A 288,358-nucleotide genomic window follows, 5' to 3' on the forward strand; every position below is an offset into this window, starting at 1 on the left:
AGGAGTAGGCAATAGATATCGGATCTTCTGCCAGCAGTCTTATGCAAGAATTATCCCCTGCGCTCTGACTAAGACTGAAACTGCAATGGGAGCAAGATCGATCCACAGCTTTGGAGGCAATATAAAATTATTTCCCATAATGCAATAAGGGGCGCAAACTTTAAAGAAAACCTTTTTCTCAAAATGGATGCTTTATTAAACACTAGCTCGAATTAAGAAAGCATTTTCATCAGTCTTTGGACAATGCCAGCATTGCAGGTGCAACCAGGGGGATTGGCTTCATCTATATCTTACGTGCCCTGACCTAGTAGAATACTGGGAGAAAATATTTCAGTGGATTAGCTCCGAAGCTCATGCTTCCCTAGTCCCAGATTCTCTAAAAGCTCTCTTAAGTATTTCCAGCTGTACAAGCTTATCTACTCGTTCCAAGCAAATCTTGTTTATCACTTTCCTAGTTGCCAAATCATAGACATTACAGGTGTGGAAGTCAGCGCTACCGCCATCTTATGAGCATTGGGAGTTTAAAATTTGGAAGTTTAGGGGTATCTGGGGAGAAAGAAGCAATTTAACCACATATTGAGGGGTTATAGTATTTTATTTTGGCCAATAGTAGCATATTGATGTACGATTCAGCTATATACACACCTTGCTGAACTCTCCCTAAATTGAATGCCATTTAGATTCTATTCTTTCTTTTCTTTTTCCCCAAAATATTTTGATTAACTGCTGCAATTTGAATCTCTGAGTCTAGTACTTATGCTTGGCTTTATGTACCTGCAGAACTTGATGAAATAAATTTTTTTTAAAAGGATCTGCAGATTTAGAACCCAATAAAAAAAATACACTCACTCACTCACACACCCACAGACCCACAAAACCACTATCATGCTGTCACACACCTGTGCAGCCACTCACATACCCACTTACACACCCACTCACAAATTCACACACCCACACTACCACTCACATATCCAGATAGCCACCCACATACACTCACCCACTCACAGAAGCACAGCATGGGGCTGGCTGCATGTGGGCAGTTGGATTAATATATGTACTTAAATGTTAGGTTACATTAAAACAAACCCTAGGAATTCACTGTAAAAACCAAAGGTTACAAGGACATTATAGTTAGAAAATAGAATTTTAAAAAACTTTAGAAATTCACACAAAAACAAAGGTTATAGGGATGTTTTAGTTAGGTTCAGATTTTACACACTCAAAACCATCGAAATTCAGAAGTTATAGGGATACTTACCTCAAGAAACTATAATGTGTGCATCTCGCCAAGAACTGATAATTACCCCACATATGGGGGTCACACAGCCCACCCGAACCCTGGGAACATTCACCTTTCTGGGGCAAAAGTGCTTTATTATAGTAGGGGGGCCTGCGGAGCCCCCTGAGCCCCGGGCACCACCATCTCCCCAGGGCTAAAGTTCAATGATATGCAGGGGGTTGTGCACCCCCGCAGCTGCAGGGACTGCCACCTCCGCAGGGCAATTGTACCAAAACAGTACCATAATATGGGGGGGAGGGCGTGCATATCCCCACAGCCCGGGGGACCGCTACCTCCCCAGGACAATTGTACCATGGTAAAAGGGGGCTGCATAGCCGCCGCCAGCCCTGGGGACCGCCACCTCGATGGGGAGGAATTAAAAGAATGAAGGAAGTGTGTTGCAGAACCCCAGCCCTGGGGACCACCACCTCTCCTGGGCTGTTTAAATGTTTGAGTAAAGCCATGTGCCCCCCCCCCATGGAGCCCATAATGACCCTGGGGACCACCACACCCCAGGGCCGGCTCCTGCTGTGTCCCAGGGTGCCCACATCGAGACATAGATGTTTGCTCTGACTTGGTGGGAGCTTTGACAGCTCCCGCCAAGTCAGAGCGAACACTCCACTACCAGCTCTCGCTTGCTGGAAGCAGAGGTTTCATCTTTATCCCTGCTCGACATGCAGGCAGGGAAACAAAGGAAAATATTGCTCTCACAGACAGGGAGCTTCATCTTTAGCAGCTCCCTGCCTGTGACAGCAATGCTGGCTCCTGCAGAAGGCAGAGAGGTAGCATGTCTGCAGGGCCTTGAGGCTCCCCATGTGGTCCATTGCACACTGGGTACCCTGAAGGGCGCTCAGGAGAGGTGGCTAGACCCAGGGAGATGGGTTCCATGGGGCCAAGATCGGCCTCGGGAGGGGGGTCACACTGCCTCACTCCTTCATTTAAAAAAGATGGGCCCCAGGAGATGGGGTCCCCAGGGCCGAGATAGGCCGGGGAAGGGGAGCCACGTGGCCCTCTCCCCCATTACCGTGAGGTGGGCCCTGGGGGTTGGGGTCCTTGGGGCCAAAACCGACTGGGAGAGGGTGGCTGCATGGCCCCCCTCCGTAAGTCAGTGGGTCTCCCTTTAAATTGCTGACTATGCAAACCTGGAAGCTGCGCCCGGTCGGACCCCACTCCGTCCACCTTAGCTGTATGCAAGTCTTCCCCACTTTTGCCAAGATGATGTACAGCAGTGTTTTTCCTGCCGACTTTGATGGCGCGTTCTTGATGCCGAGCAATGTGAGGACATATCCGCAAAACAAAGCAGCACTTACTTCACATGGATAAAAGAAAGGACCCTGGTTTGTTGGAGATTTACATCTTTGTAATCTAGTTTGACTCACTATAGGAGGATTCATGTTATCACAGAATTCTGGAGAAAGACACACGAGGAACAATTAGATTGCAAAAAACACACAAGGTCGCTGGAGACATTTCCTTATGGTCCATTACACAGCTGTAGTGTAGAATACACACTGGACATTAACCAACGAGGTAGCACTGTGGACTAATGTTGGATAAACAGGCAGGTGTGGGTCCTTTATGGCTGAGTCACTCATGCAGCTACTGACACACACACACACACACACACAGACACTCACACACCTACTCACAGATGCACTCAGACACTCATGCACCCACTCACAGACCTACTCAGAGACTCATGAACTCGCTCACAGACCCCCTCAGACACTCATGCACCCACTCACAGACCTACTTGGACCCTCACACATCCACTCACCGACCAACTCAGCCACTCACGGACCCACTTACAGACCCACTCACACACTCATGGACCTGCTCTCACCCCCACCCAGACACACACTCTCACACCCACTCTCACACCCGGAGACACCCTGTCACACCACTCTCACACCCGGAGACAACCTTCTCACACCTATTCTCATACCCGAAGAGATAGGCCCTGCAGCCAACTCCTGCAGCACACAGCCAAAGGCCATGCACAGCACGGAGTTGGGAGGTTAGAGGGGGTTTGTCACAAGGACTGGCTGCCGACCAGGCCGTGCAACCGACCTCTGCGGCACACGGCCAAAGGTAATGTGCAGCATGGGGTTGGGTGAATTTAGGGTGTTGGTCACAGGCCCTGTGGCCAACCCACCCCACATGGCCAAAGGCAGTGCAAGGCAGTGGTTGGATTAACGTACAGAAATGAAAATTACTTTACATTAAAAAAACATAGAAATTCACTGAAAAAAACAAAGGTTACAGGGACATTATAGTTAGGAAACAGAATTGAAATAAACATAGAAATTCACTTAATAATATAATTTTAATTGCAAACACTAATTGTTCACATGTCTTTTGTAAAGCCCAAGGTTGTAACACCAAGATGAAAGCATCATAGAAGCCTAGTGTAGAAAGTGATAAAATCTCCAGCAGGCAAAAACTACATACCCTGCCCTGGGAGTCGGCTATCATGTTATAGATGATCATTGACAACCAGAATGCTCATCTATATCATGATTATGTTTCCTGTCTACAACATGCCATGATTCGCCAGGAGATATCGTATATGAACAGACATATGTTTGTTTGATATAAAATACTATGCAAACTTGGAATCTGTGTATTATTCTATGTTGTTGTACATATACTTGTTTTCTGGCTGAGCACTGTGTTGTCAGTGCTAATTTGGAAATAAAATGAAATGTGTATTGTCTTTTTATTAAAGATGTGAAAACAATCATCATATAAGGTATTGTGTCCTGTACCCTTTTTCAATAGCATTGGTTATGATACAAGTTACTAATTGAGTTATCACACATTTCACCGCTTCTGTGCCTTGGACGAGGTGACCTCGTCCAAGGCTACAGTTCCCGTGTGCCTTGGACGAGGTCACCTCGTCGAAGGCACGGGAACTTGGGGGAGCGCTAGTGCGCCCCCCCGGTGCACCCCCTCCCCCCCGAGGCGGGGATGGAAGGGGAAGACCTTCCCCTTCCACCCCAACCCCCCCTACCCCCCCTGTGACGTCAGCGCACGAGCGCACGCTGATTTGTCACAGGGGCCTCCCCCAAATGCTCAGCATTTCTCTTTCAATCACATGGGGGAGGCCCGGAGGGGCTTCAAAGGGAAGGAAATGTATTTCCTTCCCTTTGAAGTCTCTCCCAGGGTTTCAATAGCCGGATTGCTTGCAATCCGGCTTTTGAAACCCCACTAGACACCTTGGATTTTTTTTTTTCTCCAGAAATTGACAAAAGGGAGCGACCCCTTGGGCAAGGGTCGCTCCCATGGGGGGGCATTTTTTTGGGAAGGCGCAGATCGGCCTATTATTAAGCCGATCTGCCCCCAGGGGGGGCAGAAGCCTCTAGGCACCAGGGATCTTTTTTTTTGTTTCTTTTTTTTTTTATGGTTTTTTTTTTTTTTGGGTGGGGAGCGACCCCTTAGGCAAGGGTCGCTCCCCTAGGGGGCAAATTATATTTAGGCCATTTCTGCCCCCAAGGGGGCAGAAACCACTAGACACCAGAGAGTTTTTTTTCTTTACGTGAATTTCACGCAAGGGGAGCGACCCCTTAGGCAAGGGTCGCTCCCTGGGGGGGGAATTATTTTAGGCCATTTCTGCCCCCCCTGGGGGCAGATTGGCCGATTTTAGGTCAATCTGCCCCCAAGGGGGCAGAAACCACTAGCCACCGGGGATGTTTTATTAGCCAAAGTTTGAGGTTTGCAAAGGATTCTGGGTAACAAAACCTGGTCAGAGTCCCACAAGTCACCCCATCTTGGATTCCCCTAGGTCTCTAGTTTTCAAAAATGCACAGGTTTGGTAGGTTTCCCTAGGTGCCGGCTGAGCTAGAGGCCAAAATCTACAGGTAGGCACTTTGCAAAAAATACCTCTGTTTTCTTTAAAAAAAATGGGATGTGTCCACGTTGCATTTAGGGGGGTTTACTGTCGCGGGCGCTAGGCCTACCCACACAAGTGAGGTATCATTTTTATCGGGAGACTTGGGGGAACATAGATTAGCAAAACAAGTGTTATTGCCCCTTTTCTTTCTCTACATTTTTTCCTTCCAAATATAGGAGAGTGTGTAAAAAAGACATCTATTTGAGAAATGCACTGTAATTCACATGCTAGTATGGTCACCCCGGAATTCAGAGATGTGCAAATAACCACTATCCTGAACACCTTATCTTGTGCCTTTTCGGAAATACAAAGGTTTTCTTGATAGCTATTTTTTACTCTTTATATTTCAGCAAATGAATTGCTGTATACCCGGTATAGAATGAAAACGCACTGCAGGGTGCAGCTCATTTATTGGCTCTGGGTACCTAAGGTTCTTGATGAACCTACAAGCCCTATATATCCCCGCAACCAGAGGAGTCCAGCAGACGTAACGGTATATTGCTTTTGAAAATCTGACATTGCAGGAAAAAGTTAGAGTAAAACGTAGAGAAAAATGTATGTTTTTTTTCACCTCAATTTCAATATTTTTCTTTTTTCAGTTGTTATTTTCTGTAGGAAACCCTTGTAGGATCTACACAAATGACCCCTTGCTGAATTCAGAATTTTGTCTACTTTCCGGAAATGTTTAGGTTTCTGGGATCCAGCATTGGTTTCATGCCCATGTCTGTCACTGACTGGAAGGAGGCTGAAAGCACAGAAAATTGTACAAATGGGGTATGTCCCAGTAAAATGCCAAATTTGTGTTGAAAAATTGGGTTTTCTGATTCAAGTCTGCCTGTTCCTGAAAGCTGGGAAGCTGGTGAGTTTAGCACCCCAAACCCTTTGTTGATGCCATTTTCAGGGGAAAAACCACAAGCCTTCTTCTGCAGCCACTTTTTCCCATTTTTTTGAAAAAACGAAATTTCTTGGCCTCCTTCACAAAGTCTGGGTACCTCTAGAATCCCTAGGATGTTGGAAAAAAAGTACGCAAATTTGGCTTGGCTAGCTTATGTGGACAAAAAGTTATGAGGGCCTAAGCGCGAACTGCCCCAAATAGGCAAAAAAAGGCCTGGCACAGGAGGGGAAAAAGGTCTGGCAGCGAAGGGGTTAAAGCAAATGTAAAAGTCTTTGGTGATTGGTTTCCACAGGACATTTGTTTGGCTTATTACTTTACAGAAGTTAGGCAGTATCCCTCAGTACATTAGTCTTATTTTCAAAGGGCGATATGCTCACTAAATTCAAGTAGTGAAGCCTCTGAGGCATACTCGGTCACCCCCAAATTGCATCCACAAACTGAAAAGAGTTGGATTTCGCACAGTGAGTGTCCTGAAGGTGCATGAAGGACACCTTTTCTTGAGCTTTAAGTAGCTAGCGACGAAATGCATTAGTATTGGTTCACTTGGCAAGTATACAGGATTAGTCAGGACTCTGTTGAGGACAGAGACATGAACTGGTAAGAAAAGCATAGACTAGGTGTGGTTTCACAGGGACATTGCATAAGTAGAAGGCAGATAGTAAAGGCAGTACAGATCCACATGCAATCACTTCATCTTCACCTACGGATTAAAACCCATTGGCGCTGCACTCGCCCTGATACTAAATTACTCCCTCACTCAACTAAGCAGATGAATTCACACCATACAGAACACAGCAGGCAGCCTCCTCCCTCAACATCCCAATATGCACACACCCTGCACCTGAAGCAGCTTCACTGAATCCACAGCTCTTTTCAAACTCCTGAAACGCACATTCAAAATCTTCCACATCACTGATCCAGCATATCTCAATGTGGCCTCAGATTTCAGAAATCTTCCAGACACCTTTGCTCAGCATAGGCAGCATCAGAACAAGGAGAATAGACTTCTCCTAATTGGCTCCAAAAAGGTGCAATGACCTACCTCTACACATAGTGCTGTCTCTAAAATCAGTGCATTCTGCACAAAGCTGAACACTTGGCTCTTTGACTAGGTTATTAGATGGATGAGCCCTGAATGCTCTTGAATCGGCAACAGGATAGCCTCTTGGGTTATAGTGAATTTAAAAAAAAAAAAAATCCTAACATTACAGAGAACTCTGTACCCTATGCTACATGACGGGTAAAATGTTTGTCCTTTTTGCTCTGCTCATCCTCTGTCAGAAGTTAATATATGTTCAGTTTACTGTATGACAAGTGCATTACAGTCACAGCACCGCACATTACAATGGACATGACGAATGCTACATTCTCACTGACTACCCTGTGTGTCAAAAACAACTGTTCTTTGTAGTTTATGAGGCTCTCTTTAGGGTACTTAGGCAATATTCCCCAGCATGCTTGCCTTTAGTTTCAAAGGTACAAATGCGACTTCAGTTTGAGGAATGAGGCCTCAGAGACATACTCGGACACCCCCAGCTAGCATCCACAAACTGGAAGGAGTTGGATTCACCACAGTCATTGCTCTAAAGACACATACGACATGTCTTCCTGAGCCTCATGTGGCTGTCATGGCAGCCATTAGTAAATGTACACTAGGCATGCATTCAGTAATGTTCAGAATGGAGGTGGTTATTTAACGTGTGTTACAAATCTAGTCAAATTGTTTTTTCATTTGTAAAGGTAAAGGTTGTAGATGCCTCAAGTGTCAAAATATCCGGACACAAATGGGGATTACGTCCTGTGACGTATGAATGTGATGGGCCCTTGCATGGTGACCGTATGTTGATGTGAGTGCGCTTTCGATCTGTTTGATTGGGCCGGTGGCCTGTGGTATGAACGTCCTGGGTGTGGTTGGTGAATGGCATGTGAATGGCCAGCAGGCCAGTAAGAACTCTACTATTCGTTTTGTTACCGAATTTCACAACGGTCATCACCTGATCCGGAAACACCTGAGAAAACACTGGTATTTACTACAGAATAATCCTTCCATCAGTAAACATATTACTAATTTTCCCCAAATAGGTTTCAGACGGGCTCCTAACCTAAGAGATAAACTATGCTCATCTTTCTATCACGCCAAGCTACCCACTACATTTCTACCCCCGAAACCACAAGGCTTTTATACTTGCAGCAAATGCTTTATTTGCAAGCTGGGCCTTTCCAAATCCAGAAGTACCATCAAAAATGACCAAAGCTGCCATATTAAGAACTTCATACACTGTGAAACTACTAACGTGGTTTATGCAATATGGTGACCTGGCCATCGTACCTACATTGGCAGCACTACACGTCCGTTCAAAACTAGGATTCAGGAACACTATCACAACATTCAGAAATTGGATATGAAGGCACCACTAGCAGAACATTTTGCAGAATGTCATTTCCACCAACGTACCTTCACTTTCTGTGGCCTCCATTGAATTTTAGCTTCCCCAACAGATGGTAATACTGCAGTACGACTTCACCAGGAGGAACGCCGATTGATAATTAAATACGACACTTTGAACAATGGACTCAACAAAGATCATGAGTGGCATTTTTGGCTAATGTAAAGCACTACCTATGTTTCATTACCATTATGAGCTTATTGTTTTTCATACTTTTTAAACAATCTCTGTTGTCTGTCCTTTATTGTTTCTCTCTATCTTTTCATTTTCTATTCTCTCACTTTTTCCTCTAATTGTTTTCTCCATGTTATCTGTTATATTTTCCTGCTCATAATTCACACCTGTAGGCATTTGTTTTTGTTTACATATTTTTTCTTTTTTTCTCCCTAAAAAGCGCACTCTCAATCGGTGTCTTCCCTTGACAAGGGCCGTCACTTTGATGACGTTTTTGCCATATGGTACAGTGCGAGGTTTTTTGGCTATACCTTTTTCTAATTACACTGTTCTCTACTGTATCAGACTGGTGCTTTTTCATAACAGTTCCATTATTTAATTTTAAAGACTCTCTTTTACATATTTTCTCACCCAACCTCCTTTATCCCGGACGAGGGTGACATTGTTAAAAGATGGCGCCGGTTTTCTCTAAAATCCAATATGGCGCCGTTTGCCCAAGTTTAATTCTCACTAAGAAACCCGGCACTCTTGGTTCTGTCTCTACCTCTACAACACTGAGGTGTTATTGTCGGCGCGCCAGCCTTCGTTTTTAACATATACGGCGACGGACGTGAATGCCTGCACTCTATGCGTGCAACGACTATAAGCAGGTGAGACAGGGGGCTTTTAATATAACAACCCTTACGCTATGTCACTTTCAGTCGCTATCAGACTTATCCCAGGTAACCCCCACTCAGGTCACCATTTCTAATATACTAAACGCTGTTCTTTTGTTAAATACACCAACATCTTTGTTATACTTTCCCTACAGGTATACCATTTTTATTCTTGACATGATTCTATAGGATTAACAATTAGCCTTCTCGAACTGTCTTGTTGTTTGTAATTGAGGGGTATACTCGTTATGGATTTTTTTGAGTGCCCTCACATAATTGTGATAACTTGCATTCTCGTTTTTCTTCTCTTGCTTCTTTTGTTACAATAATCAAATAGACAGTGTCTTTCCAGCTAGTTCTCCAATAACGAGACATATAAACTTTGATTTATTTGTATTTAAGGGTTAGCTAATGTTATGTAGATGCTACAATGTTATGTACATTGATCTGTTCTGCAGATTTACCATATGATTTGATTCTTATACAGTTGATTGTCTGTGCAAGCCGAACTTTATCCACATAACATGGTAGGTTTGGAACCATATGCAGTGTTTCAAAGCTATCCCTGACAACGGTATCCTGGCTTGTGGAAGACTACTTAGCACCCTCTTATTCCTACTCTCCCACTCTAACTAACATTCGTAGGACCGGCACCACTAATAGGGCTTCTAGATCACCCTCAATCTTATATTTACACAAATACTAATTATTACCCTTATTTATATTCCTCTTTTTTCTTCCTAACCTTTGGGACACTATTCAATCCTTGACTCTATTGACAAATATTTGTCGCACACTTTCTCTTATACTTTGTAGACAATCTTTGCATGCCCTCTCCCGTACTCCTTCATCTTCCTAAATATAAATCTCACACCTTTTTACTCGTATGGGCACATGTTATAACATTTGTAACCACAATTCTTTATGCTCATCATTCCTTAACTACTCTTCAATTTAGTCTCTCTTGGTTTTTCAATCACTTGTAAAAGCTGCATGTGCACCAGACCGCAGTGTTGAACGATCTTTCCCATGGATTCTGGGTTTTCACTTTTCGGCTCTATTTCCTTTTCCTTTATTACAATAGAATTTATTTAATTATTCCTTCAGTCGGCTTTTTTAGTTGTTGTTTGTTTCCTTTTCTTTCAGCCTTGAGAAAGCCCTGGCGTACGCGCCAGAAGGGCGAAACACGTGTTGGCTGAGCTTCTCCGTCTTTGTGGGATCCCCCTTTTGCTGTACCCTAATTGGGAGCTACTTGTTCTCTGCAATAAAACCCGAAGTGGAGCAATTACAATTCTCAGTGTAATCTCATTCTTGCAAAATCAGCGAACTATTGGCACTTTGATTTTTCAAAATTCTGCCTATTCAAGTGGGACCTTACCTCTTCTTTACTAGTGCATCTCTTTTGGAGGATTTCGGTCCATGTCCTCCGGTTAAGCTCCCACGCTCACAAAAAAACGGCATTCTACACAGGAAGTGCACAGTGTGGACCCTTTCCCTTGTTGGAGAATTTTTTGTTACTTCACAATCAGTTTCTTCCTGTTCCAAGCCCTTAATACCATTCAAGTTCTTACGGAAATGGCTTTCCACATGAAAAGACGCAAACAACACAATTCTAAACTAGATCAAGTCTTTAACTCATCCGGTGCTGGTATTCCGAACTTAACCACCATTAACCTCTCATCAGCCAAAAGTACTTTTTTAGCGCTGGCACAATCCCTTAAGAAAGAAACTTCCAAATGGTGGGAAATAGCTTCTCTTAAAAAATACCTGAAAAATGACCGTATTCCCCAAGGACTTAAGATCTTGATCTTCCCACCTATGGATACTACCTCACAGGAACACTTACAAAAATGGGAATCTAATTTAAAACTGGCGTCCATTAATATGATCAAACAACTGATTGAAATATCTGAAGAAGCATATGAAAAACATCGTAAAGAGGTTGACAACCTCACCCAACGCACTGAGGAAGCCAATTGGGGTGAAATCACAACTAAAAGCTATGCCATTCTGAACAGTATAATTGATCGGTATGAGGAGGATATAATTCAAAGAAAGTATCGCAAATTCAGAAGAGATCTCCATGATTATCAACATGGAAGAGTGTACACTTTTGGCAAAAAGTACGACAACATCAAAGACTCTAACCTTTCTTTGGACACACAAATTTGCCCAGACAACCTACCGTCTTCTGAATATGAATCTTCTGATGACTCTGATAGATGCTTATCAAGTAGACCTCAAGTAGATTTTTCCGAGGAGGCAAGGCGCTATCGTTTGGGAACTCTAAAAGACATACGAGCAAAACCACTAGATACCTTGACGGAAGTACCAAGTACATCAGGCATACAAACGAGAGCCCGCAGCAAAACCCTAAGACCATGACAGTAGATAAACAACTGATTGTCAATCTTTCGGATTATGAACTCTCCTCAACAGATAAACACATTCTGAATAGAGGCCGCTCCTTCTGCCCCACCAATCATTGGAACATCACTCAAACTAAAATTTACTTTTTCAAGTTTCTACGTCTTCTTAAACTTAAGTCTTTCTTCTCTACTGCTGCCCCTCCCTCTCTCCCACCATCCTCTTCACATAACCTGAGTGATCTGTCTGTTCAAGACCTACAGGAATTTGGCCTTTCACATAACTTATCCAATATTGATGAACCAGATCTTCCTCTTTCTTCAATAGCACAAGAGCTTGATCTTGACACTAACCAATATCACCCTTCTGATCTACGACCTAAATCTCTCTTTACCCCTATTCTCCCGGCAGGCAACTCCATTGATCTTTTTTCGACAGCTGTAATGAGGGATCTTGATCGAGAATACAAACATTACTGTGGTAAACGTAAATACTTACCATCTAATATTAATAAAGATCAAGCACGGGCAATTACACATTTGCACAAGAATAGTCAAATTATCATAAAAGAGGCTGACAAAGGTGGAAATATAGTTATTCTTAATACCCATGACTACTTGCAGGAAGCATATCGACACCTATAGGACAAAAAATGCTATGAAAAACTTCCCCACAATCCAACAGCTGAAATTAAAAAGAGACTGTCTGATCTCCTGGATTATTGGCACTCTAGACAAACCCTCTCCAGCGGGGGGAAAAATGCCCTCTATCTCCAGTTTCCTACTATCCCTACTCTATATCTTCTGCCCAAAATACATAAAAAAGGCCACCCACCAAAGGGCAGACCAATAATATCAGGCATTAACTCAGTGTGTTCCAACTTGGGCACTCTGATTGATAAGGAGCTACAGCCCTTCATGACTAATTTACCCTCTTTCGTGAGGGATACCAAAGATATTCTTCGAAAACTACAAAATATTGATTGGCAACCTTACTACTTTCTTGTCACTATAGATGTAGTCAGCCTCTACACATCTATAAAACATAGTGATGGCCTAGAGGCGGTTAGAAAATGTCTCTCTACCAAATCAGTGAAATATATGGCACGCAACTCCAGGATATTGGATATGCTAATATTCTGCCTAGAAAATAACTATTTTCTCTTCAACGGTTAATTCTATCTGCAACTCCAGGGGACAGCGATGGGGGCAAAATTTGCACCACCGTATGCCTGCATTTAGATGGGGGCAGTGGAAAACTTCTGGCTATGGAATGATAGAACTGAACATCTCTCAAAACATGTAATCTTTTGGGACCATTATATTGATGACATTCTGTTAATTTGGCAAGGCCAGAAAGATCTCCTCAACCAATTTTTACTGACATTAGTACCCAACAAATGGGGAATTGATATCACATACCAAATCTCTAACTCATCAGTTGAGTACCTTGATCTCTTGATTTTCATTCAAGGCAACAAACTACAGATCCGCTTCTTTCGCAAAAAGACAGCGGCTAACTCTATCCTTCCTGCCACTAGCTGTCATCCTCCCAGTACCATCCGAAACATCCCTCATGGTGAATATAGGAGAGCTTGGCTGAACTGTACCAACAAATCTGATTATGACATCATCTCCTCCCAAATGACGGAGAGACTTACAGCCAGGTGGTATGACTGTACATCACTCAAACACACAAAGGACAAACTGAGAGATATGAACCGTAACACGATGCTCAATACACCCCAACAGGCCAGTAAGAACTCTACTATTCGTTTTGTTACCGAATTTCACAACGGTCATCACCTGATACGGAAACACCTGAGAAAACACTGGTATTTACTACAGAATAATCCTTCCATCAGTAAACATATTACAAATTTTCCCCAATTAGGTTTCAGATGGGCTCCTAACCTAAGAGATAAACTATGCTCATCTTTCTATCACGCCAAGCTACCCACTACATTTCTACCCCCGAAACCACAAGGCTTTAATACTTGCAGCAAATGCTCTATTTGCAAGCTGGGCCTTTCCAAATCCAGAAGTACCATCATAAATGACCAAAGCTGCCATATTAAGAACTTCATAAACTATGAAACTACTAACGTGGTTTATGCAATATGGTGCTGTCTTATCCAGGTGGCTGGTTCACCTGTGCGGTATAAGTCAATAAGGACGCTCAATGAAGGACCACACGCAAATTATAAATACAATTTAGCTTTACTAGAATTGCAGGTAAAATGTAAGCATTTAGCACATTAATAATAGTAGAATAAGAATAGCAATGAAAAGCATCTATTTATATACATATATATATGCAAAGAATTAATCGACAGATATGTCTTGATTAACTGTACACTAAAATGCATTGCACTACAATATTCAGGAATACTTCAGGTAAGCTTTGATGTACTGCACACCCAAATGCATGTTTCAGTTATTGCAGCAGTTCACACTAATAGGTTTAGAAAGCAGAATAAAAAAACGAGTTCAATACTTCAGGTTATAAACACAGTGCAGGCATAAATAATCAGTCATAATAATAGAGCAGAGAAACAAAGGTGTTTTATCCCTGTGTGGAAACTTAACTTAATCCACGACATGCTGGGGAGCCCTCTACCGCCTGCTTGGACCTCTCTCCCCCTCAAGCACCACAAGCAAATAGGGAGGCAGCGCTGGGCCATGGCAGCTTCCACAATTCCATCTGCGAGCTTCCTAATCCCTCACACACAGTTCAGTGCTTAAATAACTCGAAGCTTGGATTCTATTTCATTCTGGCATTTTCTAGCTAATGTTATCAGTACTTGTCTGCTGTGCTCCAGCCTTTGTTTACATTCCATCTTCTCCCTGTACTCGTTCTCAAGGTTGAGACGGAGTCTTCTACACAAACAAGTGTGAAAATAATATCATGAACTTTTCCACGATGTCTGGGAGGGGGTTTCAACAGGCATCACGCTCATCTACACTGCTCAAGCTAATTAACCCTTCGCGTTACAATGTCTTCCGCAACTTTCCCTAAATACTGAACAGGTGCCCTTACCATCGTACCTACATTGGCAGCACTACACGTCCGCTCAAAACTAGGATTCAGGAACACTATCGCAACATTCAGAAATTGGATATGAAGGCACCACTAGCAGAAAATTTTTCAGAATGTCATTTCTACCAATGTACCTTCACTTTCTGTGGCCTCCGTCGAATTTTAGCTTCCCCAAGAGGTGGTAATACTGCAGTACGACTTCACCAGGAGGAAAGCCGCTTGATAATTAAATACGACACAGTGAACAATGGACTCAACAAAGATCATGAATGGCATTTTTGGCTAATGTAAAGCACCACCTATGTTTCATTACCATTATGAGCTTATAGTTTTTCATACTTTTTAAACAATCTCTGTTGCCTGTCCTTTATTGTTTCTCTCTATGTTTTCATTTTCTATTCTCTCACTTTTTCTCTAATTGTTTTCTCCATGTTCTTATCTGTTATATTTTCCTGCTCATAATTCACACCTGATGGCATTTGTTTTTGTTTACATAATTTTTTCTTTTTTTCTCCCTAAAAAGCGTGCTCTCAATCGGTGTCTTCCCTTGACAAGGGCCGTCACTTTGCTGACGTTTTTGCAATATGGTACAGTGCGAGGTTTTTTGGCTACACCTTTTTCTAATTACACTGTTCTCTACTGTATCAGACTGGTGCTTTTTGATAACAGTTCCATTATTTAATTTTAAAGACTCTCTTTTACATATTTTCTCACCCAACGTCCTTTATCCCGGACGAGGGTGACATTGTTAAAAGATGGCGCCGGTTTTCTCTAAAATCCAATATGGCACAGTTTGCCCTTGTTTAATTCTCACTAAGAAACCCAGCACTCTTACTCCTGTCTCTACCTCTACAACACTGAGGTAGGACACACATCCCACCGCACATGAATAAAAAGCGGTGTTATTGTCGGCGCGACAGCCTTCGTTTTTAACATATACGGCGACGGACGTGAATGCCTGCACTCTATGCGTGCAACGACAATAAGCAGGTGAAACGGGGGGGTTTTAATATAACAACCCTTACGCTATGTCACTTTCAGTCGCTATCACAACTATCCCAGGTAACCCCCACTCAGGTCACCATTTCTAATATACTAAACGCTGTTCTTTTGTTAAATACGCCAACATCCTTGTTATACTTTCCCTACAGGTATACAATTTTTATTCTTGACATGCTTCTATAGGATTAACAATTAGCCTTCTCGAACTGTCTTGTTGTTTGTAATTGAGGGGTATACTCGTTATGGATTTGTTTGAGTGCCCTCACATATTTGTGATAACTTGCATTCTCGTTCTTCTTCTCTTGCTTCTTTTGTTACAATAATCAAATAGATAGTGTCTTTCCAGCTAGTTCTAAAATAACGAGACATATAAACTTTGATTTATTTGTATTTAAGGGTTAGCTAATGTTATGTAGATGCTACAATGTTATGTACATTTATCTATTCTGTAGATTTACCATATGATTTGATTCTTATACAGTTGATTGTCTGTGCAAGCCGAACTTGATCTACATAACATGGTAGGTTTGGAACCATATGCAGTGTTTCAAAGCTATCCCTGACAACGGTATCCTGGCTTGTGGAAGACTACTTAGCACCCTCTTATTCCTACTCTCCCACTCTAACTAACATTCGTAGGACCGGCACCACTAATAGGGCTTCTAGATCACCCTCAATCTTATATTTACACGAACACTAATTATTACCCTTATTTATATTCCTCTTTTTTCTACCTAACCTTTGGTACACTATTCAATCCTTGACTCTATTGACAATTATTTGTCGCACACTTTCTCTTATACTTTGTAGACAATCTTCGCATGCCCTCTCCCGTACTCCTTCATCTTCCTAAATATAAATCTCACACCTTTTTACTCGTATGGGCACATGTAATAACATTTGTAACCACAATCCTTTATGCTCATCATTCCTTAACTACTCTTCAATTTAGTCTCTCTTGGTTTTTCAATCACTTGTAAAAGCTGCATGTGCACCAGACCGCAGTGTTGAACGATCTTTCCCATGGATTCTGGGTTTTCACTTTTCGGCTCTATTTCCTTTTCCTTTATTACAATATAATTTAATTATTCCTTCAGTCGGCTTTTTTAGTCGTTGTTTGTTTCCTTTTCTTTCAGTCTTGAGAAAGCCCTGGCGTACGCGCCGGAAAGGCGAAACACGTGTTGGCTGAGCTTCTCCGTCTTTGTGGGATCCCCCCTTTTGCTGTACCCTAATTGGGAGCTACTTGTTCTCTGCAATAAAACCCGAAGTGGAGCAATTACAATTCTCAGTGTAATCTCATGCAAAATCAGCGAACTATTGGCACTTTGAGTTTTCAAAATTCTGCCTATTCAAGTGGGACCTTTCCTCTTCTTTACTAGGGCATGTGAATGGGTGAATGGCACGTGAATGGACCATAAAGTGGTTGGTACCTTTACGCAGCTTCATGGCTCACCTTTAGTCATCTTGGTTTCAATGTTGACATACCCTGATAAGTATTTGTGCTTGAAGCTAGCATTTCTGGGGGTGCTAAAACCCACCAGTGTAAGTGGTGGATTAACGTTAAAAAATGTGTTCCAGATTTATATCCATGGCAGTAAGGATACTCTGTCGCAATGGCAACAGAGTATTCTTACTGTGAAGCAAATGTCTGGCTGCCCAACGTGTACCTAATTTTTTTGCAATGTGGGTAGCTGTGGATTTTGGGCTCTAGCTCAGCTGGTATGTAGGCAAACCTGCACATTTGTGAACAACAGACAACTAGGGGAGTCCAGGAGTGCATAACTTGTGTGGCTCTCACCAGGTAATTTCACCCAGAAGCCCTTTCAAACATCAAACTTTGGTACGAAACACACATTTCTCTCACAATTATGTGACAAAAAGACCTGTAATCTGCAGGAATCCACAGGCTTCCTACCTCCCTGGATTCCCACACATCTCCCAATATGAACAGTACCCCACTTGTGTAGGTGAGACAAAAGAAAACTACACAAAAAGTCCTAAATCACTACATTGAGAGATAGGCAATAGGGGTCAGTGCTGTATTTGGGGCTGTGCTGTGGCATCACCCATGCAGACCTAGGTACCACAGACATTTTTGAAACAAGACAAACAGGGAAGCCCTCGCCAGGGGACTCCCTCTGACCTTGGTTTGATCCACTTGTGTCATAAGCACTAAGCCTAGCCACACAAGTCATGTTTGCTAGGTTAGGGTCCAAACTCCAGAGCAACCCACATTGGAAAAAAAGGGTCAGTTTTCCGTTGAAAAATGTGATGCGTCTATGTTGCGTTTTGGGCTGTTTCCTGTTGGGGGCACTAGGCCTAGTCACAAAACTGAGGTACCATTTTTATCAGGAGACTTAGGGAATGGTGGGTGGAAGGAAGTTTGTGGTGTCCCAAAGAATCAAGAACTTTTCATCACAGAAATATTGGGAAAATTAGTTTTTTTAGTCATAGTTTAAAGTTTACAATGGATTTTGGGTAGTAAAAGCTGGTGAGAGCCAGACAAGTCACACCACACTAGATACCCGTAGGTGTCTAGTTTTAAAATTTTTACAGGTTTGCTAGGTTTCCCTGCTGAGGTCCAAAATCTACAGCTACCCACATTGCAAAAAAAGTCAGTTTTCAGTGTGATGCTTCCATGTTGCGTTTTGGTCAGTTTCCTGTCACAAATCGTAAGCCTACCCACACAAGAAAGGTACCAATTTTATCAGAAGACTTGGGGAAATGCTGGGTGGAAGGACGTTTGTACTTCCCTGCAGATTCTAGGTAAAAAACCTGGGGAGAGACACACAAAAGCTCCCACCCCACCCTGGATACTCTGGGGTATCTACTTTCAAAAAGGTACAGGTTTGCTAGGTTTTCCTGGATGTTGGCTGAGATAGGATCCAAAACCTACAGCTAGCCACACTGGAAAACATGGGTCAGTTTTCAGTGTAGGTGTTGCATTTTGGGCTGTTTCCTATTGCAGACACTAGGCCTGCCCACACAACTGGGGAACAATTGTTATTGGGAGACTTAAAGAAATGCCAGGTGGAAAGAAGCCTGTAGTTCCCAGCAGATTCCAGAACTTTCCATCACCGAAACAATGGAAAATGTGTTTTTTTAGTCAAAGTGAGATTTGCAAGGGATTGCAAGTAAAGAAACCTGGTGAGAGCCATGCAAGTCACCCCATCTTGGATACCCCTAAGTGTCAAGTTTTCAAAAAAGTACAGATTTGCTGAGCTAGGGTCCAAAATCTACAGCTACCCACTTTGTGAAAAAAAAGGATCAGATTTGAAAAAAGTCAGTTTCAGTGTGAAGCTTCCCTATTGGGTTTTGGTCCGTTTCCTGTTGCAGGCAGTAGTCCTGCCCACACTAGTCAGCTACCAATTTTCTCAGAAAACTTGGAAGAATGCTGGGTGGAAGGAGTTTTGTACATCCCCACAGATTCCAGAACTTTCCATCACAGAAACATAGGCAAAATGTGTTTTTTAAGTTAAAGTGAGAATTGCAAGGGATTGTGAGTAAAGAAACCAGGTCTGACCCATGGAAAGTTACCGCAGCCTAAATACCCTAGGTGTCTAGTTTTCAAAAAATTACAGGTTTGCTAGGTTTCCTGGGTGCCAGGTTCATTCAGGAAGAAAATAAAATACTGATCACAGAGGTGACAGAGCACCAACACCAGCTCTTTGCCACCTCAAATTGCCAATAGGTAGGAAGGAAGCCATTTGGCAGACCATAGTAGATAAAGTCAACATGTGGTTGAGGTCAGCAGAGCTGTGGCAGACTGTAAGAAGCACTGGCACGATTGCAAGTGCAGAACTAAAGAGGGCCAGGAGCAGCTGGATGAGCTAGAGGAGATGGTGGCAGCGGTCATCCCGGATGAGGTGATGGAAAGAGTCTAGGGACAGGACACTGCACCAATTGAGAAGCGACAACAAACACAGGGTAAGTTTCAGTGGGGGGCAATGTTATAACACACAAATGACATAAGGGGGAGGCACTTTGGAGCGACTGTATGTATGCTAATGGGTTGCATGGGGGCACACTATTGGCTAAACATCAAATGCATGTAATGTCCACTGACCCCCCTATAAGCAGAGACCACTTCACTACCTTCACACATCTACCTTCACTGTGTCAAATGTATCATCTAAACATTTCTGAATCACAATGGCAAGCACGGACCAGGCATGTTGTGCATGGAGGGGGCACCAGGAGCTGGGAAAGGCCTGCCTGTACCACTGGGAAAGGGCACTAATGTAACTTGCACACAACAGATGGGGCTCCACTGTCCTCACCACTTGGGCTGCTGCACGTTTTGCTGCCGTGTGCCTATGCAGACACATCAGCACCATACTGCAGAGGGGTATGTGTTGAGGCGAGGATTGATTTTGGGCATGAAGGGACACCTCCTTGTATGGAAACATACATAAAAGATGGCTGCATCTTACTATGGATGGTGCAGGATAATGCACACAACACAAGAGATCATGTGGAGGATGCACGTTGACAGTTTACCACCTTTCCTCACTTCTCCATCGCATGTGGGGTGGCTTAGGGACCTGACACATTCCCTAAATTGAACATGTGGTCTTGCATAATGTGTCAACAGAGGGTCATCCGAATTTGTGTCCTGGTGGCGCTGTGTGCAGCCAGGTGCCCGTGAAGGAGGGACTCAATGTGCGGCTCAGTGCCATTAAAATTAGGCCAAAAATGTTTTTAAACTTAGGACTAAATAGAATAGCTAGTACAGGGCAACAGTGACATTTCTGCATCTCATTGCAGAGACTGAACAAATCCCTCCTGACCAGCGACCTGTCCTGGACTTCCGAGATAATCTTGATGACCAGCTAGCAATAATCAACCCAGACACCATCCAGCAGATCCTGGGTTCCATCCGATCACCATCACTGGTTGCAGGGAGGACAAACGGTGTTGCGGGGTCCCAGATGACTCACCCAACAGAGTACACACACCACCTGCCAGCTCACATAGAGCCTTGGACTCTCAGGACCCAGACATGAATTTCCAAAGTCAAGCAGTAGGATTCCAGGGGGAGCTGACACAAAATGTGCGGGTGGGGATGAAGACCATGGCGGGCAGCTGAGCTGAGGTACACAGGTGCTTGAGTCCCAATAGGGACAACTCTGCTGCCATCAGAGGCACCCACTCCCCACTATATGGACTGAAGCAGTGCCTGGCTGAAATCGCTGGCATCCTTAGGCAGAGGCACAAACAAATTCCCTTCCAAAGTGGCACCAGCGAGGTTGCCAACAGGCTGGGTAAAATGCTGTCATGCTGTCCATGCAGCAGGAGCTGGTATCCATCAAGGAACACATGGCTGCCTACCACCGTGACATTGCTGATGTGTTGAGAAAACAGTCGTTTCTCCTTGCTGCAGTGATGCCTCACATCTTCCCACAGATGACAGTAAACTGGGACGTACGATTCAACTTCTTCTGCCCCTGATGTGTGTGTGCCTCCCTCAACTCCAACTCAAGCACAATCCCTGGCACAGTGGCCACCGCACAAATCAGAGGAAGAAGATGTGGAAGAAGCAAATCTCACCCATAAAACATTCCAGTAGCTACAGTCTGTGGCCCATGGACAGTTTTTCTTTAGTTCTGTGTTTAAGATTGGGCCAATGTCACTAGAACATAGAAAACAATGGAAATAATGATTTTGCACAAAGTACCTGGTTAACGTAAAAATAAAGGCGCACAGGTGAGCATGCGTCGGGAAAGGCAGTGATGCATCAATTCCATCCTTGCAGGGTAGGCCGTGCATCGTTTCTTCTCCAGTTGAGTCGGCAATGCGTTGTTTTTCTCCCTCGCATCTGTGCAGAGTCGGGTTGACTTTGACGCCCAGGGATGATGCGTGGAAAATCCTGTTGCACGGTGTTAGAAAACCATGCTGCGTGGGGTTTCCGTTGTTATCAGCAGCCGCAAGCAGGTGTTGTGTGTCGTTTTTCTCCAGCCGCGATGCGTCGATCTCCCAGCCACGATGCAGGTGGAGCATCGATTTCAGCCACGAAGCTGGTGGTGCATCGTTTATCTGCTGTGTTGCAGATGATGCGTCATAAATTTTGCCGTAACGGCATTCTGTGCGTGGATATTCAGCTCTTGTCTGCCAACTTCACCTTTCAATGGCCTAGGGACTGGATAGGACACCGCTTGGCAGGACAGGGGGCCCAGCAGAGAGTCCACATGTTAGCAGAGGAAGTCTTTGATGGCCCGAGACTTCAAAACAGGAGGCAAGCTCAGTTCAAGCCCTTGGAGATTCTTCACGAGCAGGAATATACCACAAAGTCCAGTCTTTGTCCTCATTCACAGGCAGGAGCAGCCACTGCAGGATAGCCCAACAAAGCACAGTCACAGGCATGGGCAGCACGCCTCCTCAGCTCTTCAGCTCTTCTCCTTGGCAGAGGTTCCTCTTGGTTCCAGAAGTGATCTGATGTTCAGGGGTTTTGGGTCCAATACTTATACCCCTTTCTGCCTTTGAAGTTGGCAAACTTCAAAGGGAAGTCTCAGTTGTTTGCAAGACCCTTCCTTGTCCAGGCCAGGCCCCAGACACATACCAGGGGGTTGGAGACTGCATTGTGTGAGGGCAGGCACAGTCCTTTCAGGTGTAAGTGACCACTCCTCCCTCCAATCTAGCAAGGATCGTTCATCAGGATATGCAGGCTACACCCCAGCTCCCTTTGTCTCACTGTCTAGAGGGGATTCACAAACTGTCAAACTGACCTAGACAGGCAATCCACAAACAGGCAGAGTCACAGAATGGTTTAAGCAAGAAAGTTCCTACTTTCTAAAAGCGGCATTTTCAAAATAACAATCTAAAAACCAACTTCACTAAAAGATGTATTTTAGAATTGTGAGTTCAGTGACCCTAAATTCCATATTTCTATCTTCTCTCAACGGGAATCTGCACTTTAAAGTTATCTAAACCTATGAGAGAGATAGGCCTTGCAACAATGAAGACTGAATTTAGCTGTATTTCACTATTAGGACATGTAACACACAGCAGTACATGTCCCGCCTTCCACATAAACTGCACCCTGCCCATGGGGCTTCTTAGGGCCTACTTTACTGGTGCCTTAGATGTATAAAAAAAGGAAGGTTTGGGCCTGGCAAGTGGGTACACTTGCCAAGTCGAATTGGCAGTTGAAAACTGCACACACAGACACTGCAGTGGCAGGTCTGAGCCATGTTTACAGGGCTACTAGTGTGGGTGGCATAACCAGTGCTGCAGGCCGACTAGTAGCATTTTATTTACAGGCCCTGGGCACATCTAGTGCACTTTACAAGGGACTTACTAGTAAATCAAATATGCCAATCATGGATGAGCCAACTACACATACATTTTACATAGGAGCACTTGCACTTTAGCACTGGTTAGCAGTGGTAAAGTGCCCAGAGTATTAAAAACAGCAAACACAGAGTCCAGTACACTTCAACAACTTGGGAAGCAGAGGTAAAAAATTAGGGGAGACCACATCAAGGATGCCAAGTCTAACACGTGTCCCCCACAGTGGAAAGTGGGAAGAAACCACCCAACTGTCTGGGAGTTCTCATCACTAAGGCAGAGGAATCTGGACAAACCATTATCATTGGTGTGTTCTGTACCAGTGTGGTGTTCCACCGTAAAGTCCATCCCCTGTAGGGAAATGAACCACTTCAACAATTTTGAATCCTCACCCCTCATCTGCATTAACCATCTGAGGGGCCTGTGGTCCGTCTGAACCCGGAAGTAAGTCACAAACAAGTAGGGTATTAGCTTCTTCAGCGCCCAGACCACAGCAAAAGCTTTATGCTTTATTGTACTCCACCTACGTTCCCTGGGAAGTAACCTCCTGCTAATGAAGACTGCAGGTTGATCTAGGCCTTCTTCATTTAGCTGTAATAATACTGCTACTATACCCTTCTCTGGGGCATCAGTTTGCACAACAAACTCCTTGGAGAAGTCAAGTGCCTTCAGCACAGGTGCTGTGCACATGGCTGCCTTCAGGGCATCAAAAGCGGTCTGGTAAGACTGTTCAGATCGTCGTCCTTGGTTGATTCTTAGAAGTGAACTCATTCAAGGGGGCAACAAAGGTACCGTACCCCTTGCCAAAAAATGTCTGTAATAGCCAGTGAGGCCCAAAATGGCCCTCACCTCAGTCTGGGTCTTGGGAGGCTCTCAAGCCACAAGGGTGCACTTTTATGGCAGTAGGGGTGCCACCTGGCCACTCCCTACCTGGTGTCCCAAATACACCACTGAACCCTGCCCTATCTACCACTTACTGGCCTTAATAGTGAAGCCTGCCTTTTGCAGGGCCTCCAAAACTTTACAGAGGTGCTGCAAGTTTTCTTCCCAAGTGGACTGAACACCACAATGGCGTCCAGGAAGGCTGCACTGAAATCATCCAGTCCAGCCAACACCTGGTTGACCAACCTCTGAAAGGTGGCAGGGACATTTTTCATCCCAGATGGCATCACTTTAAACTGGAAGTGCCCATCTTGGGGAGAAAATGCTGCCCTCTTGTTGGCCCCCTCAGTTAAGACAATCTCCCAATACCCAGACATCAAGTCAAAAGTGGTCAGGTATTTGGCAGCTCCCAACTGATCGATGAGCTCATCAGCAAGGGGTATGGGGTGCGTGTCAGTCTTGGTGACCGCATTGAGACCCAGGTAGTCCACACAGAACCAGAGTTCTGGTGTGGCACCAGGAGTAGCAGCCTTAGGGACGAAGACTACAGCGTTGGCCCAAGGACTATTAGAACACTCAATTACCCCTAGGGTGAACATCTTTGATACTTCATCCTTGATGCTAGCCCTGACCTTATTAGTCACTGTGTAAACCTTATGTTTAACAGGTGGACTGTCCCCAGAGTCACATCATGTGTACACAATTGAGTGACCCCTGAGGTTAGGGAAAACATGGAGGCAAACTGACCCAACACCTAACAACAGTCCCTCTGTTGTTCTAAGGTCAGAGAGAGGGAGAGGTTCACTCCCCCCATAGACCCATCCTTCTCTCCAGCAGACAGGAGATCAGGAAGAGACTCTCTTCCTCCACCCCATCATCTGTTGCTAGGGGCATGGACAATTTAGTCCGCTCAAAGTGTGGCTGGAGGTGGTTCATATGCAGAACCCTCAAGGGGTTCCTAGGAAGGCACAAGTTCACCAGGTAGGTGACTTCGGTCTTGTACTCCATTACCTGAAATGGCCCAGTCCACTTGTCCTGGAGCGCTCCACACTTTTTGTCCAGGTTGAAACCCGACCAGAGTGGCATTCTGGTCATACCACCGTTTCATGTCTTCCTGGCTTGCTTCTAGGTTCTCTTGTGCGAGAGCTCTGAAGTGGGCCGTCTGGTTTCTAAAAGCCAGCATGTAACTGAATACATTGTGGGGAGGTTTACTGGGGGCTTTCTCTAAGCCCTTCTTCACCAGACTGAAAGGTCACTTGACAGGGTGGCCATACAGTAACTCAAAATGACTAAATGCAATCCCTTTTTGAGGCACCTCCCTGTAAGCGAACAGAAGGAAAGCTAAGAGGACGTCCCACTTATGCCTCAAGGGCCCTGACAGGCCCATAATCATGCCTTTAAAATTGTGGTTGAACCTTTCAACCAGACCATTGCTTTCGGGGTGGTATGAAGTGGTGAACTTATACGTTACCCCACACTCCTGCCACAGAGACTTCATAATAGAAGGTATGAAGTTGGGACCCCTATCAGTTACCACTTCCTTGGGGAAACCCATGCGGGTAAAAACCTCTATCAATGCACATCCCACCACAGGGGAGGTGATTGGCCTCAGGGGAATGGCTTCTAGGTACCGGGTGGCATGGTCCACCAAGACCAGGATAAATCTGTTGCCCATGGCTGCTTGGGATCCAGAGGCCCCACAATGTCAATACCAAACCTTTCAAAGTGGGTTCTAACCACAGGAAAAGGTTGGAGGGGAGCCTTGCATTTCCCCCCACTCTTGCCACTTAACTGACAAGTTTGGCAAGACCTACAATAGGCATCTGAGTGGCTGTGCATCACGGAGCCAGTGAAAGTGGGTGACAAGCCGTTCAAAGTCTCGTCCCACCCAAAATGTACAGCTCTTGGCATATCATGAGCCAGACCCGGTAGGAAGGCTCTGAAGCACTGAGGTTCCAACAACACATGGGCTGACCCAGGCTCAGCAGCCTTAGTCTCACTATATAGGAGGCCATCCTCTCAATAGATTAGTTGTGACCCTGGCTCCTTGTCGGCCGCCTGGTCTCCAGAGTAGGGCATACTGTCTGCACCTCACAGAATGCCTCACTGGTGGGTCCCCCTTCCTGCTGCTACTGTGACAGCTCGGGGACCTCCCCCAGCCCAGCCACCTGTTGCCCTGTAGGCTCCGGGGTGTCACCCGCAGGCTCAGCCTCCTCCCGGACCGTGGGAACTTCTGGGGCCGGTCTTCCACGCCCCTTGCCCTTCCTCTTACTGGCGGACCCCTGGGCCATTGTTTCAAGCTCCAGGGTCTTCTGACCACGCTGACAGGCTGCCATTGACCTGGTAGATATGCATACCCACCCAGGCAGACCCAAAATCTCCAAGTGAGACCTATGTTCCACCTCCTTCCAAAGGGAATCCTCCAGTTCATTGCCAAGCAAACAATCCAAAGGCATGGTTAGACTCACAGCTACTTTCAAGGAACCTGAGACCCCCCATTCAAAGGGACCCTGTGCCACTCTGCACAAGTGCTCTGAGTTGTCCACTGCAACTACCTGGTGAAGTACACATGGATCTATCTGCTCTTCAGACACCAGGTGACTCCTCACTGTAGTCACACTGGCTCCTGTGTCTTTCAGAGCTTCCACCCTCTGTCCATTGATGGTCACCCACTGCCTGTACTTCTTAGTGTTCCCAGGCACTAGGGTTCTCTGTACCATCTCACTGTCCCCTAGTGAGACAAGGGTCATCTCAGCTGGCCCCCACCCACCTGGAACCAACGCCTTCCCAAGTGCTACTCTGGCCAAACCCTGTGACTGAGCACCAGTGGGTGCCGGTGTAGCCTTGAGACATTTGGGGTCCCCCCTCACATGACCCACCTGGTCACATTCAGAGCCCTTGCGGGGACACCCCTCCATAGGTTTCCCTTTGGAGAACCATGGTTTCTTCTCACTGGGGGGCTGGGAATCCTTACCATGGGAACTAGGTTGGGGCTCTTTGGAGAACTCCCCCTGTTTACCCTTACCCCCCTTTCTTTTGAGAGGGACCATGCCCACCCTTGCCGTGGTGTCCCCATAACTCTTAAGGACCCCGGTGCTCTCCCAGCGGTCGCTTCCTGGGGTCAGTCAGCTTGCTGTTAATCAGGTGCTGGTGCAGCTCTGGAAAACAAAGACTGTACAAGTGCTCCCAAGCAAATAAATTGTAAAGCTCCTCATATGTTGTTACCTTACTGCCCTTCACCCAACCATCCAGTGACCTGCAAAAGGAATTTACACACTTCAACCAAGTTTGGGACTCTTTCTTTTTGTAGGACCAAAACTTGTCCTAATACTGCTCAGGGGTCAGACCATATCTTGTGAGTAGGGCGTCCTTTATTATGGAGTAGGCGAGTCCCTGGGGATCCCCTAAGGATATCAGAGTGTCCCTCCCCTCTACCTCAAAATGCTTCCACAGACCTGCCCCCAAATGTGCTTCAGGGACCATATTCATGTGGAGAGAAGACTCATACCCCTTAAACCACAAATATATGTCATCCTCACTCTTGTAATCCTTCACTAGGTCTTTAGGAATGTGCACCCTACTCTCAGGCTGCACTGTTGTATTGCTGCCACCATCTCTACTACGCTGGCTCTTCCCTTCCAGCTCACTCAAGCTGAGCTCACAAGCCAGCAGTAACTTTTTCTATTCAATGACCAGCCTCCTCCCTCCCATCTCCATTTGGAGCCTCTCTTATTCCATCTGGTTACTCCTCTCTGCCTGTCTGTACTGTAACTCTTCAGGAATACGATCCTTGGATAACACACTGCTACATGCCCTGGAGACCCTCTCCCAAGGCATTACAGGTCCACCCACTATACCATTGTGTATACTATGCACCTCCTCATCCTCATTCTCTTCCTCTGTGTGCCCTCCAGCCTCATTGGCTGTCGCCAGACCCTCAGAGCATTTTGCAGCTCCTCCTTCCTGGTGGAGCCCTTATTGGGACAGGCAAGATTCTTACAGAACTATTTGAATTGAGCCACTGTGAGCCACTGTGTAACTTTCCAGTTTCCCTACTTCAAAAACAGCTCCAGCTGGTGCATCTCCAGATTGAGACATGAAGGCAAATCAAAAAGTGCAAAGTTCCAAGGCAGAAAAGAGATCCCAAAGAGAAGTTCGAGACTCAATAAAAAGATCACCAAAAATATGGAAGTAGAAAAAACAAGTCCAAAAAGAACAAAAGCAAAACAAGTAGTATGTGGTTACATAATGGTCTGCACTGAAAACAGTAGTGTACCCGGAATCACTGTATGTCGAGTACAAATGCAAGTCCAATCATCACCGCTGGTAATCAATGTTAGAAATTGAGTTTTTGGTTGGCAGTCAGGTTATGTCCTGTCCAAGCAAGGACCCTCACTCTAGTCAGGGTAATAGATAAACACATTTAGATAAGCCCTTCTTACCCCCTTGGTAGCTTGACCCTCACTCATGCACCAAAGACCCCTGCTCTTATTGCCTGTACAAAACCCATCTGAGCAAAGAGCGCTTCTGACAGGTAGGCTCACAACAGTTAGTGCCTGCTATGTCAGGGATAGTGTCTGAACACTTGCTACATGGAAGAGGTCTGTGACATGTATAATATGGGAGATTGATGGGAACAGCAGTCACACATGTCATACAGAGAAGGGTGACACAATACAAATATCCACACAGCTCTGTACCAGGTTAATTGTGCCATAACTGAGGGGAAGTGTTCAAGAGTACCTTTATGTCTAGCACTATGTTTAGCATACTTGTATACAGGTCAGAACATATTCCTCGCATGTAGCACTACGGCACTCAGCGCCACTATCTCATATGTGGGTGCACACACGTCAAAGACCTATTCTGCACTGGGAATTTGGGTCGGCACTGACTAATGCTGTACACGGTGTGAAGCTGTTTGATTCACATCATGGACACTTACAGGTCCAGCACCAACAGAGAATGTATGACATGATGGAATCTGGTCTGACAAGACTCTATGGACAACCCTCCGCCCACACACACAGGTCAAGATATATGAGGATGACATGTGTTGGCAATGTAGTGACTAACAACACTGACTATGGATAATGAAACTGTCATGCTAGTTGAGATGCGGGTAGTACTGAATTGTTGAACCCTTTCCACTATACAGCATCATATGTTTAGTAATCACATGGTGAAAAATCTTAACATGTACAGAGTTGACATGTGCCACACAGGGCACACAATGCAGTCACATCTTCAGCAAACAACATATGAACATTGTCAAAATATATGTTTGATCCTCAAAATCATGCATATTTACCAACAGTCAACACTGTTATTGGGACTCTTGTACCATGGCAAATATTTACAAGTCTCTACTGGTACATGTTGTCACCAGTGCATTGTGTACTAGAGATTCACATCGCAAACATGTGTAACAAATCAGTCCACATCCATGTTTTGCATATGAGGACTGTAATGGAATGCATGCAATTGTTCAAGAGCATCACAGATGACCATGGCACATCTCACGCCATACTCTCACCACAGAAGATGTTAAAATTTTGACACTTACTGGCAAAATCGGTGTCAGTAAAAGCGCAGTCTTCTCCGATGGTCTAGGGAGGGGGACCACCTGCCAGAGTAAGCATGAGACGTAGCATTGTGGATGTTGATCAATTAACAACATGATTACAAATTGCATTTCACACAGATTTACCTGAAGTCCAAAGGGGATTTAGGATAATAATATTGCATAGGACAGCTTGACATGCAAACGTGTGCATGGACAATACATACGTGTCTCAACCACATTGTACACATTTTGCAAAAGTATCATCAGTGCATCATTAACCAATCATGGACAATCATCATATCACCCAGCACATACGTGACTCAAGGGACACACTCAGGCATGTTTCCTTTACTCCTGCTCACTTCCATCATTACATTTATATGACTGTGCAATATACAACATCTCTCAATCCCTTCATGGTCGAGGACATCTTCCAGTGAAAGTGTTCTATACATACATGACACAATTGTGCCAACATTTCTACACAGCTTCTCTGTGTCAAAGAGATCATACATACTATACTGGGGATAAGGTGAGTGATGAGCTATTTGCCAACATGTTGCTTCACTGGCCTTTTCATGGTTGCATATGTTCAAATTGATGCTTCACTTTGTAAATTTGGGTATACGTCAAACAGACATGCAGTAGCATTCGCACAACTGGAGTATCCCACAAAGTACTTATACTCACGAACGGTTCCACCAATCTCAATTCCGAGGAAGTCCAGCGGGTCACGTGCAATCAGGTATGCCCATCGACGTTTAAATTGCTGGACCATCCTCTCCACCTGAAAGATCCGGTTCATATGGGCCAGAACCTTATCCCAATGCAGCTTTCTGGCCTTGGTGTGGTAGCCCTGGATCACCCTGCCACCCTGGGACACCATGTGGGGGAGGGAGTGCAGGTCCAACCATATGACACCCCTCACCGCATCAGCTCCAAAACGACAGGCCCTACCCATCCCAGACATTCTACCCTCCAATAGCATCTTATACTCCCAAAACTATACAAAAACTACCCTAAACCCAACTGACTCAACTGCTTAACTACTCCTAACACAAATACCCCACATTACAATGGCCACACAGTAGACAAAGCAATTATTACACCAAATGGACACAAGGAGCAATACAGGCGCACAACACAGCACAACCCACCACTCCAAAAGCACTCCACATCTCTCCACAAAACAATAACCACCTCACAATAGTAAAACATGGGGTAGTACATATGCGTTGCATGGTATGGATCGTATTTTTCACGTACGTGTGTAAAAAAAAAACATGCCTATGATCAATGCGTAGTTTTTTGGATTGAAATGTGTGTAATGTGTGTTTGCAGATGCATGATGTCATGTAGTACACATGTTCACGTTTTCCAATTCCTTGTGATTGATGTCCTGCTTATGTACGTTTGAATGTCACATACTCTCTACACGTGTACAATGTATGTGTCAACTTTTTACAGTGGTGATGATACAGGCCTTACAAGGATATGTACGTGCTAAGGCTGCATTTTGTTATATTGGCACGTACTTGACATGGAATGTGATTGTTACATTAACATGTAGACTTGTGCACATGTCAAACATTCTGTCCACCATCCTAAAGTGCTGAGTGCTTGTCATCATGCAAGGTTGTGGGTGGGTGGGTTGTTTCATGTAATACTGTAAACATGTTTTGTGATGTGATGGACGGAAAATTGTAATGGTGTCATTTTAAATGACATGACATGCATGGGAATGACAATTGTTCTTCGTATATCTTCATCTTCTGCAAATTACAGTAGTGTGTTCTGGGTTGTCACTTTTATAATCTATGTACTGAATAATGGGTCAAGGCAGTCTTTCTATGCACTATCTTTGCTCATAATGGCGTATCGCATGTTGTCCAATCTTGAAACATCTCTCCTGTAACTCGGTGTGCAGAGGTGGTTTCACCATACGCTAGGGCCGTTGCTGCATCTTTGCATTTGTGCATGCTCAAGTTTGTGATACACACAGTGCAGATGGCAACAAAGGAGTACAATTAGGTAGTAATTTGTTTAACTATTCCTTACATATACCCTATGACAGTGGCATTGCTCTTCATGTGTCATTTCACTGACTTAGTTTTGACACACACTCTGTATGACAGGGCTGTTGTTACACAGGGATTGCAGAATACCCATCAGTGCACAATGATGTGCAGTGACACGAAACCATTGCCTACACTCTCCTATTATCTACTAGGGACTTACAGGTCGATTGGTGTTAGCCATACCCATTATCTACTGGGACTCAGCGCTCAATTGGTGTTAGCCATGCCCTATTATCTACTAGGGACTTACAGGTTGATTGGTGTCAGCCATACCCATTATCTACTGGGACTCAGTGGTCAATTGGTGTTGCCATGCCCTATTATCTACTAGGGACTTAAAAAAGATACTGTGATATGTGGTTTTCATGTCTTCCTTCTGTGCTGATATACTCCATTTGTAGACATTGGTCAGGGACATGTGTTGCAACCTGGGGTACAAAGAGTGTCAGTTCCAACATGCCTCACTCATACTTGTTAGAGCTGGGATATCACACTGGGGGTACTTGTTAACATTGGGAGGGGGATGTAAAGTAGCATACACAATCTGTAAGCTTATGTGTGGGCTCACATGACTAGAGTGTTGATTTGTAGACTAAATTTTACATATTGTGGTGATTTCCACATGTTGTAGCTACCTTGTGTACTGTAGGTACCTGTTGTGACTTGGCTGCTACTGTTCGCAGATATTTAATTAGCTTTACTGTGGCTATGCAACTGTGGCACTGTGCCAACTCTCTGTATACAAGCAGATCCTGTCATGTGGCCAATATGAGGCTCTGGTGGCAAAGCCAGCCCTGAATGCCTCCGTCCTTTGACTAGATCAGGAATGGGTACAGAGGCAAATCACTAGTCTAGTTCATATGTGCACTTAGCATAATTGGCAGTGTGTGTAATGCCATGTCCCTTACCTCATGACATGTCCCTTACCTCTGCAGCTCTGTTGTCACCTTCCTACAGGTCATATGTGTCCTGTACAGGCATATTGCATAACTGACAGTCCCACAGTGCAGACAGTGTGTTGGTTCCTGGGAGGCCATGATATATCAGTCAGTAGCTTTGTCACATAGCAGAAACTGTACAATGCATGCCTTTGTTTGTTGGATGCCTTCTCTGTACGATGAACACATATGTCCCAAGGAGTGTTCTATGGTCAGATACATAGCACATAACCCCACTCCCTGAAGTGGCATGAGTCTGCATTTGTTAGTCCATACGTCCACACATGGAAGATACTTTTTGTACCCACCATACCAGCCCCTTCATTGTTAATCATGTGTAATGTTGGAGTTTGTACTCTGGCAGTTGCCTGTAGGAACGGCATGCAGAAAGTCATTCTCACAGAGTGTGAATGTGTTGGTCCACTCATACCTAAGGAGTTTACCCCTCAGAAGCCACATTGGTGTGTAGTGTTTCATTGTGGCGGCTCACATCACAGTACAGGTTATTAGAGCATAGGCTACCTGATGTCAGTAAACTTGCTTAATCATTGTAGGCCCTGAGCAGAGTACTGGGTTAGTCTGCAGATGGAAATATATATGTCTGTAGTCATGTCCCTGTACCTGTGGCTTGTGTGTGTCACACTTGGGGAGTACTGACAAATAGAAAATTCCTAACTTGATGGCATTGACATGTATGTGACTCAACCATTAGTGATCAAACATGTGAATTTAATCTCTTGATTTGTCTTTTGTATCCATGCAGATCAATGCCCAACAAAAGAAGGCACAATGGAGAACCATGGCCCGGAAGGTGCGGACCATGGGGGTTCACAGCTGGCGGAGAGCCCAGTACAGGAAAAGGTGGAAGGACCTGAGACGCTGGGCCTAAAAAATTAGAGGTCCAGCTGGGGCTGTCCTCCCAACGTGGTCAGGGTGCCTGTATGATCCTGTCCCCACTAATGGCCCGCATTCTGGTGGTGGCTTACCCAGAGCTGGATGGGTTTTTGAGGATAGCAGAGCAGGCACAAGTGGGTGAGTACAGGGTGTTAGACCTGGCAGATGTTTGGCGTGTCTCTCCTGTCTTTTTGCCTTCTAACCTCCTGTTTTCATGGTGTACTGGACTGCTGGTTTATTGTTTCTGTGCACTTTACCACTGCTAATCAGTGCTAAAGTGCAAGTGTTCCCTATATAAATTGTACTGTTGATTGGTTTATTCATCATTGGCATATTTGATTTACTGGTAAGTCCCTAGTAAAGTGTGCTAGGGGTACCCAGGGCCTGTAAATCAAATGCTACTAGTCGGCCTGCAGCACTGGTTGTGCCACCCACAGTAGCCCTGTAAACATGGCTCAGACCTGACAATTCAGTGTCTATGTGGGCAATTTTAACCTGCCAATTCGCCCTGAATTGTACCCACTTGCCAGGCCTAAACCTTCCCTTTTTATACATGAAAGGCACCCCTAAGTTGGGCCCTAGGTAGCCCCATGGGCAGGCTGAAGTGTACTTAAAAAGTAGGACATGTACTGGCGTGTTTTACATGGCCTCCAAGGCTGCCCGCAAGAGCGCGCCTGCCACCGGCAGAGTCAAAAAGCCTCACAGCTACCGGCCCGGAACCGTGGCTCTCCGGGAAATCCGTTGTTACCAGAAGTCCACAGAGCTGCTCATCCGCAACCTGCCCTTCCAGTGTCTGGTGCGGGAGATCGCGCAGGATTTCAAGACCTCCCTGCGCTTCCAGATCTCGGCGGTCATGGCCCTGCAGGAGGCCAGTGAGGCCTACCTGGTCGGGCTCTTTGAGGACACCACGCCAAGAGGCTCGACATCATGCCCAAGGGCATTTAGCTGGCCCGTCGTATCTGAGGCAAGAGGGCCTAAGGGGACAGCGGATCAACCCTACTATACACCCCTTGGTGGCCAGCTGCTTGCGAGGCACTTTCCCTCCGGTGGACTTGCGAGTGGTCTGCTTGGTACAGGCCATGGCAAAGGTGGAGCTGTCTCTGCACGTCGTGCAAGATAGAAACTGTTGCAAGGCCTATCTCTCTCATAGGTTAACATGGGGGCTGCCTTTAAATAAGTTTAAGGTGCAGATTCCCTTTGAGAGCAGATAGCAATGAGGATTTTGGGGTCTCTGAACTCACAATTTAAAAATACATCTTTAGTGAAGTAGGTTTTTAGATTGTTAGTTTGAAAATGCCACTTTCAGGAAGTGGGCATTTTCTTGCTTAAAGCATTCTGTGACTCCGCCTGTTTGTGGATTCCCTGCCTTGGTCAGTTTGATAGTTGGGCTGTTTACACCTCTCCTCTAGATAGTGACACAAAGGGAGGTGGGGTGTAGCCTGCATATCCTGATGAGCCATCTGAGCTACAGTGGAGGGAGGAGTGGTTACTTATACCTCAAAAGACTTGTGTCTGCCCTCAACCAATGCACTCTCCAACCCCCTGGTGTGTGTCTGGGACCTGGCCTGGACAAGAAAGAATCTTGCAAACAACTGAGACTTTCCTTTAAAGTTTGCCAATTTCAAAGGCAGAGAGGGGTATAAGTATTGGACCCAAAACCCCAGACTTTTAGAATCTTTCTGGATGCTACCGGAACCTCTGCCAAGGAGAAGAGCTGAAGAGCTGGATTAGGAGTACTGCCCCGTTGCTGTGTGTGCTTTGCGGGGTTGACCTGCAGTTGCTGCTTCTGCCTTAAAACAGAGCAAAGGGTGATCTTTGCTGTGTATCCTGCTTGAGGAAGTTCTCCAAGGGCTTGGAGTAGAACTTGCCTCTTGTTAGAAGTCTCAAGGGATATCAAAGACTTCAGTTTCATCTTCCTATAGCACTGGGAAGTGTGTGTTTTGTGCTGTTCAAGGACAAAAACCACCACAACACTGTCAATTATGCTGCTGGCCTGCCCCATGACATGCCGACGCTGCACGGAGCCGCACTGCCACGCTTCGCACCGTGATTCTGGTCTCACCAACGCCGTCATCAGATGACTTCACCTAGCTGCTGCTCGCACCGCGACCAGTGGGCCCCACACTCTGGGATTGCCTTGCTCACATCGCAGCCTTAGCATCCCTGACGCTGACGCTCCGGCTGACACCGGCGCCGCTGTCTGCACTGTGGCCTGTGGGCACCGCTTGTGAGGAACACAAAGCACCGTCCCACCCCGCACCACAGCCCTGGTCCACCGACGCTAGCACCATTGACTCTTTCTAACTGCACAGCGACTCGTGGACGATGTCACCGAGCCGCTGCCTGCACCCTGACCTGTGGGCACCACACATCACATTATCCCGCTTCGCACCGCAGCCCCAATGCCATCCACACCAGCGCTCCTGACTTCATCAGACCGGACTTCGATCCGCAACGCATGAGACTTCAAGGGACTGATGACCCAAGCGCCGACTCCAGAACCGACACTGCGACGCCACTGTCTGGAGCTCACCGCAAGGATCACGATGCCCTGCAAATCGAAAGGTACTATTTGTGAGTCTTCCCGACACCGTGGCTGGCCCATGACACCACGGCCGGCATGAACTGTTGGTTTTGTTGATTACTACACCGTGGTAGCCCCAGACAGAGCTATCAACTCCAAGGAACTGTATTTTTAAGTTACATCTTGCAAAATTCATATCTTTATTACTGTATCTCAGATTTTTATCTTTTTGGTCTTGTTTTACACAGATTAATATTGGCTATTTTTCTAAAACTGGTGTGGTGTCCTTTTGTAATGTTTTTACTGGGTTACTGTGTGTTATGTGCAAATGCTTTACACATTGCTTCTGAGATAAGCCTGACTGCTTGTGCCAAGCTACCAAGGGGGTGAGCAGAGGTTATCTGAGCGGTTATCTCCCTTATCCTGACTAGAGTGAGGGTCCCTACTTGGACAGGGTGCAAACCGACTGCCAACTAGAGACCCCAGAAGTTCCCACAGTCCGGGAGGATGCTGACCTCGAGGGGGACACCCCGGCACCTATAGGGGAGCAAGTGGCCAACCTGGGACACCTAGCTGAGCTGACCCATTGGCAGCAAGAAGGGGGCCCCACACTGGAGGACTTCTGCGCAGAGCAGAAGATGTGCCCTACTCTCGTAGGTCTTCGGCAGCAGGCTGAGGACCAGGCAGCTGGCGCTGAGCCTAAGGATCACCTGAGATTTTGTGAGAATGATCTCCTGTATAGCGTGCCTAAGGCTACTGAGCCTGGGGCAGCCAGTGTGCTGGTGGTACTGCAGCGCTTCAGAGCCTTCCTACTGGGTTTGGCTCATGATGTGCCTCTGGCAGGACATTTGGGGCAGGGCAAGATCTTTGACAGGCTTGTCACCCACTTCTATTGGCCCCAAATGAGAAAACATTCAGATGCGTTCTGTAGGTCCTGCCAGACTTGCCAAGCAAGTGGAGGGAAATGCAAAGTCCCCCACCAGCCCTTTCCTATCGTGAGGACCTCTTTTGAGCGGGTGGGCATTGATATAGTAGGGCCTTTGGACCCCAAGACAGCCCTAGGCAAAAGGTTCATCCTGGTCTTGGTATACCCTTCCACCTGGTACCCTGAAGCTATCGCTCTGAGGACAGCGACACCACCCGTTGTGGCCCGGGCACTGATGGGGACTTTAACCAAGTGGCTTTTCCCAAAGGGGTGGTATCTGACAGGGGTACCAATTTTATGTCCCTGTACATAAAGGCCATGAGGAAGGAATGTGGAGTGAACTACAAATTCACCACTCCTTACCACCCCCCAAGTAATGGGTTGGTTGAGAGATTCAACCGACTCTAAAAGGCATGATTGCGGGTCTGTCAGACTCCATGAGGCGTAAGTGGGACGTCCTCTTACCATGCCTTCTCTTTGCCTACCGGGAAGTACCACAGAAAGGGGTTGGCTTTAGCCCCTTTGAACTGTTGTATGGGCACCCGGTCAGAGGACCAGAGTCTGGTGGAAGAGGGCTGGGAGCAAGCTCCAAGGAAACTACCCCAGGATGTATTTAGTTACCTGCTGGCCTTCAGAAACCAAACTGCACGCTTCAGGAAGCTCGCACAAGAGAACCTAGAGGCAAGTCAGGAGGACATGAAACGCTGGTACTACCAGAATACCACTCTCGTTGAGTTTCAGCCTGGCCAGAATATGTGGGTCATGGCCCCTGTAGAGCCTTGTGCTCTGCAGGACAGGTGGCCAGGGCCATTTGAGGTGAAGGAGCGCAAGAGTGATGTCACCTGCTTGGTGGACTTGCAGACTCCAAGGAATCCCTTGAGTGTTCTACATATGAACCGCCTCAAACCCCACTTTGAGAGGTCTGAGTTAAACATGCTTCTGGCTGCAGATGATGGGGCAGAAGAGGAGAATGACCTTCTTCCTGACCCCCTGTCTGCCAAGGAGCAGGATGGGTCAGTAGAAGGCGTAGTCCTCTCCCCTTCTCTGACTCTAGAGCAGCAGAGTGAGTGTCACCAGTTACTAGGCCACTTTGCCACTCTTTTTTCACTCACTCCAGGTGTCACCCACCTATGCATACATGATGTGGACACTGGGGACAGCCTGTCTGTGAAAAACAAGGTTGACAGGTTGGCTGACAGAGTGAAGGCCAGCATCAAGGAGGTCTCTAAGATGTTGGCTTTAGGGGTGATTGGGCGTTCCAGCAGCCCTTGGTCCAGCCCCATGACCTGTGAGCCCCACACTCCAGCATCGCCTTGCTCACACCGCAGCCCGGGCATCCCCAACGCCGCTGCTCCTGCTGACACCTGCGCTGCTGCATGCACCATGGACTGTGGGCACCGCTTGTGAGGAACACAAAGCCCCATCCTGCCCCGCACTGCAGCCCTGGTCCACCAAAGCCAGCACCATCGAATCCAGTGTTGTCAACCGATGTCCCCGTCTGCACGCCGACCCGTGGATGCTGCACAGAGCCCGTCCCGCACCGCCGACTTGGGCCTACTGACGATAGCGCTTCAGCAGCGATGATGCTGCCTGCACAGTGACCAGGTGACTGCTCGTCACACCACCCCGCTTCACACCACAGCCCTGGTCTCACAGACGCCACTGGATGCCGTCACCGAGCCGCTAACTACACCGCACATCACATCGTCCCACTTCGCACCGCAGCCCCGACGCCGTCACTCCTGACTTCATCAGCCCAGAGGTCGATCTGCAATGCGTGTGACTTCAAGGGCCCAATGACCACCACACCGACTCTGGAACGGACACAACAACGCCGCTCTCTGGAGCTCACCGCGAGGATCACGACGCCCTGCAAATCCAAAGGTAGTGTTTGCGGGCCTTCCCGACACCGTAGCTGGCCTGTGACGCCGCGGCGAGCCTGAACTGTTGGTTTTGTTGATCATGACGCCATGATAGCCCCAGATGGAGCTATCGACTCCAAGGAACTGTATTTTTAACTTAAATCTGGCAAAATTCATATCTTTATTAATGTATGTCGGATTTTTATTGTTTTGGTCTTGTTTTACACAGATAAATATTGGCTATTTTTCTAAAACTGGTGTGGTGTCCTTTTGTAAAGTTTTCACTGTGTTACTGTGTGTTATGTGCAAATGCTTTAAACATTGCTTCTGAGATAAGCCTGGCTGCTCATGCCAAGCAACCAAGGCGGTAAGCAGGGGTTATCTGAGCAGTTATCTCCTTTATCCTGACTAGAGTGAGGGTCCCTATTTGGACAGGGTGCAAACCGACTGCAATGTAGAGACCCCATTTCTAACACAGGTCATATTCCTGCCTGTCACATTGCCAAGTGAATGTGTTGGGTTCTGACAGCTAACCCTGACAATTAGGGATGAGCATTTGTGACATAGTAGATGAGTGCTTGTTTGTGTAGACATGTCATGTTGTATACTTATGTGCCTTTACTATTGCCCCAGGGACCTAGGACACAACTGTGTACAATTCACAAACCACTTGCTCTCCAAGGACGACATATAGTAGTGTACAGTGATCAATCAAGTACTGTTTGTTGTGTGTGTAAATTCTATGCAACAGACCACTACTCCTCAATGTTACAGGCCAAATGTAAGTATGTGATAGATCACTGTCCTCAACCATGTGTGTGGGTAAATGAGTATATTGGTATCTGCGACCCGGAGGATAGCTGTCTTCAGCCTACGACAGGTGCTGGTGCCCCACTGCAGTCTGTAATGTGAAGCTAGACATCATACATGTGACAGAGCCTACATTGCAACTTCAGATTAATATTTTCCCTTGGTAAGTGGAGAATATCCATTGACATGATTTATGTGCCATCACTGTTGCCAACATTCCTTCTCCCTACATGACAGCATGTGTCCCTTTCTCATTAGCAAAACATTTGTAAGCTGTTTCACTTATGGTCTACCTGTGTTGATGAGATGTCTGTATTCCCTCTTATACGTGCATGGCAACATGTGTGGAATAAGCCATTTACAATGGGGGTACATTTCATGCCATGCCACATACAGGAGTGACTCACCATTGTTTATTGATTGATACATTCCCTTATGCATCACAGCATGTCATTTGGCATGAACAACTGCAGTAGCAATGAGGGACACGACAGGTAGGCCTAGAGTTTTAGCCACAATGTGCATTTTTATGCCATTGATGTGGCAGCATGTATCAAAGTGCACTGCACATGTGTAATTGGTAAGTTTTGTGACCCGACTCTTGGCATGCATCATGGAGTGACTTGTAGTTTATGTTTCAATCACATGTGTTTGGATGCAATCATTCATCCATAAACAGGCATCTGGATCTGCATGACCATACTGGAGACAAATTGTAGCTTTGGCTACAATGGAGGTGCAAAATGCGGTTGATGCAGCACAACAAAAAGAAGGTTTCTACGCTGCCGGAGAACAACTCAGCGAGTTGATCGTCACAGGATGGAGAGCTGGGGACTTGTGCCAGCCTGTGCATGAAGGAAGTTTGCAAATAGTGCACAGAGGCCTCAGGAGGTGAAGAAGGTGCAGTACAAAGGGGTACCGCCGCTCTCAGGGAAGGCAATGTCTTACCTCCTCCAAATTGCATCAGCAGGACCTCAGGACAGTCTATGTCGATGATGTCCACCCTCTGTGCCCTTAGGGGCACGCTTGTCGCTGTGAGAGGAGTCCCAGGGTACTGGTCGTCATCTTGGAAGGTGTCTGCTGGAGCAGGGAAGTGACTCTGTCACTCCACAGGAGATTTCTTTGGCCCTTCTGGAGCGGATGAAGGCAGGGAGTCCCCAGAGTGTGCACACTGTGGAAACTGTTGCAGTTGCTGACTTGGAGCTGAGGTTGCTGAAGAAAAGTGTCTCTTGTAGACACTTTGTTGCAGTTACAGAATTTCTTGGAGCAGGCTGCGGTTGATCCGAGGTCAGAGGATGTTAACGTTGTTGCAGAGGATTCCTGAAGGAAACTTGCGGGCAATATCTGAAGAGGACCCACAGGAAAGACCCTAAATAGCCCTGAGAGGGGAATTGGCTACCTTATCAGGTATGGACCTACCAGGAGGGGTCTCTGACATCACCTGCTGACACTGGCCACTCAGAGCCCTCCAGAGTGCCCCCACACCTTGCTAAGCAAGATGGCTGAAGTCTGGGACATACTGGAGGAGCTCTGGGCAAGACCCCTGGGGTGGTGATGGACAAGGGAGTGGTCACTCCCCTTTCCTTTGTCTAGTTTCACACCAGAGCAGGGGATAAGGGGTCCCTGAACCGGTGTAGACTGGTTTATGCAAAGAGGGCACCATCTGTGCCTTTCAAAGCATTCCCAGAGGCTGGGGGAGGCTACCGCTTCCCAGCCTGTACCACCTATTTCCAAAGGGAGAGTGTGTAACACCCTGCTCTCAGAGGAAATGCTTTGTTCTGCCTTCCTGGGACTGGTCTGCCCAGTCCCGAGGAGGGCAGAACCCTGTCTGTGAGGTGGCAGCAGCTGTAGCTTTCCTTTGTCTAGTTTCACACCAGAGCAGGGGATAAGGGGTCCCTGAACCGGTGTAGACTGGTTTATGCAAAGAGGGCACCATCTGTGCCTTTCAAAGCATTCCCAGAGGCTGGGGGAGGCTACCGCTTCCCAGCCTGTACCACCTATTTCCAAAGGGAGAGTGTGTAACACCCTGCTCTCAGAGGAAATGCTTTGTTCTGCCTTCCTGGGACTGGTCTGCCCAGTCCCGAGGAGGGCAGAACCCTGTCTGTGAGGTGGCAGCAGCTGTAGCTGCAGTGCAATCCTCAGAGAGCTGGTTTGGCAGTACTGGGGGTCCACAGTGGAGCCCCCAGGATGCATGGAATTGACTTCCCAATACCACATTTGGAATGGGGGGAGAATTCCATGATTTTAGACATGTTACATGGCCATATTTGGAGTTACCATTGTGAAGCTACATATAGGTATTGACCTCTATGTAGTGCACGTGTTTAATGGCGTCCCCACACTCACAAAGTCCCGGGAAACAGCCCTGAACTATGTGGGGGCAGCTTTGCTAGTGCAAGGGTGCCCTCACACTTAGTAACTTTGCACCTAACCTTCAGCAAGTGAAGGTTAGACATATAGGTGACTTATAAGTTACTTAAGTGCAGTGAAAATGGCTGTGAAATAACGTGTGCATTATTTCACGCAGGCTGCAGTGGCAGTCCTGTGTAAGAATTGTCTGAGCTCCCTATGGGTGGCAAAAGAAATGCTGCTGCCCATAGGGATCTCCTGGAAACCCAATACCCTGGGTACCTAGGTACCATATACTAGGGAATTATAAGGGTGTTCCAGTGTGCCAATCAGAATTGGTAAAATAAGTCACTAGCCTGCAGTGACAATTTTAAAAGCAGAGAAAGCATAAACACTGAGGTGTAAATGCAATGGTCGTGGCACGGCATTGTGTACTGTTTGGTAAGGTAAGTATTTCATCCTGTGCTGTCCAATGTGAGCATGCACGGTGTTAGACTTGTCCCCCACATATGGATTATTGATTCATCTACTGTGTGGCAGCCTAAGTTTTGTTTGTGCAGACATGGAGTGTGTTCAATTGTGCTAGCTTCCTTTGCATTTGACTGTGCATGTGTTCATTTAGCTGTGTGTACCTTGCAGCTAGTTCTTGTAGAGGTATAGTTTAGGAGGCTGGCCTGGCTTATAGTGGGTACCTTGTGATACTTACATCTTGTGCCAGGTCCAGTTATCCCTTATTAGTAGAATAGAGGTGTTCTAGCAGCTTAGGCTGATAGAGGTAGCTATAGCAGAGCAGTTTTGGCTGAACTAGGAGACATGCAAAGCTCCTACTATACCACTTGTATCACATAGCACTATATCACAAGAAAACACAATACTCAGAGTTACTAAAAATAAAGGAACTTTATTTTAGTGACAATATGCCAAAAGTATCTCAGAGGATACCCTCACTTAGGAGATAAGTAATATACACAAATTATATGTACACAAACCAAAATCAGGTAATTAACAGTAAGAAAAGTAGTGCAAACAATGTAGAATCACAATAGAATGCAATAGGTAGAAATAGGCCTAGGGGCAACACAAACCATATACTCCAAAAGTGGAATGCAAATCACGAATGGACCCCAGGCTTATGGTAGGTTGTAGAGGGTCGCTGGGACTGTTAGAAAACACTAAGGGTGTCCAAGATACCCAACCCCAAGACCCTGAAAAGTAGGAGTAAAGTTACCCTACTACCCCAGAAAGACAGTATAGTCGAGATAGGGGATTCCTCAAGAACAACAACTGCCAGCAAAACACTGAAGACGGATTCCTGGACCTGAGAACCTGTAAAGGAAGGGGACCAAGTCCAAGAGTCACGCAAGTGTCTGGGGGTGGGGGAGGGGGGGCAGGAGCCCACTAAACCCCGGATGAAGGTGCAAAAGGGCTGCCTCTGGGTGGAAGAAGCCGAAGATTCTTCAACAATGGAAGGTGCCAGGAACTTCTCCTTTGGTCAGAAGATGTCCCACGGTGTGCTGGAGGATGCAGAGTTGTTTCCACGCAGAAGGTCCGCAAACAAGCCTTGCTAGCTGCAAGAGTCGCGGTTGAGGATTTTGGGTGCTGCTGGGGACCAGGAAGGACCAGGATGTCGCCCCTTGAAGGAGGAGACAGAGGGGGCGCTCAGCAACTTAGAGAGCCCCCGCAGAAGCAGGCAGCACCCGCAGAAGTACCGGAATAGGCACTTAGAAGATCTGAGGACAGCGGTCGACTCAGAGTCACAAAGGAGGGTCCCAGTTGGGAGTTGGGCAATGCAGGACGGAGTGCTGGGGACCTAGGCTAGGCTGTGCACAAAGGAAGTCTTGGAAAAGTGCACAGAAGCCCGAGCAGCTGCAGATCACGCAGTACACAGGATTACTGTCTGGTATGGGAAGGGAAGGACTTACCTCCACCAAATTTGGACAGAAGGGCCACTGGACTGTGGGAGACACTTGGACCCAGCTCCTGTGTTCCAGGGACCACGCTCGTCAGGATGAGAGAGGACCCAGAGGACCGGTGATGCAGAGGTTTGGTGCCTGCGTTGGCAGGGGGAAGATTCTGTCGACCCACGGGAGATTTCTTCTTGGCTTCCAGTGCAGGGTGAAGGCAGACAGCCCTCAGAGCATGCACCACCAGGAAACAGTCAAGAAAGCCGGCAGGATAAGTCGCTACAATGTTATTGGTAGTCTTCTTGTTACTTTGTTGGGGATTTGCAGGCGTCCTTGTGCAGTCAGCGGTCGATCCTTGGCAGAAGTCGAAGAGGGAAGTGCAGAGGAACTCTGGTGAGCTCTTGCATCCGTTATCTGAATAATAGCCCGGAGGTGAGACCCTAAATAGCCCAAAAAGGAGGATTGGCTCCTGAGAAAGGTAAGCACCTATCAGAGGGGGTCTCTGACATCACCTGCTGGCACTGGCCACTCAGAGCTGTCCATTGTGCCCCAACACCTCTGCATCCAAGATGGCAGAGGTCTGGGACACACTGGAGGAGCTCTGGGCACCTCCTCTGGGAGTGGTCAGTCTCCTTTCCTTTTTCCAGTTTCGCGCCAGAGCAGGGCTGAGGGATCCCTGAACTAGTGTAGACTGGCTTATGCAGGGAGGGCACCATCTGTGCCCATCAAAGCATTTTCAGAGGCTGGGGAAGGCTACTCCTCCCCAGCCCTTCACACCTATTTCCAAAGGGAGAGGGTGTAACACCCTCTCTCAGAGGAAATCCTTTGTTCTGCCTTCCTGGGACCAGGCTGCCCAGGATGGCAGAAACCTGTCTGAGGGGTTGGCAGCAGCAGTAGCTGCAGTGGAGACCCCGGAAAGGCAGTTTGGCAGTACTTGGGCTCTATGCTGGAGACCCCGGGATGCATGGAATTGTCCCCCCAATACCAGAATGGTATTGGGGTGACAATTCCATGATCCTAGACATGTTACATGGCCATGTTCGGAGTTACCATTGTGAAGCTACATATAGGTATTGACCTATATGTAGTGCATGTGTGTAATGGTGTCCCCACACTCACTAGCAGGATCCCAGTGACACATATCAAACATACTGACAACATAGGGTTTTCACTATGAGCACTGGGCCCTGGCTAGCAGGATCCCAGGGAGACAGTAAAAACACCCAGACATATACTCACAAACAGGCTAAAAGTGGGGGTAACAAGGCTAGAAAGAGGCTACCTTCCTACATATGGCCCATGCAGTTGGAGTTGTATTTGGTTTGTTGACTTGCACTTCCACATTCTGCAGAGGTGCATGTCATTTGGGTCTAGTATTGTCTGTCCCTGAAATACATGTAGGGCCAGTTCCTACGCAAATGTTGCAGGTGTATGCAAAGTGGTGTGTGTTCCATTGCAGCCTCTTTCCCTGTGTGTTCCAGATGCCCCCATCCCAGTTGTGCAGTTATTGATTGCAAAGTGACCTTTGTATATTTGTATCTTTGTCTATTGTGCATCCCATTGACCTTCCATTGTGCTGCAATGCAGGTGATGTGTCTGTCCACTACAGGGCTGTTTGATGGTAGTGGTGTTTGTGTTTCGGTGCAACAGCCATACATGTATGTTGCATGTGATTACAGTCCATGGTACATGAGGAATGTGAGTGTTTGAGTTGTATTTGTAGATGTGATGTTGTGTGAGACAATGTTGCGTACACTTCACTGTTCTCGAGATGAGCAGACATGTATTTTTGTGTAGTGTTGCGGTGCAGAGTGAGTGACCTGACCAAAGGGGGTGTTTTGTGACTGTGCATGTGTCTTTCTTTGTGTCCGATTCTGATGTGTGACACAATGACAAGTGTACTTGGTGCCTGTAGTGTGACTCCCCTATGATGTGGCTGACGGCGCGACGAACAATTGTTGAGCGTAATGGCACAGGTAGGTGTGTGTACTCACGGTCGGTTGCGCCCACATCGGCATGGATTTTGTGCTCAATTGATTCAGCAGTGGCAGGACGTGTGTGATGGGCTCCATGGTAGCACCGGGGGTGTGCGGGTGCCTGAAGGTGAGTGTCTCCCTTCATAGACCCCGTTTCCAAATACTGAGATGTGGTGGCTGAACCACCATGGTCACATTGGCAGTGTTCAACCTCATAATGTGCCCAGCGGAAACACTGTCTCCGCTGGCCTGTTTGTGCAGCCTCGTGACTGCAGCGGTCTGTGCTGCCTGGGGGTGCCGATAGGACTGTGGGGGTCATTGCTCCATAGGCCAGAATTACTCATAATACAGCGGTCTGACCACCAACACGATGGCAATCGGCCAGCCAACGCCACCATGGCGGTACACTGACTGCCAAACGCATAATGAGGCCCTTAGTATGCCAATTTTTTTGTTGTCAATATTTGTGTTTTTCTTGTTGAAGTTTAAGATTTTTTTTCAAATCAATTTTTTTGCTATTTGTATAACCCGACATTCTGTCATACAGTTGTGTCTACATAACACATTTATGTGTACACACACACACACACATATTTAGTGTATGTATATATATATATATGGAAAATGTCACTTACCCAGGGTGTACAGCTGTTTGTAGCATGTTCCGCTGCAGATGCACACACTATGCATAGTCCTGCCATCTAGTGTTGGGCTCAGAGTGTTAAAAGTTGTTTTTCTTCGAAGAAGTGCTTTCTCGATCCCGAGACTCCTCCTCTTCGGCTCCATTGCGCATGACCATCGACTCCATGTTAGATTGTTTTCCTGCAGAGGGTAAGGTAGGAGTGATAGAGTATAAATAAAAGAGATGTCCAAGAAAATGGAATAGAGATATATATACATATGTACAAATTAATGTTTTAACTTAAACTGCTACAGGCTCCCGGGGAGGCAGGAGGGCGCATGTGAATCTGCAGCAGAACATGCCACTAACAGATGTACATTGGGTAAGTGACATTTTCCGTTCGATGGCATGTGTAGCTGCAGATACACACGCTACACATAGACTACAAAGCAGTTTTGCCTCCCATAAGCGCTGGTCAGCCTGTAGGAGTTGAAGTAGTTTGAAATAGTGTTCTTAGTACGGCCTGTCCTACTGTGGCCTGTTGTGTTGCTAACACATCTACACAGTAATGCTTGGTAAATGTATGGGGTGTTGACCAAGTGGCTGCTTTACAGATTTCTGCCATTGGTATATTTCCTAAAAATGCCATTGTTGCTCCTTTTTTCCTGGTGGAGTGTGCTTTTGGTGTTACTAAAAGCTGCCTTTTAGCTTTTAGGTAACATGTTTGGATGCATTTTACTATCCATCTAGCTAGTCCTTGTTTTGAGATAGGATTACCAGTATGTGGTTTGTGGAACGCCACAAATAACTGTTTGGTTTTCCTAAATGATTTAGTTCTATCAATGTAATACATTATAGCTCTTTTAATGTCCAATGTATGCAGCGCTCTTTCTGCTACAGAGTATGGCTGTGGGAAGAAGACTGGGAGTTCAACTGTTTGATTGATATGAAACAGTGATATCACCTTTGGTAGAAATTTTGGGTTTGTCCGAAGAACCACTTTATGTTTGTGTACTTGTATGAAGGGCTCTTCAATACTGAAAGCTTGGATTTCACTAACTCTCCTTAATGAAGTAATTGCAACTAGGAATGGAACTTTCCATGTTAGGTATTGAATCTGACATGAATTCATAGGTTCAAATAGTGGACCCATGAGTCATGTGAGTACTATATTTAGATTCCACAAAGGCACTGGGGGTGTTCTTGGTGGTATGATGCGTTTTAGTCCTTCCATGAAGGCTTTGATAACAGGGACTCTAAATAGAGAGGTGTGTTGTATATTTTGCAAATACAATGAAATAGCAGTGAGATGTATTTTGATAGACGAGAAGGCTAAATTTGCGTTTTGCAGATGAAGCAAGTAACCTACAATGTCTTGTATTGATGCTGAAAGAGGGGCAATCTGTTTAGATTGACAGTAAAACACAAACCTTTTCCATTTGTTCGCATAACACTGCCTGGTAGTGGGTTTTCTAGCTTGTTTAATTACTTCCATACACTCTGTTGGAAGATGTAGATATTCAAACTCTAAGACTTCAGGAGCCAAATCGCTAGATTGAGTATTGTTGGATCTGGATGCCTGATTAGTTGTTTGTTTTGTGTTAAGAGATCTGGTCTATTGGGGAGTTTGATGTGTGGTACTACTGACAGATCTAACAGTGTTGTGTACCAGGGTTGACGTGCCCTCGTTGGTGCTATAAGTATGAGTTTGAGTTTGTTTTTACGCAATTTGTTGACTAGAAATAGAATGAGCAGTAGAGGGGGAAAAGTGTAAGCAAATATCCCTGACCAGTTGATCCATAGAGCATTGCCCTTGGATAGAGGGTGTGGGAACCTGGATGCGAAGTTTCGGCATTTTGCGTTTTCGCTGGTGGTGAATAGGTCTATGTCTGGCGCTTCCTAGTGATGAAAGTATGTCTGAAGCACTTGGGGATGAATTTCCCACTCGTGTGCTTGTTGATGATCTCAGCTGAGAACATCTGCCAATTGGTTGTGTATCCCAGGAATGTATTGTGCTACCAGGTGAATGTTGTTGTGTATTGCGCAATGCCAAATCTTTTGTGCTAGAAGGGACAGTTGCGATGAGTGGGTCCCTCCTTGTTTGTTTAGGTAATACATTGTAGTCATGTTGTCTGTTTTGATCAGAATGTGTTTGTGAACGAGAAGAGGTTGAAAGGCTTTGAGTGCTAGGATTACGGCTAACAATTCTAGGTGCTTTATGTGAAGTTGTTTGTGTTTGGTGTCCCATTGCCCTTGAATGTTGTGATTGTTGAGGTGTGCTCCCCATCCAATCATTGATGCATCTGTTGTAAGTGTGGTCTGAGGCACAGGGTCTTGAAATGGCCGCCCTTTGTTTAAATTTGTGGAATTCCACCACTGAAGTGATATGCGTGTTTGGCGGTCTATCAACACTAGATCTTGAAGTTGACCGTGTGCTTGTGACCATTGTTTTGCAAGGCACTGTTGTAAGAGTTGCATGTTTAATCTTGCATTTGGGACAATGGCGATGCATGATGCCATCATGCCCAACAGTTTCATTACAAATTTGACTGTGTACTGTTGGTTTGACTGAATTTGTGCTAATATATTGTGGAATGCTTGCACCCTTTGTGGACTTGGGCTTGCAAGTGCTGTTTGCGTGTTTAGTGTGGCTCCTAAATACTGTGGATTTTGCGCAGGTTGCAAGTGGGATTTTTGGTAGTTTATAGAGAACCCTAGAGTGTGCAGGGTTTGTATTACATAGTGTGTATGGGTTTGACACTGTGTATGACTGTTGGATTTTATTAGCCAATCGTCCAGATATGGAAAGACATGGATGTGTTGCCTTCTTAGGTAGGCTGCAACTACTGCCATGCATTTTGTAAATATCCTGGAAGCTGTTGTTATCCCAAAGGGTAACAATTTGAACTGGTAATGTTTTCCCTGTATTACAAACCTGAGATATTTTTTGTGCTGGATGGATGGGTATGTGAAAATACACATCCTTGAGGTCTAATTTTGCCATGAAATCTTGTAGTTGTAGCAGTGGGACTATATCCTGTAGTGTTACCATGTTAAAGTGTTCTGATAAGTGGTAAAAATTGAGAGTTCTGAGATCTAGTATTGGTCTCAAGGTTCCATCTTTTTGGGGAATAAGGAAGTACAGGGAGTGAATCCCTGTTCCTATCTGATCTTGTGGTACAAGCTCTATGGCTTGTTTGAGTAATAGTGACTGTATTTCCTCTTGCAACAGATGTGTTTGGAGGATGGTTTGTGTGGTTTTGGAGGTATATCTGGGGGCATTTGTGTGAATTCTATGCAGTAGCCTTTGCGGATAATAGACAATACCCAGTTGTCTGTTGTAATGGGTAACCAATTGTTGTGGAACGTTTGCAGTCTTCCTCCCACAGGTGAGGTGTGATGAGGGAAGAGGTGGAGAGAGTCACTGTTTTGGCTGTGAGGCTTGTTTGGTTGGCTGATATTTTCCTCCTACCTCTGGGAAATTGGCCTTTATAAGTTCCTCTAAACCCACCTCGTTGGTATTGAGGCTGGTAAGATGATTTGGATTGTGAGGTGGATGCCTCGGGTGTTTGTGCTCTAAAACCACCCCTGTATTGAGGTTTCCGAAATGAACCTCTGTATCGCGTAGTATACAGAGCACCCATGGCTTTAGCGGTGTCTGAGTCTTTCTTCATCTTTTCAATGGCCGTATTAACTTCAGGGCAAAAAGCTGTTTCTCGTTGAATGGCATACAGTATTAAGGACAGCCTGCTGGATTTCAGGCTTAAACCCTGACGACCGAAGCCATGCATGTCTACGAATAGTAACAGCAGTATTGATTGTCCTAGCTGCTGTCTGCTGAATCTAGGACTGATCTTATCTGGTTGTTAGTAATAGCCTACCCTTCCTCGACTATTTGCTGTGCCCTCTTTCGTTGGTCTTTGGGGAGATGCTGGATGATATCTTTCATCTCGTCCCAGTGGGCCCTATCATACCTAGCCAGTAGTGCTTGGGAATTGGCTATTCTCCATTGATTGGCTGCTTGCGATGCTACTCTTTTGCCAGCAGCATCGAATTTCCTGCTCTCCTTGTCTGGTGGTGGTGCATCACCAGATGGCTGAGAGTTGGCCCTTTTCCTTGCTGCACTCACAACTACAGAATCAGGAGGCAGTTGTTGAGTAATAAATGCTAGGTCAGAGGGAGGTGGTTTATATTTTTTCTCCACTCTGGGAGTGATGATCCTGGCCTTGACTGGCTCTTGAAATATTTGATGTGCGTGCTTCAACATGCCTGGAAGCATGGGAAGGGACTGGTAAGTAGTGTGAGTGGAGGATAAAGTATTAAAGAGAAAGTCATCCTCAAAAGGCTTGGTGTGCATGACGACATTATGGTATGATGCTGCCCTAGCCAGAACTTGAGTGTATCCAGTGCTATCTTCTGGTGGTGATGGTTTGGATAGCAGTCTGGGCTGTTATCCGGAATGGGATCTGGATCATAGAGATCCCATGGATCTACATTGTGCTGTTTTGAATCTACAGAATGTACAGGAGACTGTGCAGGTGTAGGAGTAGTAGGCAGTGAGACAAGCAGATAAGGAGAATGAGGAGGAGACTGATGAGGTGAAAATTGTGGAGTGGAGACTTTTGCTTAGGCCTTGGCACTTTAGCTGGTGGCTGATCAGTGTTCAATTGTCCTTGAAAAGCTAGCTTCCTCTTAGTCTTCAGAGGAGGTGAAGTTATAATCTTGACAGTGTCTTTATGAATATATTTGTGTGAGTTCCTCTAAAAATCTATGGCTTTCTTTAAGTTGTTTTGAAAGTCCATGCTTGTCTGTGGAGCTGGGACTTTACGGCTCTGAAGCCGGTTTTCTCGTGATTGAAAGGCCGGTAGTGGGTGTTGTCCTCGGCTCCGAAAGCGATTTTCGAGGCTTCGACTCGATGAGTCGGTGTTTGCCTGTTTCGGAGCCAGTGCTTCGGCTCGAGTCTGAGGACTTCTGTGGCGTGGCCTTTCTTGGTGCTGAAGTTGTTGCTTGGTCACCAGAAGTCTGTTTGAGGGTCAAGCCATGGCCTTCTGGCAGTGGCATTCCAGAGGCCTTATGTTTGGGCTTGGATCGGACAGGGGCAGATGTACTCACGTGCTGTCCTGCCGTGACCGGTCTGTCCTCCTCAGACCCTCGGACGGAGACTGCAGTGTGCATAATCTCCTCTTTCTCCACGTCGAGACGTTCGGTGCTTCTCGACGCCATTTCCAACCTTCGCGCTCTTCTGTCTCGTAGAGTCTTCTTCGAGCGAAGGATCTGCAGCCCTCACAAGTATCCTCTCGACGGTCTGGAGATAGACCCAGATCACAGACGAGATGTCGGTCTGTATATGGGAACTGGCGTGGCACTGAGGACAGAAGCGAAATGGGGTCCAGTCCATGAGACTTTGTTGCGGTCGGCCCGACCAGGCCCGAGTTAGGCGCGAGTGCCGCGAAGGGCAAGTAAAGATGTTTGATCCGACTGTACTGAAATGTCGATGAGAGATGATACGCTATCGAAATTATACCGATGAATGAGAGAGTTTTTAGAACTTTTCCGACTCAAACTACCGGAGCGAAAAGAAACACGTCCGAACCCAATGGCGGAAAGAAAACAATCTAACATGGAGTCGATGCCCATGTGCAATGGAGCCCCGAAGAGGAGGAGTCACTCGATCCTGTGACTCGAAAACACTTCTTTGAACAAAAACAACTTGTAACACTCCCAGCCCAACACTAGATGGCAGGACTATGCATAGCATGTGTATCTGCAGCTACACATGCCATCGAACATATATATATATATATATATATATATATATATATATATATATATATATATATATATATATATATATATATATATATATATATTGGCATATATAGTTACTAACAGTTCATTACAATAACCATAAAGTAATTAATATATATACATATATATATTAATTACTTTATGGTTATTGTATTGAACTGTTAGTAACTATATATGCCAAGCCATGTATGTATCCCTGCATACCCCCACAAACGTGATGGGCCTGCAGTCGAATCACCAGCATGTCCTACCTTGTAATCAGTATCAGAGTTTTCCTTTCCCAAATCCCTGGGTCCCATTCTAACTTTTTCCTGCTGATTTTCTATGTGTAGGAGTTGGAGTTCTTGTCTAGCTTCTTGTATCTGCACTTCCAGAACACAAGCAATGCCATTGCTGGAGACATGCTTGAAAGATGAGCAACTGAAATAAATTTGCTTCCTTTTTCCTTCCCAGCTTGTTCTGTGCAAGGTCAGTTGGGCTTGCAGTGCTAATATCTATACGCTGTCCTGTGGATTAAAAAATGAAAGCTTCCTTTCTACTGTGTTTATGACTAAGGGCCTGAATATGAGTGTGGTGGAAACAGTAACAGCATCAGATTCCCCGGCCACCCAGCTTACGGTCAGCCCACCAAATTATGTAGAACAAGGCCGCCAGAGTTGCGCTGCCTACACCAGACATTCCCCGACTGCCTTGACGAAACATGGGGAACAGCAGTTGTCAGAAGGTGGTACAACAAGGTTCTCACTATCCAGAAAAAGTGCCTTTCCATCGAGCTGACTGTGGCAGGGACACTGCATGCTTCGAGACGGCAGAATCGAAGGAAATGGGGTACAGGATCACCCATTTCCCTCTTTTTCCTTCAGTCTCTTATGTGGACCCCTTTGTCCACACCCCCCCTCCAAAGCAGCAACTTGACCCCAAAGAAAACGACCCCTTTGCAGTTGAAATCCAGGTACGCACTTTTCTCCCATTGACTGGACTGGGCACATATGTTCCAGACTCAAGCAATGGAAAAGTACTCACACAAGGTTTTTTTTCCCCACACGTGTCATGCATATATGTCTATTTTAGAATTTTTAAGTCTATATGTACACACCTGCTTCAACACATATGGAAAATACTTCTTAAATTACTGATCAAGTCCTGCACTGGTCCATCGCTGTCAGAAACACCACAGCTGGGCCAGCGGTGATATCTAAATACGGCGGGCGACTCCAAGGAGTCATGTAATGTCTATATAAACAAGCCAAACGAATTTGTTATGTACACGCCTCTTATTTGAATCACATAATTTACGTTTGTACCTCCTTAAACACGAAGAGACAGCTCCAATAAATAAACTGGAATCCATTTCCCTCGTTTTGCCGCAGGTACCTGCTCTATGGAAACATGTCTATAGATACCCATTGTAGTAACAGACACCTATCCATTATAGTAATGTTCCAATATCTCAGCGCGTATCAAGTACCAATGCAACTGCGGTGGTTCTGGCTTGATTGAGTAAACATTACATGCTCTGTTTTCAATGTGAGATGAAACATCTACTGGAGAAAAAATGCATTTATGAGCACCAGTAACTGCATTACTGTATGTTTTTGGTTACAGCCGGAACCATCATTATTGCAATGTTTGCTTATACACGCCGGAATGGCAGATAGAAAGCAAGCCGATGTATTGGAAACAAACAGTCCTCTTTTGTTATTTACGACCTATTGTGAATGATGAGAATGACTCAAATAGTATTTAAATGTGTTAAGTGACATTTACCATGTGATTGACCTTGAGAAAGGCAGTTTTGCTGAAACACGTCCTTCAAAATAAACGGCAATTCTACGTTGCATTGAGTGCTCCGACTAGCTCCCTGGGGAGCCTTTGTGTTTGAGGTGTGTGTGTGTGTGTATGTGTGTGTATATATATATATATATATATATATATATATATATATATATATATATATTCGCTCTTTTTGCATGGTCACCCCTACATTTTTGGACTCATTCTGCTGGGTTTTCAACTCTGAGAGTGCACAGAGGACTGCTAACTTCACCTCAGGGCCAGTTTATTAACGCTATACAAATTGTATGTCGAACTGGATACACCCAATTGTCAAGGCCTGACTTACTTATGAGTCACTAGTATAAGGTACTCAAGGTATGTAAGACAGTGTGTCCACTCAGAACTGCAGCACTGTTTGTGCCATCCTTTGTGTGACAAGGTACAAAATTGCTCCCAGCCTGCCCCTACAGACAGGAAGGACGGCGTTTACACTGCCAGTTCAACTTTGCCATTTAAACCAATGGTAAAACCACTCTACCCCTCAACATTATTTGCACATCTCCCCTAATGAAGGCCGATAGAGACCTACAGTAGGTAGCTTTACTTTGTTAAGTAAGACATATGATTTAAGATATGTCTTAGCAACACTCCAAATTGTTCTGCTGTGGGTAAAGCTGGTAGCTCCACTGGCTAATACTGAGCTACCAGGTGGCATCCCGTCCTGGCTAACTATTGCCTGGGACTACCAAACTGAGTCATGTAAGGTATCAAACGTATCATGGCATTAAATGCGACCTGACGCCCATGTCGAAATTAATGTCACTATAAAAGATACACAAAAGGATGATGGACAGATTGTTGAAACTTTTCAACCACTCATCCCTAGTCACAGATCTGGGTTTAACCCATTATTCTTTTGCTCACAATGCCACCCCAGTTTGACCTAGCTGTACGCAAATCAATCTTCACCCTGTTCCCCACAGTAAGAGTCCTGCTTGAACTGCCAGGCCAGGACCTCCCTGGACCGGAAACAAGCATCCTGGGACCTCAACCTGACATGGTGAGCAAAAGAACAAGGATTAAACCCAGATCTGTGACTGAGGGTGAGTGTTTGAAAAGTTTCAGCACTTCGTCCATCATCCTTTTGCGTTACTATAAAAGGTAGGCAACTTTTAGAAAGATTCAAATCTGTGCTCTGCTTGTCCAGTTGGCTCACAATGGCACACCCAGACAGCTTTCTAACCGCCTGGGGAGAAGCGTGCATGCCTCTCAGACTCAGGAACAAAGGCAATGCAGAAGCAGCGAGGTGTCACCTCCTCTGCCAGGATGGCCATCAGGGGGTTAGCCCAGAGGCATGCTTCAAATGGCCCAACATCCCTGAGCAGGATGCCTTTTGTTCCTGTAGACAGCATGGAGAAGGAGTCAGAGAGGGGGAAACTCACCCCCAAATCGGTTTTACTGTGGATGTGTTGCTCTCAGTTAGCTACACTTCTAGGATGGGCTACCTTACTCCTGATGACAGAGGAAGGGCGTGCCATCTTGAAGGGGACAAGAATGTGGCATTCTGGGATAGCAAGATGCCACTCAGCACAGGAACTTCGTGACTAGGTAGGAGGGGACCCAGTAGCCCATTTGCTAATGACCGCGTGGTCCCCTCAGGGCAATTTCCTGGGATAAATATGGTACCCTTGGCATGCTCAACCTCAGTACTCGCTGGACTTGGAAGGAGTAGAAGAAGACCACTTTGCACCTGTTGGAAGCGCACAAAGATAGGCTGCGATGCCAGAGCCACTGCACCTGCTACACTTTGGGCTAGCGGAGTTTGGACCCTGTTCTGTGTACCTGGCTTGGAGAAAATCAGATTCCCGGCCAGAACCCAAAGCAGAGACACCAAGGGTCAGTTGGCTGACCTCTCAGAACAGCCCTGGGGACATTAAAGCTGAAAGAGCCCAAGCTGCATCTCGGGTAGCCACTGCTGATCTTTTGCCTCTACTGAATGCCATGCACCTCTAAAGGACAATTAGCAGATAGCCAAAAGGTGCACCTGTGTCTGCTGGACAGATGAGTGTTGGTCGAGATTAGATTAGTTGACCAAGAGAGACACCAGCCTCCACAAAGTTTTTTACTGTGACCAATGTGTTGCAAAAGCGCAATGTCTGCAACAGCAGTCCTTGGAACCCTGCAAAGAGGACTTTTTGGGACCCCCCCCCGAGATCTGTGAACAATCACCCAAATTCACCTGTGGACGGAGGACTCACCAGGCTTCACCCCCATCGACCGCACAGCATCAGGAGCACCCTTGAGCGTTTTCAAGAATCCATTCGTCAGCATCAGGGCGACTGCACTGTAGTGTACGGCGTTCATCCTGTAAAGTTTAAATCTTACTCTAAAAAAAACTCTGATGGCCAGGTAACTGTCCAAATTATCCTTTCTGGCCCCTATACCTCTGTCTTGCTGGACTTGGTCACCCAACTCAGGCCAGAACTGTCAAACTAACTTTTCAAACATTTTTGTTTGGCCAGTGCTTGTTTGCAGTTGATATAAAACTTATTATTTCTAAAATATGTATCCCCGGAACCGTCCAGTGGATTTTGATGATTAAGGTCTCTAAAACTTATTAAAAATGTGCTTTATTTTGTATTAATTGGTGTCTTGTTTCTTTTGCATTGTGACTTTATTATTCTGTTGTTAGGTGCTGTTATATACTTTACACATTGTTCATGTGCTAAGCCTTACTGCTCGAAGACACAGCTACCTGTGGCCTTACTGCTCGAAGCCACAGGTTACTTTAACTTTAAGCTAGGATTAAAGGATGGACCCAAAACAGCATTTATGAGTGTACTGCATGGTAAGGCTTTCCCGCCATACCATATAGTACATCCAAAATATACATATGTCACTTTATGCTCCAAATCTAGTCATCAGAATCAATTGCTCAACACTTCACAAAAAAGAATTGGCCGCATTTCAATGTAATAACACAAAATTCTGGATTCAATTTCTGTTTGTTCTTTATTTGGTATATTCTCACAGAAATATACTGATTGTATCCACTGCCAACGCCTATCTTCCTGCTTAGGGCTTCATCTGTTTGTTCACGGATGTCAAAGCAAAAGTTCCTATCCATGAACGAGGTAGAGCAGTATTTGGGTATGGTCCCCCGTTGCGGTCTGTTTCCTGATGATGTCCAATGTCACGTTTGCATAGATAATCTTGCTATGTAGTACCACACTATTCTGAAGCAGATATTTGTCTAGTTTACACTAAAAATATTTAAACTCTAGATTTAGGACCAAGGTATTTTTGCAGCAAAATATATGTTCTGTAATATTTTTTATTATTTCATAGAAGTGATTGTTATTCTGTTTTATCTTGGAATGATAAACAAACGTTTTCAACTTGACTCCTAAATATGCAACCACTTTGTTTATCAAATTGTTACACCATTACAGCCATTGCACAGCAGATGACAGTACAGCAATGTTATATTTATAATTTTATGTCAGGAAGTGACTCTTTTTGCGTGGACACTCCCATTTTTTTACTGATTGAAACTGCTGTTTTTTCAACTCTTCACAGTGGGACACTGTTGTTCAGACAATGATAGAAATCAAAGGTGGCACAACACACTAATACTTCAGAGCGTCATGCTCCATTGTGAAATATGATGGTTGTGCACCTCAGTCTCTAATTTATTGGAGACAACATATCCCAATGAAACACAAATCTACTTGAAAGTCTCCTTCAGCACAGATGTCAAAGACCTCAAACACTGCCTGCACCTAATCCAGATCTGGATTTCCAAGACCTATCATAAGTTCAACAACACTAAATTCAGCTATCTGCCAAGAACAACACGCAACAACTAGTTCAAACCTGGCTCAATGACAAGGGTCTGGATGGATTTGAACCACAGCTTTCACCCAATTCCAAGCCACTTGGATTCACCCTTGACACTGACCTCGCCCTCAAGGAACAAATTGCAAAGAAAACCAAGACAACCTGCTATTAGCTCCCTCTACTAACAAAAGATAATCCGTTCTCTCTAGAAAGGACCTAATACTCTCACTATCTGATGCTGACAACATCCCCCTGCATGGGCTCCCAGACACCACACAGATATCCGCTTAAGGGTATCCTCGGCAGGACAGAAAGACTTATCAAAAGCCCAAATGAATATGATCACATCACTGCCACCCTGCTAAAGCTCCATGGCCTTCTCTCGCCCACCCACACCGTCTTCAAACCAAGTGGCATCTTCTCAACACCATAATGCTGCAGGAGAAAAAGAAACAAGCATTTGCAATGCTATATATAGGTCTTGCATTTGCGAGAGTTAGAGCTATGGTGGTGAAAACGACAATGTTGTTTATCTATGTCTTTTGGTTTGGAGTGTAGTGGATGTGTGTGGCGTAGAGTTGAATTATGTGGGTTATATTTGAATTGTTCGCTGTGGAATTGTGTGGGGTGGAGTGTATTTGTGTAGTGAAATTATGTGGCATGGTGAATAGATAAGAGTGAGAGCTAAACAAGTTAAGTTATCTAAGTGTTTAGCATTAGCAAAAGTAAGTGTCCAGAGACTGTTTCTCTCATGTACTTCATTGCTGTAAATTATCTTGGGGGGACCCGAACAGAGTCGGGGTGTTGTAAGGGAGAAGGTACCTTAGAGAGCCAGAAAACACAACACATATTGATGGAGTGCTTAAACAAAAAGCAAACATATCATTTCCTAAAATTGAGTAGTGAAAGGACACAAGCAAACTGGCGAAACTCCAGTGAAGCAACAGCCATAAAATGGACACGGCAAGCTACTGAATAGAAAGCAGGCAAACGAGTGCGACAATAAATCCAACCAAAGGTAAGCCCTGGGCAGATTGCAAGTCCCTCTATGTTCTTTGTAAGTCCACAATGCCTTTTGCATGGTCTCGTAGGCTCGCCCTTATAATAGTGCTTTGCAGCACTCTAAAAAACTGCCATTACTATTACCTAAAAATACTAATTTTAGTAACCTTGAATAATGACAGACTGAGTTGGTCGCACCAAGATTACAACATATGCCCTGCAGGTTGCACACACATTTTTTCCTGGGTAAAGCATTAATGGAATCCATATTCTCTTCGCATCTAATTCAGAAACTAATACAGGGATACATTCCAGCTCACCAGGCACAAATGATTTCAACTAGATGCAGTCGCTGGTGAAGGGGATGTGGACAACTACAAAACATCTATGGAAAAAATTCCTTATTCTAACTACATCCTTTGATGACTTTGCAAGTCAACCATTGTCATCAGATGGTATTTCATTATAAAGGCAGGATTGCCTTTATCGTTTTTCAAAGCATATATATAATTCAAAGTAAAAAAAACACAAACAACCATTGGTGTCAGAGGTAAAATGTAAAATCAGCGCACACAGATGCCACAATCAATCTTTGCAGGAGGAGCTAAATCCTTTGAGTGGGATAAAAAAATAAAAGGACGAATCATGCAGGGCTCAAGTTTCAGTGGAATCCTTTAGAAATCATGTGAAACTGGCCAAATCCAATTCCCACCAGGTTGCTGATCCGTGTACTAGTTGCAAACATCCTGGATTAGTGCTTCAGAAAAGCAACTGTAGACAAAAAACCTCGAACACACCAGATGACACCAAACAACCTAAAATAATGAGGTTGTAGAGCACCCGAATGGCAACATGTCATTCTGCTTAGGCCTCCTAAAACCCGTGCAACAAAGACATCTGATTATGAAAAAGACATAGGAAGATACAGTCTATTCAGTGAACTATCGTGATGCTGCAGGCAAGCGGGAACACAGCTGAATGTTAAAAAACATATCTCCCTTGCACTTCCTGTTTCCAAGTAGAAGCTGTCTGTGCAAGAGCAGTAATATTGAAACGTTTTCTCTCCACTAACACGTTCCCTGAATTACGTGACTCCCCAATTTCTTCACCCACAGTTCAGCACAAGAGTTGCATGTGTTTGTTGTGTCTGAAAGGGAATGGGTGCCAGGGGACAGCTGCCTCTGAGAACAGACCTTTTCTGAGTAGAAAGTAGGCTGGAACAAAACTGATATGACGTGCAGATCCAGAGAAACAGAGGAATCGAGTGGAAGAAAGCGGAGTTTCCTGATGTACTAAACTATCTTTGGTGCGACATACAACAATCAATGTATAACAGTCATCTTAATCTGAGGGGTGATCGATGGACAGCTACAAATCGCGCAAAGAAATTCTAAATACGTGCACTTGCCTTGGTTCGTTTAAGATTTGGTAATTTTGCTATGACGTAATTTCTAAAAACTATAGCCCGCTTAATATACATGTTTTAAAAGTACACTGTGGCCTTGCTTGCAACTTACGCTGTTGACACTAGAACTCACGAAACAGGCTCGAAACCCCCCCTCGGTGTCACATCCTGAGCAAATCACTCAATATTCTAGGGCACCTATAAAGTGGTCTAATGACCTCGGGCCACTTTTACGCTACACAAAAGTGACATATTGGCATGGCAACCTAGTAATCAGCAGACCCGCGCCCTATGAGCCCTGCCCCCGCCATGACTGACATTGAATGTATCACTGTCTTAGGTCCTACACAGCGCTCTGCTGCCATTTCGCTAGGTTCAGCCGAGACAAATATCACATCCTTACACATAAATTAAAAGTACACATGCATTGTGAGTGCAGCAGGAACTAAACTGAAAAGTCATTTGGACTGCTTATTATATCCGCAAGAGGAAGGAATATAGTCAAGTGAATAGCATTACTTTTGAATTCGGCCATGCAAAATCACCATAGCTTAGAGGGTTAATGTACATTTTATAGAGGTGTCGGGTTTGAATCCCAACGGCGCCAACGCCCTCCCTGCTTTACTTCTAGTGTTTATGTCTGAAGTTCATTAAAAGAGTGGCCCACAATACATACTACAAGTTTGGGCCCAGCTACAAAAAAATGAATATAAACTGATAGTGTAGCTCAGTGAGATAATGCGCCTGCAGCAGGCAACTGGGTGAACCACACTTCAGTAACGAATAGTGAAGGCCACACTCCAATGTTTTCTGACTGGCTGAGCTAACTTCAGTTGTATGCATAGGATTATGTCAGGCAGTGTGTTTCTTTTGGCTTTCCAGTCTTGCAAATGTTAAGACGTAGCGGTTACATGGGAAAGCCCTACAGCAATTACCAAAGATTTTCAAATCCAAATTTAAACCACTTTGGGACTGGGGAACAAACAGTTCACATAAGCGAGTGGATTCAAATTGCCACAGCCGACATGAGCGTGAAGGATAGACACAAAAAGAAAAAGAAGTTTGCTTGCAGTCAAACGTATGGCAAAAGTGCAATTATCCATGTAGCAGGGTCGATGGCCAAAGTGGTAACAAAACTGCCCCAAGGAGGGACAAACAAAGCATTTACCAATGATCACAAGGATTTTTGAAAGGCAAGCCCAGGAATGACTGATGGTGACGGCCGTGGTTAAAAGCCCACAGATCGATTACAACATGCCAGAGCGCTTGTGCGCAAGACCTAAAAAGTAGTGTGCCCATACTAAAGTATATGGCCGATGGTACAATCATCCATGTAACAGGGTCAGCTGCAAGGCGGTAACAAATCATTCTCAAGGCGGAACAAATGTTAAGAATTTACCAACAACATCAAGGGATTTTCGAAAGGCAGGCCAAGGAACGAATTAAAGTGATGGTCATGGTTAAAGTCCAAAGAATAGATTACAACATGCCAAAAAGCAGCGCTTGTGCACTGCTATGCTTGGCCTAAAAACAAGGCAACAGGACTTCCACATCTATGCACTATCTGGAATGGAGTCCCTGAATCCATCAGGAATACCCCAATTATATTTTTTTTAAAAAGGAGACACCTTTGAAAAGAACATTATATCACGACATACAAGTTTATCTTTGCTTCCAGAATCCAGATGTGCCTCCAACCACTCACTGACCGCATCTTTGCGCTGACCCTGTACACAGCACCCCACTGCCTTTTGGAGGGGATTGTGCTAAAGAAATACCACACACATGCATTAGTATATATGTAGGCTACGTTTTTTTCCTTCAGTCTTGCATTTCACAAACTGCCTTCAATGCCAAATAGCTATAACAACCCTTGATAGTAATGGGTAGTGGTTTTGTTGCTGCTGGTGTTTGTTTTGTGTAAGAGAATACCTTCAAAGCGGCCCACTCAGCATGTGTACGGTCGGTAGTACTGACCATATGCTCACATTTTAAGGTTCTACAAAGGCTAAGACCTTCAATAAAATCGCCTATATTCATTTTAAACATAGCTTTTATGTTTTGTTTACTTTAATTATCAGTCAGGGATCATTAAGGGAGATCTAGAACACATTTTAAAATAATTTATTTTTATATTCATAAAATTTAGCAGTTTCAGCAGTTATACATTTTTTTTTTACCAACCAGGACCTTAAATACTGGTCAACCTGGTAAAGAAACCAACCTAGTAGTGGGAAACAGCCTTTAAGCTGTCTTTACCATGCAATGCCGTTATCTTGAATCCTTAGCCACCCAAAGTCATTACCACACGTGCCTTTACCAGGCATACGCCTGTAGGAAAGTACCATCTTGCCTGGCATGTTACCCCCATTATTTCACTGTATATATATTGTTTTAGTTGTATGTGTCACTGGGACCCTGCCAGCCAGGGCCCCAGTGCTCATAAGTGTGCCCTGTATGTGTTCCCTGTGTGATGACTAACTGTCTCACTGAGGCTCTGCTAACCAGAACCTCAGTGGTTATGCTCTCTCATTCCTTTCTAAATTGTCACTAACAGGCTAGAGACCAATTTCACCAATTCACATTGGCATACTGGAACACCCTTATAATTCCCTAGTATATGGTACTGAGGTACCCAGGGTATTGGGGTGCCAGGAGATCCCTATGGGCTGCAGCATTTCTTTTGCCACCCATAGGGAGCTCTGACAATTCTTACACAGGCCTGCCACTGCAGCCTGAGTGAAATAACGTTCACGTTATTTCACAGCCATTTACCACTGCACTTAAGTAACTTATAAGTCACCTATATGTCTAACCTTTACCTGGTAAAGGTTGGGTGTTAAGTTACTTAGTGTGTGGGCACCCTGGCACTAGCCAAGGTGCCCCCACATTGTTCAGGGCAAATTCCCCGGACTTTGTGAGTGCGGGGACACCATTACACGCGTGCACTGTACATAGGTCACTACCTATGTACAGCCTCACAATGGTAACTCTGAACATGGCCATGTAACATGTCTAAGATCATGGAATTGTCACCCTAATGCCATTCTGGCATTGGGGAGAAAATTCTATGATCCCCCAAGTCTCTAGCACAGACCCGGGTACTGCCAAACTACCTTTCCCGGGGTTTCACTGCAGCTGCTGCCAACCCCTCAGACAGGTTTCTGCCCTCCTGGGGTCCAGCCAGGCTTGGCCCAGGAAGGCAGAACAAAGGACTTCCTCAGAGAGAGGGTGTTACACCCTCTCCCTTTGGAAAAAGGTGTCAGGGCTGGGGAGGAGTAGCCTCCCCCAGCCTCTGGAAATGCTTTGATGGGCACAGATGGTGCCCATCTCTGCATAAGCCAGTCTACACCGGTTCAGGGATCCCCCAGCCCTGCTCTGGTGCGAAACTGGACAAAGGAAAGGGGAGTGACCACTCCCCTGACCTGCACCTCCCCTGGGAGGCGCCCAGAGCTCCTCCAGTGTGCTCCAGACCACTGCCATCTTGGAAACAGAGGTGCTGCTGGCACACTGGATGGCTCTGAGTGGCCAGTGCCAGCAGGTGACGTTAGAGACTCCTTCTGATAGGCTCTTACCTGTGTTGCTAGCCTATCCTTCTTCCTAAGTAGCCAAACCTCCTTTTCTGGCTATTTAGGGTCTTTGCTTTGGGGAATTCTTTAGATAACGAATGCAAGAGCTCATCAGAGTTCCTCTGCATCTCTGTCTTCACCTTCTGCCAAGGAATCGACCGCTGACTGCTCTGGACTCCTGCAAAACCGCAACAAAGTAGCAAAGACGACTACTACAACCTTGTATCGCTGATCCGGCCGCCTTCTCAATTGTTTTCCTGGTGGTGCATGCTGTCGGGGTAGTTTGCCTCCTCTCTGCACTAGAAGCTCCGAAGAAATCTCCTGTGGGTCAACGGAATCTTCCCCCTGCAAGCGCAGGCACCAAAAGACTGCATCACCGGTCCCCTCTCAGCACGACGAGCGCATTCCCTGGAACTCAGCAACTCTGTCCAAGTGACTCCCACAGTACAGTGACTCTTCAGTCCAAGTTTGGTGGAGGTAAGTCCTTGCCTCACCACGCTAGACTGCATTGCTGGGTACCGCGTGATTTGCAGCTGCTCCGGCTCCTGTGCACTCTTCCAGGATTTCCTTTGTGCGCAGCCATGCCTGGGTCCCCGACACTCCAACCTGCAGTGCACGACCTCCTGAGTTGTTCTCCGGCGTCGTGGGACCTTCTTTTGTGACTTCGGGTGAGCTCCGGTTCACTCTTCTTCGTAGTGCCTGTTCCGGCACTTCTGCGGGTGCAGCCTGCTTCTGAGAGGGCTCCTTGTCTTGCTGGGCGCCCCCACTGTCTCCTCACCCAATTGGCGACACCCTGGTCCCTCCTGGGCCACAGCAGCATCCAAAAACCCTAACCGCGACCCTTGCAGCTAGAGAGGCTTGTTTGCGGTCTTTCTGCGGGGGAACACCTCTGCAAGCTTCTTCACGACGTGGGACATCCATCCTCCAAAGGGGAAGTTCCTAGTCCTCTTCGTTCTTGCAGAATCCACAGCTTCTACCATCCGGTGGCAGCTTCTTTGCACCCTCAGCTGGCATTTCTTGGGCATCTGCCCAATCTCGACTTTGTCGTGACTCTTGGACTTGGTCCCCTTGTTCCACAGGTACTCTCGTCCGGAAATCCATCGTTGTTGCATTGCTGGTGTTGGTCTTCCTTGCAGAATTCCCCTATCACAACTTCTGTGCTCTCTGGGGAACTTAGGTGTACTTTACACCTACTTTTCAGGGTCTTGGGGTGTGCTATTTTTCTAACCCTCACTGTTTTCTTACAGTCCCAGCGACCCTCTACAAGCTCACATAGGTTTGGGGTCCATTTGTGGTTCGCATTCCACTTTTGGAGTATATGGTTTGTGTTGCCCCTATACCTATGTGCTCTCATTGCAATCTATTGTGACTGTACATTGGTGCATTGCTTTCTATTGCTATTACTGTATATTTTTGGTATTGTGTACATATATCTTGTGTGTATTTGCTATCCTCACACTGAGGGTACTCACTGAGATACCTTTGGCATATTGTCATAAAAATAAAGTACCTTTATTTTTAGTATATCTGTGTATTGTGTTTTCTTATGATATTGTGCATATGACACCAGTGGTATAGTAGGAGCTTTGCATGTCTCCTAGTTCAGCCTAAGCTGCTCTGCTAAGCTACCTTTTCTATCAGCCTAAGCTGCTAGACACCTCTTCTACACTAATAAGGGTTACCTGGACCTGGTGCAGAGTGTAAGTACCCCTTGGTACTCACTACAAACCAGGCCAGCCTCCTACAACGCCTTTACCATACAAAGTGCATAGATTTAAGGTGTGTCTCTGTAGGAGGCTGGCCTGGTTTGTAGTGGGTACCTTGGGTACTTACACCTCATACCAGGTCCAGTTATCCCTTATTAGTGAAGTACTAATGTTCTAGAAGCTTAGGCTGATAGAGGTAGCTATAGCAGAGCAGCTTAGGCTGAACTAGGAGACATGTAAAGCTCATGCAATACCACTTACAGTTACACAGTACTTATACACAAGTAAAGACAATACTCCGTGTTAACAAAAATAGAGGTATTTATTTGGGTGACACAGTACCAAAAATATCTTAGAGACAATACTCCTTCTGGAGGTAAGTATTATACAAAATGTATACACTAGACACCAAAATTGGACAATTAAATAGTCATAGAACAATGCAAACAGTATGAAATCCTATAGAATAAACACAAACCATATACTAAGAAAGTGGAATGTGAATCACGAATTCCCCCCTAGACAAGTGTATGGTGAGCAGAATCGCTGGAAGAGTAAGAATACAGTAAAGGTAAGTAAATGATCCCTCCCCAGAGCCCAGAAAAGCAGGAGTAAGGTACTGCAGGTTTCCTTAGGACACACTACACCTCGTTTTTGGGATTTTGCAGCAGTCAACCAAGTCTGCAAAGAACAACTGCTGGATTATTGGACCTGAAAAGGAAGGGGACCAAGTCCAGAAGTCGAAAGAAGTACCAGGAAGGACAGGAGCCCCGGCCAACCCAGAAGAGGGTGCAAAAGAAGAGTCCCCGGTTAGTCGAAGACTGCAGAAATGCACCCTAGAGAGATGCCAGCGGGTTCCTGTATGATGCAAAAGATGTCCCACGGCGTGAAGATCGTTGCAGATGAGATTTCATGTTGGAAGTTGCCAACAAGCCTTGGCTTCGACAAGAGTGCGTTTTTCGTCAAAATAGCGCTGGATGGACCCAGGTGGGACCTGGTGGCCGCAACTCTGTGTGAGGGGGAAGAGTGGGCTCTCAGCACTTTAGAGAGCCCTCAGGATGCCAGCCAGCACCCCCAGGTCCCAGGTTCAAATGGGGTGCAAAACGCGGTTGATGCAGCACAACAAAAGAAGGTCCCACGCTGCCAGAGAACAACTCAGCGAGTTGAACATCGCGGGATGGAGTGCTGGGGACCTGGGCCAGGCTGTGCACAAAGGAATTTTGCAAATAGTGCACAGAGGCCTCAGGAGGCAAAGTAGACGCAGTACACAGGGGTACTGTCGCTCTCCGGGAAGGCAAGGTCTTACCTCCTCCAAATTGCATCAGCAGGACCTCAGGACAGTCTATGTCGATGATGTCCACCCTCTGTTTCCTTAGGAGCACGCTCGTCGCTGTGAGAGGATTCACAGGGTACAGGTCGTCGCCTTGGAAGGTGCCTGCTTGGAGCAGGGGAGTGACTGTCACTCCATGGGAGATTTCTTCGGTTCTTTCGGTGCAGGATGAAGATAGGGAGTCCCCAGAGCATGCACACCGTGGAAACTGTTGCAGTTGCTGACTTGGAGCTGAGGTTGCTGGAGAAAAGTGTCTTTTGTAGACACTTTGTTGTAGTTACAGTGTTTCTTGGAGCAGGCTTCGGTTGATCCAAGGTCAGAAGAGTTTGAAGTTGTTGCAGAGGATTCCTGAAGGAAACTTGCAAGCAGAATCTGAAGAGAACCCACAGGAGAGACCCTAAATAGCCCTGAGAGGGAGAGTGGCTACCTTATCAGGTATGGACCTATCAGGAGGGGTCTCTGACGTCACCTGCTGGCATTGGCCACTCAGAGTCCTCCAGAGTCCCCCCACACCTTGCAAAGCAAGATGGCTGAAGTGTGGGACACACTGGAGGAGCTCTGGGCACCACCCCTGGGGCGGTGATAGACAGGGGAGTGTTCACTCCCCTTTCCTTTGTCCAGTTTCCCACCAGAGCAGGGGAGAAGGGGTCCCTGAACCGGTGTAGACTGATTTGTACAAGGAGGGCACCATCTGTGCCCTTCAAAGCATTTCCAGAGGTTGGGGGAGGCTACCCCTCCCCAGCCTGTAACACCTATTTCCAAAGGGAGAGGGTGTAACACCCTGTTCTCAGAGGAAATGCTTTGTTCTACCTTCCTGGGACTGGGCTGCCCAGACTCCAGGAGGGCAGAAACCTGTCTGTGGGGTGGCAGCGGCTGTAGCTGCAGTGCAAGTTTCAGAGAACTGGTTTTGCATTACTGGAGGTCCATGGTGGAGCCCCCAGGATGCATGTAATTGGCTCCCCAATACCAGATTTGGAATGGGGGGACAATTCCATGATCTTAGTCATGTTACACGGCCATATTCGGAGTTACCATTGTGAAGCTTCATATAGATATTGACCTATATGTAGTGCACGTGTGTAATGATGTCCCCGCACTCACCAAGTCCAAGGAAATGGCCCTGAACTATGTGGGGGCACCTTTGCTAGTGCAAGGGTGCCCTCATACTCATTAACTTTGCACCTAACCTTCAGCAAAGTGAAGGTTAGACATATAGGTGACTTATAAGTTACTTACGTGCAGTGAAAATGACTGTGAAATAGTGTATGCACTATTTCACGCAGGCTGCAATAGCAGTCCTGTGTAAGGGTTTGTCTGAGCACCCTATGGGTGGCAAAAGAAATGCTGCAGCCCATATGGATCTTCCGGAACCCCAATGCCCTGGGTACCTAGGTACCATATACTAGGGACTTATAAGGGGGGTCCAGTATGCGAATTGAAATTGGTAACTGAAGTCACTGGCCTACAGTGCCAAATGTAAAAGAAGAGAGAGCATAAGCACTGAGGTCCTGATTAGCAGAGGCTCTGTGACAGAGTTAGGCACTACACAGGCATACACATTAGGCCACAAACTATGAGCACTGGGGTCCTGGCTAGCAGGATCCCAGTGTCACAGTGAAAACACACTCACAAACAGGCCAAAAGTGGGGGTAACCATGCTAGAAAGAGGCTACTTTCCTACAGTATCTATCTATCTATATGTAGATATATATATATGTTAAGGGTTGGGTATAGAGTGATAAGGAGTATAGGGTGGGAAGTGTATCCTTGCAGTTTAGGAATGGGTAAAGGTATAGGGTGATAAGAATAATCAAAATAAAAAGTGGGTTTGGGGAGGGGTTTCCCAATATAAAAAAAAGTACATATGCGTGTGTGGAGGATTGACATGTTAAATGTACGTACCTTGCACGGTAAAGGATGTGTGTTAAAGGCATGAGTGAAATTGCATGCAGTCGAAAATCATACAACCCCTGGTGGCAACCTTAGATACTTGTTACACCATCAAACCGTTGCTAGCGTTTTAGTCAAAAGTACTTAGCTCAGAGATTTTTGTGATGCTTTACTTTCAATGATAAAATACAAACTATAAATCCCGGAATACAATTTGCTCCAAGTTAAAAATTAGGGCCTACCAGAGTGGGTCTCCAACAAGAAAATATGGCTTTATCGCATATGTGAACATATTCTCTTTAGTTAGAGAAAGCTTGTAGTGTTGCATTATATGCTATATCCAGTGACACTCAAGTTATGTGATTCTGCACACGCAGCTTTCACACATTATTTTGGATTTGCTGCGTTTTCCACATAATCCATCATCTGCAGATTTTAACTAAAAAAATGTTTGTAACTCAAATGCTTAATTTATTTACAAGCCTCTCGCTGTTGACTCACGACACACGGCTGAGATACAGATTTCCCGAGACACATTTCAGTGCGCCTGCAGATCATCTAACACATTGCGTGAGCAAATAGGGCATCAAGATACAGGGAGCTTCAACCGACGGGAGTGGTTGGCCTTCATCGTTTATAGAAGTGGATGTAAATGATTGCCTTGTCGACGTTGTTTATATAATGGTTATATCCGACTTTTAAGATTTAAGAACCCCAGCTCAATCAACATTTTCTGACACGCCATGTGGATAGTCAATGTAGTAGCAGTGTAATGAATCGAACTGCAGTCATGTCACAAACCGAATATCCAGGGTCAGTAAATGAATACATATACACTAGGCAACTACCAAATAAACACCTGCCCGCCGCACACCATAGCAGTTTAAAGGCCCTCCCTGAGTATCACATGGAAAGTCCGACCAACCGGGGCTAGCAATCGTGAATATATTTTTTTCAGTAATCCGACCGGACCTCTGATTCCATTAATTGCAGATTTGACCCCCTCGGGGTCATCTCCCATGTGCGGACATCTCCACACGCCAACGTCCCCCTTCCAATCAATAAGCGCAGCCGATAACCGGTATCGAAGAAGTCAATCAACGGTCCATAACTGACTAGACGAAATAAACTTTCCCCAGCCCATCGCTGCCGCTGTGCCGGAGTGGCTTGCACGAAAGCGTTTACGAATTCTTCAACCACTCAGCACTTCCGAATTTTGTCTACTAGACTAGGATTGGCTGAGGTGCCGACAACAACCCAATCCCTAGTCACTTTACACATTCCCAGTTTCTCCCACCAGTATAAAGTGTTCAGTCTTGGGATTGGTTGAGGTGCGACCCGGAAGTGCTGAAATGACGGATAAATGACATCCGTGAAAAGATCTGCTACGGGCAACGGATCTTAGGCTGGCCTTACAGACGATTCCGTGTGAGTATCGAACAGACTCTTATCCTGCTCACACATTTTTCTGATCAAATGATCTCCATAACCAGTGGTCCTGAAACTTGGATGCTGTCTCTTCTCCGGCATTGAAGGGTATATGACCTGGCCAAGAAAGGCTCCTATCTCTGTATCTCTCTCTGGGGTAAAAACTGATATTGTTTAGTGAAAGCAATCCGAGTGGTCCGCTGCTGGACGTCTGTGAGTAGGACAAAAACTGATCGTCTGCAGTCACTGGTAGTAGACTACTAAATTAGAAATTTGGGTTAGGATGTTTAACTTTAAAGCATTGAGCTGCTCAGTGGAGGTTTCTGCAGCCGGTCTTTACCGGATTATACCCGCCTTGCTGGTGGAGTCTGTGTGCCCCAAACAGGATTAGGGTGACGAGTGGACTGATTGTGTTCGACTTGTGGCGGGTCAGGTTTCTAGTGACTGTTAGCGAAACTCTAGAGAACCCATCTCCCACCCCATTGCCACCGACGCATAACGTAAGAGGAAATCTTAACTTGTTACGTGGCGGGTACAGATTTCACTGATTTCTCGGTGGCCCCGCCCATTCCTTGGATCTGCTTCCTTCCGTGGTGATTGGTAGAGCCGGTCGCGGGCTGTCACCATTTAGACTTTAGTGTCTGTTGGTCTACTGGCAGTTCTGTCTCAGTTGAGTGTTTTGTGTAACAACTGCCCCGTAGGTGGCGAGATGAGTGACCTCGGTCCATTGCGTGTGGCGCTAGAAAACAATGCATGTTTCCTAACGTGACGATCTCGTGCCATACAGCCTTCCCGAGTCGTATGTCAGACAGTACCTGCAGTTTATCTGATTTATGTGCCCAGCAATCCGTGACCAGGCGGCCAGGTTGTCCTCGTAGCACTTGAGGAGACGCTTGGGAGCCACCCCCGCTCTGTTGTGACTGCGTGCCAAGCTCCGGTCCTTCTAGTGGTGCATGAAAAAGTCTACTTCCTAGTGTTTGGTATATGCGATTACAATAGATAAAATGCAACTAAGGCTTAATTTAGATAAATAAAGACAATCTCAGTCGCTAAAATGCGGAAATAGACGAGCATAGACCTGTAGATCTGATTTTAACATACTTAACTCTATTCCCACAGGCATCACCTTGCAATCTCAGACACGCATCTCCTTATCTACTCTCAAGCACCGTTCATTGTGCTCACAAATGTGCACTCCCCCCACCCTGTACACAAACTGTACATCACTCACCGTTCATTCAAACGGACACGCCACCGAATTTACATTAACATGGGCACACCCCTTACCCTACGTAATAATGCTGCTTCTCGTGCATTCACTAAACCACACATTGCTCCCTGCCCTTGTATTGTCACTCTCACCCTGCTACAAACAGCACACGCCCTGCTCTCCATGGACGCACCACTGGGCTGCGTGATTTTATCTTTCAGCACATAAGGATATAGTGAATCATTGCTGTAGAACAGTATTTCCCAAACTGTGGGTCGGGTTGCAAGCCGATTATCTCCCTCACTTGGAACACTCCAATCCCCTTAAATCGCATCAGTGCTATGTTAATATTAAAACTCATCTGCTTTTGTGCTGTACCATTTCTTTAGAAGTGGCCGCCGACGGCCGCCAGGCCGGTCAAACCGGTTCTTTCGGATCCCAGGCGTCCGTTAAGGCGCCGGCCCTCGATGTCCCCTTTGGGGGCCGCCTATGCCCTAACTCCCGCACTTGGAACACTCCAGTCTCCTCAAGTTGCATCAATGCTATCTTAATATTAAAACTCATACTTATGGACTGTACAAGGCTGCAGTTTTTTTTTAACCATGCACGATCACCACTGCAAACGTTAGTAATCAACTTTAGTGAATTTCCGAGTAAAATGAGTAACATTAAACACGCAAGTCATAAATCTTTGCCAACAAGGTCATAAATAAATCACAAGTGACAGGCCATCGACACTATTCATTTGCTGTTAGGTCATAACTCCAAAGATGACATCCCAGTCCAACCCTAACTTCTGCTTGGCCTGTTTTCTGTCTCTTTCCTTGTTAGACAATCATACATGATGCTTGACGGGATGTCCTGGTCATATTGTTGGTTTTGTCCTGGTTTGTGAGAGGGGGTAGCCTCGTGTTTTGTTTAGGCCCAACTCTCTACCATGTTTTGTGTCTGTGCCCTGCCGTCTATCTGGAGGATCTGGCATGCGAGTGCTGTGCACCACTTACTCCCCTGACTGGCCACGTTCACCCGGCTGTAAGGCATCTCCAGGTGAGTGACCCCTGTTTTGGCCCACTGCCTTACTAGGTGAGCCTTAATACCAACAATATTTTCCCTTTCTTTCCGCCATGCCGCCTGTGTGGCTCATGTCACCAGGCGGCTCCCCCAAGTATTACTTATGTCTCACTTTATTATTATTAGCAGCCAGCCTGGACCATGGCTGTCCATATTTTCTCACAGAAAATCTTAATACATTTCTTTGCTAGATGCACTCCATCTGAGGTGTATAGCCCTGGGTGCCTTGGGTGAATGAGGCGTGTCTGTTGCTCTCCAACCCATTGCTTAGCAGTATTTGCTGACTGCAATATTAAACTTCCGCCTGGAGTTATCCACTGCGCTGTTGGATTTGGCCCCTTGCCACCTGATCCTGGGTATGATCTCAGACCATATTATGGGGACCTGGCCAAATGCCCTTGCTGTCTGTTAGACCCAACTGTATGTCGTTGAGGTGTTTTCTGCCCAGTTGGGCCAGGTCGTTGCCCCCTAAGTGAATGATTAACCCTCTGGGTGTGCACTTGCTGCCGCCTATAGCAGTTTAAGTGTTGCCGACAGCTGGGCCCATTTTATGCCCAGGTACCCCCACCATTTGATGTCTGTTGCCTCCGGGCCCTTTGTTTGACCACCGCATTGATTCCACCACACCCTCATTTGTGGATGAATTAATGCCTGTCCCACCCACACTGTTCTGGTCCGGGTTCCTGTCAACAAAACAAAAATGCTGTCATTTGTCAAGGCAGGGCCCTGTGCTCTGTTTATAGCCATTGGGTGCATATGTATCTGCCCACTGCCATGACGTCGTCTTCTGGCAGCCCATGATGGACCGCTGTTGTGGCTGCCCCGATCCTGAACGAATGGGGCCCAAAATTAGTGGGGGCATAGCCTGCATGACTTGGAGCTTTGTGCATGACCGCTGTGAATTATTTGCTCATCAGTTCACCATTACTGTATATAAAGAGGCGGCCCTCCCTCTCCGGGCGAACTGCCAAGTAGTCCTGTAAGCAACAAACTGGGCAGTATTTTGTATTCTTCATGCAGTTGAGGTGCACCCACACTCCTTTGTCTGTCTTGGATCTCCTAAGTAGCAAATGGGCTTTTTCCTGGGGGAACTTCTCAACTATCACACATGCCATCACTCTAAATGCATCCAAACAGTTCTTAAAATTCCTCTCCATCCAGGCTTTCTTCCTTTCATGCCTGTCCCCCTCCTTTTTTTTTTTTTTTTTTTTTTTTTTTTTATTCTTTTTTTTTTTTCGCACTGCGTATGATCTAGAGCTTCCACCTGAATTTTTAATGAAGTGAATGTCAATGAATTACCTCCTCCATAATCCTCTCTTAGACTGCTAATGGGATTGCGCTTGCTAGCCCTGTGGCCTTTGATCATTGTTTGATGACCTAATGAGGGCCTGGCAGACGCCTAGGTGCCATGCAGGTTACCAGCAGGCTTTTAGTGGTGGGCCCCTTGCTTCCTCGTGCTGCGATCCATGTCAGTGTGTGTGACCCTGTTTGGACCTGGTTGACTTCACCTCCCTGCCCTTGTGTGTTTTGCACCTTGCTGGGGGTTGTACCACCTGCCACATTGCTCTTGGTAGCCTGACTTGGCGCTGCACCAGGGGCTTTAAATTTCAAAGGATTTAAAGCGATCCTTTATGATAGCGGTATAATGCTCACCCTTGGCCATCTTCTCCGTTCCCTTACTGTTGGGTCTGCGGCTGTTGAGACAATGACAATTTGTGGCTCCTCCTTTTGGTGATCTTCTTGGAAACTTTGATGTCGCTTCTGGCGTTTCTTAGGGTTTTGCAGGGGGGTTCCCTCCTTACTTGGTCCTCCTTTTGCGTCATCCCAATCTGCCATTTTGTTTGCAGCAGCCAGTCTTCACCCCTTGTTTCCACTTCTCTCCTTATTTGGCGATCATCTCCTCAGTGTTGCCTGTTAAACTTGGGCTTGTTTTTCCATGGGTGTTTTTTTTTTTTTTTTTTTTTACACTGTTCATTCTTGTGCTGCCCCTCCTTGATTTGCTTGCACTGATGTGGTGCCCAACTAAGTCCCTACAACGTGCAGTGTGGACTTGACCTGCTTCAGTGCACTTCAATTCGATGTTGCGGCTAGGCCCTGCCCCCTCGCTCTGTTATTATTGTGCTGGGATCAGTGTCTCATTGCTGCGCTGAAATAACAGCGGTCCACTGTGTTGCTGTCTCAGAATTAGAAATTATACAGTCTAATCCTGATTAGGATCGAACTCCTACCAGGTCAGTCTCAAACGTTGCCACACTGGTGTTAAACCAACACGGACCTACTTTGTGCTTTAATGCTCCATGTCTCTCCCTGATTGCCTGACTTCCTATCTTCAGATCTGTATCAGCGGGGTGCTTGCACAGGCCTGGAAGCGTCACCTGCTCAGTACGGCGGCCTCCCGTCTGACTCTCTGGTCTCCTGCTCTGGATTACGAGCTTTGGCACAGGGTCGCGTCATTGCAGCTGCAGTGGTCCCCAGCACCTCAGCGGTCTAACTGGCCCCACGAAATTCGCTGGCCGGCACTGCGTTGTCACTGCTGTTGCGGTGGTCCCCTGCACCTCGACAGGCACAGCAGTCCTAGTGTGAGTTGCGTTGCCTGTTTGTATGACGGTCCTTGTGCTCACTACCTCGGTGTTTCGCTCTGTCCTGCGTAAGTGACTGGCCAGCACCGTTGTAGTGGTCCACCTGGACCTAGCCTGAGTCCCGTCACCTGCTCCTACAGCAGTCTTCGCGCTCACTGCCCTGTTTCCTTGCTCTTGCTCAGTCACAACTGCTTCACCAACCGGCACAGGGTTGCGTCACTGCCACTGCAGTGATCGCTCACGGTGTCACAACCTTGCGGGGAAAAATCTCCAGGGGCGTGATTGTTTGAAGATGTGACAGCGCCCACCTCTGAGGTCTTCTCCTTCACCGTTAGCTACTCAGGTATTTCATTGTTGTGCTGTCCCCTGCTCTTCTCACATGTGGACAGCGCTCCTTACCTGTAACCCCATTGGCCCCTGCACCTTGGCGCAGCGTTCGGGGGCACTTTCAAAAATGAAATAAGGTGGGGTGTGGTTTTTTTTTTTTTTTTTTTTTTTTTGTAGTTCCTAAGGGTACTGGAAACCGAGGTTTTAATAGGATCAAAACAAACCCACTGTAAGTAGTGATGCACACATAATGAATATTCGCAGAAACCCAATTCCCACATATTATTGTTTGCCTGTCATATAGTTTTATCAGTAAAACTGTACATCTGTGCAAAGTTGGTGACCGTTTAAATGAAAATGTGCTATTTATAAATGAGTGTGCAACAACATGATTCTTCAGTTAAATGTCACTCCTCAGGTCAGATATTAACACCTCGCAGTTAATATTACAATTCGTTTTTTTCTTCCTCTGATACATACACGTACATGCACACACTTGCAGTAATGAAATATAGAGCTAGCATTGGCAAAGCCAGTCGACTTGCCTATGGAACTTTAATTGGCTTTGTACAGGTTTTGTTTTTAGTTTTTGCCATGTTGTACAACTTTTGTACAAAGGATTATAATATATTGTATCATAATACCTTTTAGACAGTGATGGTCACCACTGTGTAGTTAGTTAGGCTACACGTACCGTGTGGTGTGTGTTTTTTTTTTTTTTTTTTTTTTTTTTTTTTGCTAATAACGTGTGTCGGTGCCTTCCTGAAAGGTTTCAGGGTGCGCTGTAAAGCAGGGCTGAGAAAATTGGGAAGAGGATCTCAAAATGAGTTTCTAGATCGTTACCCTGAAAAGTGTGCTTTTTGTGATTGTGTGAGTCTGTTCAGTAGTTTTTTTGGAGAAATTAATGTAAAAAAATATAGATATGTTGACAGCTGGGCCTGAATTAAAATCAAGCATTTGGATTGGCCAGGGGCTGACCAAGCAAGATGCCCCACAGGAGGTGAATTGTCGGAGCTCAGTTTACCCCGCTGAAATCTGCTTAATCTTGGATGTTAAACACAAAACTCAACCCCAATGTATCTTGAAACCCCACCGCTCTCACTGCAGAAGGTTGCTAAGCAATGGGGCCAGTTGCTGAATTTCTCCCAAACGTGGTTTGGCCTACTGTAGGATGTGGAGGGATTCTGAGATGCCTGGGCTGGTTGGCAGAGCTTTGGAGAAGGTAATCCCACCATGCAGCGTACACTGTATACTGGACTGAGTTAAAATGGACAAAGATAAGGGTAAAAAACTGTAACAGAACAATTCATTCACTAGGTGTGCCACAGTCCCACTGCAGAGATCTGTCTGACAGACTGACTCCCAGTGAGTACAGGGAGGGAAGTGAATGCCCGAGGAACCTTCTAGAGCGGATCTTCTAGAGGCCATACGCAGGTCACATTGGACGTGAAAATAGAGACCGTCTTGGTTGATGTGAATTTCCACGGACTCCTGTATGTAAAGTTGTGGAAAGGGTGCACACTGTGGAAGTGTAGGAGGCTGGCTTGGCTTGTAGTGGGTACCAAAGGTACGTACACCTTGTGCCAGGTCCAGTTATCCCTTATTAGTAGAATGGAGGTGTTTAGCTTAGGCTGAACTAGGAGACATGCAAAGCTCCTACTATACCACTTATATCATATGCACAATATCATAAGAAAACACAATACACAGAGTTACTAAAAATAAAGGTACTTTATTTTTATGACAATATGCCACAAGTATCTCCGTGAGTACCCTCAGTAAGAAGGTAAGTAATATACACAAGTTATATGTACACAAACCAAAATCGGGTAAGAAAAGTAATGCAAACAGTGTAGAGTTACAATAGGTTGCAACATAGGTCTAGGGGCAACAAAAAACATATACTCCAAAAGTGGAATGCGAATCGGGAGCCCAGGAAACCCCGGATGAAGGTGCAAGGAAGCTGCCTCCTGATGGCAGAAGCTTGGGGTTCTGCAAGAACAAAGAGGACTAGGAACTTCTCCTTTGGAAGACAGATGTCGCGATGAAGGTTGCAGAAGTGTTTCCACGCAGAAATATCGCAAACAAACCTTCCTAGCTGTAAGGGTCGCGGTAGAGGTTTTTGGGTGCTGCTAAGGACCAGGATGTCGCCTTTTGGAGGAGGAGACAGAGGGGGCGCTCAGCAACTCAGAGAGCCCTCACAGAAGCAGGCAGCACCCGAGGAAGTACCCCAACAGGCACTTGGAAGATTAGTGAAACAGAGTCCATGCGAAGTTACAAAGGAGGGTCCCACGACATCGGAGACCAACTCAGCGGGTTGTGCACTGCAGGACGGAGTGCTGGGGGGCCATGCCAGGCAATGTTGCTGGTAGTCGTCTTGCTACTTTGTTACGGTTTTGCAGGCGTCCTGGAGCAGTCAGCGGTCGATCCTTGGTAGAAGTCGAAGAGGGAGATGCAGAGGAACTCTGGTGAGCTCTTTCATTTGTTATCTGAAGAATTACCCAAAGCAGAGACCCTAAATAGCCAGAAAAGGAGGTTTAGCTACCAAGAAAGGTAAGAGCCTATCAGAGGGGGGTCTCTGACATCACCTGCTGGCACTGGCCACTCAGAGCAGTCCAGTGTGCCCAAAACACCTCTGTTTGCAAGATGGCAGAGGTCTGGGACGCACTGGTCAGTGGAGTGGTCACTCCCCTTTCCTTGGTCCAGTTTTGCGCCAGAGCAGGGCTGGTGGGGATCCCTGAACCGGTGTAGACTGGCTTATGCAGAGATGGGCACCATCTGTGCCCATCAAAGCATTTCCAGAGGCTGGGGGAGGCTACCCCTCCCCAGCCCTTCACACCGATTTCCAAAGGTGTAACACCCTCTCTCAGAGGAAATCCTTTGTTCTGCCTTCCTGTGCCAGGGCTGCTTGGACCACCAGGAGGGCAGAATCCTGTCTGAGGGGTTGGCAGCAGCTGCAGTGGAGACCCCGGAAAGGCAGTTTGGCAATACCCGGGTTCTGTGCTAGAGATCCGGGGGATCATGGACTTGTCCGTGTCCCCCCCCCCCCCAGAATGGCATTGGGGTGACAATTCCATGATCTTAGACATGTTACATGGCCATGTTTGGAGTTACCTTTGTGACGCTATACATAGGTAGTGACCTATGTATAGTGCACGCGTGTAATGGTGTCCCCGCACTCACAAAGTCTGGGGAATTTGCCCTGAGCAATGTGGGGGCACCTTGGCTAGTGCCAGGGTGCTGGTGCCCACACACTAACTTGGCACCCAGCCATCACTAAGTGAAGGTTAGACATATAGGTGACTTATAAGTTAATTATGTGCAGTGGTTAATGGCTGTGAGATAACGGACGTTATTTCACTCAGGCTGCAGTGGCAGGCCTGTGTAAGAATTGTCAGAGCTCCCTATGGGTGGCAAAAGAAATGCTGCAGCCCATAGGGATCTCCTGGAACCCAAATACCCTGGGTACCTCAGTACCATATACAAGGGAATTATATGGGTGTACCATTGTGCCAATGAGAATTGGTCAATTTAGTCACTAGCCTGCAGTGACAATTGTAAAAGCAGAGAGAGCATAAACACTGAGGTTCTGGTTAGCAGAGCCTCAGTGATACAGTTGGGCACCACACAGGGAACACATACAGGGCACATACTATGAGCACTGGGGTCCCGCCTGGCAGGATCCCTGTGACACAAGGGCTAAAACAACATACAGTGAAATATGGGTGCAACATGCCAGGCAAGATGGTACTTTCCTACAGGAAGGCTCTGTCTCTCAACCTACAGAAGAGAGTTCAGACCTTGAGACACGAGATCACTTGTGGACATAGCTGGAGAGGTAGGATAAGGTCTGGCTTTGCAGCATAGGTGCAGCTGGCTCCCACATGCTAGAACTGGAGTGGCAGGAGGTACAACGGAGGAGCCAGCATGGGCCAGGTAGCTGGATGGCTGCCTTCCAGCAGATGGGCTGTATCGATCCAGGGAGGATAGCACAATGGGCAGGATGGTGTAATGTGGTTCCCATGTTGGTAATAGGAGTACATGTTTGGGACTGCTGGCCTAACTCCTGCCTAGCTCAGTGCCTCACCTTGATCACCAAGCCTGTCTCCGTAGGAGGTAATTACGGTAACCTCAGGAGGACACTAACTCCTCAGGGAAATCATGGATACAGATCATACCCCTTTTCGTTCAGTTACACTCACACCATAGTGAAAATCAAATGGATTTCAGTGCATTTTATTGAAGCAGTCTTGTTCTGGTATAAAAAAGCATGTGCTGCGATAATTAGGTAGATGAAACAGAGCATGGTAAAGCCAAAGTGAACAACCCCACCATTTTATGTGCTTCTAGAAAGTGTGGCAGTTCCTACCAACACCCTATGTCTAGATCTGAGAGCGTAGTGTTTGTAACCCTCTGCCTTGTCTGACCTAAGGGATGAGCCCCAGTCCCATACCTGAATCTAATAGCAGGGAAGTCCGCCTGCAAAGCTGTCCGTGGAGCGATGAGCGTCGCAGGATAGTCATGACTGGAATGATTTCTACCCTCTTTGGGCTTAAGTGTAGTTCATTTAATGACCCATACACTGTTCGGATAGCAGTTCTGATGTAATGCTGTGTCTCAGAGATAGAAGCTGGATCCTGGGCCGGCAACATGAGTTATTATACCATGTGCTGTGCGTACCAGCCTTGGACAAGGAGTACAGAGAACACGTGGTAGGAGGTAGTTTTAATATGCACTATGCACTATGAACTTTGTCTTTCTCAAAGAAGCAACCGATAAATATATAAACAATTGCTAAAGGGGCGCTTGCTAAAATATGCAAAAAATGTGTAATTGTAAAATAAGGCACAAACTTTAAAAATAAGCTAAGATGAGTGCCACATCCTGGTTCTAAAAGGGCCCTTATTGCAATGGGTAACTCTTTGGCGGGGAGCCCCGGTTCAACAGTGGTCTGCCAGGTCCCGGTGATGTGTGAGATTAGGACAGTCCAGGATGGATCTGCCCCACTGGGCTCACTTGATGAGTCCTACAGGGCAAACTGCTTCAACCGGGTCCTGGATTAACTGAGATCTTTGACTGTGTGTGGGGGGGGGGGGGGTCAAAGAACAGAAGAAACTACAGGGGCATAAAGCCTCCTGGGACAGGTTTATGTCCTACTGTCAGTTTGGGGAGGGGGTGGGCTTGGGTTTGGTCACCCTAGTGTTTTTGGTCTTACTTCATTAACTCAAATGGTATTTGTTAGGCCAAAAACTTAGTCACAAGTAGGCCTGAGTTCATAACCTAGTTAAGCAGAATTTTAATTAGTTTGTAACTCCGTATGTTTCTGTAATAGGTGACTTAAGGCTTCAAGATATTTTCAAATTCTTTCCATATTTTTATGGTTGTAAACTTGGTGGCCTATAAATAAAAAATAAATTGCTTTCCCCTGAATGAATGATCCTGGGACACAGTAATGTCTAGCTGGGGCTCTCTATATTGAGTGTCGCTAGTTGTCCGTGTCATTTATTGCCCCCTTCCAATATTTAGTTTAGGATTGTCCAAAAGAAGATGGATTTAAGTTCCAGGGCTTCTGCAGCTCCTCCAGCAATGTCGTACAGTGCTGCGTTCCAGGTATGCATTTTAGTACAGCTGAAATACTAGTAATGAGTGACTGTTAAATCGAAACCTACTAGGCAGTGCAGCGGTCTTGTTTGCTAAAGGCATGTTGGGGACATTTAGAAAGCTTCCCTGGGAAGGCGTTCCTCATGTTTCTTACCATTGGCTTTTGTAGTTCATATCTCTCATTTTCTGGGCTTTCTGTTTGCTGGCTTCATTTGTTTCAGCATGTCCAGAGTCAGTTCGGCCCTCCCAAAGATCAAAGCCTTTTCAGACAGTGGACAGTAGGAAAGGTGCGTGGTTTTTTTTTTTTTTTTTTTTTTTTTCTCTCCCTTCTTTCTAAAACACATTTACATTAACTGTTTAAGTATTTGTAAACTCTATAGTTTTATTGGTAAAACTGTATGTCTGTGCAAATGTAATGGCCATTTCAGTTGAAAATGTGTTGCCTGTAATAGTGTGCTACCACAACATGCATACTCGAGTACACCACTGCACCGTACTTTGCATCACTCCACTTAACACCACTTCATGCCACGGCACTACTCCACTCCTGACTATGCCACCCTACTACAGCACTGCACTCTATGCCACTGCACTCTATGCCACTGCAGTATACGCTCCTACATCTTCACCAATCCATTGTGATCCGCTTTACACTACACTGCTTTGCACTGAAACAGTGCGCTCTGTGCCGCTCTGCTAAATGACGCATTGTACACTGCTGAATTCTACGCTGCTGCGCTCTGCACCACTGTACTTTGCAAAACTCTTTACCAATGCACTCTACAGCAGTCCACTCTATTTTACACTGCTCCACAGTACTGCCACTCAATGTCTTTCCCCTCTACGCTACTATTAGCCATGCTGGACAGCAGCCACGCTAATGTACAACCTGGCTAAAACACGTTGGCAAAGCCAATAGCTCTCGCAAGCCAATAGCTCTCGCAGAGGTGAGACCTATTAACTTTGCCAGTGCATGTTATCGACTGGGCTGTCCACCTCCTCCTCTTGTAAATCCTAGACCACTTGTGTGAGATCAACCATCAAACCAGTTCGACTTCCTAGTGCTTTTGACTTGGGAATTTCTCAAGACTGGGGTGTGGCTAGACTTTTGTGAATTTCAGATAGCACGTGTCCCACACCCCTTTAAGAATGTTTATCAAATTGAGCCAGTGGTCTACGTACTAGGGGTTTGACAGACTAGTGAGCGTGCCAAAGCCTCACCGGAAGGTATTGCATCATCAGACTCTGGCCATAATCTTATTTTAATTGACTAAAGGGAGCCATCCTGTTCTTATTGTACAGATCTGCTCTTGCTGTTTTCTCATCGCCTTCCTGGCAAGAGTTTGAGTGAAGTCTTGATTGCCCTGTAGAGGTGAATGACGGAAGAAATGTTGTGGGTTGCAGTCTGCCACACTCGTGCATACTGCATCACTCTCTTCACTGGGGAAGAATATACGCCCATTGCCCTGTGTTTCTTGTGAAGCCAGGGCGCGTTCCTGATATATGCATTTAAATTGTCCAGGAAACACCTGTGCTTTTTGAACTTGATCCTGCTGCATTCACCTATGTACTAAAGTTACACAGCTCGATAATACTGGATTGTTTGGGATACCAAATCTGTTGCCTTCAGGGCGCCAGTAAGATAACAGTTGGCCAGCCGAGGCCTCTTGCCAGCCCAGACAAAGCCGTCTACCACAGATTGCAACTTTTTAAGCATATATGGTGGAGGATGTGCATGGCGTGTGTAGTTGGGTAAGACAACCATTTTAACCTCTGCCACCCAGCCCAACCAGGAGAGACCTTCAACTGCGAGGAATGCAATTGCTTGTATATCGCCTGCAGGTCATTAGTATAATTTATAATAGCTGTGGACTCCAAGGTGGACGCAACCTGGATCCACGGGTAGGACATGTGTTTTGCTAATTTAATAAGCAACAATTCCCTCCTCAAGTACTTATGATCATGTGGTAACTCTTATTTCTGCAAATTGAGGCCAAAGCCTGAGACCTCTCCAAATGTGGAAAGTTCTTTAAGGGTTCACGTTGCTGTGTTTCTCTCCTTATCCTCTCTGCTATTCTCTTCCTGTAGAGCGATGAGAGTGGGCAACCCTGGTAGATTTCCCCTACACATAGGGAAGGGATTGAAGTTTGTGCCATTAATTGTTAATCTGGCTCGCAGATGCTGCAGAACACCCTTCTATGAAACCTAAGTCCTAACCCAAAAGTCCTCAAGACACTTAAAGGGGGGTACCTGCAGTTAGTCCGTGTAATTGTCAAGCTATTTTGTTTGTGGTGGGGGGACGAATGTTGTTTAATTGGACAGGGGCAATGCTTCACAAAGCAGTGTGAAAGCTGTTAGTCTTAAATCTGCGTCAGGGCCTGTTATAGATGTCATAGAATTCCTCGTGTCACGTGCATCCCCTATAAAGCAGGGTTGTGTATTATCTAGGGGCCTTGACACTACCAGAGTTCCATTGCAGTAGTATTTTTGTTTGCACATATTTAACAATAGTAGTTAAAATCCTCATCTTTGAAGATTGGCTGAACATTCAGCTTTACTGTGCCTTGCTGTGTCTGAATTGTGCTCAACTTCAATACCCCCCTGGTGCCTAGAGAGTCCAAGTGGAGTGCATTAATGGTTCTGTAATGCTGTACGCTTTTCTAAAGTGAATACAGATGGAAATGGTCACTTTCAAGGTTGGAGTGATTAATCGCAATCACATTGAAAGTTAAGACCTTTTGTTGTAAATCAGAAAAAAATGCTTGCATCTGAAATCGTTGTCAGTCCATAGCATTCACGTTTATCCGGCTGGCTTTCTCTGAACGAACCTGCTTATTGTTACTTTATTTTTATGTGTCGCTTACAGGCTGCTTTAGGTGTCTATCGAATACCTATTTTGTACAATATAAATGCCTAAATTGAATTTTGGGTCAGTCAGTGCTCATCATTGCTTGAATTTCTTGATCGGATGTTCCTTCCACTGATTGCATTCATCAAACTACTTTTATAGGACTGGTATTCGCTTTGACTGTTTAATTTTACATTTACTATAAACTTAATACAGTTGCAAGTAGGAGCATTCAGCCAGCCCCTCTCTTCATACATTAGTCTAGTGTTATCATTCATATTTTCCTTTTGCTCTACAACATCCTGCACAAGGCAGCTGAGTTGCCAGTGACAGCATTCTGATTTTTTTTTTATTTATTTTTTTTATTTTTTTTTATAGTAGGAACACATATGCATAGAAAATAATATCCTTTAATGCCGTGGAGTTTGTATTTTTTTTTAATTAAAATCTTTTTTCTGTTTTTAGCCAATGTTCTTACTTTTATCAGCTAGGACCCAGCACCTCTACAAATACAATGTCAAAGGAAAACCAGCATGGACAAACTCAAAAGGCTTTGGGCCCCAAGACTTGATGGCTTGGCCAGCCTTTGTTTTCTTCTTCCAAAACTTCAAGAGCACAGATTTCTTTGCCCTCTGCATGCTTCAGTCTCCCATCCCCACCCTGTCTCACTGGTGTTCACCCAGAACATCAGTTACTCCCAATACCCTTCTGTTTTTCCCCTTCAACCCGCAGCTTCTCCATTGATCCCTTGCCATCTCTCCGCTCACTGTGTTGTGTTTATTACTCTATTTTTGTTACTTCACTCTTCTTGGTGATCAGTTGCGTCCTCTCACCCAGCACTCGCTGCTTCTTGGTTCCTCCCTTTCATGTGTTGTTAGATATGCTGCCCTTTTTTCCATAATTCACTTTTTAAATATTTAATTTACTGCCCTAAGATGAGTTTTCCATCACGAAATGTTAAATTGCACATGCGCCACTCAAGCATGCTTACGTGATGCATGTAGAGGTCATCACACTGGGTCCACCTCCACAACCTAATGCATAAGTGTGTATACATGCTAATGCCAAAGCATTGGCAAGGACAAAAGGCTGGCTAACACCTTTCAAAGCAAAGATTTACTTGCTTTGCCTGTGCTTGTTGAAAGAGGACTTAACATCACAGCTTCAGCCTGTGGACCACAAATCTTGGGTGTTCAGTTGGACCAGTGTGTTAAAACTTCATCTGCCCTCCTGGGAAAAAAAAATATCCTTTAGTTTGCATAAAAGTACTTCTTTGTATAAAACAAAATTTACTAAATGTGTATTCAACAGTGGTTGCACATTGTGCGGTAATGAAGCTTCTGCAAACTGTTAGATCCTTTGGGTTTATGATAATTATTTAAGAACTGAAATGATATTTGCCTACCTAACAATGACGAGCTCTAACAAGCATGTGGGTGACATTCAATTATTCATGGTCTAAATTTAATGTGAGTTGTGGATTTTTATTTTCATTTTCTTCCCTTGGACTTTGGTTAGGAAATTGTCGATGGACATTTTGATTATAAATAAAGCGCATGGGTTGTATATGTTCTGTGTTGATTTTACAGTATTTCTTGCTTATAATGTGCGTCACGGGTACTAATAAATACCAGCCTAATAGTTTATTATAAGTAAGTGTTTATATATTTTCATTTACTCTATTTCAGCTGGGTAAGACATCACGGAGTCCACCATGAACGGACAGCTGGACTTGAGCGGGAAACTCATTATTAAAGCCCAAATTGGAGAGGACATTCGACGAATTCCAATTCACAATGAAGACATAACCTATGACGAGCTGGTGCTAATGATGCAGAGAGTTTTCAGAGGGAAACTGTTAAGCAATGACGAAGTCACGATTAAATACAAAGATGAAGGTAAAAGTGTAAATTATTTGTCCAATACTTGAACTACAGTTAAAGCATTGAATTGAAATCGTGGTCAATTGAAATCCATGGTTTCTAGCCCAGTTATTTAACTGAACCTTTTTAATGACCAAGCCTCCACTGTAGTGAGCAGGCTCCTTTTCCAGGGTAATGTTTTACATGGGCACAACATTTCAAGAAGGACCCTGTGAATGCTGTTTTCTTGTTCTAGAATGACGAAGATGTGTTGCTATGAAACAGACCGTACTGGTTGCTCTGATTTGAAAGACTGCTGTGCTCTACTGAGAGATTTGGTTCTTGGCTGCAAAAAATGGCAGAGGTATTCACAATCCCCATTTCATTTTCATATGTATGAAAATACATAAGTATACAAACCGAATGCACATTTTTGTGTCTGTGCACATTCTTTTTAGTACAGCAGTGAGTGCTTTTTTTTTTTTTTTTCTTTCTTCCCCAAGTGGTCCTAAGCGTGGCAGAAATGAGTCACTTATAATTGATTAGATCAATAGCACACAATGATGTTCTACTAGGGATTAGTAAAACCAATCTTTTCTGTGGTGGGGTGTGTTTGTGTGGTTTTTGGTGGGGGGGGGTTTGGGGTGTGGGCGGGGGCTAATTTTGCTACTTTCCTCCCTCATTCACTTGCATCCCACTTTCTGGAATGTATTTCCCCTAACTTGTTCTCTCTTCCTCAGTCTTCCATTTGTTCTTCCTTCACTTATTCTTAATTTACTGATTTCTTTATTCCTTTTAAGGTTTTGCGTAACACAAAGCATGCGTTGTCTGTTGCGAGAGAGTTTGTACGCTTACAGCAGACTTAGGAACCCACCCTTGGCTTACAATTTAACTTCATTGATACTCATTTGCTTTTTTTTTTTTTTTTTTTTTTTCAGACTCCGTAGACTTTCCTTCCTCTTCTTTGTTTGTCCATCACCTGGAGTATGAACACATTACTTGTCCTTCCACTATCCCCTTTTTCAGGTGCAACTTTTTAGATGAAGCCTAATAGACGGTGCATGCATTGCCTGTGAGACATATTGTGGCTTACCAAGAACATAGAATTCCTTGGAGCTTGCTCGTTTCTGAACACTGGTTGGCTTTTCTTGTTGCTCATTTGCCTGCTTCTTATTTGTGCCACAGCTCGTCAATCTTGTCCTCCTCCCTCTCAGGGAACATTGCCTCTTTACCATCACTTTGATTGGCTGGCATCTCTGCTTCCATTGCTTGCTTTTCAACCGCTTTTTTTTTTTGTGTGTGTGAAACACTCCATGACGGTATGTTTTGAGCTGTATCCCTAATGTATATCTCTCCTGGTATTGCTCTGTCACTTGCCCCACTAAGCTACACTCCCCCATGAATCTTGCCCCCCCCCCCCCCCCCCTTCTTCCTTGCCCACCTTTCCTGGTTAGCTTGCTAGTACCAGCTCTCCACTGTATTTGTTTCCCATATCCATTGTCTAGTTCCCCATCCAGGCCTGAGCTCTGTCTGTCTTCTCTAGCCCTGACTACCTGCCCTTTGTCATCTGCACGCCCACCCTCTGCCCATATGCTTCTCCAGCCCATCCACCATTGTACATGAGCTTCTGTAACCTTATTCCTGCCCCCACCCCCTCCTTTGTCGGTCTGCTTCTCCAGCTCCAACCGCCCGCCCTCCGTTGTCCATATACTTCTTCAATATACTGAGGGTGATTCTCTAGTCAATACACCACCACTTGGCTGCCTGTGTTTCTCTAGCAACACCCAACCGTCCTCGTTGTCAGACGGCTTCTCCAACCCCTCCCACACATCCTCTCATCGCTGGGTTCTCCCAGCTCTTCCCACTCACCCTTTGTTGGCATGCTGCCCCGCTCCACCCTCCGTTCTACTTGTGCTTCCCCTCCCTCCATGTTGCCCTGTCCCAAACACTCTCCTGATTGCTTATTTAGCCTCGTCATTGTTGTTGCTTTCTGTTGTTAATTGTTATGTTATTTCTTTTTTGCGAGTGTTATGGTCCTACTTTTTCCCCTCCTGTTTTCATGCCTCTCCTTTAGACATTGACCCAGTCTTGTCTGCATTGATTTCTTCACTTCATTCTTTCTTTTCCTTACTGCCTTCTATCCTTTTTTCTTTTTTTGGTGGACCTTCCTTTCTTGATAGCCATGCTACCACAGCTTAACATGACGTAAACTGGTTGGTGTTTAGTAAAGGTTTGTGGGAATCTTGTGGGACTCCTCCAGTTGCTAGCACTGCCGTTTGAGCACCTTCATAACCATAAAATATGATTATACACATTTTTATTTATTTAAGTAGCCTGTATTAAGTGGCTGAAAACAATCCCCACAGTCTGGTTGCTACCACAGCCAAGTTGCTAGATCCCTTTGGAAAGCACTACAGATTTCTTGTTGTCCAAGACGTGGCTCATGTCAGCCTTGATCACATTAGAGATGTGTGTGTAATTCCAGCAGGGAGGTGCCAGTGGATCATATCGTGAATGCTTGCGAGCTTGGCAGCTGAGGTCTTTCCTAACTTTCTGTAACTCCTCGTGTTTATTAGGACCAAGGCAGCTTTCAAGAGCTAAATACTCATTCGGCTCATCAGCAAAGAGCCTACTCAATATATCTCAAAATCATGCATATTGAATGTTCGCTCCAGTACTGATGCCCATTTAAATGGGCATGGTGAAAATGTTTTTGGAATGAAAGTCATTGGCTGTGCTAACTATATTTATCATCCTCCAGAGAATACCCCCCCACCCCCCATCACTGCATGTTATGATTGAGTGTCTTCCTATGCTTTTGTTCTGCAACTTAGACAGAAGTCCAAGTGATGGTGGCACTCCAAAATGCTTCCGATCTTTCAGGAACTAGTGGGAAATTTATATGAAGGCAGCAATTTGTGTCGGATGCTCTTGACGTCACCCTTGTTACGAAATGGCCGAGACATATGAATGAAAGAGCTATTACATTTACGATTGTTGGTAAGGTGAATAAATTGCATTATGTATTGTGACTATCTGTAGAAGGCATGGTTCATGTATGATTAGCCTGAGATTCTCAAATGTTTGATACGTCTATGCCATTGAAGGGTAAATCCTAACCTTTTACATTTCGTTCCATCTTCTAGCAAATATTTTGTCATTTATAATCTTTCATTATAAAAAAAACGCTTCAGCTTGTTGCGGAGTGCTAAAATATCACTTCGGGGCACAGTGACATTTGTGCCATTCAGGTTACTTTGTAAGCAATGGAAATAACCTGCATTACCTTTTTGTTGAAATGGCTATTGCGGTTTACAGAAAGTCTCCCACTTGGGTATCTTTCTTTCAAATGCCTGAGGCAAAGGATTTTTAAAATTTTTATTTTAATTTTTTAAGTGTTGAAGGCTTCCCCACATGCACTTTCTCCTTCTCTCCTGTAGGGACTTAATGTGGTCTTCTAAACTCGTGGGCCCCCTTTTCGAACCTATACACAAAGCATCTTTGCAACACCTCACCTGGAAAACTGCTTTGCTAGTTGCTATTACATCAGTACGTAGAGTCGGTGAGATCAGTCTCTGTGCTAAAGAACCTTACACAGTGTCATGATAACAGGGTGGTCATGAGAACCCATCCGAATTTCCTTCCTAAGGTGATTTCTGATTTTTCACATTAACCAGACCTTTCCTTTCCAGTGGTCTTTCCTAACCCTTCCATGCCAGCAGTAAGAGCGTTTCGATAGCTCTAATCAGTCCTAACATTTTACTTAAATAAGATCAAAGAGCTCGGACAATCGGAGCATATGTTAGCTATGATCCATTGAATACAGGCATTGCAGCCTTCAAATAATCTCTGGATGGGTAGTTTCTTGTATACTATCTCCTACCAGTTCAACTCACACTTACCTCCCAGACCTAAAGAAGGGGGGTGGGGGAGGGGGGAGAAATTGTATGGGTGCTTCTGCAGTGTCTCTACTAAGAAATGTGCCCACTTCTGAAATATGCAAAGCTGCTACATGGAGAGCGGTACATACCTTCACCAGGCATTATTGTCTAGACTCGGACACTCGTAGGACAGGCCTGGTTAAGAAATCTGTTTCTATAATTGTAACAGCTGCTTTTGAATGTTTTGGATTCATCTGTATGTGTGGGATAGGCTTGCTATTCTGTTCAGTGCTTATGACTGTATGATCCCCTGGAAGAGAAGGTTAAACAGGGGAATCCTCATCAAAGTCGTGAGCAAGCCTCCTGCCCCCCTGTAAAACTTTCATCCATCAGCATATACATCCCTTTTGTTTGTTCATGTCGACGTAAAAAAGACCTGACCTAACGGTCATCTGTGGGGCATGATGGGATACAGAGGGTCCTCTGACGTCTTAAAGGCATACTGCCAGTTTTCAGTTTAGCTTTCAAATGCTAACTGTACTTTTTTTTTTTTTTTTTTCTTTTTTTTTTTTTGGCTGGATTTATATTGATAAAATCATTGACTATTCCTGCCCATGTGGGGAACCTGGACCACACAAATATGTAATGCATATTACCTTCTGGCAGTTACCAGTAGGTAGTTATAGTAGGACCTAGTTTTCATAGGAAAAGTCTTTTATTTTGCTAATAACTTTGAGGCCACTTGACGAATCTTTGACATTGTAAACGTATACTTTGCTCAGTTGCTTGTGCCCAAGGGTAACTAGAACTCGTGCCCTCGCCATGGACCTCCACATATTACATCATTGATGACACCTTCTTCTGTGGCATCTTGATATCACTGCAACATTTGCGAGAACTGCATGGCGAGCTGAGTTATAGTCACTTCGGGAACACGTTATAGTTACTTGAGTTAACCAGAACAGTAATTGCTGAATATCAGTGGTTTTGTGCGAGTAATTTCAGAACCTAACTAACCTTTTTGTTTTTTCCCTGTGTGTGTAAAATATATAGTGTGTTCTCTGGGGTCCCCACATGTGGGTGGGAATATTCAGTGCTTATGACTTTTATAAGGATTCCCCTGGAAGAAAATTATGATTAGAGGAAAGCAATTTATCCTTCCTAATTCAAGGAGTAAAAATGGCCTCCTGAATCGGCAGATTTGCATAGGCACCACTCCAGGAGACAGGCATGTCTCGGGGTCTCTGGACTTAATGCAGAAGTGCAGGCATCTGTCAGCATGCCTTTTGCAAACAAAGTCTTCAGGACTGCTGTAGACACTCCACCAAATAAAAATGGGTGGTGGGGTGTTCAGGTACCTTTTTAATAAGCAGGGCAGGGTTCTCAACAACACTTCCCACAGGCTTCAGCCAACAAGCCACATGCCTGGACAACACCTGGCAAGGCAGTCCTTTCACTGGAAACCCAGAGGGAGAGAGCAACCCACAAAAGGGGACGGAGCAAGTGACACTTCCGGCCCACAAGCCCACCACGTACGGCAAGGTTAGGGGGGGTGAATAGGGGTGGATGGGAGGATTTCTCCAGGAGTGGAGGTCCATCATCACTGACAATTGAATCTTAAACATGGCAAGAAACAGTTGCATTTTACAACTCACCAGACTACTGCCTCAGGTTCTTCCAATAAACAAGAAGCTTAAGGGAACAGGAACTCGCCAAATTTCATGAAGAGGTCAAGGAACTTAAAATACGAGCCACAGAGTTCTGCCAAGGGAAGCAGGCTGTGGCGTCTACACTGTGTACGTCATAATATCAAAACAAGACTTGACACTGAAACAAATCGTAGACCTCCTATACCTACAGAAGTTCATACAAGCTCAACACTTCAAAATGAAACTGCTACAAGAATTAATCCCACTCCTAAGGAATGGAGATTACATGACCACCCTAGACCTAAAAGACCCCTACCTATACATACCGGTGAGCCAGGTGACCAAAAATTACCTCAGATTCATCCCAGGCAAGGTACACTACCAGTTCAGATTGCTACCCTTTGACACAAAATCTGCATCCCAGGTCTTTACGAAATGCCTAGCTGCATTGACCGCACACCTGAGAAGTCAGGGTATTAACATCTACCCATACATGGATGTTCGGCTAGTAAAGTTAAACTTGAAACAAAAATTCCACCTGGACATGCAAACCATCATCACCATGTTAAAACTCCTCAGGTTGACCATCAACCACAAGAAATCGTCACCACTGCCAAAGCAGGTGTAGTTGTTTCTGCGTGCAACACTGGACTCAAGAACATCACTTCTCTACAAGACACTGGGGACTGTCATGGACTTGATATCAAAGGAATTATGCATTCCCCCCTCATACCACATGCAAAACTGCATATTCTACCCATACAGGAATGGCTCTGCAACAGATGGTCACAAGCCTCTCAGAGAATCTGGTGGTTGTCACAATGTGGGTTCAAACGGAATTTAAATGGTGGAAACCGACAAATGTTGGGTTAGGGAGATATTGCAAATTACCAGCTTCCACGGGGACCGTAACACCCACCCCACAAGGGCTTGGGGGCACACATGGAAAGTCTTAGGTTCTGGGGATCCGACGGACTCTGCCTCATAAACTACTTAAAACTAAAGACAGTCCTCCTAGCTCTGAAAGCATTGCAGTTGCATGTGACTTTGTCTGTGCTCTACATCAGATGCTGAAGTACACCAAGCATAGACCTATGCACCAGTTGGATAACACAAAATAGTACAATTTGCTTCCAGCTTCCTACACCACCGGTCTGAGGGAAATTCTGTGTCGATAGACTGGTCATGGAGAATTGCATATGTCTTTCCATCCCCCATCCTGATCCCCAAAGGTACTAGACCAGGCCAAACAGCCCGGATGTCACTCCATACTTGCCACTCCCCAGTGGGCAAGACAGACATGGTATTCAAACCTACTACAGATGTCCAGAGGACCGGTCATACAGAGGAGTGCCACCCGGCACCAGCCACACTCAACCTAGCAGCTTGGCTCCTGAATACCTAGAGATTGGACACCTACAGCTCCCCCCCCCCCCCCTCCCCCCCCCGGAAAAGGGAACTCTTGAAAGGCTTGAAAACCAAGCACCAGGACGTGCTACACAGTCAAGTGGATTAGATTTATCCACTGGTGCAGGGGCCACACACAAAAAAAGAGCCCAGTACAGAGAGCAATACAGTGCTAACGTACCTCAACTACTGAAAAGTGGCCTGACCTACACATCCATAAAGGTCCTCCTGGCTACCATAGTTTGCCACACCACAGGGAATGGTCTCTTTTCACTCCTAGTAGTGAAAAGATTCCTGGAAGGATAAGAGGGTGGTGCCGCCGAGGACAGCACTGGCGCTAATGTGGAACCTTAACCCAAAACTGATGACAGAACCATTTGAGTCCACGCACAACACAGAGTTGAAGTTCTTAATCCTAAAGACAGCTTTCCTCATTGCCATAACATCACTCCAAAGTTAGTAAGCTACAAGTACTCGTGATCCAGGAACCATACCTTCAAATCCATAAGGTTGTCCTACAACCACACCCTCCACTCCGTCCAAAGGTGGCATCTCCATTCTACATCAACCAAAGCATTCAAATGGTGTAGTGTGTGTGGTGTGTGGTTGTGTTTTTTTTTTTTTCTTTTTTTTTTTTTTTTTTAAGGACCCAAAGACAGATGAAGAAGAATCTATACACCTGGAGTATGCAAAGGGCTCTCGTGCTACCTACAAGAGACAAACCATTCTGAAAGGGAACAAACTGTTCTTTGCCAGGGCAAGCAATGCTAGACCTGTAACTAAGGTAACAGTTTCACAATAGTTAGAGGAAACTATCCAAACGTGCTACACAGTCAAGAACTTTACCCAGACACCCCTGGGCACTCTGAGCCAGGAAGACGGGTCATAACCTTGCATTCCTACTAGATCTACCCATTGGAAACTGCTGCATTCTGCAACATTAGCAGCCCCACACACCTTTACAAAACACTACTGTGTGAACATCCAGATAAACAACGAGGTGGGACCAGAGTGCTACACAACTAGCTTGCAAAGTCGCCCACATTTCAACCCCCCCCCCCCCCCACCCCCTTGCCTTCCCTAGGAACCAAATACCGTGAAGTAATCTGCACAGTATGTGAACCGAGAAAAGGATTAATGTTATGAAATGATTACTTGCCAGTATTAGTCGTTTTGCAGACAGAATAATTTTTGGGATTCACATCTGATCCACCAACCTCCCTGGAAATGGTGGCTAAAATAAATGGGCGAGGTGAGCAACAATTTAAAAGAAGGAAAACTCCAAAAGGAACATGTCTCAGGAAAAAAATAATCTGGAAATGGTGACCACGCACGGAAATGCCCATGATGCCACCTGGCGTCACACCGGGACTGGATTTACCACCAAATGGTGGTTGCCACTAACACTGGAGGGAGGGAGGGAGGGAGGGGGGGGGGTGGTTCGGATGAATAAATGAAAGTAAGACAGTAATCTGGACCCTACCGCTGACTACAGTAAATGTTTCCGGCTGCAAAACCACTCCTAATGTTAAGTAACCATTTTGTTTCTCTAATGCCACCGGGAAGTTTGTGTTCAGATTGTGTGTACATCAGCACTTTCCACTTAATTTGCTTGTATAACATTTTTCTTGTTTGATTTTCTTTACATTTCAGATGGTGATCTTATAACAATTTTTGACAGCTCCGATTTGTCTTTTGCTATTCAGTGCAGTAGGATACTCAAACTGACTCTATTTGGTAAGTAGTGTGGTAAACTGTTACAGGGTCATACGTGTAAGGCTGTCTACTTCTTGAGCGTTATGCGATATATCTCATATTAGCATGCCTTTTGCATGTAAAAAAAATCAATGTGAAGAGGCAAAGAACAAGAATAAGTTCATACGTCAGATTATGTCCCCATATAAAATGGTGTGTTTAATATAATATTATGGAAGTATCATTTAGTCAATCCTGACCCGCTGCTTGTATTCCACAAACGTTTACTTTAACATCCTTAAGAGCGCCCGGCTACAGAGACTGTTCTTTTTGCAAGGTGACTTAAATTGTATTTTATTTAATTTTGCTAAACTATCAGGAGTGAGTAATTTAATTTTCAGTATAGTTTCATAACTAGCAGATTTTTCCTCCAAATGCCAACATTATTTGGGAACCGTATTAACATGGTGTGTTATTGGTAAGTTGTTTAAGGTAGTTGAGCTCTGAATATGGTTTTTAGGGATCCCTGTAAGCTTTTGGATGTCTTGCCTGTTGTACTTCATGGACCAGATCGCATAACATTTTTGGCACACGTGTTCTTCATATGTAAGCAGGAAGATTACGCATGCACTATTTATTGCATTGTTGTCTCCCAAATGTAATTACAATAACCCAAACCCCACACAATAATATAACAGAAGACACCATGTAACCAACTCAAAAAAGTGGAACACTCTGTCACCACAGGAAAACGTCAAATCACAAATAGGACCTTGCAACAAATCATGAATACCCAGCACAACAATAAAACAAAACTACGATGCACTGACACGGTGAAACAAACCTAATGGACCTCGAAACTATGCAGCACTTCCAAACAAGCATGACACCTACTACAACAAAACAGCACAGTAATACCAGCATCAAAACAATACACCTACACAAATATGCACCAGATCAATGTGTGTTTGTTTAATTATTTTTCTCCCACTGGTGTGGTTTTGTGTTGTGCTCATGTGGCTCTGTGACGATGTTTCTTTATGTACTTAATAAATGATGTCATGCTTCCAGCCAAAAGTAGCTTTCTTTTAGAGCTGCAGTAGGTGAACTAATTAATTGGGCATATGCATGGATTAAGTGGATGATAGTAGGTGACTGGAATACATCTCTGCCTGCAGATTTATTTATTGTATTTTCTCAAACAAGAAGCTGCATGTTCTTGAAGCAAATCATCAGATGTCTTGACGGCTCTTAGCCAAATGGCTGCAAATCATCCCAGTATCTATTCCACCACAGGGTTGGTTCAGCCTGAAAAGCCTAGCCCCTGTGTTGGCAGGATTAACATTGTTGCTGCTATTTCTAGGATAGTTTGAGGATAAGAAGACATGTAGCTGAGTATATATGTAGCTCCCATAGGTGAAAACACCTAGATAAACCTGCACACTGAGATGCTAAATAGTTTAGTTGTACCCCTTATTATGAGTAACTTGTTTCACTGCATTGTCGGTACCCCCGAAAAGAGGGCAGATGGCCTGCATGGAGATAAAGGGTATGTAAAAGGAATTTGTGTGTGAAAATGCAAAATTTCCTAGCTCTCATAATGGAAAGTTTCAATTACGTTAAGAACACAGAAGAATATGCTGAAAACTTTCTGTCGCTTTTATTTCTCCCTGCAGCTTTCAACAGTAAACTAACTTTACCAAGATGCCACAGGAAAGTACGATAATAAATCTAACCAATCAGAACACAGTCATAGTCCACATAAATAGGCACCCTCTGGATCACTTCCTCTTTCTTAAATGCGACAGGAGAAACTACTTTTCTTTATTTGCCTTTTGTTGAATCTGTACCTGGGGAACAACATAACTCAATGTAACTATCTTGTCCTCAAATAAATTGTGACGCTTAAACAGCTCAAACATAGTTGAATCATTACCACAAGGGTAAGAGCATAATGTAATAAACTTTATGCATATTGTATTTAAAATGTACTGTGATAGCAGAGTTCCCAAGGAAGAATGTACACTAAACATCATGCGCTTAACGAAGTATCTGGTGAGAAACCCTGAAGGAAAAAATGAACTTCCTGAACATCCTGGGTTGTAGGGTTGTTTACAACTTGTAGGGAATAATTCTTTCCTCCGTGTTCTTAATAGAATTGAAACTTTCCATTACCGGAGCCAGGAAAGTTTACATTCTAGGTCAGGATTGGAGACCAGTATTACTCCTGTCCATTGCCAAAGACTCTATCAATTACCAGTTTAAAGTAACTCCATTTAAACATGGAGTCCCGAGACCAATTGGCAGGGTCAATAATATCCTCTAGTCTAGCTTGAGTCTGTATGCGTTTGCAGAACTTGTCAAAAGCTAGACAACAGATTTTAGAATCTGATTTAGTTTTCCTGGAAATAGGGAACGTAACATTCTGCGGAGTCGAGACTCAACCTGAAATATCCAGGGCCCTAACATCAAATACTCTACGTCAGCAGCTCAAAGAGAAGCATTGCCAATTTAACTGATCCTCTTCGTGTGAAAGAAATTCATTCCACTGCCAGGACCGGAACAGATTCAACATGCTATTGACTTCCCATAGTCTTGAATACCTGGGTTCTGGAGGTCTGTGAATTCCTCATCAATTTACAGACCAGTGGGTGTTCTCCTATGGGAGCTCCCTATGCTGGTAAATAAGCTCAGAGGTGGCCGGCCGGTAAGAATTGACCATCCAATAGGCCAAACCATGCGAGGCTAGAGACGCCCAAAAAATTCAAAATTGGGACAATATCCACCCCCTGGGATTTTCCCTGTGTTGAATACACAAGTAAACCCATATTGACCATGCCGATGTATTGCTTTGTGGTCCCGTCTGTCCATGCCTTGGCCAGCATTCTTTCAACTTATTGTGAAAGGCATGGTACTCCATCTTTCCTGGTAATCCTCCATGCCAGGACTAGCAAGCATCCTTGTAGGACTAGTGGGTGACATTGGCCCAGAGGATTCTGAAGAATTTCTGGTGCATAGGGAAGAGGGACTGGAAAATCCCAAGAAAGTTAAGGAAGAACTGGAAACCAGATTTGAACTCTTTTCCCCACCCATATCCCAACGGTTTGATGCAAAACCACGTCGATAATCTCATGGTCATGGCAGGGGAGGGAATGTGTAACCCCTCTCCTTTGACCAATCCTGCAGCAAAGCGTCCATCGCTGTGTCTGTGAATCTGGCTTCCAGCTCAAATGTCTGGGAACCTGATGGTCCATACAAGAAGCAAAGAGGTCCACAGACAAGGGACCCCACCAACTGCCATAGGCTCATGTCGTGGGCCATTCTCTCAAGCCCAAGTCCCCACTCTGATTGATTGGGGACATCTGGAAGTTACGCTGCCGTGACTGATGCGTTGTTGTCCAGGCAGAATGTCTAGAATTCCTTGGCTAGGTCTGCCAAGACTGTTTACTTGGAGCCTCCTAGGTGATTTTATATAGTGGACTTCTTAGAAGTTGTCCCTTTATAATCGAACACAGCAACTCATCTTCTCCTTGGTCCAGTACTGGACCGCGAACGAACCTTCCATGAGTTCTAGGCAGTTGATCTAAAGGACTTGTTCCTCTGGACGTTTTTGTTTTTCCTCCTTCCTGTGAGTTTCCTCCATGCCAACCTCACACCTCCTCCCCTCCCCCAACACACCATCTGACTTGCTGGCATGTGACTAGATGAGCAGATCTGTATCTGAGCCGGCTGTTCCAGGCCTCCATTTGTGCTGGCCACCATCTCATTTTGGTCTTGACTTCCTCTGTCAGAGGAACCGGCTCCAAATATTGGAGGCCTCTGTGCAAATGGAAAGCCTTGAGCATCCGTAGGGCCCTGTAATATGAGCCCTGAAATATTGTTTGAATGGAGGAGGACATTAGGCCCACAAGTCAGGCTACCTGGTGCAAGGAGAGAGGCCTGGACAACCTTCATTTTCAGATGTCTGGTTTTTGCCACTTTCCTGGAAGGCCGACAGAGTGTCTTGTCTGTCAAGTTGATAATGAAACCCAGAAAGGTAGTCGGTTTGGACAACATCCGTAGGGATTTCATGATGTTGATAATGAACCCCAAGCTCCTAAGGAGGTGGATTGTTTTCTGTAGTTGATCTTGCTGTTTGAACAGGCATTGATCCATGAGAACTAGCTTGGTAAGGTAGATTATTAGGTGACATTCGTCAGCCCTCAAGGTTTCTGCCACCGGCTTCAAGACCTTAAAGCACCAAGGGGCGGAAGACCAGACCGCGCCATAGAAATTGCTAGAACCTGCAATGAGGAGGTAATGTCAGGAGTGCGCATCCTTGCGAGCCAGGCATACCATCCAGTCATCCGGTTCTAACAAGAGATGGATCCCCTCCATGTCGAAGTGGCTGTAGACTATCCAACCGTTTAACTACCTCAGATTGACATATCTCGGACATCTGTCCCGTTTCTCCACCAAAAACAGATTGCTTAGAAAGCCATGAGGATGTAGCTGAAACAGGACCGTCACCTCTTTGCTGCGCAGATCCTCCACTGATTGATCTATTAGGACCATCTGTTCCTCTGGGTTAAAGACTGAATTTCAGGGTATTGAGTGTTGAATGGAAGGAGGGGAGGGGGACCATTGAACTCTATTCGAGTCCCTTGTACTGTTTGGCGCACCCAAGTGTCTGAGATAATGGCTTCCCAATTGTGTAGAAACCAAGCTCTCTCCTCCCTCCTGGATTTTAAAAGCAGCCAGTCAAGCGCTCCTTGCCACGACTGGCCCGACACAACTTCAGGGATGGAACACCTTAATGGAAGCCTTTCCTGTCACTAGGCTTTGTCTTTGTAAATCTGACGCAGCAATTTTGGCCACATAAGCTTTAAAAAAATGTGGCGCAAGGAGGCACTAGGTGCTCTTAAATCTGGGCCTAAGAGAAATAATGGTGAGAAGGAAATATACAGAGAGATGTGGTAACAGTGAGAGAATAGGATAGAAAGCTAAGGTCAACCAGCTAAGAGAAAGAACAGATGGTGAAAGTAGAATAGGATGGGACAGAGAAAGGAGTGAAAAAGAGCTAGAGAAATATTCTCAGGGAGAAGGTTGAAGAGATTTAAAAAAAATGCAGAATGAGCATATGCAAGGCAAGATGGAGGGAACAGAGAAAGCATGGCAGAGAGAAAGAGGGCAGAGACAATGGCAAGGTAGGGGTGAGGGGAAAACAGATGGAGAAAAGAGAAAGATGTTGAATAGGTAGTGAACAGTGAGATTATGTGGTTCAATTTGTAACTTGCATGTCAGAGCTTTCACTCCCAATATTATACTTTGATTGCTGATAGCTGTGCAGAACTCAGCTTGAAGATTTTGCATGTAGGTCAAAGTGGATGGAATCTACTAAGAACAACATTCCCGCGCTTTCTTAATTTTACCAAAACAGATGCCACAATTTTTTTAGATATAAAAAAAACAAAAATTGTTCCTCAATGGTTAACCCTGATCTTTAGTTGCCTCAGGCTGAAAAGGAAAGAGAAGGTCTTCTCTGCTATGAAGAGAGACCGATCGTTAAAGAAAAAAATGTTACTGGAAAGAAGTGTAAATGTATGCAACAACCTAATTGTTAAGTCTAAAAGCTGCTGGGTAACTGTCTGATGCATTCTGTAGGTCAAGCTTACCTGACACTTTAAGAACTTACAGGGGGGTTACATCCCATCGCTGCTTACCTTTTTGGTTGTCTTTTATTGACCTTCTCAATTTATTGCTTCTTGTTCAATAGTTTTCCTTGTTCCAACTTGTTCATCTCATCTGTTCCTCCCTTGGAGCATAGTCTGCTTACTATCTCTCTCATTAGCTGGCTTCTATTCTTCCATTGATCACTTTTAAGGAAATTCTTTTCCTTTTGGTTTCAGCACTTCATAAGAGTGCATGTATTTTTCAGCTTTCTCCTTCTCACCTGTGTGCTCACCCCTAATGTCCACCACTGTGCTTTTCCTCTTGTGTACTTCTCACCCACCCTTCTTGTACTCTGTGATGTTCTTGCCTTTGTGTGCTCTCGACCCCCTGCTTGTGATGCTGACACTTTTGTGTGTTTCTTGCTTTTTGTGTGTGATTCTCCCCTTTCATTCTGTGTTCTTCTCTCCGCCATTCCCCTATACTGTGTGTTTCACTCCTCGTGTGCTTCTACCTTGGCTCCCATTGTTGCTCAGTCCTATGTGTGGTGCTTCCACTACCTCAACCCATTCTCTCCCGTGTCACACAAATCACCTGCAGTCCTTTTATAGGCACCCTAAGAAAAAAGTGGCCCACAATTGTGAGCTGCAACCTTTCATGAAGCATTTGGGTAGTTAGTAACAGGTGATTAATTTGAGTGCTTTGTGATAACGTTTTTATAACCTGTGGGCCAGTAACACTGGATATGCCGGAACACTCAATTTTCCACTGCTTCTCACCTGCTGGCCTACTGACACTCCTTTGCAGAACAATGAATCTTACTTTGCCCTCTTACCCTCAAATACCTGTATCTTCTCTCTGTTCTTAGGCCACGAAGCTCCGGCTCCTTCATATGGATCCCCACTGGTCACCAACCGACTGGTCTCCAGAGGCTCATGTTCACTCTTAGGTTTGATTTTCTATTCACTTTGAAGGACTTAAGACAGTGAGGCTCTTGCTCATCACCAATTGGTTCTAAAACTACCCACGCATCCTCAGGACCCTAAACTCCTTTCCACTTTCTGGCCCTCTGACTCCTGCTCAGAGACACAACCCATGAGTATCCTGCTCAGTCAAAGACCCCAAGAGGCCTTTGTTCAGTTCTAGGCATCCTTGCAAGCCTGTTCACTCCCTGGTGTCTTGGAAGCCTGCTCAACAATATTTACTGTTATATCTATGTTCACTGTTCGGCCCTGTATTTCTTAGTTACTTTTACCTGGAAGCTCCTGCTTACCTTCAGGTCAGTGAATATCATGTTCACCATGAGGTTTCCTGATTCTTCAGTTTACTCCCAGCTCTACTGGTGCTATGCACAGACAAAGGCCATGAGGTTCCTACTCAACACTAGGGGGCTTATTTGCAAGCCTTGTGGTGCAGGGAAGAGCAGCACATGACCTTGCTACACTGCCCTTCACCACATGGAAAGGACAGAAATTCACCATTTCTAAAAGATATGGACATTTCTCTCCTCTCCTGCTGCGCAGGCTGCCTAGTACCAATGCAGGCACCCTTGCACCATGATGCAAAGATGCCTGCGGCTCAGACAGGATTATCCATGGGGACTTTTTCCTCTTTCAGAATGCAGCACACATAGAAATAGGAAAAATCAAAGAGAAACCAATAGATTCCTCCTTGCTTTACCTCCACTGTGATGCACACGATTTTAGTGCATGCAAGGTTTACAGAATCTGGGAATCCATCAAAACCCATGGGTGTTGCATGGGAAACCTCACCACAATGCCCATGGAATGCCTCTCTGATGCAGTGTAAGGCCTTACACCATAGCAACAAGGCCATGCAAAGTGGCTTTGTGTGGACTTGTAGGTATAGGCCTGCAATATGTGCTGTTTGTACATCATAAAAAGTGATGCACTGGTGGCACACAGGGTTGTAAATAAGCCCCTAGATTTCCAAAGCTCTTGTTGACACCCAATCCCAACAGGCTCACTCGTAAGTTACTAGCTAATGCCATGCTTACTTTAAGACCTCAAGGATCCAGCTTACACTCTGGCCTCATAACTGTGGCCTCAGTCTCCGCTCTTAGAGGCACCTGCTAACCCTTAGTTCCAGAAGGGTCCTTGTTGGAAATGGCCCTTTCTGCAGTGTTATACCCAAATGTTTTAACTTTCTCTTCCTATTTTTCTGAATTTTTTTTTTTTTTTTTTTTTTTTTTGGTCTTAAGGAGACTGCACACTTTACCACTGCTAATCCGTGCTAAGGCGCAAGTACGCTTGCCCATAAAACATGGTCTAATTGGCTTATTCAGTTTACCTGTAAGTCCCTTGTAAGTGGTATACTGTATACCCAGGGCTGTGAATTAAATGCTACTAAAGGGCCTGCAGCACTGATTGTGCTTCCCACAGAAGTCGCCTTTCAAACTTGTATCAGGCCGGCCACTGCAGTGCCTGCGTGCACAATTTACTGCTACCCCGACGTGGCAAGGCAAACTGCTTGCCAAACTCCTGTTTTACCACACCTAAGTCACCCCTAAGTGAGGCTTATGAGCAGAGTGCTGTGTATGTAAAAGGTAGTAATAGTCAATGTGTACACCGTTCCAAGAAAGAAAGGGCGAAAGAGAAAGACTGAAAAATCGGTGTTGTAGGAGTGCCCTCAAGCATCACAATAGGATGCAGAGTATCATCATCGGGCTGACTCCTCGCCAGACCGGCACTGCAATGTCTGACGGGCCACCACACAAAGGTCGTGGCTCTGCAACCGGAAGGTGGTTAGACAGAACAGCTCAGATCCGTCGAATCTGCTGACAGAGGAGCTAAGGAGAGAGGAAAATAAAATTGGCTATGAACACCCGAAAGCTAAATTTAATGTTTATAATGAGTCAGGCCAAGATTAAAAAACTAATAGGAGTAAACAGGGAATAATGTCACCTATACTCCTATAGGAAGGAAGGAAGAATCTCATTCCTGCCGCTGGGTCAACATGTTTCGCGCCTGTTCGGTCAAGGATTGATCCATTGGCGCTTCATCAGGACCATTTACTTATAACTTCTCCTTCATATCAAAAAAAGGGGCAAAATTAAACCAAAAAGTAATGATAGATAAAGACCATAAATGCTAGGAGGTCACTTACAGTCTATGGACCATTCGTCACAGTCCGTCTAATAGAAAGTCGCCCTGTGTAAAAATAAAACACATCAATTAAGGAAAGTGCAGTCACTAGACATACATTGGTGTCAAGATGGTGTGAGTGTGATAGGTATCGGGTCCCAAAGAAGAGGCAAGTGGTGACAATTGTGAAAGTAACATTGACGGCTTACCATCCCATATAAGGACAAGGCATCATAGGGACGCGTAAACCCTGTAAACACGGTGAGTTCACTAGATAAAAAAATATATATAGATGATTGGCGTAATAGCAGTACACAAGTTAACACATTCAAAAGAATCAAAGTGAGGGCATTCCATATCTGGGATCATCATATATCGCCTGTTGGGTAATGATACATGCTCTCATACCGAGACAAGTCTCATCCAACTAGTCTCTCCGAGTGATACCCGCTCGTAAGCTCACCAGTTTAGCAATAAAGCGGGTTGCACACACGCCTGCTGCGTGTTCGAAAGTCACTTACTTGACCCTTTGTGTGTTTGCAGCTGTTCGTCTACCCCGGGACGCGTCCCTGAATGACAGGGAACGAGTGTTCCGGGCACGTATAAATCAGGTGCTGTAAACTCACACAATTAGCCCTAATTCGCGTCCTGTTCGATGTCGGAGAAACCGACAAAGGACTAACGCGAAGACGAGTAAAGGCGGCGGCCATCTTAGAATGGAGTTTATTCATAATAAATATAGAGATACTTGTTCACTATCATGTGTGGGTCAGTCTGCACAATCAAGTATATATAGTCAAGGGGAAAAAAACCGACTACTATGTGAAATGATATTTAAAAACTTCAAAAATTAAATATAATCAGGCAGTAGCCCTGATGTCATAGAGAATGGTGTGTCAATCCACAGTAACATCTGAGGTCATGGAAATCATAATAATCTCCATGGGACAATCAGCAAAAAGAGGGTCAAGGAGATAGAGTCCACCAAGGAATATCGTCATTGAGACCCTCCTTGGCTGTTTTAAGACGGAAAATCCACCGTTGTTCAATCCTGAACAAATATTTGGGGTCATTCTCATTGTATCTGGGTACTTGTAGAACAGTCCACCACAGATCATTAGGGCCATGTCTAGCCTCTAAGAAATGTGAACTCAATTTTGTCGTAATCCGTGCACATCTAATGTTGCTACGATGTTCATTAATTCTTAACTTGACTGGTCTCGTTGTCATTCCTACGTACTGTAAATCACACGGACATGTAATCAAATATATGCAGTGCCGTGTGTTACAGTTGGTGTGTTTCGTCAAACGCCAGACTCCAACGTGTTTCAACTGAAGACTGTTTAGTCGTTTAGTTAATGGGCACACATTGCAAGAGCCGCATGGATAATGTCCAGAGACTGGTGGAAGATTCCATAGTGTGGATTGCTCTGGAGAAACCTCCTGTCTTTGCGGTCGTGTGTGAATAATTAGGTCCCTAATATTCGAAGATCTCTTAAATGCAAAGAGGGGTCGTGCAATCTGTGATCCCCCGCTCAATAGAATCTGCCACCTTTTATTAATAAGCCTTTTGACAGTATTCGAAAGGGGAGTGTATGTGGATACACAGGTAAGTCGTGTTTGTACATCTCGTCTAGAAGGTTCTAAGAGGGCATCTCTATGGTTGTTTCTGGCTCTTTTATAGGATCTGTTGATGATCTTAGTGGGATAACATCGACGTAGGAGTTTGGTTTTCAACTCACTAGCCTGAGTTTCAAATGACTGTACAGAGGAGCAATTCCTACGTAGTCTCAAGAATTGGCCAAAGGGAAGGTTGTCGCGTAAAGCCTTCGGATGATGGCTATCATATCTAAGTAGACTGTTTCTGTCAGTGATCTTATGAAAGGTATCAGTCACTAGTCTACCATCCACGTTTTGAATCGAAAGATCCAAAAAAGATACTTGTGTGGTGGAAACATGTGCTGTGAATTTCAGGAAGGGATCCAGAGTGTTGATCCAGCCGGTGAACAAATCAATCTGGGAGATTGAGCCTTGCCATATGATGAGGATATCATCTATGTAACGGCGCCATAATTTGATGTTTTTGAAAAAAGGGTTCGTTACTGGTAGAATAAAGTTCGTTTCAAACTGGTACATATATAGACAGGCCAGACTAGGGGCAAAAGTGCTGCCCATCGAGGTCCCTCTAATTTGGTGGTACAGAGTATCCTCAAATTGAAAATAATTTTGTGTCATTGCCAGAGATGCGCAGTGCATTACAAAATCTATGGGAGTTGAAGAGGCCCAGGGTTGGATGCGAAGAGCAGACTCTACAGCTTCAAGAGTGGCAGTCTGTGGTATATTGGTATAAAGGGACTCCACATCCAATGTAATCAAGACCTCAACCTGGATGGTAGAGTTGATTGATTCTATTAGGTTCAAGACATCCTTGGTGTCTTTGAGATAGGTACTTGAACTCTTGACTAATGGTTGAAAAAAGAAGTCGCAAAAAGTAGACAAGGGTTCCAAGACCGAACCAATGCCCGAGACTATTGGACGGCCAGGGGGTGGAGATGTGCCTTTATGGATTTTAGGGAGGCAGTAAAAATAGGGAACACGCGGATGCGTGTTTTCCAGAAACTCAGCTTCTTTCAAAGTAATCCAGGAATTACCTGTGGCCTCGTGAAGCATGCTCCTTATTTGTAATTGTAAGGAGTGGGTAGGATCATGGTTCAATGGAGTATAATAGGTCCTATCACTTAGAAGGCGGAGGCACTCCTGTCTATAATCTACAGAGTCCATGATAACTATAGCCCCTCCTTTGTCTGCTGGTTTAATGACTATGGTGGGATCTTGTGATAAAGTCTTAAGTGCTTCTCGCTCAATGGTGGGAATGTTGACAAAAGGACGTTTGGGAGTGATCTGTTCGAGGTCGTGTAAGACTGCTTTCTCAAAAGCTAATACTTCACATGGAAGAGAACTCGTTGGCGGCATGAAAGTGGATGGTTTCTTCAGGCCAGAATCATGAATAGCAGGAGGTTCTGGACGATCTTTGAAGAAAAAATGAAGTCGTATCTTTCTAAAAAAAAATGAGACAATTCACAATGGAGGCGGAAAGGATCTTCAGACGGAGTAGGAACAAAGCCTAGTCCTCTGTTCAAGACTTTCATTTCATTGGAAGACAAATGTCTATGGGACAAATTGACCACTAGGTCCTCTGTGGAGCTATCTTGTTCTGGCTCCTGGTTATCATCTGGGGTTCCTCTCGACCCCAGTGTACTCTTCTGCCTCTTCCTCTCCTCCTTCCTCGCCCTCTGCCCGGGCCGCGGCCTAAAAAAGGCCCGTAAGGTGGAACAGGGCGTGGCTGGAAGAAGGGGTAAGGGGGTTGCCAGAAGAGAGGTTGATTATTAGTGTATTGAGGGAAGTTGTAGTAGGGATGAGGTGTACTCTCGTCAGTGCTCCAACCGTCAGAGGAGGAGATACTACTATAAGCCCGGGTTTTCCTATTCATACTCGTCGATTCGTCTGAGGATCGTGATTGGGTGTCGATCTCGAAGTCTTCCTTAATATAAGGATAAACTTTTTCTCTTTCGAATCTGTTAATGTCTTTTTGTAACTTGGAGATTTTTTGTTGTGTTAAGAACTCTTTGGTTTCATTGAGTTCCGTGTTGATCTCCAAGAGACGACTCTTAAATGCTGCTATCGTCACTGTAGCTTTAATGGACGCCTCTACACAGTTAATCTGAATGACTATGGACTCGGCTAACCGTTTAGAAGTGTTAATAATCAACACAAGCCAGTCACGGGTACATTTCCATGCAATCTGTGCCCAGTCTTTCCTAAAGGCTAAATCTTGTAGGAAGATTCTGGGCACATTAGATACTAATAGGCCGTTAGGAGCGATATTGGCTCTCAAGTATTCGGTCATGATTGTCTTTGTCATGATAGAACTTTATTCTACCAGTAACGAACCCTTTTTTCAAAAACATCAAATTATGGCGCCATTACATAGATGATATCCTCATCATATGGCAAGGCTCAATCTCCCAGATTGATTTGTTCACCGGCTGGATCAACACTCTGGATCCCTTCCTGAAATTCACAGCACATGTTTCCACCACACAAGTATCTTTTTTGGATCTTTCGATTCAAAACGTGGATGGTAGACTAGTGACTGATACCTTTCATAAGATCACTGACAGAAACAGTCTACTTAGATATGATAGCCATCATCCGAAGGCTTTACGCGACAACCTTCCCTTTGGCCAATTCTTGAGACTACGTAGGAATTGCTCCTCTGTACAGTCATTTGAAACTCAGGCTAGTGAGTTGAAAACCAAACTCCTACGTCGCTGTTATCCCACTAAGATCATCAACAGATCCAATAAAAGAGCCAGAAACAACCATAGAGATGCCCTCTTAGAACCTTCTAGACGAGATGTACAAACACGACTTACCTGTGTATCCACATACACTCCCCTTTCGAATACTGTCAAAAGGCTTATTAATAAAAGGTGGCAGATTCTATTGAGCGGGGGATCACAGATTGCACGACCCCTCTTTGCATTTAAGAGATCTTCGAATATTAGGGACCTAATTATTCACACACGACCGCAAAGACAGGAGGTTTCTCCAGAGCAATCCACACTATGGAATCTTCCACCAGTCTCTGGACATTATCCATGCGGCTCTTGCAATGTGTGCCCATTAACTAAACGACTAAACAGTCTTCAGTTGAAACACGTTGGAGTCTGGCGTTTGACGAAACACACCAACTGTAACACACGGCACTGCATATATTTGATTACATGTCCGTGTGATTTACAGTACGTAGGAATGACAACGAGACCAGTCAAGTTAAGAATTAATGAACATCGTAGCAACATTAGATGTGCACGGATTACGACAAAATTGAGTTCACATTTCTTAGAGGCTAGACATGGCCCTAATGATCTGTGGTGGACTGTTCTACAAGTACCCAGATACAATGAGAATGACCCCAAATATTTGTTCAGGATTGAACAACGGTGGATTTTCCGTCTTAAAACAGCCAAGGAGGGTCTCAATGACGATATTCCTTGGTGGACTCTATCTCCTTGACCCTCTTTTTGCTGATTGTCCCATGGAGATTATTATGATTTCCATGACCTCAGATGTTACTGTGGATTGACACACCATTCTCTATGACATCAGGGCTACTGCCTGATTATATTTAATTTTTGAAGTTTTTAAATATCATTTCACATAGTAGTCGGTTTTTTTCCCCTTGACTATATATACTTGATTGTGCAGACTGACCCACACATGATAGTGAACAAGTATCTCTATATTTATTATGAATAAACTCCATTCTAAGATGGCCGCCGCCTTTACTCGTCTTCGCGTTAGTCCTTTGTCGGTTTCTCCGACATCGAACAGGACGCGAATTAGGGCTAATTGTGCGAGTTTACAGCACCTGATTTATACGTGCCCGGAACACTCGTTCCCTGTCATTCAGGGACGCGTCCCGGGGTAGACGAACAGCTGCAAACACACAAAGGGTCAAGTAAGTGACTTTCGAACACGCAGCAGGCGTGTGTGCAACCCGCTTTATTGCTAAACTGGTGAGCTTACGAGCGGGTATCACTCGAAGAGACTAGTTGGATGAGACTTGTCTCGGTATGAGAGCATGTATCATTACCCAACAGGCGATATATGATGATCCCAGATATGGAATGCCCTCACTTTGATTCTTTTGAATGTGTTAACTTGTGTACTGCTATTACGCCAATCATCTATATATATTTTTTTATCTAGTGAACTCACCGTGTTTACAGGGTTTACGCGTCCCTATGATGCCTTGTCCTTATATGGGATGGTAAGCCGTCAATGTTACTTTCACAATTGTCACCACTTGTCTCTTCTTTGGGACCTGATACCTATCACACTCACACCATCTTGACACCAATGTATGTCTAGTGACTGCACTTTCCTTAATTGATGTGTTTTATTTTTACACAGGGCGACTTTCTATTAGACGGACTGTGACGAATGGTCCATAGACTGTAAGTGACCTCCTAGCATTTATGGTCTTTATCTATCATTACTTTTTGGTTTAATTTTGCCCCTTTTTTTTTATATGAAGGAGAAGTTATAAGTAAATGGTCCTGATGAAGCGCCAATGGATCAATCCTTGACCGAACAGGCGCGAAACATGTTGACCCAGCGGCAGGAATGAGATTCTTCCTTCCTTCCCTTCCTATAGGAGTATAGGTGACATTATTCCCTGTTTACTTCTATTAGTTTTTTAATCTTGGCCTGACTCTCATTATAAACATTAAATTTAGCTTTCGGGTGTTCATAGCCAATTTTATTTTCCTCTCTCCTTAGCTCCTCTGTCAGCAGATTCGACGGATCTGAGCTGTTCTGTCTAACCACCTTCCGGTTGCAGAGCCACGACCTTTGTGTGGTGGCCCGTCAGACATTGCAGTGCCGGTCTGGCGAGGAGTCAGCCCGATGATGATACTCTGCATCCTATTGTGATGCTTGAGGGCACTCCTACAACACCGATTTTTCAGTCTTTCTCTTTCGCCCTTTCTTTCTTGGAACAGTGTACACATTGACTATTAGTTCACGTATAGGGAGAAAGTACACTGGACCAGTTCAATCTCCCAGTCCTCCTCGTTTAGTTAGTATGTAAAAGGTAGGACATATATTTGTATGTGCTACATGTCCTAGTAGTGACAAGCAGCCTATTTTGTTTTTCAATACTGTGAGTGCTGCTTCTCTCACAGTTTGCATTGGGAGTCCCCTTATATATGTCTAAGTGGCAATTTCTGATCTGTGAGAAGTAGCATGGGTTGGGTGGTATGTTTAGAGTGGTTGTGAAAAATCCTGCTGAGTGGTGTACGTGGATTTTTCATTACTAATTAGCAATGCCACTTTTAGAAAGTGGGCATTTCTCTGCGCTTATGACTCTAGTGCCTTGCAGCCTGACTTCAATTTATGTCTGGGGCAGAGTGACCGCTCCACCTGGTGCATATTTTCCAGACAGCCATCACACAGGAGCGGCTGGGTGTGACAGAAGAGTCATCTGCACACTGATAATAATCTTGGGCTGGAAGGAGGGTGGGCTGTTCACACCTTACATGTGAATAGGCTATAGCCTTCCCTCACACAATGGGCTGACTACCCCCTACTGATGTTTGGAGACAGGGCTGAGTTGAAAGTGTTTCACTTCGAAGGGTTCTTTTATAGTTACCCCCTGAACAATGGCGCTGGAGTATAAGTACAGGAGCTCTGGCCCATTATTTTTAGGGCACTATTGGAACTGGGTCTGACACTCTGTCAGAAGGACTACTGAGCTGCACAAAAGACTCATCTGGACTACTCTTCTGTGGCTGCCCTGTTGCCTGCTGGGTGGCATAAAGGACTACCTGGATTGCTTTTTTTGGTTGCTGCCAGCTGCTCCCTGACTGTGGACTCTACATGAGCAGGGGCTGCCCCTACAAACTCAGCTCATTGCACTGGACTTCATATGTGTGGGGGGGGGGGGGAAGTCATTTTACCTGTGTACTGGACACTACCTGTGTCCAGCTACATAATGGTAACTACGAACCTGGGCATGTTTATCATGTTGGAATCATACCCCAATACTGTTGCCAGTATTGGTTGTATGATTCCATGCACTCTGGGGGCTCCTTGGAGGACACTCCGTATTGTTCCTACCAGTCTTCTAGGGTTTAGCAAGCAGCCCGTGCTGCTGCCACCCTCCAGACAGTTGGCTGCCCTCCTGCTGCTTGACTATCTCAAGCAGGGGAAGGCAGAACAAAGGATTTCCTGTGGGAGAGGGAGGCAACACCCTCTTCCCATGGAAATAGGTGTGACCTGGCTTGGGAGGGGTAGCCGCCCCAAGCCACCGGAGTACTTTGAAGGGCACATTTGGTGCCCTCCTTACATAACTGGTTTGCACCAGCCCAGGGACCCCCTGTCACTGCTGTGGCATAACTCTGGACAAAGGGAAGAGGAGTGACCACTCCCCTGTCCATCACCACCTCAGAGGTGGTGCTCAGAGCTTATCCAGGTGGCCACTTGATTCTGACATCTTAAATCCAAGATGTGCAGAGGTCCCTTGGAGCATCTGAGTAGCCAGGTCAGGCAGGTGATGTCATAGCCACCGCCTGATAGTTGATCACCTTGCAGGTGACCAAACCCCTTATAAGGGCTATTTAGGGACTCCCTCTTGGTCCTAAGATTCGATGTGTAAGATTCCACCAGGACTCCTCTGCATCGTTTACTTCATTTTCTGGCCACTGGAACAGCAATTGGACTCTACAGGAACCAACAGTCTGCATCTTCAGCGACAACTTCGCTCTGCAACATTGTTTCTTCGGCCCCTTCCAGCAACTGCAACATTTCCCTGGCTGTGCATCCTCTGAGGACGGCAAGTGTTCAGTCTGCGCATGAAGGAATTTCCCTTGGAGTGAAGGAGTACATCTGCAGGCACCAACTGCAACGATGACCTACTGCGTGGATCTTCTCTCCTCCGGAACTGCATGGATCCTGCATCACAGATGGTGGTCTGAAATAATCCCATTTGGTCCTCTCTACCAGCTGTCTAACTTGGGAGATGGTAAACCCTTGCCTCTTTGCAGGACAGTACCCCTGTGCACATGACTCTTCAAATACCAAGGATTATTTGCTCCTCCAAGATATCTTCAGGCTCTGTATTGATTGATCAATCCTTTGGGTTCTTCCAGTCTTGGTAGGGTCTTGGGTCTTGCACCATTCTTTTCCAAAGTCCTCCTGTTTGGTTTGGGGAAAACCAGGTACTTACCACTTCTCTCCTGATTGCTGGGGGGGGGGGGGGGGGGGGGGGGGGAAGAACGCGCACCTGGTACTTACTTTTTGGGTTCCTAGTACCTCCAGCTACCTTCTCCTGATTCCACATCCTTGGTTGGGGGGGGGGGGGTTACTGCCTTTCACATTCCATTTTCTTAGTATATGGTTTGGTCCCCCCCAGGACCCTTGCTATTTGCTATTGCTTTTACTAATGCTTATTGCTTGCTATTTTACTGATTTCTAATGTGTATGTAATGGTGTTTACTTACCTCCAGTTGGGGTATCGCTTATACAGTATTGTAGTATTTGTGTTACTATAATAAAGTACCTTTTTATGTTTGTTACACTGTGGTTCTTTCATTGTGTAAGTGCCGTGTGACTGTAGTGGTATTGCACAAGCTTTGCATGTCTCCTAGATAAGTCTTGGCTGCTCATCCACAGCTACCTCTAGAGAGCCCTAGCTTCCTAGACGCTGCCTAACTCCACTAATTTGGGATGCCTGGACCTGGTACAGGCTGACCACACCATAGGTGTCCACCACACACAAGGCCACCATCCTACACACAGGTGAAATTTAAATTACACTACATAATTTCAGGACTTTCATGTTCCACTTGTCATGCACAATTATGACATTTGTGCTAAAGATTTACAGCAATATACTGCCAATGCTTGGACATCAGAACATGAGCAGCTGCTCTTTGCTGTGCTTTGTTTAAATGTGTTCTTGCATTTAAAATTGAAGCAAGGGGCATTCTTCTCTAAAATATAACTCAGTCGGATTTGTATTTTGTAGAACTATGCATAATTTTGGCAACATTTTACATAATTATGTGAAAGTAAATTAATTTTCAATACTCCTAATATTCATATTATCCAAATGTGTTAGAAATGATTTGTTTAGCCCACAGTCGGATGAGCCAGACAGATAACTGTGCTGAGTGCCTGACTAGACTTAGGGTTCACTGATGGATTCACTTCTAACTTGTATGATGTATTTAGAATGGGTAATGGTTGCACTTACTACTTGACGTTTTTGATTTGGGCTGTGTAAGACATGGTAATGAATATTTTTGTTGTCATAACTAAAGCCTTTTTCCATTGGCCAAAGAGTGACTTTTTATTGCAGGTACCTTTCCATAAAGACACTTTGGTTGATTGTAAATACATTTCATAGACATGTGTGTTCCTATGTTTTTTTTCATCCTTTAATACTGTCTGTGATTGCATCAACAACAGATACTGACAAAGCCTATTTTCTTAGTTTTCAAAGGGGTTAAAAAGGGTTTTCTCAATCTTATTTAACACATAGGGCCCGGTTACATATTACACAATATTGTTGGAGTTCTAATGTGGGACAGGTATGCAGTCACTGAAACTGAGCTGTACCTGACTGATGAGCACTACCACCAGTGAAACAAGTCTTGAGTTGATTGCATTCTGATTCAGGGAGGACCTCGCCTGAAAGTTAGGAGTGGACTGATCCTTTTGGAGCAGGGTAAAGGCTGATTTGCGTATGGCTGGGTCCAAACTGAGGTGGCATTCTGTGCAAAATAAGTGGACTGGAATGCAAACCCTAGTAATCGCCAGTGGATCAGATGAATTCAAGTATTTGATCTGTCACTTTTTTTGGTATGGTTAAGGGCATCATAACATCAGCCCAATAGAGTAGTTGCAGCACAGATCCATCAACAATTCAATACATTCTCACATATTTAAACAGATACAGAACAAATATTGGAAGCAATTAAGAGAAACAAATATGAACTCCATTGCAGTCAGGAAACTCGTCTTATGAACTCCTAAACAGTGGAAAACCATCAGGTTCTCAGTGCCCTCTGTGCTTTGCTTACAGTTTTATTAAATTTCTATCTCTTTCCCAGGCAGTTCTCACCTGGAGCCTTTCCTCCCCATCATACCACTGTTGTATGCAATACCCAACCAACTGCAATTCATACTGCTAACATACTAAAAAAAAGAGCACTGCTAAAAAAAAAAAAAAAAAAAAAAAAATTGGTCTTGCCTTGTAGACCTATTGGCTTTGCCAATGTTTTATAGACCTATTTTACAACATCATGGTTGCGCATAATAATAATAATAAAAGGCACACTGATGTGAGCATACAGAAGGACTCAAGCTTTATTCTTTCTTTCCTAATCCAAGATGGATCAGTAAATAAAAACAAAAAAAGTAGCATTAAAGCACTGGTTTAAAGCATGAATACTCTTTAAAAAAATAAATGAAAACTGGTGAGTGGATTAGGAAGGTGTGATGGGGTCAAGGAACTTAGCGAGCTGGGGATCAGCAGTATGAGGCAGAGAGAGCAGGGGGCAGAAGAGCACATGAAGCAGAGAACTTGAGAACACACACACGGTCACAGAACACTTAATAAGAAATTCCCCCAAAGTGAGCAGAGGAATCCATGGATCCATCTAACCAGTGAGCAGGCATAGCAATTCCTCTCAATTTAGGTTGCTAATAACTTTGCACCTGTTTGACTAATCTCCACAAAACTTTGCAGGCCTATTCTTCCTTCTACATTGGCAAATGATGCAAAGTTTTCCAGTGATTGGTCGATAGGCTACAAAGATCAATGGTGGGGTGTCCCAAAATGCATGTTTCCAACAATGCATTTCCCATAGACTTTTGTAGCTAATGTAGCGTGAATATGGTTGAACGGATTTACGTGACATTTTGGCAGGAATAGATATTATGGTGCACTGATGATCCTTATGAGCACTACAGGAAAGTAATAAGTATTTAAGTTATTAGGCATTTTAACTTGGTGATATCAGTGGCAGCAGTATTTTTGCAACATTTCAGTATTTCGCATACAGAGCAATTACAAGTCCTTGGCTAACAACTGCATTTACAAAAGTTAAAGGCAGTGATGTTGGTTTTAGGTAGATGTTCTTCGATGTATGTCAGTATTAGGTTTTGATATTTTTCTCCTACCTTTCACAACTTAAAGTGCTGATAGATAGGGACAATTATTAATGATTTTCTATATATTTTTTTAAAATGTACAGGGTACTGCCTCAGGAGTACTGTGGTACTAAAAAATAAAATTTTAAAAGTGTCAAATATTTACAAATCTACTGTAGTACCCTATTTTTCGAATATAGGGTACTACAGTATATCCTCCTATTTAAATCTTCAGTAAAAAGTTTACAAAGTGCCACAGTAATACCTACAAATTATTGTGCTACTTACGCACTTCTCCCATAAGTGCTGTAAAAATAGATTGAAATGTATAAATACATTTCTCTGCCTATTAACACTTTAAAAATAAGTAAGAGGTAGGAATCGGCAATAAAACCTACTACTTACGCAGATCAAACATCCTATCCCAGAACGCAGCAAAATGCAGACAAAATGTGCTGAAAACGATATGAAAGCCTTTTACCCTTAGTAAACAGACATTAGCCAATCACCTACTGCCTTATGCACATGTACTACGGCATAGTTTGGCATACCACTGCACAATATATATTACAATTCTTTTTTTTTTTTTTTTTTTTTTTTTTTTACTTTAAAACTACTTGTACTTTTCACATACTACCAAAACCTACCATTTGCACCAGATAACATTTTCCTGCCACATTACTTCTACATCCGTTAGCACAATTTCAAGCTGCGTCTTTTTCAATTGCCACACTCTATTCTATGCCACTTCACTTTACGCTATTGCACTCTTTCACTCCACTCTGCACTTCCACTCACTCTACACCACTACACTACTAAACTCGATGCATTCCATTTTATGACACTCCGTGCATACCAATCCACTGCACACCATTCCACTCTCCTACGCCACTATATGCTGTTCCACTGTATGCAACTCCACTATATGACGCTACACTTTTGGCAATTCCATTCTTTTCCACTCCACTCCACTCCACTGTATGCCACTTCAGTGTACACCACTGCACTTCCAGATATTCCTCTGTACGCCACTGTACTTAACACCTTATCGCTATATCCTACTTCACTCTCACAATCCACTGTTCCTCACTCCGTTCTATGGTACTACACTCAACACCCCTCTACTCTACCCCAATCCACTCTACTACACTGTATGCTATTCCACTGAACTACACTCCACTTTACGCCACTCTATTCTATGCTATTCCACTATATGCCACTCCAGTGTACATCACTCCATTGTACGCCAATGACACTCAATGTTATCCCACTCTACACTACTCCACTGTACTCATCCACTGTACGCCACTCCACAGTATGCTATTACAGTGTACTCCACTGTACTCAGCTCCACTCTATAACAGTCCATTCTAAGGTATTCCACTCTGATACTCCGCTCTATGCCACTACACTGTAGGCCACTCTACTCTACAGGGAGTGCAGAATTATTAGGCAAATGAGTATTTTGACCACATCATCCTCTTTATGCATGTTGTCTTACTCCAAGCTGTATAGGCTCGAAAGCCTACTACCAATTAAGCATATTAGGTGATGTGCATCTCTGTAATGAGAAGGGGTGTGGTCTAATGACATCAACACCCTATATCAGGTGTGTATAATTATTAGGCAACTTCCTTTCCTTTGACAAAATGGGTCAAAAAAAGGACTTGACAGGCTCAGAAAAGTCAAAAATAGTGAGATATCTTGCGGAGGGATGCAGCACTCTTAAAATTGCAAAGCTTCTGAAGCGTGATCATCGAACAATCAAGCGTTTCATTCAAAATAGTCAACCGGGTCGCAAGAAGCGTGTGGAAAAACCAAGGCGCAAAATAACTGCCCATGAACTGAGAAAAGTCAAGCGTGCAGCTGCCACGATGCCACTTGCCACCAGTTTGGCCATATTTCAGAGCTGCAACATCACTGGAGTGCCCAAAAGCACAAGGTGTGCAATACTCAGAGACATGGCCAAGGTAAGAAAGGCTGAAAGACGACCACCACTGAACAAGACACACAAGCTGAAACGTCAAGACTGGGCCAAGAAATATCTCAAGACTGATTTTTCTAAGGTTTTATGGACTGATGAAATGAGAGTGAGTCTTGATGGGCCAGATGGATGGGCCCGTGGCTGGATTGGTAAAGGGCAGAGAGCTCCAGTCCGACTCAGACGCCAGCAAGGTGGAGGTGGAGTACTGGTTTGGGCTGGTATCATCAAAGATGAGCTTGTGGGGCCTTTTCGGGTTGAGGATGGAGTCAAGCTCAACTCCCAGTCCTACTGCCAGTTCCTGGTAGACACCTTCTTCAAGCAGTGGTACAGGAAGAAGTCTGCATCCTTCAAGAAAAACATGATTTTCATGCAGGACAATGCTCCATCACACGCGTCCAAGTACTCCACAGCGTGGCTGGCAAGAAAGGGTATAAAAGAAGGAAATCTAATGACATGGCCTCCTTGTTCACCTGATCTGAACCCCATTGAGAACCTGTGGTCCATCATCAAATGTGAGATTTACAAGGAGGGAAAACAGTACACCTCTCTGAACAGTATCTGGGAGGCTGTGGTTGCTGCTGCACGCAATGTTGATGGTGAACAGATCAAAACACTGACAGAATCCGTGGATGGCAGGCTTTTGAGTGTCCTTGCAAAGAAAGGTGGCTATATTGGTCACTGATTTTGTTTTGTTTTTGAATGTCAGACATGTATATTTGTGAATGTTGAGATGTTATATTGGTTTCACTGGTAATAATAAATAATTGAAATGGGTATATATTTGTTTTTTGTTAAGTTGCCTAATAATTATGCACAGTAATAGTCACCTGCACACACAGATATCCCCCTAACATAGCTAAAACTAAAAACAAACTAAAAACTACTTCCAAAAATATTCAGCTTTGATATTAATGAGTTTTTTGGGTTCATTGAGAACATGGTGGTGGTTCAATAATAAAATTAATCCTCAAAAATACAACTTGCCTAATAATTCTGCACTCCCTGTATAACATTCCAGTCTGATATTCCACTGTAAGCCACTACACTGTACCTCACTCCACTCTACTGTACAACACTTTAGTCTATGCCACCTTACTGTGCGCAACTTCACTCTAAGACCCTCCACACTATCCTACTCCACTGTGTGCCACTTAATTCTATGCCACTCTAAGTTTCTCCACTCCATTATACAACAATCCACTTTACACACTCTACTGTACCCCAGCCGACTCCACTCTGACAATGCACTGTATGCTATTACACTGTACATCACTCCATTCTTCACCACTCCACTGTATGCCTTTACACTGTACACCAATCCACTCTACACCAATCCACTCTACTACACGCTATGCTATTCCACAGTACAGCAGTTCATTCTACGCCACTCTAATTTATGCTATTCCACAATGTCACTCCACTCGTCACCACAATGTATGCCAGGAACAGTTAACGTTATGCCCTCTACGCCAGTGGTTCCCAACCTTTTGATTTCTGTGGACCCCCACTTTCACATTAATGGAACCCAGGGACCCCCACTGAATCATCATGGGAATCCAGGGACCCCCGCCTGAGTCATTACTGGAAGCTGGGGACCTAATTTGTCAATTTTTGCTAATATTTTTTACGTTTCTAGGCTCTCGCGGACCCCCTCAGAAGGCTTCGCGGACCCCCAGGGGTCCCCGGACCACAGGTTGGGAACCACTGCTCTACGCCTCTCTGCTGTACGTTACTCCACTGTATGCCACTACAGGCTACCCCACTACAGTATAACCCACTTCCCTCTACAATACTTCCCTCTACAATACTTCCCTCTACAATACTTCCCTCTACAATACTTCCCTCTACAATACTTCCCTCTACAATACTTCACTCTACAATACTTCACTCTACAATACTTCACTCTACAGTATTCCACTCTACAGTACTCCACTCCTATAATAGTCCACTTTGTATCACTAGATTTTACGCTCCTCCACTCTACACCACTCCAATCCACGCCACTCAACCCCACTCCAGAGTACTCTATTCCCCTATAAGCCACGCCTCTACACCACTCCACACTATTCCAAGGTACACCACTATACTGTACCTCAGTCCATTCTACAACACTCCACTATATGCCACTCTACTCTGTTCCACTCTATGCTGCTCTACTCTTACATATTCCAGTGTATGCCACTGCACTGTACACCACTCTACTTTACTCTCTTGAACTGTATGCAACTCCAGTATGACTCCAGTTTAGCCCTCTCCACTGTATGCTACTAAACAGTACACCAACACTCTACACTATTCTAGTGTATGATATTCCACTCTACTCTATGCCACTCTAATATGCTATTTCACTGTTCACCACTCCACGCCACTCCTCTCTGACAATGCACTGTACACTATTCCACTGTACATCACTCCTCTGTACGCCACTCCCAGTCCACTTTACCCTATTCTAATGTACGACACTACTATAAAGCACTCAAATACTCTGCCACTCAATAGTACACTATTACACTGTACGCCACTAGTCTAATCTGCTCTACTCTACAACACTCTACTATAATGTATTCCACTCTACTACACTCTACTATATTGTACGCCACTCCACTCTGTGCCACTCTAGTCTACCCTAATCCATTATACACCACTACATTGTAGCTCACTCCACTCTCCCGTATGCTACTCTATTGTACACTATTCTACTCTATGCCACTCCACTGTCACTCCGCTCTGCTATTCCACTGTATGCCACTATAGTGTATACTATTCCCCCGTATGCCTCTCCACTTTATGCCATCTCACTCCACTCTGCCATTGAACTGTAGAACACTCCACTGCACACCAATCCACTATGCCTTTCATCTGTATGCCACGCCACTATAGGCTGTTGAACCCTATGCCACTACACTCTGCGACATCCATGTATGGCACTCCACTATATGCTTTTCCACTCTACACCACTAAATTCCATGACACACTATGCTATTGTATGCTACTGTACTATACCTCACTCCATTGTAAGGAGCTCCAATCTATGCCAGTACACTCTACGCACTTCACTGTATGCTATTACACTCTGCACCGCTCCACTCTTCGCAACTCCACTGTATGCTATTCCACTGCCTGCCACCCCCCTGTACAACATTCCAATGTATTCTACTCCACTCTGAAATAATACTCTTGTCTACATTAATACAATACAGTGTACAAGAGTGCCATAAAGTGTAACACACACCACTTAACTCTCCATTCGATAACCGTAAACTCTACAATTTCAAAACATGTTTTATTAAAAAAAAATGAGATTCAATGTCAAACAAAGGATAAAACTGTTATATTTCTAACTGAGGAATGCGTATTTTGCGTTTAGTTTGTATAGAAAGAATAAATAAAAGTTGTCCTAATTATACCTTGTAAAGAAATGGCTCCCTGTTGCAGTTACCCCCCACTTTTTGCCTGATACTGATGCTGACTTGACTGAAGGGTGCTGGGACCCTGCTAACCAGGCCCCAGCACCAGTGTTCTTTCACCTAAAATGTACCATTGTCTCCACAATTGGCACAACCCTGGCACCCAGGTAAGTTCCTTGTAATTGGTACCCCTGGTACCAAGGGCCCTGATGCCAGGGAAGGTATCTAAGGGCTGCAGCATGTCTTATGCCACCCTAGGGACCCCTCACTCAGCACAGACACACTGCTTGCCAGCTTGTGTGTGCTGGTGGGGAGAAAATGACTAAGTCGACATGGCACTCCCCTCAGGGTGCTATGCCAACCTCACACTGCCTGTGGCATTGGTAAGTCACCCCTCTAGCAGGCCTTGCAGCCCTAAGGCAGGGTGCACTATACCACAGGTGAGGGCATATGTGCATGAGCACTATGCCCCTACAGTGTATAAGCAAAACCTTAGACATTGTAAGTGCAGGGTAGCCATAAGAATATATGGTCTGGGAGTTCGTCAAAAACGAACTCCACAGCTCCATTATGGCTACACTGTATACTGGGAAGTTTGGTATCAAACTTCTCAGAATAATAAACCCACACTGATGCCAGTGTTGGTTTTATTTTAAAAAAATGCACACAGAGTGCATCTTAGAGATGCCCCCTGTATTTTACGCAATTGTTCAGTGCAGGACTGACTGGTCTGTGCCAGCCTGCTGCTGAGAGACTAGTTTCTGACCCCATGCGGTGAGGGCCTTTGTGCTCTCTGGGGACAGAAACAAAAGCCTGCTCTGGGTGGAGATGCTTCACACCTCCTCCCTCCCCCCCTTGCAGGAACTGTAACACCTAGCAGTGAGCCTCAAAGGCTCAGACTTCGTGTTACAATGCCCCAGGGCACTCCAGCTAGTGGAGATGACCGCCCCCTGGACACAGCCCCCACTTTTGGCGGCAAGTCCAGGAGAGCTAATGAGAAAAACAAGGAGTCACTGGCCAGGCAGGACAGCCCCTAAGGTGTCCTGAGCTAAGGTGACTCTGACTTTTAGAAATCCTCCATCTTGATTTTGGAGGATTCCCCCAATAGGAATAGGGATGTGCCCCCCCCCCCTCCCCTCAGGGAGGAGGCACAAAAAGGGTGTAGCCACTCTCAGGGCTAGTAGCTACGGCCCTCCCAGACCTAAACACACCCCTAAATTCTGTATTTAGGGGCTCCCCAGAACCTAGGAACTCAGATTCCTGCAACCTAAGAAGACGACTGAGCTGAAAAACCCTGCAGAGAAGACTGAGACGCCAACTGCTTTGGCCCCAGCTCTACCGGCCTGTCTCCCCACTTCTAAAAGACACTGCTCCAGCGATGCTTTCCCCAGGACCAGCGACCTGAATCCTCAGAGGACTGCCCTGCTCTAGAAGGACCAAGAAACGCCCAAGGACAGCGGCCCTGTTCACCCAAGACTGCAACTTTTTTTTCCAAAGAAGCAACTTCAAGACAGCTGCGTTTCCCGCCGGAAGCGTGAGACTTGCTACTCTGCACCCGACTCCCCCGGCTCGACTTGTGGAGGAACAACACTTCAGGGAGGACTCCCCGGCGACAGCGAGACGGTGAGTAGCCAGAGTTGCCCCCCCCCAACCCCCCGAGCACCCACAGCGACGCCTGCAGAGGGAATCCCGAGGCTCCCCCTGACCGCGACTGCCTGACTCACAGATCCCGACGCCTGGTAAAGACTCTGCACCCGCAGCCCCCAGTACTTGAAAGATCGGAACTCCAGTGCAGGAGTGACCCCCAGGAGGCCCTCTCCCTTGCCCAGGTGGTGGCTACCCCGAGGAGCCCCCCCTTGCCTGCCTGCATCGATGAAGAGACCCCTTGGTCTCCCATTGATTTCCATTGGAAACCCGACGTGTTTGCACACTGCCCCCTCCGTGCCCTACAAAACCCCCCTGGTCTGCCCTCCGACGACGCGGGTACTTACTTGCTGGCAGACTGGAACCGGGGCACCCCCTTCTCCATTGAAGCCTATGTGTTTTGGGCACCACTTTGACCTCTGCACCTGACCGGCCCTGAGCTGCTGGTGTGGTAACTTTGGGGTGGGCGGCCGGGTGCAGTGTGCAAACACGCGTCGGGTTTACAATGGTTTTCAATGAGAGACCAAGGGATCTCTTCAGCGTTGCAGGCAGGCAAGGGGGGGGCTCCTCGGGGTAGCCACCACCTGGGCAAGGGAGAGGGCCTCCTGGGGGTCACTCCTGCACAGGAGTTCCGTTCCTTTAGGTGCTGGGGGCTGCGGGTGCAGGGTCTTTTCCAGCCGTCGGGAAATGGAGTTCAGGCAGTCGCGGTCAGGGGGAGCCTCGGGATTCCCTCTGCAGGCGTCGCTGTGGGGGCTCAGGGGGGACAACTTTGGTTACTCACGGTCTTGGAGTCGCCGGAGGGTCCTCCCTGAGGTGTTGGTTCTCCACCAGTCAAGTCGGGGTCGCCGGGTGCAGTGTTGCAAGTCTCACGCTTCTTGCGGGGATTTGCAGGGGTCTTTAAATCTGCTCCTCTGTAACAAAGTTGCAGTTCTTTTGGAGCAGTGCCGCTGTCCTCGGGAGTTTCTTGTCTTTCTTGAAGCAGGGCAGTCCTCAGAGGATTCAGAGGTCGCTGGTCCCTTGGAAAGCGTCGCTGGAGCAGGTTTCTTTGGAAGGCAGGAGACAGGCCGGTAAGTCTGGGGCCAAAGCAGTTGGTGTCTTCTGTTCTTCCTCTGCAGGGGTTTTTCAGCTCAGCAGTCCTCTTGTAGTTTCAGGAATCTAAAGTTGAAATACTAAATTTAAGGGCGTGTTTAGGTCTGGGGTGTTAGTAGCCAATGGCTACTAGCCCTGAGGGTGGGTACACCCTCTTTGTGCCTCCTCCCAAGGGGAGGGGGGTCACATCCCTAATCCTATTGGGGAATCCTCCATCTGCAAGATGGAGGATTTCTAAAAGTTAGTCACTTCAGCTCAGGACACCTTAGGGGCTGTCCTGACTGGCCAGTGACTCCTCCTTGTTGTTCTCATTATTTCCTCCGGCCTTGCCGCCAAAAGTGGGGGCCGTGGCCGGAGGGGGCGGGCAACTCCACTAGCTAGAGTGTCCTGCGGTGCTGGCACAAAGGGGTGAGCCTTTGAGGCTCACCGCCAGGTGTGACAGCTCCTGCCTGGGGGAGGTGTTAGCTTCTCCACCCAGTGCAGGCTTTGTTACTGGCCTCAGAGTGACAAAGGCACTCTCCCCATGGGGCCAGCAACAGGTCTCGGTTGTGGCAGGCTGCTGGAACCAGTCAGCCTACACAGATAGTCGGTTAAGGTTTCAGGGGGCACCTCTAAGGTGCCCTCTGGCGTGTATTTTACAATAAAATGTACACTGGCATCAGTGTGCATTTATTGTACTGAGAAGTTTGATACCAAACTTCCCAGTTTTCAGTGTAGCCATTATGATGCTGTGGAGTTCGTGTAAAACAGACTCCCAGACCATATACTCTTATGGCTACCCTGCACTTACAATGTCTAAGGTTTTGCTTAGACATTGTAGCGGCACAGTGCTCATGCACTGGTGCCCTCACCTATGGTATAGTGCACCCTGCCTTAGGGCTATAAGGCCTGCTAGAGGGGTGACTTATCTATACCTGCATAGGCAGTGAGAGGCTGGCATGGCACCCTGAGGGGAGTGCCATGTCTACTTACTCATTTTGTTCTCACCAGCACACACAAGCTGGCAAGCAGTGTCTGTGCTGAGTGAGGGGTCTCCAGGGTGGCATAAGACATGCTGCAGTCCTTAGAGACCTTCCCTGGCATCAGGGCCCTTGGTACCAGTTACAAGGGACTTACCTGGATGCCAGGTTGTGCCAATTGTGGAATCAAAAGTACAGGTTAGGGAAAGAACACTGGTGCTGGGGCCTGGTTAGCAGGCCTCCGCACACTTTCAATTCAAAACATAGCATCAGCAAAGGCAAAAAGTCAGGGGGTAACCATGCCAAGGAGGCATTTCCTTACAGTTTTACTTTAAAAAAAATATAAACAAATTAACTGATATAACCATACATGCATTCAAGTTGCAATTGCAAAAAATTAACCATTCACTTCCAAATCTATTAAAGGAGAAATAAGCCATCAAACGGAGTGTAGTACATTATATTCAAGTTAAACAGCGGACATTGCAAAAAAATAACAGGAACACAGTGTAGGAAAGTACCCTCTTGCCTGGCATGTTACCCCCTTATTTCACTGTATATATGTTTTAGTCTGTGTCACTGGGACCCTGCCAGGCAGGGCCCCAGTGCTCATAAGTATGTGCTCCCTGTGTGATGCTTAACTGTCTCACTGAGGCTCTGCTAACCAGAACCTCAGTGGTTATGCTCTCTGCTTTCCAAATTTGTCACTAACCGGCTAGTGACTAAATTTACCAATTCACATTGGCATACTGGTACACCCATATAATTCCCTAGTATATGGTACTGAGGTACCCAGGGTATTGGGGTTCCAGGAGAACCCTATGGGCTGCAGCATTTCTTTTGCCACCCATAGGGAGCTCTGACAATTCTTACACAGGCCTGCCACTGCAGCCTGCGTGAAATAACGTCCACGTTATTTCACATCCATTTACCACTGCACCGAAGTAACTTATAAGTCACCTATATGTCTAACCTCCACCTGGTGAAGGTTGGGTGCAAAGTTACTTAGTGTGTGGGTAACCTGGCACTAGCCAAGGTGCCCCCCACATCGTTCAGGGCAAATTTCCCAGACTTTGTGAGTGCCGGGACACCATTACACGCGTGCACTGTACACAGGTCACTAGCTATGTACAGCGTCACAGTGGTAACTCCGAACATGGCCATGTAACATGTCTAAGATCATGGAATTGTCACCCCAACGCCATTCTGGCATTGGGGAGACAATTCCATGATCCCCTGGGTCTCTAGCACAGAACCTGGGTACTACCAAACTGCCTTTCCGGGCTCTGAGCTGCTGCTGCTGCCAACCCCTCAGACAGGATTCTGCCCTCCTGGGGTCCAGGCAGACCTGGCCCAGGAAGGCAGAATAAAGGATTTCCTCTGAGAGGGTGTAACACCCTCTCCCTCTGGAAATAGGTGTGAAGGCTGGGGAGGACTAGCCTCCCCCAGCCTCTGGAAATGCTTTGATGGGCACAGATGGTGCCCATCTCTGCATAAGCCAGTCTACACCAGTTCAGGGATCCCCCCAGCCCTGCTCTGGCGTGAAACTGGACAAAGGAAAGGGGAGTGACCACTCCCCTGACCTGCACCTCCCAGGGGAGGTGCCCAGAGCTCCTCCAGTGTGCTCCAGACCTCTGCCATCTTGGAAACAGAGGTATTGCTGGCACACTGGACTGCTCTGAGTGGCCAGTGCCTTCAGGTGACGTCAGAGACTCCTTCTGATAGGCTCTTACCTCTTTTGGTAGCCAATCCTCCTTCCTGGGTAGCCAAGCCTCCTTTTCTGGCTATTTAGGGTCTCTGCTTTGGGGAATCTCACCAGATAACGAATGCAAGAGCTCATCAGAGTTCCTCTGCATCTCCCTCTCCCTCTTCACCTTCTGCCAAAGGATCGACCGCTGACTGCTCAGGACACCTGCAAAACTGCAACAAAGTAGCAAGAAGACTACTAGCAACCTTGTATCGCTTCATCCTGCCAGCTTTCTCAACTGTTTCCAGGTGGTGCATGCTCTGGGGGTTGCCCACCTCATCTATGCACCAGGAGCTCTGAAGAAATCTCCCATGGGTCAGCGGAATCATCCTCCCTGCAACCGCAGGCACCAAAAGACTGCATTACCGGTCCTCTGGGTCCCCTCTCAGCACGACTAGCGTGGTCCCTGGAACTCAGCAACTCTGTCCAAGTGTCTCCCACAGTCCAGTGACTCTTCAGCCCAAGTTTGGTGGAGGTAAGTACTTGCCTCCCCACGCTAGACTGCATTGCTGGGTACCGCGTGATTTGCAGCTGTGCACTCTTCCAGGATTTCCTTTGTGCACAGCCAAGCTTGGGTCCCCGACACTCCGTCCTGCAGTGCACAACCTTCTGAGTTGTCCTCCGGCGTCGTGGGACTCCCTTTAGTGACTTTGGGTGGACTCCGGTTCACTTTTCTTCCAAGTGCCTGTTCAGGTACTTCTGCGGGTGCTGCCTGCTTCTGTGAGGGCTCCCTACGTTGCTGGGCGCCCCCTCTGTCTCCAAGTGGCGACATCCTGGTCCCTCCTGGGCCACAGCAGCACCCAAAAACCTCTACTGCGACCCTTGCTGCTAGCATGGCTTGTTTGCGGTCTTTCTGCATGGGAACACCTCTGCATGCTTCATCTTGACGTGGGACATCCATCCTCCAAAGGAAGTTCTTAACTCTTCTTTCTTGCAGAACTCCGAACTTCTTCTAACAGTTGCCAGCTTCTTTGCACCCTCAGCTGGCATTTCCTGGGCTCCTGCCCCCTCTCGACACTGTCGCGACTATTGGACTTGGTCCCCTTGTCTTACAGGTACTCCGGTCCGGAAATCTACTGTTGTCGCATTGCTGGTGTTTGTTCTTCCTGCAGAATCCCCCTATCACGACTTCTGTGCTCTCTGGGGGTAGTAGGTGCACTTCACACCTACCTTTCCGGGTCTTGTGGTGGGCTATTTTTCTAACCCTCACTGTTTTCTTACAGTCCCAGCAACCCTCTACAAGCTCACATGGGTTTGGGGTCCATTCGTGGTTCGCATTCCACTTTTGGAGTATATTGTTTGGGTTGCCCCTACACCTATGTGCTCCTATTGCAATCTACTGTAACTTTACACTGCTTGCATTACTTTTCTTTCTATTACCTGCATAATTTTGGTCTGTGTACATATATCTTGTGTATATATCTTATCCTCACAGTGAGGGTACTCACTGAGATACTTTATTTTTATGACAATATGCCAAAAGTATCTTTATTTTTAGTACTTCTGTGTATTGTGTTTTTCTTATGATATTGTGCATATGACACCAGTGGTATAGTAGGAGCTTTACATGTCTCCTAATTAAGCCTAAGCTGCTTTGCCATAGCTACGTTCTATCAGCCTAAGCTGCTAGAAACACCTCTTTTACACTAATATGGGATAACTGGACCTGGCACAAGGTGTAAGTACCTCTGGTACCCACTACAAGCCAGGCCCGATTTAATCCTCTTGATGCCCCAGCTCATATTGAACAGTTGAGGTAAACTGCAAAGAGTTGGCTCTTCAGTTCTCATTATCTTGACATTAGACACACCCTCCTCGGATGTGTATTGAAGACAGGCTGCAAGGCACACAGGGTAGTAAGAGCAGAGAAATGCTCCCTTTCTAAAAGTGGCATTTCTAATAAAACAATGTTAAATCTGACTTTACCAGTAAAGAGGATTTATCCTTAACATTCCAATGATATGAAACATGATGTAGCTACTCCTTTCTGGTCAGGAAGCACAGCTTAAAAGTATATTAAGGATGTCCTGATACTGGCCTGTGAGAGGGGTAGGCCTCACAATAGTGAAAAGTGACAGATTTTTGACTACCAGGACATGTAAAACTTTAAAAGTACATGTCCTGCATTTTACTTACATAGCGCCCTGCCCTATGTGCTGCCTAGGGATGACCTATATGTTAAAGAGGAGTTTAAGGCTTAGCAAGAGGTTTTAAATGCCAAGACTAGATAGCACACAGGCTCTGCAGTGGCCAGCCTGAAACAGGTTTGAAAGGCTACTTGTGTGGAAGGCACAATCAGTGCTGCAGGCCCACTAGTATCATTCAGTTTAAAGGCACTGGGTATGTGGGTATGCCACTTAACAAGGGGCTTACAAGTAAGTTTAATACGCCACTTGTGGATACACTCATTTTACCATATTTGGGGGGAGATGCACATGCACTTTGAGCACCTTACAACTGCTGCCCAGTGCTAGTCTCCAGGCCAACAACAAAAAACAACAAATGTGAGGCAAACAGGCAAAACGTTTGGGGGTAAGACCACCCGAGAGCTGATAGGTCTAACAGTGCATCCGAAGGCTGTGTCCTCCAGCTTCGCAAGGTTGTTTTAGCCAGGTGGGACTAGGGGAGGGTGCTCTGCCTCAGGATAAGCAAAGCTGTACTGGATTGTGGTCCGAAACCATCCAACCCAGGTAATAAGAAGAAGAAACTGATGGGCAGAGGGCAATAGAACACACCATCCTGACCAGGCAACCTTAAGTGTTATATCAGTGAGAAGGAGTGGAGTTTCACCCCTAATTGTGAAGGTGCCACGCATCCTGGAGAGACCAATAAGTGAGTCATTAGGGCAGGTCCTGAGTGCTGGCGACAATGGAGGTTTTGGGGAGAGGAGGGTGTGAACTGTCTAACCATTTGTCTAAGATGCTGTTGCAGTTGCCTTCTGTGATACAGGGGGACTGTGCCTTTTTTTCTGTTGAAGTAGAGAGGTGCCGCAGGAAGGGAGTCTGGTCAGTTAGGGGTGCAAATGCTGCTTATGATAAGTGGGGAGACATTCAGTTTGACTTTCAGTAGGACAAATCTGCCCTCAGAGTGGGGACTTAAACACAATCCTCTTCAAACACAATCTATGTGGGTACTTTAACAACACTATAATAACACTATCTCTGCGGGGTCATGAACGTCACTATAATTACATAATATCTTTGTGGGGACTTGAACATCACTATAATAACAAACCATCTCTGTGTTGAATTCAGCATTCCTGCAATTATACGCAACCTCTGTTTGGACTTGTTCATCAATAACTTCACACTCTGGCGATTTTAAACTTTGTCTTTACACACTTTTTCGGTGGAGACTTGATCACAATGAATCTTCTCACATTATCTTTGTGTGGACTTGAACATCCCAATTATAGCACTGTATCTATTTGGGACTTGAACAGCACTATAATAATACACTATCCTTGTGGTGACTTGAACAGCGCTATAATAACACACTATATTTGTGGGGACTTGAACAGCGCTATAATAACACACTATATTTGTGGGGACTTGAACATTATAATAACATACCATCTCTTCAGTGATTTGAGTGTTCCTGGAATTGCACACAACCTCTTTTGGACTTGAACATCATTAGCATCACACTCAGTAGGAGAGTTCAAGCTTTGGCTTTACACACTATTTAATTGGAGACTTAAATACGATCATCTTCGCTCAGTGTCTCTGCGGGGTCTTGAACATCACTATAAAAACACAATATCTTATGGGGACATGAGCATCAATATAACACACTATCAATGTGGGGACTTGAACATTGATATAACAACACGCCAACTTTGTGGGGACCTGAACATCACTATAATAACATACCCTCTCTGTGGGAACTTGAGCATTTCAATAATTACACACAACCTCTGCGTGGACTTGAACATAAATATAATAGCATACCATGTCTGTGGATACTTAACAATTCCCATAGTTACACACAAGCTTTGTTTAGACTTGAACATTTTTAGCTTCACATTCTCTGTATGTGGGTTTCAGCTTTTCCTTTACACACTATTTAGGTGGGGAATTGAACTCTGTCATCATGCACTAACTATAGAGACTTGAATATCCCAATAATCTCACAATATCTCTGTAGGAACTTAGACATGATTACATTTACATAGTATCTCTGTGAGGACTCCTTTTAATCATATGCTTTTTCTGTGGTGACTTCAATAAACTTATCTGTACGTTCTACCTTTTTGTAGGAACTTTCATCACAGCTGAGGGCTCCAACTCAGTACAGATTCTAGTGCTTCTGTCTTCACATAACTCCTCTATTGATATTACCACACAACCCCAGTGCAGTGATGACATACCACCTCTGTTGGCATCATCCAATACTATCCCCTATGCAGAATTTTATATTACATGCATTCCTAGAGGGGTGTGGTCAAATAACTATTTTGGAAAACATGTAAGCAGCTAATCAACTTCTGGTTTCCACTTGACCATGTTTCTTGGTTCCATGTGTTAATTTCTTTGTATTAGTTCACTTATCTCCAAAGGTTTTGAACACTAATAAATAGGCTAAATAGTTTTAAATGCCTTTCTGTAATTGATATGAGATTTTCTGACCCATTAAAACAATCTGTTTATGTACACCCCTAGTATATTTGCAGCAATTCATATGTGAATAGATTATAATGCTGTTTGTGTACATCGTTGATAAAAATAAACATTTAGCCATGTGCATTTGACCATGTACAATCAAAAATGGTATTATGGACAAGGTCCTCACAAGGATGATAGCACATGTTCAAGTCCCCACAAGAATTGTTCTGTGCGTGCAAATATAACAATATATTTGCAAATTTGAAGCAGGATTGTGTATCCTGATTTAAAAAAAAACATTTTTCTGTTATTAATATATTTTAAAAACATTGGGAAAGGTTAGTCCCCCCCCCCCCACAAGCCAGGTACCCACATATAGTCCTCACAATGGTGGTTGTGTGTGTGTGTGTGTGTGTGTGTGTCAACTGCAACACTGCACTCCAGGAGAAAAACTTGCTCTTCTTTATTTGCAGTCAAAGTCACCAACCATCACCAGACTCGTTTCGACCTACTGGTCTTGTTCACAGCATCTCATTTTTTTTTTTTTCTTTTCAATGTTTATTATTTATATTCTCTTCACTACTACCCATGCTAATGCATTGTGGGAAATGTAGTATATTAGAAAACTCATGTTAAAAACAAAGGATTCCACCCACCACAATTATACAAAAATAGATTACCATGTGTGCAAAAACCACTGGAATTTAAAGTATTATTCACATCTCTCTAAATCAATCCAAACTGTGAAGTATGTTATAACATGAAGAGGACTGTGATTATTACGGTCCTATTTTGGGGGATTCATTCAACTTGCCATAATTACTGCTCACCATGTGTTGCTTCATTTCAACATGGATCTTGTTATCAATATATGTAGTTTACATTCATGTATAGTAGTAGGTATCCTAATTATTACATTCATTGATATTCCATGATGAGCTAATTATATCCCTACATAATATCCCTTAATATACATATTGTTACATCTTCAATTATAGGTGGTAATTAAGTCTACCATTCTCTCAAACACTGCTGTTTGTCAGCATATAGAATAATAAGCATCACTTACTGTAATCCCACGTTTATGCAATTCAAAAGATTGCTCTTGAAGAGCATCCTAAATGGTATCCGAGTTAGTGACACACAGGATAAATGAAAACTCACTCTTTAGGCCTGTGTACATATTTTGTGTTGAGTAATCACAAGAACAGTCAACTCTTATAGACCTGTTCTTGACAAGAACTAGATAAACGTTCCAGACAGCCTCTTTATCGTTCACCATCTGATCAGGACCCTCTGTTCCTTAGAAGAGACCCTCATTCAGATTCACCGATAGTGGCTGCAACAAAGAGGTCTCTTATTACTGCTCTTTCCTCTTCTGTACCACTGGATAAAGAGTAACCACATTTGCTATGGAAAAAGATGTGTGGAAAATTGATGTCTGCAGTGACAACTGCTCTTTGGGGAAGATATGATAGGTCTCTTTGGGATTATTTTTAGATTTACTATAAAAACTTACTAAAGAGGACAAACAAGACTTCTAAAACTCTTAAGGAGGGTGGCCTGGTATCGAACCAAATAATTGCAGCAGCTCATGACTATTGTAATGGAATTTGTGAAATAAGAAATTCTTGGTTCAGACTGACTTGACTCCAATCAGAAGCACAGATTTGGATTCTGAATTTGCTATTTTCTGGAGACCTCTTTCTTTAAATCTCATGAAGACTAATAAATGTCTTGCATGAAGACCGAAATGGACACTTAAGAAGATGTTGGTCTGGAGAAAATAGAACCGTAGGAGGGACAGGCCATGTGATGGACTTTTTACTCAACTGATTCAAACCTGTCGATGGTCTCTTCACCAGCAGCAACAGTCTTTTTTCACCCTTGTAAGTCCTCCAGAGACAGGAAGCCAACAACAATCTGTGGCTGTAGGAAAGCCTCCTGCAAAACAGTGATTCACTACTTTGCACTTTTGTCAATCACGGTTGGGGTTGGGGTGAGGGGGGAGGGGGAGTGGGAAAGTATTGTCAAGCATCTGGAAGTGCGGCTACAGGTTACTGTCTCTACTCTGGCAGATCCAGGCTTTGCTACCCTTTTATTGTTTAAATGCAACTAACATGATATTGGTATCCCAGTCTGAGCACCCCTAGCCTAGATGTACAGATGTACACATATGGTGTAAAGTGTGTATGTGCACCATGCAAGCAAGTTGTACAACATAAAAGATGCATCACCTGTAGTGTACTACAGTAGTCAGTTATTTTAACCATTATCAGGGTGGCATTTGCACCACATTGACTCTCAAATAATGAAGCAATCCATTTCCTTTTACATAGACTCAGACTTTGGTGTGTGTAGGGTGGTGACTGGTCAAGGGGTACAAAGATGAAAGTGGGTCCCAATTTTTTTATTTCCCCATTAATGCATTTTCAATAGCCTTTTGTATCTTGCGTAGCTTGAACGGCTGAACAGATTTACATGAAATTTGGCAGTATTGCACATTATGGTGCGCAGATAATCTTTTTTGTGTAGTACTGTTAAGTAGGGTATTAGGCTTGATATTCTCCCCCACCTATATGCTCTTCTGCATTTTAAACTTTGATAGGGGGTAAAAACTATACATTACCACTGCAACAACAGAAATCACCAAGTTTATGCTCTACCCCTCAACTCCTTCTTTTTTTTTTTTTTTTTTTTTTCACATTATGCCACTGCAGTCAGTGCCCCTACACTCCGACACTATGCTTTTCCACTGAGCATCATACCTGTGCTATACACCACTCCACCCCTCTACACTCTAAGCCACACTGCTTTGTGATTCATCTGTACTAAACTCCATGCTTCTGCACTACACACTATTCCACTGTATGCCACTCAACTCTAGACTATTCAACTTCATTTCCTCCACTCTGTACCCCACTCCATTGTGGGCTATTTCAAATATAGGCTACTCCACTGTACACTATTAGTGTATGCTGTTCCACTGTCTTCCACTCCCCTGTATGCCTCTCAATTTTACACTAGTCCACTCTGTGCCATTCCACTCTACCCAGCTCCACTTTCCTTCACTCTGCACTATTCCCTGTCACTTTACCACACTATACTCCACTGTATAGCACATGGGTACAGACAAACATTTTTCCAAGTTTGATCTGTGATGTGACTGAATGCCACCTGAAGGTACAATCTGATGGACCATTTCACCTTAGTACTGTGTGCTAATAAAATACACTTCTTGAAGAGTCTTATTTTTACATTTTTGCTTGAAGTGTCCTTAAGAATGAAGGTGTTCCTAAAGTTAAGCATTGCAGGACACCCTAGTTAATTCCATTCTTTTACGCCAATTAACCTTTGAACAAATGCTTGCCTGTTTCTTGAATTTTTTTCCGATTAGATTGCTGAGTTGGGTAAATATTAGCTTAGTGCTGCAGTTGAACAGGGGGGCCACATTTAAAGGTCCGGAGAGGGCCGCGTGCGGTGCCCAGTCTGTACTTTTGAGTATCACTGGTATAGCACTAAATTGTATAACAATTTACTTGTCTCTGTTTTAATGCATCACTTTAATTTACTCTCTCTCACTTTATGGCACTCTACGCATCACTACGTTGCACCCCAGTTGATATCCTCTATTCTGAGGCACTACTCCACTGTGCCCCTCAACTCAGATAGTCTATCCCACTCTACTCTGCCATAGCTTATTACACTCCGCTTCATACCACTCAACACTTTAATCCACTCTGACACCCTACTCCATGACCCTTTCTGACACACTACAACACACCAGTCCACTCCAGTGTCAAACACACCCTCTGTTCTAGAACAGTTTACTCCACTGTAATACGCCACACCACTGCACGCTCCTCAACTCTGTGGTATACCACTAAACTACTCCCCTCCACAGCTCTTTAACCCACTGTACAACACTCCCCACTGTACCACACACTAGTCCACTCTATGCAACTCCACAAGACTGCTACCTTCTGTGCCACTGTACAGCACTGTACTCCACTCTTACACTGGAGTAGAGGGTTGCACAGTGTAGGTTAAGTCCCTCCACCCCATTGTTCAACACTTTATTTGACAACACATTCCAGCACTCTGCGACCTATACCTCACTGTAGAAAACACCACTCCTATTTAGTCAACTACACTACGCCTGTCCACTCCACGCTGCTGCATTATACAACATGCCACTCCACTACGTTTACCCCATTCCAATGTACTCGCTTCCAATTTACGCCACTCCACTGTACCACATTCCACTGTCCTCCAGCCAGCGACACTATACTCTGACAGTACACTGTACCACACTCTCCTCTACCTCACCCCACAACAGTAAACTGTATGATTAGATGCACTTCTTGTGTGTTTTTTTATTTATTTATATACACAAACCAACCTTAAACTAAACAAGTGTTAGTAATGCTAAAGTTATAGCCACATTATTAACTATAACTGGTGCTTTCTACATGCATTGCTTATACCTTTTCATACTTATTTATACCGTCTAGAATCCTAGCATTCACAACGTTTATGAAATCAGAGTGCATTGCAGAGTGGTGAGTTAATATAATAATAAAATTATAGCAATTTAAACGTGCTGCATAAGTTATACATTTAAGGTTTAACCACAACTTTAGCATTTCTAATGTTTGTGAAATTTGTTTAGAAAGAAGGGTTTTCCTAACTCAAAGGTTTAATTTAAAAAATATATTTATTAATAAATCTTGTGTGTGCGCAATATCCAGATTTTCTCCACAACTAGACCATATAGAATAGACAGATGTGATATTGTGAACATCACATTGCGTTTTGTTGCTTGCAAATCGCTTTCTCTAAGCAAAGGCGTTCAGAAGGCAAATGTAGCTACAGTGCTAGAAGTAGGATGACCGCGTCTGGGGGAGTAATATGCACAGAACGTTTTTGTACAGACATATGGGTGACAGGTGGTACGAAGTCCTTTTTCTAGAAACAAATAGTAAATCCTTCAGTGGTAGCATCATCGTCAAAGGCATTTGTGTTGATTGTTGGGGAAACTAGTGCTCACTTTTTAGTACTGTTGCACTGTGTGCTTGCATGTAAGGCAAGATGTGAATTTGCAATAGTTATTTTTGAGAATCTTATTCCGGGGGCCTTTGGTTCACACCTTCCTAAGCTGTGCTGATAAATGTTCCATATCTATGTGGAACAGATGCTCTATACTCAAACTACTAGACGGTAAAGCTATGCACAGTATGTGGACTTAAAACTTGAGTCAAATTACATAACTATTATTACAGGTAAATAAAGGTTCCTTTTGATCTCAAAAGTTTAGTATTTTAGTTATGCTACTAGCACAAGTTAGAAATAAAACTTGTTTATGTCTAGATGTTGTTCTTTGTTGCCTGTAAAAGTTTAATTATGGAAAAGCAAATTTACTATTTCAATTTCGTTTTCTTTTTTGATTCAACATATTTTTTGTAGTTAATGGTCAGCCAAGACCTCTAGAATCCAGCCAAGTGAAATATCTCCGCAGAGAGCTAATAGAACTTCGCAACAAAGTGAATAGATTGATTGATACTTTAGAACCTCCTGCTGATCCTGGATTTTCTGCCAGCCTTCCCGAGAATGGTAAATCGTTGATTTGAGTATTTTCATTCCTAATAATTTGGTACCAAAGTGTTAAGTTTGGAGTATTTATATGTAATGTTAATTCTACCTTCTTGTTTAACAGAGATGTGCCTTTTTTTATTTTTTATTTTTTTATGCTTAGTTATTTAGCGGCCTTGTTTTGTGATGCTTTCAAAGGATGAAAATTGTAGAAAAATGTTCCACTATATTACCCATTTAGTACTGTTTAGGAAACTGGGGCATTTTTTCTGTGCTGGGAGAGCATCTGCATAGTATGATGAAAGATTCTTAAGTGTCATGTTGCCATGTCTTCAGAAGCTTAGTCCTCTACAACGGAAGACATTCATCTTTTAAAATGTGCCAAAAGAGGGCAAGTAAGATCGAAAGTAAGTTGCCCACATCTGAGCCCTTGCTGGTTAAACTATTAAGCGTGTGTGGAAAATGTAAGCCCTAGGTCACACCTTGCACATCTGAAGCATGTTGTGGACTACTATGATCCTCACACCTTGTCCACCCCAACATGAGAAGGCTATTGCCCCCCTATTGTGAAACTGTAGCATGGGAAAAATCTTATCTTTAACACTTTGGTAAAGTTTTGAGAGCTGGATAAATGTTAACCTTACTCAAGTGCCCTTAGTCCACTACTACTACTACTACCACCACCACCACCACCGGCTGCCATGCTAAGCCAGCAAAGCATAATTCCTCTGATTCTACATCGGTCTTCTTGCTTTACCCACATTATGCCATGTATGGTTTTGGAAGAGAATGTACATCTGTACTTTGACCATCATTAAATGTGCATATCGTGTCTACCAGACCCGAGGAAGTAACTCTGTTTAAGGCCTAACCAACATTAGAAGTAAAGGATACTGCCATTTGAACTCTATGCCATCACTTAAGATCCTGGCCACTGCATTGGCCTTTGTGCGATACGAGAATGTCCATTGCTATATATTTCTAGAATTACGCAGCATAGCATCAAAGAAGGATGGAGAGACCGGATAGTGTGGATCCTTTGAAAGCATGGTTTCCATGATCTTCCTAGATCTGGATGATGGCTTGAAGTAAGCCTTCCTCCACAGAGGCTAATTGTAATCTCCCAGGCAGTGGATCATTTTCTGACCAGTATGGCCATGACAGCCTGGGGGCTGTACTATGCAGAGAGTGAAGGGTAACTGTCTGCAGGGTGTGTACATCATTTGTATATGCATTTCCATTTGTGCTATCGATCGTGTTTGTGAGCAGCCCTTGTGTGATCTGTTGTGCAGAAAATGTGTGCGCTTGTCGGAGCGATATCTGTATGCTGAGTGTATATATAATTCAGTTTTTACATTCCAGTTTGTGCTCCCCATCTCACATTGTGGGCAGTGCTTTGGTGGTCTAGTGTACAGTGTCACTGTAAACTGCACTTGTTCATGTCTGCATTTCTGTCCAGTTGTGTAGCTGAAGGTATTTTTCTCAGTGGCAAAAGCCTTCCTACTAGTATTGTGGTTCAAAGTGGTTATGATCACACAGACAACAAAATATTTCTCTTCAATGTGGGAAAACAAAGGGACATAAAACTTCTTATAGGAAGTGCAGTGCAACATGTTGATGTCTCGCAAGTCAAGTGACTAACATGAACGACATCAGAGCAACAGTTTTAGGAGGTGTCTTCACTCTGCTCGCAAGTGGGCCATTCAGTCCTTGATGTCCACCCATGGACTTGTTAACAGGTGTGGCATTTTCTTTTGTTTATTGGGCATGAAGCCTGACTATATGAGGGGTGGCCTGATATACTACTGGATCAGGTGTTTCTATGCTTTTCCCCCACCAAACTACTCTGATACAGGGTTTTCATCAAAAGATCACTGAGAGCCTGAGATGTGCAGTCAACCAGGTGGCTGCAGCTTGTCGTTTGCATATCTGGTTCTGAACAATCGTATTCTTGATTTGGACAACCGTACCAAAAACTCTTCCGGAAAAAAGGGATGTTATGGCCTGAACTTCCCAACAACTATAGAATGTAAGTTTCTAGGGTGCGAAGAACTTATATCAGTTATGCACCTGTCTAATTGCATAGTCACTAAGAATGTAGTGTTTCAGGAAAAAAGCGTAGTCACTAAGAATGTAGTGTTTCAGGGGGAAAAAAAAGCATAATGTTAACTGGGGCAGGGGGAAATACAGGTTTAAATGTTGTGCATCAACCCAGCCAGGGACAGATTCTGGTCACGAGGAAGTAAGTGCATGATATCTATCCGATATCGGACTGCCTGGATGGCTCATGACTGGTTCCAGTAAGCATCCATGGTATTTCAAGTGCTCATCCGAACCTGTATCTTAGACGGTGACATCATCCACACAGCATGTAAACGGGTTGATGTTGATTACCAGTGACCGAACCAAAGCCATTTGTTTTTTTACTGTAGGGCAGAAAACTTCAGGTTCCTGCCAAGAACTTACTTTCAGGTGGAGATAACTAGATATTTAAACGGTAATCTATTTAGGAACAATGCCTTAAAAGTGTGTGTGTGTGTTTATATATATATATATATATATATATATATCTCTCGCTATCCACTCCTCGCCCCCCCCCCCCCCAAGCACATCTTACTTTACATTATTTACATACTCTGCTGAGGAGACTATATACAGTCAGTGTGCCTATTATGGCTTGAGTTCCTAACTGAACTGAGCCAGGCGTGTGCATTTGTCAGACGATGATATTATAATCTTTAGAAGAAATAAAGCCATCATATTGACCGCTAGGCTTACAATTTCCAAGCATAACTTCACGTACTTTGAATAATAGCATTCCTGTGTGTTCCCAAATGAATACATTTAAAAGGTTGTGGGATAGTAAGCACACACTGAAAATAAACGTTGCATGTGAAAGAGTGGAACTAAAAATTGCACACTGTGGTTTAGAACGTTAGAGTATTAGTCACAAAGTATTCAACTTACACCTTAAATTCTACGGATGATAAAGCGATTAATGTCCCTAGTTGTTAGTCAGTGATGATGGAGGGTTAAGATGCTCCATGCAGAGAGAACGCTTCAGGGAAAAATTCTTTCGTATTTCATTTTTGTTTTTACGAGGAAAAACCTCTTTAACTTTACCAAAAGTGCATCATGTTTGGTGGGTTTTTGCTAGCTACTGAAGGAGATTGCTTTACTGAGGCCGTTTAATGGAAAAGGCTCATCTTGCGTATTGAACCAATGTGCATGAAAAAAAGACTAGAAAAAGGGAAATTAACATGACTATCAGATCTACTCAAAACAAGTTTGTGCAAATCATTCTACTGCTTGTAGTACTTTTAGTGGATAAGGTGCATTTTGGGATGACTGATCCGGAGAGAGTTGCCTATATTTCGTTCTTGACCGCACTGGTGATTGAACCAGAGTCTGGAGATCTTGTTCTTCAGTGGAATGGCATATTCCACACAGCAGTGCAATTGAAAGCATTTCTGGAAAGTTTTGACTTGTCTGTAGCTTCTTTTTTGATATTGAAGATGGTAGGTTTGCTGAGGGTGCTGGTTGAGTCAATTCAGGATTGAGAATGAGCCGATGGGGAGATATTTTATGTTCAGTGGTGTGTGTTGTAGATCATGGACATCCCTCCAGTTTTGAACATAGTTCAGTGTGCTGGCAAGGTAGAGATGCAGTTTGCAGAGGTGACATTTAACTATAAACGAGTCATCTGCATTTTGATGACCAAGCATCCCGGAGGTGTTCAGTATGATTTTAAGCCACTTGATGTACAAGTTAGAGGGTATAGTGTAGGATACTTTCCTGACCTTGTGTTAAGGCTACTGATATTGAGACTGGAATCCCTGTTTAACCTGTGATTTGCCAGTTAAGTAGGACTTGAGCCATTGGATTCCCATTCCATTAACCCCTATCCGATGCATTTACAGTGATTTACTGTATATTATGCTGCAGATAGATCACAAATTAATGAGTTGGGCGTTGTCTCCATTCACCAAGTGGAATGTGTAATTGATGACCTGGAGGACTAGTGTTTCTGTTCTGCAGCCTTGCCTGAGCCCTGACTTGTTCTCGTCTAATTGGTCATTGTCTTGGTATGTTAAACTGCATTGTTGTACAGAGGTAGTGATCATCTGCTGAAAGCTTCAAACCCACCAATACAGTGTGGATTTGAACCCTCTGCTGTATGATTCATACTTAATGATATCATAAACTTGTTTGCACATTTGTTTTCAGCATACAGTGTTAAAATTCATTTCTCATACTAAGTGAACAAGGGGCTAGTAAAGCCTATTGCTGTGACCACTTCCAGTTAGAATAATTGCTTTCAGCTACGTCCTATTATGGAGAGTATATCACATGGTTGCAAATGTATTTTTATTTTTTTCTCTCATGCTACTCTTGGACAGTTAATCAGATTGCTCCAAGTAAAATCTTAAACTTCCACTTTGCACCACTTGTTTATGTGCTATATAAATCAATCACGAGCACTCGTATTCATCCAGAAATCAATGTATGCAGGTAACCTTATATTGTATGTGAGCAATTGGGTTGTTGGTTGACTGGGTTGTAAACCCTGGTCAAATGGCCAGTCCCTTGCAGCCTGAACCACAAACTCCCTAAATTAACCTGTGCTTAAACCTGGGCAGTGACTTAGTACAAAAAGCAGTCTGTATAAAGTATTTATGCAGCACACAAACAGTAATAAAGTGGAAACGTAACACAAGAAAAATCCAAACTAATTTTAAAGTATAGAGTACATTTTAATAAATTAGATTTTTTCCCTTTTTGTGTCAATCAGTAGAACTGGAGTTATTAATTTGTAATTTTTTAAGTGAAATCTATCACTTAAAGGTACGAGCCCCATCCGTGGACATGTAGTTGAGTGAGACTGGGTCGAAGTTGAAAGTTAAGGCTGACCACAAAGCCTTGTGATTGGGCCCGGTCAAAGGTTAAGTTCAGCAGGGGAAGGAGGCCAAAGGTGTCTAAAGGGAATGTTGTTGGATAGTCGTTGGTAGAATTTGCAGTTAAGTTTGTTGCGTTCGGACTTAGAGAACTGGACGTCAAAAAAAAACTCCAGCAAAATGAAGCAGAGGGCTGTAGCCAAAGACCGTTCCACAAAGTCAGATACCCCTTTGGCAAAGGACCTCTGAAACAGATTTTCTGCTGTGTGTGTGTGTGTTTTTTTTTTTTTTTTTTTTTTTTTTTTTTTTAAGTCAAGTCCTTTGTTTTGGAAAATGGCCATCTGGGCACCTTTTTAGAACCACAACCAGGGGTCCATGACTGGTGGGATACCTCTTGGAGGTTCAGGACTCACTCAGGCTGGTTCTAGGTGTGGGTTCAAGATGGTGGGAGCCTGTTGTCTGTCAGCAGGAGGCCAGAAAATTAGCCCTGCGAGTCATGTCTGGTACTTCTGGGTGCAGGTATGAATGCAGGGCTCAATAGCAGGGCTTGCCTCAGAGTTCAGTGCAGGCTCCAGGTAGGAAAGCAGTCCTTCCAGCTACAAAAGTAGTCTCCCAGAGTGGACAGAAGGTCACAGCAGCAGGCAGTCCTCCGAGACCTTCCGCAACTCAAGTAGTGAACTGAAGAGTGGATATGAACTATTTCTTTATTTGCCCTGGTACCATTCTTCTGGTAGGTAAGAAGTTTCTGGGAAGGTTCTTAAAAGTGCTTGGAATTTCCTGACTCCCCTGGCTTCATGCTGGATGCAGTGACAATACAGGGTTGTTAAGCCTATTGTGAGGAGACCAGACACAGCCCATTCAGGTGCAAGGGGGGGCTATTCCCTGTTACCCAGCCTCTCCCTGTCCCCAACCCGGCCACCCTCCTGCCAGTTGTGGACGATTGAGGCACTACTAAATCCTCTATTGTATGACTGCATTGGAAGAAATCACAAAGTCTGTCAGATACATCGAGGCATGTGACCCATGTCCGGCTAGGGGCACCAAATGGCAAGAAAATGCCAGCTTTCTAAAAGTGGCATTTTTTAAATTGGAATGAGAAATCCGACTTTTATTAAAGAGGGTTTATCATTTTAATTCCATATGTACCAAACATGACAAATCTGCTTCCTCTCAATTAGGAATTACAGGTTATTAAAGGTAATAAGAAATATCCAATGTTGTCCTATGGGAGGGGTAGTCTTCACAATAGTGAAAAATAAAATTAGGAGTTTTTACTACCAGAACATGTAAAATTTAAAAGTACATGTCCCACCTTTTATTTACACAGCACCCTACCTTGTGTGGTGGCTAGAGGTCTACCTTAGGGGTAATGTGTATGGAATAAAAGGGGGGTTTAAGGCTTGGCCTAAGGGTATAAATGCCAAGTTGATGGACATTGTTCACACTGGACATGTGTGAAGTGCGCCCTCGCCCTCCCTTATTGGCCATTTTTAGAGTGCCGTCTGCGCGCGCTCGTTGTCGTCTTTTCCTATTCGTTTTCTCTTTCTGTTCGGTTTCGCTTTTCTTTCTTTGGGAGTCACTGGGTACTGAAGTATCCTACTGTTACCTGCCTTTGTAAAGCAGCAGCGTGGACAACAATCTACATTTTCACATAATACGAATGATGACATTTTATTAGTGTTTAACCTTTCTTAACCTATTCTTTTTCTTGTCCACGCTGGACTCCTTCCAACGCCCCTCTCCCCCACAAGTACAACATGTGAATCAATAAGCGACATTCTGAAAATGCAAAGTGTTAATTAAATTATCGTAGCAGCCATGGCGCTTAGTTACTGTAGCCTAAAACCCTTTTTGGAACCCACAAACAGCACGAAGGGGGTTTTCACCAGAGTTCAGTGTCTGCTAGACCAATTAAAGATCACTGGCTTTTGCCAAACCGTATTTAACCAAAGTTCAAAGGAACTAGAGTGGTCAGGATTCATACCCACTGGCCCCTAAGAGAATACCCTCTGTATAGTTCTCAGGTGGTGGCGAGAGCTAAAAATAGTGTGATGCAGTAAATTCCATGGTGAGTAAACTATCACACTGGATGTACTGTCAGAAAAGATTACACTACATTAACTCACGCCTTAGCAGCAAATGCTGTGCTTTTTTTTTTTTTTTTTTTTTTTTTTTTTTTTCTTTAAATTAGTCTTCATAGCAGCTGATGAGGCCTTTCTTAAATAAGTTCTGTTGGCGGGTTTTTCAGCTTATTGAGGCCCAGGCACAATCATACTTGTTTATTAGGGCATGAGCTGATGCGGCTCACTTAAGTCTGGCAGTTTTACATGTCCTGGGCAAGGCTTATTGCCTCGGACTGGAGGCGCAGCTCTGGATCAGCAATTTAATCTTTTTCGCACATCATCTGAGTGCCACTTTTGCTGGAGCTGTGCGATCCCCATGCCCACTGGAAGCTGTCATATGCTCCTCGCTTAACCTAAACTGGCAGAAGCTCATCTAAACACAAGCTTAAAGACAAAGCCCGAGCACCCTCTTTCAGACGATTAACTCGGGGTAAAATATAATCTGTAGCTCGGATCCTCGATATTTACCCGGCTCGCATCACCTTATTTTGTCTATCCTAGCAAACATTTGGCGGACTGGGTTGGAATGCAACTCGGAAACCCGCTGATTCGCAAATGGCTCTTTGTTTGATTACTGCAGATGACAAAACGGTCGCAGAACTGCACCTTCCCGACCATTGAAAACTGCAAAAGTGGGATATCGTTGCACTTGCTCATCATTCAAACATACTTCTCGGGTGTATTTTTTTTCTTTTTCTTCTAAGCCTCTTAACGCCGAACTTTTTCGGTCTTTTATTCTGTGTAATTCTTACATTGTACTCTGCTGCCCCCATGTGGAAATGAACAATTGCACAGTAACTGTAAAAGACGTATTTTGTTAACATTTTAGTACTGTTGTATTCCACATTAATGCTTATTTCTTTAACTCGGATTTTAAACTATATCTACATTACATCTCCCAGACTTGAAACCATGAAACCTAGCTCTTACCAACAGCTGAAGATCTACTCTTCCACCTATATTTTAGCTTCAAAACAATTATACAAACCATAGTTACTGGTGGTGACTCCCTTAGCAAACTTCACGTCACACTGCCACAATTACGCCCACTATCTAGAACACCGCCCCCTTACACAAGCGTCGACAGTTTACCTGCATTACACTGTAAGCCCAGTTTCACATTGCCTTTTTCTCTTTCTTTCAACTCTACCCAGTTAACGTTTCACTTTCTCCTTCCTTTCCCCATTTTATTCCTCTCCTTTTAGTTTTGTGAACTGTATTGGATACCTGTCCCCCTTTCTACCCCTTGTACTCCCTCTATTTCCTTATTCGTTCTTCAACCTTACACTCAATCGACATGTATCTCCTTTTCTACACCTCAAACTCGCTTTCTCCACTTTTTCCTCTTCTACTTTGCACCTTCCATTTCACATTCTTTTTTTCCTTCTCTCCTACACGTGCTCACACAAACTTATCACTATTTTCACCACTCAAGATCTACGGATCCTGCCCATCTACCAGAGCTATAGACGCCACCGAAAAGTGTCTAGTAAATGCACTTTCAACAGTTCAACACGCACAGTTCTTATTTCAGACTTTAGACCCACGGATACTATGCAGATCTATAACTATCACAGAGACATGGTTCCGAGTCAACACTGAAATGACGATAAACACAACCTTGAAACCAAACTTCCATGCTCTATGCTGCAACAGATAGAGTAAAGGAGAAGTAGAAACTGTCATTTACAACTCCTAGTACAGGTTCACCGAACTTCTGGACTCTGTCCAACTCTTCTAAGCGAACTGCAGTAAATCCTCAAAATTGTCTGCTTTCATAACCGTTCTCTGCCAACCATCAAAACACTGTTCTAACCTCCTGTCAGAATTTCACAACTTTTGGGACCATTTACAAGATACTGGGGGGGAAAAAAAATCATTAGTCGGCGACTTCAGCATTCAAATGGACATAATTATTCCACTCACGAAAGACTTCCTTTTACTAATCGACTCCCTCAGCTTTACCCAACGTTGCCAAAGTCAACCCGCCAGTCCTGGCACCGAATCACCTTCGTTCTAGAGCGCACTCTACCCTCTGCAAACCCCTCACTCCACTTTTTTTTTTTTTTTGAGGGGGGGTGGCAACGACACACTAAGACTTTCTATTCTCCCCCCCCCCCCCCCCCCACAACCAACTTACTCAGTACATTTAGAGGGGAAAACTACATGAAGATTCATTCAAATGCTGTCTTCAGTGTCATACACATTTCTAAGCAATTAGACAACTAAAGCCACCCTGAAAGTATCACAAACCAATTTTACTTAAAATACTAAATGATTCTTGATCACCTAGCACTACTAAAGCCTCTAAGAAAAACAACGCACCCAAATCCTGGGACAATACCTCACTCCACTTAAACAAGAAGGCTTGAATGACACCGTGTGGTATCGAGATCTGCTGTCAGCAAGCCGGACATCAGCTCAGTATAGAATTGTTGTTGAAGATTCTATGGGATGTGTATGGTTGAAAAGGAGAAGAGCGGCCAACGGGAGAGTGGAATGGCTGAGCTGTTCTTCCAAGGTTCACCTAATAAATCTTCATATTTCTGATGGATACAACTACCTGTGGATTCCTCACCTTATGAATTCGATCCTTGCATCAGCATCTGACGGAAAGTCTTCTTCCTAGCTGTCTACGTCGATGAGGACATCATAATGGCACGGCTCCGCGTGACTCCGTCTGACGTCAGTGTGCCAATAAGAGGTCCCCGTCGGCGTACTAACGTCAGTTTTTCCTTTTTCCGTGCATTCGACTTCAACGGTTTTTCTTCCTGGCCCGTTGGTTACTGTAGCGATCTCTTGATGTTACAATGTCGCCTCCGAAGAAGTCCGGGTTTAGGCCGTGTAGGGAATGCAGGGGTCGAGGGGTCGGATGTCAGTGACCCCCCCCCCCCCCCCCCCTATTCGGATTGTATTTGGTGTTTGAGCTCTGAGCATGATGTGGAAGGTTGTTCTTCGTGCCAGAGCATGAATCTGAAAGCTCTGAAGGAACGAGAATGGAAGCACACGAGAAGAAGGAACACAAGGTTTCTTCCCATGCTTCTTCCAAAAAACATAAGAAGCGGCGTCATGACTCTGCGCCGATCGAGGAGTCATTCGAGGTCGAGGTCTTGTTCGTCACGGCGCCAGAAGACGTGGGAAATGAGTCCTACGATCACGCCTCAGTCAGAGTCCGGGGTTGTCACCGGCGCCTTCAGTCGGAGGTCCCTCAAGGTAGTCCTCGCTTCTCACCGGCGCCGAGGGATCCTGATGTTCCCCAGACGTCTACACAGCAGTACCCAGCGTTCACGACTCCAGGGACGGATCCGGTCGCATTTTTTAATGCGATGTATGCCGTGTTTCAAGCCATGGTCCCTGCTGGTGCACCGGCGGGTCCCACAGGGCCATTGGCATTCAGTTTGGGCTCGCCGGCATCGTACGGGGCTGCCCCATTCATGCCCTTCTGCCCTTCAGAGCCTGGTGGTCCGGTGCCGGGGGTTCCCCTGGCAGGAGTCCTTCGCCTGGGACTGTGGATCCGTCGGCTTCTCGTCCGACTCCTTCTCCGCGCCATCCGGCGTCATTGGTGGCCTCATCCAGACTGGCTCCATCTCCTTCTGCACATTCGGTGTCGGATGTCATCTGCCGACTTCAGGCCGGTTGAATCCGGGAGCCTTCCGGAACCAATTCAAGGTCTGAGATCATCAGCGTCGATGGAGTCCTTGTCGACGCCGGCTCTGGAAACGCATTTAAGATCTCGAAGGAAGGCGTTGAGGCTTCTGGAGGAAGAGGAATACAGAAGGCTTGAGGAAGGTGAGATAGAGCCTTCTGATTTCCAAGGACTTGCCACTGCAAGTGGTTTGGATACTTCCCCGGAGTGGGACATTGCTTCTCCGGGGGAGTTTACTGAGGAGGCCTCCTCTTACCATGCTGTGGTGAGGAAGGCGGCTGACTATCTGGATTTGCCTTTGTCCTTGGCAGAAGTCAAGACTAACCTGCTCACAGAGGTTCTTCATCCTTCTTCCTCCAGTGCTGACCCCTTGTTACCTTTTAATGAGGCGTTGACTGAGCCTATTATGGACCTGTGGAAAAAGCTGGTGACATCTCCTGCGGTGAACAGGGCAGTGGCAAGAAGGCATAGGAGTGCCCCAGGAGATCCATCATTTCTATCTCGTCACCCGACTCCGGAGAGTTTGGTGGTTCAAGCATCATGTTCTGCAAAATCTGCCCCCGGTACATTCCCTGGTGTTCCAACAGACAGAATCCAAGAGGATGGAGCAATCCTCGAATAATTTTCTCCTCTTGCGGCATGGCCCTGAAAGCTACCAATTCCACCTGTGTGCTAGGCAGATACATTCATGCCCTAATGGACTCTGCGAAGGAGATGGCAAAAGATCTGCCACAGGAAGTGCGAAAATCTTTTGGGGCCCTTTTCTTGGATGCACAAGCGGCTGCACAGCAGATTATTCAATCTGGCCTGGATACTACGGATTCTGTAGCCAGGGCCATGGGAACATCGGTGGCTATGAGAAGGCATGTCTGGCTAAGGTCTTCAGGTTTCTCGTCGGATGTACAATACACTTTAATGGACCTTCCATTTGATGGGGAAAAGCTGTTTGGGGACAAGGCAGACTCTGCCCTTGAACGGTTTAAGGACTGACGGGCTACAGCTAAGTCCCTGGGTTTTCAGACCCCTTCTGCTACATTGTACAGGCCTTTTCGTAGGTTTCAAGGGTTTGCTAGAGGTTCTGCCTTTCGTAGGTCTCAATCTTATGCCCAACACCCTGCCAACCTGCCCTATTGTGCCTTCAGAGGGCGAGGTAGGGGCAGGGCTAGAGGTCCAGCCCAGCAGCTCTCTTCTTCATCCTCCTCAGGTGGACAGTAGCAGAAGCAGCCCTAGTTTCCCCTCTATCAGTCACACTTCTCCTGTAGAAGGAAGATTGTCTTTTTCTGCAGCAATGGAGGTCAATTACAACAGACTCGTGGGTGCTAGGAATTGTGGAAAAGGGTTATGCTCTTCCCCTTTCAGGAGTTCCCTCCTCCCTTCGCTCCCCGTCCATCCTTTTGTTCAGAAGAACATCTTCTGTTGCAACAGGAGGCTGTAGTCATGTTGGCAAAGGGTGCTATAGAGTTGGTACTGTTGCAGGAAAGGGGTCAGGGGTGTTATTCAAGGTATTTCCTGATTCCCAAAGTGGACGGTCGTCTAAGGCCGATCCTAGACTTGAGGATTTTGAATTTGTTCCTCAAGCAGGAAAAATTCTAAATGCTGACCCTAGCGCAGGTGCTGCTGGCGTTGAACGAAGGAGACTGGATGGTGTCTGTCGACTTGCAGGACGCGTACTTTCATGTTCCCATAGTCAAGTCGCACAGGAAGTATCTCCGTTTTGTGGTCGGATCGCAGCATTACCAGTTTGCGGTCCTCCCGTTTGGTCTTACTTCAGAACCCCGGGTCTTCACAAAGGTGATGGCAGTTGTTGCAGCACATCTCAGAAAGAGGGAGGTAGCTGTTTTTCCCTACCTGGACGATTGGTTGATCAAAGCCAAGTCTCCAGAGATTGTCTCATCTGCGAATGACACCGCAGTTGTTGTTCGATCTGGGTTTTTCAGTGAACGTACCCAAGTCTCACTTGGAGCCCTCTCAATCCCTCCTGTTCATAGGGGCAGTATTGGACACGACAAGGTTTCGGGCCTACCCCCCGCCTCAGCGGGTGCGGGACATTCAGGCACTGATTCCTTTGTTTCAAAGAGGAGCAGCAGTTCCAGTCCTCAAAGTCTTACGCCTGCTAGGTCTGTTTGCTTCTTGCATTCTGTTGGTCACTCATGCTCGCTGGCATATGAGGGCTCTTCAGTGGTGTCTCCGCAGACAGTAGTTCCAGCACAAGGGGGATCTCAGGGATTCAATAAAGATCTCCAGGGACGCTGTAGCGGATCTTCATTGGTGGACAGTGGACGGCAACCTTTCCCAAGGGAAACCGTTTTCACTACCACCTCCGGTGGCCACAGTGATATCTGATGCTTCTACTCTAGGGTGGGGAGCTCATCTGGGGGTTGTTGGTCTCCAGTGGAACAGATGTTGCATATCAATTTGTTGGAATTGCGGGCTGTACGTTTGGCGCTCAAGGCCTTCCTCCCTTCCCTTCGCGGTCAGTCAGTTCAGATCCTGACGGACAACACTACCGCGATGTGGTATATAAACAAGCAAGGAGGAGTGGGGTCGTATCTTCTTTGCCGAGAAGCCCTACGACTCTGGTCCTGGGCTCAGGACCATCGGATTTGCTTGATGGCAAATCATTTGGCCGGAGTGTTGACTGTACGTGCGGACGTTCTCAGTTGTCACTTCTCATTAGATCACGAGTGGCATCTCCATTCGGATTTAGTCCTCCACATCTTCGAGATGTGGGGTACTCCTCAGGTGGATTTATTTGCCACTCGGGAGAAAGCACATTGCCTGTTATTCGGCAGCCTCCAGTATCCAAAGCAAGGGGCGTTGGGGGACACGTTTCAGATGTCCTGGAACGGCCAGTTGCTTTACGCATTCCCCCCCCCCCCCCCCAATACCCTTGATTCCTCGGGTTTTGAGGAAGGTTCGTGAAGACCGGGCCCAAGTCATATTGGTAGCACCGGACTGGCCGAGAAGGGTATGGTATACAGACCTACTTCAACTCTCTCAGTGCCCTCTGCTCAGTCTCCCACTCAGGGCAGATCTCCTCTCTCAATCGCAGGGGCAGGTTCTACACCCCCACCTCCAGAGCCTGCACCTTCATGCCTGGAGATTGAACGCGGCAACCTGAGTTCTTTTTCTCTCCCACCGGATGTAGTGGATGTTATACTATCGTCCAGGCGACACTCCACTAAGTCTATTTATGCCGGAAGGTGGGCAACATTTGTGTTGTGGTGTGGAGAGAACTAAAAAGATCCTTTAAAGGCCCATCTTTCAGATGTACTTTTGTTTGTTCTCAGTTTGGCGAAGAAAAGCTGTGTTATAGCTACAGTTAAGGGTTATTTGGCAGCTCTGTCGGCGTTTCTTTGCCTTCTGGATCAGCCATCTTTATTCAAGTCTCCCATTGTACATAGTTTCCTTAAGGGTTTGGTGAATAGCTTTCCTCCCACTCCTTTTCACATGCCTCAGTGGGACTTAAATCTTGTTTTAACATTTTTTTAATGGGTTCGCCTTTCGAGCCCATGCATTCATGTCCATTGAGATATTTAGCCTTCAAGACTGTTTTCTTGATCGCGATTACTTCTGCTAGGAGGATTGGTGAGCTTCAGACGCTCTCCGTTAAGCCTCCTTTCACTGTGTTTTTCCCTGATAAAGTGGTTCTAAAAACCAGGGCTGCTTTTCTGCCGCAAGTTGTCACCCCTTTTCATTTAGGGCAGAATATCACTCTTCCTGCTTTTTACCCTCCTCCCCACCCGTCTAAAGAAGAAGAGAGACTCCATAGGTTGGATCCTAAGAGGGCCCTGAGTTTTTATCTCGAAAGAACTAAAGACTTTCGTTTGGATGAGCAACTGTTTGTTGGGTATGCTGGTCATCAAAAAGGCAGAGCTGTACAAAAAAGGACACTCTCCAGGTGGGTCACTCTTTGGCAAAAAAGGTCCCTCCTGAAGGTATCAGGGCCCACTCTACTAGGGCTAAATCCACATCCTCTGCTTTGGCGAGGGGAGTTCCATTGATAGATATATGTAAAGCGGCAACTTGGGCGTTCCTCCATACTTTCGTGAAACATTACTGTTTAGACTCTGAGATGAGAAGGGACGGTCACTTTGCTCGCTCAGTATTGCAAGATTTCTTAGTGTAATCAGGTGGGCACCCACCACAGAGTGCGGTACTGCTTGGGACTCTATTCATAAGGTGAGGAATCCACAGGTAGTTGTAGCCATCAGAAGAACAAGTTACTTACCTTCGGTAACGCTTTTTTCTGGTGGATACACTGACTACCTGTGGATTCCTCACGGTCCCTCCCGCCTCCCTGTTGGCTGCCTGGTTACACTCTTATCTTGCAGTATTTAGATATATTTATATATATGTATATATAAATATTATGTATGTATGTGTGTATATGTATGTGTATATATGTATGTATGTATATATATATATATATATATCTCTATTTATTTTGTATATTTATGTATCCCAGCTCTCAATAAGAATGGATTATTTAAATGATCAAGGTTTTTGTGTGTGTATATCTTTCTATATTATTTATCAACTTTCATGGTCGGTTTACTCCTATTTGCTTTAAAGGCACAAAAAAAGTGAGGTGAAACTGACGTTAGTACGGGGACCTCTTATTGGCACGCTGACGTCAGACGGAGTCACGCGGAGCCGTGCCATTATGACGTCCTCGTCGACGTAGACAGCTAGGAAGAAGACTTTCCGTCGGATGCTGGCACAAGGATCGAATTCATAAGGTGAGAAATCCACAGGTAGTCCGTGTATCCACCAGAAAAAGCGTTACCGAAGGTAAGTAACTTGTTCATTAAACTTACCCAATAGCTTGAATATTATTTTGTATTCAACACTGGCGATGAGGGTCAATGATCATGTAAGGATAAGGACAGCTCGACATCTTTGAAGAGGAGAGGGAGAAACACGGCCCTGGAAATCGGAAAATCTCCTCTGAGTGTTTACTAGTTGAATCAATCTTCTGTAGTACGTGGCGAGTTCAGATTTTTCTAGCTGACTCATTTTGGAAATATATACTTAACTAATTTAACTGTTTTTGACAGTGTTTGCCAGACTCTCTCTCTGCTCATAAGTTTCCTCAAACTGGAAGGATTAACACTGGGGCACATCAGTGGTACTTTTGAAGTTTGTAAGAATGTGTAAAGCTGCATCTATTTGCCAGCTAATTAACTTATAATTACTCTTGCGGGTCGCTTCTGATACGCTTGCGCTGCTCATCGTGGTCACAGAACCTCCTCCAGGCTCCTTTCATTTGCAGAAGGCTCACATTTGGAAGTTTCTGCTGCTGCATTGGTGTCAATAGCTTTGAAAGGAAACGGGAAGCCTTGAGCACGGACACGTTGTGTGGTGGCAGGAGCGTTGCCGGAATACTAGGTTTGTGGTGTGTTACAGTGGAGACGTCTGGCCTGTTTCCAAGATCTGGTTAAAGACGTAATTGTGGTGATTTAAAATGGTGTATTGCTGATGCGCACAGCTAAATGTTTGAAAAAAAAAAAATAGTGCCTTGTGTCTTCATAGGTTAAATCGCTGATGCGCACAGCATACGTATTGCTCAAACGCATCAAACTGCTTTGGGGGGAGGCAAATTGCTGACTTGCACAGCATTTACAGTCCAACAGAACTACAGCGAGTATAACAATACTAGTACATTGCATACGATCTGTTTTTTGCAAGCGGCACATTGCTGATGTGCACAGCATGGACAATAAAACGGAACAATAGCAAGAATAACTTAACCAGTACAGTAATGCCTCAAAATTAAGTATACCCGTGTGTAAGAATTGACGTCAGATCTGTGCATCATGGATATGAACAGCAGCAGCTACATTTACATTTTACTGTGTGTGCTGGAGTATAGTCTATGCATTTTGTTTCTGCATAGGTAATTGCAGTTGGTCTTCTAGCATTATGCAGAACTTTAGAGCATCTCCAGGTTTCTTGTCTAGCCCTGGAGAGCCTCTCATTAAATGGGTCAAATGGAAAAAGGTGTTTGAGCGCTATGCAAGGGTGTGTGGTACTTTGTTGAATGCTGAAAGGAGGACACCGTTTTTACTTCATTGCTTTGGTACAGAAGGGCAAGAAGTGTGCCATCACCTTTCTGATGTGCTGGATAATGAAGCTGTTGATCCTAATCAGTTTGAAACATATCCAAAGTAAGCACCATTTTAGAGACGCTACTCTTTTGGTAAGAGTACAGAAAGGAGACCTCTATAGAAAACTATGTGACAAAACTTAGACAATTGTCATCCTCCTGTAACATCGGACCATTGTTGGATGAAAAGAATCGGGTATCCATTCATGTTAGGCTATCACATTGTGAAAGTGCAAGAAGAATTATGGTTCAGAGATGAGCCTACCCTAGATGAAGTGTTACTAATTGTTTAAAAAAAGAAATAAAAATAGAGCATTCCCTGAAATGTGTGGAAGTGATATCCTGCTGCACCTAGCCACTTACACTTCAGTTTTGATTTCTTAGGACTAATCTCTGCAAAACAAGATCTAAAGAGGATCACAAATTAGACTATTTGGATCATTATTAGATGCATTAAAAAGCATTGCAGCCTTAGTCAAAGATTTTCTGCATTGCCACTGCTCCCCTAAAGATAAGTCACTTCCCTGACACTACACCATTGTCTTACCCACCCCTCCCCCACTGAGAAAAGCAATTAGATGCCTTCAGTCCAGGCAACTACCAACACATCTCAACACACCCTTTCCTGGTAAGATTACTGAAGAGGTAGCCAACCAATTGCAGTATTGCGTATAATTCGCCAATCTGCTTGTTGATGTGCAGTCTGGTTTCTGCTGGCTAAGTGGTACTGACACCACAGTGATGGACATCAGAGAAAGCTCTAATCTCAAGTCACCAAAATCACCTGGTGGATCTCGTTCTACTGAACTGATTGACTGCAGACTAAATCACAAAACACTCCTAAACCACATGAAACTCTGCCTTAACATTACAAGAAAAGCTTGGGAATGGTTGACATCTTTCCTACGTGAATGAAAACAGCAAATACAATTTGATCTACAGGTCTTGGAATCCTGTATCCTGCTAAGTGGGGTCCCCAACGGTCAATCCGCTCCCAGCACCTTTTCAACTTTTGCTTGTGCCCTCTAACCCACCTGATAAAGCTGAAAGGCCGTACATGCCAGTTATATGCAGATGAGACACAACTATGGTAGACCTATCAACAACCCAGACAGATGCACTAGCAAAACACCTTTCTTGGTCAAACTGTGGATGAGTCTCAGTGGCCTTTGCATAAGCGATATAAGAGAAATCCTAATTCTGAATAACAAATCCCCTCTTTCAGATATCTTTTGACCTTCCTCACGAGACCAACCACCTCAGCCAGTAGACCTGATGGATAGCCTTCTAGCTTTTTTCGACTAACGACTATCTTTCAGTGCTCAAATTCAAATGACCATCACATCCAGTAACTACCACTTATGCCATCTAAAATTAGCCCTGTTCTAACCATCTGACACAGAAAAACACCGGTCTAAGAAGTTGTCCTATCATGACTATACTATTGCATTGCAATACACCAAAATATCCCAAGCAAGAACATAGCAAAATCTCAACATGTTTAAAATTGAAGTTGAAGGATCATTTTCAGACTGCAGAAAATTGACTGTATTTTGTCCTTAAGGCACAGCTATCTTGGCTAACTGTTGAACACCAAATGCAACACCAAGTACTCTTATGTTGAAAGCCATCAACATACAAGTTCCTGGGTATGTATCGGACCTCTTCAACTTCCATCAAACATCAACATGGCTACGTTTCACCTTTGAGCGCAAACTGAGCATCCCAAAATGGAGACTAGCAAGGTTCAGAGGCCAAACCCTAAAACAGCTTTCTCATAGAAATCAGATAACCGAATGCCCATACTGCCTTAATCTCTCTAAAACAACTGCTACTCTCGAGGCCAATATTCATCAATGCTGCTGCAGAAATCCAACTAGAAATAGAATACCATCATGTACCGATCAATCTCATGATCCCCTTCCCGCCATCGGTATGTATCGACACTCCTGTCATTCCCCATATACATTCCACCTTTACTGTAGTTAGTTTTTAGCCTGCTACCTTAAACTTTCTTCCTTCAAATTTGTGCTGCGCTTAGAAGATGGGTCCTAATTTACTGTACACTAAAATGTTAATAAACAAAACTACATTTGTTACATACTGATTCAGAGAGCTTAAGAATATAGAGCATGTGATCAATGGATCTGGTGAACACGGGGCCACCATAGCTTGTGTTTGTCGCAGAAGCAAGGAGACTTTAAGCAACTGTCTAAACCAAAGGCAAACTTGTTGGTCAACCTTTTTACAAGAGGCTGTGGTAAAGAAAGTAAACCTCTGGTCGGCTTCATCCCCTGCCAAAGAAATCGACACAGAATGGCTGTGTATTGCACCCCCTCGGACCTTCTTCCCTCCCCCCTCCTAACAACTTTGCCAACGCCCAACAATGTGTGGGAGCTGTAGGACGAAGGTTTTATTTCCGAGTGGCTAAATTAACTTTATAGTCCTGTGTACGGAATACTGTGGCACTTTACATTGGTCTCAAGCATGCATTCGCCAGCTAAAACCTCCCAGTTGGGGCATGTCTTCCTTGTTTAATTGGAAAGGTTTATTTGCAACATCAGAAGGTTCTGATCGAGATGCCTTTTTGGTAAAAAAAGGATACAGGCTAGAGGAGATTTTTGCCTGATATAGTTCGCCTATGAGTTTATCCTCCCCAGATTCATAACTAATTCATAACTAATTCATAACTAATTCATAACTAATTCATAACTAATTCATAACTAATTCATAACTAATTCATAACTAATCCAGTTGGCAGCATAGTTGAGAGCAAAATGGATGGAAGATGGCTCCTGGACTGACAGTTTCTGACTTGGAGCATGCTCTGCTCACCTTAAACAGCTAAACTGGCACCTAACCTTTTCTATGTTATTAGGTTTAAAAAAAAAAAAACGAATTGTTAAAACGTGTTTTTTTTTTTTTTTTTTTATGGATCTAGCAATTATACCTTAGCTGAAGAATTATTGTTGGAGGTAAATGTGTGTGGTGTGTTTTTTTTTTTTTTTTTTTTTTTTTTTTTTTTTAATAATATATTTCAATACTTGGAGACTTTGAGATTGGGTACAAACATTTTTATATCTGAAGTAGAGGTGCGCAGGACAAGTGTGTAGGCAACTCAGACGTGGCCAGCATTGTGTATAAAGCAACTCCTAAAATTGCATCAGAGATGCAGGCTAGCCAATGCTTCCTGCGGAGGAATCACCTAATTGTGTTTTTTTTTTTTTTTTTCTCCCCAATTTGCTTTGTGACGCCTTGAAGATTTACTCAGGTGTTCGTTTTACACATGGGGAAACTGTATGTGTATGTGTATGTATGTGTGTATATATATATATATATATATATATATATATATATATATATATTTTTTTTTTTTTCCCCATGTATCATTTATCTCATTGAAATCCAAACACTGTTACAGCCAACACTGGTTTCTTGGTATCTGCTGCTTCCTTGGGGGTCTCAAAATTTTTATTAACTGATTTCCACCCCCTTTCTGTGATTAATATTCCATCAAATGCAAAATCGCATAAGAACATATGAACACTGAGTACTATTCTGTCAATGAGAAAGCCATAGACTAGAATAGTAAGCGCTATGTACACGTGCACACGCCATGTCAGTGTTATACAAGGATCTGTTTTTTTTTTCTTTAAAAATAAATTTGTGTTATTTGCCATATGAATAGCGCTCAGAAATGTTGATATTAAATTAACACAAACCAATAAACGCATCTTGTACTTCACTTGACAGATGAGGTGGAGGGTAGAGAAGAAAAGCCAACTGCACCTGACTCTACTGTTAAACAATCTACTCAAGTTATAGCAGCAAGTATGTCTGCTTTTGATCCCTTAAAAAATCCAGATGAAATCAGCAAAAATGTCATGTCCTCATTTGGACTTGCAGAAGACCAGGTATCAGGTAAGCTATTCTATGCATTACTCCCTTTAACCTTCCTTTTAACTTTTTCCTTAATACAATACATTGCTGTCTTTATTCCAAGTCTTTTAGTCTTCAGGTGGCTGCATTCAGCGCCAACCTCACTAGTTCATCATCTGGATTTTGAAATTTATGTAAAATAGATTTGTCTGCTGAAGGTAATATAATTGAATGCACAAATTCACTAACTACATTTGTAATTCATTGTTATAAATGCTCGTCTGGTGGTGGTAATTAACATCACAGATGTTTATGCGCTTTGGTGAGGTAGCACGTTGTACAGTCAAGCTAATTTAGTGAGTTTAGCTTGGAAAAAGGTGGGGGTTTCGATCATGCTATTTATCTCTGTTCTGTTACGGGGGGCTAAATAATGGTGTTGCACAAGTAATTGCTAATTAACATGAACAATTTGGGAGGTACTAAAACGTACCGTAAGCTGGCGAATTGGATGAGGTATTGGCAGAATTATATAACTTATTGTGTGTTTTTTTTTGTTTTTTGTTTTTTGTTTGTTGTTGTTGTGGTGGTGGGGGGGGGGTTATCTACTCCCGAATTTGTTTAAATGAATATTTTGGTGTTGCTGCTGGTTGCTTATTCCACACGATTTCAGCCAAGCGAGAGCACAGGGTCACACACACGCAAGACCAGAAAAACAAACCTGGAACAACTGTGTCTTGCACCTTGGGAAACCCATCCTCAGATGTTTGAGCACTAGTTATCTGGATGAGTTTTGGATGGTGAGGCTTGCAACAATGCCTCTACTTTTGTCTACCTAGAATACACTTTGTAGGTCAAACATAGTGTGGTCACAATCTCTGACCCATGCAGTAGGCACACCCACACTGGGGTGAAGTTACTATCAGGAGAAGTGTGGGAACATTGAATGGCTCTGGGTACTAAAATGCATTGATGCATTAGTCTTCATGCAGTGTAGATCACTGTGGATTTCTCTTTGCCTCTACTTTTCAGGAATGTCTGTTTGAAAGGTTCCCTTGAGTTTCGGTCAACCCTGCATCCAAACACAGCAGACAGATCCAGACTATAGTCCCCCCTCCCCCCCCCCCCCCCCCCCCCCCAAATCAAAACATTACCTAGAGTGTAAAACCCTCCTCAGACCCATGGAAAATCTACCCACCATGGTAACTCTCCTCTCAGACGTAGAAGAACACACATTTGCATGGTGCCATGGGAGCGATATGTTCCTCTGTGAGGAAGACTGTTTTGTGGGAAACAATGTTCAAACACTTAACTATGCCTTAGTGCATTGCCACAGCCAGCCAGTCGGGGCAAGGGTAATGTTTCACTCAGCAGTAGAGACTTTCTGACCAGTAAATATTATGTAATCTCGGTTTGGTTAATTAGTGCCTTATAGATTAAACAAATTACAGATGACAGTAAAATTAAAATACCAATTGAGAGCTTAAAACTAAGCCATAAAATCATTCAGAGCACATCATCAAAAGATAAGTACATTCTAACGTAAACAAATACAAACAAAATTCTATGTGGAAGAATGAACAAAAGACATAGGCCACCTAATTCAAAGCAGCATCCCATCTACTTGCACTTTTAGCCATTCCTTATTTTAAACAAATCTGTTACAAAAATTGACCATGACAGTGCAACTTAATTCTGTAGATAATATCTGTACACATGCCATGGCAGGTCTGTCTTGGGTAACATGTAACATTTTAAAATGAGGAGCAAGATATTGCTTAAGACCACTATTAAGAAAATATGAAAGATTAAAATGCTTAGATGATTGTACAGAAAAGTAACTGGTGACAAGGTGGGAGGCAAAACCTCCCTATTGCAGTCACAGCGAATTCAACCTGTGATCATGAAGCAAGAATGAAGAGCTGTATGTTAAACTTAGATTATCGACTCTTCCCAAACCCTGCCCCATGTCTGTAGTAGCGCAGAACCCTACCCTTACCTGACAAGTATTTTCAGCAAACCACCCATCCGATAGTTTTAAGAATAATTCTTTTAGCCTCATTAAGACTAATTACATGACTGGCGTTCCTAGGTTACAGCCCCGTACCAACAAAGATGAGGCCTCTTTGATAAAGCAATACACTGGATTAGGGATGTGAGGAAATGTTACATCATATTTAGTTCCGACACAGTGAGGGCCACTCTGTACTCCCACACAGATATAACGATTATGTCAAATTCTAACTTTCCCACCTCACGTGTAAACAGTCTGCTCTCTGTGCAGGCACAAACCCATATTCCTAATGACTCCTAGATCAAACTAAAACTCAAAGTCCCATTAAGGAGAGCTTAGAGCTAACTTGAGTATCTTCTCCCCTTTTTGAGAAGATTGACTGGAAACTGCAGGGAACTTTGATGCTTGCATTAGGCATTGCCATGAGATTCTTCCGCCTCAAGAAGTTATCTGGTGTTCAGTTAGTGTACCATCCATTCCTGTAGAGGCTCCTCTGAACCAGAGTTTCCCTTCCATTGATGGTTCCTAAGTATTACCCCTGGTAACTAGTAGTTTTGTGTCTGTTAATCCCGAGGTAAATCTAGAAGTTCCAATTAATTTCCTCAGCATAGAAGAGCATGCATCTTCCTGCAATGTATGCATGAGCTCCCAGTAGCATTTCACCCACCCCCCAATAACTGGCATGCAAACCCCAACTCTGGCTTGCTGCCAATAACTTAGTTTTGCATCCTGGAACATAGCTGGGCTAAGAAGTAAGATAGCTCAAGGAGGCGGGGTGATTTTATTGGTACACTGGACATATTAATGTTCCAGGAAACCTGGGAGACTGAACCATGTATTAGGCAAAGCGTTGTCTTTTCTTATGCACGCTCTTAAGTCTGAGTATGATAGACAGTCTGGTGGACTTACTATTTGGCTTAATTTCTCTGAATTTCCATGCAAGGATGTCTCTGTCTTCCAGACTTGCTAGTTGTCATGATCGGCTTCTGTGAAAAAGCCAGCTTATGGTTATTTAATCTTTAGTCTTGAATTTCCCCAAGATGGCAGGGTCCCCAGTCCTACATTATTTTGAGTGACATTATTATACCAAAGCAAAAGGAGGGGGTGGAGTAATAGTGGCCGGAGAATTCAATGTATGTTTTGAACCCTCTGCACTTCTGAAGGAAGTAGTAAGTGATGAGGACCAATAGTGAGATTCCCCAAACCTGAGGGTACAGTATGACAAATGTCCCCCGGGTGGCCCTGCAATTAATGGAGTACTCTGTGCTGCCACTTGAAATCTTGCAATGGCAGAACTAAGTCTGATGTAGAGGCGCCCCACTTTTAGAAAAACTCCTACCAAAGCTATATTGACTACATCTTAGTAAACCTTTTTTCATGGGATAAGATTAGTGACACGGAAGTCCTCCCTAGATTCAAGGCAATCCTTTCCATGGCAATCAAGCCACGTCATGTAGGACACAACGATTACCTTGCAGTGATTTCTGGGTCAGCAATAATCATATGAAGGTCACGTGGGAAAATTTAGTGAAGTATAAGGAATTATATGCCAATTTGTCGGGCCTGATCCTTGTGTTGTCTTCAGTAGCGGAGTCTGAGTCATCACCCATCACCATTATGGATGGCCCACTCAGTGATTTGATTAAATGAAAATGCAATTTTTGCCCTCCCCAAACTCCTACCACAAAAGCGCACTCCCAAAATCTGACCCCATGGTATAATGGGGATTGTTGGCTCGCTAAGAGCCATCATGTTAATCCTCTCAAGGGTGGGATCTGGCAGGACACTAAATCTGCTAGAACTGCCTACAAACTGGTGGTAACACTTGCAAAATCCTCTTGGGATACCAATGTTTGGAGTGATGTTTTGGCCGCAATACGTACAGGGAACCAGACTGCCTTTGGCACATGACGTCGCATGGTACTAAAACGTCCACGATTCCCTTATTCTACCTCAAGTTGGGTCAATCATTTTGAATCGTTGTACTGCAGCTCTTGTCTCAATGTCCCTTATGAGAACATAGTTAAGCCGGTTTTCAGCCCACTATTACATGTGACTTAATATCATTTGAGACAGATTTCTCTGAATTAACCTGGTACTTTTCAGTGGCAGAAACCGTGTTAGCCATTAAGTCCCAGAATTCCAAAAAGGCCCCAGGCTTACAGTGCATACTGGCTTTATTTCTGAACCAGTCATTTTGACTCCCCATTTTACCCAGATGGCTAATGCTGCTAGGGTGGGGGCAGGAACTCCAAGGTCCTGGGAAGGGGATGAAGTGATTCCTATCCATTAAGATCTAAATCTAGTGAACTATAGGACCATCAGCCTAATAGATTCTGGCCAGGAAGTATGTTGTAAATTGATTCTTAATCGATTAAGGGCTTGGATCAATGAAAATAAGATATTGACCCAGTTTCAGACTGGATTTCATTTTAAGACCAGCACAGTGGGCCAGGTTTTAGGTTTCAGTTAATTCAGAAGGAAAGAAGTTGACCTAAAGAGGAGTAGCCTTGTCATTCCTTAACCTGAAGGCAGCATTCAACATGGTGTCTAGAATCAAACTATGGAACACCTTGAAGACCCAGGGCTCCCAGGACCCCTTCTTCACAATCAGGCTACACTGCAACAATTTTGCACAGATCAGATGGGGGCCAGATGGTAAAACTACTGATGCCATCAGGGTAGATAGGGATGATGTTAGGCAAGATTGTGTACTTGTCGCTTTGTTGTTTCTGCTGTTCATAAACCAAAATGGCTGTATAGAATACCTAATGGATTGAGACAATGATTCTCCAGTACTAGGGCCACAAAAATTCCATTGTTCGATGACTGTTAGTTTCAGAAACCCTAAAAGGCCTGAAAATACTTCTAGCTCAATTTAATTTATTCTGTTTGTTTTGCCAGCATTAATTATCAGGCTGTGTTCCAAAGTGCATGGCCATCCACCCCCATAGAGGCTTTAGAGAACAATTCACCTTAATGGGGAAGAATTGGAAATAGTACAGGTCTTTGTCTAGAATTTGTTTATCTTGAACCAACACTTGAACTGACCAAGTTATCAAAAGTACCCTTCTCCTGAACCATAGGGCAGCTGCTATTTTAAAAGTTTCTAGCAAGACTACTCTCCACCCGGTTTCCCCACTACTTGAAATATGGAGAGCCCAAGTGGTTGCAGTAGCCATATATGGCAGTGAATTATGGGGCTGCTGCAACACTCATTTGAAGTAGCGGAGAACATTTTTTTTGTTTTTAATAGTGTCCCTAAAACACCCTCAAAGTTCCTCTAGTCTTACTAAACAAGATTTGGGAACTGTCTCCATAGTTGCTATTTTATGTATTAAACCAGTTTTATATTGCTTACGTTATTGGCAAATTTCTAAGCTAGCACATTACAGGGAGAGTCTAAAAGATCTGATGGACCGACAGCAGGGAGGGGGTGAAGCTACCATGGCAAAAAAACTTAAGTCCCTCTACCTTCTGAGCTTTAAACTGTATTGGATTGACCCTAACACAATTACATCCTCTTGCTTAACCAAATTGAAGTCCACCTATTGGGAATACGGGGGGGGGGGGGAAGAATGGCCACCCGGGTTGGTTTGGGTCATTGGACAGAATGCTTCTTAGAGTGTAAACCTCTTTCTTCCTTTAAAGTACTTATGGAGGAAATAAAATCCCTACCACTATACACAAAATCCCTACACTTATAATTTAGGATGGGTACACTGCCACATTTATACATAAATGGACCGTTGATATCTGAGATGGAAATATAAGCCCAGTTTGTATTGGGGACAAAGAAATGGATGGCCACCTGCTGTTTTTCTGTCCTGTATACCGCAGGCACCAAAAGCATTGGATTATCCCTCTATGGTGCCATCTTGGTATCCTCCAGTACAGAGCTGCTCTTAGGATCTGTAGGGCAGATACGTCTTTGGCGGTAGTCTTTCCAGTTGTTAAATATCTCAAGAGTATCTGTCCCATTCGGTGTAAAATCGTGACCACCCAGAAATCCAATCCTTAGTATTAGTCCTATTCCCCACATTCTTTTTCTTAAACTGTGTATTGTAGTATTCTATTGCTTTGTGATATTGGAAACCTTTTAATGACGTTTTTAATGAAGTGTTCAATGCCATAGGAACATTATATGTATCCATGATTGACTGTAAAATCTATTATCCTTTTATGAATTGGATATTTTCAATGATCTTTTTAATGCTTTGTAAATTTGGTGTTATTGATTGAGCTTTCTACCTTTAAGGTAAATGATCGAAATAAAGTACTTGACTTTGAGATCCAAAAAATAGGGTGTAGTTTAATTCCATTCTCTCAATAGACTTGACAGAGTTCTTTGTGGTAGATATAAAGCTTGCTGTTTGGGAGTAAGACTCACAGGCACCTGCAAAATCAATTTCCTCAATTTGTAGATTAGTCACATAAATCCAAATGCTGGTCCTATGAGTGGCAAAACACTTTTTTATTTTTAATTCTTTTATAATGGTTAAACTGTTTAATCTGCTTGTATCCCAATTCAGTGGTGACATTTAAAACGCTTTACATCAATTTTACAGATGGCTGTTTCATTTTAGACAGTAAATGATGCAATTTCCCACAACAACGAATTCCCAATAGAAGTGAAAATGTAACCTTTTTACAGAGGCTGCCAGTGAAATTGACTGTCATTCCTAGCTCTCCTTTTAAAAACGAAAACTGTTCTAGAATTGGACCAGGACGATGGAAGAGATTAACTGATGGCCTTCATCAGAAAGTGATGAACTGTACCTATAGTCCTGGATCTTGTTTGTAAATATCCATTGGGTTGCTATCTGGTCCAGAGTTTTTCCCATTAGCACTGTTAACGACAGTTTGAACTTCCTGGACTGTAAATGTCAACAAGCTAGAAAGATTGTTTAAAAGATCAGTTGCAGGCATTTCATGGGGGTCTGGATATGTAATAGTAAAATGTGTAACCCTTCAATCTGGCTGCCTTAGACTCCGCAGAGGGCTTGGTATTATTTGCAGGACCAGGGGAGTTAATGTTCATCGAACAGCAACATTGTCCCTCAAAGCACATGCCTTCCGTAAATTCTCCCAAATCTCCTCTCTAAGTGCGACTTCCCATCACTTGTGGCTTTTTACTTACTTATTTATTTATAGCAGTTAACAAGACATACTTTCAGCTTATTAGGGGGGATAGGTTGTCTTCGAAGCACATAATTAATTGCTATAAAACCAGAGTGCAATGTTGGTCAAATCACTTAATAGCCTCAGCCTATTTCCTCTGGAACCACAGTTAGAAGTAGCCTTTCAATTAGGCAGCTACTATCGGAGGCATCCAGGATGGCAGGGGAATCAGACTGGTCATTGAAACGACAGTAAGTAGTCTAAGCACAGAGCAATCCAGTAAACAAGATAGTCAGTAACATGCCATTTTAACCGTAGTCCATTGTCTGTTACTGAATCACTTCTAACATGCATAAAACTGTATTGACGTTCTTTAGATGAAGGAACAGAGTCATAAAGCGGGCTCTGATCACTGAAACATTTCATAATGTTTGAGACAATAGCCTACTCACTTAAAAGTGATTAGTAATGCTATTGGAAATCATTTAACTTTTGACTTAATTAAAATAAGTGAACCTGTTTGGTGGGAGGCATTCCTGCAGTAAATAGAGCCCAATTCATCAGTTTTGGTACTAATAAAAAACATTGACAGATTGAAACATTAATGTGACTTTAAATCTTTCTCGTCATCTGTATAGTGAGCCCATTGAATCAAACCTCTAAAACTCCTGTAGAATACAGCAAAGTAATCTAATCTTACCAATGATATTGCGATCAAAAGTATTGTTGTAAAAATTAATAACATGTTCTAGAGGTTGCTACAGCACACCAGTAGAGCTTGAACATTTGGCATGTTAGTTGATAGAACTGTAATATTCAGATTTAGGGTGACTGACACAAAAATGTAAATCACCTTTAGCTCTCCCATCTTGAAGTGGTACCTGGAATGGTAAAAGTAGAGTAACTACTTACTTACTTTGTAGACCTGCAAAATTCCATGAGAGAAGGTTGAGGTTTCCTTGGAGTACAAGAGTTACTGCATCAAGCGTTATATTTTGTTAACAATGATCATGCACATCAGCCAAAACGACCAGGAGAGAGGCCTCTGAAGGAAGGCTAAATATAGGGAGGGATTTGGAGGAAGAAGCTGCTTTTCAGTAATTAAATATAGCCAAAGATGGCTTGGGGCAGAGTCGTGGCTTTAGTAGAATAGACCCTGGTTAAATGTGAAATTGAAAAGTTGGTTGGATCATCTAATTTTTTAGGAGCGTCAATATCTGCAAGCTAAGAAAGAAAAGTAGCAAACCTAAGTATCAAACATACCTTTTTAATATCTTCAGTTTAGACAGTAAATCAAATGCGCTGTTGGTGAACAAGATACACTATATAAAGCAGAGGTCACCCGGCCTCCTGCGCCCCCACCCCACAGCTGCAGCAAAGGAGCCTGGAATTGTCCTCTCCTCCCAGGCAGAAATAAGAGTCCGGCCTGTAAATATTAACTGTTTGTGATTGATTCCATAAGGTATGTGGGTTTTACCTGTAATTGAAATACAAGTACTCTAAAGCTAGGTACTCCAATTAAGGATTTCCCTTGCAGTTGCTTTCTAAATTTCCTAAATGCACTACAGCAGTTTATTGCCTGTGGCTTCCTGTTTAAATAAAAAAAAAAAAAAACTTTTAATTAAAACTTCAGAATGGTGTTCGTAGAAAGGAAGCTTCAGTGGAACAATACAAGTATATAGTACACTGCTACGGTGGTAAAGCCATGATATAACTAGTTAGTATGTGATAATATGACATTGTTTAATCTTATGTAAGTGTAAGAGAAGGGTAAAACACACAAACCTTTCCAGCTTAGAACCTTGGACATTGGGCTACATTGGTTCACAATGGAACCTTAACATTGTTCTTACATGACTTATGTGCCCTCCATTTGAGACCCTGCAAACATGCCTTCTTCAGTATCTCTCTTGGAAGGTGGTATTTTTAATTGCTATTAATTCACATAGACGTGTTAGTGAGCTCCAGGCTTTAACCTTGGAAGAACTTTTCTTCCAACTCCATAGAGAGGGTGGTTCTCTGCACCAACCCTAAATTTCTCCCTAAGGTTGCTCTCATTTTCAATTCAACCACGCAATTGAGTTGCCGTATTTCTTCCCAACAATCAAATTCAGTTGCAGAGGGCTCTCCACACATTAAATGGCCCTTATAATCTGCATTGATAGAACTAAAACTTTGAGGAAGATTAAACCATTATTGTATGTTTTCCCCTCCCCATAAAGGAAAGCCTATAGCTAAATCAGGTATAGCCAGATGGATAGTTAAGTGCATTGAAACAGGTAATGCTAAACCTAAATTAACTCTTCCCTACACCACCTAGAGCGCACTTTACAATCAAATGAACATCTCCTTACATATACTTACTCTGCACTCCATTCTCACCCACCTGCGGGAAAACAATCTAACAATGGAGAAGTCACTCTGTTGTGACTCAAAAGACTTCTTAGAAGAACAACAACTTGCACACATCCAGCCCCAACATTAGATGGCAGGAGTATGCAAAGCATGTGAATCTACAGCATTATAGGCTATTGGTGAGAAATTCAGATGGGTACCCGAAAATCATCTGGGCCCCCCTCATACCCAACAAAATTGGGTTGGGGGGGTGGTGGGGGTCAGCATAAAGTTTGAAAATGGCTACCTTTTACTCAAAAGTGGTAAGCCAAAGGCGCACTCATTTAACGGAAAAGCAGCTACAATATCTGAGATGTGCCCATCTCAAATTTATAAAACTGCAACATGGAGCTCAATACATATGCTTACCAATCATAGAGTGCAGATGTCCAAGTGGCCAAGCCTCTTTGAGGAATATTTTTGGGTGACTTTGAAGTCTGTTGGAAGAGAAGGAAGAGTTTCTTACTGTAACCCTAGTTCTCTTCTAAGGGAGAATCCTCTCCAGTCATAAACAGCTCTTCCTTCTCCCCGGGCATGATGTTGAAAAATAAAAATACTTATTACAACCAGGATTTTAATGTCTTCATAAAAATGAACTTGCCTACCTCCTCTCTAGAGCATGATGGGACACTGAAGAAAGGGTTAGCCTATTAAGGCACAATGTTGGTGGTTTTGCTTTTTTGTACACCCTGCCTGCTACCTATATCCTCCATTCCCTTTATTTTTCCTTTCTTGAGAACCTGTTTGTAAGATTTCCTAGTCACTTTAAGTATAGCTGCTTCTATAATTGGAATTATTTTTAAAAGAAAAAAATAATTTCACCATTTCTACAGTTTCTTAGGCTGTATATCCTTCATGCTTATTTTTCTTATTTTATGCTAGACCTGGAATCCTTAGTGTGATCTTAGCCCAGACCTTTTGCCTTTACCTCCTGTTTTTGGTGCTGTAACTTTAGGACTCTGAGCACTTTACCACTGCTAAAGTGCATGTGCTTCCCCCTAAACATGGGAATGTTAGTGTATTCACAATTGGCATATATAATTTACATGTAAGCCCCTCAAAGTGGTATATCTTCTACCCAGGGCCTTTAAATGAACTGCTAGTGGGCATGCAGTACTGATTATGCCACCCACCTAAGTACCCTGTAAGTCTCAGGCCTGCCACCGCAGAGCCTGTGTGTGCATTTTCACTTCTCCCCCCCCCCCCCCCCCCACACACACAACGTGGCATTTAAAACCTCTTGCCAAGCCTTAAACACGCACCCCACTTTCTCTACCATATAAGTCACCCCTAAGGTAGGCCCTAGGTAGTCCATAGGGCAGGGTGCCCATGTAAGTAAAAAGCAGGGCATCCATTTTTACATTTTACGTGTTTTAATGAAAACCACCCAAACTCGTTTATTACTGTGAGGCCTGCCCTTATAGGCCGGCATTGGGAATTTCTTAAAAATACTTTAAAGCTGTAATTCCTGATCAGAGAGGAGTAGCTGATCAGGTTTAGTATCAGTGGATTGGTAATGATAAGGCCTCTTTAGTGGTAAAGTTGGATTTGTTGTTACTATTTTAGAAATGCCTCTTTTAGAAAGTGGGCATTTCTCTACGCTTTCTGCCCTGTGTGCCTACAGCTTGTCTCTAATACACATCCTACCTGGGTTAGGTGACAGCTACACTTTTGCATTCCCTTCAGACTCCCACAACACAGGATACTCCAATGCATACTGATGGACCTTCCTGGGAAGGAGGTGGGAAGTGCTCCCACTTATATTTCAGAGGGTAGTGGCCAGAACCCACACAAAGGGGCTGACTACCTCCCACTGATAGTCTGGAGCTGGGCTGAAAGGGGACACTGTGCACTTCACAGAAACCTTTTGAAGCCATACTAAAGAAGTGGCTCTTATGTGGGGGATAAATACTGGGTTCTGACCCCCTAAAGTCAATACACTCTGCAACTGAAAGAATCTGCGCTGGAGTGAAGGCTGAATGTGCTGGAGGATTGCCACTGTGCTGTGACTGACAGTTTCAAGGACCTGGTGCCCTGCTTAACTGAGCTGCCCTCCTGCCTGCTGACCTCTGCCCTGAAGACCAAAAGCCACCATTACATTCAGGGTGACTCTAAAAAGAAACCGGGGTAAGCCAACAAGCCCTTGGAGTCCCAGAGGCATCAAAGACCTAGCTCCTTTCAACTTAATTTCCCCCATTGGGAGGCAGCCTGCAGAGTAAGCATGGTTTGTTTAGAGCATGTCGGGTCGCGTCACACTGTCCAAAGCCCGCGCAGCAGGCATCTGTGACTCCACAGCCTGTGGAAACCAGTGTTGACTTTTCCTTGGTTGTTTGCTCTCACCTCTGAGCGCTGCATGGCATTCCCATTGCTCTCTTCACCCAGAGAGGAGCCCCGAGCATCATGAACACCCTCCCTGGACACCACCAGCATCCCAGTAAGTATGGTGAGTGCATGGCTCGATTTATCCACAGAATGGAGTCATTGCTAACTTACTATTCCCTGCGATCCGAGGGGCATCTGTCTCTGTGCTAAATTTCCTTGAAGCGGCAGTCCCAGCCACTACAGAGAGAAGCAGCCGGAATGACTACCGTACTCCCTCTATAAAAAGCACATTCTTGTCGCAGGGTTCTTCACATCACGTTGAGCCACATATTTTGCAAAAAGCATTGCTTTGATAACTTTAAAAAGTGAATATCTCAGAACGTATTGACTGTTGTTTTTTGTTGTTGTTTTGGTCTTAATTTATGGATAAATTGCTGTTTTTCATTGTGTGGAGTCTTTTTGTGGTTTCATTGTGATTGCTGTGTGTAAGTTGCACTTATACTTCATCCACTTCACACATTGCCTTTTAAGTTAAGCTTAACTGCTCTGTTCTGAGCTACCAGAGGGTGACCATGGGTTAATTAAGGGTGTGTATCTGACTTACCCTGACTAGGATTGTGGTCCCTATTTGAACAGGATGCATACCTCTGCCAAATAGAGACCCAAGGTCTTTGTGTGTGTGTATGTATGTGTGTGTATATATGTGTGTGTATATATGTGTGTGTGTATATATATATATATATATATATATGTGTATTTATAATGTTCGATGGCATGTGTAGCTGCAGATACACATGCTCTGCATAAGTCCGTCATCTAGTGTTGGGCTCAGAGTGTTACAAGGTGTGTTTCTTCGAAGACGCTTTTTCGAGTCACAGGATCGAGTGATTCCTCTCAGTGATAGTGCGCATGGGCATTGAGTCCTTTTGTTAGTTTTCTTTCCGCCTTCTGGTTCGGATGTGTTTCTTCTCACTCTGGTAGATCTCTGTTCGGTACTATCTGAACATCTCTTCTTTTTTATAAACGTCTGTATAGCTCTCTATCGCGTTTTCTAACTTACATTCGATCCAATTGTAATTGTCTGGGTTGATAAAACGCCCTTTTCAGGCCACCGCACCCTTCTTGGGCCTACTTGGATTCATGGTTGTCAAACGATGTGTGGCTGATGGAACGGACTCAGTTTTGCTTTTGCCCTTGGTGTCACAGCAAGTTTCCATACACTGATCAGCACTTGGTGTGCAATCTGTCTTTCTCCGAATCACAGAGAAGAAAGCTTTGAAGAGTGTCGATCCTTCCGTTCAAAGAATACTCTTAGGGATCGAAGAGGACTTTGGTTTGAAATGGCGTCGGAACACACCTGAGATCTTCATAGAACACGCTCCGTAAGAGGTGACTAATCAGCTGCTATTTCCATCTCAGACTCCAACTCTGATCGAGATTCTGATGGTGACAGCCAATCTATTCCAGCGGCACAGTATGTGAGTACAGCAGCCCCTTCCCATCACCCAAAGACAACCAGAAAGACTTCACCACTGTTCTTGGGTCCACCACTGCTTGCTGGCCATGGTCGGACCTGAAAAACACAGGCAGATGACCAACCCTCTGGTTCGGCATCGAAACTGAAGACCAAAGTGCATTCAGCGCTGACCCAACAGCATGCCACACCTGTTTTGGGATTGAGCTGAAAAGTAGACTCTTCCACCTCTGAGCTGAGAACTGGCATCCATTTCGGAGCCAACATTTTCGGCCCGGCTAAAATATGCTGTCTACAATCTTTCTGAGCTGAAACCTGTGGGTGGAAAATATGCTCCAGCTACCGAGGATACTTCTGAAACGAGGCCCATATTAGAAGTAATGGATGCTAAACAGCATGAAATCCATATACACAAGAACGCAGGAAGAATTATAACTTTTCCTTCTCCTACAACAAAGAGAAAGTTCTCTTTCCAAGAGACTCTAGAAGCTGGACCTCCACCTACTAAGATATTTAAACATAAGGAGAAACCAAAGGTACTACAACAGCCTTCACCACCACATGCTCCTTTACTTCCTGCTTCTCCACCACCCCCTTCACCTAAAATGATTTTTCTCCACAATCCCTTATCTCTGTACATGGGGATGAGTTTGGTGATACTCATCATGATGTAGATTTATGATTCAGATTCCATACCTTCTAGTGATCCTAATCCATACCCAGCTAGGCCATCTCCACCTGAAGACACCACTGCCTACAATAGGGTTCTAGCTAGGGCAGCCGCATATCACAACGTGCAGTTGAGTACAGATCCCATTAAGGATAAATTCTTATTCAACACTTTAACACCTACTCACAAGGAATATCATTGTCTACCTTTGCTCCCAGGCATTCTTAAACATGCAGATGACATTTTCAAGCTGGTGAAGTCTAGAATTATCACACCAAGAGTAGACCAAGTATAAACGTGCATCTTTGTATCCACTTTTCATTACACAACAATTGCCACCTGACTCTAAAGTTGGCACTGCAGCAAGGAAAAGGGCAAATAGCCAATCCAGAGGTATGTCTCCTGCCCCCCCCCCCCCACCTCCCCAGACAAGGAGAGTCGTAAATTTTGATGTAGCTGGAAAAAGAGTAGCAACTCAAGCTGCTAAATCACTGGAGGATTGCAAATTCTGAAGCTCTGTTAGTAAGATACAATACGATAGAGCTCATTGGGATGAGATAAAGGAGTTCTTACAGTACCTTCCACCAGAATAGCAGAAAAGGGCACAGCAGATCGTAACAAAGGGGAACACTATCTCTCTTCAATTATTAGAAGACACATGGCTAAGAACTTCAGGGTTCAAACCTGAAATACAATAGGAAGTATTGAATATGCCTTTTGATAAGCATCACTTATTTGTCCCAGAAATAGATACCACCATAGAAAAGCTGAAGAAAGACGCTGATACAACTAAGGCTATGAGTGCCCTTTTTACAATACCCCTACTCTGAACTTTTCGTAGGCCCCCAGTTCAGAGGTGGCTTTAAACCATCAACCTCTGAGCCGTCCACATCCCAACAGAAACAAGGGCCACAGTTTTACAACCGAGGTTCTTTCAGAGGCTTTTACAAAGGAAATAACTTAAGAGTTTGAGGTACATCAACCACCACAAGTGGTTCCTCCACCTCAAACAAACAGTGACTTTTTGCATATTCCCACACAACATACATCTCCTGTGGGAGGAAGACTAGAAAAATTATACCAACAATGGCACAGCATTACAGCAGATCAATTGATCTTATCAATTATCCGGCATGGTAATTGCCTAGAAACTCATCTCTACTCCACCAAACATTCCCCCTCCCTTGCACAGACTTTCTCTGGAATACCTACATTTATTAAAACAAGAGGTACAATCACTTCTACTAAAAGTTGCCATAGTGGTGGTACCTGTATCCCAACAAGGGTCAGGAGTATATTCTCTCTACTTCCTCATACCAAAGAACAATGGTACTCTCAGACCAATCCTGGATCTCAGACCCCCCTCAATCAGTACATTCTGTCAGAGCACTTCCACATGGTCACTCTACAGGAAGTCATTCCCCTGCTACAAAAAACAGACTACATGACCGCATTGGAGTTAAAAGATGCTTACTTCCACGTTCCCATACATCAGCACATCGCAAATGTCGAAGACTTGTTATAGCAGGCAAGCGTTACCAGTTCAATGTACTACCCTTTGGAGTAACAGCACCAAGGGTATTCACCAAATGCCTCAGTGGTTGCAGCCTCCCTCAAAAGGCAACATATACATGTCCTTTCCCTATCTGGACAACTGGCTTATAAAAGCCAGCACCATTCAAGACTGTCAACAGCACACACAGTGGACACCCTACACAACCTAGGATTCACAATCAATTACCAAAAATCTCATCTGAAACCAGCACAAATACAACTGTATCTAGGAGCAATTCTGAACACTCAATCAACATTAGTGTACCCAAACCCAATGTGAATTGAAGCTTTCCACAATCACCTATCTCAACTACAATACAACCACACTCGCATAGTAAGGTTGATCATGAAACTTTTGGGAATGATGCCATCCTGCATAGCAATAGTACCCCATGCACATCTAAACCCGAGACCCGGTACAACAGTGTCTCCGGCAACAATGGTCTCCGGCACAGGGTCAACTTTAAAATCTAGTGTGGCTGGACCGCCAAACTTTCCACACTCTGCAATAGTGGAATCACACCAGCGTATTAAAAGGGTGGCCATTTCAGGACTCTGTGCCACAGACTATAATCACAACCGATGCATCCATGATAGGTTGTGGAGCCCATATCAACAACTTTACCATACAGGGGGAATGGGACTCAGTTCAACAAAATTATTGCATAAACCAATTGGAATTACTAGCAGTGTTTCTAGCTCTCAAAGCTTTCCAACCACAGATCACACACAACATTATCGATAAGGACAGACAACATAACCACTATGTAATATCTGCAAAAACAGGAGCGGGGGGGGGGGGCACCCTCTTCTCAATTCCCTTTCAGCACAGACAATTTGAAAATGGGCAATTCAAATACTAGCAGTATATCCCAGGGATACACAACCAACTAGCAGACCTCTCAAGCAGGACGCAACAATAAATACACAAATGGGAGATTCAACCACAAATGATTCAACATTACTTCCAGATGTGGGGAACCCCAGTCAAAGACCTCTTCGCCACAAGCAAACGCAAAATGCCCAAACTTTGTATCCCAGTACCCATACCCTTAATCCAAGGGCAATGCTTTATGGATCAATTGGTCAGAGGTAGGTATTTGTTAAACTGTTCCCCCCCTCCCCCCCCCCCCCCCCCCCCCCCACTAATTTAATTTCTGGTTAACAAGATCTGTCACACCTCCCTCACTATGATACTCCCATGTGGGCACGTCAACACTGGTACACAACACTGTTGGATCGGTCTGTAGTACCACATCACAAGCTTCCAAACAGACCGGACCTATTAACTCAAAACAAAGGTCAAATCAGTCATCCCAATCCCAGTATGTTCAACCCAGCGATTTGGCTCCTGAGGTCATAGTTTGGATACCTACAGCTTCCAACAGAATGTATGAATATTCTAAAGGAAGCACGCAAACCTACAACCAGGCAGTGTTATGCAGCTAAATGGAAACGTTTGATATATTACTGTCAACCCTAATTCTTTAATCCACTTAGACAATATCCTGTACTGATTCTTTATTTGCTTCATGTACAAAAAGCAAATCTTGCATACTCATCTATTAAAATCCATTTAATAGCAATAGCTGCCTACCTCCAAAACAGGCAGCCCACTTATCTGTTTAGGATTCCTGTCGTAAAAGCTTTTATGGAAGGCCTTAAAAGAATGATTCCACCTAGAGCTCCACCATCTCCTGACTGGAAACTTAACCTCAAACTCAAAGGCTTGTGTGTCCAACATTTGAACCCATGCCTGCTTGCACTCTGCAATTTCTCTCATGGAAGGTTGCTTTTCTAGTAGCAATTACTTCATGAAGGCGAGTTAGTGAAATTCAGGCATTAACTTTAGAAGAACATTTCTTCCACATCCACAAAAATAAAGTAGTACTTAGGACAAACCCAAAGTTCCTACCTAAAGTATTTTTACCATTTCACATCAGTCAGTCTGTGGAATTGGCAGTCTTCTGCCCACAGCCAGCTTCAAGTTGCTGAAAGATCTTCAAACTCTTGATGATAAAAGAGCTCATGTATCATGTAGATAGAACAAAAGATTTCAGAAAATCTAAATAACTTTTTGTGACTTTTCAACAACCTTATAAGGGTAATCCTATTTCAAAACCAGGATTAGCCAGATGGATAGTGAAGTGTTTTCAAACTTGGTATCTTAAGGCTAAAAGACTGTTATTAGTAACTCCTAAAGCACATTCTACTAGAAATAAAGAAGCGTCAATGGCATTCTTAGGAAATATATCAATGATTGATATATGCAAAGTAGCCACACTGTCCACATCACACACATTTACTAAACACTATTGTGTGGATGTGTTATCTCGCAAACAAGCAAATGTTGGTCAAGCAGTGCTTAAAACACTATTTCAAACTACTCCAACAGGTTAGCCACTGCTTATTTTGGGAGGTGACTGCTTTTCAGTCTATGCAAAGCATGTGTATCTGCAACTACACACCCCATCGAACGCAAAATGTAACTTACCCAGTAGACATCGGTTTGTGGCATGTAGTGCTGCAGATTCACATGCGCCCTCACTCCTCCCCAGCAGCCTGTTGCTGCTGTAGTACTTTCTTCATGTAAATATGTATATACACTGCATGGACATCTTTCCTTAAAATATATATGTATATATATATATCACACCCACACACACCTTCACTTTTTTACTTCACCACCCTCCTGCGGGGGAAACAATCTAACAAATGACTCTATGCCTATGCGCACGATCACCGAGAAGAGGTGTTACTCCATCTTGTGACTAGAAAAAAGATTCTACCAACGAAGAAAAACCACTTGTAACACTCCGATCCCAACACTAGACGGCTGACTTATGCAAAGCATGTGAATCGGCAGCACTATATGCCACTAACAGAAGTCTACTGGGTAAGTTAAAAAAAAAAAATAATAATAATAATTATACATATATATAATCACAATGCAGTCTTGAAAGCGAAGCGCTGGCTACTGGTGTTTGGAGTTAAGACCACGACACCCCCTGACTCGTTTCAACGTCTCGTCTTTTTCAAGACGAGATGCCACCCTTGTAATTATAATGGGTCCCGGAGAGTCAGTACTTCAGTGTTGTTGTTGTGCACAGAGGCTAAGTAAAACACGAAATGGGTTCTTGTGAGGAACATTACAGGCATTGAATTACATGCATGAACTTTTGATTGCAGCGAGTCGAACTATCGAAATAACTAACATTCTTACTGGCATCATGAGGATTAATAGTACACTATGTGCAATTATTTACTTGTCACTGCATCAACGTGATTGGCGCTGCCTGTTGTGTATTTCAAAATGCTTACAGAATGATTAAGCTCCCAGGTGTGGGACATGAAAAGTATAAATCCCAGAATGCCTCTGTGCACTGAAAAGGCAGGCAACCTACAACAGCATGGAAAGAGACTGAAAACCACTTGAAAAAGACGAGATGTTGAAACGTGTCGTGGAGTCGGATTTATGTTGCCTGAGCATTGCTGCCTATCATTAAATCAACTTGCCAGTTAATTCTTTGTGCAATGTTCCTTTTCTTTGGTAATGATAGAGATCTATAGAGTTCTAGCGCAAGGATCCTGTTCATAGACAGGACAAGTCAGTGCTTATGACTGATCATTCCCCTGGCAGAGAATTAGGATTACACGTTTGAAAGAACCCTTTATTATTTCACCTACAGAGATGTGCACAAGGGTGACTGGATGAAAACCAAAGTCCGATTTAACTTGGGCAAGAGTCCATTCTCACTTCTGGTGATTAGGCGGATGGTAGTTCACCTGCTTTAAGGGAAAGAAACGTTCTTGTTGCCATTGATAGCCAGAATGCTGCAAAGTTGCCCAATTGCCTCAGAATCACTACGCAAGTCAGTCTTTTACTAGGCCCTAGTCATGCATGTTTAAAAAAAAAAAAAAAAAAAAATTCTAGGTGGCTAATGTTCTTTCAAATTGTGTGTAATATAATTTGACTGTCTTAAAGGGACATTGTTTCCAACTTCTTAGCTGTTAAACAGGCCATATCTATAGCAGCTGAATTTTATTGGTCTGGCCGGTCATAAGAGGGTTCCGAAAGCCTGCTTTATTTGTGGCAGAAAACTTCACTGGCTGCTTTTAAGTTTGAATGGTCAGTGGTCTTATGAAGATTGCGTTGGAGGGTAGCCAAAAATTGTTTGTCTGCAAGAGGGTGTGTCTGGCCAGCCCGATGAGATACTGTCTGATAACATTGATAAATTGTACTTGGCTCTGTCTGCCCCATCCTTGTGGACTCCGTGTAATTGTTAGGCTAGGTGTTCTTCTCATGGAGTTTGATTGCGTGATGGGATCAGTCACTTCCCCATTATGGGCATACAAGCATGAAGGTCTCTTGGTAGTCATTGATATAGGTTTTTATTTTTTCTTCACTTTTTGTTACTGAAGTGGCAGCAGTTAAAACCAACCTTTTTTTTAAAACTAGAACTCCAGAAAAGTAACGCAAGTTCAACAGTTACTTACTCATGTTAGGAATTCCAATTTTTTTTTTTAATATAATTCCTTTTGTCAGGCTGTTGGACTTTTGACCCTTATTGGCACACTTTTTGCTACATCTGTTAAGGCTTTTCTTGGGTGTGATTGGTTATGCAGTATTTTTGTGTAATATGTGAAGTGTTTTTTTTTTTTTTTTTTTTTTTTTTTTTTTTTCCAAGGATTTTTGTTTTTATTTCTAAAGAAAAATCCTTAGAAACTCACTGGAGAAAAACAAAGGTTGAAGTAACATTCTAGTTCGGTGAATGTCAGTGACATTAAAGGTTTTTTTTGTTTTGTTCTTTTTTTTTTTTTTAACAAAAAAAAAAAATCACCAGTTAGCAGAGCTAACTATAACTTGTGCCCCTGCTATGCACTGCTTATGATCTAACAGATTACATCACTCATGACTGGTTCTATGACCACATTTGACGTCACAGATTACCATGATGGGGGTCCCAAGTCTGTTTTGGCTCTGGGGTCCCCATCCTCCTGTGATTCCATTATTTATAGGTGGGTGTTAATGTGTCCCCTCGAGCATCCGCCAGTCGCTATGTTGGGAACCGCGCAGGGAGCCCCAGGGCCCCCATGGCCCCAGCTGGCTTCCAGCATGGTGCAGGGGCTGGCATTGCTCATTCCCAAAGGGTGCAACTATTTATGCTGCTCTCTTTAGGCAAGAGCAATCTGTTCTGTTTCCCTGCCCGCATCAGTGCTTTGAACTCTGACGAAAATGCCTAGCCGATCACAGATGTTGTCTGGATCCAGAGGTAAAGCAAGGTCTCTTTCTAGTACTAGGGATATCCTTGGTTATATCTGTTCACCTCTGCCGTGAACACGCAATGTCAGCAGTTTCGCACGTTGGAATTTCCAAGGTGGCAATCACTCTGATGCTTTTCATCTTGAGTGGAGTACAGGCCTCCAGTATGCCCCAACTCCCCGCCCACCCCACGCTTCTTCCCAGAGTTCTCAAGATCAAGCACAACCTGGCCCAAGTAATCCTTGTGGTGAGCACTGGGCATGGAGTGTCTGGTATCCCAAGCTACTGAGCATGTCCATCGATCCTCCAATCAGACTGCCCCTTTGGGAGGATCTTCTGTTGCACGGGAGGGTTCTGCACCCGAACCTGTCCACTCTCCACTTGTGTAGAGATTGAATGGCGGCAGTTGACAGCCTTTGACCTTCCTCCTGAAGTCTGTACTTTACCTTGACAGACAAGTGTCCCTCCCCTAACACTGTATACACGTGTCGTTGGAAGAAATTGGCGGCATCGTACAGAGACGAGTGTGACCTCTCCATTTCTGCCCCTTTCTCTAAGGTCCTGTTGTTCATTCTTTTTCTTGCCGTGCCCAACAGGGCTCCTCTATGGCCATTGAGAAAGGGTATTTGTCTGCTTTTTAAATGTTTTTAGATTCCTGATCAACTTTCTTTAGGTTCCCTATTAAACATAGTTTCCTTTTTTCCCCCCCCATTCATTATGCCTCCAATGGGACCTGACTTTGGTTCTGACCTTTTTGATGTGGGCTCCTTTCGAGCCCCTCCACAATTGTCCTCTCTGGCTTTTCACTTTGAAAACGGCCTTCCCTGTGACCACATCTACCCACACTGAGTGTCAGTGTCATCTGTCACTGAGTGAGCTGCAGGCATTGTCATCTAGGCCATCCTATCTTTGTCTATCCTGACAAAGTGGTGCTTTGCACCAGGGCCTCTTTCCTCCCAAAAATGGTTCTGCCCTTTCTTGTAGGCCAATCCATCACCTTGCCTACTTTTTATGCACCCTCACATTCTGCCAGGGAAGAGGAGAGATTCCACTGCCTGTACCCAAAAAGAGCATAGATGTTCTGCCTTGATCGTACAAAAGAGTCCTGGGTGGGTGACCATCTCTTAGTAGGGTATATGGGTGGGGAGAAAGGTCTGGCAGTGAAGAAGCTGACCACCTCCGGATGGGTCATAGTCTGCACTAAGATCTGACACGGACTTGCCAAAAATCAACTCCCTGAGAGTTTGCGTGCTGATTCTACCTGACCTAAAGCTGCGACCTCTGCGTTGGGATGTGGAGTTCCGGTCCTGGAAATTTGCCAGGCAGCAACATAGGCACTTCTGCACACATTTACCAAACACACTGCCTGGACAGTCTGGTCTTTAGGGACTGGCACCTTACCTGTTTGGTCCTGCAGGACTTTATATTCTGAACTTGGTTTACAGACCACTTCCGGGGATGGTATTGGTTGAGTAGCTCTTGAAAGGAAAGGTAAGGAATCGGCAACTAGAAGGGTCTATCAGATGTAAATGTTACTTACCTTTGGCAAAGCCTTATTTGGTCGAGACTATATCTAGCTGCAGATTCTTTACCGACCACCCATCACTCCCTCCCTGTAAGCTGATTTCTAGAGGCAGAGATTTCCTTTTCAGGGCCTTAGTTTTGACGCACCAGTAGTCTGTGTTCATGTCTCTGCATCTGGCTTGGAAAGTCTTGAAAAGAAACTTACGTCAGAGGGTCGGGGTGGCGCCTGTATAGGTCTTGCAACATCATATCCGGCGCAGTGACTCAGGCTGCGAACTTGGAGCCAATCAACACCGCCTAGCAACGTGCAGGGGTAGTGGTCACAAAAATCGTCCAGATCCAGTCTGACGCCTGGGGAGAATTCAAAGGTAAGCAATCTGCAGCTAGATTTAGTCTCTACCAGATAAGGCGTTACTGAAGGTAAGTTACTTTTCTGTTAATGCTTGACAACAGCCCTCTGGCATTTGCAGACCTATTTATGGTTCAGCATGTCTGCATTCCAGGGCAAGTTGCTTGATGCCTGATTGAATTAGGCTAACATGGATGGTCTGTGGGGCAAGAGTGTTTTTTTTTTTTTGTTTGTTTTTTTGTTCTATGTGTTTAATAACCCAACAAATAATGGCAGTAGTAGTACTGCAATGCTGTTGAGGCTATGAAGCACAGCCTTCAATCCCCAAGTAGAGTTGAAGGTGCTCAACGTTCTTCTCAATGGACAGCGGCTGTTTGTAAAGTATGTCAGTGAAGCATTCCAAGCAACAAAATATTCTGGAAAAATTACTGCATGCTTTCTAGGCACACATCAGGGCAAGAAAACTTGCCACTTTAAGGGTCGAACATTCAAATCTATCTCTAGAAATTTTCATCCCTAACATAAGCAGGGATATTGGTCAGTTTGAGTGCCAGAAGGGGAAGTTGAGCCATTCTGGTGATAGATCACAGTGCGTCTGCAGAGACTTTTTTTTTTTTTTCCTCCAAAAGCAACAAGCATCCTACTCCCTTGCCCACCCATTTCTTTTCATCTTTATCCCTGGCAGCATATTACCTGCTGCACATAATCTGGCATGGATGTTCTGAGTTTGTTTTGCATTTGTCAGTGCAAGAACAAGGAACTCACATCAATGTCCCTAAATTGAGCTTGATCAGATTAAAACTGAATGTTGTCTGCTCATGCATAAACCATGAGCCGGTCCTGATCAAATTGGGCCAACATGACCGCTCTTCACTACATAAAGAACCAGGGTGGAAGAAAATCGCGAGCATGCTTACAGGAAAGTTAGACTCTTTGGCAGAGTCCTCCAACATGGCAGACTTTCAGTGGAATATGTTATGGATCTGCAGAATATAATGGTGGATGCTCTGAGCAGACTCATTTGACAGCCACAGGTGTGAGATAGGAATTAGGGAAAACAGTCTCAAGTATAATTTTCGTCAGAAGGCCTTGGCTCAATCTGTTTGTAAAGCTGCACAACACCAAATGCCAATCCTTCTCAAGCAGCTGGTAGTATATTTCCACAGTTTTCTTCCAACCCCTTTCATCTATCATGTTTACAAAAATTTCCAGACCGCCTTATGTTCTGATACCGGGGCCACTAGTTAGCCAGGCAGTTTTCATTCCTAATTCTCTGGCTTATGCCTGTGGGACTACAACTGGTGCTTGACTGCTTCAATTTTTGAATTTGTTTTGCACAGTATTAAATGTTGAAGCATAATGAAAGCTGCAAGACTATTTCTGCAACTAAAATTACATTTTAAAATATTTGGTTCTACTGGTCTATAGCTACTCTTTATTAAACCGTCTGACCGTTTGACATAACTTACTATGTCTACCTGTCTGCAGTTTCAGGATACCTCATTACTTAATCTATCCCATTGTCCTCCATAGCTGTGGTGTTTTAAAAAAAAAAAAAAAATAATAATAATATTCTCCAGTAGCTAAGCAACTTCAGCTTGGAAGTTTAGCTAAGTCTTAGGTTTTAAGTTACGTTAAAAACTGCTGTATTAATATTAACTACGAATGATTCCTGGGATGGAGAAAGTTCAAGCATGGTGAAGTTATGAAAGCGATTATAGTTGGAATAACTGGGGTTACTGGTATGTAACTTTTTCTTACTTTCAGATGTGTGCTGCAAAATCTACATTGCCTAGAATTCAGTTCAGTAGTATCCGGTTCAATAGTTTAATCCTATGATGGGGTAGATGTTGTTTACCAGAGGTTTTGATTAAAATGAACTGTACGTACAAGCCTAAATATTATAAGAATACAGGATTTAAAAAAAAAACTCAATATCTAGACGGTTAAAAAATGTAGATTACCTAATACAGATACTAAAGATGTGAAATGGGACATTGATTAAATATTCAGAAGTACAGCTTCACGTGCTCAGTTAAAATTATTTATATACTTTTCCTTATGTGCTTTCAAAACGTCTGAGTTGAGTGCACAGTGATATAGAAAAGCTGCTTAAAATAAGGAGCAAAGAATACTGTACATACTTATATTTCTTTCTACTGAATTTGCTCTTAATGTTAAGTGACGTGCTGTAGAGCTGCTGAATTACTGCCCAACCTTGCAATTCTGGGCGTCCTTGTCCTGAAAGTTTGGCGCCTTTAGGACGCAGAGCTGATATTTTCCATAATGGTTGGTGTATGATTTTTGGATGTTGTGGATTTTCTAAGTACAGGTGGCTTACTCAAAAGGCTTTTAGTATGAAGACGTCTCTTATGATCCACAAAAGTTATTAAAGGTATTTGTTTTTTTCGCTTGTATTATAAAATTAAAGTTATAAATGCCGGTTTTATCATTAGCTTATCTGTTCCGGTACTTTTATACATCATTCTCAATTCTTTTTTTTTTATTTTTTTTAAAAGGACCACCAAGTGCTCCTGTGGAAGAACGCTCCACCACACCTGACAGCATTGCATCATCTTCATCTACTGCTCACCCATCAGGAGGCCAGTCCCAACAGCCGACCTCATATGCAGGAGCCCAGCATCAAGCAGGTTAGATTGATCGGGAATCTATCATTTCTGGCTCTTTTCAAAAGTACTTTATACTTGACGCTGGCTCTTCAGAGATCTGTTAGAGGTTAATTTGCCTTCTTAGACCTCTGCTGAGAACATTATTATCCAAGTCCTACATTGAACAGAGCCATTCCTGTGATCCAACCAGCTCCATTTTTTTTCTAGTCATGGTGCGGTCTCCTATTTCAACTGCTGCTGAGTAGTATTGCCAATATAAAATAGGAGTTTCTGTTGGTACATACTTATATTTACATTTACAAAAGTGTTTTAATGTAGTATTATTCAGACTTTTTTTCTTTTTTTAATATTGCTAAGTTTTTTTTTTTTTTTTTTTTTATCGTAGAGAATTAAAGATTTACTAAGATGAGAAGACCAGTTTGTAAGAATTAACATAATTGTCCCAAGAATACATTTATTATTTTCTACCTAGATTATAAAAGTTGAGTACCATTCTTTCTAAATCCAGTGGGTCTTCGTAACTCATAGTGTAAGATAACTCGTTGGCTCAGGAGATTCTCAAGCACTGCTAGATTGTACATTAGAATGAAAAAATAGAGCCAGGAGTACATCTAATGCCACTTCATTACTCTTCCTGCAGTCTGCATTTGTGGATCTTACTTGATAAAGCAGTGGAGCAAGGAAAGCTTACCTGCCTAAGTGCCCTTGCCAAGATGAGTACCTTGCACCACCGACTACTAAAGTCCAGCTACTGGGGGCATTCCTTCATGGGATAGCCTCAATGGGCTGCACCAGTAATGTAAATTAGCACTTGTATACATGAGCCACTTGTGACATGAGCGGTCACCCAACAAGCTGCTTAGATGAAGGAATATATGGAACACAACATCTGGGTCCAGGAAAGGGTGTATTGCTTTCATCCAACAGAAAGATTGAGCCTCCTCTGTTTCCAACTGAATCTTTATCGCTTGGGTGCCTGTGCACAGGCTCATCCTGTGGAGTTAAAGTAATTTCAGCTTTGATCCAGGGCTTGGAATCCTATGCCATCAGCTAGAGAAGATCAGAATCTGGTACAGTTGGATTATTCGTCCTAACCCCATACTTTGCTAGAGATAGCAAAAGCTAAAACCAGTGTCAGGAGTCCTAGCAAAGGAGAGGAGTTTATCTGCCAGGTTCCCACTGTAGGTACCTTACCTTGATGCATGTCCTGTTACAGGCTGCTAACCCTGCCAGATCTATGGGACATCTAGACCAGTGGTTCCCAACCTGTGGTCTGGGGTCCATGAAGCCGCCTCCGGGGGTCCACGACTACTTGAGAAAATAAACTATCATTAACCGATTAATAAAGTATATATAAATAAAGTGGCTAAATGTACAACTGACATTTTTTAAACGTGCTGTAAATGTCAAGGAATTTGACATTGGAGGCTAAAAATTAAATTAGTATCCTCAGATTGATTTGTGGGAGCAGTACAGTTACATCAAACAGATATAGTGTGGACAATGTGTGGCTTCAATTGATTTTAGAAAACTCTAATCTTACTAATAAAATTAGTATATTTTTGTATTTTATTTGTTTGCAATTAAAAAAAAAAAAAATTCATTTGTATATGTTTGAGGGAATGCTTGTTTCTGTATTTTTTGTGTATTGTTTTGCAGTACAAATCATTGAAGGTGTTTATGCCAGGGTCCCTGGCTTCCAGTAATGACTCAGTGGGAGTTTCGGGATTCCAATAATGATTCAGTGGGGGTCCTCGGGTTCCAATAATGCTAAAGTGGGGGTCCACAGAAGTCAAAAGGTTGGGAACCACTGAGCTACACCAAATTGACACCCTAGCCAGCCATAGTTTCCAAGTAGCCTAGACCAGTGGTTCCCAACCTTTTGCCTTCTGTGGACCACCACTTTATCATGACTGGATCCTGGGGACCCCCACTGAATCTTTATTGGAATTCGGGGACCCAGGTTTTGTTTTCAAGACTACTCTCGCTAAAATCTAAATCTTCCATTTTGGCGCAAAGCATACGGCGAGGACCCAGGAAAACAAAAAAAAGTTTCTTAATTGCATAACATGGGCTATGTGCTCATGTTAAACAAAATTACAGGATCTATAAATAATTCAGTGGACCCAACATGCATTCAGAAAGTGCTAGCCAGGTTTAGTTTTCACAGATTATCCTATTTTTCAATTGGTGTTGGACATTTTACTACCCTGTAAATGAAGCCCTAATATTTTGAAAAATAAGAAATGTCTTGATGTAGGAAGGTGGCTCTCCATATAGTGCACTAAAATGAAGTATACTGTGCAGAGAATCCAGTGGATCTCCTCCCCCCCGCCCCCCAAAAAAAAAGGTTTGCAGAGACCGAAATAGATGGGTCCAGTGCTCTTTTTGTGGTAGTGTTGAGCATTTGGGCTCATCAAGGATTTGTGTTAAGCATTTGTTTTACCTCACAGAGGTAGTAAATGAGACACGCACTCAAAGAATAGATTCAAGACCATTATATATGCTTTGTACCAAATAACTTCTGTAAGGAAATGCCTCCTTGGCATGGTTGCCCCCTGACTTTTTGCCTTTGCTGATGCTATGTTTACAATTGAAAGTGTGCTGAGGCCTGCTAACCAGGCCCCAGCACCAGTGTTCTTTCCCTAACCTGTACTTTTGTATCCACAATTGGCAGACCCTGGCATCCAGATAAGTCCCTTGTAACTGGTACTTCTAGTACCAAGGGCCCTGATGCCAAGGAAGGTCTCTAAGGGCTGCAGCATGTCTTATGCCACCCTGGAGACCTCTCACTCAGCACAGACACACTGCTTGCCAGCTTGTGTGTGCTAGTGAGGACAAAACGAGTAAGTCGACATGGCACTCCCCTCAGGGTGCCATGCCAGCCTCTCACTGCCTATGCAGTATAGGTAAGACACCCCTCTAGCAGGCCTTACAGCCCTAAGGCAGGGTGCACTATACCATAGGTGAGGGTACCAGTGCATGAGCATGGTACCCCTACAGTGTCTAAACAAAACCTTAGACATTGTAAGTGCAGGGTAGCCATAAGAGTATATGTTCTGGGAGTTTGTCAAACACGAACTCCACAGCACCATAATGGCTACACTGAAAACTGGGAAGTTTGGTATCAAACTTCTCAGCACAATAAATGCACACTGATGCCAGTGTACATTTTATTGCAAAATACACCCCAGAGGGCACCTTAGAGGTGCCCCCTGAAACTTAACCGACTGTCTGTGTAGGCTGACTAGTTCCAGCAGCCTGCCACACTAGAGACATGTTGCTGGCCCCATGGGGAGAGTGCCTTTGTCACTCTGAGGCCAGTAACAAAGCCTGCACTGGGTGGAGATGCTAACACCTCCCCCAGGCAGGAGCTGTGACACCTGGCGGTGAGCCTCAAAGGCTCACCCCTTTGTCACAGCCCAGCAGGGCACTCCAGCTTAGTGGAGTTGCCCGCCCCCTCCGGCCACGGCCCCCACTTTTGGCGGCAAGGCTGGAGGGAACAAAGAAAGCAACAAGGAGGAGTCACTGGCCAGTCAGGACAGCCCCTAAGGTGTCCTGAGCTGAGGTGACTCTAACTTTTAGAAATCCTCCATCTTGCAGATGGAGGATTCCCCCAATAGGGTTAGGATTGTGACCCCCTCCCCTTGGGAGGAGGCACAAAGAGGGTGTACCCACCCTCAGGGCTAGTAGCCATTGGCTACTAACCCCCCAGACATAAACACGCCCTTAAATTTAGTATTTAAGGGCTACCCTGAACCCTAGAAAATTAGATTCCTGCAACAACAAGAAGAAGGACTGCCCAGCTGAAAACCCCTGCAGAGGAAGACCAGAAGACAACAACTGCCTTGGCTCCAGAAACTCACCGGCCTGTCTCCTGCCTTCCAAAGAACTCTGCTCCAGCGACGCCTTCCAAAGGGACCAGCGACCTCTGAATCCTCTGAGGACTGCCCTGCTTCGACGACGACAAGAAACTCCCGAGGACAGCGGACCTGCTCCAAAAAGACTGCAACTTTGTTTCAAGAAGCAGCTTTAAAGAACCCTGCAACTCCCCGCAAGAAGCGTGAGACTTGCAACACTGCACCCGGCGACCCCGACTCGGCTGGTGGAGAACCAACACCTCAGGGAGGACCCCCGGGCTACTCTACGACTGTGAGTACCAAAACCTGTCCCCCCTGAGCCCCCACAGCGCCGCCTGCAGAGGGAATCCCGAGGCTTCCCCTGACCGCGACTCTCTGAGACCTAAGTCCCGACGCCTGGAAAAGACCCTGCACCCGCAGCCCCCAGGACCTGAAGGACCGGACTTTCACTGCAGAAGTGACCCCCAGGAGTCCCTCTCCCTTGCCCAAGTGGAGGTTTCCCCGAGGAAGCCCCCCCTTGCCTGCCTGCAGCGCTGAAGAGATCCTGTGATCTCTCATTGACTAACATTGCAAACCCGACGCTTGTTTCTACACTGCACCCGGCCGCCCCCGCGCTGCTGAGGGTGAAATTTCTGTGTGGGCTTGTGTCCCCCCCCCCCCGGTGCCCTACAAAACCCCCCTGGTCTGCCCTCCGAAGACGCGGGTACTTACCTGCAAGCAGACCGGAACCGGGGCACCCCCTTCTCTCCATTGCAGCCTATGCGTTTTGGGCACCACTTTGAACTCTGCACCTGACCGGCCCTGAGCTTCTGGTGTGGTAACTTTGGGGTTGCTCTGAACCCCCAACGGTGGGCTACCTTGGACCAAGAACTGAACCCTGTAAGTGTCTTACTTACCTGGTAAAACTAACCAAAACTTACCTCCCCCAGGAACTGTGAAAATGACACTAAGTGTCCACTTTTAAAGTAGCTATTTGTGAATAACTTGAAAAGTATACATGCAATTGAAATGATTCAAAGTTCCTAATGTACTTACCTGCAATACGTTTCAAACAAGATATTACATGTTAAATTTGAACCTGTGGTTCTTAAAATAAACTAAGAAAAGATATTTTTCTATAACAAAACCTATTGGCTGGATTTGTCTCTGAGTGTGTGTACCTCATTTATTGTCTATGTGTATGTACAACAAATGCTTAACACTACTCCTTGGATAAGCCTACTGCTCGACCACACTACCACAAAATAGAGCATTAGTATTATCTATTTTTACCACTATTTTACCTCTAAGGGGAACCCTTGGACTCTGTGCATGCTATTCCTTACTTTGAAATAGCACATACAGAGCCAACTTCCTACATTGGTGGATCAGCGGTGGGGTACAAGACTTTGCATTTGCTGGACTACTCAGCCAATACCTGATCACACGCCAAATTCCAAAATTGTCATTAGAAATTGATTTTTGCAATTTGAAAAGTTTTCTAAATTCTTAAAAGACCTGCTAGGGCCTTGTGTTAGATCCTGTTTAGCATTTCTTTTAGAGTTTAAAAGTTTGTAAAAGTTTGAATTAGATTCTAGAACCAGTTTTAGATTCTTAAAAAGTATTCCAACTTTTAGAAGCAAAATGTCTAGCACAGATGTGACTGTGGTGGAACTCGACACCACACCTTACCTCCATCTACAGATGAGAGAGCTAAGGTCACTCTGTAAACTAAAGAAAATAACAATGGGCCCCAAACCTACCAAAGTACAGCTCCAGGAGCTTTTGGCAGAGTTTGAAAAGGCCAACCCCTCTGAGGGTGGCAACTCAGAGGACGAAGATAGTGACTTGGAGGGAAATTCACCCCCTCCAGTCCTACTTAGGGAGAGCAGGGCTACTCAAGCCCTGACTCCACAAATAATAGTCAGAGATGCTGGTTCCCTCACAGGAGGGACCAACAACTCTGAAATCACTGAGGATAACTCCAGTGAAGAGGACATCCAGCTAGCCAGGATGGCCAAAAGATTGGCTTTGGAAAGACATATCCTAGCCATAGAGAGGGAAAGACAAGAGATGGGCCTAGGACCCATCAATGGTGGCAGCAACATAAATAGGGTCAGAGATTCTCCTGACATGTTGAAAATCCCTAAAGGGATTGTAACTAAATATGAAGATGGTGATGACATCACCAAATGGTTCACAGCTTTTGAGAGGGCTTGTGTAACCAGAAAAGTGAACAAATCTCACTGGGGTGCTCTCCTTTGGGAAATGTTCACAGGAAAGTGTAGGGATAGACTCCTCACACTCTCTGGAAAAGATGCAGAATCTTATGACCTCATGAAGGGTACCCTGATTGAGGGCTTTGGATTCTCCACTGAGGAGTATAGGATTAGATTCAGGGGGGCTCAAAAAAACCTCGAGCCAGACCTGGGTTGACTTTGTAGACTACTCAGTAAAAACACTAGATGGTTGGATTCAAGGCAGTGGTGTAAGTAATTATGATGGGCTGTACAATTTATTTGTGAAAGAACACCTGTTAAGTAATTGTTTCAATGATAAACTGCATCAGCATCTGGTAGACCTAGGACCAATTTCTCCCCAAGAATTGGGAAAGAAGGCGGACCATTGGGTCAAGACTAGGGTGTCCAAAACTTCCACAGGGGGTGACCAAAAGAAAGGGGTCACAAAACCTCCCCAGGGGAAGGGTGGTGAGACAGCCAAAAATAAAAATAGTAAAGAGTCTTCTACAGGCCCCCAAAAACCTGCACAGGAGGGTGGGCCCAGAGCCTCTTCACAAACCAATCCTGGGTACAAGGGTAAAAACTTTGATCCCAAAAAGGCCTGGTGTCGAAACTGTAGTCAGTCTGGACACCAAACTGGAGACAAGGCCTGTCCCAAGAAAAGTTCCACTCCAAACTCCAATCCAGGTAACACTGGAATGGCTAGTCTCCAAGTGGGATCAACAGTGTGCCCAGAGCAAATCAGGGTCCACACTGAAGCTACTCTAGTCTCTGAGGGTGGGGTGGATTTAGCCACACTAGCTGCCTGGCCTCCTAACATGCAAAAATACAGGCAGCAGCTCTTTATTAATGGGACAAGTGTAGAGGGCCTGAGGGATACAGGTGCCAGTGTCACCATGGTGACAGAGAAACTGGTTTCCCCTGGCCAATACCTGACTGGAAAAACTTATACAGTCACCAATGCTGACAATCAAACTAAAGCACATCCCATGGCAATGGTAACTTTAGAATGGGGAGGGGTCAATGGCCTGAAACAGGTGGTGGTCTCCTCAAACATCCCAGTAGACTGTCTGCTTGGAAATGACCTGGAGTCCTCAGCATGGGCTGAGGTAGAACTAAAAACCCATGCAGCCATGCTGGGTATCCCTGAACTGGTGTGTGTAAAAACACGAGCACAATGCAAGGCACAGGGTGAAAAAGTAGAGCTGGAGTCTGGAAGAAAGGCCCAGCCTACCAAGAGAAAAGGAAAGTCAGTTGGGAAACCAACTGCAACACAGTCAGAAAAAGAGAACCTCCCTTCTCAGGAAGAAGTTCTGCCCTCTGAGGGAACTGAGCCTTTGGAGCTTGAACCTTATCAGGTTGAGCTCTTGGGCCCAGGGGGACCCTCAAGGGAAGAGCTGTGTAAGGGACAAGAAACCTGTCCCTCTCTTGAAGGCCTTAGGCAGCAAGCTGCTGAAGAGTCCAAGGGCAAGAAAAATGGAACACATAGGGTCTATTGGGAAGATGGACTCCTGTACACTGAGGCCAGAGACCCCAAACCTGGTGCCACTAGGAGAGTGGTAGTGCCTCAGTCGTTCAGAGAGTTTATTCTGACCTTGGCCCATGATATTCCCCTTGCTGGGCATTTGGGACAAACCAAGACGTGGGAGAGGTTAGTCAACCACTTCTACTGGCCCAATATGTCCCAGAAGGTTAAGGAGTTTTGCCTCTCCTGCCCCACCTGTCAATCCAGTGGTAAGACAGGTGGGCACCCAAAGGCCCCCCTCATTCCACTTCCAGTGGTGGGGGTCCCCTTTGAAAGAGTGGGTGTGGACATAGTTGGTCCACTGGAACCTCCCACAGCCTCAGGAAATATGTACATCCTAGTAGTAGTGGATCATGCTACTAGGTACCCTGAAGCTATTCCCCTTAGGTCGACTACTGCCCCTGCAGTAGCCAAGGCCCTCATTGGTATCTTTACCAGAGTGGGTTTCCCTAAGGAGGTGGTGTATGACAGAGGTACCAACTTCATGTCAGCATACCTAAAACACATGTGGAATGAGTGTGGAGTGACTTACAAATTCACTACACCATACCACCCACAAACTAATGGCTTAGTTGAGAGATTCAACAAGACATTAAAAGGCATGATCATGGGGCTCCCAGAAAAACTCAAAAGGAGATTGGATGTCCTCTTGCCATGTCTGCTTTTTGCTTACAGAGAGGTGCCACAGAAGGGAGTAGGATTCTCACCCTTTGAACTTCTGTTTGGTCACCCTGTAAGGGGACCACTTGCTCTTGTTAAAGAAGGCTGGGAGAGACCTCTTCATGAGCCTAAACAAGACATAGTGGACTATGTACTTGGCCTTCGCTCTAGAATGGCAGAGTACATGGAAAAGGCAACCAAAAACCTTGAGGCCAGCCAACAGCTCCAGAAGTTTTGGTATGACCAAAAGGCTGCAATGGTTGAGTTCCAACCAGGGCAGAAAGTCTGGGTTCTGGAGCCTGTGGCTCCCAGGGCACTCCAGGACAAATGGAGTCGCCCTTACCCAGTGCTAGAAAGGAAGAGTCAGGTCACCTACCTGGTGGACCTGGGCACAAGCAGGAGCCCCAAGAGGGTGATCCATGTGAACCGCCTTAAGCTCTTCCATGATAGGGCTGATGTAAATCTGTTGATGGTAACAGATGAGGATCAGGAGGCAGAGAGTGAACCTCTCCCTGATCTTCTGTCATCAGACCCAAAAGATGGCTCAGTAGATGGAGTGATCTACTCAGACACCCTCTCTGGCCAACAGCAAGCTGATTGTAGGAGAGTCCTACAACAGTTTCCTGAACTCTTCTCCTTAACCCCTGGTCAGACACACCTGTGTACCCATGATGTGGACACAGGAGACAGCATGCCTGTCAAGAACAAAATCTTTAGACAGTCTGACCATGTTAAGGAAAGCATTAAGGTGGAAGTCCACAAGATGCTAGAATTAGGAGTAATTGAGCGCTCTGACAGCCCCTGGGCTAGCCCAGTGGTCTTAGTCCCCAAACCGCACACCAAAGATGGAAAGAAAGAGATGAGGTTTTGTGTGGACTACAGAGGGCTCAATTCTGTCACCAAGACAGATGCTCATCCAATTCCTAGAGCTGATGAGCTCATAGATAAATTAGGTGCTGCCAAATTCTTAAGTACCTTTGACTTGACAGCAGGGTACTGGCAAATAAAAATGGCACCTGGAGCAAAAGAGAAAACAGCATTCTCCACACCTGATGGGCATTATCAGTTTACTGTTATGCCCTTTGGTTTAAAGAATGCCCCTGCCACCTTCCAAAGGTTGGTGAATCAAGTCCTTGCTGGTTTGGAGTCCTTTAGCACAGCTTATCTTGATGATATTGCTGTCTTTAGCTCCACCTGGCAGGATCACCTGGTCCACCTGAAGAAGGTTTTGAAGGCTCTGCAATCTGCAGGCCTCTCTATCAAGGCATCCAAATGCCAGATAGGGCAGGGAACTGTGGTTTACTTGGGACACCTTGTAGGTGGAGGCCAAGTTCAGCCACTCCAACCCAAGATCCAGACTATTCTGGACTGGGTAGCTCCAAAAACCCAGACTCAAGTCAGGGCATTCCTTGGCTTGACTGGGTATTACAGGAGGTTTGTGAAGGGATATGGATCCATTGTGACAGCCCTCACTGAACTCACCTCCAAGAAAATGCCCAAGAAAGTGAACTGGACTGCGGAATGCCAACAGGCCTTTGACACCCTGAAACAAGCAATGTGCTCAGCACCAGTTCTAAAAGCTCCAGATTATTCTAAGCAGTTCATTGTGCAGACAGATGCCTCTGAACATGGGATAGGGGCAGTTTTGTCCCAAACAAATGATGATGGCCTTGACCAGCCTGTTGCTTTCATTAGCAGGAGGTTACTCCCCAGGGAGCAGCGTTGGAGTGCCATTGAGAGGGAGGCCTTTGCTGTGGTTTGGTCCCTGAAGAAGCTGAGACCATACCTCTTTGGGACTCACTTCCTAGTTCAAACTGACCACAGACCTCTCAAATGGCTGATGCAAATGAAAGGTGAAAATCCTAAACTGTTGAGGTGGTCCATCTCCCTACAGGGAATGGACTTTATAGTGGAACACAGACCTGGGACTGCCCATGCCAATGCAGATGGCCTTTCCAGGTTCTTCCACTTAGAAAATGAAGACTCTCTTGGGAAAGGTTAGTCTCATCCTCTTTCGTTTGGGGGGGGTTGTGTAAGGAAATGCCTCCTTGGCATGGTTGCCCCCTGACTTTTTGCCTTTGCTGATGCTATGTTTACAATTGAAAGTGTGCTGAGGCCTGCTAACCCGGCCCCAGCACCAGTGTTCTTTCCCTAACCTGTACTTTTGTATCCACAATTGGCAGACCCTGGCATCCAGATAAGTCCCTTGTAACTGGTACTTCTAGTACCAAGGGCCCTGATGCCAAGGAAGGTCTCTAAGGGCTGCAGCATGTCTTATGCCACCCTGGAGACCTCTCACTCAGCACAGACACACTGCTTGCCAGCTTGTGTGTGCTAGTGAGGACAAAACGAGTAAGTCGACATGGCACTCCCCTCAGGGTGCCATGCCAGCCTCTCACTGCCTATGCAGTATAGGTAAGACACCCCTCTAGCAGGCCTTACAGCCCTAAGGCAGGGTGCACTATACCATAGGTGAGGGTACCAGTGCATGAGCATGGTACCCCTACAGTGTCTAAAAAAAACCTTAGACATTGTAAGTGCAGGGTAGCCATAAGAGTATATGGTCTGGGAGTTTGTCAAACACGAACTCCACAGCACCATAATGGCTACACTGAAAACTGGGAAGTTTGGTATCAAACTTCTCAGCACAATAAATGCACACTGATGCCAGTGTACATTTTATTGCAAAATACACCCCAGAGGGCACCTTAGAGGTGCCCCCTGAAACTTAACCGACTGTCTGTGTAGGCGGACTAGTTCCAGCAGCCTGCCACACTAGAGACATGTTGCTGGCCCCATGGGGAGAGTGCCTTTGTCACTCTGAGGCCAGTAACAAAGCCTGCACTGGGTGGAGATGCTAACACCTCCCCCAGGCAGGAGCTGTGACACCTGGCGGTGAGCCTCAAAGGCTCACCCCTTTGTCACAGCCCAGCAGGGCACTCCAGCTAGTGGAGTTGCCCGCCCCCTCCGGCCACGGCCCCCACTTTTGGCGGCAAGGCTGGAGGGAACAAAGAAAGCAACAAGGAGGAGTCACTGGCCAGTCAGGACAGCCCCTAAGGTGTCCTGAGCTGAGGTGACTCTAACTTTTAGAAATCCTCCATCTTGCAGATGGAGGATTCCCCCAATAGGGTTAGGATTGTGACCCCCTCCCCTTGGGAGGAGGCACAAAGAGGGTGTACCCACCCTCAGGGCTAGTAGCCATTGGCTACTAACCCCCCAGACCTAAACACGCCCTTAAATTTAGTATTTAAGGGCTACCCTGAACCCTAGAAAATTAGATTCCTGCAACAACAACAAGAAGAAGGACTGCCCAGCTGAAAACCCCTGCAGAGGAAGACCAGAAGACAACTGCCTTGGCTCCAGAAACTCACCGGCCTGTCTCCTGCCTTCCAAAGAACTCTGCTCCAGCGACGCCTTCCAAAGGGACCAGCGACCTCTGAATCCTCTGAGGACTGCCCTGCTTCGACGACGACAAGAAACTCCCGAGGACAGCGGACCTGCTCCAAAGAGACTGCAACTTTGTTTCAAGAAGCAGCTTTAAAGAACCCTGCAACTCCCCGCAAGAAGCGTGAGACTTGCAACACTGCACCCGGCGACCCCGACTCGGCTGGTGGAGAACCAACACCTCAGGGAGGACCCCCGGACTACTCTACGACTGTGAGTACCAAAACCTGTCCCCCCTGAGCCCCCACAGCGCCGCCTGCAGAGGGAATCCCGAGGCTTCCCCTGACCGCGACTCTCTGAGACCTAAGTCCCGACGCCTGGAAAAGACCCTGCACCCGCAGCCCCCAGGACCTGAAGGACCGGACTTTCACTGCAGAAGTGACCCCCAGGAGTCCCTCTCCCTTGCCCAAGTGGAGGTTTCCCCTAGGAAGCCCCCCCTTGCCTGCCTGCAGCGCTGAAGAGATCCCGTGATCTCTCATTGACTAACATTGCAAACCCGATGCTTGTTTCTACACTGCACCCGGCCGCCCCCGCGCTGCTGAGGGTGAAATTTCTGTATGGGCTTGTGTCCCCCCCGGTGCCCTACAAAACCCCCCTGGTCTGCCCTCCGAAGACGCGGGTACTTACCTGCAAGCAGACCGGAACCGGGGCACCCCCTTCTCTCCATTGCAGCCTATGCGTTTTGGGCACCACTTTGAACTCTGCACCTGACCGGCCCTGAGCTGCTGGTGTGGTAACTTTGGGGTTGCTCTGAACCCCCAACGGTGGGCTACCTTGGACCAAGAACTGAACCCTGTAAGTGTCTTACTTACCTGGTAAAACTAACCAAAACTTACCTCCCCCAGGAACTGTGAAAATTGCACTAAGTGTCCACTTTTAAAGTAGCTATTTGTGAATAACTTGAAAAGTATACATGCAATTGAAATGATTCAAAGTTCCTAATGTACTTACCTGCAATACCTTTCAAACAAGATATTACATGTTAAATTTGAACCTGTGGTTCTTAAAATAAACTAAGAAAAGATATTTTTCTATAACAAAACCTATTGGCTGGATTTGTCTCTGAGTGTGTGTACCTCATTTATTGTCTGTGTATGTACAACAAATGCTTAACACTACTCCTTGGATAAGCCTACTGCTCGACCACACTACCACAAAATAGAGCATTAGTATTATCTATTTTTACCACTATTTTACCTCTAAGGGGAACCCTTGGACTCTGTGCATGCTATTCCTTACTTTGAAATAGCACATACAGAGCCAACTTCCTACAACTTCATTATAGGGTAAGCAGTTTTTAAATTAAAAATACTTTGCTGTTTCAAAAATAGACTTTTCAGAGTGTTGACCTGTGGATGGACAACAAGAATGTAGTTTCACGGGTAAGTACACAATTTACCTAAGTATTCAGGGTTTCAGGCTAGCACTGGGCAAGGTTCAGGTTGGTACCAAGTGTGCACCCACAGCTGCCAGGGGCTGCTGGGTGCCAAGGTCCAAGTCAAAGTCTGTACCCAATATTAGTCAGTGGAGACTCTGGCGGGGGGCAGAGGTGGTTGGAATTATGATGTGCTATTCATAGGTAAGTACAGGTGGTGTCGGAGGTTGGTCTCCAGGGGCTTCAAAGCAGGCACGTTGGGGGCTGCGTGTTGTGCACAGGGCAGCACCAAACTTGCACCCTCAGTGGCACAGGGACAGCTGGGTGCAGTGTACTAAGTGTTGGGCGGGCACCCAATGCAATCCAATAGAGACCGTGTTGTATGTTCTGCAGCGCTGCTTACAGGTCAGTAGAGTGAGGTCATGGGTGGATCTCCTGGGGTAAAAGCAAGGGGGACCACAAGGCAGCACCAGACTTACACCCTCAGCGGCATAGGGGTGGCTGGGTGCAGAGTGCAGAGTGCAACACAGCATTGTGCTCCCAATGTTAGTCAATGCCTGAGGTCACTTTCAGAAACAAGCTGCAGGCTCTGGCTATGAGGCCGGGAGAGGTCAACACACAGCTGCCCAGGTAAGTTAAGATGTTAGGGGTTGTAGAAACACCACCGGTCTAGCTCCCCAGGATCTGGGTGCAGAGGTGTCTTTTGCTGTCAAACAGCTTAACCAGCAGGTCGCGGTCAGGGGTGGATCCCTTGGATTGAGGCTCCAGTCGTTGCTGTGGAGTCTGACAGGGGTCAGCCCACAATTGACTCTGGGTCAGAAGTGCTGGGGAACCTTCACTGGACTGGGGGGGGCATTTGAACTCTGGCCGTGAACGTCTGGTGCAGAGGTGGTTCCAGATGGCAGTGTCATGGTTCATCAGGCAGATTTCTTTCTTTCTTCGTTGGAGATGTTTCTTTTGGATAGGTCTGGTGTCAACAGGAGTTCTTGTTCATTAAAGGCAGACAGTCCTCCCATAGCTTTGGAGGTTGCTGGGCTGCACGACAGTTGTCTTCTGGGCGCAAGTTCTTTGAAGGCTGCAGACAGTCTATTAGTGCTGGGGCCAAGTCAGTTGGTGTCTTCAGTCTTCTCTGCTGAGCGACCTCTATGGTGTCTGGCTCTTCTTGAGTCAACAGGAATCTAATTCTAGGGTTCAGGGGTGCCACCTAAATACTGAATTTAGGGGTGTTAGAGGAAGTGTCAAGTGGTAGCCAATGGGCTACTTGCCTTTAGGGTGACTACACCCTTCCTATGACCACTATTGGCCTAATTCCTTCCATGCAAGATGGAGGAATTTAAACAGTAGTGTCCACTTTTGCTTGTCCACCCTAGGGGTGGGACTTGAATGAAGTGTGCACTCCTCTGAATTTTCCCTTTTTTTTTTTTTTTTCTGCCCATCCTGCTGCCAAAAGTGGGTCAGCAATTGGAGGGTTGGCCTCCTACACCATTCAGAGAGGTGTGGGTTGCATTTCAAAAGGCAGCAAGGCCTTTGAAAATCCCCACCCTGGAATGTCCATTCTGCCTGGGAGAGGAAGTCACACTTCTGCCCATAGCAGCCCTTTGTTTTGAGCCCTTGAGAGCATTGGATCTCATCTTAAGGGGCCAGAACTCTATCTAAAGTGGCTGCACTGGTTCTGTCCAGTCAGTGTCCACTCCAGAAGTTGGTAGATTTCAAAGGGGCATCTCTAAGGTGGCCCGAGTGCATGTATTAATACATACATCAATGGGTTCAGTTAGGGTTTATTAGTACAAGATGTTTGATACCAACTCATAATGGCCAGTGTTCAGCACATATACTTAAAATGGCTGCACTGTTCCCTTACTATGTCTGAGAATCGACAAAGACCGCAGGGGCATAGCTGCTCAATCCAGTATGTCCTCACATGTGATATAATGCACCCTTCCTTTAGGGCTTTAAGGCCTGCCAGAGGGTTGACTTAACATATATTGCATGCAGTGTGCAGGGGGACTGGGCACACAGGCTGTGTGCGCCATGTGTTTTCCCTTTAGGTCTGCACCAAGACACTCTGCCTACGAAGGCAGAACTGTGTGAACTTAGTGAGAGGGTCGCTGAGGGTGGCACAGTCTGTGCTTCAGCCTTTGGGGCCTTCCTTTACCCCATGCACTAGGTGCCAGGGGTACCAGTACGTAGGTACTTACAGTGGCACCTAAATGTTTGCCAATTGGGAAAAACGACTGTGCAGTTTTAAGGAAAGATCTGGCACTGGGGGGGGGGGGGGGGGGGGGGGGAGCTGTTTAGCAGGGACCCAGTGCACTTTAAGACGAAATTGCACCAGAAACCAGGCAAAAAGTGTTGCGGGGTGGCCATGTCAAACGAGGCACCTTCCTACACTTGACATTAAAAGTACCTGCCCTTTGCTGTTTCAGTGTGACTTCACACTGTCTTCTGTTGTAAGACTTGTCTCTTACACCCTGCCATCCTGAGAATCCAGTGCATCACATGCTTAAAATCACCTCTAGACATGCATCAGTCAACTGGATCTTCCTGCTGGTCACTGGCCTTCCCTCTCATTTAACAGAGCAGTTCTTCAGTCTCTGTTCTAATTCCTTCATCATGACATTTTTGATGCAATAATTATCACTCTGATAACCGTGGACTCCGCTTGCCTCCCTGCAAAATTATGGCAGGTTAGATCTGGCAAAATGTATCTGAGGAAAATGGTGTTTTATTCATATTTTCTGTATGTAAAGTAAAAAGTAGTTACTGCATACAGAGGAGTTTTAAAGTAACACTCATAATGAGGGTCTAAGATTGGTGCAGAAGCAGGGCCTCACATAAGCAGCTAAGTCATTGTGGTATTCTCCATAGAATTTAACAGTGAATAGTTCATTATAGTCACAAGACTTGTGTCCTCAATACTAACTGAAACACATTGCCTTCCTAGCTGACGTCGTTCAAGTTCGAAGATTTGTAATTTCTCTAAAGGATAAAGGACAATATTAGGGCTTTAAAGGGATGTTTGACAGCTATTTCAGCCTGTACCTTTTTGCTGTTGAAAGTCATTTGTAGAGCATGTTGCTGTCAACCCTGGGGATTTCTGGGTGCTGGCTGTGATATCTCTGTTGTAGAACCAGGTCTTTACTCTCTTCCTGAAGTCTGCCAGTGAGGGTGCAGTTTGGTGGGGGAGGGATTGGTCGTTGCAGGCCTTGGCAGCTATGTAGGAAAGAGCGGCCACTGCTGCACTGGATTCTGGGTGTGTATGTGAGTGCTAGCAAGGAAGAGTGCAGGTGCCTGGTGGGTTGGAAGTGTAGACAGTGGTTGATTTAGTCCAGTCCTTGATTGTGTCGGACTTTGTAGACATGTGTGAGGAGCCTGAAATGACCTCTTTTCTGGACTGGGAGGCAGTGGCGGTTACTCAGGTTGGGGTGATGTGGGCTCACCTGGGAAGATCCAGGATGAGTCTGGCGGTGCTGTTTTGTATTGTCTGGAGCCTCTGTAGAAGCTGGGAGGATATTCCAGCGTAGAGAGCACTGCCTTAGTCGAGGCGGCTGCTGGCGAGGCCCTGGGAGATGGTTTTGCTGGTGTCTATCTGAAGAGGGTGTGGAAGCAGGAGGAGACTGTGTTGATCTGCTGTTTCATGGTCAGCTCACTGTCGCAGATGAGGTAAAGGTTTCGAGCATGGTCTGTATGCGCAGGAGTAAGTCCGAGTTCGGCTGGCCACCAGCTATGATCCCAAAGATCAGGACTTTTCTTTTTGGAGTTTAGCTTCAGGCAGTTTGTGTTCATCCCGTCTGCTACGGTGGTCATTGCATTGCAAGAGTTGGTTCTGATGGTAGAGAGGTCTTTGGTAAGTGAGACGATCAATTGAGTATTGTTTGTGTTGGAAGTGATGAGTTTGTAGGATCTAATAATGTCGGTGGGGTGGGGCGGAGCCCTATAGGGGCTGAGGGAAGAGCCTTTGGGTACACTGCAAAAGAGGTGCTTGGGTGTGGAGGTGAAAGGGGGTAGTCGGACGCTCTTAGTGCGTCCTGTCAGGAAGGAGGAAAACCATTTGAGGGTGTTTTTATATTAGTGATGTAGTCTGACGAGGGTTTGGAGGGGGATGGGGTTGATTGTGGCTGATAGGTCGGAGGATCAGGACGGTGGTTTCCCTGCAGTTGAGGGCTCTGATGTATGTAGTCCGTGGTGACGATGAGTTTGGGCTTGGTGCTGTGGTTGGAACAAAAACCTAATTGGGAGGTGTCCACTAAGTGTATTTCTTCCAGTTAGCTGGTGAGCTGCTGAAGTCCTTCTCAAGTACTTTTGGCCTGGTAGGGGAGGAGCGAGCGAGAGGTCGCTAATTCCTGTTTGTTGGGGTTGACGGAGGGTTTTTTCAGGTGGAATTCGATTTCCGCATGTTTCCATTTGTCTGGAAAAACTACTAAGATGATGGAGTTGTTGAGGAAGCTGGTGAGGTCCGTGCTGATGAGTTTGGTTCCGAGATTGAACAGGTCATGGGGGAGGCATGAGTTGGTGAGTGAACTGGAGTGAATAGATTATATGATGGCTGAGGTGCATTAAGTGGTGAGCGGTGCACTTGTGGAGATCATGCTGTTGGTGTGTGCTGGAGGAGGGTGGGGTCGAGAGAGATGAAGGTTGAGATTGTGGGTTGGGGGTCGAAGTTGTAGATGGTGGAAATATTGCTGTGGGGGTAGTCTGAGAGGGTGTTGCAAAGTTCTTGAGAGGGGTGGATTGTGTTCTCCGGCTACTGGCTTGGAGTATTCTTTGATTAATTTGAAAAAAATATTTTGTGCGGTTGGATGCTGAGTCTGTGAGTCAAGATGGCCGCTCTTAGCCTCCTTGGGTTGCCTGTGGTGGTTGCTGAGGGCTGCTTTGTGGGCTGTTCTATCGGAGGGATTCCTGGTGGATCGCCATTGTCTCAAGTTTGTATCAGCTGCTCTTGGTGGCTTTAAGTGCTGGGGTGTACCAGCTGGCATTTGTAGAGGTTTTGTTGGTTCTGGCTAGTTTCAGCAGGGCAACTGAGTGCCCATTTGGTGAGCCACAAGAAGTTCAGGATGGCCTGGTTGAGGCCGGATGAGGCCTTGGATTTCGATGAGCTGAGGACCTGTGTCCACTGCGATTCAGTTATTTTGCTCCAGCTGCGGTGGTCTGCTCTGTGGGTCCTGGTGGTGGTGTTGGGTGTGAGCAATGGTGAAGTAGATGATGCTGTGGTTGGACCAGGAAAGTTTTCTGTGATGTGGCTGAATCGGGCTCGGTAATTCGAGGTGAAGAGTGGGTTGAGAGTGTCTGGCATTGTGTGTGGGTACATTGACTAATTGGATGAAGCCTATGTTGCTCAAGTTCTCGAGGTAGGTGGTGGAGTTGGTGTCGTTTGCGTTGCTGATTTGGAAATTGGGGTCTGAGTAGAATGCAGTGGTTGGAGTCGATGGCTAGTGGAACGATGATGTGGGGGGGGATGGTGTTTTAGAAGGCTAGTTAGGGTAATGGGATTCTGTATACAAGGGTGCCTATTACAGTAATTTTGGAATAGGTTTGTAGTTGGAAATTGAGGTGTTCCATGAGGGGGTGAGGTGTCTTCATTGGTGGCGATGCATCGAATGGTGTTCTTGAATATGATGGCGATCCACCGACAGTGTTTGTTGCTGTTTGTGTATGATCTTGTAACCGTCAGGTGTTGTGGTGGCATTATCTGGGTTCAAGGAGAGGGTAAGCCAGGTTTTGGTGATGGATGCTCATGAAGATATAAGGCTCAAACTGGGAGGCAGGCTTCATCATAGGGCTCCTCCTGCACGAAGGTGTGGGCTCCAGCACTGCTGATGCAGGGTAGCTCTTAAGGTGGTACATGCGAGGGCACTATGGAATAAAGGTCGTTTAGCAGTAAAACAAAGGGTTAGCTATTGCCTGAAGAGTGGGTATATATATAAGTAGTGCTGTGTGTGGTGTGGTGTGTTTTTTTTTTTTTTTTTTTTTTTTTTTTTTTTTAACAGGATAAAAAAAAAATCAGAGGACTGAAATGTTGTTGTTGTTATTGTCCCCCAAAGATGTATATTAAATAAACCGTAAAAATTCACTCTAATGTCCATATGTTTAAGCACTGAATTACCCTTGAGTTGGTGCAGATGGGTTTTTATCAGGACCTAAATATCAAATTGAGCTTTGTACCGGTATGAGCCTTCTGGGTAAAAAGTAAAATTAAGTGAAAAAGGTACATAACCAACTTCCATAACTTGCTGGCACTTGTGTAGTAAAGACCTGCTCTCACTTTGTGTGAGATGACTGTGGAAAAGACAAAACACAATCACAGTGAGTTCAGTCATCTACTTATCACATCATTGTAGTGTTCCCTCATCAAGGTAAGATACTCACTATTGTCGACAGAAGTGTGGTTTGACTTTTTTTTTGACTTTTTTACTTGTAACATTATTCTTTGAGAACCCTATAGGAGTCAGTGCATACCCATACTTATATATGTTCCAATGTTACAATAAAGTAGCCCCTTAACCACAAAGGGCCTTTGCTGGAATGTATTCTTGTTACACTCCTGCCTCTGGGGTAATGGTGAGAGACACTGGGATATATGCATTCAAACAGGATTAAAAACCATAATCATCCAAGCAACTCTCCTATTTTAGGGCTGATCTTCATAGCTATCTGGATGTTGTCCCCAAAATAGCGAGACAGTGTCAGCCTGCAATCCAGTTGATTGCCAGAGTTTCTCCTGTGCTGCAATAATGGGTTCCAGTAGAGCCCAAGTAAAGTGGTGAAGAGGTTCTGATGAAGCTGAAGAGGACAGGAGGACTTCAGCAAGGACATTAGACTTGGTTTCCTTATTTGGTAATTGCTAATCCAAGACCCCTGCAGCTTTTGGCACCGCCATATGCAGCCACTGCTTCAGGCATTTGGTGGTACGGTGGTGAAGTCCATAGGCAATATGGGGTAAGTGTTTCCACTTACAGAAGGCAATTCTTGGAAATCCAGAGGATCCTGGTCTGGGTCTCCATGGGAAGAAAACTCCAAGGGTCAGGGCCTCTTCAAAAACTTACTGGAGTCTGGTCCTGTATGCATCTCCTTCTAAAGAAGCTGGGCATTCCTGCAAGAGCAGATCTGGGGCTCTGCATCAAGCTGCGGCGCCTCTGTACCTTGAGCTGGAAGTGTTGGTGCTGGCAGGGAGGTGATGCCATCCATGGAATTGGTTGCAGTGTCATATATTGGAGTGCTGGGTCAAAGCAATGTGATGATGGTAGGAGGTCCAATGATGTGGCACCAAAGAGTTTCGTTTGAGAGGGTATGAACATCAGAAGTTGCAACAGTGGTACAGGTGGACCCAAATGGGATGCCTGACTGCATCAGACCCTTAACTAAGATAAAGTACATAACATGAAGAACACTGCAGGGTCGGAAGTACAGTGATGTCAATCTCGTGTGGTGGAGGTGCTGGCACTGAAGGCTCTGGTAAGGACCAAGTTTGTTCCGGAGCTGGGTCCAGTTGAGGATGAGAGTCCAATGGCATCAAGTCGACAAGCTCCAGTTTTGATGAAGGTCCTGTGAGACTGAGAGTGACAATGTGACTTATCTCTGGGGTGCTTCTGTCTTACCGTGCTGCTTTTTTCTTTGCAGCCGACTCTGGTGAGAGAGACCGGGAACAGTGCTGTGATAGTTTACGTCGTCCTTGGCCTTCCTTAGCCATAAGGAGCTTGGCCTCTAATGAACATCTGTCACCTGCATTGTCTGTATCCTGATTTCTTTGGAGGGTACATGATCTTGCAAGTTTGTTTTTGTGAGGATCTCCAGAGAGTAGCTCGGTATCTGCAAGGATGGTATGGAAAAAAGGGAACTGATGCCATTGCTCTAGGATAGGTGCTGCCTGATATCACTTCCATCGTCATCCAAGTCCTGCACCCTCTTTTAGTGACTTAAGAGCTGTGAAGTTTTCTGGATCCAGTGTGACACCTAGGATGCTTCTACTGATGAGGAATCTGTAGGTAGCACTATCTATCAGAATGATCTAATATGATTGTCACAGCAGTCTTGGAGAGAGAAAGCAAATGTTGGATCCGAAATAAATTTTTATTTATAACAAATGTGGCTGCATAAACACTATTCAGACTTATCCTTGAAGGTGTGCTGAAGACCAAGATAAATGAACTTCAGGGATGTAACATAATCTAAATACTGAAACCTCATAGAATGAGAGACTTTCAATGCCAACATGTTTATCAGCTAGTGCAAGACAGGTAGGGATTCTCAATGTGCTATGTTGCTTGCTTTCACTGCTTTTATATTGTTACGTTGCTTCGACTGTTCGGCAGTCTGTAATAATGGTTTTACATGTGTTCTGTACTAAAATCTGTGTTAAATAATGCCTCAAAAATAATTTTGTGAAAAGTATGTGTGCACTTGGTTGCAAGGGTACCAGGAACTCTGCAATAAATTCAGGTTTTATTAGGTGTCTAACACACATTGTGCCCAAGGAAGTTGGGAGGGATCCAAGCTCAATTACTTGTGTGTTGATCAGCTGCTAAGGTGGTCTGAATGTGCTTGCCAAGGGAGCTCTCAGGTGTGATCCGAAAAGACCTCTGCAACTTTAACACATAATGAAAGATAACATAAGATTCAGATCCCCAGCAACAATGATCTGAGATGGAGGAAGCAAGTTTAGTAAACCTTTTTGAAAATGCATCACTTGTGGTCAAGACACATGAAGGCGGATAAGGCAGCCAAATAACCTTTTATCTTTCCCAATGCTGGGCAAATGTCAGTCACCCGCACTGGAAAGGTACGACAAACTGGTTCAACCGTTCCAAATCATGCAATTGGGGAAAAAAACTGTCAGAGCGACCCTTTATCAATGTATTTTGTGGCAGGTTTGGTACAGCCAAGATGTCTGAAAATTCAGATGAGAAGGTAATACTCCAGCTTACGCTGTTGAACCACTGTGTTCAACTTTAACATTTAGGGATTGGATTGGAGGATCTGATCATTCTGCTGCTTCACCCTGAGAAGGAGAAGACTGAGCCAAATGCAGTGCACCTACAAATTGGCATACCAAACCTGTCTCTTCAGTAGAAGACTAGGTGGATATGTATATAGTATCCACTTGAACAACTGAATCTAAAGGCAGTCCCACAATTAACCTTTCTGAGGGAAGTGTATGGCACAGGACTAAGAATACTTCTTGTTCTGGAGTGTGGCAAAGACATTCCCGAAGGGACACCCCAATTTGGAGATGATCATGCCAGCTTACCTATAGAGTAAGTGCCAATTTGTTATCTTTTATGTAAATGAGACTCAAATAATTTCCTATCCTGTTGAGGGATACTGGTGGCCTAGTCTGCATTGAAGAATGCTGTATTGCTAAGCCTACCCTCACAGGTGAATGACCTCTCAGCACACGGTGCATGGCTCCTTAGCACAGAACCTTAATGGGGCTTCATCTCTGGGCCTTCATGGGTAAGTGGACCATTGGAAGCTGCAGCACATTTATGTAATGCTGCACCAATGCAGACCATAGGTCAGGCACCATACATCGACTAAATGGACGTCGCAGCTCAGCATGGAGCCCTCTGTCCCGACAATAAGCCTGCATCTGTAAAGGCCTGAAGGGATCGCCAACCGGTAGGTCTGTAGTACACATCCACCAGTGCCACTCTGGATGGATTGACTGACTTTAGGCAGAGATGAGATGCATTTTTTTTTTTAATTTTTATTTATTTTGGAACTGCTGCTTTTTCAGGCACTTATATAGGGCTGTCGTCTGCCAGCAAGTGCGTGGCACCAACAGTATACATGAGGCCAATCCGACCCAACATGCATCAACCATGCAGAACTGGAATATGTTTCTCTATCAAACATCTGACTCACCTCTTGAATATCTGCTATTTTGTCCATTGAAGCCCCCATAAAGGCCCGCCTTTACGATCCGTGCTCAAAAAATCTCATCTGGTCATGCACAGTCCAACTTGTGGAGGAGGGTCTTAGTGGAGCCCAAGATTTGGATGTTTTAGTGTGCTTAAGACATTGTTTGACCATTGCCAAGACTCTCTCCCTTCTCTAGACAGGCATCCATCCAAGAATGGGAATATATGGACTCCTGACTTTCAAAACATCACATTCTGACAGTTTTCTCCCATCTGGCAATTTTCTGGGCCCTGGAATGGGTCTCTGCCAAAGGCTCCTCAATGAAAGAGGCCTTAACTTTTTTTGTTTGCCACTTGGATGATTTCAACAAGCTTCAAGGACACAGCCAAAAATGTCTTTATTGTTTTCACGTGTGCCTGTCATATGCACCAGTGATGGTGCCTAGGTAGGTATTTACCTACTTCAGGTACACCAGGGACTGAAGCTGTGGAGCTGCAGCAATAGGAGGAGTCAGCCTTGAAACTTACAAATCCTGTATGATGAGGTTCACCTTTGGAGAGCAGTTGAGAAGATACTGGTGTAACCTGACAATGTCTAGCATGTTCTGACAGAAGTCCTCAATCTGGGTGGGATAAGCTAATGGTGCTAGGTATTATGGCTTCGTATCTTTCAGTCTGGCTTCTGGTGACCCAACCTTTCTGTTGATTCAGCCTTCTCCAGAACGCTTTCATTCAGGCCTCCTGTTCCAGTTCTCCGTCTACAGGTGTCTTCCCTACAGCCCTGTCAGATAGAAACTAAACAGTTTGAAGCAAGACTCTGCGCTAGAGTGAACCACTCCACCCTATCTCAGTCCACGCCTTCAGTCTACCCCACTCCAATCCACCCCAGCCTACCCCACACCACATCAATCTACTCCATTTCACTACAGTCTACCCCACTCCACCCTGATCTACTACACTCCAATCTATCCTAATCTACTGTGTTCCAATCAACCCACTCTACCCTACTCCACTCAGTCTAACCCCCTCCGCCTAATCCACTCCAAGCTATCCTAATCTACCCCACTCCAACCCATTATACTTACCCACCCTATTCCACTCCAATGTACCCAAATTCACTCTACCCTACCCCATTCCACTCAAATCTAGCCCATCCCACTCTGATCCAATCTACCCCACTACTTTCTACTCCCCCTCTAGTCTACTCTTGCCTACTCCACTCCTTCTAACCCACTTTACCCACTTCACCCCAAACCACTCCATTCCGATCTAACACCACCTATACCACTCTAATCTACCCCACTCCAGTCTCCATTCCACTCTACCCCAACCCACACCATTACAATCTACTCCACCCCACACCAACATAACCCAATCAGGCCCGCTCTACTGCAGTCTACTCTGCTGCACTCAATCTACCACACTCCACTCAAATGTACCCTACTCATTCCAATCTACTGCACTCAAATCCTACCAATCTACCCACTTCACACCACTCGAGTCTACCTGACTCCACCTCAATCTACCCTGCTCTACTCTACCCCACTCTACTTGAATCTACCCTATTCCACTTGAATCTAGCACTCCACCGCGATCCAGTCTACACCAATCCATCCAACCCACTTTAACCCACCACTCAATCCTCGCCACTCCACTCCACCTAACCCACTCTACCGGACTCCCAAGTCCAATACATTCCAATCTACCCCACTCCAATGCAATCCAGCCCCATCCACTCCACTCTGTTCTTATACCCCACTACATTTTACTCCAATCCACTCCACCCCACTCTAACCCACTTTACCCTCTGCAATCTAGCCCACTCCAGTCTCCATTCCACTCTATCCAACCCACTCCACTACAGTCTCCACACTATCCCAGTTCACTCTTATTCAGTCTACCCATCCCACCCCTCTCCAGTCAGCCCCAGTCTACGCCATTCTACTCCACTGCCCTCATATCTACTCTACTCTCACCCACTCCACTCCACCCCATCCCACGAACGTTAAGCCATGCCGAACAGCAGCTACACTGGTGTACAACATAGCTAAAGCACATTCGCAAAGCCAGTAGCTCATGAATAGGTGAGACCTATTGGCCTTGCCAGTGCTTGTTTTATGAATGTCAGATTTGGGGGAACAGAGGTTCAGTTTATCTCCAGGCTACATATGTTCCTCGTTTTTCAAGTCTTAAAAGGCTTGTGCAAAATAAGTCCATGTTTATTGGATTCTAGATTGGGCTACTTTCTAAACAATTCTAGAATAATCTGGAAAAACTGTGTAGATACTTGCATGTATTTGTTTTTGCCCTCCTTGCTGCCTTGATTGTTTGACCCTGGTGATGCATAAATGTTTTGTCTGTAACTTGGTTGCATGGAAAAATGCAATACCATTTGTCACAAATGTCATTTATTTTTCTTTTGTGGTTTGGTCTTGTTCCAGTTGGGGTGTTTTTAACATTTTTGACAGGACCTGATTTAATTGGATTATTTTATTGTTTTAGGATGTGCAAATGACTTAGAGTATCCTAAAATGTTTTAGTTTGCTTTACTTTTTTCAGAGTGGCATTCAATTTGGAAGAGTTCCTTATTAACGTTTTCTTTAATTTCAATTAATAGGCCAGATATATCAACAGTACCCGCAGCAGGCTGGCTATCCGCCTCAGCCACCACAGGCCCAGCCTCAGCAACAGTATGGGATTCAGTATGCTGGTAAGAATCGTATTGGGGGGGTGGGGTGGGGGGTCTATGTAATTGGAAAGTTAAGAGTAGAATCTTTTTTTTTAGGACATCCTTTTCTTTTTTCTTCAATGATATTAAATCTGCTGCAAGTTCAGCAACACTGTCTAGACCAGTGGTTCTTAAACTTTGATTTCTGTAGGCCCCCACTTAACCATTGCTTGAATCTGAAGACCCCACCCCCCCCCCCCCCCCCCCCCCCCCCCCCCCCCCCCCCCCCCCCCCCCCCCCACACACACACACACACACACACACACACACACGCCCCTGGCCTAAGGAATTTAGACGATTTAAACCGAAACAATTTACAAAAAATCAGATACAACTATTTATCAGTTTTAATGGGAAGGGTGGAGCTTTTTGTAAATTCAATGAAGGCCACCCATTGTCCATTCTATATTCTGTTTGATGTACTTCCACTTATGCCATTATTGAAACTTTCATAGATTCACATGCTTGAATCATTCCCCATTATCGAGATGGGAGTCCCCAGTACCTTAGAAAAGTAATATCCTGATATAGAACATAGTCCTTAAGCATTTCGGCTTAGTAACATATCCTAGTCATTATATCAAAAAGGACTAAACTTAAGAGTCAACTAATCGGGTGACACCACCCTGTAGAGCCCTTTTGAGAGAAGCTCCATTCCCTCCTGTCATGCTAGGGAGTCTTTACTGAACTCTGCTCAGTTTTCCTGTCAGAATTATTCATCTGACTTTTCTACAGACTTTGCTCTTTACAATTTCACAGATATACTCTGGACTTCGGCATGTCTGTGATTTAGGTGTCCAATACTGACGTTGAATGTGTTAGGCACATCTAATAAGGGGCTCTTCAGACCCTTTGGCACTTGCAGAAAGAAGAGGCTAGATATATAGATGACCCTTTATCAGAACTGCATATATTGTCTTTATCCTGCGCATAAAACTAAAGACTGCAAAGTATGTTGCACATTTTCCTCTAATCCTTTAAAGGATTGTGAAGGACGACTCCTTCTCTGGCTGCAGAAGCTCCAAACTAGAGAAAATCCTATTTCTGATGAGGAGAGTGACACCTCATTTATGCCTTCCTCCAAAACACCTCTGAAAAGAGTTAGAGATGGTTCTGCAGCACATTCCTCTCATGAACCACCAAAAACAGGTGTCCAAGCAGGCCTCTCGGGTTTCATATAAACACCGAAGCCCATCTAGGCCCCCTCCATAAAAAGTGACCTCTCGGGACAAGAGGGGAAAAAAGGGGTCCAGTTCCTCCTGCAGAATACTTCAAAAATTAACTTTGGAGCCCCCAAAACCTCCACCTCTGGTCAAACATATGTTTAATAACCCTTCATCTGCTTTGCCGACACATGGCTTGTTGTCCACATCTCCGCTGACTAAATCATCGCTGCGGCTTACCTCAACAACTCCAATTCTCTCGTGATTGAGACCAAAGCAGTCACCCACGTCGGCGCTACCATCGTCGACCACATCTACAACCTCAATGACTGTCACAGAAAATTGTATTAAAGCAGAAACTAAGTCAAAAGTTGCTCATAACAGTTATAACATCTCCTAGTAAGGTGCCTTTACTACTTTCCTATCTACTGGATGACTGCCCTGAAGAGGATAGCTTCTTTGGTGCAGCATGTAGCACTTTAGAGCTTAATGTTAAATACCAGGACAATGGACAACTGATAAGGGTGACTACTATGAGCTGGAGTGTTATGTCCCTCAGGAGCACTACAAACACCCTCCAGAATACCAAGAAGACATGGCCTATTCTCCTTCAGCACTTCTAACATACATACAATTCCTGCTATCCAATCACAGCAAAAGGTTTCCTCCAGTGTGTGCTCCTGTTCAGCACATTTCAGTGTCTGTGCCTCTTCAACCACAGATTCCTCAGCCTGCACAATTGCTGCTGCCTCCACCAGTAGTCTGTTCTCCACAAGTAGCACAATTATGAGACCCCCATCCAAGACTGCCATGATGAGTGGGATGATTACGTATTAACAACACCTTCATCGTCATCACTGCCCACAGTAGATTCCCTTCCGAGGAAATAAAAGGTTTTCACATCCTTTTACAAAGAGCAGCTGTAAGAAGTTGGCTCGGTATATACTATTTCAAAGTAAGAAATAGTGTGCACAGAGTCCAAGGGTTCCCCTTAGAGGTAAGATAGTGGCAAAAGTAGATAATTCTAATGCTCTATTTTGTGGTAGTGTGGTTGAGCAGTAGGCTTATCAGAGGGTAGTGTTAAGCATTTGTTGTACACACCCAGACAAATGAAGAACACACACTCACTCCAGGCCAATAGGTTTTATATTGAAAAATATCTTTTTTATTTTAAGAACCACAGGTTCAAGATTTACAGTTAATACTTTAAATGTAAGGTGCTTCACTTTGATCCTTTAGGAACTTTGAATGAAAACAATATGTACAGTCTTTGTAAAAATGACAATAAGCTATTTTTAAAGTGGACACAGTGCAAAAATTAACAGTTCCTGGGGGAGGTAAGTTAAGGTTAGGAAGTAAGTAAAACACTTACAAATCTCAGTTCTGGGGCATAGGCAGCCCACCATTTGGGGTTCAAGGCAACCCCAAAGTTACCACAACAGCAGCTCAGGGCTGGTCAGGTGCAGAGGTAAGAGGTGCCCAAAACACATAGGCGCCTATGGAGAACAGGGGTGCTCTGGTTCCAGTCTGCCAGCGGATAAGTACCTGTGTCCTCTGGGGGGGGAGGGCAAACCAGGGGGGTTTTGTAGAGCACTAGGGGGGACACAAGTAGGCACACAACACACCTTCAGCAGCACAGGGGCGGCCAGGTGCAGTGTGCAAAGCAGGTGTCTGGTTTTGTATAGGTTTTAATGGAGGGACCTGGGGGTCACTCTAGCGGTGCAGGCAGGCACGCGGGGGGCTTCTCGGGACAGCCACCACCTGGGCAAGGCAGAGGGTCGCCTGGGGGTCACTCCTGCGTAGAAGTTCGGTTCCTTCAGGTCCTGGGGGCTGCGGGTGCAGTGTTGGCTCCAGGCGTCAGGTCCCTTGTTACAGGCAGTCGCTGTCAGGGGGAGCCTCTGGATTCTCTCTGCAGGCATCGCTGTGGGGACTCAGGGGTGTTGTCTCTGGTTACTCACAGGCTCACAGTCTCTGGGGAGTCCTCCCTGAGGTGTTGGTTTTCTGCAGGTCGAGCCGGGGGCATCGGGTGCAGAGTGTAGAGTCTCACGCTTCCGGCGGGAAACGTGAAGTCTTTGGAAGTTGCTTCTCTGTTGCAAAGAAGTAGCTGGTTTTGAACAGGGCCGCTGTTCACTTGAGTTTCTTGGTCCTGTAGTCCAGGGCAGTCCTCTGAGGCTTCAGAGGTCGCTGGTCCTTGTCGGATGCATTGCTGGAGCAGGTTTTCGAAGTTTGAGACAGACCGGTAGGGCTGGGGCCAAATCAGTTGTCATCTTCCTCCTTCTCTGCAGGCTTGTAGGTCAGCAGTCCTTTCTTCAGGTTGCAGGAGTCTGATTTCCTGGATCTGGGGAGCCCCTAAATACTAAATTTAGGGGTGTGTTTAGGTCTGGGACTTGAGGGTGGCTACACCCTCTTTGTGCCTCCTCCCTGTGGGGAGGGGGGGCACATCCCTAATCCTATTGGGGGAATCCTCCCAACTCAAGATAGAGAATTTCTCAAGGCAGGGGGTAACCTCAGCTCAGGATACCTTAGGGGCTGTTCTGACTGGTGGGTGACTCCTCCTTGGTTTTCTCATTATCTCCTTCAGCCTTGCTGACAAAAGTGGGGGCAGTGGCCGGTGGGGCGGGCAGCTCCACTAGCTGGGATGCCCTGGGGCGCTGTAACAAAAGGGGTGAGCCTAGGAGGCTCACCGCCAGGTGTTACAGTTCCTGCAGGGGGAGGTGAGCAGCACCTCCACCCAGTACAGGCTTTGTTCCTGGCCAGAGTGACAAAGGCACTCTCCCCATGTGGCCAGCAACATGTCTGGTGTGTGGCAGGCTGGCAGAAACTGGTCAGCCTACACTAGAAGTCGGGTAGGTATTGAGGGCATCTCTTAGATGCCCTCTGGATGTATGTTACAATAAATTGCACACTGGCATGCATTTATTGTGCTGAGAAGTTTGATACTAAACTTCCCAGTTTTCAGTGTAGCCATTATGGAATTGTGGAGTTTGTGTTTGACAAACTTCCAGACCATATACTCTTAAGGCTACCCTGCACTTACAATGTCTAAGGTTTTGCTTAGACACTGTAGGGGCATAGTGCTCATGCGCGTATGCCCTCACCTGTGGTATAGTGCACCCTGCCTTAGGGCTGTAAGGCCTGCTAGAGGGGTGACTGACCTATGCCACAGGCAGTGTGAGGTTGGCATGGCACTGTGAGGGGAGTGCTATGTCTACTTAGTCATTTTCTCCCCACCAGCACACACAAGCTGTGAGGCAGTGTGCATGTGCGGAGTGAGGGGGTCCCCATGGTGGCATAAGAAATGCTGCAGCCCTTAGAGACCTTCCCTGGCATCAGGGCCCTTGGTACCAGAGGTACCAGTTACAAGGGACTTAACCGAGTGCCAGGGTTGTGCCAATTGTGGAGACAAAGGTACAGTTTAGGGAAAGAACACTGGTGCTGGGGCCTGGTTAGCGGGTCCAGCACACTTTCAAATCATAACTTGGCATCAGCAAAGGCAAAACGTTAGGGGGGTAACCATGGCAAGGAGGCATTTCCTTACAGCAGCGACATGTTTCAAGTTGCCTATGTCTGCAAATCCAAATGACTGTTTCCTTTGTGATTTTATGGAACTTTTTCCTAAGAAGAATGTCGGGCTATGCTCATTATTGATTACATTTGGGAAAAGGGCCTGGAGGTTCTACGCAATTCAGCATCAGTCTTGGCAGTATTGCCACAACTTGATTAAAACAAAAAATACAAGGCCCAGGATGATGCTCCATCCTGCCCAACAGGTCATCCCAACCAGACAGTCGGCACAATGAAGATCCAGGAATTCCTCCACACCCTTATCAGAACCTCCAAATAAGGAGGGTAGATGACTCCATAACATCAGGAAGCGTTTTTAAGCACGACGCCCTCACACAGCAGCAAACTCGCTGTTCCTACTTGCAAGATGTGATGGGCAGATGTGGTCAAATATTGCCCCATATCTGGACAAGCTCCCGGATGACATCAGAGGGGAAGCTGAGACAGTTCTGCTAGAAAGGGACTGCACATCGTTCAAGATAATAGATTGTGCCATGGTCATTGCCACCACAGGCTTCAGGCAGCTGGCTGGGTCAGCGGCATTACTCCTTTAAGGTTGGCTGAAAGTTACTACTTTCAGGCTGTCGGTCCAGACCAAAATAAGATTTACTGTATGATGAAGTTTTGTTTGGGGAAACGCATCGACAATGCTTTTCATTCAATTAAAACAGACACTAAGACAGTCATTTGTGGATTTCCAGTTAAAAAAAAAAAAGCTGCCTTTTCATGGAGCTCTAGGAAGAGGACAACCGTCCTATAGAGGGGGATACCAACATTATCGATAACCCTCATATTCCTCCACTAACCAACAATTTTGGTCCCAATAACCGGAATGGCATCCACCATCAGCAGCCTCTACCAGACATCCTCCCAGAGGTAAATCGGGATGACAAGGCAAGGATACTAGCCATCTGCTGACTTCCAGGTTCTGGCTACTAACCTCCCCTTTCCAACCACGGTAGCAGGGATAATAACCAACCAACTGCAGAGCTTGAAACTGATAACCTATCAATGGGCTCTGGTTTGCTTTGGGCACACCTTGGAATTAATCCAAACTCTTCCCCCCAACTCTACCTTGTCCTTCCCTCTAAACATCTGTGCCTTCTAAAGTGGGAAGCCAAAACCATGCTCAAAAAGGTTGCTATGGAGAGTTCCCTTGCCTCGGAAAGGAAAAGGTTTCTACTACTGTTTCTTCTTAATCCGCAAGAAGTCAAGGTAGTGTAGACTAGTCGAGAAACCTCAACAAATACTGCCAAAAAGTCAATCTGCAGGGTTACATTGCAAGATATATATCAACGCCTCAACCGAGGAGACATGTCATCTCTAGACCTTCAAGACACATAATTTCATGTCCCCGTCTATTCAAAACACAGGAAACTTCTCAGGTTCTTAGTAGCTGGCAGCAACTTTCAGTTCAGAGTGTTACCTTTTGGTCTGTTATGCCCCCCTGCATTCTTATGGAATGCGCAGCACGTGTAGCGGCTTTCCTGAGAACATCAAGTCTTCCCGTATCTCGACATCTGGTTGATAAAGGCTTCTTCCGACCAATCCACCAGAGTGCCCACCAGCACCTGTGTAAACCTATTCAACCAGCTGGCTTCGCTGTCAGTCTGGACAAATCCGTCCCAATGGATAACGTTCCTGGAAGCCCTTGTGGACACAACACTAAGCAGAGCATACCTCATGACGGCGACGCAATGGAAGCTGATGACTGGCAAGACAAGTTCAAAACGGGAAGTCACTTTCCGTTCCCCTTTACAATTCTCTCCTAGGGATGATGTCTTCCTGCATTCATATAATCTCATACAGCCGTCTGCACATGTGTCCGCTTCAAGAAGCATTGGACATCCAATTGGCGCAGGCTACAGGAAGCTTCAACATCATTAAGGTCACTAAACCTTTTGTCAAATCGCTTACCTGGTGGATTCAAACAGTAAATCTGTCAGTAGGCCTAACTGTTCTTGACTCAATCTTCAACTTTAATGAGCACAATAGATGCTTCTTTGGAGAGGGAAGGGAGGTGGTGGTGTTCTTTCCTCCAGGATCTCCAGATCAGTGGAAAATGGACTACTTCCTTTTGTGGCCTTTAACTCTAGTAGATTGATGTGAAGGCAGTACATCTTGCTTTACATTCCTTCCTTCCCTCCTGGGATCCAGAACTCCTCAGTGTTTGTAAAAACAGACAACACAACAATGATTCACTACATAAGCAAGGTGGCACCAGATCTCACCTGCTGTCCCAGGAAGCTCAACTAATCTGGAACTTGTCCATCCATCACAAAATATTTCTGATTGCACACCATGCGCCTGCAAATCAGAACGCCAATGCAGACCCCTTGAAGGTTAACATATGGATCAAATTGTCCTGTAGTGAGGCAAACCAAATCTGGAGCTTTACCTGATCTCCCCCTATCCCCCTCTAACCCCAAAAATAAACACAATAAAACCCCCAAAATGCCAGTTCTTCACAAGCTGGTAGACCCATCTAGGATCTTGGAGGAAATGCATTTTCGATTGCATGGTCCAGCATCTTTGCCTACATTTCCCTCCAGTTCCTCTCCTTCCAAACATTTTGAGGAAGATAAAAGGCCAAGCCCTGCAAAATGATACTCCTAGTCCCAGCATGGCCAGGCCAGCACTAGCTCACGGAGCTGCTCATATTGTCAGTGCAGTGTCACATTCCACTCAAACTGATCCCATAGCTGCTGAAGATGAGCCAGGGACAGGTTCTACATCCAGAGCCAAAGTCTCTTGGGTTATCAGCCTGGCTATTGAGTTCCACGAATTTGGACACCTAAACATTCCTTCGGATTGCAGGGGCATACTAGCAAGAGCAGACTGTACTAACCAGACTTACTGCTTAAAGTCTAAAATGCTGTCAGACAGCTAATGTACATCCCATGTGTTTTTCATCTGAGCAAGATTTAAAAAGGTAAAATCTCTTCAGTCAGGCTTAACTCACACCTCCCAAAAAGTGCATCTCGCAGCCATTTCTCGCTTTAGAAGGTCACCCAAAACGCCATCCCTGTGGTCTGTCTGGTTCATTAAGAAATTCTTTAAAGGATCATTCAGAATTTTCACTGGTGAGGCCCCTTCCTCCACTGTGGCAACTTAACACTGTACTTTCACAGCTAATGAAACATACTTTCGAGCCTATTCGTAAAGCGGACACAATCTCTCCTGCAAAGTACCTCTCCTCTTCCTTCTCACATTGGTAAGGAGAGTTAGCGAAATTCAAGCTTTCGCCATGCCTCCTCTTTAGGGTAGATAGGGTTATTCTATGCACAAACCCTAAATTCATCCCAGATCAATGAGCCTGTGGTTCTAAAGTAGTTTATTCCAAATCCTCAGATGTTGGCTGAACGAGCGCAGCGTATTCTGGATCTCAAGATATGCTTAAAGATTTATTTGGACCGGACTACGACTTTTTTTCGCAAATCTAACCACCACTTTGTGGTGTACAGTGCGCCTAGAAAGGGTTTCCCTCTGGCAAAACAAAGCATTGCTAGGCCGATATCTAGCGCCATTCTATTCTGACTTCAGAAGTTGGGTCAGCCTTTGAACTCAAAGGTGCATGCTCATTCCACAAGAGCCATGTCCACTTCCATGACTTTGTTTGCAGGGGTCTCGTTGCCAACCTGTAAGAGTGCTCACACCTTCACGCAACATTATAGCTTGGATTTGGAAGTCTTCAGAGATGTGGTGGCATTAGGGAAAGCAGTTCTAAGGGATCTTTTTTTAATAAAGGTGAGCTATTTCTTTCTACCTTCCATCCACTTACTCCTAGAGCACTGTTTGTTTGTGTGTATATGTATGTATGTATGTGTGTGTATATATATGTTCGGTGGCATGTGTAGCTGCAGATACACATGCTGTGCATAGTCCGCCGTCTGGTGTTGGGTCGGAGTGTTACAAGTTGTTTTTTCTTTGAAGAAGTCTTTTCGAGTCACGAGACCGAGGGACTCCTCCTTCTTTGTTTCCATTGCGCATGGGCGTCGAATCCATCTTAGATTGTTTTTATTCCGCCATCGGGTTCGGACGTGTTCCTTTTCGCTCCGTGTTTCGGGACGGAAAGATAGTCATAACTTCGGAAAACTACGTCGGTATTGTTTCGCTCGGTATCGGGTTCGATTAGAATCGACACCGAATCCTGAAGAGCTCCGGTAGCCCTTCGGGGTAATTTCGATCCCCCGTCGGGGCCTGGTCGGCCCGACCGCGTGCAACATCGACACTGATGGAACAGACCCCGTTCCGCTTCTGTCCTAAATGCCACAGTAAATATCCCTATACAGACCAACATTTGGTCTGTAACTTGTGCCTGTCACCCGAGCACAAGGAAGAAACGTGTGAGGCCTGTCGAGCGTTTCGGTCGAGAAAAACGCTCCGTGACCGAAGAGCCAGACGGTTGCAGATGGCGTCCACGCCGACAGGACAACGAGGGTTCGAGGAACAGGGAGAAGAAGAAGCCTTCTCCATCCATGAATCGGACTCGGAAGAATTTGACGTCGAAGAAACCGTGAGTAAGACGTCTAAGCACGCTCCACACGGGAAAACAGACAAAGCCCAGGGGACGCCACTGCCAACAGGCCATGGCTCAACCCATAAAGTAGGTGACCGTCCATCGGCACCGAAAAAAGGCGAACTGGTGCCGAGGTCGTCCGACTCAGGTCGAGACACAGGCACGCAGCAATCTCGGGACCGAGAAAGTGCTGCAGAAAAGGGTCGACACCGAGACAGCACCACCGAGGCTGCTCGGCACAGAGACAGCGGCACCGAAGATGGTCGACGCCGAGAAAGTTCGACACCGAAAAAGAGGAAAATCTCGTTGGAGCCGAAAACAACAAAAGACACGGTTTCGGTGCCTAAACGACCAGCAACCGAACCAACAGTCAGTTCGTACTCAGAGGAACAATCACTGTCCTCCCAAATGCGCAAACACAGGTTTGAGGAAGATTTACAAACCACAGATGTAGACCACACCCAAAAGCGGATCTTCATACAAAGTGGTACAGGGAATATCAGCACTCTTCCCCCAATCAGGAGGAAAAGGAAACTCGATTTCCAACCACAAGAAAAGACACCACAAGCAAAAGTGGTAAAGAAGGTAACTCCACCACCCTCTCCACCACCGGTAACTCATACATCACCGGCACAGACTCCGTCACATTCACCAGCTTATACCACTATGAGCCAAGATGACCAGGATGCGTGGGATCTCTGACGCCCCAGTATCAGACAATAGCCCTGAGTCGTACCCTACTAAGCCCTCACCACCTGAAGAAAGTACAGTGTATGCACAGGTGGTAGCTAGGGCAGCAGAGTTCCATAACGTGTCGTTACACTCAGAGCCTGTCGAGGATGACTTCCTTTTCAACACCCTCTCCTCCACCCATAGCAATTATCAAAGCCTTCCTATGCTCCCGGGAATGCTAAGGCACGCTAAACAGATCTTTAAAGAACCTGTCAAAAGCAGAGCAATAACTCCAAGGGTGGAGAAGAAATATAAAGCACCGCCCACAGACCCTGCTTTTATCACATCACAACTGCCACCAGATTCAGTTGTCGTAGGAGCAGCTCGTAAAAGAGCCAACTCGCACACATCAGGCGACGCACCACCTCCAGACAAGGAGAGCCGCAAATTCGACGTAGCTGGGAAAAGGGTTGCAGTACAAGCTGCAAACCAGTGGCGCATCGCTAACTCGCAGGCGCTCCTAGCGCGATATGACAGAGCCCATTGGGACGAGATGCAGCATCTCATCGAGCATCTACCCAAAGAATTCCAGAAACTGGCAAAACAAGTGGTTGAGGAGGGAGAAAATATCTCCAACAACCAAATACGTTCCTCTATGGATGCAGCGGATACAGCTGCAAGAACAATAAATACCGCGGTAACCATAAGGAGGCACGCATGGTTGCGCACATCCGGCTTCAAACCTGAGATACAACAGGCAGTGCTCAATATGCCGTTCAATGAACAACAATTGTTTGGACCCGAAGTGGACACGGCAATTGAGAAATTGAAAAAAGATACTGACACAGCTAAGGCCATGGGCGCACTCTATTCCCCGCAGGGCAGAGGCACTTTTGGCACGTTTCGCAAGACAACCTTCAGAGGGGGGTTTCGAGGTCAAACCACACAAGCTAGTACCTCGCAAACAACACCGTCTACCTACCAGGGACAGTACCAAAGGGGAGGCTTTCGGGGCCAATACAGAGGGGGACAATTCCCTAGAAACCAGGGAAAATTTCAGGGTCCCAAAACCCCGCCAACCAAACAGTGACTCACAAGTCACTCAACCCCTTCACACAACACCAGTGGGGGGAAGACTAAGCCAGTTCTACAAATTTTGGGAGGAGATAACAACAGACCCTTGGGTCTGCTAGATCTGGAAGTTCAAGCATTACTACAAAAAGGCGCAATAGAATTCGTACCAGGTCCACAAAGAAACACAGGAGTTTACTCACTGTACTTTCTAATACCAAAAAAAGACAAAACACTGAGACCAATCTTAGATCTCAGAATACTAAACACCTACATCAAATCGGAACACTTTCACATGGTCCCGCTACAGGACGTATTACCACTGTTGAGACAGCAAGACTACATGACAACCTTAGATCTAAAAGACGCGTATTTCCACATACCGATACATCCCTCGCACAGGAAATACCTAAGGTTCGTATTCAAGGGAATACATTACCAATTCAAAGTGTTGCCGTTCGGTATAACAACCGCACCGAGAGTCTTTACAAAATGTCTAGCAGTAGTAGCTGCACATATCAGAAGGCAGCAAATACACGTGTTCCCCCTACCTAGACGATTGGCTAATCAAGACCAACTCCCTAACAAGGTGTTCACACTACACAGATTGTCATACAAACCCTCTACAAACTAGGGTTCTCCATCAACTATACAAAGTCACACATTCTGCCGTGCCAAACACAGCAATACTTGGGAGCGCCAATCAACACAATAAAAGGGATAGCCACTCCAAGTCCACAAAGGGTTCAAAATTTTTACAAAGTCATACGAGCCATGTATCCAACACAAAAAATACATGCAAAGATGGTGTTAAAACTCCTAGGCATGATGTCCTCATGCATAGCCATTGTCCCAAACGCAAGATTGCGCATGAGGCCCTTACAACAGTGCCTAGCATCACAATGATCACATGCACAGGGTCAACTTCTAGATCTGGTGTTGATAGACCGCCAAACGTACATCTCGCTTCAATGGTGGAACAGTATAAATTTAAACAAAGGGCGGCCTTTCCAAGACCCAGTGCCACAATACGTGATCACTACAGATGCTTCCATGACAGGGTGGGGAGCACACCTCAATCAACACAGCATCCAAGGACAATGGGACGTACATCAAAAAAGGTTTCATATAAATCACCTCGAATTGTTAGCAGTATTCCTAGCGTTGAAAGCATTTTCAACCCATCATAATCCACAAATACATTCTTGTCAAAACAGACAACATGACAACAATGTATTATCTAAACAAACAGGGGGGAACACACTCGACACAGCTGTGTCTCCTAGCACAAAGGATATGGCAGTGGGCAATTCACAACCACATTCGCCTAATAGCACAGTTTATTCCAGGGATCCAGAATCAGCTAGCAGACAATCTCTCTCGGGATCACCAACCAGTACACGAATGGGAGATTCACCCCCAAATTCTAAACTCTTACTTCCAAATTTGGGGAGCACCTCAAATAGACCTATTTGCAACAAAAGAGAACGCAAAATGCCAAAACTTCGCATCCAGGTACCCACACCAGCAGTCTCAAGGCAATGCTCTATGGATGAATTGGTCAGGGATATTGCGTACGCTTTTCCCCCTCTCCCTCTTCTTCCATATCTAGTAAACATATTGAGTCAAAACAAACTCAAACTTATACTAATAGCACCTACATGTGCAAGACAACCTTGGTATACAACACTACTAGACCTGTCAGTAGTGCCTCATGTCAAACTACCCAACAGACCAGATCTGTTAACACAGCACAGACAACAGATCAGGCATCCAAACCCAGCATCGCTGAATCTAGCAATTTGGCTCCTGAAATCCTAGAATTTGGACACTTAAACCTCACACAAGAATGTATGGAGGTCATAAAACAAGCTAGAAGGCCATCCACTAGACACTGCTATGCAAGTAAATGGAAAAGATTTGTTTGCTACTGCCATAATAATCAGGTTCAACCATTACATGCATCTCCAACGGATGTAGTAGGATACTTACTACATTTGCAGAAATCAAATCTGGCCTTCTCTTCCATAAAGATACATCTTGCAGCAATATCTGCATACCTGCAGATTACTCATTCAACTTCACTGTTTAGAATACCTGTCATTAAAGCATTTATGGAAGGCCTAAAGAGAATTATACCACCAAGAACACCACCTGTTCCTTCATGGAACCTCAACATTGTCTTAACAAGACTCATGGGTCCACCTTTCGAACCCATGCATTCTTGCGAAATACAATACCTAACGTGGAAAGTTGCATTTCTCATTGCCATTACATCTCTAAGAAGAGTAAGTGAAATTCAGGCGTTTACTATACGGGAACCATTTATTCAAATACACAAAAATAAGGTAGTTCTAAGAACCAATCCAAAATTCTTACCAAAAGTTATCTCACCGTTCCACTTAAATCAAACAGTAGAACTACCAGTGTTCTTTCCACAGCCAGACTCAATAGCTGAAAGGGCACTTCATACATTAGACATCAAAAGAGCACTAATGTACTACATTGACAGAACAAAACCAATTAGGAAAACAAAACAACTATTTATTGCATTTCAAAAACCTCATACAGGAAACCCAATATCAAAACAAGGTATAGCCAGATGGATAGTTAAGTGCATCCAAACCTGCTACCTTAAAGCAAAGAGAGAGCTGCCTATTACACCAAAGGCACACTCGACCAGGAAGAAAGGCGCTACCATGGCCTTCCTAGGAAATATTCCAATGAACAAAATATGTAAGGCAGCAACATGGTCTACGACTCACACATTTACTAAGCACTACTGTGTAGACGTGCTATCTGCACAACAAGCCACAGTAGGTCAAGCTGTACTAAGAACTTTATTTCAAACTACTTCCACTCCTACAGGCTGAACCACCGCTTTTGGGGAGATAACTGCTTAATAGTCTATGCACAGCATGTGTATCTGCAGCTACACATGCCATCAAACGGAAAATGTCACTTACCCAGTGTACATCTGTTCGTGGCATTAGTCGCTGCAGATTCACATGCGCCCACCCGCCTCCCCGGGAGCCTGTAGCCGTTTGGAAGTAATCTCCAACATTTGTACATTTGTAAATATATTACTTTAACCTTTATTTTGTACATACTTATTCATTCCATTGCATGGGCACTATTACTAACATACACAACTCCTACCTCACCCTCTGCGGGGAAAACAATCTAAGATGGAGTCGACGCCCATGCAAAATGGAAACAAAGAAGGAGGAGTCCCTCGGTCTCGTGACTCAGACTTCTTCGAAGAAAATCAACTTGTAACACTCCGACCCAACACCAGACGGCGGACTATGCACAGCATGTGAATCTATATATATAATATACACACGTGTCTTTTCCACTAGATGTTGTATTTATGGAAAATGTGCTGGTTACTGCTTTGTACTCTGACTCAAGCAGGTGAATCTAAGAAATGTCTAATACTGGAGTTAAAAAATAAATGAATAAGGTACTTACCTGTAAATGTAATTCTCTGGTATTGGAATCAGGTAAGTAACTTATTTTCTTCTCCCGCAAATCAACCCGAGGATTCCAACTTACCTTTTAACTTTTTAAAATGTAAAATCCCTTCACACGTTTAAAGGATTTTCAGTTTTACATTGTTGCTTCTGTATTCATATGCTTTTTTAAAAAAAAAATTCCTTTGCGCACACACAAAAACCTGAACTTGACTGTGCCACGTCATGTGTGCCAACATCAGTACCCTTTTTTTTGGGGGGGGGGGGGGGTCCATCAGGCGATCCTTTCCTACACTTACTTGGTACTGTTCCAAACGTCTGGCTTTCAGATCTTGAATCTAAGCATGTTTCGAAGTTATGCATTGTTTTTTTTATTTTTTTTTATTAGTTTTTGAAGTGGTTTTTTTTTTTTTTTTTTCTCCTGTCATGCATTTGTAGGCCACAAGGGAGCCTTTTTAATCATTAAGCCTAAAAAGGAGTCTGATAGCACTTCAAGTCACACGTTTAGGCCCCCTTCGGGTTGCTGGTCTGTTCCCACCCAAAGTCCTGATTCAGATCCACATCTCCACCCTTGTGTTAGGCGAAGGACAAGTTCTGACAAACAAGTTTGGATGGGAGACTTCTATCCTTAAATCCTATCCACCCCAAAATCAATCCGTCCACCGATTTGCAGTTGTCACTCTAAGGGTGACACTCTATGGGGATTATCAGATTCTGAGGTCATTCTGCAGTTGGAGCGATGCACCCTAGTTCCCTGGGACATCTGACTTCAGCAGGTGAATACCTTCAAAGGGCAATGCTGTAAAGATTCTGGACCATTCCTGGTCCCAGTACAGCAGCACCATCAAGCCACAGAGATTTGCTAAAGTCCCCTTCGACTTTCAGTGGCGGATACTTCCCTGAGACCTACCCTGGTTGGCCACAGTCTGGACTTTGATTTGTGCCAGGCCATGCTTCCACTCCTGTGCAAAGGCCATGCTGGTTCCACAGTTGCTGGCTTTCGAGATGCTGGTTCAACATCTGACCTCAACACTGATATTGGATCCAGAGCACATTTTGTCTTACAATGAAATCACCAAGGCTCGCAATTAGTGCTTCAGGATCCTCCAGTAATACCTTTGCCTTGCCGCTGATATTTTCAGCATCTTGAGTCTTTATTCTTCACTGACTCAGAAGTACAGCAGATTCTTAAAACTAATGGAGACTCATAAATTTTGCAAGTGTTCCTCAAGGCGGAGTTTCATAAGGAGCTTTTACTTTGTATCTGCTGCACTGTTGGTTCACTTTGATAGAGGCTCCTGCTGTGGCCTCTGTCTTTTCTTGTGGTCCTCCTGGCCCTTGCCTTTCGGCGCATCTCTATGGGTGTGTAGAGTGGTCGAGATCAGCAGTTGCCCCCTTCCTGAACAGAAAAACCCACTTGAAAATTGGTCCAAGGAGAAGAGCAGCTCCACACACTGGGAAGTGTCTGTAGGTGTTTTTATTCTTTTAAATGGATTAAAGCTTTTCAGTGGAGCTTACACACTGTATACTTAAAGCCTTAGAAAGCAGTTGTAAGGGAACTGGCGTTTTGTACGTTTGCCTGTCTTTTTGCCCCCATTTTGACTACTAGATACTGGTGTAAGGGCTTTGAAATGCCCCGAGCCCTGCTGAACAGGAGTCTGCATGTGCTATGACCCTTAAAATGGTACATGTTAGATTGGCTTGTCCCCCAATTGGCAAAGCCTAGCTTACTTGTAAGTGCCTAGTATATGGTACCAAGGTAATCGGGGCCTGTAAGTTAGTGTCTCTCGTGGACTTTAGCACAAATTGTGCCTCACATATGACAAGGTAATACATGGCTCTCTTTCTGCCTATGCAGAATGGAAGAGCATTTTAGAACTGCTAACTTGACTTTGCCATTTAAAGTAATGGTGTAGGAAGTTGGCTCTGTATGTGCTATTTCAAAGTAAGGAATAGCATGCACAGAGTCCAAGGGTTCCCAATAGGTTTTGTTATAGAAAAATATATTTTCTTAGTTTATTTTAAGAACTACAGGTTCAAATTCTACATGTAATATCTCATTTGAAAGGTATTGCAGGTAAGTACTTTAGGAACTTTGAATCATTTCATTAGCATGTATACTTTTTACATAAAACACAATAAGCTGTTTTAAAAGTGGACACTTAGTGCAATTTTCACAGTTCCTGTGGGAGGTAAGTTATTGTTAGTTTTATCAGGTAAGTAAATCACTTACAAGTCTCAGGTTTGGGTCCAAGGTAGCCCACCGTTGGGGGTTCAGAGCAACCCCAAAGTTACCACACCAGCAGCTCAGGGCCGGTCAGGTGCAGAGGTCAAAGAGGTGCCCAAAACACATAGGCTTCAATGGAGAGAAGGGGGTGCCCCGGTTCCAGTCTGCCAGCAGGTAAGTACCCGTGTCTTCGGAGGGCAGACCAGGGGGGTTTTGTAGGGCACCGGGGGGGGACACGAGTCGGCACAAAAAGTACACCCTCAGCAGCGCGGGGGCGGCCGGGTGCAGTGTGGGAACACGCGTCGGGTTTCCAATGGTTTTCAATGAGAGATCAAGGGATCTCTTCAGCGTTGCAGGCAGGCAAGGGGGGGGCTCCTCGGGGTAGCCACCACCTGGGCAAGGGAGAGGGCCTCCTGGGGGTCACTCCTGCACAGAAGTTCCGATCCTTCAGGTGCTGGGGGCTGCGGGTGCAGGGTCTTTTCCAGCCGTCGGGGAAATGGAGTTCAGACAGTCGTGGTCAGGGGGAGCCTGGGGATTCCCTCTGCAGGCGTCGCTGTGGGGGCTAGGGGGGACAACTTTGGTTACTCACAGTCGTAGAGTCGCCGGAGGGTCCTCCCTGAAGCGTTGTTTCTCCACCAGTCGAGTCGGGGTCGCCGGGTGCAGTGTTGCAAGTCTCACGCTTCTTGCGGGGAGTTGCAGGGGTCTTTAAATCTGCTACTTGAAACAAAGTTGCAGTTCTTTTGGAGCAGGGCCGCTGTCCTCAGGAGTTTCTGGTCTTTCTCGAAGTCGGGCAGTCCTCAGAGGATTCAGAGGTCGCTGGTCCCTTGGAAAGCATCGCTGGAGCAGGTTTCTTTGGAAGGCAGGAGACAGGCCGGTAGGACTGGGGCCAAAGCAGTTGGTGTCTTCTGTTCTTCCTCTGCAGGGGTTTTTCAGCTCAGCTGTCCTCTTCTTCTTGTAGTTTCAGGAATCTAAATTCTTAGGTTCTGGGGAGCCCTTAAATACTAAATTTAAGGGCGTGTTTAGGTCTGGGGTGTTAGTAGCCAATGGCTACTAGCCCTGAGGGTGAGTACACACTCTTTGTGCCTCCTCCCAAGGGGTCACTTCAGCTCAGGACACCTTAGGGGCTGTCCTGACTGGCCAGTGACTCCTCCTTGTTGTTTTCTTTGTTTCCTCCGGTCTTGCCGCCAAAAGTGGGGGCCGTGGCCGGAGGGGGCGGGCAACTCCACTAGCTGGAGTGTCCTGCAGTGCCTTTGAGGCTCACCGCCAGGTGTGACAGCTCCTGCCTGGGGGAGGTGTTAGCATCTCCACCCAGTGCAGGCTTTGTTACTGGCCTCAGAGTGACAAAGGCACTCTCCCCATGGGGCCAGCAACATGTCTCTAGTGTGGCAGGCTGCTGGAACCAGTCAGCCTACACAGATAGTTGGTTAAGGTTTCAGGGGGCACCTCTAAGGTGCCCTCTGGGGTGTATTTCACAATAAAATGTACACTGGCATCAGTGTGCATTTATTGTGCTGAGAAGTTTGATACCAAACTTCCCAGTTTTCAGTGTAGCCATTATGGTGCTGTGGAGTTCGTGTAAAACAGACTCCCAGACCATATACTCTTATGGCTACCCTGCACTTACAATGTCTAAGGTATTGCTTAGACACTGTAGGGGCACAGTGCTCATGCACTGGTGCCCTCACCTATGGTATAGTGCACCCTGCCTTAGGGCTGTAAGGCCTACTAGAGGGGTGACTTATCTATACCTGCATAGGCAGTGAGAGGCTGGCATGGCACCCTGAGGGGAGTGCCATGTCGACTTAATCGTTTTGTTCTCACCAGCACACACAAGCTGGCAAGCAGTGTGTCTGTGCTGAGTGAGGGGTCTCCAGGGTGGCATCAGCCATGCTGCAGCCCTTAGACCTTCCTTGGCATCAGGGCCCTTGGTACCAGGGGTACCACTTACAAGGGACTTATCTGGATGCCAGGGTGTGTCAATTGTGGGTACAAAAGTACAGGTTAGGGAAAACACTGGTGCTGGGGCCTGGTTAGCAGGCCTCAGCACACTTTCAATTCAAAACATAGCATCAGCAAAGGCAAAAAGTCAGGGGGTAACCATGCCAAGGAGGCATTTCCTTACAAATGGCAAAGCTCAAACTTCCATTTTCAGTGTAGGTAAGTCTCTCCTATGACTGGCCTAACTATCCCTAAGGCAGGGTACTGTATGTTAGAAAATGGAACATGTACATGTAAAAAGCCTCCTGAATAATTTTTTACTGTGGCGAGGCTAGTATCTCCATTGGCAAATAGTGTTACATGCTGCCCCCCCCCCCCGCCTTGCAGGAAGCCACCCTGATGGTAGCCCAAAAGCTGACCTTCAAAGGAGAAGGTAGCTTTGAAGGGCAATGAGTAACACGTGGGAAAGGGACTGCTCTATTGTTCAATATTCATACTATTCGCACACTCGACGTGCGGCTGCTTTGTGATACACAATACATCGTGTACACCCCCAGCAGTCTTCAAATAACCTCGGAACTCAGTTCCCCTTACTCCACTGACACCTGCCAGCTGGATGTTGAACCAGTAATCAATACCCCGAGCCCATGATTGGTTCGGCGCTCCTGGTTAGGTGACCAACAAGTGATCCTGGGACTAGCACTACACTTACAATTTGAGCCCTATATAACATTGGCGCTCCATGGTTCTACGACCACACACTTTCCACGGGATAAGTTTAGACCCCAAGTCCCTGGGACTTTTACAATTTGTGTAGATGCCCCTGACCACCTAGATGGTTTTTCACACACTGGAATTTAGGTGCTACCAGTCGGAATTTCGTTGTCCTGATGATGACCCCTCTTTGACTCACCTCCATTACGGGGTCAAAACGTCGACATATCTCTAAGAGTGGATTATATGAATAAAACATTTTTTGTGAGACTCCAGGGCTTCCTGGACCGCGGGAGCCACTGTGAATTCCACAATTTTTTCTGACCACTTCTCGCACTCACCTGCACCTGAGCACCTTTCCTGTTTGTAGTAGGAGCACCTATCTAGACGTATGCAATTTTGAGATATAGAATGACTTGCATGTAAATTTCTTTTAACCCCTTCGCTGCCAGGCCTTTTCCCCCTCCTGTGCCGAGCCTTTTTTTGGCTATTTGGGGCAGTTCGCGCTTAGGCCCTCATAACTTTTTGTTCACATAAGCTACCCGTGCCAAATTTGCGTCCTTTTTGCGTCCTTTTTTTTCCAACATCCTAGGGATTCTAGAGGTACCCAGACTTTGTGGGTTCCCCAGAAGGAGGCCAAGAAATTAGCCAAAATACAGTGAATTTCGTTTTTTTTTTTTTTTTCAAAAAAATGGGAAAAAGGGGCTGCAGAAGAAGGCTTGTGGTATTTTTTTTTTTCCCCCTGAAAATGGCATCAACAAAGGGTTTGCGGTGCTAAAATCACCAGTTTCCCAGCTTTCAGGAACAGGCAGACTTGAATCAGAAAACCCAATTTTTCAACACAATATTGGCATTTTACTGGGACATACCCCATTTTTACGATTTTTTTGTGCTTTCAGCCACCTTCCAGTCAGTGACAGAAATGGGCATTAAACCAATGCTGGATCCCAGAAACCGCAACATTTCTGAAAAGTAGACAAAATTCTGAATTCAGCAAGGGGTAATTTGTGTAGATCCTACAAGGGTTTCCTACAGAAAATAACAACTGAAAAAGAAAAATATTGAAATTGAGGTGAAAAAAAACATCAATTTTTCTCTACTTTTTACTCTGTAACTTTTTCCTGCAATGTCAGATTTTTGAAAGCAATATACTGTTACGTCTGCTGGACTCCTCTGGTTGCGGGGATATATAGGGCTTGTAGGTTCATCAAGAACCCTAGGTACCCTGAGCCAATAAATGAGCTGCACCCTGCAGTGCGTTTTCATTCTATACCGGGTATACAGCAATTCATTTGCTGAAATATAAAGAGTGAAAAATAGCTATCAAGAAAACCTTTGTATTTCCAAAAAAGGGCACAAGATAAGGTTTTGAGGAGCAGTGGTTATTTGCACATCTCTGAATTCCACGAACAGATGTACAGTGACATTTTTCATATCTATATATATATATATATATATATATATATATATATATATATAAATTTATTTATTTGATGGCATGTGTAGCTGCAGATACACATGCTTTGCACATCCCGCCATCTAGTGTTGGGCTCTGAGTGTTACAAGTTGTTTTTCTTGAAAGAAGTATTTTTGAGTCACGAGATCGAGGGACTCCTCCCATTTCGGCTCCATTGCGCATGGGCGTCGACTCCATCTTAGATTGTTTTCTTTCCGCCATCGGGTTCGGACGTGTTCCTTTTCGCTCCGCGCTTTGGTTCGGAAAGTTAGTGAAAAACTCGGAAAATTCGACGGTATTGTTTGCGTTTGGTATCGGGTTAGTTACAACAGATCGACACTGATATTTGAAGAGCTCCGTCGGCCCTTCGGGGTTTTCGATTTCCCCAGCGGGGCCTGGTCGGCCCGACTGCGTGCGTCTTCAAGGCTAATGGAACGGACCCCATTCTGCTTCTGCCCCGAATGTCACAATAAGTATCCTTATACAGATCAGCATTTGGTCTGTAATTTGTGTTTGTCGCCAGAACACAAAGAGGATACCTGTGAGGCCTGTCAGGCATTTCGGTCCGGAAAGACCTTAAGGGACCGAAGAGCAAGAAGACTACAGATGGCGTCGGTGCCGACAGGACAAAAACACATGGAGGAAGAAGAGGAAGCTTTCTCCATCGAGGATTCAGACTCTGAAGAGGTCGATCCTGAACAGACGCCGAAAACCGTGAGTAAGACGTCGATACACAAGACTCACGTAAAGACCAGTAAAGCCCAGGGGACGCCACCACCAACAGGCCATGGCTTAACCCGAAAAATAGGTGACCGGGCATTGGCACTGAAAAAGGGCATGCATGTGTTGAAGTCATCCGACTCTGGTTGAGATACCAGCACAGAGCACACTACCCCGATACACCAGGTCAGGGCAGACTCTGCACTGAGAGAGCGGCACCGAACCAAGTCGGCACTGAGAAATCAGTACGCTGAAGAGCAAAAAAGTGTCGTCGGAACCGAAAAAGGCAGCCAAAAAGGTTTCGATACCGAAACATCCAGCCTCTGAACCGAAATCAAGTTCCTACACAGAGAAACAAGGCCTGTCCTCACAAATGCAAACACATAGATTTGGACAGGAACTGGAGACAATGGAGCCAGACTACACCCAAAGAAGGCTCCACATCCAAAAAGAAACAATGAAGATCAGTACTCTCCCTCCAATTCAAATGAAACAAACTTGCCTTCCAAGAGAAAGACATGCAGCCATGCATAGCCATTGTCCCAAACGCAAGATTGCACATGCGGCCCTTACGACAGTGCCTAGCATCACAATAATCACAGGCACAGGGTCAACTTCAAGATCTAGTGTTGATAGACCGCCAAACATACACCTCGCTTCAATGGTGGAACAATATAAATTTAAACCAAGGGCGGCCTTTCCAAAACCCAGTGCCTCAATACGTAATAACAGATGCCTCCATGATAGGGTGGGGAGCACACCTCAATCAACACAGCATCCAAGGACAATGGGACACTCAGCAGAGACAGTTTCACATAAATCACTTAGAACTACTGGCAGTATTTCTAGCGTTGAAAGCATTTCAACCTATAATAAGCCACAAACACATTCTTGTCAAAACAGACAACATGACAACGATGTATTATCTGAACAAACAGGGAGGAACACACTCGACACAGTTGTGTCTCCTGGCACAGAGAATATGGCATTGGGCGATTCACAACCACATTCGCCTAATAGGGCAGTTTATCCCAGGGATTCAGAATCAGTTAGCAGACAATCTCTCTGGATCACCAACAGATCCACGAATGGGAGATTCGCCCCCAAATACTAAACACTTACTTCCAAAGATGGGGAACACCACAAATAGACCTGTTTGCAACAAAAGAAAATGCAAAATGCCAAAACTTCGCATCCAGATACCCACAGGATCAGTCTCCAGGCAATGCGTTATGGATGAGTTGGTCAGGGATATTTGCATACGCTCCCCCCCCCCCCCCCCCCCCTCTCCCACTCCTTCCATATCTGGTAAACAAATTGATCCAAAACAAACTCAAACTCGTACGAATAGCACCAACTTGGGCAAGGCAACCTTGGTACACAACACTACTAGACCTATCAGTAGTACCTCATGTCAAACTACCAAACAGGCCAGATCTGTTAACTCAACAGAAACAACAGATCAGACACCCAAATCCAGCATCACTGAATCTAGCAATTTGGCTCCTGAAGTCTTAGAATTCGGACATCTAGACCTCACACAGGAATGTATGGAGGTCATAAGACAAGCTAGGAAACCAACCGCAAGGCATTGCTATGCAAATAAGTGGAAAAGATTTGTGTATTATTGCCATAATAAACAAATACAACCCTTACACCCATCTGCTAAAGACATTGCCTCATACATTTACTAAGTATTACTGCGTAGATGTCTTAGCAACCCAACAAGCCACAGTAGGACAGGCTGTATTAAGAACATTATTTCAGACAACTTCAACTCCTACAGGCTAAACCACTGCTTTTTGGAGAGATTACTGCTTGGTAGTCTATGCACAGCATGTGTATCTGCAGCTACACATGCCACCGAACGAAAAATGTCACTTACCCAGTGTAGATCTGTTCGTGGCATGAGACGCTGCAGATTCACATGTGCCCTCTCACCTCCCCAGTAGCCTGTAGCCGTTTTTAGTTGAATGAAAATTGTAAATATGTAAATTATAACCCTTTTAATACACGAAGTACATACATAACTACTCCATTGCATGGGCACCTAGTATACTCACAACTCCTACCTCACCCTCTGCGGGGAAAACAATCTAAGATGAAGTCGACGCCCATGCGCCATGGAGCCGAAAGGGAGGAGTCGCTCGGTCTCATGAATCAAAAAGACTTCTTTCAAGAAAAACAACTTGTAACACTCAGAGCCCAACACTAGATGGCAGGATAATACACAGCATGTGAATCTGCAGCATCTCATGCCACAAATATTTTTCTAATGGGGTGGACAGAGAATTATCCACCCCATTAATAAGTGAAAACAATAAAGGGGCTAAAACACAACCTTTTCAAATGCCCCACCCCCAACTACTTTAAAGGTGGGTGAGCATTCACCCTGAGAACCAAAACTAACTTTACTGGACAAATTCTCATATAGGTGTGCAAGGAAACCTAGAATTTCCTTAGGGGCACCAAGAGAAAGCAGAGTAGACCAAACGATAGTATGGTCAACTAAATCAAAAGCACTACTTAGATCTGCAAAATAATGGTAAAGAGCACCTGGTTTGGCTCTGGTGTATTTCCCAATCCATAGATCCAAGTTAACACATTGCTTGATGGTCTTTAAGCCCTTTCTAAAACCAAACTGGATTGGTGACAAGAGAGAATATTCTTGAACCCACTCTTCCAACCTCTTCAGTAGGATCCGACTCATCACCTTCACCGAGGAATCCAGAAGTGAAAAATATTTTTAGGATCTGATTTATTGTCCTTTTTACAAATGGGTACAATTATAGAAATACCCCAGGAAGGTGGGATCGTTCTGACAGCTACATTAAACACCCTTGTAAGGACGGGCCCCCATAGTTTAGTGGCCAATTTAAATGTCCTTTCCCCAACACTGACCTGCAAAGCCAAGAGAACCGCCTCAATAGAGATTCAGTGGAAGAGGGTTCCATCAATGCATCACCCCACATCCTTCTTCTCCACTGTCACTATTGCTGTTTAAAGATTTCAGAGAAATATGCCGTCCATGCATCACAGGAAACCGAACAAAACTCTGGGATAGTACATTTTTAAAAAAAATTTATTCTTTTTTTTTAAAATGGTACGTTGATTTGATCCCAAAATAACTTTATTATTGTTAGTTTCTGCAGCTAAGGTCCGTTTTATACACTCCTCTTCCTGGAGTACATTCTTCCTTGCAACAAGGGTCTTTCTATAATATAAGCAAAGACTTTCTCACCATGATATCCTGCGGGAAACTACATAGAGCCAGTTTTAAACACCGGGAGGCCCGAGTGTGTGCTTGATCAAACCACCCCCTCTTCCCCCCCCCCCCACCCAGGTGGTGTTCAATATACGTACTAGGAGTGGCTTAATGGAGTCACTCAGAACTATCCAGCAACACAATAGAAGTCCCCAAATCCTGAAAACAGTAATTTATTTCAGAAAAAAAATCTGATTGCTATTTTTTTTGTAGTATGCTGTTTGGATCAATACCTGCCCACTTAATTCACATACTGTGAGAGCAATATTATTAATTTTAGGAAATACATCACATTTCTTACCCCAGAAAAAAGGCATTACAAAGGAGTCACGGTCACTTAATAGAGGCTGTACAATGCTTGGGGGTGCCACACAACACTTGCAAAGGCAGACACCAATACATGGTCAATAATGGGAGAGGCATTCCTTCCAGTAAAGGTTGTAATTTGCTCCCCATTATCACATTAACATTTCAGTAACTGTAATTCATGCTTAATATGATGGATATCAATGCATCCCTGTACTCCTTATGACACAACTGTACATAGCCCACCCCTTCCTGATTACTATATCAATATACGCTTGTAGCGGGTAAAGGGCAATACTGGATATTAGTCGCTTGCCCATAGCAGTACAAAGTTTTTGTATGGCTAGAGCGTAAATCTCCTAGGCCAGTGGTTCCCAGCCTGTGGCCCAGGGACCCTTGGGGTCTCCAACTGCCTAAAAAATTAAATTACAGTTTAGATCTCAGCTTCCAGTAGTGACTCAGTGGAGAGGGGGGCTAGTTTGCAATAATGATAAAGCGGGGGTCCACAGAAGTCAAAAGGTTGGGAACCACTGTTCTAGACCATGGTCAAGTGCTTTAACTACCCTGCTGCATGTAGGGTCAAAAAAATTCTTATGGAAATTTACCAACACCAGGTCACACCCCCTAGATAGTTCGCCACAGCAATTGGGAGTGTGGACCTACAGAAGAAGACTTTTTAACAGTTATAGGGCAATAATTAGAAATGAGAATCTGGAGCTCTGTTAGCCCTCCCAGCTTGGGAAGGTATAGCACCTAGAAAGCAGAAAGCAGAAAGAGAAACCCTCCACATGAGTCTGGTTCACTCACCAAGTTTCTTGAATACAAATAAGATCAAAGTCAGCTATGGTGTTAATCCAGTCAATAGTTCCCAGCTTGTTCATTAACCCGCACACATTCCAAGTAGCACATTTATAACGCTAATAGACTTTTCATCCTTCGCATGGTCTCCCTTAACTTTTAGCCTCTGTTCCCCAGGTTGTTGATGTGTGCTGGACTCTGATTTTACTGTTTTTGTTACTCTGGGCACTTCACCACTGCTAACCAGTGCTAAAGTGCAAGTGCTCCTTTACGAAATGTGTATGTAATTGGCTTATCCATGATTGGCATATTTGATTCACTAGTTAGTCCCTAGTAAAGTGCACTAAAGGTTCCAGGGCCTGTAAATCAAATGCTACTAGTGGGCCTGCAGCACTAGTTGTGCCACCCACTTAAGTAGCTCTTTAATCATGTCTCAGACCTGACATTGCAGTGTTTGTGTGCAGTTTTAACTGTAAATCCGACTTGGCAGGTGTACCCACTTGCCAGGCCTAAACATACCCTCTTCTTACGTGTCAGGCCCCCCAAGGTAGGCCCTAGGTAGCCCCAAGGGCAGGGTGCTGTGGATGGTTAAGGTAGGACATTTAGTAATGTGTTTTTTTTGTCCAGACAGTGAAATATTACTAAATTTGTTTTGCACTGTTGCAAGGCCTGTCCCTCTCATAGGTTAACATGGGGGCTACCTTTAATTCTGATTAAAGTGTAGATTCCCTTTGGGAGCAGATGGACATGTCGAGTTTGGGGCTCTGAGCTCACAATTTAAAAATACATCTTTTAGTAAAGTTGACTTTAAGATTGTGTTTTAAAAATGCTACTTTTAGAAAGTGAGCATTTTCTTGCTTATACCATTTCTGTGACTGCCTGTATATGGGTTCCCTGTCTGGGTCAGTTTGACAGCTGGGCTGGTTGCACCTCACACTAGACAGTGACACAAAGGGAGCTGGCGGGCAGCCTGCTTATCCTGATGAGCCATCTGTGTTAGGAGGGATGGGAGGAGTGGTCACTCACACCTGAAAGGGCTGTGCCTGCCCTCACACAATGCAGTCTCCACCACCCCTACTACCCCGGTGAGTGTCGGGGGCCTGGCCTGGGCACGGCGGGATTTCATGTTCAAAAGAAACTTTACTTTGAAGTAGGCCAGTATAAGAAGGGTGCCGAAAACCACAGACTTTAGAAACGCTTCTGGAAACGAGAGAAGACCTGCCCTGCCTGTGACTGTGCTTTGTGGAGCTATCCTGCAGTTGCTGCTTCTGCCAGAGTAAGAGAGCAAAGACTGGACTTTGTGTGCCTTCCATCTTGTGAAGAAATCTCCAAGGGCTTGATTTAGAGCTTGCCTCCTGTTTGAAGTCTCAAGGACAGCAAAGACTTCTCTGCCAGCACCTGGAGTCTCTGGAGAGACTCCTACTCTGCCCTGTGGTGCCCATCTAGTTCCTGGGACCCTGAAAGGAGAAGTGTTTAAAACTACTCAAAGACTCTTTGCATTTTTATTAATAACTTGACTTGTGTATTGTGGATTTGTCGTTTTGGTCTTGTTTTGTTTAGATAAATATTTCCTAATGTTCTAAACCTGTGTTGTCATTTTGTAGTGTTTTTATTAAGTTACTGTGTGTGTTGGTACAACTACTTTACACCTAGCACTCTGAAGTTAAGCCTACTGCTCTGCCAAGCTACCAAGGGGGTAAGCAGGGGTTAGCTGAGGGGATTTCTCTTTTACCCTGACTAGTGAGGGTCCTTGCTTGAACAGGGTGGGGGGTGTAACCTGACTGTCAACCAAAGACCCCATTTCTAACACACACCCATCCAAGATTTGATTGGTATCACCCGAATTAGACACAATATTGTTGTGAATCCCAGCACAAGGTGCCCACATTTTACTTTTAACAGTAGGCCTATGTTTACCAGTGTTTACCCAAAAGTACCTAGAAAATAAGCATTCAGCAAATCAACAGCAGTCAGTCATAGTACCCCCCCCCAGGTTTATCTTTACCACACCTCGTCATTATGCCTGCAGTAGTTTGGTTAGCCATTCTCTTGTAAAGAACTCAGTACCTGGTCCCTATTGGACACCACCGGTAGGGAGTAAAAAGGGGATTGGGTCCTGACACTTTGAGTTCGGTGTGGCATTATGCATTTGTAAAGGACTCTGTAAATGACGATAAAAGAAGCCCATGGGGAAAAAGAGCCATGTATCGAACAAACTGGGAGGACAGCACTGACCTTGCACGGATTTCCACAACAAAACTAAGGTGTTGGTAACTAATAGCTATACAAGCCATCCTTAAGTTTTGTTAGAGGCCTGACCTGTCCCATTCTCCTAGTAAGCAACATTTGATGTGCTCTGCCAGATGGAAATGTGCAGTTCGAGCTAAGCCAGTGCTCAACTTTGTTCTTCAGGGATTCAGGAGTTTCAATTAATCCTGATTTCGAAGTGGGAACATTAACCAAGACAGCTCCATAAGGGCTGCAAGCTGGAGGCAGGTTAAGGGTAACAGGACCACAAGGAGGCATTTGGGCATTTGGGCATTAGAACTGACATGATTTGGTACTAGTAGCTGGGACGAAGTGTCAAAAAGGGGTTTTGGTTCAAGTAGGAGTAGACGGTAGAAGCTGTCTGTGTTGGGAAGACCTAGGTCCACCTCCTGTACACACCCTTCAGAGGTCAGGCCCTAGGTAAATCACTAACCGTTTGATGGGCGTAGCCTGGGTTAATAGGATTATCCTGCCCAGGGTTTAGTAGGGGAGGCTCCACTACATTAACATTTGTCATGGTCACATTTGACATTTTCTGGTAGAAAGAAGTTACTTTTTCGATTTTACTTTCCAACCTATCCAGCTTCTCTCCAAGTGGTGACAGCAAATCTTTAATAGTGGCTATTATAGCTCCAAATTAGGACCATGGGGATTAATCCAAGGAAATTGGGTAATTATCGCTCTCAAAACAGATGGTGGTGGTGGGGTTGGGTGGGGGGGGCATTAACAACTATGGCCTTCCGACTCTTCCTCTTGCTTTTTGCAGTAGGTGAACTGGCTAGAGAAGTAGAGGCAGTGCTCCCAAATGGCAATTGATGGTTAACAAACATTAAAGGCCTCGTTCATGGTAATACTATGCCTTTCCACCGGCTCCCACTCCTTATCCGGGCTAGGGTCAGTTTGCTCAATAGACACCACAGGTCCACTTGGCCCAGCCTTACCCAGGGATAGATGACATTCTGCCTGGTCAATTTCCTTTGAAATGACTCCCACGGCACGTGCTAGGTATGAGTCAATGGTGGTACAGGTGTTATCTGCTTCTGGCTTGGCTCTTCCAGTCTTTCACTTAGCCATGTTGGCAAATGAATCCAAAAAGAGTCTTGCGGTATAGGTCCCCAGCACAACAAATCCCCTGCTGAGCAACAACAATGGAGATAGTAAAACTAAATATTGTGATTCAGCACTGCGGGCACAACTTGACTCATTCACTTCAAAGTCAAATGAAGATCTGGCCTGATATGAATTGAGCCATAGAATATCTGGATACCAAGATACAGTAATTGGCAGCAGAGACAAGGAAACCAGAACCAAAAGAGCGGACTCAGTACAGCCTCGTCTGGCCACGGACAGGTGCACACGGGCCTGTTCTTGGCCCAGGTGCGTCCTGCACCGCAGATTTATCTCGGCACTTCTAACGCAATGGAAAGTGTCTCCCCGTCTCCTGCGGCTACATGGGTCTCTGGGGGATGAAGTCTGGGCCCAGTTAGCCTCCACTAGAAAGTAACAATGTTGAACACTTCAAAGGTGCGCCCACTCAACTCTACGACATGCTCCTCCGATCTACGCCCTTTTAGTCTACAACACTGTCCTTCCACAGCACTCTGCCACTCCACACTACACTATTATACTCAGTCCATGCCACTCAACCCTACATCACTTTTCGCTACTCCATGACTGTACACCACTCCTTGACACTCCACTTCATTCCATTGTGCTGAGCGCTCTCTAGGGCTATGTGGGGGACATTCCCATACCAATAGGTGTTCTGTCTGCTGGATCCATCCTGTCTTGTAACTAACATTCTTACAAAATGAATGTCTGTAAGCTGCTTTGGATGATCTGAACAACTGGTGCAACAGTGTTTTTAAAATAAAAGAGGAGTTGCTGTTTTCGCTAAGATTTTGAACTTATTTATACGTGGTAGGCTGCTCGTTTGGGTGCACTTGAGAACTGCACAAGATCTAGCTGGTGGCAGGATATTGGTAAAGATAGTCATTGGGGATTCAAGGCAAGGAGACCTGTTGCCTCCCTGAGCAGGAGGCCAATTTGCTGTTTCAGGGGTCTCTTCAGGTCAGGGAACATAGAGACTGATGAGAAGGACATGGTAAAGACTGCAAGCTACTTGAAGCACGTACATCATCATGTGTTTGTTTCAGATTAATAGAACATCGTCTGTAACACGTGCATATAGTAATTTTAGACTATTACATTTGTTATTGCCATTGATGATAACACACTGCTTTTGATATATTTGTGTGAAAGTAGTCTGATTCATTGATCAGTTTCTCCCCTCTTAATTTCCAAGCCTCCACGTGGAATACAAAATATTGAGACCTTTGTGCTGAGGTTGAAGGGAACGCTATTAATATTCAACCAGGTGTATTCAAATTTCAAATGTTAGCTAGGCGGTCCTGTAAAGTGAGAGTTTCTAAGTAACAGATCTTCTGTAAATCCGAGGGGCCTTTTTAACTCATTAGTGAAACCGCACAAGTGCACCGTCTATAAACTCTACTATATGCCACCGTACTTAATCACATTTCTTCCACTCACAACCTTGGCTCGGCAATGTATCCTGAAGATTAATTGTTAGAATTTGACTGCAGGCCCTTTTCAGGCAAGGGTGCCCTCAAAAGTGCTCTGGATTTTCTGGGTTTTCAAAATGTAAGACCCGTGAACTTTGCTTTAAATCCAATCATATGCAAATTGGATACGACAGCGCCTGAATCACAGAAAGCATATTTCACACAGATTAGCATGTTCATTTTTATTATTACTTATTCAGCCAAAAGAGCGAACTAGGTTTCTTTGTTTTCAACAGATACGTTTGTAATTTGTTTTGTTATATCGATATGTCTGTTTCATATAGTGTTGGATGGGTTTGTGCTTGTTTAACTATTGTTTACATTTTTTTGAGAAGTGCTGATTCATAAGGCTACCCTTAATTGCCTCTAAACCTTGTTCTGTTTTTTCTTTTACTACAGGCTACAATCAACAAGCCACACCTCAACAACCACAGCAGTTTCAAGGATACAGTCAGCCGGGTTCTCAGGTTCCAGCCCCTGGATTTCCTGCTCAATCTCAGCAGCATCCATCTCAGCCTCAACAGTATCAAGCAGGCACCTTCCCACCACAGAGTTATACAACACAAGCCTCCCAACCAGCTAATTACAATGTTCCTCCTGCTTCCCAGCCTGGAATGGCTCCGAGCCAGCCAGGTGCCTATCAAGCTAGGCCTTCTTTCACACCACCTGGAAGTACTGTCACCCCTCCTCCAAGTGGTTCCAATCCCTATGCACGCAACCGTCCTGCATTTGGTCAGGGCTATGCCCAACCTGGCCCAGGGTACCGATAAAGCTCAGTGAATAACTTGTGGTACAGGCTAGACACTTTCCCTCCAAACAGACTCCAATATTAACTTTTTAAATCGTGTTGAAGTTAAAGCATAAAATGTTCTTCATGGCATCACTGTTGCTTTTAAATAAACACAATATCATTTGCAAGGGCGTAAGACCAAATGCCTAATTTCCAGCTCTAAATTGTATAAGCTTCCTAGTTTCTTTTTTAAAAACTACCTTCATATGTGTAAAGTGATTGACATCCTAGCTTGCGTTGCGTGAAAGGTATAAAAAGTGCTAACGAAGTTTAGCCCATGTATCTGCCTTGTTTTTACCATAACTGCGGTGTACTAAATTTGACTTACGCTAGAGTAAAAACTAGCTAATATGTACAAATGTATGATTCACACTAATTAAACAATTACATCAGTTGTTTTTGTTCATATTCATTTGGGAAACTCAAAATAGGTACACTGATGACAATGCTTCATAAGGCTATGCTCTTTACGTTTGTTTTATGGGCATACATGTACTCGCTTTTCATACAGTTCCACAGACCAAGATCCTAAAATAATCTCAGTTCAACAAACTTTTTTTTATTGCAACACATCAAAGCTTCCCTTTATCACGCTCTAAAAAAAAAGTGTCCATTGCTCCTCTTCAGAGTGATTGCAGCAGTGGCCTGCCAAAGGCAGTCGTGTTTATCACTGTTGAGGCCCAGGGACAGTTCATTTTTCTTGTCACGTTTGGGATTGTAGTCCATCAGAAATACAATTGCTTGGTTTCCAGAATGGCTCTGGGGCAATAAAGGAAGAGGGTAAGGTCCAAGATATGGTTATGTAGGAAATAATGGTAGTAGGAATAGACTTAAATGTGTGCAAACGATGCTAGTAAGAACTTATTTAAACAATAGTCGGCCTTTTCCATGGCATACACAGGAATTACGTGGCTTGCAAAAGCTGTGCTGCCCTACGTGTTTTGGCTCACCTTTTTGCTTTCCCTAGTTTGACAATCATGATACCCCACTGGAGGTGTTTTTATGTCTGCGGTTTCCTTTTGTCCTTCTGGAAATCTGTATACCTGGTCAGTAAGAAGTATCTCACTCATTTTGTTTGTTCAGGCTAATGTTTTGCTGCCGTGACTACAAATCACTTATACTCACTCACACTCACTCTGTCTCATTCTCATATTTAGCAGCCTTCCCAGACGTTGGGAGCTCATGCAGTCCAATACATGTGAGACCTAGAGCATGTCAATTTGTTTGACTGGAATCTTTGGCGTCAAACTGCAAACACTGGCCACCAGTATGGACTCCATGTATACTCCAGGGAGGGTCCAGCACTCTTTCTAGATGCCCTACCTTGAGGAGTATGGGTTACCAAGGAGGTGTGGACCCCTTAAATTGGCCTCTGTATATAAAATTGAGCAACCAAGTATTGGTTAGTTAGTTCAAATCTTCCTTTTCACAGTTCAAGTTTAAAGTAACCTATCCAGCCAAGTCGGTATATCCAATGGAAATTTATTTTGAAATACGTGAAGGATGAAAAGTCAATGCGATTCAACAATCTGATTTTTCACTTTATATAAGGGATTTATCCCGTCCATCTCCAAGCTGATGTGTTCCTAGACTAATCTAAAGATAATGAGGTCTTACAAGAATTAATCTTAAAATATCTGAACAGTTTTTAGAAAGCCCCAGGTATTTATACCACTAGGGGGCAAAACACGTGTCCGCGTTTGCTCATCTCTTATGCACTTCATATGACTTTTCATCCTTCACGTATTTCAAAATAAATTTACATTGGATGTACAGAGTATGGACACCATGTTCCTCTAGAATTTGAAGATTTTACAAACCTTTAAGTAAAGCGAACACTCTAGTTGATGCTGAGAACCTGCCTGGCCAACTTGATCAATGCAGCTACAGTAGCCTTTAACTTGTATGTGGTGCACTTTCATTGTCATCTGCACAGCAAGCAGGTATGTTTACCGGTGTGGGAACAGAGTAGATATGAAAACCAGAATAGAACATCTGAGTGGTTGCTATTCTCCCTCCAGGCTTGGCCTAATTTCAAGAAACCTGCCTAGTCACCTTGCTGCTTCTCTGCCAGTGAGCTGGCGTGCACCTGCACAGAGAAGCTAACCTGCGCAAGGCCTTGGGTACAAACTGAGCTGGCTCTGGAGGAAGGTCACCACAACCTAGCTGCACTAGAGGAAACAAAAGTAATAAGAGCATCATCTGGGTCCTGAATGGGTCGATCATCTTTATATACTGGGAGTAATGAGCTGCGCTACACATAACCCTGTCTGTGCCTTCTTGGTGCCTATATTGGTCCTCCTTCAGCCCCGTAGGGTACCAGTAAGCAGTTGGCCTTAAACTTTGGTTTGGTGTTAGGTAACCGTGACTGGATGATGTCAGATTCTGAACCATCTTCCCACCCCTTGTGCTTCAGTGGAGATTTCCAGTTTAGGTACGGATTGGTTCTTAGCTCTTAAATACTAAGTCCTGATTGGAAATCTGATTCTTGTGGGTGACACTAGCCGGAAAAACTTGATGCCATTAGATTCTGAGATGCAGGCTTTTAAAAGGAAAATGCATTATATGGCCAGTTTAAAGTGTAGTGGCTGAGTGTATTTTATCCTGACAGAACCTGGGCTATCAGTTTGGCCATTAACTGAGACCTTACTGACCAGAAATTTGCAGTTTGTGTCACCTACAGGATATTACCTGGGATGTGCAAGTTGTTTCAGCTCGTGTATATCATCTAGGGCTACATAGTGTGTGAATGGCTCCTTATAAAAAGCACAGTCCTTTTGTAGAAGTTCTTTCCTACACAGTGTAAAAGTTGCACAGTATCCCACAATTCCATTTCTGCAAACACTTGGACAGAGACATATTTCTAATGGCCTTCAGTTTGATCAATACAGTCTAAAATGTGCATATACCTGAATATTTTATTTGATTACCTATGAAACAGTTGCATATGAAATGATATTCATTTGATATGGCTTTTGCTAATTATCTGTTTGAGGCGTGTGTGGCTGTAGATCTACATGCTCTGCATAGTTCTGCCATCTAGTGTTAGGTCTGGAAGTGTGCAAGTTGTTTTTCTTTGAAGACATCTTTGGGGTCATGAGTAAAGTGACTACTTCTCTTGGTGATACTGCATCTAGGCATCGACTCCATTGTTAGTGTTCTTTCCACTGTCGGGTTCACATGTGTTTTCTAGCGCTCCAAGACTATTTTGTACTCCTTTTGGTTTGTTGTTCACTAACACACTTGTTAGTATTGTTCGTGATTGCGTTCCATCGTGCATTGAAAAATGAGAAAACCATTGCATGTCGATTCAACGTGCTCCACTCACAGCCTTGCCCCTTTGGGCCTATTCTTCACCTCATCAGCTTCTACCAACAACACTCTTCTAATGGAATGGACTCTGTTTCGCTTCTGTACCAGCTGCCAAGCGAAATACCCACGGACTGACCTCCATGAGGTTTGCAACCTGTGCCTGACTCCTGATCATAACGAAGAGCACTTTGAGGGCTGTTGATACTTTAGAAAAAGTCTTTGTGGGACTATTGGACCCGTTGAAGAGAAATGCAGCGCAAAGATACTGACAAGACACCCAACACCTTCATCCAACAAGATGTTGAGGAAGAACTGCACAGGGCCTGGGCAGCTGAGGAAGAGGCCTTTTCCATCCAGGACTCCGGCTCTGTCCTCAAGATCAGTTTACAGATGCAGGACCTTCTCCAAATCAGCTTACTGTGAATACCCATACCCTGGCTGTGACTGAAACTGCATCTCACTGGCCACCACTGCTGACAGACCATGCTAAGGTTGCCCCACCTGCAGGCTCGGCACTGTAAGTGAAGCCAAAACTACATTTTTCCAAGCCGACCATCTGCCTCTTTGGCTTTGAGAACCCCGGCTTCAGAACCCTCCGCACCGGCATTGAATCAAGAACCGATCATTCAAACCACGCAGGAGCGACTCTATCTGAAGCAGAAAAAAAATGCATATAAAATATCTTGCTGGTCGTACTTTAGCTAAAGCTGTGCAGCTGATGCCCCTACCATCGAATCACCAACTCTCCTTTGAAGAGGCTATAAATGTTCTGGTCCCTCCTAAGGTGAAGAATATAGTAACCAGTCCTCTGCAGCCTTCTGTTCCTGCAACTCTACCACTCCCTCCACCTCCCTCTTCACCACACCACTTACATAGTGATATAGGGAACATTACACCACAGGGCTCCTCACTATCAGGCACTGGGGATCATGGGGGATGATGCAACATCTTTCCAAGAACTGATTGCTAGGGTGACCGCTTATCACCAGGTCCCTTCACACAAAGACCCCATCGAAGACTATTTTGTCTTTGAAACACTCTCCAGCACAAATAGGGCATGTCAATACCTTCCTATGTTAAAGGGGGTGCTCTGCTACTTGGATGATATTTTCAGAGACAGGGTGTGGGCATGTTTAATTACAGCCAGCGTAGATTTGATTTATATATATTTTTTAAGAAAGTAAAGCAGCCCCCTCAGACCCAGTTTACATCAAGGGTCAACTCCCCCAGACTCAGTGGTGGTATCTAATGCCTGTGAGAGGGCCAATTCCCAGATGACAGCAGTTGGTGCTCCACCTGATGGAGTCCATGCTTATTAATGCTTCAGGAAAGAGTGGCAGCACAAGCCACCAATATTTAGTGAATTACCAACAACGGTCTGTTGGCAAGACACAACCGTGCACATTGGGATGAAATGGAGGAACTCCTCCAACATCTTCCTGAGGAGTATGGGATAAAAAAAAGGGGGTCATTAAATTGTTCAAGAGGGCACATAATATCAAACAATTCCATCAAGTGTGCCTTTGATTCAGAAGACAGCTGCCAGGGGAACCAATACTAGTGACTGTTGTGTAGACATGCTTGGCTACGCATATCTGGCTCCGTGACAGAGGTGCAGCAAGCACTTTTAAATGTCCCGTTCGACTAACAATTGTTTGGTACCCAGGTGGAACAAACATTGGAAAAAACAGAAATGGACATGGGTAGCTGTATCAATAGGGAGCACTACAAACCCCTGTTCCTTGTGGCTCTTTTCAGCATTCCCACGTTTGAACAGCATGCCAAAACAACACCATCAGATGTCCTCGCACAGGCAGCAAAATCGGACGTCCCCGTCAAGGTCGTATTAGATGTAGATATTGAGGAGACCATTCCAAGTGTTGTGAAAAAGGTGCCTCTCCACTTCCAAATAGGGCCTCTTTTTTTTTTTTTATTCCCCCTGACCATCCAGCACCTGTAGAGGGAAGACTACTGCATTTTTCCCCACTTAGGGAACACATCAGACCATTGGGTCTTGGACATTATCCAACATGGTTATTGTCTGGAGCTCATCACCACTCCTCCAAACATCCATCTTCGTAAACACAAATTTTCAGTAGAACATCCAAACCTGTTCAAACAAGAAGTGCTGGCTCTCTTGCACAAGAGAGCCCTTTAGCTTTTCTCTCCAACAGCACAGCACAGGAGTATACTACCTATGCTTTCTAATCCCTAAACAAGATATCACTACAGCCCGTTTTAGACCTCAGTCCGTTAAATCATTACATTGTATCAGAACACTTCCACATGGTCTCTCTTCAGGATATGATCCCACTACTCCAACATGGCAACTTTGTTGGCACTAGATTTAAAGGACGCTTACTTTCACATCCCAATACATACAGTTCACCTCAAATACCACTGGTTCGTTATAGCAGGAAAGCAATATCAGTTCAAGGTGCTTTCATGTGGAGTCCCTACTGCACCCCATGTGTTCACCAAATGCCCAACGGTAATAGCAGCAGCCAATCTGGGCAGATAGAACATTTTGTGTCTTCCCATTTCTGAACGACTGGCTTATCAAAGCCGGTACGCTCCCCTTGTGTCAACAGCACACTCAGATGACTATAACTTCTCCATCAATTTGAGTTTACCATCAGTATACAGAAGTCACATCTGTAACCTTCACAGATTCGGCTAGATCTACTCAACACGCGAGGATTAGCCTACCCAAAAGTAGCCAGGATTCAGAACATCGAAGCGCTACTGCAACAGTTTACACCAACCAATACACAAGTCAAAACAGTTATGTGACTATTATACATGATGTCATCTTGGTTTGTAATAGTACCAAATTCTCAAATTTTAGAAATGTGGTCTAGTTGGCAGTCAGTTCACACCCTTTCCAAGTAGGGATCCTCACTTTAGTCAGGATAAGGGAGATAATCGGCACAGATGACGCCTGCTTGCCTACTTGGAACAAGCAGTCAGGCTTATCTCAGAGGCAATGTGTAAAGTATTTGCACAAACATATACAGTAACAGTGCATACATTACAAAAAGACACCACACCAGTTTAGAAAAATAGCCAATATGTATCTAAATCAAACAAGACCAAAATGACAAAAATCCAACATACACAAGCAAAGATATGACTTTTTAAAGTAAAATGAGTCTTTATCTTTAGTAATCAATGGATGCATTTTAGCACAAAGTACCTGGAATGCATCAAAATTAAAGCCGCACGGATGAGCATGTGTCGGAAAAGCAAGCGATGCGTTGATTTCTTACTCAATTTGAGGCCATGTGTTGATTCATTCTCAGCCAGGTAAACGATTCATCAAAGTTCCAGACAAACAGCCTTGGGTCTGTGCAGTGATGTTGAAGATTTTGGTGCTTGGGGATGGTGTGTGGAAAATCCAGATGCACTTCAACGATGAATCTGCGCTGACCTGGTGATGCTTCGTTTTTACTGCTGCTGTGTCCATTTTTCAGCTGCAGTGCAGGTGCTGTTGATTTTTCTGCTGCTCTGCTCAGGTATGTGAATTTTCACTGTGATTCTGCCAGCTTCTTCTTCCAGGGGCCCGGATGTGGCACCACTCGGCAAGTCTGGGTGGAGGGGGGGTCTCAACCAGAGAGCCCAGGTGCTGGGGAATGAAGTCTTTGATGTCCCTGAGACTTTTTAACAGGAGGCAAGCTCAGCCCAAGCCCTTGGAGAATCTTCACAAGCAGGACACACAGCAAAGTGCAGCCTTTGACCTCGCTAAAGCAGAAGCAGCAACTGCAGGCCAACCCACCAAAGGACATACAGCAAAGGGGCAGTACTCCTCCTCACAGCTCTTTAGCTCTTCTCCTTGACAGAGGGTCCTCTTGATCCAGAAGTGTTCCAAAATTGTGGGATCAGCAGTCCAATACTAATTTATGCCATGAAGTAGGCGAATGTCAAAGTAAAATCTGGGTAGTGCACAAGACCCTGCCTCTCCCTGCCCAGACACACTCTAGGGGGTTGGAGTCTGTATTGTGAGAAGGCAGGCACATCCCTTTCAAGTGCAGGTGTCCGCTCCTCCTTTCCGCTCTATACCAGGAAGGCTCATCAGGATATGCAGGGCACACCTCAGCTCCTTTTATGTCTCTGTCTAGAGTGAATTCACAAACAGCCAATCTGTCAATCTGATAGAGACTTCTAGCTGCAGATTCCTTACATTAGATTTCCCCCCAGGCGCCAGAATGGATCCGGAGATTTTTCTTCGAGCAATACTGTAAAGAAATGGCTCCCTGTTGCAGTTACCCCCCACTTTTTTTTTTTTTTTTTTTGCCTGATACTGATGCTGACTTGACTACAAATACCCTTGTGTGCCAGTAGGTGGCATCTGCCAACTCTGCGAGTGTCGTTGGCGACTGACGCCTGCAGAGTCGACAGAGGCCACCTACCGACACACAAGGGTATTGCTCGTAAAGAAATCTCTGGATCCAGTCTGACGCCTGGGGAAAATTCCAAGGTACGGAATCTGCAACTAGAATATGTCTCTACCAGATATTTCGTTACTGAAGGTAAGTAACTTGTAAGTCTGACTCAGATGTGTATTCAACAACCAAGCAGAGGCCCAGAGTGGTTAAGCAAGAAACTCCCCACTTTCTAAGAGTGGCATTTTCAAACAGACAATCTAAAAAATTTTTTACCAAAAGGTGTCTTTTTTTTTTTTATTGAGTTCAGAGACCCTGAACTCCACATCTCGATCTGCTCCCAATGGGAAACTGCACTGAAAAGATATTTAAAGGCAATCCCCATGTTGACCTACGGGAGAGAGGCCTTGCAATAGTGAAAACTGAATTTGGCAATTTTTCACTATCAGGACATGTAAAACACACCAGTACATTACCTGACTAATAAATACACTGCACCTTGCCCATGAGGCTACATAGGGCCTACCTTAGGGATGACTTGCATGTAGTAAAAGGGAAGGTTTGGGCCTGGCAAGTGGGTCCACTGGCCAGGTTGAATTCTCTCTCGCATAGATATGTTTACAAGGCTACTCATGTTGGTGGCACAATTGGTGCTGCATGCCCACTAGTAGCATTGGATTTACAGGGTTTGGGCACCTCTAGTGCACTTTACTAGGGACTTACTAGTAAACCAGATATGCCAATCAGGCATTACCAATCGTTATCACAATTTACACAGGGAGCACTTGCACTTTAGCACTGGTCAGCAGTGGTAAATTGTCAAAGTACCAGCAAAAACCAAATCCAGCACACAGTCAAAAATAAAGGAAGCAGAGGCAAAAAGACATGGGAAAATACGCCAAGAAGGCCAGGCCTAACAATGACTACATAGGCTCCCGCTGCAAGAATGTCTGGTGTGCCAATGGTCTCCGACACAAGGTCAGTTACAAAATCTAGTGTTGGTAGACAGCCGCACTCCACACTCAGGTTTTGTGAGTTCCACCACTGCAATCAAAGGGGCAGCCATTCCTTGGCCCTGTTCCCCAGATCATTCTCACAAAGGATGTGTTTCTCACTGGATGGGGTGCTAAGGTACAGAACTTCAGTTTGGGGACACTAGACAGGGTTTCCACATCAACTACCTTGAGCTTTTAGCTGTTCCCCTAGCTAGGTTTTCTTGGTCCAGACGTATAATATGACAGCTATGTTTTAGCTATAAAAAAAAGGGGGGTGGGGGTGAGGCGGGCACTCCCTACAGTTATGCCTATCTCAAACAATTTGGTGTTGGGCAATATGTCAAAATATCCACCTGCTAGCAAAACACCTCCCCGGAATGGACAACAATTTTGACGAACTCCAACAGGATATGGCAACAAGTCCACAAGTGGAAAACTACCCCCAAGCCCTCCCCCCATGCTTCCACAAGTGGGGCTTTCCACAGATAGACCTGTTCGCAACCGCAGACAGCACAAAATGCTGTGAATTCTCTAGGTTCCCACCCCACTACCCAAGGACAATGCATTATAAATGAACTGGTCAGGGATATTTGCCTATGCCTTTCCCCCTCTCCTCCTGTTTGTGGTTCCGAAGCTCAGGCAAACATCTCACCCTCAATTTAATAGCTTCCTCTTGGACTCATCAACCGTGGTTCACCATATTACTTGAAAACTGTAGTTTCTACAAGAGACTTCCCCCACAACCCAGACCTTCTCACTCAAAACCTTGGCGAAATCAGGCTCCCAAACCCAAAGGAACTCAACCTTGTGATCTGGCTCCTGAGGTCAAAGAATTTGGTTACTTTACTCTCCCACCTGAACGTATGGCCGTTCTCAAAGAAGCACGTAGACCCACAGCTAGAGCTTGTTACACAGCTAAGTGGAAAATATTTTCTTTCTACTGCTGCAGTAAACACATTGATCCAATTTATGCAACTGTTCAAAACGTTGTCTATCTTCTCCATTTGCAGACCTTTGGTGTGGCTTAGACCTCATTATGCTTGCATTTAGCTGCAGTGGCTGCCTATCTACAAAATGGGCAACACTTGCCATGCTGTTAGGTACCCGTTATTATTGTGTTTATGGAAGGCCTTAAAAGAGTAATTCCACCTAGAGTTCTTGCACGTGCATGGAATCTCAACATTTGCTCACCAGACTTATGGGTCGACAATTCGAACCATTGCATAATTGCTCCCTCCTCTTAGAAGGTTGTGTTTTTGGTGGCCATTACTTCACTTAGGTGTCTCATTGAGCTCCGGGCATTAACCTTGGAAGAACCTTTCTTTCAGATACACAAAGAAAGGGTAGTCCTTCGAACTAACCCAAAGCTTCTACCAAAGGTAGTTTCCACTTTCCACCTCAGTCAAATTACCCATTTTCCTTCTGCAACCTGATTCACTTACCGAAAGGGCCCTACATGCAGTAGACGTAAAACAGCTCTAATGTGTTCTATTGACAGAACTAAAGAGTTTTGTAAAACCAAACAACTCTGTTGCTTTTTCGCCTCCTCTCAAAGGAAATGCCATATCTGATTCAGGCATTTCCAGATGGATAAAGGAATGCATTTAAACGTTATGTCCAAGCTAAAACTGTTTCCCACATCTCCTAAAACACACACTACTCGCGAACTAGGAGCTTCTATGGCTTTCCTGGGCAATATACCAAGAGCTGAAAATTGTAATGCAGCTAAATGGTCTACACCTACACTTTAACTAAACATTGTGTGGATGCGTTGGCATGCCATGAAGCAAATGTAGGATAGGCAATGCTATGCACCCGTTTTTCAAACGACTGCAAGACCCACAGGTTAGCCACAGCTTTCTGGAGGGCACTGCTTTAGTCCATGCAGAGCATGTATGTAAGAAAATGCATCCTTGGCATGGTTACCCCTGACTTTTTGCCTTTGCTGATGCCCAGTTATGATTTGAAAGTGTGCTGGGACCCTGCTAACCAGGCCCCAGCACCAGTGTTCTTTCACCTAAAATGTACCGTTGTCTCCACAATTGGCACTACCCTGGCACCCAGGTAAGTCCCTTGTAACTGGTACCCCTGGTACCAAGGGCCCTGATGCCAGGGAAGGTCTCTAAGGGCTGCAGCATGTCTTATGCTGCCCTAGGGACCCCTCACTCAGCACAGACATACTGCTTGCCAGCTTGTGTGTGCTGGTGGGGAGAAAACGACTAAGTCGACATGGCACTCCCCTCAGGGTGCCATGCCAACCTCACACTGCCTGTGGCATAGGTAAGTCACCCCTCTAGCAGGCCTTACAGCCCTAAGGCAGGGTGCACTATACCACAGGTGAGGGCATAGGTGCATGAGCACTATGCCCCTACAGTGTCTAAGCAAAACCTTAGACATTGTAAATGCAGGGTAGCCATAAGAGTATATGGTCTGGGAGTCTGTCAAAGACGAACTCCACAGCTCCATAATGGCTACACTGAATACTGGAAAGTTTGGTATCAAACTTCTCAGAATAATAAACCCACACTGATGCCAGTGTTGGATTTATTAAAAGATGCACACAGAGGGCATCTTAGAGATCCCCCCTGTATTTTACCCAATTGTTCAGTGCAGGACTGACTGGTCTGTGCCAGCCTGCTGCTGAGAGATGAGTTTCTGACCCCATGTGGTGAGAGCCTTTGTGCTCTCTGAGGACAGAAACAAAGCCTGCTCTGGGTGGAGGTGCTTCACACCTCCCCCCCCCCCTGCAGGAACTGTAACACCTAGCAGTGAGCCTCAAAGGCTCAGGCTTCGTGTTACAATGACCCAGGGCACTCCAGCTAGTGGAGATGCCCACAGCCTGGACACAGCCCCCACTTTTGGCGGCAAGTCCAGGAGAGATAATGAGAAAAACAAGGAAGAGTCGCTGGCCAGTCAGGACAGCCCCTAAGGTGTCCTGAGCTGAGGTGACTCTGACTTTTAGAAATCCTCCATCTTGTAGAAAGAGGATTCCCCCAATAGGATTAGGGATGTGTCCCATTCCCCTCAGGGAGGAGGCACAAAGAGGGTGTAGCCACCCTCAGGGCTAGTAGCCATTGGCTTCTAACCCCCCAGACCTAAACACACCCCTAAATCGAGTATTTAGGGGCTCCCCAGAACCTAGGAGCTCATATTCCTGCAACCTAAGAAGAAGAGGACTGCTGAGCTGAAAAACCCTGCAGAGAAGACGGAGACACCAACTGCTTTGGCCCCAGCTCTACCGGCCTGTCTCCCCACTTCTAAAAGACACTGCTCCAGCGACGCTTTCCCCAGGACCAGCGACCTCTGAATCCTCAGGACTGCCCTGCTCTAGAAGGACCAAGAAACTCCAAAGGACAGCGGTTCTGTTCACCCAAGACTGCAACTTTGTTTCTAAAGAAGCAACTTCAAGACAACTGCGTTTCCCGCCGGAAGGGTGAGACTTGCTACTCTGCACCCGACGCCCCCGGCTCGACTTGTGGAGAAACAACACTTCAGGGAGGACTCCCCGGCGACTGCGAGACCCTGAGTAGCCAGAGTTGCCCCCCCCCATCCCCCTGAGCCCCCACAGAGACGCCTGCAGAGGGAATCCCGAGGCTCCCCCTGACCGCGACTGCCTGGCTCCCAGATCCCGACGCCTGGTAAAGACTCTGCACCCGCAGCCCCCAGGACCTGAAAGATCGGAACTCCAGTGCGGGAGTGACCCCCAGGAGGCCCTCTCCCTTGTCCAGGTGGTGGCTGCCCCGAGGAGCCCCCCCCCCCCCTTGCCTGCCTGCATCGCTGAAGAGACCCCTTGGTCTCCCATTGATTTCAACAACAAACCCGACACATGTTTGCACACTGCACCCGGCCGCCCCCGTGCTGCTGAGGGTGTACTTTCTGTGCTAACTTGTGTCCCCCCCCCTGTCGCCCTACAAAACCCCCCCTGGTCTGCCCTCCGAAGACGCTGGTACTTACCTGCTGGCAGACTGGAACCGGGGCACCCCCTTCTCCATTGAAGCCTATGTGTTTTGGGCACCACTTTGACCTCTGCACCTGACCGGCCCTGAGCTGCTGGTGTGGTAACTTTGGGGTTGCTCTGAACCCCCAACGGTGGGCTACCTTGGACCCAAACTTGAACCCCGTAGGTGGTTTACTTACCTGCAAAAACTATCTAACTCTTACTCCCCCTAGGAACTGTGAAAATTGCACTGTCTAGTTTTAAAATAGCTATATGTGATTCATTTGAAAACTGTGTATGCTATTTTGATTATTCAAAGTTCCTAAAGTACCTACCTGCAATACCTTTCATTTAATGTATTACATGTAAAATCTGAACCTGTGGTTCTTAAAATAAACTAAGAAAAGATATTTTTCTATACAAAAACCTATTGGCCTGGAATTGTCTGAGTGTGTGTTCCTCATTTATTGCTGGTGTGTGTACAACAAATGCTTAACACCACTCCTTTGATAAGCCTACTGCTCGACCACACTACCACAAAATAGAGCATTAGTATTATCTCTTTTTGCCACAATCTTACCTCTAAGGGGAACCCTTGGACTCTGTGCACACTATTTCTTACTTTGAAATAGTATATACAGAGCCAACTTCCTACAATGTATATCTACAGTCACACATTCCTTGAACAGAAAATGTTACCCTGTAAGCATCTGTTTGTGGCATGTAGTGCTGTAGATTCACATGCTCCCGTCCTGCAGCTCCTTAGTTTATTTTGCATGGACAGCTCTTAACCTATACATAATCACACTCTATTCTCACCCGCCTGTGGGAAAACAGTCTAAAAATGGAGTTGATGCCCATTCACATTGTCATCCAGAACGGGAGTCACTTTACCTTGCTTCTTTGAAGAGAAACAGCTTGAACACATCCAGACCCAACCCTAGATGGCGGAAGTATGCAGAGCTTGTGAATCTACGGCGCTATCTGCTACAAACAGATGCTTACAAGGGAAGTAACAATTTCCTTCCATCTGTTGCATCTATCTTCTCAGTTGACAGAATCTGGCAATGACACATTGTTTACAGAAGTTGCACTCAGTTGAAGTTTCCCCTACAAAAGCAAATCATGAAAGCTTAGCTAGTTTTAATTTAATTTAAAATGCACACATTTGCTCTGGCTGTATAATTTAATACCCATCTTAACAATTCTCCAGAAGGCACATGAACGTGTAGATGGGATATAACCATGAATTGAAGTGTACTATTAACCATAACCATTTTCATCTAAATCATTTGTCCTCTGAATTGGCATGCATTGCATTGGCATTTTAATCTTGAGTGCTGTAAAAACGAATTGATTATTTTGAAGCTGGACTGTTAACCTTTTGATTGTGCTCACTCCTTATAGTCATGTTCATTTGGCTCGCTCATTTGGATACCTCCTTGGGTGCTAAACCCACCAGTCATATTACTACATGGAGTACATTCCCTGTTGCATTGGATGTATACTGGGGGGGCAAAAGCAATCTTTAATCAGGGGCGCAGGATTGACTAAATTATTGTCACAAAAAGGAAAATAATGCAGCACATTTTGTTCTGGCATTACTCCATAATGTTGCCATTTTTCATGTGTTAACACTGGGCAAAGGCTTCACCTCATTAGTACCAGTTTAACATCCAAATACAGTAATAGCACCTGAAACATGACCAATCAACGTTTCTAAGGGGCCTCCCACTTCCACTACGTGGCAGCACTGGCTGTCACAATGTTAGTAACTTTTGATCTGTTTGAGCTAGAAACAATTTTATTTGTTGAAATTCGCAGATTATGCATCAGATGATGGATTATAGGGCAAATGTGGCAAATCCATAATTATGCAGAAAACTCTGTTGCTGTAGAATTTTTATAATTCCAGTGATTCGGTCTATAATGTGGAGAAATCTTTCATGGGAAGTTAGACCACTGTGGGGCATTTTTTGTTTTTTGTTTCTAGAGATTTATTGCATCTGTCTGGGCTGAGCGCAAAACCAGTTCCTATCTGATAGATAAACAGATTTTTTATTTTTACTATCTGCTCAGTTCAATTTTGGGCGCAGCGCACATGATCGTTGAGTAATTTTTATCTCCTTGATAGATTCTCTTAGGGCGGCAAATCAAAGATCGAGGGTTAGTAAACTATTTTGTAGTTTATTATCTATTTAAAATACTGTTATGTAATATGCATTATTAGACAGTCTAGAGACTTGTTCAGCTGCAACAGCAGATCTGATTATAGAATAATACTTGGCATTTCGAATCCAAAGAATAATTTTATTTATTAATGATGCCTGATTTTTCCTGAAAAATGTTGGTCTTTTTTGGTAAAATGTGTAACTTTCTTAATCTAGGTTTTCACGCAGATGTACAGCTGGGGAACTGTAACTTTTTAAAGGTCCTGTTGTACATTAACCCTTGTCTGTTATATCAGACCCTGTGTGTTTAGCCAGATTAGTGATGACTAAGGATTGGAACGATGGCCGAGGTACACTTTTCATACTTGGGTGAGCTGAAAAAACGTATTTTAAGTTGAAATTAAATTGACTCATTTGGTGAAGGGCGCCTGGGATGCAATGCTTTAGAGTTAAATGCATAGGTGTTTGGTACATGCTAATTTACTTTAACTGACACCGTTTCCTCTTACTCCAGTAATTGTTTACGTGTGGGGCTTGAGACCTGGTGTCTTTTGGTGCTGGTGTTTTTTGTCCTAGGATTCAAAGCTCTGCTGTATGTCACTAAGTGGCTGCTAAGGGTGTGTGTGCCCTGTCAGTGGTGCTTCAGTTATAGTTCATAGCTTGCTCCGGGATACGACAGAAGTGAACTAAAAAAGAAAAAACAATCTAATAGCTAAACTGTGAATGCTGAATCACCAGGTATGTTTGAGTGGAATCATAAGACACTTTCTCTTTCAGATCGAATATTACAAAAAAATAACAAAACCTTAATTTTAAATGTAGCCTACTGTGAAAAAAAAAAAATACATTTATAGGAGGCCAATCTGTTCGCGGACCCATGATTCGTTATTGTACACATTCGAAATTTGTGTGGTCGCACAGTGCACGCGAATCATTAATAACATGGTTTTGGAATAGTTTATGTTCTTTAAAGTGCATTTGTGCATTACCTTTATTGTATTCAAAACACAACTCAGTATACTGTAACGACGATTCAGTTGTATAAACAGATACAGAACAGCAGAAAGATTTATTTTATCAGCCAGCCCAGAAAATGTGGTGTTGGGAAAGTAGAACAATTCGTAAGACTTCCCCCATACCCATTAAGGAAATTATTTACAGGAACTATTATCTGAAGTATTTGTAGTAAAAAGATTATACTGTATGCAGGTTTTTGCTCAGTAGTCAAATTTTCTTTGAGGATACTTAACACCCCCGCCTAGTTGCTGCCTACATTTTCAAAAGGGGAACACATTGGAGTGTTTTCATATAGTTTTGGAACTGTCTTTGCCCAAAAAGAACTAAAAACATGTTTGCTGTTTGAGATCTTTTGCTGGCTCGATGGGCTGCTCTGGCTGCAGTGGCGTAGCGTGGGGGGTGCAGGGGGGGCCGGCCGCACCGGGCGCAACATCTGGGGGGGTGGGACTCGAGTGCTAAAATCCACGGGTTAGGGGGCGCAAATTACTTGCCTTGCCCCGGGTGCTGACAACCCACGCTACGCCACTGTCTGGCTGTCATGAGCTTAACTTGGGACTTAAATACTCCCAGGCTCATAAAGTTAGCCATGTTTGCTCAGTAGCCCCAATTTTGTTTTTGTCAACTGTGCACAAGAACTCAATTGATAAACTACTGTTTCCTTTCGTCCTATTTGGTCATCTGTTCTTGGTGAGGGAGGAGAGTTTGTCAGTTTGTGTTCTGAAATCGCCAGTCTTTAAAATCCCTTACCTATCTAATTTGGTTCCTTTTATATCCCCTTTTTAAGGATCTGGCTTGGCAGCACAGCTGCCCACAGGCAATTAGCTGAGTATCACTAGAGAAGGACTTTGGCTCCACCCACATGTTGGAAGCCAGGAGTACATGTTTTGATTGGGTAGAAGTTGTGTGCCTCCACAAGGAGGGGCTTGCCCTCCATGTAGCTGTGATCATTTTATTTCTTCGACTGCCTAAGCTTGAATTTTCAGAGGGTCACACATGCCACTGTAATTCTAATAAAGTGTTTTAGATAACTAGATAATTTGTGTGGTTTTTCTCTGGCAGCCACACAGATAGGAGTAGGGCAGTCATTAACCTTAATTGATTTTTAGGTCTGGCTAGAGAGTGCAACTTCAGGGACCTTGCAACCTAACCCAGTATTATTTTACAGTGCGTTGCTTTGACAGAAATAGATATGTATCTCCATGCTACTTATTTGCAATGCTACACATTACCATACAACGCTCCTTTAAAGCCAAACCTGTTGGCATTGCTAATGCTTGTTAGGTTGACTGTTGCCAGAGTTCCTTTTAACACAAGAATAATGTAACAAACAACGTACAGTGAGGGGCTTTTGTTCAGTCATTGTTGTGTGTAGTGTCATTCACATTTTAGAGCTGGCCATAGCATTTTGTGGATGTTTACATTTTGTCCATTTACATTCCTGACTCGGCTAAAACAAATAGTTTGTTTGAGACATTTCATATAATGAGTTATGACTGCTGTTGCCAGCAGTGGCCTAAATTCCCACGATGGTCAGGCGGGGTTCATAGCTGCAGTGTCTACTTCTGTGCTTGCTAGTGGCAGGGCTACGCATCTTCATTATGCAAGCTCTCTAAAGTTATAAATGGTGGCCGTCTTAAAAAGGAGATTTCTAATGAAGCTAATAAAAGCTCCATTGTACCAAGGCTACCATTTTTCATGCATTTCAGTCGGATGCTGTGAGAGACTTCCTCCTATGGGTGGTCATTAATATGAAATTATATGTTCTGGCATCAATTCTAGAGACTAGCATCTGATGCAGTACATCAATCAGAGCAGTATTTCACAAGTCTGTGAAGGGGTACGCTGCCTGCATATAGTGCTGGCACAGAGGGCCCCTCAATAAATACTAATCCACACCGCTGTGGAGGAGGAACAGCTCCTTGATAATGGCATGTTGGGTGATGGAGGTTGCAACTCTGACCCTCCTCAACAGAAATTGGTGCAGGAGAGAGGCTTTCCTCTCCCCACTGCAGCAACCTCACTTGCTTCTGGCATACTAAAACAAGTATCCCACAGCATAGTGTGGTAAAACAGCCTGCATGCTTTTTCTGACAAAGGGGACTTATTTGGCTGAAGAGCAGGTCTTTCCATGGCAGGCCATGCCTGTCTTACGGTCAAGGTTATAGGGAGTGCAATAACTTGACTTTACTTCTTGAACACTAAACTGGGAGAAGCAGCCCCCCCACAAAAGTGTGACCTGATGTAGCAACGAAGTGCTGTATCCTAATGAGGTGTGTACCCTAGCCAAGACACAGAGCTGACCCGGTTCACCCTGGATGTCCTCAGAGCCTACATTGCCATCAGAATGCCTAGTGTGGAAGAACACAAAAATCCCTTTAGCGCTCCTGTAGCACTCCCACAAGCCCTCACTCTCAGTGGAAGCAAGAAGCCAATGAGGACAGAAGCGCAACCAGGAACTGACACTGGCCTCCTTTGCAAGAGAGTTTAGTGGTTGGGTCTGGAAATCCTCGTTACCCTAAAGTTTTCTTTTTCGATGTCAACCATAGGAAGTAATTACTATGACATCTAGTGTATGTCCACAATACTCCAGTACATGGTGGCACTCTTGTGTCATAGGTAGGAGTGACATAGAGTGGCATAGCGTAGAGTAAGGTGTCATTTGAGTGACAAAGCTGGGAGTGGCAAAGCATAGAATAGAGTGGTGTAAAGTGAAGGGGCATGGAGTAGAGTGTCATAGAGTGGTGAGTCGTAGAGGGTCATGGAGCATCCTAGACTGAAGTAGTGCGGAGTGGCCTAGAGTGAAGGAGAGTTATGGAGGGGGTGGTGAATGGCATAGAGTGTCATAGAGTGGAGTAAAATGGCATGGCATAGTCTTGAGCAGCGGGGAGTAGGATGAAGTTTGGTGCAGTAGAGTGGAGTATGCATGATGTAGTAGAGCACTGCCATTACAGGCAACACATTTTCAATTGAATTGACAATTACATTTGCACAGGCACAGTTTCACTGATAACACTGTACAGCACACAGTTGATAATATGTGGAAATGGCATCCCCAAGGCTACTGATTTGTTTTGATATATTAAAATATTTGTTTCCACCACTCTTCAGCATTACAAAAAATGTGCTTCATTTGTGCTTTCCTATTTCAGATACATTCTGATATATGTAAACAGTTCATTTACATTTTGGTGTGTGCTAGAAAGAAAATAACATCCTATTGCCTCTTCGTTCACATGGGTATTCAGCAGGATTGTCACATATTTCTGGTCATATTTCAGTAAGAGAAAGAAAAGTAAACACCAAGCTCCTTTAGAAGATGGAGCCTGACATCTAACCTCCGTGTTTGAAAGCACAGCAAATGTAATAAGATTTGAACAAGATGTAAATTATTTTTTACAGAAAGCGGGCAATTGTGGAAGAATACAGGAAATAGCTTATACGCCACGGGAGGGAAGAACTGAAGCTGGATAGCCTAAAACATGGGTACTTGCAAACATTTTCCCAGGGGCCAAAAAGTTTGGTCTGTGACGTACCTAGGGGCTGCATTGATGTCAGGGCAGTGGCGGTCCAATGGGGTGGCTGGCGGGGGGGGGGGGGAGATTGGTGGCAAGGTAGGTGTAGGAGAACCAAATGATATGCATCTACTGGCTGAAAAAAACAATGGGAAACCAGAAAACCTGGAGTTAATCCCAGCTTACCCACTTTTCCAAATTGTGTGATCCTAGGCAATTGTTTAGTCCCACTTTCCCTCCTTTTTCTGCATTGTATTTCAAGGTAATCTTAAATGTGACATGATTCATGGTGTGTGTTGCACAGAACCTGCTTCTATGTCTGATTTATTAAACTATGATGTTGCTCATATATGATAGGAACCCAGGCCACCCATAAAATGCACATACGAAGTGACTTGCCTCTTTAATTTACTATTGGTGGTGTTTTCAGGGTAAGGGAAAGAATTTGTGTTTCCAAATTTTAGTTGGAAAACTATCACTTTCAAATGAATACATCTCAATGCACTGATAAAATAAATTGTACTAAGGCGAAAAGGTTCTGCATGTTAACTAAATACTTTTTTTTTTTTTACTTTTGAAGAGATTGCCTTAGTTTTACACTTGTGCTGCAAGATGTCTTTAAAAATGAAGGTGTTTCTAAAGTTAAGTGCATGAGTCCCTAGTTACTTCCTTTCTTTAACACCAAATAAGTTTGAAATAAATGATTGTGTGTCTATTTAATATTGTTATTGTTAGTGTGGGTCGAGCAAATAGGTGCCCAGTGCTCCTGTTGCCCAAGGGGCTGCATGTAAAGGTCAGAGGGGCTGGATGAGGCCCATGGGCTGTACTTTGAATATCCATGGCCTAAAACAAACAGTGCCAGGAAATAGAAAGCAAGCAAATGTGAGTTACAAAACACAAAGCAATTGTAAGCAATGAGTGGAATGCATTCAAGGGAAAGCTTTTAGAATGTCTCCAAAATGTTGTTTGCATAGGCTTCGACCTAAAATAAACACCCCCCTTTTGAAATCTATTTACACAAGTGTGGACAAGCCTACAGACTCTGGTTGAATTCTCAAGAAAGATCGAGTTTAGAGGAAAGCTGAAGAGAAAGGCACTTCACCTGTTGTAAATCCAGAACAAGATAGGGCATATGTTGAAAGGAAATGTGCCTAGAGACAGAAATGGCACTATTGCTCTACGCAAAGCAGAAGTCTGATGTAGCCTTAAGCATGTTAAAACTGGCAATAAAAGACTTAGGGAAGAGGCAGAAATGGAAGAAGAGGAACTATGTTGTTTTAGCACCTGAACCGCAACAACAGGAATATGGTCAGGAAATGTCTTATGAGCATACACAGAGACCCACTGTGAAGAAAGTGCATGTGGCCGGCTTCATGGTATGGAGTTACCTTAGGAAGCGTTAGACGTGTGGTCTTGCAGACCATCCTCACAAGACGACCTGTTACCATGCTTTCGTTAAGAAAGCCGTAAAACGTATGATCAGCTTGTGGAGGAAAGGGAGTAGTCCTCTTCGTATTACAGCTCTGTATTTCTTACGAAAAAAAAAATCCGTTTCTACCGGAAATGCCAAATGTGCTACATCAAGTCAAGGCAGGTTTAAAGAACCACCTTCCATCTGAGAGACACTTCAGGAGTGGGGAGGGAATGTGAGCATCACCTCGGGGGCTTCCATACGTTAATTACAATGCACTAGCTTTCTCTGTAATGGTGCATTTGCCCACTTACAAGCAATAAGAGCATCTTCAGAGCTGCCACGGCAGGCAGAGGGTTGATGATGTTTCGAAAACGAACGAACCTGGAGCTGCAACACAAAGTACAATAAACTGCGATGCTACGAAATAGAAGAACTCTTGCAGCACCTAAATAAAGAAGACTGAGAGCTTATTCCTGGAGGTAAGGTTTGGGTTGATCTATGCTTAAAATCATGTTTGGTTGCCGCATATGTGCTGCAAGAGAGCTATGCACAGGGGCATCGTTGTGACGACCTGCTTGGCTCGCCAGATCTGTCGTCAAACAAGATTCATGCGAACATCAAGCCGCCTTTTACATGGAAAAATCTATCTGGAGGGTTTGTTGTTGATGACTCAATGAAACAAATATAAAAAAGGCCAACGACACAGCTAGAGCCATGGGAGCCTTAAGAGTTAGAGAACGTTTCAAGACAGGATCTTCTAACACAAGAAGAGGTCAGGGAGGGCGTCCCTTTCAGCAACACCAGTTCCAAACGGATCCGAGGTCAGGACCACAACAAATGAGCCCTCAGTTGTAACAGGCAGTACAAAACAGAGGGTTCGTTTCAGATATGGAAAGTAATAAGGTACATGGGCAAGGGTTTTTGGTCAACAAAATAAATGGCCCCATAGAGCAAAAATCCACAAAATACTATTTGGGGCGAGGTTAGGGGGTACTAGAAGTAATGGTAAAAACCAGTCTGAACAAGACTCCAGCCTAGGGTGACCAGATTTTGAGGAGCAAAAACTGGGACAGGTCAGACATAAAAGAAGGACTAACGACTTTACACTCACTTTTATATCTGGCATGTCCCTTTTTTTTGCCTAGCTTTGTGAATGTGTGCCTATACGTGTGTATGTATGTATGTATGTATATATATATACACACATTTACAAGACTATACATATAAAATTAACTATGGCTTGACCTCCCACCCTGCATCCCCAACCTGCCCCAAGCCACCTCCCCCGACTCCGTCTCTCTGCTGGGAGCAGACAGGTGACTGTGTTGCCTCATAGTAACAGATAAAATACTTTAATTATTGCATACTCTGTAGGCGTCTGTTAAAGGAGAGCATACCTTGAACTTATGCTTCCCTAGATAATCTGACCTTTGTCCCAAAAACCGGGACATTTGTTTAAAATTAAGAGAAGCGTCGGGACCCCGGGACAGTCCTCTAAAAACCAGGACTGTCCAGGAAAATCCAGGACGTCTGGTCACCCTACTCCAGCCTGCCTTGGGGCAGCTGCCCACCTCGTCCTGCGACTTGCGCCTGGAGGCACATTGCAATATTTAAACAAAGTGGCGCTTCGGCTGCGCGGGGAAGCCATTGCGCCGCTCTGAACAGGACTTCAGGCTCCAGACAGGCTCCAGTCTGCAATGGGGCAGCCTGCCCACCTCACCCTGCGATGCGCCTGGAGGTGCTTTGGGATATTTAAACAGAGCAGCGCCCCCGCTGCACGGGACGAGCCTCGGCACGTGCCTCGGCACGTGCCTGGGTGAAGACCAGGCCCGTTTTCACCAGTTTGCAACCGAACGACGCCGGGCTGGGCCTATTCTTTTCGGTCCTCAATTTGTTGATAGTGTGCAGAAGTCGTGAAAAGCAGATGAGTGGACATTTGGTTCACTGCTGTGCATTGTCATCATGGGTAAAAGGAAAGCTGTGGATGTTACCGTGTCCCTGGTCACTAACATGGCAGCCTGCCCTAAAGCCACCATAGATAGTACACTCAAGAGAGCAGTATGGATAACGTCCACTGAGATTGCTCCCACCGAGCAAAGACTTTCTTTGGGCAACGGCCCTAGAGCTGAGAAGTGTTCCAGCTTAACAGCTAGCCCTGCAGAATCCTCGGCTCTATCTGATAATGGCAGGGGGGCAGGCGTAACACACCCATTCCCTTTGCGCAAACTCAACAGTGAACAGTACATCCGAGTCTGAGTTGCCTTGTACCTCTTCCCAGTCATCTGCCCAGGTCCAAAACAGCCCCAAGTGTTAAAAGGAAGAAAATTGTTGATAAAAATCGACCTTCTAAAACTATTAACAAATCAACCGGTCCTGTCAACAGTCGACTCTCCAAATGAATTCGAAACAACCTTGGACATGGGCACGACCTGCAGCGGTGGCTACAATGCAGTCCCAAATAGCTCATTATCCGGATTTGTCTGTTCAGGCTCCCTGGGGTCATGACGACCTGCTGGCACAATTTCTCCTGATTGTGGATGAGAAACTGCAGCCTTTACTGGATAGGCTTCACCACATTAAAACCTGGTTAACCGGCTTAATTCCAGTTTTCCAAGACAACTGTCAAAGCCCTCAGACTGTCCATTCAAATTCTGACAACCACTCTATCCCTAGTAATAACTTAGTAAGTGACAGCGCTATTATGGCTCCGACTGGTCAGACAGGTCGCCCTCCATCCCCCATTAGCAACGGCCAGTAAATCCTCAACAAGTAAGACTCGCCAGCTTCCCAACTCCCTTAACAGCACGCGCAGTACAATTAACAAGGCACCCTCCTCTGAGAACCACTGCACCAGTGCATAGCCACAACTCGAATAAGGACAATTTTTGCTTGCCCCCCAGAAGTGTGCCCTTATGTCGTTGTCCTGACAGGAGTTCCACCCTTGAGCATAGGTCAAAGTGAAACCTGGGAACAGCTTCGTAATAAAACTATGCATTGGCTTAGCCGAAATCATTATTGTAATTTAAACAATCACAATGAGATCATGGTGCGAAGGGTTAATTAGGTGGGGCATTTGGAGAAGAGTTGTGAGGTGGAATGTATTGTGGTCAATTTTTGCAATCCCCATCTTGTGTGCAGAATACTGGGTATGAAGGAGCCTAGTTGCGTCTATCATTCGAGCATTACTGTTCTCCGACTTGGCTATTTTTTATAGGCCAGCTTTTTAACTTTCCTTGTGCTCTCGCATGCACACGGCTGTGGATCCACCGTCCCTTTTTCCATGTGTCAATAGGTTTGATGCCTTGAATAACTTAGAGGGCATGGAATGACTAGTTAGTGAGCCAACTGCTTTAAGCAGTTTAACTGATGATAATATTGTATGCTTTTCCTTGCCCAGTGTTCCCTCCACTCTTAGCACTCTGATGGCACGCTAGGGTCAATCATTAGAAATAGTAAGTTGGAATATAGCTGGGTTGCCCTAAGAGTTAAATCTTTGTGAATGGCTCTAATTTATTTAGAAATATATTATCATGTTCTAGGAGACTTGGGACGTATCTCCCTCCTTTGTTGATGGCTATTAGTGCTTCCATACTGCTGCATTGTCGTCCCGTCATGATCCTATTTATGGGGGATTAGCCGTATGGGTTAATGTAATTAGTGGGGTAATTTATTTTTTGACTCACCTAATAGTGATTTTCAAGTCATACTAGTAAAAACTCCCATAAATATATTTTTTTGTAAAATTTCATACAACGGTTTTGCCAATGTCCCAAATGCTAAATTGTCTGTATTATTTGATTTTATCAGTAACTTGATTGAAAGGGATGTCTTTTCTGGTTGGCTTATTTATGTCTGGTGGGTGATTTTAATATCAGGCTACCACCGTTGACTGAGGTTCTGTGTAGTAGTGCATCTCCATCACATCACCTGGGCCCTAGGATTTAGTAATCCACCACGCTACATGTAATCTGTACAATATAATGGAAGTTGCGGGCGTGCCCTGTGGCTGATTTCACCTGCAGGGGTAGGGGCAACCCTTCAATGATTGACCATATCTTTATTACATGTAATCTGGCCTCTTTGATCTCAAAGGCTTTTGTCGGGCTTTGCTTAAATATTAGAAACCATTTCGGTAAATTCACCTAGGTGGTTTAATCGTGAGTGTTCCTTAGCTCACCTTCAGTTGCGACAGGCCCTTGCAGCCAATCCTAGAGTCTCAGCAACTGTGAGCTCCACAAGGAGGCATTACAAGGAGTGACCAGGATGTGTTGGAGGGAGGTACTTACTCAGCCGTGGGAGAAGCTGGCACAGGCTGCTTTAGTAAAAATATAGTACGCTTTTTCTGGTTTACAGTTTCTGATCTGAGTTATAAGCATAAAGCTGCTGGCCCTGTTTCTTGTCATATTACCAGTAACACCTGGGCGGACCATTTCACTAATACCAATAAAGCCCTTACGAGTGGTGTTGAGTTTGTCATATACCCTGCCCTACTTGGTGAATTTAAGGTTAGTCTGGATGAAGTGATTAGTGCTATCAATCAGAGTGTAAATGGTAAGGCCCCTGGCCCTGATGGCGTCCCAATTGACCTTATTAGGCATAATGCACACTTTTGGGTGGCACTGCTAACCAATTTCTTCAATAATCTGACTCTCTCGCATCTACCTTTGTCATGATGTACATCAAACATAGTGCCCATTTTTAAGAAGGGAGACCCCTCTCTCCCTGGTTCATATAGGCTGATTTCCCTGATTGACTAGACAGTCGAGGTGGGCGGTGAGCTCCACTCCACTCCACTGGTGGAGTTAATAGATGTTTTGACGCTCTGCCTGCCGCTGTGTGGCCCATAACTGGGATGCACTTTACACTCAGCCTAAATGAAAACAGCATTTGCTCTACAACAGGCAAGGGGACCCCTAGCTAAGGCTGTAGTTTCTGCCAGTCAGTGTGGAGCTGCTGCAAGCTGCTGCTGGGGTGTTGCACTGGTGCCAGCTCCGGGTCCAGGCCTCTCTCATTTCACTGTTCTCAGCAGCCTGGGATTAGTGGGCAGAGGGAGGCAGAGCCAGGCCGATGGCAATGGGGACCCTGTTCCCAGACAGTATTCAGGTCAGAACCTTGTTTCGCTTTCTCTTCTATGTGCACATGGGGGCTGACACTGAGCATGGACTGTATCTGCGTATGAGGGGGTCTGTGCTTGGGAAAAGTAATCTTGCAGTCAGAGCTCCACTTGAAAAGAACCTGTCTCCCCAAAGTCCCTGGGAAAGGATGTGGGGTTATGGCCAAGGGCACAGTGCTGAGGCCAGCAGGGAGAGCTGGGGACCGGGAAAGCATCAGCTGCTGAGTAGTAAACTGGCAGCCCCTGCCATATAGAGATGAGTGTGACCTGAGAGAGTGCCTTAGAGCCCAGTGGCAAGCAAGACAAGGCACTTTTTTGAAAATAACAGGCTGTTGGTGGTGAGCATGTTTTCTGCTGCTAGTACTGGGCCCTAAAGGAAGGGCGATCTGAAGCTGTATGTGAGTGCAGAGGAAGCAATTGCAATGCTGGTGAGAGACAGGGGTTGTGCTTGGCCCTCTGTAGCAAGTTTGTGAAGGAGGGCAATTGGTGAAGGGAAGTGTGCACATGAAGTTGAGAGCAGCAGGCTCCAGGCCAGTGTCAGCACAAGAGGCCTGAAATGGCAGCTTCCACTGCTTACGGCCACCCGAATATGCTAAATCTCAGAAGCACTTAGTAGGTTGGGCCTGATTTGTAGGGTAGGCAGCATTCCTCTGCACGCGGAACTCCACGGAATATCATGGAGTTTTTAACTAACTGCGGAAATCCACGGAGTAGAACTCCGTGAGCTCAGCCCCACCCTTACTCAATAATACCACTTTTATAGAGGGTCATGTTAGAAATGGGGTTTTTGGTTGGCAGTCAGGTTACCCTCTGTCCAAGCAAGAACCCTCACTCTAGTCAGGGTAAGTCACAAACAATCCAAATTATCCTGTGCCCACCCTCTGGTAGCTTGGCACGAGCAGTCAGGCTTAACTTAGAAGGCCATGTGTAAAGCATTTGTGCAATAAATCATACAATAACATAATATAGCACCACAAAAATACACCACACAGTGTTTAGAAAAATCTGTAATATTTATCTGGGTATTTGCAGGTCAAAACAATCAAAAATGCAATATGAATTTATAAAGATATCACTAAAAAGTGATATGAAGAGGAGATGCGTGGAAAAATGGTGTGTGCGTCGGTTACACCCCTTCACACACAGACGTCCGTCGTTATTTTTCACGCGGGGAGACGTGCGCCGTTCTACAGGAGGAAAAATGGTGTTTGTGTTGGTTGCGCCCCTTCACACACGGACTTGCGTCGTTATTTTTCACTCGGGGAAGACGTGCGTCGTTTTCCGGCACGCAGACCGTCTCCTTCTATGGATCACGGGATTACCAGATGTCCCAGGGTCTGTGCATGGATTCTTCGGCTTGTTTTCCGGCTGCGCGTCGTTCCAGGAGGCTGTGTGTCGAATTTTCTTTCTCATGGCAGGTGTCGCGTCGATTTCCCCTCTGGAAGTCAGGCGGCATTGTCCATGCAAGGCCGTGCGTCGAAGTTCCGGCTGCCCCATAGGCGTCATGTCGAGCAGCATCGTTGTGTGCGATTTTCACGCCGCGGAGCAAGCTGTGCATCGAAATTTTCAGCACACGAAGAGTCCAAATGAAAAAGAGAAGTCTTTTTGGTCCTGAGACTTCAGGGAACAGGAGGCAAGCTCTATCCAAGCCCTTGGAGAGCACTTTTACAGCCAGACAAGAGTACAGCAAGGCAGCAGGCCAACAGCAAGGCAGCAGTCCTTTGTAGAAAGCAGACAGGTGAGTCCTTTAAGCAGCCAGGCAGTTCGCTTTGGCAGGATGTTGTTTCTGGTTCAGGTTTCTTCTCCAGCAAGTGTCTGATGAGGTAGGGCAGATGCCCTGTTTTATACTCTGTGCATCTCCCCTGTGTCCTGATACAGCCCAGTGTTCAAGGATTGCAAAAAGACCTAGGTAAGGAGCCCAGAGAATTTTCTGAGTAAATAATATTATTATTTGTTCAAAATTGTTTGTTTCAGCTACCTGTGTGTGTTTTACTGTGGACTCTCTGTGTTTCAGGCAGCCTAGCCTCTTTTAAAGTGGTATTTATTTGAAAATCGTTTTTGCCGTGACTTGTGTGAATTGCCTTGCTAGTGTGTGGCACCCCCCCCCTTTTTTCCTCTCCTAAGTAAAAAGGCTACACACATCTTGCAGAGTGTGTCTTTTAGGAGACTGTTTTTATCTGTTTGTGTGATTTAAATTGTGCTTAAAAACTGTCTGCCCCCCTGTATTTTTGCCTTTAAAAAAGCCTGAATTTAGAGTTTGCGCCCAGCACTTTTGCAGTGTTTGTATCTTAAACAATCTCCCCCTTACCTGGAAAGTAGACTCTGCTAGCTTGGAAGTGTGGATTCAGCCTGTCTGTATCCAAAGAGATTCTGAATAGAGCAGCAGTTGGCTTTCCCCCTGACCACAGGGACTGGACTTAGCTGATTGGCTCCCTGAGTCCCTGCTGCACCTGAGACCCGCCCCCCTCCACCTGCTCTGGCCCCCTAGGTTTGTGGAGGGAAGCCCAAGACACCCACCTTCATTTTGGGAGCCTCTGTGCATCTCCCCTGTGTCCTCACACAGCCCAGTGTTCAAGGATTGCAAAAAGACCTAGGTAAGGAGCCCAGAGATTATTTTGAGTAAATAGTATTATTTATTCAAAATTGTTTGTTTCAGCTACCTGTGTGTGTTTTACTTTGGACTCTCTGTGTTTCAGGCAGCCTGGCCTCTTTTAAAGTGGTATTTATTTTAAAATAGTTTTTGCCGTAACTTGTGTGAATTGCCTTGCTAGTGTGTGGCACCCCCCCTTTTTTCCTCTCCTAAGTAAAAAGGCTACATACATCTTGCAGAGTGTGTCTTTTAGGAGACTGTTTTAATCTGTTTGTGTGATTTAAATTGTGCTTAAAAACTGTCTGCCCCCCTGTATCTTTGCCTTTAAAAAAAGCCAGTTTTTAGAGTGTGCGGCCAGCACTTTTGCAGTGTTTGTATCTTAAACAATCTCCCCCTTACCTGGAAAGTAGATTCTGCTAGCTTGGAAGTGTGGATTCAACTTGTCTGTATCCAAGGAGATTCTGAATAGAGCAGCAGTTGCCTTTCCCCCTGACCACAGGGACTGGACTTAGCTGATTGGCTCCCTGAGTCCCTGCTGCACCTGAGACCCGCCTCCCCACCTGCTCTGGCCCCTTAAGTTTGTGGAGGGAAGCCCAAGACAGCCACCTCCATTTTGGGAGCCTCTGTGCATCTCCCCTGTGTCCTGATACAGCCCAGTGTTCAAGGATTGCAAAAAGACCTAAGTAAGGAGCCCAGAGATTTTTGTGAGTAAATAGTATTATTTGTTCAAAATTGTTTGTTTCAGCTACCTGTGTGTGTTTTACTGTGGACTCTCTGTGTTTCAGGCAGCCTGGCCTCTTTTAAAGTGGTATTTATTTGAAAATCGTTTTTGCCGTGACTTGTGTGAATTGCCTTGCTAGTGTGTGCCACCCCCCCCCTTTTTTCCTCTCCTAAGTAAAAAGGCTACACACATCTTGCAGAGTGTGTCTTTTAGGAGACTGTTTTTATCTGTTTGTGTGATTTAAATTGTGCTTAAAAACTGTCTGCCCCCCTGTATTTTTGCCTTTAAAAAAGACCGATGTTAGAGTGTGCGCCCAGCACTTTTGCAGTGTTTGTATCTTAAACAATCTCCCCCTTACCTGGAAAGTAGACTCTGCTAGCTTGGAAGTGTGGATTCAGCTTGTCTGTATCCAAGAAGATTCTGAATAGAGCAGCAGTTGCTTTCCCCCTGACCACAGGGACTGGACTTAGCTGATTGGCTCCCTGAGTCCCTGCTGCACTTGAGACCCGCCCCCCTCCACCTGCTCTGGCCCCTTAGGTTTGTGGAGGGAAGCCCAAGACACCGACCTTCATTTTGGGAGCCTCTGTGCATCTCCCCTGTGTCCTCACACAGCCCAGTGTTCAAGGATTGCAAAAAGACCTAGGTAAGGAGCCCAGAGATTATTTTGAGTAAATAGTATTATTTATTCAAAATTGTTTGTTTCAGCTACCTTTGTGTGTTTTACTTTGGACTCTCTGTGTTTCAGGCAGCGTGGCCTCTTTTAAAGTGGTATTTATTTGAAAATAGTTTTTGCCGTAACTTGTGTGAATTGCCTTGCTAGTGTGTGGCACCCCCCCCCCCCTTTTTTCCTCTCCTAAGTAAAAAGGCTACATACATCTTGCAGAGTGTGTCTTTTAGGAGACTGTTTTAATCTGTTTGTGTGATTTAAATTGTGCTTAAAAACTGTCTGCCCCCCTGTATCTTTGCCTTTAAAAAAAGCCAGTTTTTAGAGTGTGCGGCCAGCACTTTTGCAGTGTTTGTATCTTAAACAATCTCCCCCTTACCTGGAAATTAGATTCTGCTAGCTTGGAAGTGTGGATTCAGGTTGTCTGTATTCAAGGAGATTCTGAATAGAGCAGCAGTTGCCTTTCTCCCTGACCACAGGGACTGGACTTAGCTGATTGGCTCCCTGAGTCCCTGCTGCACCTGAGACCCGCCCCCCTCCACCTGCTCTGGCCCCTTAGGTTTGTGGAGGGAAGCCCAAGACACCGACCTTCATTTTGGGAGCCTCTGTGCATCTCCCCTGTGTCCTCACACAGCCCAGTGTTCAAGGATTGCAAAAAGACCTAGGTAAGGAGCCCAGAGATTATTTTGAGTAAATAGTATTATTTATTCAAAATTGTTTGTTTCAGCTACCTGTGTGTGTTTTACTTTGGACTCTCTGTGTTTCAGGCAGCGTGGCCTCTTTAAAAGTGGTATTTATTTGAAAATAGTTTTTGCCGTAACTTGTGTGAATTGCCTTGCTAGTGTGTGGCACCCCCCCCTTTTTTCCTCTCCTAAGTAAAAAGGCTACATACATCTTGCAGAGTGTGTCTTTTAGGAGACTGTTTTAATCTGTTTGTGTGATTTAAATTGTGCTTAAAAACTGTCTGCCCCCTTCTATCTTTGCCTTTAAAAAAAGCCAGTTTTTAGAGTGTGCGGCCAGCACTTTTGCAGTGTTTGTATCTTAAACAATCTCCCCCTTACCTGGAAAGTAGATTCTGCTAGCTTGGAAGTGTGGATTCAGCTTGTCTGTATTGAAGGAGATTCTGAATAGAGCAGCAGTTGCCTTTCTCCCTGACCACAGGGACTGGACTTAGCTGATTGGCTCCCTGAGTCCCTGCTGCACCTGAGACCCGCCTCCCCACCTGCTCTGGCCCCTTAAGTTTGTGGAGGGAAGCCCAAGACAGCCACCTCCATTTTGGGAGCCTCTGTGCATCTCCCCTGCGTCCTGATACAGCCCAGTGTTCAAGGATTGCAAAAAGACCTAAGTAAGGAGCCCAGAGATTTTTGTGAGTAAATAGTATTATTTGTTCAAAATTGTTTGTTTCAGCTACCTGTGTGTGTTTTACTGTGGACTCTCTGTGTTTCAGGCAGCCTGGCCTCTTTTAAAGTGGTATTTATTTGAAAATCGTTTTTGCCGTGACTTGTGTGAATTGCCTTGCTAGTGTGCGGCACCCCCCCTTGCCCCCCCCCTTTTTTCCTCTCCTAGGTAAAAAGGCTACATACATCTCGCAGAGTGTGTCTTTTAGGAGACTGTTTTAATCTGTTTGTGTGATTTAAATTGTGCTTAAAAACTGTTTGCCCCCTTGTATTTTTGCCTTTAAAAAAGCTCGATTTTAGAGTGTGCGCCCAGCACTTTTGCAATGTTTATATCTTAAACAATCTCCCCCTTACCTGGAAAGTAGACTCTGCTAGCTTGGAAGTGTGGATTCAGCTTGTCTGTATCCAAGGAGATTCTGAATAGAGCAGCAGTTGACTTTCCCCCTGACTACAGGGACTGGACTTAGCTGATTCGCTCCCTGAGTCCCTGCTGCAACTGAGACCCGCCCCCACTCCTGCTCTGCCCCCTTAAGTTTGTTGAGGTAAGCCCAAGACAGCCACCTCCATTTTGGGAGCCTCTGTGCATCTCCCCTGTGTCCTGATACAGCCCAGTGTTCAAGGATTGCAAAAAGACCTAGGTAAGGAGCCCAGAGATTTATCTGAGTAAACAGTATTTTTTGTTCAAAATTGTTTGTTTCAGCTATCTGTGTGTGTTTTACTGTGGACTCTCTGTGTTTCAGGCAGCCTTGCCTCTTTTAATGTGGTATTTATTTGAAAATCGTTTTTGCCGTGACTTGTGTGAATTGCCTTGCTAGTGTGTGGCACCCCCCCTCTTTTTTCCTCTCCTAAGTAAAAAGGCTACATACATCTTGCAGAGTGTGTCTTTTAGGAGACTGTTTTAATCTGTTTGCGTGATTTAAATTGTGCTTAAAAACTCTCTGCCCCCTGAATATTTGCCTTTAAAAAAGCCTGAATTTAGAGTTTGCGCCCAGCACTTTTGCAGTGTTTGTATCTTAAACAATCTCCCCTTTACCTGGAGAGTAGACTCTGCTAGCTTGGAAGTGTGGATTCAGCCTGTCTGTATCCAAGGAGATTCTGAATAGAGTAGTAGTTGCCTTTCCCCCTGACCACAGGGACTGGACTTAGCTGATTGGCTCCCTGAGTCCCTGCTGCACCTGAGACCCGCCCCCCACCTGCTGTGGCCCCTTAAGTTTGTGAGGGAAGCCCAAGACAGCCACCTCCATTTTGGGAGCCTCTCTGCATCTCCTCTGTGTCCTGATACAGCCCAGTGTTCAAGGATTGCAAAAAGACCCATGTAAGGAGCCTAGAGATTTTTCTGAGTAAATTGTCTTGTTTGTTCAAAAGTTTTGTTTCAGCTACCTGTGTGTGTTTTACTGTGGTCTCTCTGTGTTTCAGGCAGCCTGGCCTCTTTTAAAGTGGTATTTATTTGAAAATAGTTTTTGCCGTGACTTGTGTGAATTGCCTTGCTAGTGTGTGGCATCCCCCCTCCCCCTCCCTTTTTTCCTCTCCTAAGTAAAAAGGCTACATACATCTTGCAGAGTGTGTCTTTTAGGAGACTGTTTTAATCTGTTTGTGTGATTTAAATTGTGCTTAAAAACTGTCTGTCCCCCTGTATTTTTTCCTTTAAAAAAGCCTGATTTTAGAGTGTGCGCCCAGCACTTTTGCAGTGTTTGTATCTTAAACAATCTCCCCCTTACCTGGAAAGTAGACTCTGCTAGCTTGGAAGTGTGGATTCAGCCTGTCTGTATCCAAGGAGATTCTGAATAGAGCAGCAGTTGCCTTTCCCCCTGACCACAGGGACTGGACTTAGCTGATTGGCTCCATGAGTCCCTGCTGCACCTGCGACCCGCCCCCCCACCTGCTCTGGCCCCTTACGTTTGTGGAGGGAAACCCAAGACACCCACCTCCATTTAGGGAGCCTCTGTGCATCTTCCCTGCTTCCTGACACAGTCCAGTGTTCAAGGATTGCAAAAAGACCTAGGTAAGGAGCCCAGAGATTTTTCTGAGTAAATAGTATTATTTGTTCAAAATTGTTTGTTTCAGCTACCTGTGTGTGTTTTACTGTGGACTCTCTGTGTTTCAGGCAGCCTGGCCTCTTTTAAAGTGGTATTTATTTTAAAATAGTTTTTGCCGTGAATTGCCTTGCTAGTGTGTTGCACCCCCCCTCCCCCACTTTTTCCTAACCTAAGTAAAAAGGCTACATACATCTTGCAGAGTGTGTCTTTTAGGAGACTGTTTTAATCTGTTTGGGTGATATAAATTGTGCGTAAAAACTGTCTGCCCCCCTGTATTTTTGCCTTTAAAAAAGACTGATTTTAGAGTTTGCGCCCAGCACTTTTGCAGTGTTTGTATCTTAAACAATCTCCCCCTTACCTGGAAAGTAGACTCTGCTAGCTTGGAAGTGTGGATTCAGCCTGTCTGTAACCAAGGAGATTCTGAATAGAGTAGCAGTTGCCTTTCCCCCTGACCATAGGGACTGGACTTAGCTGATTGGCTCCCTGAGTCCCTGCTGCACCTGAGACCCGCCCCCCACCTGCTCTGGCCCCTTAAGTTTGTGGAGGGAAGCCCAAGACAGCCACCTCCATTTTGGGAGCCTCTGTGCATCTCCCCTGTGTCCTGATACAGCCCAGTGTTCAAGGATTGCAAAAAGACCTAGGTAAGGAGCCCAGAGATTTTTCTCAGTAAATTGTATTGTTTGTTCAAAATTGTTTGTTTCAGCTATCTGTGTGTGTTTTACTGTGGACTCTCTGTGTTTCAGGCAGCCTGGCCTCTTTTAAAGTGGTATTTATTTGAAAATAGTTATTGCCGTGACTTGTGTGAATTGCCTTGCTAGTGTGTGGCACCCCCCCTCCCCCTCCCCCTCCCTTTTTTCCTCTCCTAGGTAAAAAGGCTACATACATCTTGCAGAGTGTGTCTTTTAGGAGACTGTTTTAATCTGTTTGTGTGATTTAAATTGTGCTTAAAAACTGTCTGCCCCCTGTATTTTTGCCTTCAAAAAAGCCAGATTTTAGAGTGTGCGCCCAGCACTTTTGCAGTGTTTGTATCTTAAACAATCTCCCCCTTACCTGGAAAGTAGACTCTGCTAGCTTGGAAGTGTGGATTCAGCTTGTCTGTATCCAAGGAGATTCTGAATAGAGCAGCAGTTGCCTTTCCCCCTGACCACAGGGACTGGACTTATCTGATTGGCTCCCTGAGTCCCTGCTGCACCTGAGATCCCCCCCCCGACTGGTCTGGCCCCTTAAGTTTGTGGAGGGATGCCCAAGACGGCCATCTCCATTTTGGGGGCCTCTGTGCATCTCCCCTGTGTCCTGATACAGCCCAGTGTTCAAGGATTGCAAAAAGACCTAAGTTAGGAGCCCAGAGATTTTTCTGAGTAAATAGTATTATTTGTTCAAAATTGTTTGTTTCAGCTACATGTGTGTGTTTTACTGTGGACTCTCTGTGTTTCAGGCAGCCTGGCCTCTTTTAACCCATTCTGTGCCTTGGACGAGGTCACCTCGTCCAAGGCACGGGAACTGGGGGGAGCGCTAGCGCGCCCCCCCTGTGCATCCCCCCTCCAAGGCGGGGATGGAAGGGGAAGACCTTCCCCTTCCACCCCTGGCAATATGATGACATCAGCGCGCCGACGTCATCAAGTGTTGCCGGGATGCGCTGGAAGCCATTTGCTTCCAGCGCGTCGAGGGGAAAGGAGCTCAAAGGGTGAGTCCTTTCCTTTTTTTGGGTTTTGGGGGGGGGGGGGAAACAGACACAGGGGGAAAGGAAAGGGTTTTTCCTTTCCCCCTGTGCCTGTTTTCACTAGATTCCTGCTCCACGATCGCGGGCAGGGTCCGCGATCGTGGAGCAGGAATCTCCACTAGACACCAGGGATTTTTTTATGTCTGTTTCTTTTGAGTGCGACCCCTTGGGCAAGGATTTTTCGGCAGATCTGCCCCCAGGGGGGGGCAAAATCCACTAGACACCAGGGATTTTGTTTTAATTATGTTTTTTGGGGGCGACCCCATGGGCAAGGGTCCATTTTATTTAGTGTTTCGCCCCCACCCAGGCGGCAGATCGGCAATTTTTCGGCCGATCTGCCCCCCAGGGTTAGTGAAGTCCACTAGACACCAGGGATTTCTTTGTATATAAATGTTTCTTTTGGGGGTGACCCCTTGGGCAAGGGTCGCCCCCCTGGGGGGCTATTTTTTTTTTGTATTTCCGCCCCCCCCCCGGGGGCAGATCGCCAATTTTTTGGCCGATCTGCCCCCGGAAGGGGGGCGAAATCCACTAGACACCAGGGATTTTGTTTTTATTGTTTATTTTGGGGGCAACCCTTGGGCAAGGGTCGCCCCCCCAAAGTTGGGAAAGTTCGTATTGGCCATCTCTGCCCCTTTTGGGGGCAGATGGGCCTATTTTTGTAGGCCCATCTGCCCCCAAGGAGGCCAAAAATCACCAATACGGCAGAGATTTTATTTTTTTGTTCCCTTTTTTTTGTTTTGTGCTGGGGGTGCCCCCTTTGGGAAGGGTAGCCCCCTAAAGGGGGCACAGAAGTGTTGCCCATTTCTGCACCCCTTGGGGGCAGATTGGCCAATTTGTTTACACCCATCTGCCCCCGAGGGGGGCAGGATCCACTTAGGTACCAGGGACAACTTGTAAGTTCTTGGTGGTGGGGTGTTTGTCAACTGACGAAATATTTGTATTTGTGATTATAACAATTTATTTCTTCTTTTTCTTCTAGTTCAACGCTTTTGCTTCCTTTGCTGTGGATCCTTGCGGTTTTGGCAGTAGTTGTCCTGCGGTTTGCATAGTTGTATGTTTTAGGTAAGTGAAAGCAATTTACTCCAAAGGAGTATTGTTGACATGCATGAATGACATGTTTGTAGGTGGTGTACTAAATGCAGTATTGTGTGTTTGAAATTGTCCTTAGATTTGAGCACAATGATATTTGTGTTGTCATATGTCTAATTTGCTTTTATCTTTTTAGTGGGATATCATTGGTGATTGCTGTGTCTGTGCAGAGTAGTTGCTTGGTGAGTAGCTTTTTCAGGCAAGTGAGTGGTATAGTTTTTTTTAGTACATAACTCTTTGTGATAAAGCTACACTTTGTTTATTACTTATTTTAGTGCTAGTTGTTGTTGGCAATCCATTTGTTGTTAGTGAGGATCATGGCTAGCCACAGAGTGACCGCTCAGCAAGTTGTTTGCCTGCTCTTTGAGTCGTCTTCAGACCATGATTACAAGACTGACTCTGCCTCTGAGGCAGAGGAAGAAGCGGAAGATTCTGGAAGTGAGTTTTCTGTCCGAGAGTATTCTTCTGATGAGGAAGCTACTCTCAGTGCAGATGAAGGGCCTGTGTTAGAGGAGGACATTGATGTGCCAAGAGTGCAGAAGCCTGGGGCTGAAGGGTTTCCCATTAGAAGACCTGACACCTGGATTGCCCCAAACACGGAGCAGCCATAGTTACCTGCATTTACTGGTCTCCCAGGGTGTAGAGTTAATACGGAAAACATTTTGCCTGTCCATTTCTTTCACTTGTTTATGGACGATGTATTTTTGGAAGAGATTGTGAAGCAGACAAATGTGTATGCAGAGCAATATTTGCGGGACAACGCTGCCAGACTTAAGCCTCAGTCTAGAGCTACTCAGTGGGTTCCCACATATCTGGAAGAGATGAAAACGTTTTTAGGTTTGTCTTTTTTGATGGGGTTGATCAGGAAGCCGTCACTGGCTTCTTATTGGTCTACTAGTCCCTTGATGGCAACGGCTATATTTCCTGCAACTATGACACGTAATCGGTATTTGCTTCTTCTTCGTATGCTGCATTTTGTAGACAATGCTTTAGCCTTGCCACGAGATCACCCTGATTGTGACCGTCTTTTTAAGATTAGGCCTGTCCTTGATCATTTTGTAGATCGGTTTTCAGAGGTCTATGTTCTAGGCAAAGAGATAAGTGTGGACGAGTCTTTGGTCCTTTTCAAGGGGTACATTCCTAGTAAGAGGGCACGGTATGGGATTGAATTGTATCTGCTGTCAGAAAGCAGTACAGGATATGTGTATAATTTCCGGGTCTACACTGGTAGGATTCCAGTATTGACCCTCCTGGTTGTCCGGCCACTTTTGGAGTTAGCGAAAAAATTGTGTGGGAACTTGCTAGGCGGCTGTTTAACAAAGGTCACCATTTGTATGTAGATAATTTCTACACTGGAGTGCAATTGTTCAAGGAGTTGTTTAGAGTGGACACTGTTGCTTGTGGCACAATCCGTTCTAACCGGAAAGGCTATCCAAGGGAGCTTGCCTGTAAAAAACTTGAGAGGGGACAGTGCAGTGCCTTGCGGAATAATGAGCTGCTAGCTCTGAAATTTTCAGACAGGAGGGATGTGTACATGCTATCTACCATCCATGATGAGAGTACTTCCCCTGTGACTGTTTGGGGTCAGGTTACGGAAGTGCGCAAACCTGTGTGCATTTTGGACTACAATAGGCACATGGGTGGTATTGATAGAGTAGATCAGAAGTTGGAACCTTACACTGCTCTTCGTAAGTCTTACGTGTGGTATAAAAAGTTGTCCCTACATTTATTTCATTTGGCAACTTTTAATGCCTTTATTGTATACAAGGATTGTTCACCTGAGTCAAGGATGACATTTGTTAATTTCAGGAGTCGGTGATAGACAGCCTTATTGTGGTGGAACCGGCAAGAGTTCCTAGAGTAGAAGTGGTGGAGGATGTGGCTAGATTGAAAGATCGGCACTTTGCAGATCACATTCCTCCCACTCCCAAAAAAGACTTGCCCACAAAGAAATGTAGAGTATGTGCCCGGAGATTAATCCGGAGGGAGAGCTGGATGTACTGCCCGAATGCCCTTCAAAGCCTGGGCTGTGTGTGCCCAGCTGTTATAGAAGTTACCACACAAAGAAAAACTTCTGGGAAATACCGTGAGCGTAAGCTGTCTGTTTTATATTTTCATATGTTTCACGGTTGGCATCTCTGTCATGTATTTAGTTAGAGCTTTTGTGTTTGTAGTTTTGTGCTTATTTTATAATTAGTTAGTGGCTTCTTTGTTGTTTTATAAACAAACAAAAAAGTGATGGTGGTGTGCGTGGGGTGGCGCTTGGCTGGCGGTGTGCGTGGGGTGGCGCTTGGCTGGCGGTGTGCTTGGGGTGGCGCTTGGCTGGCGGTGTGCTTGGGTTGGCGCTTGGTTGGCGGTGTGCGTGGGGCTTGGCTGGCGGTGTGGGTGGGGTGGCGCTTGGCTGGCGGTGCCAGCCAAACGCCAGTCCACACTCCCATCAGCTGGTGTGATTCTTGTATCAGGCATGTGGGCGTATGTAAGTAATGGGCCCATGAGTGGCGCGGTCTGTCGATGTGAGTGTTGTAATGTGCTGGGCCCGTGGCTGGCGGTGTGAATGGTCTTGTGCGTGTCATGTATGAAAGGTGTGTGAATGGACTGTAAAGCGGTTGGTGCCTTGTCGCGGCTTTACAGCTCACGAGCTGTGAGTCATTGGTTCAGTTTTTTGCCTTTCAGTTATTAACAGTGAATTTCATTTTTGTGAAATCTCTTGTTAATAAAATTTGATCCACTGAACCATCACTCACCCTCGTGCCAAATCCAACCAGTTTGTGTGGTAAAAATGACAAAACCTGCTCCGCTGTAATCAGGCGTTGCAGCACACCTGTGACACGCTAGGTGCCTCGGGTGGGACCCCGATGTGAAGCATGCCACCAACTTGGTTGGTAGGTGAGGGGTCTTTTTCACATAACCTAAGTGCGTTTCTTTTCACAATTTTTGTGTTTGGCACATCAAGGACGTATGTGGACACATCAAAATGATATATTACAAAACTACCTGTGTTTGGGGGGGAGGGGCCACCTATGTTTTTGTTCCTGGGTGCGGCCTTCATCTAGGGAAACCTAACAAACCCAGACATTTTTTAAAACTAGACACCCCAAGGAGTCCGGGGAGGTGTGGCTTGCGTGGCTCCCCCAACATTTTCTTACCCAGACTCCTCTGTAAACCTCAAGATTTGCTTAAAAAAGCATATTTTCCTGGCTTTTCTTAGTAGGATCACCGCTCCAGCACAAAATTCCTACTCCCCAGTTTTCCCCTCAGTCTCCCAAGTAAAATGACACCTCACTTATGTGAGTCCCCAACGCAGAGTCAGTCTAAAGATGTATAAAAGAATATGTCCTTATAAACTCGCTGTGCTATACCCTCTATCTCTACAAGTTTTGGGCCTTATTCTGTTGCAGGCACCTGGCCCACCCACACAAGTGAGGTATCATTTTTATCGGGAGACTTGGGGGAACGCTGGGTGGAAGGAAATTTGTGGCTCCTCTCAGATTCCAGAACTTTCTGTCACCGAAATGAGAGGAAAAAGTGTTTTTTAAGCCAAATTTTGAGGTTTGCAAAGGAATCTGGGTAACAGAACCTGGTCAGAGCCCCACAAGTCACCCCTTCTTGGATTCCCCTAGGTCTCCAGTTTTCAAAAATGCACAGGTTTGGTAGGTTTCCCTAGGTGCCGGCTGAGCTACAAGCCAAAATCCACAGGTAGGCACTGTTTTCTATGAAAAAATGTGATGTGTCCACGTTGTGTTTTGGGCCATTTCCTGTTGCGGATGCTAGGCCTACCCAAACATGTGAGGTATCATTTGTATCGGGAGACTTGGGGGAACGCTGGGTGGAAGGAAATTTGTTGCATCTCTCAGATTCCAGAACTTTCTGTCACCATAATGTGAGGAAAATGTGTTTTTCAGCCAAATTTTGAGGTTTGCAGAGGATTCTGGGTAACAGAACTTGGTCAGAGCCCCACAAGTCACCCCATCTTGGATTCCCCTAGGTCTCTAGTTTTAAAAAATGCACAGGTTTGGTAGGTTTCCCTAGGTGCCGGCTGAGCTAGAGGCAAAAATCTACAGGTAGGCACTTTGCAAAAAACACCTCTGTTTTCTTTCAAAAAATGGGATGTGTCCACGTTGCGTTTTGAAGCATTTCCTGTCGTGGGCGCTAGGCCTACCCACACAAGTGAGGTATCATTTTTATCAGGAGACTTGGGGGAACGCTGGGTGGAAGGAAATTTGTGGCTCCTCTCAGATTCCAGAACTTTCTGTCACCATAATTTGAGGAAAATGTGTTTTTTTAGCCAAATTTTGAGGTTTGCAAAGAATACTGGGTAACAGAATCTGGTCAGAGCCCCACAAGTCACCCCATTTTGGATTCCCCTAGGTATCTAGTTTTCAAAAATGCACAGGTTTGGTAGGTTTCCCCAGGTGCCGGCTGAGCTACAGGCCAAAATCCACAGGTAGGCACTGTTTTCTATGAAAAAATTTGATGTGTTCACGTTGTGTTTTGGACAATTTTCTGTTGCGGATGCTAGGCCTACCCAAACAAGTGAGGTATCATTTGTATCGGGAGACTTGGGGGAACGCTGGGTGGAAGGAAATTTGTGGCTCCTCTCAGATTCCAGAACTTTCTGTCACCATAATGTGAGGAAAATGTGTTTTTTAGCCAAATTTTGAGGTTTGCAGAGGAATCTGGGTAACAGAACTTGGTCAGAGCCCCACAAGTCACCCCATCTTGGATTCCCCAAGGTCTCTAGTTTTAAAAAATGCACAGGTTTTGTAGGTTTCCCTAGGTGCCGGCTGAGCTAGAGGCCAAAATCTACAGGTAGGCACTTTGCAAAAAACACCTCTGTTTTCTTTCAAAAAATGGGATGTGTCCACGTTGCGTTTTGAAGCATTTCCTGTCGCGGGCGCTAGGCCTACCCACACAAGTGAGGTATCATTTTTATCGGGAGACTTGGGGGAACGCTGGGTGGAAGGAAATTTGTGGCTCCTCTCAGATTCCACAACTTTCTATCACCATAATTTGAGGAAAATTTGTTTTTTTTAGCCAAATTTTGAGGTTTGCAGAGGATTCTGGGTAACAGAACTTGGTCAGAGCCCCACAAGTCACCCCATCTTGGATTCCCCTAGGTCTCTAGTTTTCAAAAATGCACAGGTTTGTTAGGTTTCCCTAGGTGCCGGCTGAGCTAGAGGCCAAAATCTACAGGTAGGCACTTTGCAAAAAACACCTCTGTTTTCTTTAAAAAAATGGGATGTGTCCACGTTGCGTTTTGAAGCATTTCCTGTCGCGGGCGCTAGGCCTACGCACACAAGTGAGGTATCATTTTTATCGGGAGACTTGGGGGAACGCTGGGTGGAAGGAAATTTATGGCTCCTCTTAGATTCCAGAACTTTCTGTCACCATAATTTGAGGAAAATGTGTTTTTTTAGCCAAATTTTGAGGTTTGCAGAGGATTCTGCGTAACAGAACTTGGTCAGAGCCCCACAAGTCACCCCATCTTGGATTCCCCTAGGTCTCTAGTTTTAAAAAATGCACAGGTTTGGTAGGTTTCCCTAGGTGCCGGCTGAGCTAGAGGCCAAAATCTAACAGGTAGGCACTTTGCAAAAAACACCTCTGTTTTCTGTCAAAAAATGGGATGTGTCCATGTTGTGCTTTGGGGCATTTTCTGTCGTGGGCGCTAGGCCTACCCACACAAGTGAGGTATCATTTTTATCGGAAGACTTGGCGGAATGCTGGGTGGAAGGACATTTGTGGCTCCTCTCAGATTCCAGAACTTTCTGTCACCATAATGTGAGGAAAATGTGTTTTTTTAGCCAAATTGTGAGGTTTGCAAAGGATTCTGGGTAACAGAATCTGGTCAGAGCCCCACAAGTCACCCCATCTTGGATTCCCGTAGGTCTCTAGTTTTCAAAAATGCACAGGTTTGGTAGGTTTCCCTAGGTGCCGGCTGAGCTACAGGCCAAAATCCACAGGTAGACACTGTTTTCTATGAAAAAATGTGATGTGTCCACGTTGTGTTTTGGGCCATTTCCTGTTGCGGATGCTAGGCCTACCCAAACAAGTGAGGTATCATTTGTATCGGGAGACTTGGGGGAACGCTGGGTGGAAGGAAATTTGTGGCTCCTCTCAGATTCCAGAACTTTCTGTCACCATAATGTGAGGAAAATGTGTTTTTTAGCCAAATTTTGAGGTTTGCAGAGGAATCTGGGTAACAGAACTTGGTCAGAGCCCCACAAGTCACCCCATCTTGGATTCCCCAAGGTCTCTAGTTTTAAAAAATGCACAGGTTTTGTAGGTTTCCCTAGGTGCCGGCTGAGCTAGAGGCCAAAATCTACAGGTAGGCACTTTGCAAAAAACACCTCTGTTTTCTTTCAAAAAATGGGATGTGTCCACGTTGCGTTTTGAAGCATTTCCTGTCGCGGGCGCTAGGCCTACCCACACAAGTGAGGTATCATTTTTATCGGGAGACTTGGGGGAACGCTGGGTGGAAGGAAATTTGTGGCTCCTCTCAGATTCCACAACTTTCTATCACCATAATTTGAGGAAAATTTGTTTTTTTAGCCAAATTTTGAGGTTTGCAGAGGATTCTGGGTAACAGAACTTGGTCAGAGCCCCACAAGTCACCCCATCTTGGATTCCCCTAGGTCTCTAGTTTTCAAAAATGCACAGGTTTGTTAGGTTTCCCTAGGTGCCGGCTGAGCTAGAGGCCAAAATCTACAGGTAGGCACTTTGCAAAAAACACCTCTGTTTTCTTTAAAAAAATGGGATGTGTCCACGTTGCGTTTTGAAGCATTTCCTGTCGCGGGCGCTAGGCCTACGCACACAAGTGAGGTATCATTTTTATCGGGAGACTTGGGGGAACGCTGGGTGGAAGGAAATTTATGGCTCCTCTTAGATTCCAGAACTTTCTGTCACCATAATTTGAGGAAAATGTGTTTTTTTAGCCAAATTTTGAGGTTTGCAGAGGATTCTGCGTAACAGAACTTGGTCAGAGCCCCACAAGTCACCCCATCTTGGATTCCCCTAGGTCTCTAGTTTTAAAAAATGCACAGGTTTGGTAGGTTTCCCTAGGTGCCGGCTGAGCTAGAGGCCAAAATCTAACAGGTAGGCACTTTGCAAAAAACACCTCTGTTTTCTGTCAAAAAATGGGATGTGTCCATGTTGTGCTTTGGGGCATTTTCTGTCGTGGGCGCTAGGCCTACCCACACAAGTGAGGTATCATTTTTATCGGAAGACTTGGCGGAATGCTGGGTGGAAGGACATTTGTGGCTCCTCTAAGATTCCAGAACTTTCTGTCACCATAATGTGAGGAAAATGTGTTTTTTTAGCCAAATTGTGAGGTTTGCAAAGGATTCTGGGTAACAGAATCTGGTCAGAGCCCCACAAGTCACCCCATCTTGGATTCCCGTAGGTCTCTAGTTTTCAAAAATGCACAGGTTTGGTAGGTTTCCCTAGGTGCCGGCTGAGCTACAGGCCAAAATCCACAGGTAGGCACTGTTTTCTATGAAAAAATGTGATGTGTCCACGTTGTGTTTTGGGCCATTTCCTGTTGCGGATGCTAGGCCTACCCAAACAAGTGAAGTATCATTTGTATCGGGAGACTTGGGGGAACGCTGGGTGGAAGGAAATTTGTGGCTCCTCTCAGATTCCAGAACTTTCTGTCACCATAATGTGAGGAAAATGTGTTTTTTAGCCAAATTTTGAGGTTTGCAGAGGATTCTGGGTAACAGAACTTGGTCAGAGCCCCACAAGTCTCCCCATCTTGGATTCCCCTAGGTCTCTAGTTTTAAAAAATGCACAGGTTTTGTACGTTTCCCTAGGTGCCGGCTGAGCTAGAGGCCAAAATCTACAGGTAGGCACTTTGCAAAAAACACCTCTGTTTTCTTTCAAAAAATGGGATGTGTCCATGTTGTGCTTTGGGGCATTTTCTGTCGTGGGCGCTAGGCCTACCCACACAAGTGAGGTATCATTTTTATCGGGAGACTTGGGGGAACGCTGGGTGGAAGGAAATTTGTGGCTCCTCTCAGATTCCAGAACTTTCTGTCACCATAATTTGAGGAAAATGTGTTTTTTTAGCCAAATTTTCAGGTTTGCAGAGGATTCTGGGTAACAGAACTTGGTCAGAGCCCCACAAGTCACCCCATCTTGGATTCCCCTAGGTCTCTAGTTTTCAAAAATGCACAGGTTTGGTAGGTTTGCCTAGGTGCCGGCAGAGCTAGAGGCCAAAATCTAACAGGTAAGCACTTTGAAAAAAACACCTCTGTTTTCTGTCAATAAATGGGATGTGTCCACGTTGTGCTTTGGGCATTTCCTGTCGCGGGCGCTAGCCCTGACCCACACAAGTGAGGTATCATTTTTATCGGGAGACTTGGGGGAATGCTGGGTGGAAGGAAATTTGTGGCTCCTCTCAGATTCCAGAACTGTCTGTCACCATAATGTGAGGAAAATGTGTTTTTTTAATCCAAATTTTGAGGTTTGCAAAGGATTCTGGGTAACAGAACCTGGCCAGAGCCCCACAAGTCACCCCATCTTGGATTCCCCTAGGTCTCTAGTTTTTAAAAATGCACAGGTTTGTTAGGTTTCCCTAGTTGCCGGCTGAGCTAGAGGCCAAAATGTACAGGTAGGCACTTTGCAAAAAACAGCTCTGTTTTCTGTCAAAAAATGGGATGTGTCCATATTGTGCTTTGCGGCAATTTCTGTCGTGGGCACTAGGCCTACCCACACAAGTGAGGTATCATTTTTATCGGGAGACTTGGGGGAACGCTGGGTAGAAGGAAATTTGTGGCTCCTCTCAGACTCCAGAAGTTTCTGTCACCATAATGTGAGGAAAATGTGTTTTTTTAATCCAAATTTTGAGGTTTGCAAAGGATTCTGGGTAACAGAATCTGGTCAGAGCCCCACAAGTCACCCCATCTTGGATTCCCCTAGGTCTCTAGTTTTAAAAAATGCACAGGTTTGGTAGGTTTCCCTAGGTGCCGGCTGAGCTAGAGGCCAAAATCTAACAGGTAGGCACTTTGCAAAAAACACCTCTGTTTTCTGTCAAAAAATGGGATGTGTCCATGTTGTGCTTTGGGGCATTTTCTGTCGTGGGCGCTAGGCCTACCCACACAAGTGAGGTATCATTTTTATCGGAAGACTTGGCGGAATGCTGGGTGGAAGGACATTTGTGGCTCCTCTAAGATTCCAGAACTTTCTGTCACCATAATGTGAGGAAAATGTGTTTTTTTAGCCAAATTGTGAGGTTTGCAAAGGATTCTGGGTAACAGAATCTGGTCTTAGCCCCACAAGTCACCCCATCTTGGATTCCCGTAGGTCTCTAGTTTTCAAAAATGCACAGGTTTGGTAGGTTTCCCTAGGTGCCGGCTGAGCTACAGGCCAAAATCCACAGGTAGGCACTGTTTTCTATGAAAAAATGTGATGTGTCCACGTTGTGTTTTGGGCCATTTCCTGTTGCGGATGCTAGGCCTACCCAAACAAGTGAAGTATCATTTGTATCGGGAGACTTGGGGGAACGCTGGGTGGAAGGAAATTTGTGGCTCCTCTCAGATTCCAGAACTTTCTGTCACCATAATGTGAGGAAAATGTGTTTTTTAGCCAAATTTTGAGGTTTGCAGAGGATTCTGGGTAACAGAACTTGGTCAGAGCCCCACAAGTCTCCCCATCTTGGATTCCCCTAGGTCTCTAGTTTTAAAAAATGCACAGGTTTTGTATGTTTCCCTAGGTGCCGGCTGAGCTAGAGGCCAAAATCTACAGGTAGGCACTTTGCAAAAAACACCTCTGTTTTCTTTCAAAAAATGGGATGTGTCCATGTTGTGCTTTGGGGCATTTTCTGTCGTGGGCGCTAGGCCTACCCACACAAGTGAGGTATCATTTTTATCGGGAGACTTGGGGGAACGCTGGGTGGAAGGAAATTTGTGGCTCCTCTCAGATTCCAGAACTTTCTGTCACCATAATTTGAGGAAAATGTGTTTTTTTAGCCAAATTTTCAGGTTTGCAGAGGATTCTGGGTAACAGAACTTGGTAAGAGCCCCACAAGTCACCCCATCTTGGATTCCCCTAGGTCTCTAGTTTTCAAAAATGCACAGGTTTGGTAGGTTTGCCTAGGTGCCGGCAGAGCTAGAGGCCAAAATCTAACAGGTAGGCACTTTGAAAAAAACACCTCTGTTTTCTGTCAAAAAATGGGATGTGTCCACGTTGTGCTTTGGGGCATTTCCTGTCGCGGGCGCTAGCCCTGACCCACACAAGTGAGGTATCATTTTTATCGGGAGACTTGGGGGAATGCTGGGTGGAAGGAAATTTGTGGCTCCTCTCAGATTCCAGAACTGTCTGTCACCATAATGTGAGGAAAATTTGTTTTTTTAATCCAAATTTTGAGGTTTGCAAAGGATTCTGGGTAACAGAACCTGGCCAGAGCCCCACAAGTCACCCCATCTTGGATTCCCCTAGGTCTCTAGTTTTTAAAAATGCACAGGTTTGTTAGGTTTCCCTAGTTGCCGGCTGAGCTAGAGGCCAAAATGTACAGGTAGGCACTTTGCAAAAAACAGCTCTGTTTTCTGTCAAAAAATGGGATGTGTCCATATTGTGCTTTGCGGCAATTTCTGTCGTGGGCGCTAGGCCTACCCACACAAGTGAGGTATCATTTTTATCGGGAGACTTGGGGGAACGCTGGGTAGAAGGAAATTTGTGGCTCCTCTCAGACTCCAGAAGTTTCTGTCACCATAATGTGAGGAAAATGTGTTTTTTTTAATCCAAATTTTGAGGTTTGCAAAGGATTCTGGGTAACAGAATCTGGTCAGAGCCCCACAAGTCACCCCATCTTGGATTCCCCTAGGTCTCTAGTTTTCAAAAATGCACAGGTTTGGTAGGTTTCCCTAGGTGCCGGCTGAGCTACAGGCCAAAATCCACAGGTAGGCACTGTTTTCTATGAAAAAATGTGATGTGTCCACGTTGTGTTTTGGGCCATTTCCTGTTGCGGATGCTAGGCCTACCCAAACAAGTGAGGTATCATTTGTATCGGGAGACTTGGGGGAACGCTGGGTGGAATGAAATTTGTGGCTCCTCTCAGATTCCAGAACTTTCTGTCACCATAATTTGAGGAAAATGTTTTTTTTTAGCCAAATTTTGAGGTTTGCAGAGGATTCTGGGTAACAGAACTTGGTCAGAGCCCCACAAGTCACCCCATCTTGGATTCCCCTGGTCTCTAGTTTTAAATAATGCACAGGTTTGGTAGGTTTCCCTAGGTGCCAGCTGAGCTAGAGGCCAAAATCTACAGGTAGGCACTTTGCAAAAAACACCTCTGTTTTCTTTCAAAAAATGGGATGTGTCCACGTTGCGTTTTGAAGCATTTCCTGTCGCGGGCGCTAGGCCTACCCACACAAGTGAGGTATCATTTTTATCGGGAGACTTGGGGGAACGCTGGGTGGAAGGAAATTTATGGCTCCTCTTAGATTCCAGAACTTTCTGTCACCATAATTTGAGGAAAATGAGTTTTTTTAGCCAAATTTTGAGGTTTGCAGAGGATTCTGGGTAACAGAACTTGGTCAGAGCCCCACAAGTCACCCCATCTTGGATTCCCCTAGGTCTCTAGTTTTCAAAAATGCACAGGTTTGGTAGGTTTCCCTAGGTGCCGGCTGAGCTAGAGGCCAAAATCTAACAGGTAGGCACTTTGCAAAAAACACCTCTGTTTTCTGTCAAAAAATGGGATGTGTCCATGTTGTGCTTTGGGGCATTTTCTGTCGTGGGCGCTAGGCCTACCCACACAAGTGAGGTATCATTTTTATCGGAAGACTTGTCGGAATGCTGGGTGGAAGGACATTTGTGGCTCCTCTAAGATTCCAGAACTTTCTGTCACCATAATGTGAGGAAAATGTGTTTTTTTAGCCAAATTGTGAGGTTTGCAAAGGATTCTGGGTAACAGAATCTGGTCAGAGCCCCACAAGTCACCCCATCTTGGATTCCCCTAGGTCTCTAGTTTTCAAAAATGCACAGGTTTGGTAGGTTTCCCTAGGTGCCGGCTGAGCTACAGGCCAAAATCCACAGGTAGGCACTGTTTTCTGTGAAAAAATGTGATGTGTCCACGTTGTGTTTTGGGCCATTTCCTGTTGCGGATGCTAGGCCTACCCAAACAAGTGAGGTATCATTTGTATCGGGAGACTTGGGGGAACGCTGGGTGGAAGGAAATTTATGGCTCCTCTTAGATTCCAGAACTTTCTGTCACCATAATTTGAGGAAAATGTGTTTTTTTAGCCAAATTTTGAGGTTTGCAGAGGATTCTGGGTAACAGAACTTGGTCAGAGCCCCACAAGTCACCCCATCTTGGATTCCCCTAGGTCTCTAGTTTTCAAAAATGCACAGGTTTTGTAGGTTTTCCTAGGTGCCGGCTGAGCTAGAGGCCAAAATCTACAGGTAGGCACTTTGCAAAAAACACCTCTGTTTTCTTTCAAAAAATGGGATGTGTCCACGTTGCGTTTTGAAGCATTTCCTGTCGCGGGCGCTAGGCCTACCCACACAAGTGAGGTATCATTTTTATCGGGAGACTTGGGGGAACGCTGGGTGGAAGGAAATTTGTGGCTCCTCTCAGATTCCAGAACTTTCTGTCACCATAATTTGAGGAAGATGTGTTTTTTTAGCCAAATTTTGAGGTTTGCAGAGGATTCTGGGTAACAGAACTTGGTCAGAGCCCCACAAGTCACCTCATCTTGGATTCCCCTAGGTCTCTAGTTTTAAAAAATGCACAGGTTTGGTAGGTTTCCCTAGGTGCCAGCAGAGCTAGAGGCCAAAATCTAACAGGTAGGCACTTTGCAAAAAACACCTCTGTTTTCTGTCAAAAAATGGGATGTGTCCACGTTGTGCTTTGGGGCATTTCCTGTCGCGGGCGCTAGCCCTGACCCACACAAGTGAGGTATCATTTTTATCGGGAGACTTGGGGGAATGCTGGGTGGAAGGAAATTTGTGGCTCCTCTCAGATTCCAGAACTGTCTGTCACCATAATGTGAGGAAAATGTGTTTTTTTAATCCAAATTTTGAGGTTTGCAAAGTATTCTGGGTAACAGAACCTGGCCAGAGCCCCACAAGTCACCCCATCTTGGATTCCCCTAGGTCTCTAGTTTTTAAAAATGCACAGGTTTGATAGGTTTCCCTAGTTGCCAGCTGAGCTAGAGGCCAAAATCTACAGGTAGGCACTTTGCAAAAAACACCTCTGTTTTCTTTCAAAAAATGGGATGTGTCCACGTTGCGTTTTGAAGCATTTCCTGTCGCGGGCGCTAGGCCTACCCACACAAGTGAGGTATCATTTTTATCGGGAGACTTGGGGGAACGCTGGGTGGAAGGAAATTTGTGGCTCCTCTCAGATTCCAGAACTTTCTGTCACCATAATGTGAGGAAA

General features: G+C 45.0%; 1 protein-coding gene across 3 annotated transcripts; it reads left to right on the forward strand.

The window, feature by feature from the left end:
• The first annotated feature begins 70,006 nt into the window (after positions 1-70,006).
• On the forward strand, positions 70,007-239,311 carry TFG (trafficking from ER to golgi regulator). 3 transcript variants are annotated; one of them, XM_069204830.1, is made up of 9 exons: positions 70,032-70,122; positions 81,132-81,197; positions 85,447-85,656; positions 94,211-94,294; positions 135,630-135,776; positions 156,282-156,449; positions 181,609-181,740; positions 207,277-207,369; positions 238,526-239,311. In XM_069204830.1, the coding sequence occupies exons 3-9, from the start codon at positions 85,473-85,475 to the stop codon at positions 238,894-238,896; spliced, it is 1,179 nt and encodes a 392-aa protein (XP_069060931.1). In that variant the 5' UTR covers positions 70,032-70,122; positions 81,132-81,197; positions 85,447-85,472; the 3' UTR covers positions 238,897-239,311. The 3 variants fall into 3 exon arrangements, with proteins under 3 accessions (XP_069060930.1, XP_069060931.1, XP_069060932.1); XM_069204829.1 differs by lacking the exon at positions 81,132-81,197 and having other exon boundaries at positions 70,007-70,122; XM_069204831.1 differs by lacking the exon at positions 81,132-81,197 and having other exon boundaries at positions 70,108-70,230.
• Positions 239,312-288,358: the final 49,047 nt, after the last annotated feature.

This window comes from Pleurodeles waltl, chromosome 8, assembly GCF_031143425.1.
Source record: "Pleurodeles waltl isolate 20211129_DDA chromosome 8, aPleWal1.hap1.20221129, whole genome shotgun sequence".
NCBI lineage: Eukaryota > Metazoa > Chordata > Amphibia > Caudata > Salamandridae > Pleurodeles > Pleurodeles waltl.

Bases quoted from the DNA above. Each gene is read 5' to 3' on its own strand.
- TFG (XM_069204829.1), top strand. From the start codon at position 85,473: ATGAACGGACAGCTGGACTTGAGCGGGAAACTCATTATTAAAGCCCAA. The intron at 85,657-94,210 runs GTAAAAGTGTAA...TTTACATTTCAG, and splicing joins GATTAAATACAAAGATGAAG to ATGGTGATCTTATAACAATT. The intron at 94,295-135,629 runs GTAAGTAGTGTG...TATTTTTTGTAG, and splicing joins ACTCAAACTGACTCTATTTG to TTAATGGTCAGCCAAGACCT.